At 39.6% G+C, this 288,358-nt stretch overlaps 1 protein-coding gene across 1 annotated transcript; it reads left to right on the top strand.

The window, feature by feature from the left end:
* Positions 1-109,902: 109,902 nt before the first annotated feature.
* On the top strand, positions 109,903-223,342 carry grik3 (glutamate ionotropic receptor kainate type subunit 3). The gene is made up of 16 exons (XM_074653104.1): positions 109,903-110,852; positions 168,522-168,695; positions 168,909-169,166; positions 170,780-170,961; positions 174,193-174,246; positions 178,041-178,211; positions 181,435-181,578; positions 185,436-185,543; positions 188,419-188,532; positions 193,318-193,521; positions 201,089-201,312; positions 208,010-208,128; positions 214,531-214,748; positions 218,472-218,697; positions 218,953-219,203; positions 219,942-223,342. The coding sequence occupies exons 1-16, from the start codon at positions 110,729-110,731 to the stop codon at positions 220,134-220,136; spliced, it is 2,766 nt and encodes a 921-aa protein (XP_074509205.1). The 5' UTR covers positions 109,903-110,728; the 3' UTR covers positions 220,137-223,342.
* Positions 223,343-288,358: the final 65,016 nt, after the last annotated feature.

The raw sequence follows: 288,358 nt of genomic DNA, 5'->3' as shown, positions 1-288,358 counted from the left end.
ACATGAGTGGGTGTAATTGCCCAATGAATGTCGATATTACAAACTGGCACTTAAGAGCTTAAAAGCATTGAAATGATCTGAAAAAAAGCTGCAACCATCCATCACAAAATACATTTCACTTCCAAAAACTTCTACAGTAAATATTGGAATTTGGATTTTACTTGTTTTCCCCTTCACAACACAGGCGAGGTGAATATTCACTCGGAGGGCTTTTAATACAGAACAAACAGAGAGAGATGATAAGAAAATAGAAACATCTGTGAACAAAGGTCTGCAGATTCACCTTTATTGGATAGCCGGCAACAAACACGAAGGCAAAACAGATGAATCATGAAAAACAGAAAAAGAAAAATCTGATGGATGCCTTTGTGGGAAAAAACTGCTTACACACCGAGGCTGAGTGACGCTTATGGGTATTCAAGTTTTTCTTGTGATGACTCCTCTCATGATTTATGTAGGTAGAGGCGTCTCCTCTGACCTTGAGAGATGCTTCACTTTGTGCTGATGTTCGGGTTAACTGGGGATTGTGGGAATTGGAGGTCCCTCTGAGGGATCTTATTCTCCTGACCTCACACAGGTTTTCGGTGTGCGCTGGTATCATGATCAATATCTACCTCAGTTCATGTGGGTTTTTCAGAGATATAAGGTACTGATGATAGATTGAGGTTTTGATATTGCTTTCAAACCACCTTGCTTGGAAAATTCACGTTTGATATTTTGCAAGAGTGCAGAACATTGAGTTATAATATAACTTTGCTTTCAAAATGTAAAACTAAAATGTAAAATGAAATTGTGATGATTCCATAATTTGAAAACCTTTTCTTTTTCATTACCGTTCAAATATAAAAATATTTTCTCTTGATAAAGTCTCTTTTCTCAACATATTAATTATAATTGAACCCTAATGGACATTCTTCGTTTTTTCCCATCATCCAACATCTCTTTTCTGTCATTTCAAAGATTAATGATGATCAACTGAATCGACTCTCATAAATTCCCATCAGCACCCTGAGGGGAATGTTCAAAGCTACTAAATCAGTGTATTCATCCAAAGATTTTAAATATTCAGATGAGTCCCTGAGGCTTCGGTGCAATAAAAGCTTATTTACCAGGGCATGGGAAACACACCTTGCATCTTAATACGCTGACAGAGTGAGAAGATGAATAGCGTGGTTACATCTGTATCATGTTCACGGTAGATCAATCTGTCACTCTGCTGCGGTTGGTTATTCAATATTGTCCTTGGCCTCAAACTCCACCAAGTGAGATTTATGCTGTCAGTGCGAGCTCGGGGAAGAACAGACGAAATCAAGACTCAAAGTACAACGGAGGCATTTGATTTCCTTGATTTGAATTCATCACTTCACTGATGATGTAATTAACATCCAGCCATCTTTCTACTATTTCTTTTCAGAAGTCATTCAGGAGAAATTCCATAATTGTGAGCTCAATATGCTGACAAATCTTTTGCAATCACTTTGTTCTCTGTCATCAGCACTGAAGACAGTTCAGTAAATCTGCAAAAAGAATAATTAACATCAAAACCATCCTCTTTGGAAAAGGAAAATACAATTTTCTTCCGAACATGAAACAGAAACATAGATGAAGTCACACGTTCAGTTGGTTAAAATTTCAGTGTCGGATGAAAGTTTCCAGTGCCATCACAGTCTGGCGTATGTTTACTTAACTTCAAAATCAACCCTGCTGAATCTGAAGTAAAATGTAAAAAGCAGGGCAGGATACGTTTATTCCCTGCAGATCCTGGTGACAATAACAACCTGCTAGTCCTGACATGTGAAATGTTTAAAAATGTCCTCGTTGTTCCACCTCTAATGGCTCATGATTAAATGCTGAGAAGGTCTAATCATCTCCAGGGCCTGTGTGATGTAAAACACAAAGGCAAGGTTAGCATGAGTCACATCTCCACTGTTTGTTCAAAGATGCAGGTCTTTATTTCTTAGGTAAATATGCTGAGAAGCATTTTCATCAGCTGCTTTTTCCAAACAGTGTGCGACAAGTCAAGGCCCCTCAAATGTCCCAGACTAAATTTCAGACAGTTATTATTACTTATTAGTGGTCATAACCCACAGAAAATGAAGACGAGCAACAAATTCCTTCCAAAATTCAGATTACAGACCTACTTCCTGTGTCAATTTACCATATTTACTATAGTTGTGCACCCACGCAGTTTTCCTGTGCATTGAGGGATTATTAGCTACATTACGGGTGAACTAATGTTCGGGTTTACCTATAAATCAAACCCAATATCACGCCAAAGCGTGGAATCAACCCAACTGTTCACCAGAGGATAGCATGTCAGTGTTATGTTTTGCCTTGCCGTGTGAATAGATAGCTAGATAGATAGATAGATAGTAACTTTATTAATCCCGAGGGAAATTCAAGTTTCCAGCATCACAGTTCCATAGTGCAAAAACATGTTAGTAAAAAGGCAGTAAAAAAGTTAGTAGTCCAAAGTACAAAGAACAAAAAAAATATACCAGATATAAAAATACAAGATGAAGAAGAAAACTGTTAAAACTGAATATAGTGCAGAGTAACAGCTGTGATACACGACTATTAAAAAAAGTGAATATAGTGCAGAAGAGACTGTTAAAAGTGAGTATAGTGCATTATTATCTGTCCTGCATACTGTCCTCCTTTGTACCCCCCCCCCCTCCCTAGAGAGGTGTTGTACAGTTTGATGGCTCGGGGGACAAAGGATTTCCTGAGGCTGTCTGTGGAGCACTTGGGGAGCAGCAGCCTGCCACTAAACGAGCTCCTCTGTTTGGTGATGACGGCGTGCAGAGGATGGCTGGCGTTGTCCAGTATGGCCAGCAGTCTGTTGAGTGTTACGTGAATACACGTGTGTATGAAGGTGCAGTACCAGCAGGAGGAAACAAAACCACTCACTAAGGTTTAGGAAAAACGTCATGGTTGGTCTTAAAATAAGTAAGTAAACTAAGTACAATACGTACGGCAACAATGTAACATAAGTACGGAAAACACGTCACAAACGTTACTAAGAAAAACGTCACAAATGACATAACACCGGTCACAAACGCCGGTCTCCTGGTTGAAAGTCCTGTTAGACCCATCCACCTCCCCTCCCACCATAAGCAGTCGTTCTCACTTTTTATTCTACGTCACTAGCTCTGAGTGTAGCATATTTACGTGGATGCATTCACATTGCAGTCAGTACATACTACATGGTGCACAAATGACGTGTCTAAAGCAAGAACGCCGTTCTTATTACATGCTTCTGCCTTGTGCATTATCGTGTCATTCAAACGCCTTGTTGTGTGACTGGGCTGTACCAGGAGTGGATATTGACACTGGTAATGCTAAATATTAAGAGGGAAACAAATTATTCTGGCATACTTTCTCCAAATATATTTGCAATTTAATGTTAATTGTTTCAAAGAAATATTTGTGAAAATACAGCTATACGTCGGGCCTCTGGAAGTTATGGTGGTACTGCATGGAGAACTGAGAACTGTGATTGGTCGGTCAAGGTCAAGGTTTTGATGCTGTTTCTTTGCAAAACTTCTGCTGACCCAGCCCGTTCTCATGCCCAGGGTGTTAAATACCAAAGCTGCCAAGCTCATCATAGTGAAAGAAAGAAGGTAAATATGGCGATTACACATAGCTACACTATATTCAGCTCTGAGACAAGGCAGAAAAACATCTACGGTCTAAATATTGGAGTCTAAATCCAGCTTCATCTGTGTCTATGCCTGTGCTAATGGAGCTCGGTTCAGGCAGGAACATGAAGTCATTTGTGTCATCATGATCATGAGCTGATCTTCCTAAGTACCAACTACACACCCATTCACATAACAAACCAGCCTATAAGCATGACTATATAAATCTGTTACTGCTGCTGCTGACTGCTTTTCACTAACCAGCAGCTGAAGCAGCACTGCAAGCTCACCACACCAGCCTTCACCAACACGTTGCTTGATTTAACTAGACTAGTTAACCTTTTTACTTCCATTACATTTAAGGGTAACACTTTATAATAACCATCATTTATAAATGGTATATTGAACGTCAATTAAACTTTAGTGTGTAGTTATTTTACTGTTAACAATCAATTAAATGATAATTTATAATGGTTACCAATTATTAGTAATGCTATAATTTAGTAATCTAGTTATTTTATCAGTCAGTTTGTGTAGTATGAAATAATTTGTCTATAAATTATATATTGTATCATAGCTGATAAGAGATGATAACAATTATATTCTGATTACATAACTTTATTAACAGTTTATTGTTGCACACATTATCAAATTTTATATTAAGTTTTTGATAGTGATTACCAAATGCTTTGTAAACATCTATAAACATTACATGGATAGATGGACCAGAAACCAACAATTAAACATTGATAAAGTATTAACTATGTTTCTAAATAATGTTTATAAATTATTTACAAAGTATTTATTAACCATTTAACAAGGTATTATCATAATCAGTTGCAACTTTCTATTACACGGCTGTGTTGAATACTTGAATACGGCGTTCTGCGGTCTGTTATTTCCTTATAGTAGACCGTTGCTATGTATAACAGACCGTTGCTATGTACCTATAACAGACCGTTGCTATGTATAACAGACCATTGCTATGGGCACAGTTCTGATATTGGACTCTGGAGGACCGTTTTTGTGTCAAATTATTGATTTTTAAGTAAGTAGCCGTGTAATAAGCTGGATAATGTACAGCTAGCGGGTCATTGTTGTGAAATAAACCCCTTCAGGGCGCTGCAAGACCCCTCCACGAAGGTGCCGCATCGCCCTGTCGGGGTTTATTTCACAACAATGACCGGTTCGCTGTACATTATCCCTTACATTACAAAGTGTTACAAATATCTTTCTATATATATCTATGTGATGTTTATAGATGTTTTTACAAGCAATTTCTTAAAGGTTTACAATTAATTTGGTAATCATTGACAATTACTAATTTAGTATATCAAATTTTATAATGTGTGCAACGATAAACTGTTAAAATAACATAAATTCTAGCATTACTAATAAGTAAATATTATAAATTATGTTATTTGTTAACAGTAAAGTAACTATTAACTAAGTTTAATTAACTATCAATTTACCATTTATTAATGATGGTCATTATAAAGTGTTACCCATTTGAAATACACCAATGATTTAAACATGTATTTCTGCCTTATCACATGCACATGAAGAACATTGTTTGCCCTGTTCCCCTTGAGGGTTTTGTTTTTGCTTCAAACTGAGCCACGACTGCAAATTCAGCTGCAACTACTGTATGACGAGAATGTTTCTGACTGAACTGAAGTTAAAGTAACTAAAATTACAGTGTGGTCATCCACTCGTACTGGCCTCTGAGCATCAGACAGCAGATGCTGCCGGATGACACAAAGTGGTGAAGGCTCCCTAGTTAATGAGGTCTCAGAGGGTTCCTAACCCCCATAACTGCTTCTTTCCATGTGTTTCTCTCCGTGTTGTTTTTTCCTCCACCACACATACACTTGCAACCCACACAAATGTGTGTATGTGTGCTGCTGATGGCTGCAGGCAGTGGAGTTCATGCAGTGGGGTCATGTTGTGGGTCAAAGGTGGCTGCAACACAAGCAGGCATCTTGGGAAAGCTTATTGTTCATTGAATTCCAACTCTAAATTGGTGTTTGCAGAGGACGACACAGCAAGAGCGCCCACCGCCTTTTGCTAAACTGCTTATTGGCTCTCGATTAAGCTGCTGATCATCCTATTTACTCCTGGTTTGCTTCCCTCTGTAGTAGGTGAGCAGTGACGCTCCTGACTTAACAGATTTCCATTCACGTGTATTGATAGCTTCATCACGTTGAACAATTCCCTCTCCAGGGTCCTGTTTTCAATTCAGCAAATCTAACATCATCAAGCTCTAGCTGATGGTTCAAAGAGGAGCCATTCCAGCAATATAGCCCTCGGGTTCTGTCATTTCCCAGCCAGAATTGAACACTACGAAAAAAAGTGTGGTAATATATTTTGAATATAATTACAGCCAGTGTGTTATAAAGTCTGGACCCCCAATTCCCAGATTAGTTATTGAAATAAAATGAAAAGAGCCGTAATTGACTGAGCTTCTAGCGATTAAAGGAGACAAATAATCGGCCAACCTGGAGCAGCAACTGAAAATAAATGGGGATCTTCAGTGCTCTGCACATTCCCCTCGGTACGGCCGAGGCCCTCCCATGTTCGCTTCAAATGTGCGGTAGACATCGCTGTATCTGTCAAGCAAATGAGCATTTTAGATTTACAGAGCCATAATGTGACATAATCAAGTTATAATTTATCAATTAGAATAATTAGGAGGCAGATCCAATTTAATTAACGTGTTGAAAAGGCTCAGAGGAAGCCAGCCACACATAAATGAGCCTGTGTGTGTGTGTGGGGGTTTTCTTTTTCAGGTTGTGGCTTCAGATGCTCGGGTGAATTTACTATCATTCTCATTCACTCTCCATCTAATTGATTTAGGATCTCGGTGTGAAGGAATGGAGCGCATCGTTTTTTTTTTTAATCGCTCCTTTGTACAGACGAAAGTGGGAAAAAAGGAAAGATCTAAAAGAAAGTAAAATGTAATGCCTTGTGGCATTATGACTTAGAGTTTGGCTGTGCGTCAGTGGACACTAATGAATTGGCACTGTCAGCAGTGTGAACTCTAGACCCGACAGTGGGGATGTGCTTAGTGGTCGTGCTGAAGCATGTCAGCAGGCTAGGCCCAGTGAGCTTGTAAGACAGAAATGAGAGAATGAGAGAGAGGGAGAGTGAAAACCGCCGACAGCAAAGGCCTTATCAGCCATGTTTGATAAAATCAGCTGGCTCTACTCCTGGTCTTAAGGATGTAGGATTCCTCTCCACCTGCCCAAGTTATCACTGTGTCACACACTCACACCAGAGATTACCTTTCATAATTTGGTGTTGGATCAGGCGTGAAAAATGCTCTCTCACACAGTCATTTAAAGTGAAGGGAGGATTTATTTTCTCTCTTTAAATCACCCCCCCCCCCCCCCCCCCCCCCCGCCTCCTCTTTCCTGTGTCCCTTGGCCCTTTCCTGCCTCCTTCCATCTCCTCCTCTCTCTTCACTCCACCACTCCCCCTTTCTTCCTTCTTCCTCCCCTTGTCCTTTTTGCCTCCGTACTTGAGGGCAAACGGCTCACGGAAAGCAACTTGACGCCTCCCACAATGACAAACGGTCATTTAAAAAGGCCAACCTGTCAGGCAGACCGCCACGGCAGAAGGCATCGCAGAGACAGATGAAGGAAAAATATACTCAAGGTAAAGGAGACAAACGATCAGGGTGAGTCGAACAGGAAGGGATGAAGACGAAGCGGGATGGGATGAAGACTCCTCGGAGGAAAGAGACTGAAGGTTCCTGACTCCCTGAGCCAGTGTGAAACAGCCTCACTATATTTTTGAGTTAGTTTATTTTAATCTATGCATGCTGCTGACTTCATATCAGTGAGCCTGCATGCATCCACTTTATATTTGAAAAGTTTCAAGTTGAGCAAGGCGGTCCTCTGTGAATTTGCTGGAATGTCACTATAAATAATCATTTCAAAGTGTTCATCCAAGCCCATAAATAAACAAATGAATAATTCAGTTTGTAAGTCAATCCATCATCCATCCATCCAATCACGTGATCCCCAATAGACCACAAAGTCCAATGATGTAAAATGTAGAATATCACCAATCAATTTAATGTATTTTACCTGTCAATAACAGAGACAGGAGTATATATTTTACAATATAATCTTTACTAAATCAGAGTTGAAAGCAGGGATGAGCAGTCGAGCAGTTTATTGAATTTGTCTGTAATAAAACTGTACTGTTATGACGTTGTAGTAAAATAGTATAGATTGTTATAAAAGTACACCACCAGCAGTTGGTTTCAGATGAACACTGTTACTATTAGCAACCGGCACAATTAAAAAAGTTGAACTGACATTGTTACATTCACCATTTCGTCAGATCTGTGAGCGAGTACTGAGAAGCGTCTTATATTTACTTAATATCTGTAGGTTTTATTGGGGTTGTTTATGAATTGTTGATTTGTTTATTGCTAACCCAGCTAGCCGTTAGACTATATAGGGCTGCATCCAAAATCACATACGATGCACTACATACTCAAAATGTGTACTATTGTTCAACAAACTTTTGTGTGAATAAATATGTATGTATCTTTTTGATAACTGTAATTATCACCTCAATTCCTGAGAGCCTCTTTGCCGATTGGGACACGTGTAACCATGGTAACCTGTGCCAACCTCATGTAACCAAAACGATGATTTGTGAGAAGTCTGAACTAATTAAAAACTATATAACCCTAACAAAGTGGAATCTTATACTTACAGTTAAATTGAAGCCTTACAGAGCTTAACACAACCGCATTGCATTGTGGGATGCTAATGCTGGCAGTGTTTTTCTACTTTAGCGTACTAAATAGCAAGTTAGTGTGGAATTTTGGACGCAACCTAGATGTCTAAGCTATACTGGCACTGAGGTGTGTACGCACCGACCATACACACGGTTGGTTGCTGGCTAACGTACATACAATGTACATTGGCTGTTTGGCTTAAACTTTATTTTTATTGTCATATACAATTCCTAATAAAACATTTTAGGTAACTGTTGATTTACTTTTGGGCTAACTATTGTTTTACTCTTTTTTTACTTTTGTGGGCTGTGTTTTCTAGATTTATTACTGTAATTAATAAAGGTGTTGTACTTTCTTTGGGGAGGTGTTGATGATGTTGATCTTTCATTGATGTTGTGATGATAGTTTGTTCCTCCCATGAGGCACTACGTAACTAATTTGGCAGCTAGTCCATACTTTATTGTTTCTGCAGTAATTCATATTGAGAATTACCTTTGGTCTAACTCTTGTTTATGGAATATCATTGTTTTATGATTCATAATCACAATGTAATCACTGTTTTCACAGTTTCATAATTGCTTCCAGTAAAAACTTCAAAGGCCAACTCCTTTTCTTCAGTTTTTTAGCTGTGAAGCTTTTTGTTTGCAGGAAATTACTGTAGTTCACCATTTTATTAACAGAAATGGAAACAAGACATGCAGAGACGGACGTCAATCAAAGTGCTATTTTAGAAAGCTACAGCCAATTAAACTGAACAAAGACAAAGGAAATTATGTTTGCTCAGATGTAATGCTTTAGTTTTGCCTTTCAGAGATGTTCCTAGAGCTGTCTTGCCACTTTCAACAATTTGTTGTATTTTTTTTCCAGCTGTGAACAGCTCCTCTGTTTTTTTCTGTGCAATGTGGTGTGGGACAATAGAGGCCATCAATAGCACACTCGAAAATCAAGCCAATTTAGAATGGACATCTGTCAGTACACTTAAAGGGACTGTATGCAAGTTTTTACATGTATACATGTTTTTAATTGCTTTTTATTACCAATGTGTGAAAAAGTTGTAACCTAACCTAAAAAATGAGACCATCCGCGACTTTTCCTTGTTTCCTCTATCAGCCTGTAGACTGCTTTGAATGTGAAGAATGCAGGCCAGTTTTTCTGAGAAAATCCAGCGAATGTGACGCCATGCACGCTCACAAGTGCCTTTATTTTCAGCTCCGCTAGACTAACAGTGTGCAACGATAGCTAATGTTTGGTTTGAAATGGAGTCCGCTAACGCCAACAAATGACCAGCCCCCACCACAACTCAAACTCCAACACAAACTCCACAGAAGATCAAAACTAGTGTTGTGGAAGTTGCGTAGGTCATTTTGGGAGAATAGCAGAGCCAGTGTGAAGAGTATGTGTGCATGTGGGAAGTGAGCGGTGAAGCAAGAGAGAGTGCGGCAGTGAGTGTGTGTGAAAAAACAAGTGAGCAGCAGAGCAGAAGAACAGTACAGTACAGTTCAGTTTTGCTGTTAGCTCCTCAAGACCAAAAGAGGTTTCCCGTGTCTTGTTTCACTGCTGCTGCTGAGTGAAATGACGGGGGTTAACTCAGGAGGGAGTAACGTTATCGACTCCGGCTCAGCAGACGCCGTCTCCCCTGTGCCTTCTGACCACGGTCGGGAGGCTGAAGCAGGAAAAGCTAACACTATGATCAACATCAGCCGGGCCTTCGATTCATGGAGGAACCTTTATTTGTAAGCTAACATAACTGCCACGCATGTGAAATATACAGTGATATTGAGGTTTTAGCTGTCAATCATGTTCAATCTTGTGTGTGTCGTCTCACTGCTTTGACCGAAGCTCGCTTGCATCTTTGTAGTGCGAGCGCCGAGCCCCCAGGAACAGCGCCGGGCTGTGAAGCAAGTTTTCGTAGTGGCCAAACAGTAGTACTACAATGTCCGTGTCCGTCACTTGATGCCATTGGGCCCAAAAATACTTTTCCCCATGGATTTACATTGGGAAAGAGACGTCTGTAACTCGATGGATATTTTTTTTTTTAGGTGAATCAACTTCCCAGTTTGAACACTTAAATAGCCCTTATTTAAATCATTATGTGCTAAAAGTTGTAAAATGCTCTAATAACCGAATCCAGAGTTATTTCCCCTCCTCTGTTTATGTGAATGAGCCCCAGACCGAGGGCTGGAAGGTGGAGTAAAAGGAAACGCTACTGCGCCTACTCTATGGGCCCAATGAATGCGGAAGATCGCTGGATGATCCGGGTACTTTATTACTCGGCAGTCGAGCCATTTTGGCTTCATGCGCCACTGAGCAACTCTTATAGGAATGAACAGGAGCCCGCCTCCAATGCTGTATCCAGTTCTCTTTATACATCCATGGTGAGCGCAAGCAACAGGACGCTGACTGTCCTTGACTAAACGGCCATGGAAGTCACTGTTAACAAGCAATTTCTGATTCTTACATCTAGTCCCTTTAATTTTGTCACATAGTGTACATTAAAGAATTAGTATAGTATAGATCTGAGACACAGGTAAAGAGTGAAGATTGTCTTATGTCATTTGAATGCATATATTTTTCTTTGCAGAAGCTTGAAACTTTTGTTGTTTAAATAAGATATAAGATGACAGATGCATCTATGCAATCAATTGTTTCATGTCGACGTTCTACCCTTTTCCAAAGAGAAGCTGAGATTTTTTTCCTCAGTTCTACCAGCAGCTGAATTTCTCCCCGCAGCAAACTGCAACTGCAAAAGAAAAAGAAATAAAAACAAACTTTCCATCCTTAAATATTCTTTCTTCAAATTGACACCATTTTTATCCTTGAAAACTTTCAAGGTTTTTTCCAACTGCAAATTTCTATCTCAACTTCGGAACTGTGGTTACAGCCAGCTATAGTGGAGGGAGGAGACCTTCACATTGCACCCAAGTCACACAATGCATGTGGGGCTTCGCCATATGAATTCAATTTTCATTACCCCCCTGTAATAAATGCGGTGTGAATCCTGGGAGGCCATGGCAGCAAAAAATAAATCTGATACATGAATAAACGATGTCCCCGGGGAAGGCAGGCTCCTCCTTTGTGAGGAAGATTGACTCCTCCAAGATGGGACACATCAGCCACAAGGAACGGAAACAGAAATAGAAACTGCCGACAGAAAGGCGCTTGCTCACAGACTTTCTGTTCAGCCCCCCAACCAATCTCAAAGCTGTATATAATAATAATACATATTCTATGCAGTGTGACTGCAAGCCATCAAATTCTCCCAGAGGTCAGCACTTTTGTAATTTCCAGACTATGAGAATGTAATTAAACTTTGACGCAGAAACTTAGTCACTGCACTGCACTTCATTCTCCACGTTTTCAGTCTAGCCAAATCATTGTTGTGATGCAGGATGCGGGATGATGTTGGTGTTTACACATTTCTGACTTTGTCAGGTTCCTAGAGAGTGGGTGATGTGCTGCGGAATTATATTTTCATCCCACTTCTGTTGCAACACTTTGCGACTACAATACTACTTGGGTTTTTGAGATGTGTTTGTGCACTCCAGCAGCCCCAGAAAACATAAACACATTTTTATTTGCCTGTATTTTTTTCCTAAGCTATTTCTTATTGACAGACTAGCAATATTTTTATGTTTACCTTGACAGCTCTGGCTGTTATTCTACCACCATCACAGGTGGTGGTGTGACGCAGAATGCCAGGTGGACATATTTATATGGTGCCAAAGGTGATTTTGTCGTTAGAACTGGTTACAATGACCCTTAAAAGGACCAATATGTAATATATTTACTGCAATAACTCATAAAATTACCATGATATATCATCAGGAATTAAGGAAACATGCTGAATTGAAATACTGGCTCCTGTGATTCTGACTACTGTTGGACAGAGGCTAAGGCGGTCGTGTGTAGAAGGTAACCCTCAAATTGCGAATCAGTCACACCGGAGGAGCGGACGGGCGACGGCTACAATGTTCAGAATCTGGACTGCTGTAACCCATTTAAAACGCTAGCTCTCTTGTTCCTTTAAAGGAATGAGAACAGAATTATAATAAACAGAATTATAAACCTGATAAAAAAATAGCATGCCACTATAATATGTTATATAACTAAAACACGTTAGCAGCACTATGTAAGGGATAATGTACAACGAGCCGGTCATTGTTGTGAAATAAACCCCGACAGGGCGATGCCGTACCCCCACATGAAGCCCTGAGGGGGTTTATTTCACAACAATGACCGGCTCGGAGTACATTATCCCGCTTATTACATGGCAACTTACTGAAGAAATCACTAATTTTACACAAAAATGGTCCACCAGAACATCAGAACTGCGCCCCTAGCAACGGTCTGTTATACATAGCAACGGTCTGCTATAAAGAAATAACAGACAGTAGACTGCGTGATTGACCAATCACAATCAAGTATTCAACAAAGCCTTGTAATAAAGAATGTTAAATTAACTATTAAATATCTGTACCTTTTACTCTCACACACACACTCACTCACTTGTGTCAGTTTTTTACAATACCTTAGATAAGCAAATGTAAATGGTTTGATAACTGTCAACTTTCATACCAAAGTATAATTTGATACCAGTATACCAGTATTACAACCCTACTCTCATCTGGGATGCTTTCCTGAAAATGCCTAGCAACAACATAGGTCATCATCTTGTCACATTGGCAAGAAAGGTATAGGTCATGCTTCTATACCTGTAACATATATAAGACAAGATACAGAGCTGGAACTTTCATGGTAAATAAATTAATAATGCTAGATTGCTAAATAACTTAGACAAATTAAAATATTCATGACCAGATGAAGAGTTATTAGTTATGACACTGTCACCATCTGATGTATCTGTGCTGGTAGTGCCACCTCAATAACAATCACAGGGCATTTCAATATTATTTCATTAATCCACAAATCTCCGAGGGAACAAACAGTTCATTTACAAATCGGTCCATGCTACTGTGGTGAATCTCACTGAGGGCTATTAGCTCAACCACTGAATTCAACCTTCTGCAACCCCCCAATCTGGCGTCACAGCAGATGGGTGGAGGTCTGTGATCTGTTGAGGCAATTTTGTGCATGGCTGCCATGGCCTGTCCTGGTGTGACATCTCCTGCTGCTAGTCGGCCTGTACCCTGACCTTCACACTGGGCTGGTGTACAGCTGTCTGGCTGGGAAATGCAAACACACACTCACAACCCCCCCCCCCCCCCCCCTGGCATACACACACATATATACACATAACACACTTGCAATCCCTGGGGAAGAGCAAAAAGTTTAGTTGGGAGAGAGGTTTTTGCTGTTATGTGTTATTGCACCGGCTAGTGGACAACAGGGCAGCGTGCTCTGTCGAACAAAATGTCATATGTGGCTCCAAACATTGGCGCTTTGCTGGTCACATAGATGATGGAGATTGTGAAGAGATTATACGTGTGTGAAGTGATGTTGACTGCGGAAAATGTCAAATGCAGAGTAAAGAAGAGGACACACAAAAAACAAACACACATTCATTGCACACACGTGCTCAAACACACAACCCACCCTCACCCCCGGCACTTCCTATTTGTCGGGTTAGAGCACGAGGACACATAACGTAAACCCAAAGAGACACTTGCTCCATGGGGAGAGATCTCCTCTCATTACGAGCAGGATTGACACTGGGCCTGGCCTGTCCAGAGGGAGGTCTAAACCAATAAGAGAGTAATTGAAAGAGGCGCTTGACTTCCCGTCTGTAACAGCTTACAGACCAGGGCTGATGTGCCTCTAGGAGCACGGCGTTTAGAAAACAGATGGGCAAAGACAAACAACATGAAAGTTCGCTCCGAATTGCAGGGGAAGAAAAAACAATTTGGTGAGAGAGAAGGCATTTTCACCTCCTCGCAGATTATCACGTTTGTCTCCACATATCAGTCGGTGTGATGCCTTATCTCAAAGTGATGCCGGTTTCCCAATTATATTTCCCATGATTAACATCTTGTCACATCTGCCTCGTGTAATGTACTTATAGAAAAATGACTGCATAAAGCTTAAAGAAATACAGAGCGGAAACATGCCAGCACAAGAGCGTTTCATAGCTTTCCAATATCCCCAGAGCGGCTGTGGTCCTAAGTGTCAACTGCTGGAGTCGGAATGCGGAGAGTGGTAGAGGCTGTGCCTGAGCATCTTGTCTCACTGAGGTGTGTGTGTTGAATCCCGGCGGCTAGACTTGTTACGGAGATGACAGCATGTTTTCTTTCACTACACAGCCCTCGCGCTGACAGTCTGAAAGCCTGGAGCCAAACAAACAGAGGCAGCAGCGATGCCAGGTATCTCAAGATCTCTCTCTCTTTCTCTCTCTCACACACACATGCATGCAGTTCATATACGCAGTACAGGAAACACACACACACACACACACACACACTACAGCGTGGAGAAAAACAGACACATAACCAAGTAAACACATTTTGATGTTGTACGCAACATCTGCATCACTGCAGTACTTTGGCTAGAGGAAGCTGAGAAGCGATGCCATTCCTCCTCCTTCTACGCCACAAGTGGATGATAATTCTACCTCTAAATGTTATGATTAAATCATCTGTAGTGGTCATTCACAACATCCAAAGGACCTTTAGAGTGAATAAAGTCTTCTGGCAGTGAATATTGCTTTCTAAATACAGTCCGCAGCTCAGAGTGGATGAGTAGATGCGGGCTATGCATCATTTACCGTACTGTACGCACCTGTGGGGCATCAATAATTCAAGCGTGCACTTGAACCCCAGGTGTAGGAACAAGGCAGGCCTTGAAACATTCCTGGAGCAACTGCAGTACTTCTCAGATTGACGCAACACTCGACATGATCAAGAAACTGAGCTGGCAGAGTGAACACGCTTCACTAAAGAACAGAATGTTACTCTAAGACTTGTCGAGTTTTACCCAGAAGCTGCTCACAGTGCAGTCCTCCGCTATTGGAGTAATCCAGTTCTTCTGAGCTTTAGCATTCACAGGAAAGGAGGCAGCGAGCTAAAGGTTAGACAAGGTGGGCTTGTGAGTGAAAAGCTTCAGTTTGAATCCCTGGACTGACTAGTGGTGGAAACAAAGTTTGAAACACTCCAACCCTGCGGAGATGTTCTTAAAGAATGTGTTTAACCCCCAAATACTTATTGAAAATGAATGCAGTTGTGTATAAAGTAATGCAGTATAAATGAGAAGCAAGACCCTGCAGAAAAATACAGTTTATAATCAGCTGATGTTACCTAGGTTATTAGAAGTTTTTTCTATGGAGACATGTGTGAACTGTTCAAGGGTGTAAATTGGACCCTTTTGGCTTCCAACGCAACTAAGGCCTTGAAAGCATGCGTCTTGTTTGGAGGTTCCACTCATCACGCAAAACAACTTTTAAACGTGATCTTGAGAACACACATTAATATGGGTGTGTGAGTCATTATATGATCCATGAGCCTCCTTTGCGTCAACAGTCCCATTCAGTGATGCATGATGAAAGCGCTTTCTTTCCCTTTCCCTTCATCTCATCCCTTTGACCAAGTCTTTCCTCCTCTTTGACTATCATCTTCACCGTAACCAAAGCAGCCAGAGAGAATGAGGATTAAATATTGATAGAGAGGCAGTAATGAAGTCTTAATAAGAAGGATCCAGTCCAAACAATGAGAGAGGGGGGTCATACAGGGGGGGAGGAAGGTGTGACGCCCAGTGTGCCACATCAGAGCCGTCCCTCTTGTTATTTTATAAGGTCAACTCAATTATGTGGCCACCACAGGTAATTTATTCAATTGGTACACTTAATAAACACTGGAGGGGATGCTCCCGCCAGCTCCGAGTGTAGACTTTGTCACTTGCAATTTAAATTATAGACCTGACTCGGAGGTACAAGTTACTGAAAACAGACAACAGGTAATGATCTATTGCTTAAGAGAGGCTGCCAAAGTGAAAAAGAAAGACAGGCGATGCTCGTAGGGGAGTTGAGAAATGGGAGGGGCCTTATTTAGCAATGTCTATTTCCACATTCGCACTGAAAACAAAGGGAAGAACAAAAGAAAAGTACCTCTTGAATTACTGGGGGAGCTGGCACACTTGTTTTCTGTGCTCTGTGTTGGAATAAAAGATTTGTCTGCGAATAATTTATTCCAGTGCTCCCTTTGCAATTTCCCTCTCCTTCCCCCAGTGATACACAGAGGATTTTTTGTGGTAGAATTCCAAATGATAAATACTGCACATTTATAAAAAGTTGAGAGGGGATATTTAGAACACAGGAAGATACTGCATGAGGCCTTATGCTTTATTCACGTCCCTGTGGGAGCCACAGTATCCAGGGATGCGTTATGTAAAACTGGTCAAAGCCATGCTAATGTGATTTTGAATGCATGACTTCATCATCTGTGTACCACAGGTATTGCCTTGCAGCAGGTTGCTCAGACTCATAATATGTCACCCACAGCTAAAGCCCCCCTGACTGAAATCAATAAATAAAATTATAGCCTACAACGCAGTGTAATATTAATCATTACGTTTATGAAGAAATGGCTCCATATTAAAGACTCTCAAGCAGGCTGTGTGGGAACGAGAGAAAGAAGAAGAAATGGTTTTGTAAATGTGATTAACTAAACCTGATGACAAGCAATTAAAATCTGTGCTTTTGCATGTTCATATTACTCTATCCTTTTAAGAGTCTTGATTTGGAGGGTGATGTTACGTTGGATAATGCTTGTGGGAATGGACTCGTCACCAAAGGGGATGCTGTTGAAATGATGCATGTGGGGGTGTACATTTGGTGTATTGCTGTCTTCGCCTGAAGCAAGAGATGAGAATATCAGAATAAAGAGACGACCCAGAACATTTTATTTTTTTGGTTCAACACTGATACATACACTGCCAGAAAAAGGAATAATGAAACATCCACATGCAGAGAAAGCTACCTCACATTCTGTATATACATGATGACACTCTTGACATGACATATAGTTACAAATCTATAATGATTTGATTAACAATTGTGTCCGTCTTCTCTCGGATCTCCCTTTTGTCATGTCATTTCAGGACCTAACTGTTGCGCCTTGTTACACAGAGTCAATTGGAGTCCTTGGAAAGCTCTGATCTGGTAGACAGACAAAATAAATGACTCATTGAAGGTTTATGAGGCATCCTGACATCCATAGCCGTGGCAAACCAAGTATCCAGCCTAGATGGGAAGCCGCTCAATAAGATACAGGAGGGTCTGTGCACCGGAAGCCAAAAATGCTAAAAACATAATAGTCTGTTAAACCAGCAGTAAAATGGAATGGAGGCCGGACAAGATTAGATTAGATGTCAGACATTGCCAATAGAGATTTGTGTGACATGCCTTGATATGACTCCATTGTCCTCTGGTGAAATACGCAATGGAGACACGAGGATCTATTTATTTTTAGTTTTTTTCATATCGCGGCACATAATGTTACAACACTAAGTGGAGTGGCTGTAGTTATCATAAATCATTTTTGGCACAGCGGCAGTCTAATGGATACAGAAGTCAGCTTTGGACAAGGTCACTAGTTTTTTAATTTTGGCTCAAAAAAATCTGGTTATGGGATTATAATAAGAAGCGCTCTCAGCTCCCTCAACAACTGCCTCCTAAGTGCCGTAGATAAACAAGTGCCCTTGATCAAAGAATAGCCCCAACTGCTTCAATTATGCTACTCAGAAATAAAAGATTGTAGTAGGAGATGCAACTCTCCACACCTGAGACTGCTCCTCCCAGGTCAGAGCTGTAAATATTTAGGTCAGGTTGAAGAAAGTCAGGGAAGTTTGTTCCGTCCAGTAGAAATGCAGCCAGTTGTGGTGCTGTCCATGATGCTGAAATTAATGAGTTGACCCTTTCTCAAATTAGGTTCTTGTCTGTACTTGTGTTCTTGTGGACTTGTGAAACGCCATCAATGACCGCCAGAGTACTGTCCCAATTTAAAGTCGGCATTTAGCCAAGTGCGGTCCAAATCCCTGGAAGTGTTCTAGATGCTTATCGAGGCAGCTTTTGGGAGCTGGGTTGTGTTAACTTGGCGTAAACAAGTATCCCAGCAGTCATTACACATCAGCCAGTGGTGATGGCGGAGGAGATGAGCCAGACTTCAGGCATGGGCACACCAGCATTTTAAAATGATGAAGTTTCGCTCTTGACATTGCTGATGTTTGGAGGGACCGCGAGCCAGAGAGCCCAAAATAGAGGAAGTAATCATAGTTTATTATAGCTTTGTTGCACTATTGACTTTTATTTAACCTCCTCTGCTGGAGTTGTTCCTTGAAAGAGCAATGCTTTTCAGACAGTTATGAGACAGGAGCCGATGGTACAAACACGTCTATCAAACCGTGAAAACATTAGTATCCCATCCCATTACTAACCAAGGTAAGCTAATGAGCTGACAACTTTGCTAACTGACCTGAGCCAGTAGCTAGTGGTCACTACGTCATCAAGCTTCTGGGCCCACGTATTTTACGTGGACAAGGAAATGTGGTGTGATTTACAAAGGATGGGAGTTTGAAATGGATGGGGTGATACGGTTATAATGCCCAACCTTTGTTATACATGAATCTTGGGAAGTACCGGAAGTAAAAAGTCACCATTTCTGTGGTGGCATCTTCCTACGATACGCGCGTGTTTGAATGCAGGTATGGATCTTCCACCCGCTACTGAGGCTCCTGACTGTGTATTAAATGAATAAAGTGTCAAATTGCCGATATGTCTTGTTTTTTCCTTGATACTGATAGAGAGTTCAATCATCCAATCCACCAAACAACTCAAAACAAGAGTCAATACCAACAGGAGAATACACTGTCTAGCATTGGCAGAGAATTTTGGCAAATTTTTCTTGGGCGCTACCCACATAATCAGCTGTGCTGCTCTTCCCACAAATGCATGATCCTTACAAGTTGGACATCATTGTGAAGGTAAATAAACAGGCTTTCCAACGATGTAAAATACAATGCCAATTAGCATTGTAACAACAGAGGTATAATCGACCAAACACAAATTTCCAAACTTTTTTTTCCGAGTTTATAAAGCTCTAACTAGGACTACCTAATGTCCATAAGGTAAACATTGGTCAGTATCACAAACAGAACATATGCAAAGTGTCTGCTAACCATGTTAACTGGTGGTTCTCAGCCGAATGCGTCGTGCTTGCTTGTAGTGACGGCAGCTGTGTCCTTCTAAAAGCCTTCAATTTTACTTTAATCAATTTTAAATACATACTCATCTGTGTTTATATCTACTCCAACCATTCACGTAAGTTACTACGAGCAACCACGGACGCATTCGGCTGAAAGTCACCAGTTAACACAGTGAGCAGAGAGTCACTACGACTTGCCACCTCAGTAATGGCGGCGCCGCTAGATGGCGGAACACACAAAGTGGTCGCCAGATTCGTCTATAGCTTGATTTGTACATTATTCCATAAAGTATATGCAATCCAAAGGTCCACATAGTTAAAAGCTCACATGGGGAATTCTGTAACATCTTAGATATGCAGTGATTTTTCAATGAAAAAGACAGTACATGGACATTTGAGTGAGCTATACAGAGCAGAGTCCTGGGATTGATAGAAACTTTGCTCATCTAACTTTGATGTTACCTGCCACACCCTAAGTCTTTTCATCTGGTGGCACCACTTTAAATATTCATGACTGTGGTCCTCTGTGACAAGCATCAGGAAATCCCTGGTGTTTTCTTTCTCTTCTTGTTCTGTGTGCAGAGACTAGTCATGTCCCTTGGTATTTATGAATGCGTTTTTGTAGCTGAACTTTCTGCTCCTAGTACCATAATTTTCTTTCACACCGAGACCAGAAACTACATCATAATGAAGACTTGGGCATCTGTAAAAGCACTTACTAAATGCCTTGCTTAGTATTTATAATGTATTATTATTGCTATCCAGCTCTTATGCTGGTTTAGGATCACTGCTGACATACTGGAATGCAGAAACACATAATTTTAACACTAGGGGTTACACTCGCAGCAGAACGTGAGGTGTCTGTCTGAAATAGCATGTTTTACCCTGCATTTTTTATTTATTAATGATAGCTGATATTGTACATGACTTCATTATTAAGAACACATTAATAAATTAGCCATGTGTTATAATTGTTTAAAGATTGAAATATTAATGAGTGAATGTTTTAGGGAATCCATTTCAAGATTAGCAATGCAGTTTATTCTAATAGCTAATCAAGTATTCATAATGATTAAACAATGAAATGGGAGCATTATGTGAGCCTCTGGTAATTTTGCAGTTGGAATAATCATGTTTGTACTGTGTATATTGGTGCTGCTAGTCTGCTACTGGCTGCAACCATGACATTGAGTTGATGACCATCACAGATAGGCGAAGTCCCGCCCCTTCCTATGGACACCATGGGACCTTATTTTGGAAAAAATATGAACGGTAGTCAACGGAGAGAGACAAATAATTTTTTTATCATGTTTGCATTCCGCTTTAAATCACACATATGTTTGTCAATTTAAAAGATCATTTTTCAAGTCAAGAAAGTCTCAGTTTGTCGTAGGTTTGTCGTAGTATCATTTAGTTTAGTGTGAAACCGCTCAGTGGACTACATCTCTCATCCCTCACGATATACGTCACCAACACTAGCAAGCTAGTTAACTTATCTATGTTCCACGCACAGATGAAAGGTTATCTTACCTGACCTGTTTTATCCAGCGACTCCTGGTTGTTTTTATCAGCTGGGAGGCGAAAGAATGAGCAAGACCCGTTGCTGGTGTGACTACATCCCAGTACGAAACACACGGGCATCGTAGCTTCAGCGAGAGAGACGTCACTATGCAACTTTTGGGTGTGTAGTCTTTCTAATTACATATTTTCACAGTCTGATACTTAAACAGTTTTAACAAACTGAGACTTTATTTACTTGCAAAATTATCTTTTAAATTGACAGACATCGCATGTGTGATTCATGGTGCAATTCAAACGGGATAAAAAAAAATGTGTCTCTCGCCGTTGACTACCGTTCATATTTTTTCCGAAATAAGGTCCCATGGTGGTCCACAGGAAGGGGATGGACTTTGCCTCTCTATTGCCATTCATTCAGTGATTTAAGTCCATTTCAAACCCTTAAAAAAATGTGTTTTCTACAGTAGGCTACCATTGGATCATCGCTTCCCATCTTCACACACAATCATATCACCGCTGTTCTTGCCCAAGCTAAATATTTGGAAAGTAGTAATCAGGTTGTATATTCTTCTCAACAGACTGTGTGCCTCGCCCGCACAATAGAGGATGTTTCCCCTTGGTAGTGTATTCCCTTAAATGCTTTAGGGAGGGGCGCCATACGGGGGCTAGTGCCTGGACGACAAATACAACATTTCACATAATAGAAAAGCTGGTGTCTGACTTACACGTAATGCAGTTTTTGGGGTCAGATTTGTTATTGTCACCCTCGGCGGTCTCATTGTGCTTAGTTTAATAGTATATGCAACACATTTAGAGCCCAAATACCAGATGTCAACACTGTACCTACTGCCGCTCATTCTCCGATGAACGTCCTTTCACTAATTCACATGAAAATAACTCAAATTTAAATGATTATCACTGCTCAAGTTCCCAGTGATTATTATTATTAAATGTTACCAGAAGCATAACAGATGCCTAGTACCTCATGGCGAACTTCCACTGTTGAAAAAAAAATAGATACAAGTATTAAAATAATTTGAATAATTTGGAGGTAACCAGGGGGTAGTTGTAGGCAACATCAGTGATTTTACGTTCCACCTCTAACTGAGTGCCGGTGTGTGTCAGAATTCAATCAACCTCCCTATTCTTCCCTCAATCATTCTGTTTAAGGACTTTTAACCAGGTAATTGCAGCCTCATCTGCCATAATGTGCTTTTTTAGGCTATTGTCATCTCATCAGTTAAGTGCTGCAACCAATTTATATGAAGGTTAGCGTGTCACTTGGGCGATGTGCAAACAATATTCACCCTTTAATGGGGAGAGTGGATATGACATTCTGTTCTCATTTTACGAGGTGTGTTTGCGTGATCATTTTGCATATGAGCAATTATTGCCTCTGATTGCTGTTGTGGGAAACTGTCCACTCCGTAGCTGACAGCTTGTTGTACTACAGGCTTCATTCCTATGAATCACTACTGTGTAGCAACGAGAGTGATACAAACGTAGAGCGGTCTTGGTTTCAGTAAGCCCTGCTTTCTTCGCCACAGTGATGCAACATAGAATCAGTTATGTGCTCTCTGCTTCCTGAGTCCTGCTTCTTTGCTCTGCTGTGCTTCCATTTCCCAGGTGGACTCCCCTACAGCAGGGGCTGTGTTTGTTTTATATGAACTCACCGCTGACCCTGCTGACCACAAATCATGTTGAAAGAGGAGTGAGAGAGTAGAATAAACCTCCATCATGAGAGGAAAGTACCTTTTAAGATCCGTCAAAGCCTTTGCTAATAGGGGTGATCCATCCAGGGCTTTCAAAATGTCACATCCCAGCCTCGTTCATTTGCATAACCTCTAAAGCATCCCAGAGAGCGTGCGGTGCATTGATTTAGCCAGTGGTTTGGGAGATGCTTCCCTTGTTGACACAGTCGTCTGAGTGTGACTGTGGCACTCCTTAATCCACTAAACTGTGTGGCGAGTAAGTACCCTGCCGCAGTTTTACAACCCCATCATGAGTCATTCCCACACACTCAGGCTTTCTAATCTGCTGACTACTCTTGGGTAAATATCATTATTTGATCTCTGATAAATCATGAATATGCCTCGTAGTAGCTCACTGAAATGTTCAGTGAGCTTATGGTCTGAACTATGGAGGGCTCTGTGTGACTTTTAGAGCCTAACTCAGCAACTTTCAAGCCCATTAATGGACGATTTCCAAAAACAGTAGAGTAAGTGCTTTAAAGGACTAGTGTGTAACATTTAGGTGGATCTATTGGCAGAAATGGAATATAATATGAATAAGTATATTTTCTTAGTGTATAATCACCTGATAATAAGAATCGTTGTGTTTTTGTTACCTTTGAATGAGCCATTTATATCTATAGAGGGAGCAGGTCCCCTCTCCACGGAGACCGTCATGTTGCACCACTGTGTTTCAACATTAGCCCAGAACGGACAAACCAAACTCTGTTAACTTTACCTGCTTTGGCCGGAGTCGAGTCTCTCTCTCTTGCTTCACCACTCACTGACCACGTACACACACACTCTATGCACTGGCTCTGCTCCAAATAGCTCCAGAGAGGGCCGTTCACGTTTTCGTGTCGGCCACCGTAGCTCTCCAACACACTTGGCACACAGGACAGGCTTCAGTTGGTTGCAATCTCCTCACCTCACCGCTACATGCCGCCAGATCCTACAAACTGTTTCTTTAAACATTATGACTGTTTAAAAATACGTTACACCAAAGGAGGGTGATTAAAAATGAAAGTACATGTATGCCACTATTTTCTCTGTAAGGGGATTGAGCCACCTCCCACTAATTAACCTCTGTGCATGTACAGTGTACAAACAGGCACCAATATACAGTGTACTTCTATATCGGGGTGGATGGGTGCATGTGAAACCAGAAGTCAGCATTGATTTACTTGTCAAGTAACTTCCGTACTTAAGTTACGCCACTTCCATAGTTATTTTTAGCATGATCTTTTCCTAAACCAAACTAAATAGTTTTGTTGCGTTCATAGGAGAACACACGACGAATGAGGAATAACTTTTCGTGAGATATCATACGAACCGTTTTATGAGGATACGTTGCATAACTACATGTTTTTTTATATATATTATTTTGAGGTTAAAAATCACTCTTGACCTTGAAAAGAGTAGTTGAGAAAACAATCGTCTTACTAGATCCATTTAGTATTTTTTTCTGGAGCTTTCAGCCAACTCCTCAACTGGTGTTTAATAAAATTGGAACGTCAGCATTTCATTTTCTGTCACTTTTATTCTTTCTCTTCAACTATATTTATGTATTTCATTGGGGAGTAGAGTCAATTATGGCCTGGTTTCGGATTGTAAACTCATATGCCTGGCATATAAAAAGACACAGAATTGGATCTTCACAGAAAAGAAACCATATCTTGAAATCTGGTACAAATTTATTTCTAAAAATGCAACTCAACCTGACCTTAGATTGCATTTCAAGTGTTTCATTTTCCATCCTCATTGTGTATCAAATCAAAACGACCAGAGAACACGAGGGAGAGGGAGCTAGACAATATTGTTGCCTTGACAAAATATGCTTGCTCTCAGGAATGTTTTCTGCCTCACAGCTCTGAAATGCATCATAAAATCAGCCAGAATAAGAAAATCCATGTTACCAGCTTGTTGCAGTACCCAGAGGACTTGGGCAATAATGTGATCTTAGCATGTGACAGTCCGTGCTGTTCCTAAGACAACAAATGTTGTATTGACAGAAACGCTTGAAAAAAAACAGGTTAGGATATAGTTATGTGTTGTAGGGATGAATGACTGGGGTTAGGGTTCAGGTTGAGCATAGCAGAAAACAAGTGGCTGCGGTTATGGATAAGGTAAGGGGAAATGTTTAAGGCAAAACGCCGGTCCTTGATGCCATTAGAGTTATGACCTAATGTTAGCAGCTATGTCCGGCTCTTGGATTTGGGGAAGTCTACACTTGCAGGGAACCGTATAGGCAGGGAAGACACAAATGCAGAGACGGGCAGATTCAATGAAGATATTTTAATAGAACAAAAGTCTCCAGGTACAAAAGGCAGGCAGGTACAGCTCGCAGATACAGGCAAACCAAACTCCATACAATGAAAAACGAACCAACAAAGAACAAGGGAACTGAGGTGGTATAAATAGTGACTAACTGGGTAAGTGAGAACAGGTGAGCAGGAGGTGAGGCGAGTGCAGGACTAATGAGGGACAGGTGAAACTGATCAGAACAGGCCAGACAATCAAATAGGAGGGAAACAAACAAAGGCAGGAAGTAAAACCAGACGAGACACAGAAGAAGATTTTTATTTTTCATGCATTTTCCCACGAATGTCCAGAAACACATGTTTCCGCTTGTTACATGCATAAAGTCTTTAAAAACAAACGTAACAGACAGAAATAACTTCCATCTGTTGCCTCTCCGTTTTCAACAAAACTACTTAGTTAGGTTTAGGAAAATATCGTGGTTTGGATTAAATTAACTCCGGAAGTGGTGTTACTTAAGTATAGAAGTTACGTGACAAAAAAATCAACGTTGCCTTCTGGTTTCACACGAGGTATGAACAGCAGTCTCCTGGGAGAAATCAGTTTTTTTCTTTTATCCACCCATCCACCCCGACCTCCTCCCTACGCGATGTTTTTCACTCTTTATACTTCCTGTTTCCTGATTACGTGGATTACATACAAATCGATTTTGTGGGATATCTACGAATCACGTGCATCAGTGCATTACTTTTCGTAGTAATCGCTACGAACGGTGTATGAGTTAGCTTTATTTTTTTAGCTCTAGCTATCATATGTAGCCATTAAGACCCCTTTTACAGGGTTTGGGTTTTAAAATGAGTAACACTGGTAACGCTACAACAGCTGGAGAGAGCTTTTTAAATCAACTCACAGAGCTAACCTTAGTTTAACAGCACAAAGGCTGGCGTCAATTGTGTTATCCCATGTAAAAAAACAACAACAAAAACAACTGATGAGGCAGAAGAATTAAAGCTCCCGCAACTACAAAATGTACTAAGTAGCAGATAGATCCAATATACGTCTTATCCCTTTCCATTCTGAGACACAATGTAAGGGTTCACCGCAGCCCAGTCAGCAAGATGAAATCAGAAATCACCTTAGGGTAAGACTGACCCATTGAAATGGATATGTGCAACTGGAGAAACACAACAAACATGTCGCCCTTCCAGCCCAGAGGAGCGACACCAGAGAGAATCTCATTAATGAAACTTTTTTTCATTGTTCCAGGTCTTTTTCCACACCATCAAGATATTGTTTCTGGCAGAGACACAGATCACCATATGGATCGTCGACACATTTCGCTAAAACTCTGAAAGGCATTTTAAAGCATTGAATTTGTTCGAAATCATCACTTCCTATTATCATATTAAAACCCTTCACTCTTGGGTGCCTCGGAGCATCAATAGCGATCATTTTGGTACGTTCTCAGCTGTCGGCAAACCTCAGCAGTGAAGAAACTTTAATTCTTTCCTTTTGTTGGCAGGTCAGTCGCCAACATGATTAGAGTTTCAGGATATGTGCTGTTTTGAAATGTGTATTTTTTCACGACAAACATCAAACACAATGGAGGATACGGTAAGATAATGGAGCGACTAAATGCAGCATATAAGGAAGGAGAAATGATGGCAAGTGAACTGGAGTTAATTTGTACAGTCTCAGACAGGGGACCATCAAGGCATCATTTATCACCACCTCCATCTCCCAAGTTATTAATCCCTCAAGGCATTGTTTCCACAGATAGAGATCACGATGACACGAGAGTCTGGTAGAAGGAAATTAGAAAAGACACATTGGTGGAAAGTTCAGTTAGTAGATCTGACCCACTGGTACCAGATCATTGCTGAATAAAAAACTCCCGTTCTGCTGCACATATGATAAATCTAAATTAATTTCTGTTAGGGCTGCAACTAACGACTATTTTGACAATCCATTAATCTGTCGATTAGTACTTTGATTATTCAATTATTAATTGGATAAAAAGAAAAAAGCTACATTTTATTATTTCCAGGGTTTTATTCATAAAACAAAACGTATTCCTCGTCTTCTTGGACAATGCTTTTTTACAAGATTAAAAATAAATAAATGAACATTGGGGATGCAGTCATGCACTGAGAATAAAAGGGAAATTTAACTGATACTGATTTTTTCAGATATTGCTCAAGTTTATGTTGTGAAGAAATAGCGTGTTCAGGTGCCTGGCTACATTAATCCACCACGAAACGGTGGGAAAACAGACGGCATTTGTTTTATATTAGAACCTGTAATCGTGCGTTTGCCTCTGCACTTTTCTCCACTGTATCGTTAGTCTCTGCCTCCACTGTTTTTCAAAGGAGACGGTGTCATTTCCTGTAATTCATCACGTGAGCTACGTATTGGCCGGCGCGTGCCGTGCATCATAACATAGACCCAACTAATCGGTGATAAAATTTGTTGCTATCTAATTTTATAATCGATTTAATTGTTAGTTGTTGCAGCCCTAATTTCTGTATATTGGTGACACTTATTATTAAAAACGTAGTGATTGAAATAATACTTCTTTTTATGATTAATACTTTTTTTCTCTCATAGCGGAGCATTTAGAAGCTAAAGAGACATATTATGTTCCTTAGGAATTGGTGGAAACCTGCTAACATATTAACAACTTAATAAAGGAAGTGTCACGTCATTGTTTTGTTCCATTAATATAGCAAAAATGTAGAAATGTCTCTCAGATATGCTGCTTTTCTCTGTTTTCTATCATCATAAATTGAACATCTTCAGGTTTTCGACTGTTGGTTCAACAGAAAACACATTTTGACATTTTTGACTTGGGATCTGAAAACATATAATGGCCAATTTCTGACATGTCATCAACTAAATGTTGAATTGATTAAAACAAATAAAAACAAATGCATACATACACAAACAAACAATAGTGAACCTTATGAGACAGATGTACTTTTATGAACAAAATATATAATTTACATTTCTATAAAAGATACATTTTTCTGATTGTATTTATTTTTCATAAATGTTTAACTTTAGTTAAAACTATATTTTCAGGCTACTCATTTCTCCATTTCCATATTGTCTAAGTTATATTTTTGTCAACTACAACTCAGCTGTCAAACACTGTGAGTTATCTCAGCATTGCAAACTGCAATTAATACTTTTGACAATAACCCAACTGCACAATGCATTCTGTACAAGCTCAGTCGGCAAAACAATAAACCATTAGCATGCATGATTGTGATGTATTATACTGAAAATAAAATAGCGCCGTACTTCATATGCTCGGGGCACTGAATCGATTGGGAGTTGCAACATCAGCTGGAGTGCTTGTGTGTGTGAGAGCGAGAGAGAGAGAGAGAGGAGAATGATTCATTGGGGAAAGGGCTTCGGGGAGGTTTAGGAATGATGATGAAAATCGATAAAGAATAATAAATGAGAAACAACTGGGCAGATTATGGAGGTTATTAGGATGTGGAAAAAGACTGGCTTCGTCCTTTCAATTCACACGAGAGTACAGCGGGAGACAAAAGCATGGAAAACACCTTAATGTGGTAATGCTGGATTGCATTTACTGTGGTTGTTCGCTGCTTTTTTTTATACAATAAAGAGGGTGGCTGTAGCCTCAAGGTTAGCGAAGCAAGATTGTGAGCAGAAGGTCAACGGATTGAACTTCTCTGGGTGCAGGAAGCGAGCGAATAATCTCTTGCCCCCAACTACTAATTAGGTGCCCTTGAGCAAGGTCTTCAACCCCCAACTGCTCCAGTGCATCTACTCAGGAGTGCGCCGTATGGAGCATCTCCCAGGTGTAAGTGTGTGATGCGTGGAAAAGCAGTGCTCAGTCGTTTCTGGGTAAATACATTTTAAGAAAAGAACAGCAGCAACCACAATGCTGGCTGGAACACAATGAGTTCTTGTGTGACCTGGCAGAAGTCAAAGTTTGTTGAATACATTCAGCGCTGTTGAGTAGAAATGCAATCATGGGCACAAACAATGCTAGTAAATTAAAAAGCAAGCACTGCTTTTGCCTTTCTTTATCTATAAGAAAACATACAGAAGCTGTCTGCAGATTAATTAAAACCTTATAGTGTTTTGATTAAAATATGCCTGTGGAAGAATACTGACAAATAAACAGACAGCTCGTGCCTTTCATGGAAAACCTCACGCTTTGACAAAAACAAACTCAGAGTTATTTAACAGACAGGTGAAAACAGAGATAGGTAAAAAATGAGAATTAATCTTCACGCAACAGCCTTAAGAAGAGGTGTGGATGGGGATACACCAGTGTTTAGTGCATGTGCCTGGAATCACAATCATTGGGATTGCCACACTGCAAGCTGGACAAAAATGTGATATTGCACATATGATTTTGTTTTCAAAACTTCTGTTAACTCCATCACTCACATAAATCATACTGGGAAATGGCTTAAACGTGGAATAATGTCTTGATAAGGTAAATGTGATTTCAATTCCTAAAACAGAAAAACAGAAAAAAGAAAAACTGAATCCACATTTGTAGGTGTGTTTCAAACCATATGTATGATAGGATAAAATAGTAGAGAACTTAATTGTTTGATTGTCATTTCAAGTGTTTCTTGCTGCCAATCCTAAAACCTTAAAATTAATTGATTTTTAAAAGTAAACGCAACATTGACATGCTATCACCCTAAAAAGTTGATATGGCAAACATACTGTTGGAAAAAGTGATTTATCTAAACATCAAGCACAACAGTAACTTTCATTTGGCGAGTGTTTGTGTACAAAATTCTGTCTATTTTTTGCTTAGTTTTGCTCTCCACCAATTTGCTGCGTAACTGTCCACTTAACTGTTACAATTAGCTGAGTGCAAACCCAAAACCAAGGTGTCTCTGTGGCGATGGTTTGTATGTATTAAAAAGGAAAATTAGCAAAGAAAAGCAAGAACAGCCTCAAATTGTCTGAAATAATAATTTTTAGAGAAAACGGTAGAAATGTTTAAAGGACCAGTGTGTAACAATTAGTGGGATCTATTGGCAGAAATGGAATATAATATTAATAATTATGTTTTCTTTAGTGTATAATCACCTGAAAATAAGAATTGTGTTTTCGTTACCTTATAATGAGCCGTTTATATCTACATATCTTTTCACAGAGCTGGCCAACATGTTTTACAGTAGCCTAGAATGGGCAAACTAAACACTGTGTTAACTTGTGTAACACAAGAAACCTCTGCTGGTCTTGAGGAGCTGCAGAATTTATTTCTGCACAAAATGCAACTTCCACTGTACATTCACTTGATATTCTCAAAGCTAAACTCTTCCGCTCCACTAGCTCACATGTTCACTCACACACATTTGCCACCAGTCTCTCTCTATTGCTTCACCACTCACTTCCCACATACACACACACTCTACACACTGGCTCTGCTATTCTCCAAATAACCTACTCTACTCTTACAACAACTGGCTCTAGAGAGAGCCATTCACATTTTCACGTCGGCCACTGTCTACACTCTTGGCACATAGGAGAGGTTGCCAGAAATGTTTAACTTCTGCCCCCCGGTTTAAGTCAAGTGACTTCACTTAGACGACTATGGATCGTGATCTGCCATCTTGTGAGAGCATGGAGAGTGAACCAAAATAGTAAAGGAACACCAAAACAATGACCTGCAAGATGCTAAAATGCTCCATAGAGCTGAGGGGAACGGCAGAGTTGTGGGTTTGTCACCACAAACGATATCTTTCCCTTTACATGTAGTCATCTGGCCCATCGTTAATATCAAAATATTGATTGGTGCATTGTTAAAGTGTTCTGTTGTCAATCCTTAATCAAACTTTCATAAATCTAAAGTATGGTAGACTAAATAATCCTGTGTGGCAAATAAAACAAGCCTGAATCAATACTAGGGGAGTGAAACTGGCACTCACCCATTCCAAGGCCAAGCAGAACTCATATCATTTAACAGCACTCATTTGATAAAGCACAATTACAGCAGCTGTAGCAATAGGCATAATGTGGCTGGCCACCCACCAGTATTGCATATCACTCAGATGATCAGCTCAGTTTTTTATTGTTGCATATTGTATTACCCGGACATGAGGCCATGCATTTCAAGGGCCGTGGCTTTACCATAAAAGAACGACCAGGTGCTTTGATGAAATTGCAGAGGCCATGCACAGCTGGCTGAGGTGGATGGAGTGATGAGGGTGTGGGGGGTGTGGGGGGTGGAGGTGGCAGGGCCTGAAGCAGGGAGACTCCGAGCTGAGAGCACACCTCAGAGAGCTCCATCTGTTCCCTTCGTCAAATCCTGATGGGCAGGAAATCCCGTGCCAGGATCCTGCTGGCTGCCCCTCCTACTGGCGATGCACACACACTCACACACGTACGCCATACACAGTGACACAAGCACAAGCAAACATAAACACAGATGTACACACATGCACACACAAACACTCTACAGCTGTAATTGAAAACTGCACTCGGGATGTGGCTTGTCAGAGAAGGTAAGAACTCATTTTTCTCCCGCTACCATCCTCCTCTTGTCCTTGACCTCGTGACCTCAGGGCCAGAGGTACTACAGTGACTCCCCACCGGAGGAAATGTTTGAACAGACGAGGGAATAACCATCTGGTTTTGACGCAGCTTTACCATGGTGCTCAATGCTAATTCACCCACACAAGCAAGGTTGAGACTATTCAAAGATGACACGCGAAAGTCTGTTTGTCATCTCTTTGCGGAGGGAACAGAGCTTCAGTCTCATCTTTAGTAGCTAAGAGGATTTGTCTCAGCGAGGTGCCTCTGCTGTGAGTTTTAAATCACTGTTGACAACAGAGTTTCTCCCTGGATTAGATCTCCAGTTTCATTACGACGGCCCTGATAGCATCTCTTGCAGAATTGATAGAAGGTGGCTTATTATTTTACACTAAAATGTTTCCCTCCTCGCAAGACTGAAATTAATTTCAAGTTAAAAGAGTCTTGTGTTGCCTGAATGTAGGACAGAGCCACATACTCCCTTTTGAAGCTGAGTGATAAAATGCTCCTTTTGAACTTGCTTGTCAATCAGTATGACTTCCCTGTAGATTTGATCTCTTGTATTTCAAAAGTGCATGCTTTGTGTTTATAGCTGCATGTGTGGAACAATTAAGATACATGCACAGTATTAACTGCTCAACAGTGTCAGTGTCAATGTCAGTGTCAGTTCAGCACAGTACAACTCATTTAAAGAAAAATGTGTTAAATTAACCACCCAGCCAAATTTGATTGATAAAGAAATCGCCACGTAAATAAAATTAGGTTTCAAAATTGTGAAAAAAAACAAGTTTCACAATTTTGCTCTGCTCTGAAATGCTGGGGGCGTGTCCGCTGAAGGCTGTGAAACCATGCCCAATGAGTGAGGGTTGATTACATGTACAGTTACAGTATATACACAGTATACATATATGTATAACACTTCTTGCTGGCCACCCAACTGCTGCGCGCTACTTTTGCAGAATGTTAACGCAGATGTTAACGCAGATGGGCAGAGTATGCGTGTTAGACTTAGACTTTTGCCGGCTGGCTATCTTCCGGTTTAGCCCTGTGCTAACTTGCATGGGGATAAAATAATTCAATCGTGCGGCTCTTCTAGACTTTCCAAATGTTATCCGACCGAATGACTCAAATTCTGATAACGAAACGAGTAATTTTGCTCAAAACAATTTATCCACCGTTTAACAGCCGTAACAGTAGCAATGGTGTAGGCTACAAGTTTAACTAACTTGGTTGTGATTGGCCAGGGAGCCCAGTCCTGGAACATGCACACAGCATGTTCTTATGCGCATCTCAAATTACAGGCACACGGATAGGGCCGGTGTGACACAGACGGGGCTGGACGGCTGGTAAAAACTGGATTTGACGGCGCAATGGGATTTGTACCGGTATGCCAGATGGCCATACACCACTACTAAAAAACTGCAGGCTGTAGTAAGAAAGTATGTAACCTATGATTGAGTGGGAGAACCACTGATGCTATGCGCTCTAATTCTTATATAGTGTTAGGAGAGGGGTTATGCTAAGGATAGCTCCAGTGCGACATCGAGCCATGATTTCAGGCATTTCAGGCCCACCAAAAAGATCCTGAACCCTAAAAATTGAGAAAGTCAGTTGAACGGTCTAACTCCATAACTCAGTACTATGCAGTTCACAGTCTTTTCACATTTTCAGCACTTATTTTCTAACATGTATAATGTGTTTAAAAACAAATCTCAGATTTTTCTTTTCCCAGACTTTAAGAGCTATGAGGACAGTGGAGCTCTTGATATTCTTCTGCTTTGTGTAGGCTCACTCGTCTAAACTGTTGTAGTCTGGATGTTGAATAAAACAAGTGTGTGAACAAACCTGTGTGAGAACAAGTGGGTACCGCAGTGTAGGGCAAATTCACAAAGAATTGATTGTGGTGGCTGATAGCACCATGAATTGCACATCACTTGCAACCGCTATCTGCCTCACCCCAAGGCCCGATTCACAAAAGATATTGTGCTACTGATATTACAGCACAAACACGTCCATAAAGTTTTACAGATGAGTGTGATTTGTCCTTTCTTTTGCGTCTGATTGCAATAATCCATGTGGCAAAGTATAGATGTTGCCTTTGCATCAAGACCACAGTTGGCAGTACAATGGCAGAGAGAAAAGAAAAAAAAATTATTTCAGACCGACAAGGTGCATTCCTCAAGCAAGGAATTTAAACGTGACAGAGAGAAACCTTATTTGGGATTTCATATGCCATGATCACCGGAAAGTATGAGCGTGACATCCCTTAAAAATGTCCTTCAGTTACCCCCAACTCTCTGAAGACGCTAATAATTTCTCTGTATGGATGTCCTGTCTGTCTGTAACCTTGTGTTACATTGCTGTTGTGTTTTAACCAGGTCTCTCTTGAGAATGAGACCCTGTAAAGTTTGAAAAAAAAAGATCACTGTAACTGTGTGTGGCTATTAATGATGATCTTTGTGAATTGGACTGTTTTTGCAATGAGGCTCATTTGCATAGAAAGGGGACAATTTTGCACCAAATTTATGCATATTACCTAACACCTGCAAAAAGTACAGGAGCACCGAGATGCTCTTTGCTTGGCAGCGCAGTCAGGGGTGTATTTCACCCTTTGCGGGTGCTTTGAGAATTACACGGTTTCTTTTTGTCTTATCTGTGCAGGTTTAGCGGCCACAAAAGCGTGCACTCCCTTTGTTAATTCACCCCTGTGTGTCTTAAAGCTTTGATGTGGAGATTTTTTATGTAATGATGGCATTTTACAAAACATTCTGATGCCCAAAAATTTTGTTTGTAGAGAAAATCAGACAATCCTGATGAAAACTGCCGGCATACATTACTGTGTCTCTTTTGATACTACATCTGGAGAGACGCCAAAGTGGAACATTCTCTAATCCTAAACATTTTGGCTTTAATGTACAGCATGTGTATGTGTTTCTTTGTGTGTGTACATACAGCACATCAAGCTGGACAATTCTGTTATTTGATTAATCTATTGACAAAAAATGTATCTGCTAATTGCTAAGTTCACTTTTAACGTAAAAATGAGAAACATTTTCAAAGTCCAGGTTCCTAGTTTGGAAGATTTGCTGCTTTTCTTTGTCTTATATGATAGTAAACTGAATATATGCCATATATTATATAATAGCATCACCTTGGGCTTTTCACCTTGCACGGCAGCTGGATTCTCGCCATGTCACGAATCACACGAGAATCGCAGGATCAAATGTCACACGAAAATCCATCTTGGCAGGCTTCAAGTAATGGGTTTGTGTCCAGCTCGCCAGACAATGGACCAATCAGCGTCCTGTGAGGAGCTACTGCAGCTACTGGCGGCTCCTGAAGAGGTTATGGTCGATGTTGCAATAGCATCAGTTATATTAGAACTGGAGAGTATTTCTTCATTGAATGAAGGGCAAAGTAGGTGATGTTTTTGCCTTCAGTTAGTTTCGCTTTCCTTAGTTTGATTGACAGATGGTTCATCCAATCACCTGCCAAGTATTTTTTTAAAGTGTCTGCCCTTTTCCAAACAGTTTCCAATGACTGCTTCTCAGATGGTTCTGTGAAACAAACCATCTGACAGGGTCGGGTTACTGGGCTTTAGGAAGTTGTGATAAGGACTTTAGTCCAAATCAAATACTCAAGAAAGTAACCAGTTCCACTGTTACCCCACCAATCTGTCCAGATTACAGTCGAGGCACAAAAAGTGATATGAAAGTAGGACTACTAAATACTTAAATATCATGAAATCCTCATCATCAATTGCTACTTTAGCGTGGAGTTTCATCACACGCAAATCAACTGTCAAAAAAGTCACGTGGCTGATTGACGCAATTTTCAATCAGCTAGATACTCGAGGTAAGACAAAGTCACAAGCGTGACTCTGGATGCTCAGCAGTTATTGTAGTTTTAACATCATTTTAATTAACTCTCACTAACAACATGTGAGAAATGCCCTTAAGGGGACGTGTAAAAGAGCTTGTTTTTCCTAAGTTGTGAGAGTGAGAAACTACAGTATGTGTCGCATACAAGAAACTATCTTCTGTGCATGAGAAACTCATGTCGCCTTAGGGGCTCCATCTTTAAGTTTAGGCAACTGGAACCGCTTACTTAAGGTCAGAGAAAGATGGATGGATGTTTACAAAATAAAAAGGTGTTAATAGCAGAATAGTGTTGCAGAATAGTTGCATACTTTGTAGGAGAATGTGTTGTTTATGCGCATATAATGCAATACAAATGAAGAATGTGAAAATGAGAAAGAGAGGTGGATAAAGAAATCCACAGGCCATCAGTGTAACCTCTCAGTTTAATGGGCACATGCTCTGTATAAAAGGCTGCTGGGTGAAAGGTCTACAGTGCAACTGTCTGAGGAAATCAGAGGCTGTAAAGAATTAATAAAGGCAGCGGTCCACCCCTTTAACCATTTTGTAATTCACAGATTCAAATCTCATTTGTGGGCTGTAATAGCAGGGATATCCTGTCATAACACAAGTGTGACAGGGAACTGCCTGCCTCAGTTGGACCAACTCATGCTTGATAGTGCATTATCATTAGTGGGGAGCCGCAGATTAATATTTCATTAGGACTGTGGCTTTGCAGGGGCTTCCAGGCATACCAAGTGATATGTTATTCCCTCCTTCACACCGATTACTCTCTCACAGGCAGGGCTTGGATACAAGAGCTCTTATTATGATGGACAGAGCAGTGGAGCAAGGTGTTCGGGAAAAAAAAAGAGATATCCCTATTTAACGGTGAGTAAGCATGGCCAGCCAAAGCGGTGTATCATCACTTTTCAGGGCATGGCCGTAACAAACCATTATTGGGCTGCTGTGGGTGGTGGGGAGGAGCACCATTCTTAACAGGACCGCTTGTCATGGACAGCAGGGATGGCTAACTCCCTTTGGATTCAAATCTGCAGCATGGGGAGACTGTTTAAGACAGAATCCCATCATGTCTAGTGCAAAAGGTAGGAAATAACCAGCATAATCAAAAGCTTTAATGCAGGTCTCACTTTTAAAATCACTTATCCAACTATTTCAACTTTATCAGAGACTGTTGTAATTATGCAATTCAAGTAATGCTAAACCTGTTAGATATCAGAGTTTTATGAGCATAAACTAAACTCAGAACCACTCGTAAAAACATTGCTCCATATCGCCTACTAGTGGTCAAAAACTCCACAGGGTATGTTTTAATCTTGTTTGGCTTGAAAATATGTCTACGATAGCAATAAGCTTTGTGTTTTATATTGTTTTTATCTTCAACAATATTATTTGTCTCTCAGGACTGGGTGCTTGCATTTTTGAAAATACGGTAGGTTTATTGTCGAAAAAAATCTATCCATAAAAATTGATATCCATAAAATAGCAATTATTTTCAAAAGAATAGTTTACCTTTACAAGGGAGTACAAATTGTGTACAAACAACATGTGAAAGTCAACCTGGTTAAAATTATGAGAGGCCTGGACAAAAACACAAAACATGTTTAAAATTAGGTTACAAATAAAATACCTGGCAATCTACTAGGGATGTCTACTAGTCCTTTATTGTCATTTGCATACTGTTTTTTGCAAATGTATTATTAATCCCTGATGATCTGCCTCAAGTTTCTCGCCAAAAACAACAAATTTACTAGATTGCATTTGAACACATCATGATAACATTATAATTTGTCTTTGCCCAATGCATTTTACTGAATAGAGCTTGACTGCATCATAATGTAACTCAATGCAACCTCCGTTAACGTTAGCTTTTAGCTCCATTATTTAGCAAAGCAGGACTGTGCTACCGGCCGGCTGCTAACAGCTAACCTTAAGTAGCTTTCCTCCTGCCAATTTCAACACGGATTTGTTGTTCACATTGTAGCATTATCAGCAAAATTTGTTATTGTCCCCAGGACGACGGGGTGCCGTTAGTCTCGAGCCCTGACGGTACTTACGGTACTTGCAGTACTGTAGAAAAACGAGTACCGTCAAGTTTTCAGAATTTTGGCATCGACTTGGTACCGAAGTTCAGTTCTTCTGCCATCCCTACAATCTACATCATGCTTTTACCTCAGTAGAGACATTTATATGATACTTTGTGTTACCAACACATTTCTGATATTGTGTCATGGTGGAAAACTTAGCTATTATATCAAGCTGCAAAATAATGATTTTATTATCTATTTTCAACTGTGCTTACTCAGAATTAGCTTTTCAATTCCTTGAGATATGGTTTGGCATTTTACTTACATGTTAAACTGAAAACCCACCTTGCAATAATCTCTACATGGTATTTCAGTTTGACAGACGCATACACAGGCTACAAGAAGAAAAACAGAATAACTTTCCTTGAGCTTGTGGATTGCTTGTACTGTATGGGCGGCATCAGATTTCGTCAAGAAAAGTGTTTGATAAAACTTAAGCAAATCCTCCGCTCTGCAAAGTGCCAGTATTATTTTTGACATTCTCTAGAAACCGGGAGTCTTCAAAGACGGCGTGTTTAAACCTAGAACTGTTTGAAATATCAAAGCGGTAGTATGGCAACTTTCTAAATGTCACCGTGGGGGATCTTCCTCTCTTTTGATGCTCATTTCATGAGGAACAGTAATGACAGGTCTGAAGGTGTTTCAGGAACCCTATCAATGCAGGGGCGCTGCTCTTATGTCATTCCTGTTTGAATACTCACTTTGATGATATGAACATGAATCGTTTATTTCATTCCCTAAACCGGCGTATTTTTCATTTTTTGAATGATGTAAATTTATGACTTACAGAGTAATTGCAATTGTCATTTTCCTGGATTTCCGAGGCCCCTATCAGAGGTGTCTATTGCAATCTAAACACATTATGCATATGAACCTGGAGGACTTCATTCATACCTAAAGGAAATACTGGCTTATAACCTCATTACTAGGCAGATATTGGTGTGAAGAAAGCCAATGAGGAATCTCTTTATTGCTACAAGTATTGCTGTGTGCTCGAAGGCTGCTACTGACAGACTAATGATAGTTATATACAAGCTGATGGGTTGAACAGCAGGGTTTTTATGTCGAAATGTGAGCTCCACTAATGGCTGCATTGACCCAACAGGGTGTATGCACACAGAAGGCAATCCGTCCCTGAGTAATGCCTCCATTTTATAATTTAGGGCTGAGACAACATGATTGTTACTCTATCTGATGGTTATCCTGCTCTCAGAACACTTTTGGTCTGTTTGTACACTGGCTCGCTCTCATTTATCAGTGTCTCCTCCATTCATTTCTATTCTACACAGTGCTGATCAAATCTACCCCACAGAATGTCTAATAAGCTTTAATTAAGTTGATCAACCCTCCCTCCCCTCTTTTCCTGGCATCCGTTTGGGACGACGATGGCTGCAGATAAAAAAATGGTGCTGATTGCTATGCACACAATGTGCTCAATGACTTCATGACCAGCTTATCAGCCCATCAATAGTGTTAATGAGCGGTTGCTGTGGTAATTTACACTCACCCGCCAATTTATTAGGTACACCTGTTCAATTGCTCCTTAATGTAAATATATAATCAGTCAATCACGTGGAAGCAACTCAAGGCATTTAGGCCCTTTCTACACGTATACAGATATTTTTATAAACAGATATTTTAGGAAAAAATCTCTCCACACGACCTTCGTTTTACAAAATATTTCCGTCCACACTCCAACGCAAAAATGCCGTAATATGTACATGTCACCACAAGTGAGATCACAAGTTAACAAGGGGGTCTGGGATTCCTGGTCGAACTACATGACTGTCATCACTCTGCTGTCCTCAACTGTCTCTTGACATGCATAAATGACAGAAGGGAGGTCATTCAGGTTTATGTCAATAGCCCTTCTGAGCCTTCAATCGCCCAAAAGCACATTCAATCACCATTCGGCCTCAACATGTTTAATGTGTTCCCTGCTTTGGCCTCTTGTGACTGTAACATTTTTCAAATGTAAAGTAGGAATTACTCCGGGCAGCGCAAAACGTAAAAAAGCCATTAGTCCGGCCTCTTTATTATTGTTTCTGGCGCATGCTGATTACACAAAGCAACAGTGGGCATGCACGAAATGAGGAGAGGACATCATCGTTTCCCAAACGCTCCGTTTTACACGTCTACACAGATACAAAGTAACCACAGTTTTTTTTTTTTAAATCTGCACCTTAGAAGAATATCAATTTATTTTGTTTTATTATTTTAAAAAAATAGCTGTTTTTGTGACCCCAACTCTGTTTGCGTATGAACGAGAGGCCAAAACGTAGAGGAAAATATAAGTTTTTAAAAATATCTGTAGACAGGTCCTTAGACATATAGACATGGTCAAGACAACCTGCTGAATTTCAAACCAAGCATCACAATGGGGAAGAAAGGGGATGTTAGTGACTTTGATCGTAGCATGGTTGTTGGTGCCAGACGAGCTGGTTTGAGTATTTGAGGAACTGCACTCACAACTATCTCTAAGGTTTACAGAGCATGGTCCAAAAAAGGGAAAATACCCAGCGAATGGCCAGACTGGTTCAAGCTGATAGAAAGGCAACTGTAAATCAAATAACCACTCGTTACAACCAAGGTAAGCAGAAGACCACACCGAGTGCCACTCCTGTCAGCTAAGTACAGGAAAACCGAGACTACAATTGGCACAGGCTCTCCAAAATTGGACAAAAGAAAATTAGAAAAACGTTGCCTGGTCTTGTGAGTCTTGATTTCTGCTGCGACGTTTAGATGGTAGGGTCATTTGGAGTAAACAACATGAAAGCATGGATCCATCCTGCCTTGTATAAAATGGTTCAGGCTGTTGTTGGTGGTGTAATGGTGTAAAAAAAAATACAATGACTTGAAGATAGCAAACTAGGCATTGCAGGATTTATGCTTTACCCCGTTCCAGTTTACCTGATATGAACACAGATCCTTTTAAGTTAAAGGAATAGTGTCATGTTTTGGGAAATTTGCTTTCTTGCAGAGAGATAGATGAGAAAATGTATACCTTTCTCATATCTGTACGCTATCCAGCCAGCAGCCGGTTAGCTTAGCATATAGACTCAAAACAAGGGTATACTAGCCTGGCTCTGTCCAAGGTAACAAAATCCGCCTTGCAGCACCTTTAAAGCTCACTAATTAAGAAGTTATAGTCTGGCACATAACCCCACAAAAATTGGCGAATTTTTGCTTTTACTCTGCCAATTTTTGTAAGGATTAAACAAACGAGATATAATGTGCTAATTAATGAGCTTTAGAGGAGCTGGTAGGCAGAATTTGTTACCTTTGGGACAGAGTTAGGCTAGCTGTTTACCCCTGTTTCCTTTCTTTATGGACAGGCTGCTGGCTCCAGCTACATACTTACCATACAGGTATATGACAGTTATATCAATCTCTTCATCTAAGTCTCAGCAGCACAACAAATCAATACATTTCCCCAAAAACTTTTCCTTTAACCAATAAGATACAGATTATTGATTAATATTGGTTTTAGTATTAGGTAAAGCTATAGTTACACTGTCTTCCTTCGTATCTTATGTTTTCATGAAATGTCAATGTCAACAGTCCTCAGGGATACCGTGTCAGCAATGTCCCTGACCATCAGATCAGATATTTGAGTGGGAAGGAGTAGTTCACATGTGCTGTTGTCCACAGTGCACCTGGGAACAACCGAATGCACTTAGGTTATTGCTCTCCATTTGGTACCACTGGCCTCTCTGTCCATTATTGTTCACAGAAGGGCAGCTACTGATTGCATATCTGGTACACTGACAGCTGTGTGCACACACACGAACATTCAGTACACACACAGACTGAGACTGTAAATTTACCTCCACTTGGAGTCTTCTCCTGTATGCATCATTAACAAATCACTCCTACAGCAAACATCTCAAGTAATGTCACCTATTATTGATCATCAGAATCTGTCCAGACAGACAATAATTGTTGTTATCGCTGTTTTAGTAGCCTTCACACACTATCCTCTGTGATGTTATGGCATTTGCTCCAGTATGCAGTGCATGGTCAATGCCACTGTGACCTGTTTTGGACTTGGTGTGCAATGCTGTAGACGTTGGAGAAAGAGCAAAATACCTCAGCCAACAGGTCAGGGCTTCTAGCTGAGTGCAGAGCTGTGTTGTTGCCTTGACTGGCCTACTGTGTCTTCCCCTCAGTTTGACATTCAGCATGGTTTCCTCCATGCAACCGACCCTTTGACCCCTTCACATCCTACTCCCAGACTGCTGGTGACTCATTCTGACCTGAGTTGTGGGTTCAGCAGAGCTCCAGGAGAAGAACTGGGAAGCATCGTCCTCCAACAACATTAATATTTTATCTTCTAGGTTGGCACATCCAGTGAGTATGCGTGGGGCCTTCTTAAGTTCATTTTATTTATTTATGTATTTCTGTCCTCTGTCTTGATAGGAACAACAACACAATGAAACAGTTCTGCACAGATTATGTTAGCCGATTCAGATTTGTTTGACTGTGACTTCTCTTTACAATTTTTCACAATTAAATGTGTCAGTCATTCCTCTGGGGGAAAAATGTACCACACAGTTGGACTGTACAATGCACCATCAACCTGTCAACAAATTACAGTATCACCCCCCCACAGCTCAATGATTGTACCTACAAATTCACAGATTAATTGCCTTTTTCATACAGCGGTCTCATAGAACAGGCAGGAAAGGTGACATGTGGTGGGTTTCTCAAGCGACTTTTTCCTAAGTTAACACAAGCTCTCTCTACTTATTATCCTGAAAACAGTCAAATTCCCAGGACACTTTTGTAACACTTTCTGTGTTACTCTCTGCATGGTTGATGTTATGGCTTCAAGAGGGTCCTCTGAAGTCCCAAGCTCCTCAGAGCTGATGCAGCGTAGAGTTGGAACCATCAGGAAACAAAGGACTGAGGGAGCATAAGCTCCCATTTTCCAGAGCGAGTTAAAAGCAGCACAGCTCCTTCTAATGCTCAGAGGCCTATTTTAGATATAGGGAGCTTTTAATGTCTAATGCACACTGCTGGGCTCACTGACAATGTCGATGGTAAAAGAGGGACTTCAAAAAAGCAACAAACATGGAATGTTCCACACTTTTAGAAAGAGGGATGTGCTGCCTGAATGAATGAGGTGCAAATGATGTAATTTGAGTGGAAGTGCCAAAAAATACACGTTTCAGTTGCTGGTTTTCATTGAAATGTTGTTGAAATTAATAGTGTATATTCTTATTTGATAAATTGGGTTGCTGTGCTAGGAAAACATAAATTTTTCTATATCTGCTTACCCTGTTGGTGGCCGCAGGGGTGTTGGAGCTTATCTCAGCATGCACTGGGTATGAGTGTGTGTGTGTCTGTGTGTGTGTGTGTGTGTGTGTGTGTGCGTGTGTGTGTGTGTGCATAGGGGAGAGGCATTGTAAAGTGCTTTGTTCTGCTCTCAGGTTAAAAGCACTATAGAAGTGCTATGGAAAACATTTTCAGAGATTTTGCCCCATAAGGAGATTCATTATGTATTTTTGTGCGTTTTATGCCTTTAATAAAAAGCGATAATGGAGAGATAACAGGAAACTAAAATATTAAACAAATAACATTATGAAATAAATAATCATACAAATAAATTGGGTAAAATATATAAATGAACCAACAATCTGTGAAATAATTAAAAAAAAATCATTAAAACATGCTTATTTCAGCATTCATTTTCATCTTGTATACATTTTATTTCAAAATGCCCTTTTTCAAAAGTCTGTTTTTATCATGGCATATTTCATGATAACACATTTCACGTCAAGTTTTATTGTATAATGCCATTTGTGTTATGACACAATTTATTTCATAATGCCACTTTTCATGACAGTGGTGTTGTCATCGCCCTCTCATCTTTCAGTGAATCATGTACCACCTGTCAACTAAAGGTTGCTGCTGTAAATAAACACAGTAACTAAACTTCTGTATCTTTTAAGGTCTTTTAGCCCCTGCATGCTCTATAGCATGCGCAGCCTTGCTAACCTAAATAAGATGTTAGTTTCTGTGTCTGTGTAGTGTTTATTTACAGCAGCATCTAGCTGACTCAGAATTGCATTGATACTGATTGATACCGTACTGCAGCTAACAGGTGCTAACAACACCACAGAGTGGGTTGTGGCTAGAAGGGAGCCCGTAACTGGGGAAACTCTCGTAAGATTGCTAAGGTTAGGTATTGATCTCGAAAAGTTAAGGTTTGGATAGGTCATCGGACAGTGAGTCTCACGAGAGTTTTTGCAAGTTTTTGCAGATCTCAGATCTGATTTTGCAATGCATCACACCGGCAATATGTCATCCAGATTAGATTCGCATGAAGAAAACAATCCCGTGTCCCTCATAGACGGTAACAGATTAAACAGAGGCAGTTAAAACATGTCTCCAAACTTCTACTTTAAACAAACCGATAAGAGTAATAACGCTATGCCGAAGAGTTGCTGTGTAGTTGGTTGCACCAACAATAATTCCAAAAAGTAGTGGGTTAATCGAGGCTTTCACACTGAGATTTGAGGCACTTATGATATGTGAATATTCACCATCAGTATAGTAAATCTCTAAGTGATCTGATGACAGTGACTAGTGGCTAGCTAACGTTGGCTTGAGTGTAAGGCTGCTGCAGTAATACAGTCGTACATTAATGTTATCACTGTCATCTCCAACTAAATCTAAGCCTGTAGATCAAACAGTTGGCTATTAACACGTTGGTTACTTACAGACAACTCTTAGCCTGTAGTGATTCACTCAAATATGCAGAGAGGTCTGAATAAGCAATCATCCACTGTGTTAGACGGAGGATGACTGAAGGGACATGACGCCGATCAACCTTTAATTTATTAAGGTATTGCGAACGCTCGGGTTCAGGTAAGGTTGCAAAATAATTATTAGACATATAAAACAAACGTTTGTATAACAAGAAAATAATGCATACACATTTGACAAAATTACAATCCAAACAAGTGTCAAATTGCATTGAAGTGTATAGGATTTACGGTTTTATTTCCCCAAAAAGGGCGCACGGCCTTGACTTTTTGCAAAGTAACCGTATGTGCCGGTCTGATGTATTCGCGGGCTCCCTTCTTGACACGATCCACAAAGCGACATTAAATATTATGAAAAGAAGAAGGATTCAAAAAGTTTTAATCATTTCTTAACTTATTTCAGAAATTATTGTTTCCTTTATATGTTTTCCACAATTGCCTCATGTGATCATTTATTTCTTAATATGGAACACTTTGGAGCTCAACAGGAGACGAGGGAGAGAGAGATGCAAACAGATGGACAGATTTGAACCAGGGACATTTCGTTAATGGTGGGCGTCTAGTCTACTGGGCACCACATCAAAATTTGTAAGTGTTAAAATAGGAAATATTATCAAAACAATAGCATAAATAGAAGCTGGTAATATCTGGTTAGTGCAGTCATCAAACATACATTTAAATTGAGGGAAAAACAGAAAGAAATAAAGATTTTTGTCTCCACAAAGACACAGAAAGACATTGCTTCTTGATGAGCAGAGACAAAAAAAGATGTGTCCTCTCTCTGGTGCAACTTTTCCCTGAAATGCACCTAACAGGGCCTGAGTAAATCTCCTCAGGCTTTGGAGAGCACACACTCTCCAGGAAGCAACCTTAAATCGACAGCGTGTCAAAGTGCTTTTGATCCCTTTGCAAAAGGTCAAAGGATTCTTCATTAGGTCATTTACAATAAAGATAAAGTCCTCGATGTCCAAATACACCAGTGTTTTAACCTTAATATCTAATTCTCCCCCCTTCATCCTCACTATACCATCTTTAACCAGACTTCAACAATGGATTGCTAGATGTAAGCACATTATTCACCTGGTGAAGCTGGAGTAAAAGAGCAGGGTGATTATGTGCTTATTTACCTTCACCGTACATCAGGCCTTCGCTCTGTACTTCCTGAATCAATTTTTTTTTCAGGGTGATTACAAGACAGATTACAAGGTTCAGGTCTCTCTTGTATCCTCGAAACAGTGCTCGAAGTGGGCCGGTACTCACTGCCCAGCACGCAGTACCGGCACTTCTACATTTTACTCCTTGGCGTACCGTGACTTTTTCTTGCGCACCGGCACTTCTCACAGGCTGCCGGTACTCTTTTCTACCATATCAGGTCCTCTGCAAGATTCATAATCATGATTCATAACAGAGCAGCGCCTGCATTTTTTGCACCGCGCCTCATAAGCCGCATGAAGATAAAAGCAATGTGGAGAGAATCTGGACAAGCCATCGTACGGCATGGGGGAGGGGGAGGAGGGTGAGAACGAGGGTGCTGTAATTTATCGATACGATGTTCTCGTCTTTTTTGTAAAATAATTGGTTAACTGTTTGTCTTTTCTTATTTGTGAGCAAATATAATTAATTTCATTTCATTTTTTCTGAATTTGTTTTTTTGATTTACAGAATATGATTTTAGAAGGCAAACATTTCGAGAATATTTAAATGTTCAGACAAAGGTTGTGATAAATAATAAAATAATTATTTAACTAGTAATAAAAATGCTCCAAAATTATGTAAAATTGCTGTTTTAAGTTGAAAAAAATCCTTCACATTTTCTTTGAGGAGGACCCCTAAACCCTTGGAATATTATTGGAGTATTATAGGCCTACTATAGAAGATGCATAGTCCAAGTATAATAATATAGCAATAAAAATCACAGCTGTGACTGATACAGTATAACATGCTTAAAGAAATAATGAACAAATAGGAATAAGGTTCAAGAGACTGCTGATAACGGCCGATACACACGGCAACATGTGAATAAGGGGAGCACTGGAACTTATTTTTTTCCCACTTCAAGCACTGCCTGGAAAATAAAGGAAAGCCTTACACACCAGCACTATAATTCCATCACCGTTGTTTTCAAGTTTCTCAAGTTTCATATTTTTTCTTTTCTTTTCACACTGAGGTCAATTCTGTCAAACTCCAATCATGTTGTACTCTATAGTGGTTTAAGTGGATGTCTGCTGTTTCTCCTTAACCTTAAAAGGCATGATGAGAGATCATGTAAGGCTTGATAGAAATACACCTTCACCCAACTCAATTGCTTCCCCACTCTAGCTTCACAGTGTTGAGAGCACCAGGTGATAACGATCATCTGTACTGATCTGTGATGACAGGGCAGGGGTATGGACAGGGGGTCTGGTGGAGCAGATCTGATGAATGAGTGCAAAGGGAGGCAAAATGGCATACAGGGAATCCATCTGGCCAGGAGAGGGCTCTGGATGTCAGGAAACTAACAAGGATTCTGCATAGTGGGAAATGTCAGGCTTTAGAAAGCTGATTAGTTCGGCCTGCCATCATCTTCATCATCCTCTCTCCTGTTTTCTTCAACATCTGTTTCTTTCCTCCCTCTTCCTTTTCCTCCATCATCCGCTTCTTCTTCTTCTTCTTCTTCTTCCGCCCTCATCCTCCTCTCCATCCTGCGCACCAAGACACCATTAACACCCTGGTCTAGTCTTCGGCTGCTGTTGAATATTTCAATATAGCTCTGCTTATCTGGCAGCCCCTATGACCTGCCTGGATGAGCGAGGGAGAGGCAGAGATTCGCATGGTGAGCTGTGGAATGGATACTATACACAGTCATATATAAGTGAAGAACTTGCCTCGAGGTGAGCTAGCACATGAATACCAGATCTCCCTGCACTCTCATTTGTGTGGACAGGCACCGAATTCTATAACAGATACTGAATTCCAGCCTTCATTTGGGATTTTTTTTACTGGATTTTGTTCAAATAGCCCAGGCAGAAAAAATAAAAAAAACTCTGCATTTTTTTGTAAATGCAAGTCAAATAGCCGTGAGAGTAAAGGTTTTCTTGTATATTTTTTGTGAATTTCATTACAGTTGTCGCAGGAGAGTGAAATATTGAACTAAAATATTTCACAGTCCAGGTCCGTCCCTTTCAGGGTGCTCTCTTCAGCACAAATCATTTCACCCCGGGTTAATGAAGCGGGCCTCTTGAGATGGAGGCTTGGGGTCATTTCACTGAGGGAATGAATAAAACTATAAGCACAATACTGTGGAGTAATCCTCTCTAAATATACACAAAGCAGACTGCAACTAAGGATTATTTTCATTATCCTTTCATCTACTGATTATTTTCTCTGTCAGCATAGGGCAAAAAATGGCCATCGTAAGTTCCCAAAGCCCACACTGATGTCTTTAAAATGTCTTTTGTCCAGCCAACAGTCCAAAATCCAAACATATTCAATTTCTATCATATAAGACTAAGAACCCCGCCAAATATTCACATTTGAGAGGCTAGAATTTGCCAATTTTGCTTAAAATATTACTTAAAGCAGCAGTAATCTGAAAAAAATCATGTGCATCTGTGTCCTCCGGTGTCCTCTGGTGCTCCGAATGGCATCTGCAAGATTTCACAGACCGGAGGAAGACCAGAGGAGGCAGCTGTCAGTCACTCGATAATCAATATTCTGTTACTGTAATGCCTATTTCTCTCCTCAAATGTTTTCAGAAACATCTCTGTAGTGTACTGTTTAGCTGTAAAATGGGAAAGTTTGTGACTCGGCAGCCGTGTTGAGATCAGTTGAGGAAATACCAAGCACCGCCCACCCGCCGGAGCAAACTTTCTCATTTTACAGCTAAACAGTACACTACAAGATATTTTTTTATCAGAGTTCACAAATGATTGACAGCTGCCTCCATTGAATGAACAGCCAATAGGAACGCTCTCTCTCTGAAATGACCTGTGATTGGCCAAAGTCTCCTGTCACGGGCTAGATTTTGTAAAGCCTCAAAACAGAGCCATTAGGAGGTGCAGAAGTCTAGTTTTCTCTCAGAACACTTGAATTACAATATGCTGAAAGGTTATTATGGAATTTTTGCCCAGGTTTAAATTATTCATTGATTATCAGAATATTTCAAATACATTTTCTAGATCGTTTTATCTTTTGAGCTCTAAAGCAGCTACGATGCAACAATTAGCATTTAACTGAGAGAGACCGATCACTTGTTATTTATATGGTTTTGTAAATTGCAGCAATTTTGTGAGATGCAGCAGAGACTCCAGTAACCGCTCTTCAGACTGCAGTGAACTGCAAATGCCATCAAACAAGATTGCCTACTTGTCAATATCTATTACCATTAGAGTGGTGATTTCATATATGTAGTCCCTGCATCTTAAGCACACTGCCTTGTCTGTCCTTGAGTGGCGACTGACGTGTTTCCAGAATGCACAATGAGGTTGGGGAATACATTGACCATCTAATCTCGTGGAAAACCCCCCCAACTCCTCATTGTTAGTGCATTTGACTGGGTGGTTAGTGATGTAGAGACTTCAGGGTTTGTGTGTTGCTGTCAACAACAAACAGTGTGGTCTCACCACAGACTAGCAAACTGTCAATCTAGGGGGTTGGGAACTGGCTGTTGGGGGTCTGGGCGGTGGACCACAGAGAATAGGAAGAAGGGCCCTGGACCTTAGATCAACAGCGGCAGCCAAACATTAGGGAGACACTGCTTGGGGAAAGATTTGACTCCGACCAATGGAGAGGAGTTAAAGGATCATGGGATAGCAGCGTGGGGGGAACAGGGAGGGTAGAGGACACCATGCAGCCTCTAATTGGTTTCTCTTTCTGGAACATCCATTGCTCCCTTTCTCTTGGAGAGCTGCTGTGCTCAGAGAGCCACAACTGAGAGCCCAGCAAAGCCTATTGGATTTAACAGGAATCTGTATCTTAAAGGGGTGCTGGGCTGCAGGAGGGGGGGGGGGGGCATCACAATCAATAATTCATAAGGCCTCCTCTTATTAGGCTTCTTCTGACTGGGCTAGTGGTTCTTATGCCCAGCTCTGTGTCGGATGAGAAGCTTGTTGGAAGGCAAAGCCGCACAGGAACTGCCAGCTCTACGTTGTTGCTCACTGCCTACTCTGCCATTCCCACCCTGCACTCTCACCCATTCACTCAGTGTAGATCCCTTTGTTACTCATGATTTCTCAAACCCTTCAAATATGAATCCAGCCTCCGGTCCTCTTAGCATAACAACGAGGATGCTATAGAGCACTTGATATGTAAAGAGGTGTTTGCATAGACAGAACCGGCAGTTGTGAAACCTCATTGTTTGTTCAAAGAAAAATAAACATCTCTTTTAAATCTACAGAAAATGTGGAGGATGAATATTGTTTTATAATGATGCGGTTGTACGTGTTTTCTGACATACAAACACTTGACAAGACCAATAATGAAGGCCAAGCACATAAGAGTGGATGTCCGGGTTTAAGTGCTGCATGTTTTTATGGGTGAATTCATTTGTTTGTTGTGCTTCCTTCAAATTGAACTCGTGACATTGTATTTCTGTTATGATCTTGTTTACCAAAGAAAGCGTGGACTCAATAGCAGGCACAAAAACACAAGTCTCTTGAATTTGTAACAAATCTAATTTATTACAAATAAACATAAATGGAACTGTGAACAGGGCTGGAGTTCCTAAAGGTAAGGATCCAGGTCGAGGAGGAGCAGCGTGCAGGAGTGAGCAGGCAGGTTGGTTCCAGGAAGCAGCAACAGCTGACAGGTTAACAAACCTGAACAGAGGACAAAACAGTGTGAATCCAAAAGTCGAAAAAGCCAAAATACAAAGGAGCCTGAATACGTAATGTACCACTGTGAGTAACGGACAATCTGGCGATGAGTTGCAGGAAGACCGGGGTAGATATACTGCTGGTGATTGTGAATGATTGATTTCAGCTGCTCCCAATGCCCGCCCAGAGGAGGAGGAGGAGGAGGAAGGCCACACCTCCCAACACACTGACATACTAGACAAACAGGGAAAAACACACAGGAGACAACAGGGCAGGGAAACAAAGGAAACACAAGGAAACACTAAGCTGCCAAGATGAACACATGACAATTTCTGACACAGGAAGTCCTCCATACAATATGCATGGCGTTCAAGTGGTAAGTCGTGAGGACACCAAATTTCCAACAAGGTCACAAGGTTGTGAATACCGCATCTGTGGGTTGTTCAAATGGTTGTGTTATTTTTGACCACAGTAAACATGTCCCTAGTGTGTACTTGAAGGCACCATTAGCATGTGTGCAACAAGCATCTGTGTGGATGAATCGCTGAATAACCTTACAATAGCCCTGCAACCAAAATTACCTTTGTGAAACTTCCCTTATTTTATTTTTTATTGAGACTGATACAATATGAAGGTTATTTTTTTGAGTTATAGTTTTATGGTGTTATTGAGCAAATATACAGATAAGTGTATTTTAGTCAGTGTTGGTGATTTTGCCAGTTGACTCAACCAGAAATGAGGTATCTACTCAACCCGATCTCATGGGAAGGCATATAATAGCACTACATTTCCATGTCATGATGACGCATTTTTAGGCTTTCGTCATTTATACGCCACAGACTTAGCTTTGTGAAACGGCTTTTTGCGTGTCATTTAAAGCTTAAGTAGGAAGAACGTTTTTGGCATCGTTGGGCAAAATTCCATAATAACCTTTCAGCATATTGTCATTCAAATGTTCTGAGAGATAACTAGACTTCTGCACCTCCTCATGGCTCTGTTTTCAGGCTTTAAAAAAATCTAGCCCGTGACGGGAGACTTTGACCAATCACAGGTAATTTCAGAGAGAGAGTGTTCCTATTGAGCATTCCTATTGGCTGTGCTCCGGCTGGTGGGCCGTGCTTGGTATTTCCTCAATAGATCTCAACATGGCTGACGGGTCGCGGTTAGGTTTAGGCAACAAAACAACTTAGTTAGGTTTTTGAAAAACATCATGGTTGGACTTAAAATAACTATGTACACTTACTAAGATACGTTGAAAGTCCTACCACCTCTCCTCCCGCCCACTGGTCTCTCTCACCTTTTATTCTACATCACTAGCTCTGAGCGTTGCATATTTACGCAGATGTATTTACATTGTAGTCAGTACAGAATACATGGCCTGCACATGACACGCCAAAAGCAACAAAGGCGTTGTTATTGCACACAAAATTACTTACAAATTACCTTGTCATTCATACGTCATTTGGTGACTATAGTCTCTCACATGGAAGATACAAGAACCCTAAGAGAAGCCCTCTGTATGTGTGTCTGCATAGTGGCCCTCCACACATCCGAGGTGACCGATAACTGCAGAGTCATGGGGAGCTCGTGACCAGGTCTCGTCTCTGGGCCTCGCTCATTAGACTGCAGCTGCAGCACATTAAGAGCAGATGAATTACTCATCTGCCATGTGGCGAGATCTAATCACGACCACGCAGCTCCTCTGGATGCCTTTCTATCATTAGCTCCCCCCCAGGTTTTTTCCTCACACCTTGTTTGGCTCATCATCCCAACCCATAAACTTGACTAGATTTATTATCCTTAGTAGCACTTAGAGAAGTTACCTTGCAGTTACTGAACCTTTAACCCGGCTAGGTTTAAATTCCTTTCTTTTACGTCTCACCATTTAAATATTTGAAAGATTTCGATCACCTTGCAGTGATGAATGCATTTCTGAATGTATTTCGGTTAAGGTCCGCGAGGGACGGTGCTAGAGGTGATATTTCCAGGCGCATTGAATTCCACATGTTCACTTAATGCCACTAAAAGTGACTGCTGTGCAGGTAGGAGCCATGATGCGAAACAGATAAACAGTGATTACACTCACCGTGATAAATGAAAGGGCAGCTCGCCAATGTGAGGAGTTTTACTCACCATAGATCACAATTTGTAAGTGCTGCTTGCTCGGAATGCCAGAGTGGAGTGGAAGCCAGCTCTTTTTTATTCAATCAATACGATTTTATGCAGTTGTATGCTACATTAAAAAGGTGACTGCAAAGCAAAACACCCGGCCTCTGAGTATATATTAAAATAAATCAGTCCATACTACCTTAATGTTGGCATCCGTCATAGGCATGAGATAGGAAGCAGGAATATTTCGCATTTTTCATCTGCGATCAAACATGTCAACCTCTTTATCTCCTTTCAACAGGTAAAACCACATGATTTATCTGACTCTGTTGCTTTTCATAACATTAACTGTTCAATGACCAAAAACATACAAGTAATGAGCTGTAAGTATATTTACTCAAGTGGGGTGATTTGAAGGGGGAAGTTGAGTCACCCCTTGTTTCTAGGCAACCATAGACAAAATTGGTCATGTGACCACACATTTTTGAAGAACCATCCATTTTACTGGCCCTGTGATGGGGAGAGGCCCATATGACAAGTGGTAAGCACATTTAGGTAAAAAAACAAACATCTTTTTGCCATTCAAAATCATTTTTTTTGATGTCCAAGGAGTCATGATTCTTGTGCCTGAACAATTACAGACAAGTATGAACAAATGTCACACATGGGAATTTACAATATGAGTCTATACTGTTAGCATGCCGCAAACTGGATGATACAAGTTTGATAAAGTGGTGGGGGTGGGGTAGTTTGAGCTAAAAGGCCTGGGGGAAGTTGAGCCATTTATAATTAAATATAATTAGATTATATCTTAAACTTGTTGTGTAAATCTCAATGTAAACTGCAATGGTTCAATAAAGGATAAATAAAAAGATGATCATAAAGGCTAATCAACTTTTTACCTTTTCTAGCACGTGATTGATTCACGTTTCAGGATTCACGTTTCACTATCTGTCATGCCACACTCCTGAAGCAAACTCTCTCGGATGAGCCACTGTCTTTAGGCACAGTATGGGGGGTTCTTTGATAACCTCACTTCAGTGATGGACAGGTATGATTGATAGACTAGGCGTACCGATACGGCTCAACTTATCCTCTCCCTAGGCTCAACTGAAAACTGTTTATTTTAGATCCAAAGAGAGAATTCCCAAGGATGCACCACATCCTGAAATATATGTACATGTTTTAGTTTTAGACATTACTGTCATCCCCTCGGTTTAAAGACGCCTCAAGTAAAAACTGGCTTGACTCACCCCAGTCTCCCCTTCTTTATGCACAGTTTTAGTTGAATACTTCCTTTTTTATACAACTACTTTTTACTACATTACATTTATCGAAGAGCTGGAGTTACTGGTTATACTTTGTAGATTAAGATATTGAATACAAACATATGATTGATTTATAAAATGTGGTACATTGTTACAGATTAAATTACCCAACAGTATTACAGTACTTCAATTTTATATAATGTACTTAATGAGTACTTTTTTTGGATGCAGGACTTAAATATATTTTTAGAGCATAATACTGCTACTAATGCCAGGATTTGAATACTTCTTCCACCACTGTAATAACACAGTTGTGTGTCCAGTTGTGTATCCTACGTGTCATGTCATATCACTTGACAACTCATGCAACAATGACGAAGTCATAGTGGTTCTGCGTATATGCCATGAATTACTCAAAGTTCTGAGTAAAGATATCTTGCTAACCAAGCTGCTCCTGACTTGAATAATGAATTTTTATGTGGAGCAGAAGAAGAAGCACTGAACTGGATGCAGTGTCAAGGAGTCGCATTCCTGCATTTTTCAGTGACTCCAGCTAATCTTGATTGACAAGATAGATACTAACAAATAATGGAAGTTTGGTTGAACAAGATAAAAAACACAAGCTTTCAAAAGAAGCCACCCAACTTTTAGCGATGTATTCTGTACCGTATGTGTTTTTCATTTAGAAATATGGCTATAATAACATGAATAAGCTCCTTTTTCAAGGTTATTGTGTTTTTTTTTGTTTTTTTTGCCTGCACCAGACAGATGACAGCATAGAGACTGGAAACAGAGGGGGGTATGACATCAAACAAAAGTCCCAAGGCCGGAATCAAACCCAGGACGTTGTGGTTATTAGGCATGCGATGTAACCATTCGGCTACCAAGGCGCTCCGACGAAGCTCTTTAAATCCTTGGATATACTTTCCATGTTCCACGTCCGTGGACAGCTGCGAACTTGTACCAGTCCCACGCACGTGGTTTCATTCATACTTCAATTGATAACTTTACCCTAACCTTTTAAAGCAAGCACCGATTTATATCTTCTTCTTGGCAAACCAGCTGGAGGTGCATACTCTTCTGTGTGGAACCAAACAGTCCACGCGGTCACAAATTTTGGGCCGCAGGCGAACGTCCACACAAGGTCAACGCAGACCCCTCGCAGACATGAGTGGATGACTACATTTATGTCACACAGACCAAAGCAGACCAAAGCAGACACGTGGTTGCACAAAGTATGAATTGGCCTTTAACGAACATTTCGAAAAAGTTTGCAAAACACCCGAGAAATAGATAAGAAGATGGATACAGTGCCACTCTCGTGTCTGTATGGCAAATATGTAGCTAGAGCCAGGACACGATTATCTTAGCTTAGCATAAACACTGGAAGTAAGGGGAAAGTTTCTGCTGCCTCCCGTAAAACCACAATTTGTTTTAGAGGTGTTGGTAAGTGTTTGTTTTTGGACAGAGTATGGATCTTTTCAGCTAACTCTGAGCAAGAAAGCGAATTTACACATTTCCCAAAATGTTGAACTATTCCTTTAACAAACCAACACTAAAAATGACAAACCACTTTAGAAGAAAATAAAAGTTGAAAGGAAATCCCAACCCTCCTTTGATCCACTTAATAATCACATTTATTTCATTACAGTAAATTGTTCCAGCTGAGTAATGAGAACCTCTGAAATGATTCAACCGCTTGAAGTCAATGCCACATAAATACCTCATTTGTATCAATTTAGTGGGAGGGTTCAGGCGTCACCGGGTTCGTACCTGTCTTATCTGCTAGTCATCAGTGGAATGCAAAGTCGACGCCTTCGTGGTTCCACCTGGAATTACAGTTTAATTTATTCTCTTTTTCATGCACCTTAAAAGATGTGCATGAAAGGAAGGAGTAAGTGTTGAGGCCAGTGATGATCAGAGAGAAATCTCCCTCCAGTACAGTACTGTTTACTTTGCCTGGCCATAACCAGAGCCTTTCCCTCCAGAAAAGGAAAGAGGCTGTGAATCCTCTTTGATGTAGCTGACAACTCGGAGTCAGTAATGAGGCTGATTTCGTCCTTATGGGAACACCACCTGTTTGAATTCAGCCGACGTGGGTCAGCTGTACCTCTAAATGCCTCTGTCTGAATTTAAAATATTTACTTGAGTAATTATTAATACCTCACAAAGCCGAGGGGTAAATCTGACAAAAACATCTCCTTTCTTTACTTAGGTGACAATTTGAAGTTTTAAACGCTGGGACGGTTTAGTAATATGTTAGAACAAGAACAAACTTCAAATACACTCTTTGTACTTTATCTTTTGGCATCCAGGATCCTTTGTGTGTTTTCTGACAACCGTATTATCATTTGTTGTTTTATTTCAATAACTGTTGGATTGGGGGGGTGGAGGAAATGCTGCATGAAAGGCTTCTTTGTATGTTGTGAAGATATTCCAAAATAATCTCAAACAAGACAGGAACCATTAGACATTGTTTGCTATGGATATTAATCAGGCTTTGTTTATCGAAAGAACATCTTAATGTCTTATTCTCTTTGAAATAATGAACTGCAACAAGATGAAAACAAGTTAATTTTTTAATCCATTCCCCATTTCGCATTGCCCTATTACCCTTGAGTATTAGCGAGTTTTTTGTTCTTGTATTTCAACAAAACAACAAAACTGTTTTTGCTACTTTCAATTATCTCTGTGCTTGTTTTTTGTTGGTTTGTATACTCTTGTCTGTTTAACAGTGTACTTATTATACTGTATATGTCGGAGTGAGATACTGAAGTACGACTGTTATGATACGTAATACAGCAGCTTGAATTCTGTATTGCTGCTTTCTCTGAATACAAACACTGGCCTAAATGTAAAAGTGACCAGCTGGATTAGTCGTTTTTGTTAAAGCATGTAGTTTATTTGGGTTGCTGGAGCACACTTTTTATAGCTTCATCTCATTCTGTATTTTCCCTTACTGTATTGATTATTAATGCAGAGTAATCTAAATAATATACAGGTGTTTTTGAAAACTTTCACCTCTTCAACCACCCAATATGTCCTTACGAGCATTATGCTGCAGAAGTACAAAAGGATGGTATCTGACAGATTTATTTCTTAAATGTTTTAATGTATTTCACTAGAAACAATAGGCCTCGTGCAAGAACCATCTGTATGGACAGATTTGTTCTTAAAAGAGTACTCCATTCAAATGGTTTCTCCTGTGTTCGTCCATGAGGGACACCAAGCCTTGCACTCCTATAACCAACCTCGTCTCCTACAAAATTCCCATGCAACTAAACTGCATTCTCTATGTTTTGAGGGAAACATCAGTTTTAAACAGTTTTAAACGTGTGGTTAAAATTGCATATTGAAACAAAACAAATCAAAAAAGCAACACAACTACTTGGTTAGGTTTAGTAAGAAAACATCATGGCTTAAAATGACTATGTTAGTTACGTTATTAAGCAACGGGCATAAATTAAAATAAGTGAACTTTGACTTTTAGCTTCACACAGGACATGAATAGCGAATTCCTGGGTGAAAGTTCTGTGTCTTTTTGACCCATTCACCTCCTTGACCTCCTCCCTACGTGGACTTCCGCAGACGATCATTGCAAACCTATTTGTGGTATGTAAAAAATAAACGTAATCCACGACAAACTACGTTTCCCTCTGATTTTTGTGTTTGAATTCTCGTTGTATGGTATTGTATTTTGGGAGATAGGGCTGCTATAACACTGTCGGACATGGTGGAACGTTTTTTTTTTTTTTTAAAAGGATCAAAATTGATGCTGCAGAACCAGAGATATAGTCTTTATTATTTCACACATTCTTCTTGCTTGTACCTGTCACCTACATTACCCACAATGCAACTTGATTGACGACAGTTTGGTCAGAGATTCGGGTATTTTATTCTGGTAGCAGCTAATGTAGCCTCTGATGAGGATGAGAAGATGAAGAGGACTACAGAGGTCTGGTAGGCTCACTTCTTTCTAACTCCACAACCCCAGATTTTTTTCATTTAAAATAATGTTGTCTTCAACCTCAATCGATGCTGCCTCAAGTGATCTATTGCTTTTAGGCCCAGTGTTTAGCCAGGACATGCAGGAAAATATATATATATACAGTATGTGCCATATTTTAAGCATTCATTTCACACATTTTATTATGCAGCTGCAGACATAGGCTACAGTATGCTGCATTCCTACAGTGTCTCAGATGACTTAAGTAATTCATTGGGTTTTCTTTTTTAAATGTGGCCTGTGTGCAGAGGGAGTTGTGTCAGCACTTTGGGGGGGCTGGGCTTTGCCAAACTGTTGAGCTGCAGTGACATGACAGATGTAAAATAAATTCCATTGACTGCTCTCTACCAAAATGGGACAATGTCCCTTCATGAAAAGACTACTTGGCGTTATTTGTGGGCACAGTATATGCCTGTCCATTCACCTTTCATTAACCTCCTATCATTGTTTTACGGCAGCGGCTTTTCAGCGGGCAGGCTCGACATAAAAAAAAGCCGAAGTGACATCTCGGCACTATAAAGGTGTTGTGCTCAAATGAAAGTTGACTGCTCATATTCACTTATTGTGTTGTCAGAAAGAGGTTTGTTTTGTTTCCTTTTTCATGTCAGCGCCGATGGTTTCCAGCGTGCTTCATCTCTGCACTGTCACCTGGTTGTTGGGGGGTTTTAGCCGATATAAATAGCTCCACTTTCTGCAGCTGTGTGTATTGTTAGTCAGTGTTGCTGTCAGAGCCTGTTTACGCCACAAAACAGCCTCCTCCTAAGGTCTGCGGTCCTCATACTGTCACATGTGATCGGCCGTCTACTGCTCGATGGCCCATTCTGCCAACATGCTGCAGAGGGAGGGAGGAGTTGCGAAGCCCCAGAAGCACCCGCAGTCACTGTCATCTCTGGGCCTAACTCTGGGCTTAGTGAATAAGCGAAGGTAAAGATTGATAGATGACATGAACAGAATGTTGTAGGGGAGATGGGGGTTGCTGACAGAATATGCTTTGGATTGTAGAGGTCCTGAGAGGGCTAGCTTGACTTCAACCACACATGACTAACTGCCCCGAAGGCAGGTAGAGAAAAGGCCCTGTCATAGTCTATTACTGTATCTCAGCTCTCGAGGCAACATTACAGCTGCAGAGCAAATGCATCTACGCCTTCTGTATCGGGCTGAGGAGAGAGAGTTTGAAGTATCTGTGCTAGTTGAACTAAAATATGAGTTGTACTGCTTGTTAAATCACACGCAACACGCATTCACTCGTATCCCATGAGTAATTCGTGTGGCTCTGCTCTGCCTAAGACATGTTTATCATGAAAATATGGTGTACTCCTACAACCACATGGAATGAAAGGTGTCACATTATCCATAAAACAATGATGCCCAAGCTGGACGGGCTAGAAAAGGAGAGTTTAGTAAGTAAGACTATTTTGTGATGCACAGCTGAAATGGAAAAAAAAGCCATTTCAGAGGATTTTGTTTGTATGAGCCGTATCAACAGCACTCAAGCCGAGCTCCACTGCAACACAGTCCCGCTGACAGCAGCTAAACGCTCATCTTGCTGCAAGGTGCACGTGTAATCCTTGTTCGGTGACAGCATTAGCCGCATTTTAATCTTTGCTGTATGAATGAGGAAGGAAGTGTTAGTGCATGTTTTACCTAATCTCCCTCGTTGACTCCTACAACTATGCAATTTGAAAAAAATGGTACTTTGGCAAAAAAAAGGGGTTTTGGAGGAAGATAGTTGTCCATTATGAAGATATCCAATATGATAGGGCTCTCTAATTACTCTGGATCTGTGTAGCCCAGAATAAGGGATCTTTAGTTGTTTGGGAACAGTGAAAATTTGGGAAATATTTCAGGCTATTTATTATGTTAATTCTTCACTTCTGGATTCTAGCATCATCTATAGAGAGCTCCAGGGATGACGTATTTTTGTAGGACAACCCGGAAGTTAGCATCGCAGGGGTTCCCTCGACAAAAAGTCAATAGGATTTTTCCATATTGGGTTTTGGATTATTGCAGAAAATGAGCTCTGTGGTAAACAAACATTTATAATACGTACACGTTTTGTTCAGCAAGATAATCTCCACAAATGAACACCACTTTTATGATTTTTGAAGCAATCGCCAGAAGTAAAAAGCTAACGTTAGGCTATAAACGACCTACAACAAGGTCGCATGAGCGGGAGTATACACAACGAGCCTGTAAAGGCAAATGAGTCGGCGTGATGACGTTTAGTAGTCTCATTTAGCCACTTGTTAGCAACACGTAAAAGCTTCAAAATTCACAAGTGGGGTATATTTGATGTAAACCCATTGACTTCCAGATGAGGGAACCGGAAGTACTAAAATGCAAACTTATTTCCGGGTTTTAGGACTCATTCCTGCACCACATGGCAGCTACGTGGGCTAACAACATTTCCTAAATGTATTACCAGGTACATAAAGCCAAACTCGATCATCCATGACCACTACTGGCTCACTGAGACTACTAGGTGAATACTACATTTGTCTATCAAAGACAATTAGATTATTAAACCACACATGGGCACTATTACAGGGCCAGTCAGCTGTCTGCCTGAGGGTGTGCCTCAGGTGTAGCTCTCTATGAAAATGAAGACACTTCAGATAGTGGCGTCCTGACTGACTGGTCCCCAAACTGAGGGTCTGCCACGAACTCTGATCTGCATTCCTGTCAAGCGGAACGAGTAGCTGGAAATCAGCATGAAACATTTCACATCAGCTGGTCACAACATGTGTGCTGCACAGCCTGTTGTCGTTCACAGTTACATGCTGCTGCTCAAACCTCAACATTAACTTACATATGGATTCAATTTAAGATTATAATTAATGGCAATTCTATGAATATTTAGGATATCATTCTGAGCTAATGAATACTGACGGTCACTGGAGTAGTAATAGTAATAATAATAATACATTTATATCATATAACACTTTAAAAAGTACTCAAAGGCACAACAGCAACAGAAAACAGTAAAAGCAATAACAATAAATGAAAATCAAATGTTTGGTGGTAGTAACTTAATTTGGACCAATGATAGTAACATATTAAACATGAATAAGTCAGAATGCATTTCCAGTGAATATAGTGTCTATGTTTTCCTGAAAAGTCCATGTGGCTGACCATTGATTATGACTATTATTCTACAAAATTGAGACTCCGTACTTAATCAGAAGTTGGATATAAGGATTGCACAAACAAATACATTGCATTTCTTGTGATTACTTCACAATAAAACCCCTTGTTTTTTACCCGCTGAATGAACTATCAGCAGTAGGAAATGTTTGGTTTGTATTAGCAGTAACTCAATACAGCTCTAATTCGGCTGCAGGAGATTGAAGCTGCTGTTTTGGACTGAAAAAAGCCTGCCGAAATGTACTCACTTGGTTTAGCCACAAACAGGGGGACAGGAACTAGTGTGGGTCGGGTTGTAAACATAACCTGAGGGAGCTAGCTAACAACAGCAGTCCACACAGTTCTTAATCAAACATCATTTTATCAAGCATTTTACTGTTGTTGACATCTGTAACTGTCCTTGCAGTCACTACAGACAAGTAGCCTCCCCTCTTCTCTGCTGCTTGAGTTATTTTGCCGTGCAGTTTATGAAACAAGAGTACAAACATTATGTATTAACACAATATTTCCTGAATGAGAAGTCAGTCCAATCTCTTCTCTCCAATTGGAGAGCCTCGAGATTTTCCGTGTTCAATCAGAACAAAGTTCAATCAGATTGAACTCTCCACAAAGTGAAGGGGGCGAATCAATTTGTGTCTCAAATTTTGTACATAGAAACGAATGGGTAGTGAAATTCGGTCCTACTGCGCCATGAGGACGCTTATATAAATGAGATAAAATTGTATATATATATATATATGAATAAAATGAGAACAAAACACTAGAGCTGGATTGTATGCTGCATCATTCCCTGTGAATCCCTCATACACAGGTAGGCAATTTGAATCCAGTGTAGAAATTGCAGACTCTGCCACTAGCAATGAAAACTACTGCATAAAGATGTAATAACATCATATAAATACATTGACTGGTATAGGGGTCATGGGTGCAGACATAACGAGAGCTTGAAACATGAACATAAAAAAAGGAACAAATAGAAGAAATATCTTAATTAAAGCATCAGACAGGCACTAATCTAATTTGACCTTGAGCTACAGTGGCCTCACATGTGGATCAGTGGGTTTTCCTGAATCAGTCAACAGACACATTGTCTCGAAATTGATTTGCAGTTGTGGAGTCATGAGCTAGAACTAAAGTTTTTAAAGTGATCAATGTTTCTCTTAGTATTATTACACCTTCCTGTATTTCTTTATCCAGATGGGTGCGTTTCACTGATCCATGAAGTGGTCATTCAAGTGTCACTCCATGAATAGGAGGCTGATCAAGTGGAGGCTGTTGTCATAGCAACTGCCAGGGGTACACAGGTAAGGGCACGGATGATTGCCCATACTGAAGAGTGCTTGATGAGAGGTAGGGGCCACTGTACAATCATGGCTCAGTGAATCAGGTTTCACGTGACACAAAAAACTAAAAAGGGGAAAAAAAAAACATTTGGGATGGTGCAGCAGCAATTCCCAAATGTCTAAAAATCATGGGTGATTTGTCTGATTGACCAACCAGATGTCAGGTCTTCACACCTTTTGACAGTTCTATCTGAAATCTCAAAGGGTTTGAACGCTGGTGGTTTGATGTCTTGCCGGACGGTCAGTGGAAAACGCTGTATAAAAACTGCAAAGATCTATAACAGTGGCCCTCTATTTCAGGTCATGATATTTTCTCCCCTCCAATACCTATTTTACAGTGTTAGATTTTTTTTTTCCACTCTTGACATTAACCTTGTACAAGGTGTTCTTCTAGACTTTGTGTGAATCATGAGGATGCTGCCTGCTCATGTAAGATTATGGCTCTAATAGTCCTCTACAGATGCCCCATTATTGATTCTCACAAATAGTCAGCTTAATGTACCAAGCCAGTGGAGCAAAACTGACATCATCCAGCCGTGGCCCCCTTTCCCAGCGTGGCACATAGAGATAAATGTTCTTCTAAACAAAGCAGCTTATTTTTGAGCCTTACCCCTGGCTGATGGATTAATTGTAGTAAATAAAATTTTCTTTCTCCTTCTTATTGATTTCGCAGAGTGTATATACAGAAGCTGTACGTATGAGCAGCAGCATCTGTGAGCATCCGCGTACCCAAATGCCACGATATGGAGCTTTTTATCTTTTAGTGCAGGGCCCTGCGTGAAGTCTTGTGACCACGCTGCGGTGTCAGGTGTTGTCTCGGCGAAAACTGTACAATAGGCACTCAAAGTCAAAGGCAGCCTTGTGAGAAAGAAAAGATGTCAGCGGATGAAATAAAGAGAAAGACAGCTGCGGTTGTCACAAGGGGTGTAAAAGATTTGGAGTGTCCATGAAAATTGGGCTCTCAGACTTCAATGTCATCAGCTCATTAAAAGCACAAAGGAGGTTTCCATGTTAGTCCTCTCTATCTATCAATCTAACTGTATCTGTGTGTTTATTTGCACAAGTAACCAGGTTAGAAATAGAAATCAGGTTTTGAATGTAATCAGTGAACGCGTTTACACGCACTGTACCTTGGTTACTATAAATCTGCGTACATGCAGCAGGTCAGTAATCAGATTCCTCCCCTACCCACGCCCTTATTTTGGAAACATTACTTTCATCCGGCTGCTCCGCCAATTTTTTTCCCTGTCTGCAGTCTTTTGTCATTCACTGTTGTAAAAAAGCCAATTCTAAACCTGGCTACATGTGTACATGGTCAAGAAATCAGCTCTCTCCAGGAGAAATCTAGCTGGGGAAATCAGGTTTCCTGGACTCCAATAACGGAAACCAGGTGTCTTGTCCATCCCTCCATCTAAATGAGTGTCGGCAGTCTAGTAAACATTATTCAATAATTCATACTCTAAATTATCCTTCAGCAGTGCACTGTATTTGTGTATTTTTTATTTTCTTCGCCTTGGGAAATGTGCTTTACCCTCAAGTACACGCACATGAGCTTTTTCACATATTGCTGCAAACTTAGTAAAGCAGAGAATCTAATTATTGGTCCCCATACTGGGAGGTCTTCCCATTAAACTATTGGCAATACTATCATCCAATTAGCACTGGCATTTAATTATTGATTTCACATTGCAAGTCGCCCTAACCTCCCATTTACATGTAAACAAATGGGGCACACTGAATATATTTTATCACCGCGTTGTAGATCATTTAAGTAAAATTAATATTAACATTACAGTTTCTATTTTAAGCACAAACAAGCACATGCCGAGCGCACATAACGATAAATACACACATCCAGAAGTGGTCATGCATATTCATGTCATCCCGCTGGGCATTCATTACTAGTCCTGCTAGAATATGCTTTGTATTTATATGCAGTATATGAACACGTACATGTGTGTGTATGCGCGAGTGTGTGTTTTTGTGTGCTCGTATAAATGATAGGATCCCAAATCAGTTCAGGTCAGGGTTTAAAACGTGATGTGAAAATACTGCATTCAAAACAACACAGAACTGTTTTATTCATTATTTTATAATTGTGAGTTGAACTGCCCCATGATTATATTTTTTTTTCATATTTTGAAAATACTGCATTGCTTTCAGGCAAAGATGATAACAAACTCAAGATGCTTTTTTCTCTCTAACAGCTTCTACAGCCTTGACTACTCTACACTTCAGAGCAGCGTTAAGAAATCCTCATGTACTTGTTCAGCCTGTGAGTATATGAGCCTTGCCTTTCCCACATTACTGGACATGCACTGTATATGGATGTTGTGACTCAGCATCAACTGTTGTTTAGCTACTGAAAGAGCAACACAACACTATCTACGAATCTGTAGTTCAAGCTTTAAAGCTCCTATAATCAATATTTAAAAAAATGGGACAATGTGAAAGGGCTTGCTTGTAGTGATGAACCTCCAGAGAAATATCACCTGAATCTGCAACTCCCCTCGGCTTTATAGAGCTTTAAAATGAGTTTCCCTCATTGCTTTGGGTCGTGTCTAGAAGGTAACACTGAAGTTGAGAAAACGTGTGAAAACTCTCGCAAGACTCGCTGCCCGACGACCCGTCCTGACCTAAACCATTCAAGGTCAATGCCTAACCTTTGCCATCTCGCGAGAGTTTTGTAACTTGGGGGTTACCTTCTAGACACGACCATTGCTTAGCTGTCCGGCCCACAATTTTACGGTTTTGGTTAATTCTCATAGAAACATTTTCGTCCGCACCAGGCAGCAGTTTTTCAGCGAAAAAGCCCTAAAAACCCACCGTACACTACCTGCTCAGTACCAAACAGCAGACAGACACAGTAAGGGTCTAGCCTGGTGAACATAGTGGAGCATTTAGCTGCTAAATAACCAGATATATCCCTCCGGAGTTGGTAGAGACCCAAACCAGAGCTAAAAGAGAGTGCATATTGGACTTACATTCGCCTAGTGGACAAACAATACAACTCTAAATGAACAATAATGTTTCTTTGTAGCTGCTGGATTTGTAAATAACAACCATGTCTCCTACAAAATGACGTTTCCATACAACTAAACTGTACATATTTTGGGTTACGGTCGCACTTTTAAACAGTTTTAAACACATTGTAAATTGAAAAAAAAAAAAAAAAAAAATGCGACAAAACTCCTCATTAGGTTTAGTAATAAAACATCATGGTTTGGCTTAAAATGACTATGGAATTGAAACAAAACACAACAAAATGCAACAATACTACCATGTTAAGGCAATACTCGTTTAGATTTAGTCAAAAACATGATTAAAATAACATAACGTTGACTTTAAGTTTCACAGTGGACACTAACAGTGGCCTCCCAGGCGAAAAAGCTCGGTGTTGACCCATCCCCCCGATCTCCTCCTTACACAGACTTTCATGTTTTCCTGGTCAACAGAGTGGGAATTGAGGTGGCTGCTGTATGTACATTATGTGACTCATCCAGTTGTGAGCTTAGGCCCTGCTGTTTGTCAAATCTTTCTGACTTGTTCGTTCTCTCAGATGTGTAAATCTGTTTTTTTATCCTCATTCAATGGTCCTTCATTACAATCCCTTTATAGTTACATAAAAATATGTAGCAGCTTCTCTGACTCATTTCTCACATCACACATACAGAACAACAACAAGGAACAATACTGATAAATAATCATTTTTGGCAGCGTGCATGTTTCAGCAACAATGCTTGGTGCTGATGTCAGCGGTTGAATCTATCTGGACATTTTCAGCATGGGTAACTGCAGTCAACTCTGATAGGCCGGCTTTTGTTGACTCTTTTTTTAAACTCTTTTAGCACCAGGGACTACTTTGACTCTGTCTTCCTTACCCCTTAATTCAGTTTTACAGTAGCTGTTGGATATTTCGGTATTGTGTTGCATTTATTGTCCAAAGGACAGAAAATAGTCTGTCTTTTGGTGAGATGGTAGGTTGAGTTGCCTCTCTGTGGGCATGTGTTTTACACTTTGAAGAGGCCTTTGTTAGCTGAGAGAGATTGCTGGACCTCTCATGGCTGTGTTGTGAGATCAGCAGGGTAGCATCAGACTACCCACTTGCTTTTCAGCATGATTGCGTTGACACCTGCAGACTATTTTGGGTGAGAGTCTCTCTTGAATGCTCAAGAGTTGTGGTGTCACACATGCCCAATGTTTTGATGCTGAGTAACTATGGGAGCGGGCCAACATGAATGTGATGGTTGGCCCAACCCTACTTCATGAAAAGACTAAATTATTAGATATTGTAACTTCTATAAGCACCGCCAGTGCCCTCCAACCATTTCACCATATCAATCCTTGTATATACGATAATGCTGATTTGATGCTTTGGTATATTTCTGTTTTACACTAGCAGAGTGAACAATAACAAGCACAATGCAATTGAATTAAAGGACCAGTGTGTATGATTTAGTGGCATCTAGTGGTGTGGTTGCAGATTGCAGCCAACTGAAAACCCCTCAGCTCATCCCTCCCTTTCCAAGCGTGTCTGAAAACTACAGTGGCCTTCAGGTAACGTAAAAACGCAAAATGTCTCTCTCTAGAGCCAGTGTTTGGTTTGTCCGTTCAGGGCTACTGTAGAAACATGGCAGAGCAACATGGTTATGAATATCATATTCCATTTCTGCTAATAGATCCCCCCAAATCCTAACACTGGTCCTTTAAAGATCCTCATTGCTATTTATTTACTTTTGTCTATATCTCATTATCCGCCTGCATTCCTTCAGTAAGTTGAGTTGATCTGTTATGACTGGTGAGTCACAGTGAGGAACATGTTATAGTGCAATGTCGTGCGCCTGATATTGACTTCTTTTATTCAGTCACTCATTCTCTCTTTCATTCATTTATCTAACAGTCTTGTTAATTGGAAAAAATGTTTGCTTACAGTGTTTTCAGTGCATTATTCTATTAGACATATCGTGAGGTCGCAAGGCCGTGTTTGAAAGGAATAGACATGAACACAATGTAAGTCTGAGCATCAGAGTCTGAGCATGACTTATCCCTGTATTCAGTAAAAAACAAGCTAAGGTATGCTCTATATTTGCACAATGAAACATAATTTTATTTACAATGAAACCCTTGTCAGCCTATTTTCCTTTTTGACAGCTCGTCATACTGTACCATGACATTTCTAGGATCTATTTTTCTGTAGATCAAAGTATAAGATTTGTAGTCAACATACTCTATATATGTATTCTAGGGCTTTCTATCGATTCAATTATTTAATCGTGATTAATCGCAAATTAATCACACATTTTTTGATCTGTTCAAAATGTACCTTAAAGGGAGATTTGTCAACATGGCAGTGGGCAAATATGTTTGCTTTATGCAAATGTATGTATAATCAAAATCAATTAACAACACAAAACAATGACAAATATTGTCCAGAAACCCTCGCAGGTATTGTATTTAGCATAAAAAATATGTTCAAATCATAACATGACAAACTGCAGCCCAACAGGCAACAACAGCTGTCAGTGTGTCAGTGTGCTGACTTGACTATTACTTGCCCAAACTGCATGAGATTATCATAAAGTGGGCATGTCTGTAAAGGGGAGACTCGTGGGTACCCATAGAACCCACTTACATTCACATATCTTGAGGTCAGAGGTCAAGGGAACCCTTTGAAAATGGCCATGCCAGTTTTTCCTCGCCAAAGAGCGTTATTTAGCCTTCTCTGTGACAAGCTAGTACGACATGATACCTTGGGTTTTCAAGTGTCATATACCACCATTATCTTCACTCTAACTTTAAAACTGAGCCCGCTACAACCACAACAAATTGCAAGTTGCGTTAAAGAAATTAGTGGTGTTGAAACAAATTTGCGTTAACGCGTTATAATGGCGTTAACTTTGACAGCCCTAATGTATTCCTATCCACTATGCAGAATTGTTCTACTGGTATCACAACATTTACTTTAACTGCAGTTACCTGTACTGTAGTTCTGTGAATGTGCAGACCAGTGTTTTGTGTGAGGAGAAAGAGGAAAAAGAAAAAGGGGAAAAGAAGAGTTCATGTGAGAGTAGCATCTCCTGACTATTCATTTGTTATCATCTGTAAATCCAGTTTAATGAAAGTGGTAGTAATCCTGTGGTTTTACCAGGAGCTAATGCATCCCGATTGGCCTTCCTCTCTCTAGGCAAACCCGGAGGTGTCAGACTTCATCCGCTCCCGTCCTGCCGGAGGGGATATCATCCGGTTTGATAAATGATGAATTCCTGAAGGATCGCCTCCAGTCAGTCAGCAGACAGAAAATAGCTCAGAGCTCACATGACGAATGTTACCCTTCCCACACACTCCATTTGACCCTAGGAAAGATGGACAGGCTGCCTTGTTGTTATTTTTCCTCTATCCTTTTTAAACACGCTCCACTGTCAGTAATGCTAACAATTACCACGTCCACCCACTAAATGGGTAACATTTTACGGGGACAGATTTAATTCCTTTAACATACGCGTGAATTGATTGGTAGCTTCAGAATCATTAATTAAAGCACGGGACATTTCCTGGCAAGCGGCACATTGATGGAGAGAAGATCATTAGTGGCCCTTTGGGTCCTTTTAATATACTCTTCCGACAGTGGGCAATTCAGCAGTGACTTGAGTAGGAGGACCCAGCCTGCAAATCAACCTTGTTGACCTGTAATTTGCTGTGGGCTGGATATATCAGCTGCACTAAAAATAAGGAGACACCCTCCGGTGTTTCCCAACTATCGCTTTTATATTAGCTGGTTGGAATCATTGTGGAATTGAATCATTAGCCTTTTCTTTACAAATATGATGCACATTTATGAATACTTTTTAAAATCTGGAGGAATCCACATATACTGTAACTAATAATGTTGATTTGATGCTTTTGCATATTTCTTTATTTTCAATTTAAACCAGCAGAATGAACTATAACAAGAACAATGCAATTGAATTAAAGGTCATCATTTGCATTCATTTACTCTTGTCCATATCTCATTAAATGCCTGCATTCCTTCAGTAAGTTGTGTTGATCTGTTATGACTGGTGAGTCACACTGAGGGCCATGTTGGTTCAATAGCAATGATCACCAATCCCGAAATCAATTGTGTCCTTATTTCCCCACTTGTAAGTATTGGCAGTTTGATAGATCTCATAACTTCAGGGTATTGCATGTAATTAAACAGAGTGAAAAGGACCCTTACGGTGGCGATGCTTCGCATTTCAAATGACCTCATTTTCAGAGCTGGCATTCTGGTGCAAACAAAGAAAGAAAAAAACGCGTGCGGCAGCATCGACCTCACCTTGAGCACATAAAACGACGGGCTGGTAAGATGTCACATTAAAGTGAGTGTCCCCACACATAACACACTGTAAAAGGCTAGTGACCTTTACGAGAAGGAAGTGCTCACACTCCATTGACTATGAACTCAGAGTGATGGAGAAAATGACATGCTTTCTGAGAGAGCACTATCTTCGGACACACACACATACACACACAAAGGGAAAAGAAGCGATGAATCAATAGGTTGCTAATTCTTAAAGGCATGTCTCTATGGGGCAGACATTTGGTGGTGGCAGCTCCCTTGTGGCCCCCGAAACTGAAGAACAGCAAGATTTCGGGTCACAAATCAAATGAAGCTCTCGATTGCATCTTCAACCAACATTGATTTCCTGGGTCTGTGGATGACCACAATGTCAGGACCCCGATTCAACATCAGCAACATGTTTGATAAAGTGGTGGAGGCTATTTCCTGACCGCCACTGGTTCCACTGGGAATCCAACGCTGATTTTTAAGTGATTAGTTCACTGAGCGGTGTCTTATTAACCGACTAACCTCTGACATACAGTAGCGGTAGGAGGTTTTCCACTGATATTGAAACAATTACAATCAGAATCAAATTATTCAAAGTCCTAAAGAGTACTAATTTATGCTCCAGGAATAATAACTATTTCAGATTAAAGTTTAAACCACTGCCCCCTGATCAAGAAAGCACCCCCAGATCCCTCACACGCAATGGATCAGGAAAACAAGAAACCTTTTTATGGTCAAATAAGATGTGAAAAATGTGTTGTTATCCATTCTATTCATGTCCACATAATACCAAAGTCATAAAAAGCCTGTGGGCCAGTTTTACATCGTGAAGGCTATGATTTGCCCTCAATGATTTTTCGTCCAGCTCAAATGATTTCTGTAAAACCTGGTTTCTGTCCACGGCTTTGAAACATTCACAGATGAGGCCAGAACAGGAGGTCACCTGGGCTTTCGGGGCCCATTTTGCCTAAAACAAAAGAGCCACTTTGTCTTTTGAAGCCAAATTAATCACCAGTTAAAAGTCTCGTGAAATATTTGAGATCCGCTTCAGTGGATAACATTATTTGTTCCCATCACCATCAAATGCCCCTGACAGGCGATTCTGATCCCAGGAACTGATTCAAAATGCGGACACAAGGATTGAAATGTTGAAGCACAAATTGTATTAATTAATATGATGCCATTTTTATAGTGACTGCTTTTTGAATAAGGATGAAACACATACTATCAACCCCACCAAGAACAGAAAAAGGCTTGCACCCATTTAGGATTTTATCGCCAGGCCAATGTCCAGTATTATTTGGTAACTTGCTGAACACCTTAATAAAATGTGCAGTAAGGAGTTTTCCCCCTCAAGGAGGATGTAAACGGATGGGGTGCTCTGCTAGAGTGGATTTGGGGGAGCCAGCCGAGGCTGACTAATCAGAGGGTGCTTGGGAGAGCATTAAGACAGACGTGTGGAGGGGAAATGTGACACCTGGAAATTACACAATGTAATGGAATCAGCCAAGTGGTAAATGTAGCTTTTAAATAGGTTTTGTGTTCTCCATTAACTTGCCAGACACTGATTGGTCCTGACAGCAAGGGAAAGTGACGGTCAGCATGTTGGCCCCTCCCTCCAGTACAGCCTCTACTGTGTGTGCGCGCACACACACACACACTCATCACTGTGAGACACAAAGTTCTCTGTAGTTTAGTGGGGGCTTCTGGAGCCAAATGAAAGTCTGGCTGGAGCTGGGTACAGGTGATCACAGCACAGTGGCTGCAGTCATGCTCAATTGCATTATGTTGTAGTTATAACGGTACATGCAGGGTTATAGCCAAATCCAATCCATCTCCACTTTTCCAATTCTATTTGAAGTCATCTTTTTGCATTAAAATAATGTCCCTTTAAACCGGATTTGTGAATAGTGCAGTGATGATTTAAAATACATGAATCCAATTTTAAAATAAACAATTCTAATCCTACTGTAAAGAATGATTATTCATGCTTTTGGGGTGTTTTTGAGTTCCTACATGTTTTGTAACTAGTCTGTTTACATATTACATTCTTCAGGCAAAGGAACAATGCTTTTGCGAGAAAAGTTATCTGTATCGCAGGGCTCTAATTTCTTAGTGACTTTTCTGATTAAATTTGCTGCTGAGAGTGGATTGGATTTTTATTGTATTAGTGAGATAAGCTTAACGGGCTCCTTAGTTTGATCATATTTCATAGTTAGAACATAGAGGAATGATATGACATTCTAGTAAGGGGTTTGGCAAGGATTACAATCTTTTCATTGAGTTACTATTTCCCAGTTTGTAAAGTAATGCCGTACTTGATTTCATATTATACGGAGGACATTTGAATTCTCCTCAATTTTAGCGTAAGGAAATTTAAACTACAGTTATTGTGCATGTTTACCCAACAGCAGCAGTTGAGTGACATTTGAGAGGCGACGTTTCTACGTGTTGTCAACGTCTGCGGTGCACTACTGTCTCATAGCTCTGTATAGTGCACATGCATGCATGCACAAGTTGTGGCTCGTTTCAAAGGTTATGTAACCACTGTTCCTACGGTGCCATGTTTACATACTGCACATTAAAAACAAAAAAATGGAATGATGTTTTGCTGCCTTTTCATCTTCACTAGTTAACATTTAGCTACTGTAGGTATAGACTGAAAAAAAATCATTTAATTCACTGTGCAGCTCTAAGGCTACTGGTAGCTACTGGCAACTTTTAAGGTGAAATGTTTTCTTGCATGTTACATTGACGTAAATCAATCGACACACCTTAAATGTCAATATGACAACTTTGACGAGTATATTTATTTTGATTGGCTCTCTTGCACGAAATAGCTTACGCTTTAGTGATGATTGGATCTTCAAGTGCTTTAAAAATGTAGAGGATTTTCAACCGGATTATGCAAACTGAATATTATTCTAGGGAGAAAAATTGTGGTGGAGCGTCGTTCTTGGGCGTCATTCCGGTGCAATCTACAGCTATGAACTCATAAAGTTGGTTATCAATTTAAGACGTCCGTCCATTTACAACACAATTTTTTCAAGTTTGTACACCACTCTGAAAATACTAGCAAGTTAGGCTAGAAATTGAAACTTCGACTATATTTGAATCACAGCTGTTAAATCTTACGATATAAACTCCCTTAACTTAATCAGTCTACCCATGCAGGCAGTAAAACACTTAGCATGTAAAGCACCATGTAACACATTACACATACTTGGGTATTTACCCGAGATTCCATGTCTACATTATGCACAGCTGCCAAAGTAAGTTGGGGCAGCGAGTGCTGTTTGCCTTGCCTTTGCTCAGAGCTCTTACATGTTCACCAACATGTGGGAGTATGAACTGACTCAAGGGGGCCCACACAGTGCCATGACGCTCATAAGCCTCAGCCTTCACACGAACCCTGCAGTCCTTTCAATGCAAATGAGAGAGGAAAAGAGAGGAGGGCTTAGTTGGGTATGTTCAGTATCTGCCTCCCTGCTTTTGCATTTCAAATGAATAAATGATAAAAGCCCACTTTTTAGTCAGTCGGTGACTGTCCTCTCTCACTCTCTCTCCCTTTTCATTTACTGAGCTCCCTCACTCTCTCCACCCCTCATCCCATCCTTCCTCTCATTTTGAGTTCACTGTGACTTTCCATTGACTGCGTGGTTATTCTGCCTCTTTTGAGTCTAAAGTTGCGTATGTATAACATCTGAAGCCAATATTAAACGGCTAATTTGACCAGTCGTTGGAATCGTTATTCTGGCAATTAAGTGCATTTACTTGAGGGCCACCTGAGGTTTATAACTAGCCATCAAAGAAAAAAAAGAAACATTAAAAGATTGAAAGTAGATTCTCAGTGAAGCCAACAATGGTTTGTTCAATGGAGCCATTCTTGGCATATCTACTGTGGATCCCTAGCAACCGACCGGAGCCACAGTCTCTACCTTTGTTTCCACCTCTGCTCTTAAGCCTTAGCAGGTGATGTTACATGCTATAGATGGTGTCCATCAAATAATGGGCCAATACTAATTATCTTTCTCAAGAACATTGGAGGCCTGTAATGCTAGCACAGTGGGAGGGTATGTTTGAAACTCTGCTGTACTGTACCTCATGGGATGTGGGGGTGGAAAAGAGTATGTTGGAGTCAAACACCAATTATTCTAGGCACTGAACTCTAGATAATCAGCGAGAGAAATACTTTTAAAAACTATAGCAAATCTGTAGCTAGTAAGATCATATGAGTATTGATGAATATTTGTAGATTACCACAAATAAAAACCTTCCGATAAGTGATATTTCTGATCTAGCTACTGTTTTTGAATTTCAGCATTGTAATATCTCATATTCATAAATTGTAATGTTTGTCTGAAGGTTTAATTTCAGTGCAATACTGCAATTGCATATAAGTAGTACAGAGTAGAGTAAGGAAATTCAGTAATTACAGTTACGAATCCCAGTAGCTAATACATTTTGGGGGTTGGATTGTTCTCTATCAGGGCTGCCAAGTTTTTGATTTAGTTTGGAGTGAGATTTGGTATCAGAAAAGTCGGTGCATTTCATGAGTAGTCCTTCTGTGATGTTACCCACCGCAGGGGTCTAGGTCATCACTCCTCAACTCTCAGGAACTTTGTTTAAAAAGTTCAGCAGCCAAATTCACAACTTTAAGGCATTTATAGATGAAAAGCTAACTCAATAATCATGGTCAATGATGAATATGTATGGTTGATGAGCATATTTGCCAACCTCCCAACATCATAGCCTAAATTATGTTGATTAATCACCTATTCACTTAAAAAACGTCCATAAAATGCAGCATCCTGATAAAGGGGCATCTGGAGAAGTTCCTTGTTTTCAGTCAAAAGTGTCTGTATGCCAACTGGCTGTATTCTGTTTGGTGGCTTGTGATGCTTTTCCATCATTTCTATTCGACAAATTCTACTTGATGAGATGGATTCCTGAGATGACACATGTTGTTATAGCTGCATGGACAGGAATTCATTTGCAAACACAAATTAGTTTGGTAATATGTGTAATTTAGTTAATTGTTATGACAAACAATAATTTTACACATGATTTTTCAACCAGTAGTTATGGTATTAATGCCATTTTAGCAGAATAAATGCCAAAGATCTGTCTGTCATGACAGTAGTGCTATACTGAATGCCTTTCCTTTACAGTAGTGACTCTCTTTACAGCCATCTGATGGCAGCAGGTATCTGCAGTTTCAAACTGGAGTGATGTTGCACTCTGTCAATAATAATAATAACTTTATTTATATAGCACATTTAATGTAGAAATACAGCCCAAAGTGCTAAACAAAACAAGATCACGCCACAACGCACGATTGATCCGCTGGTTTAATTTTCTGCAACCAGCATTAGACTGTTGTAAAATAACCACAGAACCCATCCGTGTTTTTATGTGCACATGAAATGTGTCATTTTGATTAATTATTTAAACAGTTTCTTCTGCATATCAACAGGTGTGTTTCCCAAACTGTCATGGCGGGGATAGCTCTAATAATAACGCATTCTTTCTGATCCCACCCCGTACCCAAGAGCACCAAAGGTACGCCAAGGGAGCCCGGCCATGACAAGTGTGTTTGGCACGCTCCCGACACACCTGGCAAGCCAAATTTGACTGCGATGTGGCCGCACTGCTGGGTTCACAAGCCCGTGGTGTCCTCTTGAGCGCACAGAGCAGTAGCGCCATCGACTTGTGGAGGTAAAGAGATAAAAACAAACGCTCTGTGCAGAGAAAGAACTGACAGCTTCTGATTCTGAGGACAAACCGGATGGACATCTGAACACTGACGCGTCATTAAGAGCCTAACATGTTGCATAAAACATCGTAAGTGGTGATCAGCACTTTGTTTTCTTTTCAGTTTTGTAGTTTTGACCGAGTCAGTAGCAGATGAGCTTGTTGCAAGTGTGTCTTGCTTACGTTGGCTTCTGGTAAGTCTATACGTTCAGGAATCACGTGGTTTTGTTTGTCCACTAAGACTGGAGGGAAATAACAGAAATAACAGGAGTTGAGTTCTGAAATCAAGGGCTGACACACACACACACACACTCTCATTTACACGGTACACTGTGTAGCCTATATGTTACATTCTACACAGTCCTGCTGCCAAATTCATACACATAACACAAGGCTAAAACTCACCTCACGTTCTGTCTGAATACACCTTTAGGGTACTGTGGGCAGATTATTCCAATGCAAAAACTGTATATAGACTGTAAAAGTAGTAGCAGTAAGACCAACTAGAACGTGCACTGACAAACAGTAGCTATGTTACCTAAGCCTTTTAGCTATGACAAAGCGACCTGGTGACGCCGATGCCCGTAACCATAGTCACTCCTGCGTGCGTGCGCACAGCAGGAGAGGAGAGGGAGAGGCGCTGCTAGAGGAGCCGCTGACTAAGTTTACTTTGAGCAGCAAGTCGCTAAAAGGGTCTGAAATGTCCAGGGCTATTCATAAAACGTTCGGGGCTGTAGCCTCGGAGGCCCAGGCCATTCGGCCTCCGGGGCCTGTCTTTTTTTTTAGCACATAATTTCTGCGTGCCTCACTTGCATATTATCTGTTCCATTTTGGCACTTTTTCTACATATGCGCTGTTTAATGAAAGCCCTGAGCCCAAAAGGGGAGGGGATTAAAGATGTGATTGGGCCAGCCCATTTTCAATCAAGAAAAAAAAACAATGGGCCAATCATGACTGTCTTATGGGCCAGTCAGACAAAAAAAAAAAAAAAGATAGTTGTGTCGGCCCAAAAGGCAGGTCGGTCCACTGGGAAAATGCCCAGTATGCCAGATGACCAGTCCACCTGGTAGGGCCCCCACATTAGCTCTTGCAACAGGCCCCCAGATGCTTAAGGCCGCCTCTGCTGGCAAACACAACATTTCTACTTCATTTTCAACTGAAAACTTGGGCCTTGGTTGCTTGAAGGTGACACTGAAAAGAAGCTTTGTCACTGTGGATCCTGGATGATACTTTATTTACAGACTATTCATCCCCAGGGACTTGATGAAGAGTTACAGCATGACATTCATCTCTGTAACATTCTCTGTACTCTTCATGTTGCTCAGTATAAAACATAATTTTTTGATGAATTCCTGCATTTCTGGTGAAATGGAAATGTATGACAGTATGCGGATATCCCACTGCCGACTCTACCTGCATCTATTGAGACTTGGAAAAAAATATGCATAATTTGAATACAATTACACCTAAAAAAGAATGATTAAAAACAACTCCGTAATATTTTTCCTGACGGAGAGTAGACAACCTAGATATTGCACTCTAAAATGCATATACGACTTTGGAATTGAATATTTTTTCATTATTGATGTCAACACGAGAATGAACAAAGTAAGAACTGTATACTACTTGTAACACAAATGATGATGAAATTAAAACCTAAACTTTTTTTTTTTTCCGACACAAGATATTTAATTTCGGCTGCAGACGGGTTTGCAAGCAGAAAAATCTGGGACAAATTCATTCATTATTTATCCAGCTTTTATTTCCACACTTTCTCATTTGATTATCTGCTTTCTGAAATGGCAGTGCTCATTTGCCTTCATATATTAATAATTCAGATACTGGTGTTCAGACACAGATACTTCCACACTTGCGGTGTTGTGTAACAGCAATGCTTTGTTTCCTTGTTGAATTCAATAAGAGTCCACAAACTTATTTGCTCTCTAAATCCCTGTCTGTTCTTATTAGGTAATGTTTGGAAACTGATAGCGCTAAAATGTAGTAAAAGTTCATGTTAGAAGTGATGTTAGATTCATGACCGAATCATATGAGCATGTAGGGCGGAAAGGGTCTGACTCATCCTGAGCAGAGATTATTCTGAAATAGGAACACAAACAGTGATGCATCACTCAAGGATATTTTGCTTTACAGTAACAGCTGACTTATTTTTCTGCAGTATTTTCAGCATCTAGAGTTTTTAAGGTCTGTGGCAGAAGCAATTTTATTCAAAAACATCTGTGGTCTCTCAAAACCCAAACTCTGTACAGAATTTACAGTTCCAACAGCGGCTGCTCATGTTTTGTGTCCTCACAATGCTATGCGAGTGGAAATTCTATTAGGCTAAACATTTAGCACATTTAATCTTTAATGAGACTGGTTGAAATTTTATCACATTTCCCTTTTTCGTCGCATCAGTCAGAATCGTTCACGCCTTGTGAAAATTCTGAATCCATGATGCGAGACGAGTCTTATCAGGGAAGACAGATGGGATTGTCGATAGTTGACAGACATGCTGATAACGGATTTTGGTTTTATCTCCAGTCACTTCATAGGGCGGAAAGCCTGACAGCCTACATCTTCAAAGTGACAAAAGGCCAGAACCACACCGGGCTCAAACAGATGGAGAGGCTGTGTTTTTAATAACCTCAGTGCCACCACGGCCCGACAATGATGCGAGACACAGGGGGGCCGGCGAGGGACACCACACTGATGTGCCTTCTTGGCTCTCACATCTGTAAGGCGGCAAAAGGTGATAACATCTCTTCTAGCATTATAAAAATGGCAATATGGTGGGAGGGGACTTGTGTTGTGGAATTACCTTTTTTTTTTGCTTTGAAATGTTAATGTCTCCTTTACATGTTGTCAGATTTAAATGTACCAGCCAGATGTCTGGTCACACGTTTGCATTCCTTTGAGCTTTCTTAATTTGAACACAGATAAATGCAGCATTCCTGAGGGCTACGCATTGAAGTTCATATAGTATGGCAGGTTGTTTTGTTTGCTTATTATTCACTTTCATGCTGCGGCCATCGAGTAAACACAGTCAACGTCAGGTCAAAGCCATTTATCTTAAGTAGCAAAGCTCAATCCATGTGACGTCCCCGCAGCTGGACTGACATCTCACAAGCTTCAGCAAAGCTGCTTTAATGTCTCGGTGACAGTTACAGTAAGAGCCACGACTGACCGCAGAACGTTAATGTGAACTGATCTCGTCTCTTAACGGCGCACGCACTGACTTCTAATGTCAACAGTCATGCTCGTTTTTCATTAGCATTATGAATCACTGCCTCAGCTCATCATACTGTTTCTCTAATGACTCAATGCTGTGTAGGTTAGCCATCGCACAACTGATCATTCCTTCAACTACTCCTGGAAACTTCTAGCTCTGTGCTTCACTTCTCTGGATTTCACTCTAGCAAAAATCATGATTTAAAACCCACCAGAGATAATATTTAAAAGGTACAGTGTGTAGGATTTGGCGGCATCTAGTGGTGTGGTTGCAGATTGCAACCAACTGAGTACCCCTTTGCTCATTTCTCCCTTTCCAAGACTGCGGTAACGTGAGACGCAGAGCGCAAAACCATGGTAATGCCATTTGCCTCGCTCAGAGGCCATCCTTACCATAATAACTCTACTTTAGGAGCAACGGAAGTCAGATGGCGGCTGGTGGTACCACAGTTTTACACTCTGCGGTTCACGTTACTTCAGTTTCACAAGCGTGTCAGAGAACTACGGTGGACTTCAGGTAACGTGAAAATGCGAAAGGCTCACTCTAGAGCCAGTGTTTGGTTTGTCTGTTCTGGGCTACTGTAGAAATATGGCGGTGCAACATGGCAAACTACGATCAAAGAACGTAAATTGCCAAGAAGTGAAAGTCAATTGTTCGTTCCATTGCAACATCAGTGCAGCAGCAAAGCAGCAAAGCTATGGTTCTGCCATTTTGGACTGAAAGCGACTACCGGACACCAGTAAAACTTCTGCCTAAAAAGTGCCGCACTAAATTAAAACAAAATTGTCTATCTATTCTATTGTCATTTTCTACGTAAATGGCCTATGTTGAACAATGAAATATTATAAATATAATAAGTGCTTTCTGTCCAAAATGGCAGCAGCAGCTGTTGTGAAAAAAAAACAACTGAGTTTCATCTCTTTGCTTCTAAACTCTTTGCTACAATTCTTAGTTTCAGGTGATTATACACTGATGAACACATCCATTTCTGCTAATAGATCCCCTGAAATGTTACGCACTGTTCCTTTAAAACAATAAATCACACATACTGAGGCACTTGTGCTCCATCACACATCATATTGGAGTTAAGGAGTGAAATGGAGAGCCCCATAGAGAAAAGAACTGACTATTGACTGGCCATCAATAAATAATTTATAACTCTACAGCAAAATTTGATGTGAATTGCAGAATGCCTGCTATGAGCTCCTTAATGTTTAATGGGAACACTGTTTAAAAGTGTTAATAGAGTACAGCTACACAAAGGGGTTGGTAATTATTTCCAGCCATTGACACTGAACTCTACATTAATTTGTGAGACAAACTGAGAGCGTAAGTGAGAGATGGTAAAAGCACAAACTACAATGTTGAAATCAGCCTTAGGCGTTTACAGCGGGTCTAGATGCGGTTTGTGTATGCTTCCGTTCTCATTCAAAAGTAAATACAGCAGCGTTGATACAGTTGTACTTTAGTGCTTAATTACTCAGATATCCTTTTTTTCAATTGCAGGCTATGATCAACAATCAAAGCTGGGAGTATACAAAATATGTCATACATACCAGTTCTTATCTACCAAGTTGACAGCTCCCTCTGTAATGCATACCATATATAATAAAGAATGTACTGTATACAGTAAAGACATAATTTTTTTTCTTAGCTGGCATTCAATCAGACTAGTTTAGGTAGAGAGGCTGACCAGTCATCAGGATCCTGCTGGTGTGTGTCTTGCTACTGTTACATATACATGACCCATATCAACATACTACAGCATCTCTCTCAAATGGCACATAAGCGAGAGAATGAAACTGTCCTGAGAGTGTTGAAAAGTGGACAAACCTGCTCGCTGAAAGAATAACAAAACTGAGAGTCTAGAGCCACACAAGCAGCTCTGAGAGGGCTGTACTTAGACACAGTGGTGCTTTTTGCTAAATGCTAATGACAGCAAGGTTACTTGCTCACAATGATAATGCTAACATGCTGACATTTAGCAAGTATAATGCTAACTATGTTCAACATCATACCGTTATAGCAAGCTAACATTTGCTAAATATTTGGGCTGTCAAAGCCACTATTTTCTTTTAAAATCATAGGAGGAAAAACTGGCATGGCCGTTTTCAAAGGGGTCCCTTGACCTCTGACCTCAAGATATGTGCATGAAAATGGGTTCTCCCCTTTACAGACATGCCCACTTTCTGATAATCACATGCAGTTTGGGGCAAGTCATAGTCAAGTCAGCACACTGACACACTGACAGCTGTTGTTCCCTGCTGGGCTGCAGTTTGCCATGTTATGATTTGAGCATATTTTTTATGCTAAATGCAGTACCTGTGAGGGTTTCTGGACAATATTTTTCATTGTTTTGTGTTGTTGATTGATCCAATGATAAATATATACATACATTTGCATAAAGAAAGCATATTTGAATATTATATACTAGACAAATCTCTCTTTAAGGTACATTTTGAACAGATAAAAAAAATGTGCGATTAGTTGCAAATAACTATGGACAATCATTCAATTAATCGCAATTAAATATTTTAAGCAGATTGACAACCCCACTAAATACACTTCACTTAAAACCACAAACATCAACCTCATGTTGGTCGCACCAGAGGAAAAAAAGTCAGGGGATCACCAAACTGACTGTGGACCTTACCATCCACAGAGCCGTACCACTCGCATTACTTGGTTCTGCTTCCCCACTGCTGTCTGAATCCCTAGCACAGTAGGGGAAGTGACAGATTTGTTAGCTCTATTGTTTTGACTCAGTCTCTTCTACCTAAAAACATAATGTACTTCTGTTGTACAACCTATCCCTAAAAATAAACACCGACTGTTGACGCGCAGAGGGGAACCTCAGGCTCAATCAATGCACATCTGTCAGCCAGGTTTGAGCAGAAGCATGCTGCATTATTAATAGCACCCCACTTAGGGAGAAGCTGGAGGCCAAGCCTAGGGATGACATCTGTCAAAGAGCAGCACATCTCTTTCTAGGCTTGGGGTACTTGAGTCCAGACTGGCGTGAGGGGATGAGAAGTGTGCGTGTGAGGGGGATTCTTCCAGGTTGACCTTCAGTTTTCTTTATTCATCGCCCATTCTTCCTGCTAATTCTCTTACATTACTGTTCTTCCTCTAGTGCGGTTTTACGCAGCTTTGTCAGACAACACACTTGAGGCTATTTTAGAACTCATTAGTTTAATTGGCAATAAACTGCAATTATTTTTGCAGCTGCAAACTGCATTTCTAAGCAACTACAAACAAGGCTGGACTAGCGAATGAAAAGAATGCCAGCACCAGCTTCCCTGGATTTCTCCCTCTCCGTCCTGCATGACTGTATGGAGAGATAATAATTACTGCTGAGGGGGTAACCAAGTTCATCTTAAAAGTTCTCCTGCACCAAAGGAGTCAATTTCTTCTCCCCTGCCTTAATAATAATACAACTGTGGGCTTGTCTGTGGCTTTCCATGACTCAATAAAAAATAGATGAATAAATAATAAGCTCAATTGAAGGCACTTGGTAGACATTCATGCTCCAGCTTCTTCTCCCTTACACAGAAACCTCCCTATTCCCTGCTCACATGCATTATTCATAGGTTTAGGAATGCAAGTGTGTGGTTGGAACCCTGACTGATGATAGGGAATTGTACACACAAATAAACTACGGTGTGTATTCTGAAAATACAATATTTTGCTGGAATTTTGGTGTTTATCCACTTATCATTACAACCACTTGAAAATATAGTCAAAAGCGAAAGACTTAGATAATATGTGCAGTACGGTGAATGACGGCAGCTAGCGTAGTAGCAGTGCCTGTACATACAATATAGATATTCACAGATATTAAATAACTACACACTTAAAGCTTCAGTAGGCAGAATGTTTTTGGCGTCATTGGGATAAAATTCCATAATAACCTTTCAGCATATTGTAATTTAAGTGTTCTGAGAGATAACTAGACTTCTGCACCTCCTCATGGCTCTGTTTTCAAGCTTTAAAAAAATCTAGCCTGTGACGGGAGACTTTGGCCAATCACAGGTCATTTCAGAGAGAGAGTGTTCCTGTTGGCTGTTCATTCAACGGAGGCAGGAGTAAATCACTCACAAACTCCGATCAAACAGTCAAACTAGGGAGCGCTGATCAAATATGAATCAATATTCTGTTACTGTAAGGCCTGTTTCTCTCCTCAAATGTTTTCATAAATATCTTGTAGTGTACTGTTTAGCTGTAAAATTAGAAAGTTTGCTCCGGCTGGTGGGCGGTGCTTGGAATTTACTCAACTGATCTCAACGTGAATGCCGGGTGGTAAACTTTCTCATTTTACAACTAAACAGCACAAAGATGTTTCTGAAAACATTTGAGGCGAGAAATAGGCATTTCATTCATATTTGATCAGCGCTGCCTGGTTTGACCGTTTGATCGGCGTTCGTGAGTGATTGACAGCTGCCCAGAGACGACAGACTCCAGCTCGGCTCTGATTGTTTGTTTTCCTCCGGTCTGTGAAATCTCAAAGATGCACATGGCACATGATTTTTTTTTCAGATTACCTGTCTCATGCACTACTGTCAGGATATACTGACCGTTTTACAAAAATATTTTTTTTAATCATATTTGCTCCATTTCTACCCATTGCTGCTTTTAGTGGCACTCTACTCACGGAAAACCAGAAAATTGTAAGATATTCTTTAAATGCAAAATGAAGGTGGCAAGAGACAATCACATTAGTGGAGAAGGTGGACTAACCAAAAGATCAAAACTCATTTAGCCAACAGTATAATGTACCACAAAGAGGTACAAGGTCTGGTGTGTCAGAGGTTGAGCAATTACCCTATGTGAATGAGTGTTTACTACAAAAGGATGAATGGGTTGTGCGTGTGCGTGTGCACATTTTTCTATGCATTTGTTTTTCACGTGCGCTTGTGTACGTGTGCTCATGTGTGAGTATATCTCACAGGCAATGAGACCTTGGACAGGAGAGTAATTGATTCAGAGAATCTTCAAATCAATTCTTGGACAGCTGGGACCGAGGAGATTAGAAGTGAAGCACAGGCGGCCCGGAGTGCAGTCAGACAGGGCCCAGAGCAAACAGTAATCTCAGGATTATAGACCTGGGGGAGATGTACCTGTTTTCTCTCATTTCGCTCCCTCTTGCTCTCCCAGCAGTGACAGTCTATATTCACGACTAACCACTTTCCCCCAAAATGCTGCACTCCCTTCTTCCATCTGTGGGGCTTCATAATAAAAATGGGACTAAAAGCTCTTGCTGACATCGAGGTAAGATTTCAATGCGAATATATGAACGTAAGGCAATTGGGGGAGGATGCAGCCTGGCTGATATACGCTGCCAAATGACTTTTGACCCTTTTTTTTTCTCTCTGCATTTCCTTCAAATAAAGCTCATTGCAAAATTAGCCTAGTCAGAGGCAAATGTAGCTCAAAGGAACCACTTAACCTAATGAAGAAAATAAGGTAATGTGTTCAAAGGTCATTTGTATAATTGTTTTGGTTGGACTGAGTGCAGACGAATGATGCAGACCTTTGTCCTATGGCTGGAATATATCTCACTGCCCTTTCCAATTGATTGAATTAAATCACAAGAGTAAATCTGTCAGCTTAATGGTGGAAAAATTGGCCTTAGAAGGAGGTAAGGAGGAGTAATTTTAAAAAGAGCTCGGGAACAGACAGCACCACAGGCTGCAGTTGACACAAAATAAACCCTTATAACTTGCTCTATGTGTCATATTTGCAGTTTGACGTCTAACTGCTTTTGTAATTCTGCCTCTGAGCAGCCATGAAAAATACAGTTTATAAACCCCTAATTAACTAGAGCTTGCAAGGTCCACTGAATGCATCTCTGCGTTCACAAAATATGGGAAAGAAACCCAAAATCCATTATGCCATCTCCAGTATTTTCCAAAATCTGAATTGTTTCTCAGGGGATTTTAATGAACAATGCCACAGCTGAACATAGTGGGGCAGTAAACAATCACCAATCACTCACACAAGGTATTCTCTAACTGAAATGAATTCTCATTACCAAGTTTAATATTCAGAGAACCCATCTGAATACAAGCATTTAAAACTTTAGATATTAAAAATTTGGCTTAATATATCCCACAAATGAGGAGTAAGTATACGTTGACAATGACTCAGTGTATTTTGCTCATGACCATTTTAATAAGCTATATTACAAGTGTTTACTTCCGTGACATAGTGGCAGCTCTGGAGTAAAGAGATAACGTTTACAAAGAATAACAACAGAATGCATAGCAGTACAATTGAGCTGACACCACCAAATGAGCAGTTACCATAATGTTGTCTTGTCTTCTGGGACAAATGAGTCACTCATGCTCGACTTATCAGTCTGTTCATCAAACTCCTTCGTGTTATTTGGCACTGCAACACTGAAGACAGCATTTATTTTGAAATGTTGGACATTTATTCTGAGGAGGGCTTTTGAAATCTCTCTCTAGGTTAAGACGGAGCAGAAGCTGCAGGAATTGCCGAGGCGTCTTCATTAGTGCTGAAATGATTTGTCGATCAATCAAACACTTGATCGACAGAAAAAAAACCAATCTAGAATTAGAATAATTTAACATTCGCCAAATTCAGCTTCTCAAATGTGAGGATTTGCTGCTTTTCTTTGTTTTATATCATTATTATGTGACAATTTTTCAGTTTTTGACTGTTGGTTCTGACAAAACAAATGATTTGAAGTTGTTACCTTGGGCTCTGGGACAATAGTCAAAACAATAATCAATTTTATAATCAGTAGTTGCAGCGCTAATCTACATAAATCTGAGACTGCTTTTTCTTTGAGAAATTAGAAATCAGACCTGGAGGTCCTCACAGAAGCGTCGATGAAAAGCTGGAATTGAAAATGTTCTGTGAGAGGAGATTAGAAGAGCAACAATAGCTGGAGGATGGATATCTCAGTCAGCATATTCCTGCTGGAGGGAGTTCAAATGAGTCCCTGTAACAGGATGAGACTTCTGTCAGCTGTGTGGTCACATTGATGAGAATGGTGGCTCCAACAGCGCTCCGTCAAGGGCTCGACAGGGTCTTAAGGTGATTACTAGCTGATTAGTATTACAGTAATCACAAGATGATCCCTGATATGGAAGTGATTGTTGCTCCACAGTTCGTGCACGCGGCAGAAGCCTCATTCCTGGCCAGTGAGCAAAATGAGGCTGGGCAGATGAGAAATCCTTTGACGGTGTTCGGTGCATGATGGAACATGATGAATTCAACTTACATCCAAACACTGTCATAATGCATTTTGCAGCCAGTCTCCCGGTCTGACATTAGAGCCTATTGAATTGCTGATACAGGCTAATTTACTGTTCTGTTGCTATCTTTAAAAGCAGGTAGATCTCTGGAAGAAATAGTCCTCATTGGAGTGTCCTTATAACTTTTTTCTGAGCACCAGTGTATTTTTTTCAATTGTTCGAAATTACTTTTTCAGAAAGGCACTGGTATGGTCACTGAAAGCTCCTTTTCAGGCAATCCTCAAGTTGGTGCTCATGGTGTAAAAACAATGTCAAACAAACAGATAGTAGACCAAATAGATAATAAAAAGAAAGAGGTGAGGCTAGTCTATCATACAACAGTGGTTAGAGTGGTGATAGAAACAAAACCCACATGCGTGTGTCCATATAGTGCTTTTTTCTTGCAGAAAAACGTTAGACACATGCCCTTAAGCTTCGGTTATGCGTTCCGCAAGGACGGCTGCACGGACATGAGCTGACGTTGAATCATGACAAGGACACATTTGGATCTTTAATAGAGTCTACAGCCAGGTGATGATGTACTGAGGCAAAGCGGTGCTTTGAGCTAAATGCTATTGTCAGCATGCAAACATGCTCCCAATGACAATGCTAACATGCTGGTGTAGCAGGTATAATGTTGACCATATTCACCATTGTAGCTTAGTGTGTTAGCATGCTAACATTTGCTCACTTAACACTATCATTAGTTATGCAGGTATTTGGTCATAAACGTAAAAGTAGATTTTGACCTGATGATGGCGTAACATGAAAAGTCAAGAAAACGCCAACGTCATATGTTGTTACAATCCATCCTGTGGAAGACATGAATGTAAGTACCAAATTTGATGGAAATCCAATAATTCAATAATTGTCGGAACATTTCACTAAAAACAAAAAATGTTAACCTCATGGTGACGCTACAGGAAACGTCAAAGGATCATTAAAGTTAGGATACTTCCTCTTGGGACCATTAATGTCTTTAAAAAAAATCCATGGCAATCCATCCAATAGTTATTGAAATATTTTAGCTGACGGATATTGTCATCCCTAGAGCCGCACCACTATAGCAAGGCAAAGAAAACAGATGGTGTCTCACCTTTAAATGTGTGCAACACTCAAGCAACAGAAAACTACACTTCACACACATACACAGAGCATCACAATATATGCAAATCTCCTTGCAGATTGTACTGTAGAAATGGTAAAATCCTTGTGAGCTGCAGTTTGAAAACAGCCACGAGTCCTTGGATTGGCATTTTCCATTGGTGTGTGGAGGTAAAGGGGGGAATCAAAGCACGGTGGTGCAACGGTAGAATGTCAGTGGGACATTTGCTTGGATTATTCCAGAAATCAGATGTAGAAAAGAGGAAAGAAAGGCAGCTGGGGCTTGTGAGTGGGCACTGGTTGTAATGCACCACTGCGTGTGTGCAGTGATCCAAAAACGGGAGGGATCGGATCAGGAAGAGAAATTAGAAGAGCTCCTCGCAAAGCTTTCCACTGGAAGCCTGAGGTTTGACAGAACCGTGTAATTTTTATACTTGTCAGAATGTGTACCAGATGCATGACATGTAAATTACACTGGCAACAAAACACAGCCAGTGGGCAATGAAGGCAACTGAGGTCTGAAGTTACCCTAAAATATCTAAAAGTATTACAAGGGAATAGATTTTAAATGAGTGTGCCATTGTGGCTGCTGGAGGAGCTCCATTACTCTCCACAAAAAAACATTTGCAGGGGTTGAAATTCCTGCCTCACTTGTCTAACATTGCCAGTGGCAGTCAAAAAATCAATAACTCCAAAATAAGACTGCTGTTCCTCCAAATCCTCTATGATTACTCCCACGTCACCAATAACTACTGCAAACACTGTCCTTAGCCACACTGCCTCAGATAATCTGATATACAGTCCAAAATGACCCACGACTGAACATGGACTCTTTTTAAAGACAGGGGCAGTGCATCGCATATCAATGTCTCCTTCACTACCTTGACAACACACTGAAACACAAATAGAACAAAAGTACTGTACAGCCATTAATTGCTGCAGTTTTTTTTTTACCTCTTCCACTCCCCCCCTCATAGACCCATTTGTGTCTTTTTTTGGGGGGATGGGATCTTTACAGTAGGGGGAGATAGAAGGTAAACAGTATACAGTATGCGACCAACACACTGTCACCTCCAACTCGTCAAATATTGCCACTTGATCAATGCCCCTCGGCATCGGAGACTGACCCACAGAGTACCCCTCTTGCATTACTGTTGTATGGACCGGGGATGGCGTGTCAATATATGCTCATTACATGCATAGAATTCTTTCAAAATAAACTTAAATTTTCCTAGGAATGTAGGCTTAGGCAACACAACCACTAAGTTAAGGTTAAGAAGCGGTCATGGTTGACGTTAACTTCACTGACTAATGACTCACGTGACTTGTGACTCACATGACTAACGACTCAAGTGACTCATGGGATTGACGGTAATGAGTCACATGACTAATGACACACATGATTGACGATACCAACGAGTCACGTGACTAACGACGTACGTGACAAAATAAGGCAACGTTACTTTTAGTTTCACACGGGACACGAACAGTGGTCTCCTGGTTGAAAGACTTGTGTTTTTTGGACCCATCCACCTGCCTGCACTTAGCGGACCTTCATGCTACTAATACTACGTCACTTGCTCCGACCGTAGAATAAAGCCGCGGTTGGGTTTACATTGGAGTTAGTTGAAAGCCCGGTTCATCTCAAACTGTCGCTAAAGGGTGCCTCCGTGCGGTCGTTTCCAATGCCGAGGGGCGCTGCCCAATTGGCGCTGCCCAATTGGCGCCGCCCAATTGCCGATGTTTGACGAGTTGGGAGTGAGAACGGGTTGATGCGACATAGAATTGGTATATATCTTTTGAAAGCTAGGAAACTGAAGATTAATTTGAGATGCTAGTCATAAATCTGTAATAAACATTGTGTTTTGATTAGTTAGTCAAATGTTGAATGTTTAGAGTGTATAAGAGCTCTTAGAACATTATGATGGAAATATGTGATGGTCATACCCATGCTCTAGTAAGTCTCATAAGTTGCAGCAATTTTGGGGTTGATACCATTTGTTACACAGATTTGGTGCTAAATTTAACCATTTTCACCTCTTGAGAATTGATAAAAATTGCAAAAATCCCAAAACCTTTGACATTTGGAGATTTCTGCAAGAATTGCATTATTCGGCATCCTAGTTTGAGAGGTTAATCAGGGTCCTGGAGCAGAGCAACTGCTTGGCCTCAACCTGAGCCTTCTTGGTCACACCATATTGTGCAGGATTGTGGCGGGCGTGGTTCTCATCATGCATATGCTAGCTGGCAAAACCTCCAAAGTGGAATTCTGGGAGGATTTTCTGCTGGCAGAGAGAGGTGGCAGCAGTTCAAACAATGTGGAAAAAAATGCTCAGCACCTTCTCATGATCAACACGACTCCATCCCCTACCTAAAATATATAACTTCAAAGAAAATGACACTCTGATATAATGCAAATGTATGTAATGTGTTCTTTTAGTGCATCATTTTGTGACAGGTCTTGATATTACCTTTTTCCTGTGCCTGCTTTTTCCAACGTTTTTCTTATATTTATCCTAGAATGACTTACCCAGAGAAGACACCTGAACTTTTGTTCAGTCCATGGAGTTGAAAAGATTGATAGTAAAATAGTAAAAGTAATAAAGTGGATTTTTTCAGGTCACAAAAAGGTGAGTTGTACCCATTACTCAAAAACCTGCCCTTCGTCCATAATGGATTTCTTCCTCTATGATTGCTGAACAAGGGAGGCCACGAAGTATGTCTAGAAAGAGGCTCTTGCTCTCTGCATCTGAAGTCCTAACAATAAAACCTGATGTTTACATTTACGTTGAAGATAGATGAGTTTTTTTTCCTATCAAACTACAATGCAGCTGCACTGAAAATATCACATCACAAGGTCCACGGTTGACCAGTTATCCACAAGCAGACAAGAAAATTGGCTCCGTAATACAAGGTACATCACTGATAGCTGTTATTTAAGAGCGTTACAGTAAATTGAATGTTTGATGAATTTTCCGCAAAAGGTAAAACACAGACTTGATTAATGGAAAAAGACGCTGCTCCCTCTGTTAGAGAAAGACTGCTTGTTTTGTTCGACAAATCCTCTTTGAAATCAACGTTTCACAAATTTGAATGCTCACCACCACGTTTGATTTCAGGAGTTCCTTATGCATTCATGCGGCCCCCTTTTTCCAATTTTCAGGATCGGGAGCACATTAGCGTGATTAGCAGGTGGCTCCAAATGTTGATTAATGTGATTTCATACCGGGAGATAATTCTGCCTGATGCCTAATATTTAGCTGATCCAAAAGACAATGGACATTAATTATCATCGTTACTAATGCTTCTGGCATGAAATGTTCTCATTACCTATTCCCATCTAATTTAACACCAGGAAAGGCAGAGCAAGGGAGAGAGAGAGAGAGAGAGAGAGAGAGGGAGAGAAACATACAGATTTAGCGAAAGAGAAAATATAATGAGAAAGACAAACAGTACTGTAAGATAGATAGATATTTCTCCCATTTCTCTCCATACTGTCTGGAACGCTGATGTTATCAAACACGCTCTATTATAAATTAAACAGGGTAGAACTACTACACCCTCCACTAACATTAGCTCTGTTACTTGGTCTTGGACTTTTTAATGTTTCAAGCTAACATATATTAAAATTAGAACCCTGCAAAAATAATTTTAATATTCATTCATTCAGAAAAGACTAAAGGCTAAAGCTACTCTTCCTTACTAGTCGATGAAACATGGAAATCAAGGAGCAGCATTGTTCTTGTATTGCAGGCTGGAGCTAGTTAGCCCTATTATTATATTAAAGCATTTAAAGAAAAAAAAATATATGAGACTATTATTCATTTAGAACATAATGCTAATCAGACAGTATGCTATTGAAGTACTGTACATAATAAGCTACTTGGACAAGCAACATTTATAATGTAGTGTAAGTATTTTCAAATAATACATTAATTTTTTTTTTAATTGAGAACAGGCTTTGAGGGTGAAGATGAACCAATGTGTTTGGCAAAGTCATTTCAGTTAAAACATCCAATATAGAGCAGGGCAGAGCCACTAATGTTAGTGTAACTCTGATACAGTGGCATCTGGGACCACCAACTCTCATGCACTTGATGAGGAGCTCAGAAAGGCACAAAAAAAAGTCTGAAAAATGCCCAAGAGCCATCTTATATTCAAGCCTATACAGTAATAATGTAGTTACTTAACAATGTGTTAATTCTCAACCTTGGAAGTAACACTGGGTAACTGTTGTACTGAGCTAGATAGTGAAGCATGCTAATGTTAACGGCTTGGGTCCGAGCAGACAAACACAGATTAACCCATTTCTTACAGTTTTACAGAGAGTTTTTGGTTTTGAAAGGTGGTACAAGGAATACAAACTCTATCAGCCTTAGTATAGCCCCATGCACACTACTTGACCAACGTGATGTCACAGAAATACGTGAAATGACCACGACCTCTTAACAGCGCATTATGTGTTGGTGGCACGTAATGTGTAAAATGTAAAACAATTTAACGTTGGTTAGGTTTAGGAAAGAAAAGATTGATGTTTCGGTTAAGAGAACTACGCTTGTTTTGTAACTTCTTACGTAGCCTATGTAATTTCAAAAAGTTTTGGGTTTAAAAACAGTTTGTTACATAACTTGTTACGTTGCCTACATAATTTAAAAGGATTTGGGTTAAAAGATCTATGTTTTTTACCTAACTTCTTACGGAGCCAACGTAATTTAAAAATAATTTGGTTAAAAGAACTCTGTTTGTTATGTATCTTATTATGTAGCCTATGTAATTTAAAAATATTTGGATTAAAAGAACTACGATTGTTTCATAACTTCTTACATAGCCTATGTTATCTTAAAAGATTTGTGTTAAAAGAACTACGTTTGTTACGTAATTTATTACGTAGCCTAAGAAATTAAAAAAGATTTGGATTAAAAGAACATTTGTTTTCTAACTTTTTACATAGCCTACGGGAGTTTTATGAAACCTATTACTGTTGAACCTGGGAATTTGTGTGTCACCCACGGCAAAGGATCCTAATTGACTTCCCATTGGCATTGTTTCCGTGTTGCAGACACACAATTTTAACACACTATGTGCCACCACCACGTCATGTGCTGCTAAAAGGCCGTGGTCATTTCACATATTTATGACATCTGTGATGAGAGAACCTAAGCTACATTTGTCTATTATGATGTCAAAAAAAATACAAAAACTGAAGGGCTTCAGGTAACATTCCTCACTTTCTTTTCACAGACTCATTGCTTAGATCTGGTGGTCTCATACAACCTGCATTGAGATTCTCAACATCACTCCACTAAGAGAAATTTCAAACACTTACACCATTTTTCTCTATGAAGGCTTCAATTTAGTAAGTGATCGAGGACATATTCTGAGCCTGTAATACAAGACCTTTTGTCCTGTTGAAGTGAGATAACCGATCCTTAGGCAGAGCTCAGAAACTGCCTCTCCTTGAGATGATAGAAGACCTGCGCAATGCCTCCCTATCCAGCACTCAATGGGAAAACAATAAACAAGCCTGGAGGGGGAGACGGAGAGATTGATAGGCGTGCAGTTCTGATCACTCAACCAACAGAAGCTCACTTTACCGGTTCTGTGCTTTATGCACATTTGTGTTTATGAAATTGCAATCGATTGTTTCAATTACATGCGCGGTTAGACCATGGCGTTGTCACAATTGATGTGCTACTCTGAGTCAACCTTTGTAAAAATCATTCAAGTTGCAAGTGGTGTAAAAAACTTATTTTTCAGACTATTTTTTCACCATCCTACTATAGTCTGAAACACTGCAGTCATAACTTACAGCGAGATGTATATACATACACACATACCTGTGTAATAGTCCTGTATATTCTTTACATATGTTCTTAGCTGTTATGTCTATTTCTGTGTAAGTACACTGAGAGAAATGACAAAACCAGAGTCAAATTCCTTGTATGTGTACACTTGCTTGGCCCATAAAGCTGATTCTGATGGTAATACAGCCTCTGCATTGGACTATGATGGTAAATACAGAGACAACACAGATTTAGTCTTTGTACTGACTCTCATATATGGACAGAGGCTTTGAGTAGTGACCATAAGAAAGAGATCATGAGTAGAAGAAGATGAAATTAGGTTTCTCTGTAGGGTGGCTTGGCTCTTTCCCCATGACAGAGTAAGGTGTTCAGTGATCTGAAAATACCTTGGAGTCAAACCACTATTTCTCCACACTGAAAATAGCCACCTACTATAGCTGCTGGTGCACCTGGTAAAAATCTTAGTGTTCAGTACATGAACAAACAGATCTCTAACACTGAATCCTGAAGCCAAACTCAGTGAATCACTAGCGTCATTTACTGAATAAGTAGCTTAGCAACATTGTTAGCTAAGCACATGACATACAGTATGCAACGTCCTGGTTCAAAGCTCATGGAAAGACCACGAAAGCGACAGAAACAATCATGACTCTTTAACTTGTTGCAAATATGTGGATGTGGTGGTAGTAACCTCATAAACAGTGCTTATAGGCCTAGTTTTGTGCTGAATTGAACTAACCAGTTTGAAACAGACTGAACTTACTTACGGTAAAATCAGAAGCTGAAGTGAAGAATGAAACAGCTTCTTAAAATCACACTGTTACGGATGGTGATGCTATAGCTGCGTTTGGACTACCTCATTATTTTTAGGAATTATGGCCAAATTGGATGAATCTGCAATACAAAATTAACGTTCAATCCCCATGTTCATGTCCAATGCGGGATTTAGTTTGTCCTTTCTGTAGCAAAGCGGAAACTAAGGGTGTAGAGGTTGGAGTGATGGATGGATGTGTCCAACTTTGATGCAGGAGACCGGAGTTTGTATCTTGTAACAAACCGGCATGTTCTTTTTACATTTTCTTCTTGACTTAACCATGCCCTTTTCCTAACTTCAATCAGTTGCCTAACCTTATTCATACCATTATTGGTATATTACTGGCATTAATTGTTATGCAAACTACAGAGTCTTTGACAATGAACCTTTCAACTAAACAGGAACAAATTAAAATCTGCAATGTGATTCATACAATAAGTTTTTCCTCTCTACTTGATACCAACCGTCCTCCAACCCTCACCCCTTGAAGTTACTGGGGAAAGGCCTGGCAGGATGAATGGCTTTTTTCAGCTGTGGATGATTAAGATGAAGTGTAATATGCATAATAAGTTTAAAGACCCCTTGATGAGTACGTTCCAAAATGCTGCTGGCGCCATTTTATTGCTCTCCACAGAGTGGTTGATGCCGTTTGGGTAAAGCAGCGCGATCCCTCGTGAAATTAAGCTTGAAGAGAGAAATGTTTTTTGTTGTCTTTCCCCACAGTGCTAAACTAACTGCTGCTGCTTTTTGTGTGATTGCACCGTTAAATGTAATTATTGCAACCTGCAAAATGGCAACACAACTTCATACATTACCAATAACGGGAAGGCAAAAAGAAATCTATTTACACATAATTAAAAAAAAACACATTTAGTAGTGCAGGTAATCCTGCTGTTAATTACTACCACTGCACCTGTGTTTGATTACTGTATACTGTAGATGAGTTGGTGTGTGTCTGAATCTGTTGTTGTAATAATGAGAATGATGATTGTAATAGAGTTTGAGTTAACTAGTACAGTGCCCATTCGGAACAGGCTGATTGCTTGGCCCCCGGTATTGCTGCTGGCAGCGTTTTTGAGAACCGCTTATCACTTGTTGACTCTAGGGAATGAAGAAGAGTAGTTTGGTTGTAACGTTAGTATATCTAGCAACCAGCAGCAAAAGTGAACTGTGTCAATGAGCCGGGCCTGGAAAGGACGCCATGCTCGAGTCAGTCCGCAGAGCCCTAAAGCCCTGCCCCCGCTGCTACACAGAGTTCTATCGCTTGTTTATTCAAAGTTTATTAACACTGAACGTGTCGTGTCTAAATTACACCAACCTCAACACTGCACATCTTTGGGTACCCAGCAATACACCTGTCAAATGTGAAGTAGATCGGATGAACGGTTCACGAGATATGCGAAGGACACACACGCATACAACAGCCCAGTAGCACGAAAAGTCGTATGAATGACATGATAAATGGCAAGGCAAAAGCGTGTAATAAGAAGGCCATTTATACGCCATGTAATCTGTACTGACTGAAATGTAAATGCACACATTCTAAACACAGGACTTTCAACTAGGAGACCGGTGTTTAAGACCAGTGTTTTGTCTTTAGTTACGTCAGTGATGTGTTTTTTAGTGACGTTTGTTACGTGTTTTCCGTACTTTTGTTACGTTGTTTGCGCACGTATTTTACTTAATATAGTTACTTATTTTAAGACCAACTATGACATTTTTCCTAAACCTAACTAAGTGGTTTTGTTGCCTAAACCTAAGTGAGTGGCTTTGTCGCCCCCTTCTGGCACTGCACCTTCATACACGTGTAATATTCACGCCTCAGAGAGGCTAAATGTGACGCTGACATGCTATCCTCCGGTTGACAGGCTGATCTATTACAGATAGACAGACAAACAGAGATTCCTTGCTTTATAGTTAGATGCCCCATGCCACACATGGACATTCATCAAGCATTCTTATTACGCTTTGTGTTTTTTCTGTATGTTCCTGCTGTCATTTTTAACCATTTAAAATGAATATCCAATCAGTTTCTATGGGACTTCTTGTTTCATTATGTAGGAGCTGCAGAGACCTTTGAGACTGTACCAGTAATTAATGGCAATAAATTCAACTTTTAAACGCCGTCCTGGGCCACCTTTATTTTCAGCATAATGTGATGTTTGCCCTGATGTCCTGTTCCTTTACATAGTTATAATACACAGACAAAAACTTAAACATCTCATGCACCCCATGAGTAAAATAAAAAAAACTTGTTGCCAACTAATTCACTCATTTCCACAGCATATACAGTAACTCACCCTCCCTCATCCAAAGTCTTTCAATTTACTGAGGTAGCACTAAGGTGTTGCTGGAAATTTCACTGACTCTATACAAATCCCTGGCCTCTAATCCTCCTAATTCCAGCATATTGTATTGTCATTAACTACTCACTGGCTGGTAAATACAAATCCTTTCACCTTTCACTTTGCAGTCCATGGATAATTGCTGTATCCTCTCCTCAGAAGCGTTCCCATGGGGGGAAACCAAGCAGTGCCCAGGAAACAGGCGTAGTTGTGCTTGACACCGTAATATGGAGCTACAGTAAACTGGAGCTCACTTGGCAGTGGAAGGAAGGGCCTTGCACAGGTCTGCCATCGCTGACAGAGCAGACACAGTGGCTAATTAGACCTTTGCAACCTCCCAGTGGTGAAACACTTAAATGTGTGGTCTTTGAGTTGAAGCTCCAATCTTTAAGGCTGCTCCCTGGTGGAGCCAGAGCTTGATGTTCTGCGGTTTATTTAACAAAATGGAGGGTGCTTACTTGAAACTGAAGCTCTACCACTCCGACAGTAGAGAAACGCACATTATGGATTACAAACTGATGGATTAGGGCTGTGTATTGGCAAGAATCTGGCGTTACGATACGTATCATGATACAGAGGTTACGATTCAATATATCGCAATACAGTGAACAAGGCGATATATTGTGATTTTTTTTTTATCTAATTTTAGGAAAACTGTCATAGCATAAAGACACACCACCATGTACATAAAATCGGATTTAAAACAGTTTACTTTTTATACAATCTGAACAGTGGGATCTGCATTTGCATTTATCAAAGAGGACGCATATCTTTGCAAATGAAATAAAGCATTCACTAAGTTAATCTTTAATCTCTTTTGTAAACTTTTAATTAAAAATCAACAGTGTTTTTGAGAATCAATATTGAGTATCACAAAACATAATATTGCGATACTCGATATTTTCGATATTTTCTTACACTCCTATGATGGATTATAAAATGTATGTTTGAAACAAATGTGATCAAAGACAGTCTTCTCGGTTGTCTATAGCAACAAAGCAGCTACTATGACATGTCAAAGGATATTAAATATTTCTATATAGGGAATAGAGACAGAAAAGAAATGAGCAACATTGCGCTTCATTAGACAACGCGTCTGTTACAACTTAAGTAAAATTTACATTCTTGTCAGGTCACACCCTCTTATTGACTATTCAAGTAAAGGAGGAGCACTCAGTTGCACTGTTTCCCACAGGGCCTTCAAGGGATGTCATCATGAACAATGTAGGTTAATTAATTCTCATGAGACTTGCTCTGGTCTATGATGACTATACGACTCATGTAATAACAGAGCAGACTAAAGAAAAAGCTTAGATATGAGCAGCAACAGCAAAAGAAGCATCAGTGGAAACAACGTATGATGAAAATATTCTCTAATGATATACTGTATAGGATCATCCAATTCAGCAACAATTGAGTTAGTATAAGTATTTTAAAATTTTAATTAATATTGCCAATACCCGGCCATGGCACATCACATCCTTTGTCATTATACACCCCTCAGAGGTGCTGAGGGTGTATTGGGATTCTTTTTTCTGTGTGTAACATCCCACCTCTCCTGGTCCCTGTCACCTGCAACATCTGTTGTTTTAATTATTGTGAGCAGCGCAAGCTTTCCAGATTGTTTGCTATAATATTTTGTATTGTATATTTTGTAATTTGTCAGTAGGTCTATTGATCTGTTGTGGCAGGAAGGTTTGGACTAGATTCAAACAGCCTCTCTAGCATTAACAAAATGTAATTCAAATGCAGCTTCCAACCATCAGCAACGCAACCATAAAAATGTGGTTCTGTCATGAGTGACGATGACTAAAGTAACCTACATTTCTATGCTGCTATAACTATGCTGTCATAATGTTTCACAGACAAAACGTCATATGATGCTGCTGTCAAGATGTGATTTACAGTGTTGCAAGGGCATTATAAAAGTCTAATGCACACTGTAATGCTGTGGTTTTATTGGCTAAATAACAAATGCATTGCATGCAATTATTATTTAGCAATTAAGAAAATCATTGCAATTAAGAAAATCACATCGCATTACAGCCTCTCACAAAATTAAATTCATCAATTCCTCCCTGAATTCTGTCCAACACTATATATAAAAAATAATAAATTGTAAATTCAACGATATTTCCATCATATCCAATTGCTGTTTTTTTTATGATTAATGAATGATTAAAAAAGAAAAAAAGGGAAATCAGATGCCAAGAAGTTTCCTCTGGCTACAGGATTGTATTGCTATCAGTTCTAATGGTATGTTTTTTTGTAGGGCTGTCGCGATAACGCGATAATGCAAATTCGTTTTAACGTCACTAATTTCTTTAACACATTAACTCAACTTATTATTTTTTAGGTTGTAGCGGGCTCAGTTTTAAAGCTAGAGAGAAGACACTGAATCATATGAAACTAGAAAAACCTAAGAAATCCATTGGAAACTGTCATAGTAGCTTGTCGGGAAGGAGGTTAAATAATGCTCCAAACTTATGCTAATTTTTGGTGAGGAGAAACTGGCATGGCCATTTTCAAAGGGGTCCCTTGACCTCTGACCTCAAGATATGTGCATAAAAATGGGTTCTATGGGTACCCACGAGTCTCCCCTTTACACACATGCCCACTTTATGATAATCACATGCAGTTTGGGGCAATTCATAGTCAAGTCAGCACACTGACACACTGACAGCTGTTGTTGCCTGTTGGGCTGCAGTTTGACATGTTATGATTTCAGCATTTTTTTTTATGCTAAATGCAGTACCTGGGAGGGTGTATGGACAATATTTGTCTTTCTTTTGTGTTGTTAATTGATTTTCAATAATAAATATACACATACATTTGCATAAAGCCAGTATATTTGCCCACTCCCATGTTAATAAGAGTATTAAATACTTTACAAATCTCCTTTTAAGGTACATTTTGAAGAGATACAAATTTGTGATTAATCATGATTAAATATTTTAATCGACAACCCTACTTTTTTTGTGATCCTGTAGCTTAAATTCGATTTTTTTTTCTGCTTTCCCCTCCAGTTAATCATCTTAACCTTTTTCTAATGTAGGGAGCTTATTTCCCTTATTTATCAAATAAACTGAAATCAACCGATTTATCATCAAAGGTGATTTTTACATTAGGGACCTCCATTGAAACTGATGTTTTTCTTGTGATCAGCGATGTAAACGTCTGTTTTAGTCAGCCAGAAAATGTTTAATTGTCATTGAAACGACAACACAGTGGTTCATTAGCACCACCATCAGGTCACCAGTGTGCTTGGATGGACGCTGTTTGATTCCTCGTCTTGGTCTTAGCAAGACTCAATTCTATCTCTGAAGAGTCAGACAAAGATTCAAGAAAAGTCTGGAAAGATAAACATAACTGTGTTGCAGATATATGTTTTTTTTCTTCTGCTTTTTTCTCCTGTAAATCACCTTGTGACCCCTTGGGTTTATCTCTCAACCCGCTGTGGGGGTCCTGAACCGCAGGTTGGGGAACGACTGGCTTAGACTATAGCTATAATGTACTTCATTAGAGGCAAACAGGACACAACACATTAATGAATCTACTACGGTTCATTAGTTAATTTTAACTGCACTTATGAGTTCACTCAAACTAATATATAAAGCAGTGACATTTTCCACATCCACTTCAACGAAATTACAGTAACTCTATAATCGATTTAGAATTGCATTCCAGCCCTCCATTAAACAGAATCAACATCAAACTATAACCTCGCTGATGTGTGAAACATGATTGGAAGAAAGTGCTTTTGATGTTTTCAGCTCCACGCAGATAACATCACATGCAGTGATCCACTGGATGGAGTCTGAGTGAGACTGACTCCTGTAACTCAATATATGCAAATGTCAGCCAGGCAAGGTTCACTTGTAGCGATTATCCATGTACAAGATCTGTGATTAAGCCAGCGCGGTGCGGTGTACATTGATTGAAAGAGCACGTTTCCGAGCGACCCCTGCCTCTCGATACAGTTTTTTTTTTTTTTTTTAAACCCAGTCAGTGATTACAGTAAGTGAGGTGGTCATTTTTCCATTGTGCTTAATGTATGCAGTTATAATCAGTCAAGCGTTAAATAGGTGTTTCATAAACAAGAGCATGCCTTGTAAGCGTCAACAGTTAAATATATAATAAATATCCCATGAATGATGTCTTGATGGTAAGTGTAACGCAAAAAAAAAAAATGTCTAAACTTATTATCAAACTCACTACACCTTCATGGTTTCATCATCATATTATCTCATCAGATGTATCCCAAAGGTCTATTTAATCCTCTCTGGAAAATTGGCCTCATATCACTTAGGATATTAAGAAATTCCGGAGGGAAGAAAGTGCACGAATAGGAGATTTGTTGGTATAATACTGCACATTTTTGAGCAAGCTCCTTGCATTTTCCACTCTGGTACATATCTGATAAACTACTGAAATAATTGAGCTCTTGTTGCAACATTTTTAATTGAACAGACTCTTATGTCTACATGTTTCACGCCGTGTGCTGCATAACAAAATCAAATGAGGTTTTTAAAAAATAGAAAATATTTCTAAAATGTTGCTCATCTGCAATGTAAAAAAAAAAAAAAGAGATACAGATGTATGTTTTGTATCTCGATGTGTTGGTCAAAACTGGCTGTGAAGCAATCGCGCCTCGACGTGTTCCTTGACTGGAGTGTGACAAGAGGGACTTGCCCGACATGAAACTGTGAATGACATGCTGCTGGTCGGTGTGTGCTTCACTTCACACTCATCTGCTCCTAAGATGATGGACAGCACACACACATTCATCTCCACAGGGAGAGCTGCTTCAGGCATAGGCCATACAAGACATAAATGATCCACAGTGCCCGAGGAATATGTTACAGTGGGTTCATTCATTCATGTTGTCAGCGCTCTATCTCTGCTATTCCTTTTCTTCAAAAAAAAAAAAAAAGACTTCAGCTCCCCTGCCGCCTCTCAGCTTCTGTAAGCATTCAACGGTTCTGCGACACATTATTTTGAAATTCCTTATCATACATTACACAAAGGATAATCCCTCACTCACATCAACAAATACCATGGTGTGAGTTTATCTCGGTTTAATAAACATGTTTTCATGATTTAGGGAAGCCGGTCCTTGTACAACACCGGAGTGAATGTAATCGTTCAAGACTCCAGCGGAGACATTAATGCAGGAGAGCGTGTGCACTTTGTAACATAATTAAAAGTTGTCCAGGGGTAGGGACTGCTGCAGGGTGCAATTACTCATAACTGCCAATGTGATAACATGAAAGTCTGCGGATCACTGTATTGTGCACAAATGCAAACACGTTTCAAATTAGCGAGACACTTTCTTTCACAGGTTGTCTGAATGTGTGTATGTGTGTGTGTGTGGGTGTCGGAGTGGGACTTGTTTACACACACATTAAGACACACATTAAGACACACGGCGATGCATGCAGTCTTCAAGCTGCCATCCTGTGTGACCTGTCTGACCAGCCCTGTCTCCTACAAAATGATGTTCCAATACATCTAAACTGCATTCTCAGACAAATTTCGAGGGAAACATATTTTCTCCCAGATAGATCACAGTTTTAAACATGTGGTACGTTGCAAATTGAACCAAAACACAAGAAGAACACAACAAAACTACTTGGTTAGTTGTAGTAAAAAAAAAAAAAACATCATGGTTTGGCGTAAAGGAACAGAGTGTAAGATTTGGCGGTATCTACCTTTGAGGTTGCAGATTCGATTTCTCCCTTGTGTGCCAAGCGTGTAGGATTGCTTCGGTGGCCACCGCAAAAACGTGAATAGCCCTCTCTAGAGCCAGTTGTTGTAAAAGTAGAGTGCTTAGAGTGTGTGAACATGGGAAGTGAGTGGTGAAGCAAGAGAGAGAGAGCGGTGGTGACGGGGGTGAGTAATGTTATTGACTCCGGCCCAAGCAGGAAAAGTCAACAGTGTTTGGTTTGTCCCTATGTAGATATAAACGGCTCATTCTAAGGTAACAAACAACACTGACTCCTTTTTTTAGATGATTATACACTAAAGAAAACATACTTATTAATAGTATTTTCCATTTCTACCGATAGATCTCCGTAAATGTTACACACTGACACTCCTTTAATATGACTACAAAATTGAAAAAAACACGAACACAACAAAAACGCAGCAAAACAACTTGGTTAGGTTTACACAGGACACGAACAGCAGTCTCCTGGGTGAAAGCGGGGCCGGCTTAAGGCAGAGGCCATATAGGCGGTCGCCTAGGGCACCAACTTCTGGGGGGCGCTGGTCGTCCTCCAAATAAAAAAAAAATAAAAAAAGGTAAAATGCCGGTGGGTGCCCTTCCTCATTTTCTACATTGAGGTAACAAATGAAAAAAATAAATAAATAAAGAAAGAAATACACCTTTACACACTGTTAAGCCAACAATATCAGGGACAATATAATGTTTATTTATATTATAAATACAGTTATTTGTGAAAATTAAAATCTTGATTTTTGTCTTAAAACAAAGACAAAGAATTTGGGGGCTCCAAATCTGAATTTCGCCTTGGGCACCAAAAGGGCTAAAGCCGGCCCTGGGCGAAAGTTATGTGTTTAGACTTCTTCCTTAGACAGACTTATGTGGACTATCGTTACAAACATATTTGTGATACGTCAAAAACAAACGTCATCAGCGACAAAATAGGCTTCCCTTGAAATGTAATTCACAATGCAGTTTCGTTGTATGGCAACATAATTTTCAGGAAACAGGGCTGGTTGGACATAAATGTGCTCTTTGACCAATACAACCAACTTGTGTCCCGTTATGTCAAACAAGAATAATAAAGTTGACATCAAATGCAGCAAACCTCAAGGTCCCTCTCGCCACACAAAAAAGAATATATTTTGCTCACTGTTGTTTCATAATATTTGACAAGCTCATGTCTGTCTAACATTAAAGTTAAATCAATGAAGAGCCCTCGAGAGGATAATCATATACAAAAAACGCTGATTCTCCGGGCTCGCATTCTCTGCAGACACCTGCGCTTTCATGATATCCATTTTATGTTGCTGCAGATTTTTTAATGGGCCATTGATTTGGCAGACGCAAACGAAAACAAGGTGGAAAATACATTCTAAACCATTTATAATGTAGTTTTGAAGCCACTAAGCTTGTCTGGGTTGGATGCTGCATATAATTAATTTCTCATTGTTTGTGTTAGACAGGGTCATTGAGGTTAATTGAGTCTTACTTCAAAATTCTGGCTGGGAGCCACACGTGCAGTCTTTACTGTACATTCATTTTAATTAATATAAAAGGAGCAGGCAGCCAGCCTTGCCAAGCCTAATGATGGGCAAACGCTGTGTAAACAACAACAAAGGCTGGCCCTGTTCAACTGCCGGCGCAATATTAGCCGACATAGCGTCTAATCGTACTGTGGCTGTCACCGCTGCTCCCTTTCCGTCACTGATAGATAGGCTACTCGAGTGAACCGAGTGGAGAGTGAAGATAACCTCCGAAGCAAAGCCTTGTGGGTATTGGCTGCTGGAGTATTTGCAAGGCATGTCATGATACCGGCCTCTCACTCCGCCTCACTTTGAAGCACAGAACGAACTCTCTGGAGATGGTAAACACACTTTAAGGATACTTCGCTGATGGCATTCCCATAGTTATAAACTGAAAACCCATAATTATGTTTTTTATACGGATTCACACTGTGAAAACTTCCAGACTTGATACTTTGCATGAAGCCCCATACTGTCCACCTCTCGGGAAGACAATCAGCATCACTGCAGTGCCAGTAGCTTTGTTAAGTATAATAAAACATACCAGTTTGATGCCGTTTTAATATTGAGAAGTGTTACAATAATCCCTCACTCTTGCTCAGTATATTTGAAACAAAAAATTAATAATTGCAAACTTCCGCCGCCCCCAGCTTCTAAAATATGGAGACTTGCAGCTTCTTCTTCTTATATGATAGTAAACAAAATATCTTTGGTGTTTGGAGTGTTAGTCGGACAACAAAAGACATTTGAAGTCACCTGTGCATGAGCATTTTTCTCTATTTTCTGACATTTAAAAAAAAAAAAAATTAACAAATTAATCAAGAAAATAATCAGCAAATGTCTCAATAATGAAAATAATTGTAAGTTGCAGCCCTAGATACAGTATGTAAATTAGTGGTAGGTAGGTATTAGTGTATGGATTTGTGGTCAATAAAAGTTGGTTTACTTGTCACATGTTACATTGTTCTCAGTCAAAATCAGATATGATTATTATAAGAAGTACAAAGCAGACAGCCTGCGACTTCAGTCTCATCAGGTAGACAAGGAATAAATGTGGTGAAACAGGGCAAGATGTGGATCTTTCTTTCTTATTTAAATATAAAATTTAATAATGACTTGAGCATTTTAAGTTAAGGCCTTTTTACACATATTTTTAAGGACTTGGACTTAAGGGTTTGTAATACTAAGTATTTTTTTTGGCATTTTTTCTTTTGTTTGATAGTTTGACAGTGGAGAAGGACAGGAAATGTGGGGGATGACATGCAACAATGGAAATCAAAGCTGGGATTACATGTGCACCTTAGACCACTAGGCAACAGGGACGCCTCGCTTTAGTAACATTTTTAAACTTATCATAAATCAATGTACAGCAATATAAATGTGTAGCTTCTGAATACATGCAAATTAAAGCTGCAACTAACGATTATTTTCACTGTTGATTAATCTGTCGATTATTTTCGATTATCGATTAGGTGGTGAAACACATTGATCAGTGTTTCCCAAAGCCCAAGCTGACTTCCTCAAATGTCTTGTTTTGTCCACGACTCAAAGATATTCAGTTTACTGTCATAGAGGAGTAAAGAAACCAGAAAATATTCTCATTTAAGAAGCTGGAATCAGAACATTTTGACTCTTTATCTTAAAAAAAAGACTCGTAACTCAAAAAACGATTAATCTATTACCAAAATAGCTGGCGATTAATTTAATAGTTGACAACTAATTGATTAATCGTTGCAGCTCTAATGCTAATATTGAGTTTAAGTGCCACATACTGTTGGATGAAGCACCGAGAGCTCAGACAAAAAAACATAAACATAAAAAAAAAAATCTCAATCTAAGAATCCAACTCATCGAAAGCGTGACTAAAACTATGCAAATGATATGACCTCCGCATAGGACAAAAAACAACATCCTGGCCGTGACTACATTCTGATGACAGCCTGAGTGTAGGTCAGGGCCAGTGATGCATACGGTGCACGAAGGGTCAAGTATAATCACAGAGGGTTTTAGGAGAAAATTAATCACTCCGTGATTGCACTCTATAGGTTCTCCAACAGAAGTGTTCAAGTGTGATTTTAATTCCCCGGTTGGCCTCCTTGACCTTAAAGGTCTGCTTGAACATCAAGGACCAGTCACTTGAGAGCGACTGGATTTTGTTGTAGCAGGAGAATTGTTTTTTATCTGACAGGCTCACATAAGCATCTTTGTTACCATGACATTCATCAAGTCGTATTTCTTTTTTTTTTCAGACATCTATTCACTTAAACTCCAAATATAGAAGTGTTGATTTAAAGGTCATGAAACAGTGGCTGGGATTTGTTTTTTCTTTATACATGCGTTCAAAATGCTCCACAGTTTTAAGCTGGCATTCAGTAGTTATTGAAGATAGATGACGGGGATGATAAAGATGATAACACTAATAATTCAATTGATAAATCAGTTTGGGTCAGGAATCTATTATTACTCTGTGCCTTTCCCATCTATAACCAGTGGCTGAACCCCGCTAGCAGTCATTTCCCATCTCACAGACTGTCTGGATGACTGATCAGGGTTGTGATTGTCTCCCCTCTCCCCAACACACCGCCGCTACATACGTCAGCAGCAGCACATACATCTTGAGCAGTCTCTAACTCCAAGCCAGAGCAGTAGCCCCAGTAAACGTTGCAATCAGCGCCAGAATTGGGCCAATTCCTCATAACCTTGTCTGCACATGGCACCTTGCCTTGAATCATAAGAGCGTGAGGCTGTAGCAAGTGTTCAATCTATCAGCAAAGCAGCTATATTGGCCCTGTACAGTTGAAGAGGGTGAATCGACATTTAATTATCTGTCTGCCCACAAAAGCTGCACGGGCATTGTAGACCTGTCATGACACAAATATGTACAAACGGCAGCTATATGACATTGCATCTTGTTGCATAAGGTATGTGCTGACAGCGGACCAGTATTTTGAACAAAGCTTTTTGCAATGTTTTAATTCTATGAAGACACTGGGCCTTCGCAAAAGAAAGAAATATGAAATCTCAGGTGGACTTTATTTCACTCGCAATAAAAAACAAAAACAAATATGGAATATTTATTCCCAAACATCAAGCCTCTATGCCTTCAAAACTATTTTTGATTCGTCACTATCTTTTCTTCCGAGAGATCAATACAACCCCCTCAGAGTTTGAAAAGTTGACTCGGTGGCCTTTTGATGAAACAATCATCCTTTCTTCTTTTAACAAAGCTAAAGCTTCACCATCAAAAAAAAGAGAAGTGAATCCAATCAAAAAGACTTGAAAAAAGGCATTTAATTTGTAACCACAGACTTAGACTTAGAAATGAGTTCCTATTGACCCATTGTTGAGGGGAGATGTTCGATCTTCAGCATTATGTTCAGTCTGGTGACTGGAGTTCTTTATGTTTCTCTTGAAGAGAAAAGCAAAATCAATGGTGAAAATGTTTCACATGATTCATTTTTTGAGGCTCAATCGAAGTGCAGCAATTTTTCCAAATAATTATGAACAATCTAACATCTTGGATTGCACATCTTCTCCAGCCAATCATAGGTGTATAAGCAAGCAGTGTGAAAGACGCCGTGTGGAAATTGATTGTCCCTCTTTCTCCTCTCTCACACTCTTTAAAAAACTAAACAAAATGTGCTGATCAATCCAGTCAACTAAGTACACCTCTTGTCAATGTCTCCAGCTTCACAATGGAGACTTGATGCTTCTGGAGCCATTAGTTATGACCAACTTGCCAGACGAGGCATTGATCGCTGGCCGGTTGTAAATGCAACAGCAATCATTTCACAGGGGGAAAAAATAGAGGCGATGGTGCTGTCGTATATGGATGTGTGACCTGTTTAATAAGTGTCAAGTTAAATTACTTTTTAATTTACTCAAGTAAAGGCTAGACTGATTTATTTCAACAGTGGTTTGATGTTGTTGTACGAGCCCTAAGAGTCCTTCAGAATCACTTTTACACTTTCTTCTGCTTCAATATGGCCCTGCACAGATATTCATAAAGAAGTACAACCTTTGGCAAAGCCATTTTTGATATCAGTGGGAAGTCTATTCAAACATTAGGCTTGTGGCCAAGAAAGAGCCATTTCTCCTCTAAACTTGTCAAAAAAATTGAAAATTTTAAACAGATTTCTGTAGCACAATTTCTTTCTTCTTTACTCTCTCATTAATAATTTCACAACCCCCTCAGATCTATCTTGTGACCCACAGATTGGGAACCAGTGGAATAAAACTACCATACTATAGATAAAGTAGATAAACCTATCTCCACCCTAACTATAACACTAAAGAACTACTTAAACATTATTGCATCAGTGATGGTATTAATGTAATTATATATTATAGAATAAAATAACACTCATAGAATGAGTACTTTTACTGTTGATACTTTAAGTGCATTTAGCTGATTTCTGTACTTTAGTAGGATTTTGTATGCAGGACTTTTACTTGTACTGGACTATGTTTTACATTGTTCTAGTATTTTTACCTGAGTACACTGTAGAGCTGTGACAATTAATTGATTAATCGATTAGTTGTCAACTATTAAATTAATTGCCAACTACAGCATTTTGATAATCGATTGGTTTGTGTAATTCTTTTAGGAAAAAAGTCAAAATTCTCAGATTCCAGCTTCTTAAATGTGAATTTGGGCTGTCAATCAATTAAAATATTTAATCGCGATTAATCACATGATTTTCCATAGTTAGTCGCAATTAATCACAAATTAATTACACATTTTTTTTATCTGCTCAAAATGTATCTTAAAAGGAGATTTGTCAAGTATGTAATACTCTTATCAACATGGGAGTGGACAAATATGCTTGCTTTATGCAAATGTATGTATATATTTAGTATTGGAAATCAATTAACAACACAAAACAATGACAAATATTGTCCAGAAACCCTCACAGGTACTGCGTTTAGCATAAAAAATATGATCAAATCATAACATGGCAAACTCAACAACAGCTGCCAGTGTGCTGACTTGACTATGACTTGCCTCAAACTGCATGGGATTATCATAAAGTGGGCATGTCTGTAAAGGGGAGACTAGTGGGTAACCATAGAACCCATTTTCATTCGCATATCTTGAGGTCAGAGGCCAAAGGACCCCTTTGATAATGGCCGTGCCAGTTTTTCCTCGCCAAAATTTAGCGGAAGTTTAAAGCGTTATTTAACCTCCATTGATAGTATGACATGGTTACCAATTGATTCCTTAGGTTTTCTAGTTTCATATGATGTCAGTATCTTCACTCTCGCTTTAAAACTGAACCCGCTACAACCTAAAAATCGCAAGTTGTTAAAGGCATTTCAGGAAGTCATTTGACATTTTATACATTTAACAAATAATCGATTAATCGAGAAAATAATCAACAGATTAACCGACAATGAAAATAATCGTTAGTTGCAGCCCTAGTACTCTGATTCCAGACTTTGTGTACAACGTAACATAAATAACGTGGATGTGGGTGATGCCAGCACTGCTCTTCTGGTCTGCTCTAATAATCCTCCTGGCTCTCTCTCACTGCTGAAGTGCATTTCTAGTTCTCGTAATGGCAGGAGACATTGTAACATATGGCACTTCTTACAATGACGGAGTGACAGGGAGACAAAACCGATGGCTATACATAAAGATTTAAAGCCAACGGCTGTAAGAAACACAAACAATTCAAATCCAGTTTGCTTCGACGGCTATTTAGAAATCTAACTGCTATACTACATCTTGTGCTTCCCGTTTCCTCCCTTTTGTGTCACAGAGGGGAATTCTCTCCCGCTCCAGGGTCTGACTCCCTCCAGTTATCAGCCCAGGTGATTGAGAGCACAGACCGCCATCTCTCCATAGAGGGCACCCACAGACCCAGAATGTCTTGTTTGCTAGAGCTGTGTACATTTTGTATTTGAAAGAGCAGCAAGTCAATGAATCTCGATAATGCGAGAGCCGGGCCACATAACTCACGTTGATAGTCCTTACATTGTGCCAAGAGGCGATAAATCTGCTCTGGGAGACATGAATATGCAGTGGCAGTCAGTCTGGCTTGTTCTTGCTTGCATGCCCCCTGATGCACAGTTTTATTCCTCTCCCCCATTTCCAAACAGAAAAATAAAACCAATGAGCCACAGCACCATCTCATCATCAACACTCTTCTATTAAGCACAAAGAAATGTAGCAGTGCATTTTCACAATATGCTTAAAAAACGGCAAAATCATTAATGTGAAAGAATGCAATTTGTGTTGGTTTATTAGGGAATATAAAATCTAAAATATCTCCTCTTTATTATCATTATTTGTGATGTCAAATGGGTTTAAATTGTTCCAGAAAATATCTATTTTTTTCTATCTGCATATTAAAAATGTTCTAAAACATGATATATATTTTTTTAAAGAGTTATGAATCCTGGAGTTTTGATGATGCTACAAGTTTCAGTTATCTGTTTTTAGCCAAAATGCATAATACACACTGCAATCTGTACAATAAAACAGGTAATTCAATACATTAAGCCTCCTCCACTGCAGTGGAGAGAGAGAGAGACGTGAGCAGCACTCTCTCTATGTCATTGCATATGTAACCTGCAGCTTGTATTTGACGGCTCTTTGTAAAGGCATGAAAAATGGACAGCCAGATAGGCACCAAGCAGTTATGGTGGTTTAATGTACTCATTGACACAGACAGAATGTCTCAAATAGTAGCGATAAGAAGCCTTGCTTTGTCAATGGCCCAATCCTCAGCTGACACTTATTTCCCTCATGCAAAATAATTCATCCCCATTCACAATGCAGACGGGGGATTTCCTTTCTTTGCTTGCTTGAGGCAAAGCAAATCCATCTCCGTGCAAATAAATAACAAAAAAAAAAAAAATCTGCATCTCTAAGAGGGAGCACAAAAACAACAACAAATATCTCTTAATAATAATATAAAAATGTGATGAATTTAACATAAAGTATAGACAACAACTGGAAAAAAAGTAGAGAACCGGGTCATTATTCGGATCCCCCCTCTCACCCTCACCTCCATAATAAAACACTTCTTGGACATAGTTGACAAGTATGCGTAACGACGTGTGCCTCTAGTGGCACCGTGGAAGGAAGGAGGCTCGTCAGACGCACGCAGATGCTCGGGCTTTTCTGCACACTGCATGTCTTTCCATCCAGCACAAACTAGATTTTTTTTTTTTTTTAAATGAACACTGTGTAACAAAGAGCCCTTTTTTTCCATAACAGATTTCTTCGATAACCAAGCCTCGTGCCAGGTGCGCAACTGGAGAGGAGAGGAGCGTCGCGTCTTTTTTCCACCTTCCACAAAGTCCCTCTGTGTTATAAGAACAGTTTTACAGGACTGGAACGATGGACTGGGAGTGATTAAACTGCTTTTTGAACGTGTTGGAGTGCTGTTCAAATACTGCTCAGCACTCATCGTGTGACGCCTTTTCTCTGTTTTCTCTTTCGGAGGCGACAGAATCGTTTTCGAGGCGACCCAAAGTTCCGCAGGCGCAGTTTCTCCTCCTCCGTGCTCGGCTGTTTCCGTGCTACTTTGCCAGTAGACAGATAGATAGCATCGGCGGTAGGAGGATACAGACAGAGAGACTCCTGCAGGGTAATTGTAGCAGGTGTATCAGTGATCCGCCTGTGTGAGAGGGCTGTGGGGCTTCATCTTCATCCTGATCGAGCTGCTCTCAGACTTGTGAGTAAAAAAAAAAAACCTGAAGAATGTTGCATCAAGTACAATGAGCGCACATTTTTTGTCGCAGACACCCAAAATCCATATATATGCTCCGTCGAATTCAGTTCTGATGAGCAATTCTTTGGAATTTTGAAAAAAAAAAGTGGATCCCTCGACTTTACAACAACCATGATAAGAAACACTTGGCTGTCTCCACGATGGAGTGCGATTTGGGAATACTGGACACTGCTGATCGCATGTCTCTCTGTTTGGATTCACTACTCTAACGGGATGCCTCATGTTATTCGAATAGGTAAGTTGTTACATTTACGCACACATATACGTTTTGTATTGTTGAAAGTTGCTCCTTTATTCCTCACTCATTGCAGTGCGGGTGGTTTTTTGGGGGTTTAAATGAGCAGTCTCTCTTTCATTTACTCGTTCGTGTGTGAATCCTCATTTGACATAAACAGAGGAGCAGCCAGCAGAGCAACAAGAGAGAGAACCAGTGCTTTATTGCAGACGATTGCCTGTAAAATTGAGTATGCCTTCTCCACTCAGAGAACCATGCCATGAAATATTGTGGTGTTAGCGTGACCTCTATGCACTCTCTATGCTTTTGTCTGTTCCATTTTTTCTGCAGCCAGCATGTTGAGTCACCAGCCTAAAATTCAGGCTCATTGCCATGCCTTCTGGGAGTAACTTTGAGCTTTTTTAAAGAGTCTGGTTAAATTAAAATGCTACAGTATATCACATTAAGATGCACACCATGCAGGAGAAAGTTTCAACTAGTTTATCCAAGGGGAGATAAAAAAGTAAAGTTTGATCTAATCTTATTTTATATTATCTTATCCACTGCACACACCGTATACAAAAACATCAGAATCAGAATGGTGTTTATTGCCAGGTGTAAGAGGTATACACTAGGAATTTGCTTTGGTTTTGTTGGTGCAAGTTAAACAGTATAACATTCCATTCAAAGTTGCAATGCAAATCGTTAAATCCTGTGTGTGAGACACAAAAAGAAGAAGAAGAAGAAGAAGAAGAAGAAGAAGAAGAAGAAGAAGAAGAAGAAGAAGAAGCAGGGTCTGTGCTGGTGCTGCTGCTGCTGGCGCTGTCTTTTTCCAATCACTCACTGCAGGAACAATGTGAGAATTGTCATTTGGAGGCTGGCGAAGCGATGAAACATTTTGCGCCCGCCAAGAGACAGGAGCAGAATGAAGATCAATAAGGTTTTTGTCACGAGGCAAATCGTTTTTGACATTTGGAGGAGTGCCACGCAGGACAATTACTCAAAATGGCATTGGCCCACATTAACATACCACTACAACAGCCGGGGTACAGACGAGGGGAGTGTGAGAGCGTCTTAATGGCATGGAGCTTTTTTGTCTTCGAGGTATGGGTGAAAAGAGGATGAATGTTAAAACTGCACATTCTATATTGCAGTACTCGAAGAGAGGCGGATGGCCTTTCCAAACCAGTAGTCTCCTGTATGGCATATCTGCAAATCACCAACATCCCTGATTTTGTAACACAATGTGTGGTTACTGAGTTACATTTATTTCAAATTAAAGTTATTAGACTTTAACAGGTTGAGGTGCATTTCACAGCTCTATAACCCGGAATGAGTGTTGTCAAGCTTTCTGTCTATCTGATACAAATTCTAAAAGAGAGATTCAACAGAAACATACAAACTGTAGAACAATGTTTAGCAGCAGATGCAGGTGTCGGTGCAGGCCCAGGATGTCCCTGTGATTGACTGCTGCACTCTGAAGAGCCAGGACTTCTGTGACATCGCTGTGCATGGACTTTGGTGATGTCTCAGAAAAAGCATAAATCCTTAAAGCTCTCTTTCTTACTGATCTGAACTGAAATCGTTTGGTCAAAGGGACATTTTTTTTTACTGTGGCAGCAGCTCAAATGAAGACCTGAAATAGACTTGACAGGCTTTGTTTTTAAAAATGTCAAAGTGCTGAGACAAATTTACCTTGAAATGTGCTACAGTCGCACTATTGCTTTTTATAGAATCTATCATTGCTGGCGGTGCAGGAGCAGTTTTTTTTTTTTTGTGTGTTCCTAAGATTGTATTTTGACAAGCTGAGAAGAGGGACATGCGAGAGAAGGTTGTTGAATTTGCCTCAATGCCAAAGCAGAAAAGGAAAAAAAAAAAAATTGAAAAGGCTTACGTCTTCAAATTATCTTTTGAAATGTTTATGTACAACGGTGTATGTGTGTATCCGATTTTATTTTGCTCGCTTAAGAATTAGGCCTGTGTGAAAATTACAAGAAATACGTGATAATATTCTTTATAATTGCATTTACACAATTTCATTTGATCTGTTTTAATAGACGATAAGCTTGAGGGTTTCCATAAAATATGCAATATGTGTAATATTACAGCAATGCTGTGGTATTTTCTGAGAGAGTACGTTCACAGTCTGTTGATTAGGGATTTTTTGAGTGTGTGTGTGTAGTGGACCCTTTTTGTCCCCCCCCCTTTTTTTTTTGGTAATTTGGTACTTGGTGTGGGCTGCACGGTGGTGCAGTGTTTAGCACTGGCGCCTCACAGCTAGAGGGTTGCAGGTTCGAATCCGGCTTGGGACCCTTCTGTGTGGAGTTTGCATGTTCTCCCCGTGTTAGCGTGGGTTTTCTCCGGGTACTCCGGTTTCCTCCCACAGTCCAAAGACATGCAGGTTAGGTTAATTGTGGACTCTAAATTGCCCGTAGGTGTGAGTGTGAGCGTGAATGGTTGTCTGTCTCTATGTCAGCCCTGCGATGGACTGGCGACCTGTCCAGGGTGTACCCTGCCTTCGCCCAATGTCGGCTGGGATCGGCTCCAGCCCCCCCGCGACCCCTAACGGGATAAGCGGTTGCAGATGGATGGATGGATGGATGATGGTACTTGGTGTGCAACTGTGTGTGCACTCGGTGTCACAGCCATCCTGCTAAAACCAACAGAGGCTCTCTTATAGTCACTTCACGGTGGCCAACGTCGCTCCCCAGCACTGGTTCCCAACACAAACAAACCAGTGAAAATCTTCGAGGTGGGCGGCGGTATTTGAGCGGCGGCGCTCTCTGTCTGTGCTGTGTCTGCTCTCGGTTAGGTGGCCTGTGCAGTTCTCCAAGTACACCATCTGGGTAATGGTGGGTATCCAAGGTAGAGTTGTTGCCATTGATTTTAGTGCTTTTACAGTGCACTGCTCTAAGTTGAGGCCAGATGGTCGCTCCGTCTTGTTCTGCAGCGTCTATTTGTTGGAGGGAATAAAAGACTGCTCCTTCTGTATTTGTCCACTTACACGCTGTGCTTCTCTTTAGTCTCCCTCCGCCTGCCTTTCGTCATTTTTTTTTTTTTATCCCTCCTGACATGTTTTGCAACCTCTCATCTCATGTACGAACCATTTCAGCAGATAATGCAATGTTGTTATAATAAAGAGGAAAGTGCTGGAGGACGTATTTTTTTGCTCTCAGACGGTTGCACGTGTCTGTAGATAATTCGTATGTTTGCCAACATGGAAATAAGACGCAGATGATTACATTGAATATGATGCTTTTTGCACTTTGTTCTGTAACACCAGCGAGCAGCACAATTCATTCATTTACATAATACATTGCTGTCTTCTCTTGTCTGATTTTGAACAGATGGAAATGCATTCATAACATGCATGTATATACTGTATCTATGGTTAAAGCATACAGTAATGACACATTATTATACATTGTCTCTTTCATCGGTGGATTGAATGAACTAATTCATCATTTGTTGTCTCTTTTCTCTCTCGGTGAGGTTATTCACTGCCTGACAGGGATTTATTGTATAATCAATTACTTTATCTACCTAATACTTAAAGCACTTAATCAGTGCCAGTTAATCAATCTCCCTCATGATTTCATGTTGATTTCATTTCCTCAGCTCCCCGCTCTGCCCCTACAACACCTGGTCACATGCATTTTTCATTTAGCCTCCCTAAAATGCTTTGGGCAGCCATGACTGCAGACTTAATTATTGTGTGTGAAACAGCCCGAACGTTTAAATGTAAGCTGACAAATGTGCAGCACTCGAAGCTGTATGCAGTGTGACCACTCATAAGCTTCAGTGGGATAAATCGGGTCCGTGGTCACCACTTTGGTTGAAGTCTGCAAACACAGAGCCACTTCAGAGGCTTGTCTTTATCCCCGTACCAGCAGCAGCAGAGAGACAAGTTTTCATGTGATTAACTCTTCAAGCGAGCCATAGAGGAGTGCTCTCTCCACTCGCATGCTCCCTGAGATCCCCCTCGCCGGGCCGGGGTTTGTGCAAATGTCTCATCTGAAATGACTCAGACATATTTCAAGAGACCGCGAAAAGCTGTAATGCTACTTTGCAATTCTGCTTTTAACAAAGTCAAAACCCAAAAGGTTGCTTGTATTGAGAATTACCCACAAGAGGATGGTATGGCAAAGAGAGGGAAGAGGAGGGGGAAAAAAAGTGTTTGGTGATGAAGAAGAACAATGAGGGGATGTTGCATCAAAAGTTGTATCAAATTAAGATGGCCATCAGTTGCTGAGTGGAAATGAATATTTCATTTTCATCTAAATTTAATCTCTCCCCAGACGACGAGAGGAAGCAGGGAGAAGTCTGCTGGTGGAGGCTTGGGGCTGGGGAGTTGTCGTGGTGAATATGAACAAAGGCTGGTAGAGGTCACAGAAGAATTGGATACAGGAGGAAGCTTCTTTGATGTGTAATTCCATTATCTGTTAGCGAAAGCAGAGATTGAAAGGGGGAAGAACACAACGGTTGTTTTACCTGCGCTTACACACTCCCCTTCATCCGCTTGTATAAACATGAACTGCAAAAGAAAAAAAAAAAAAAGCAGGGGCCTATTTTCTGCTTCTCCCAGTCTCGGGCATCTGTATCTTACCTTCCACGCACACACTATATAAAGCCATACTCCATCCAAAACATTTTCCAAAACATATGTCTGGTCTCGCTGGGCCTCTTGTACACAATCCAATTCCATTCTCTCTGTCAGCACACTCGCGGCTCGTCATTAGCTTCAATCTCGCTGATGAGAAACGGCAGATGTTCGTTTTGTTGAGCAGAGGGCCCGTCTCTGAACGTGCTGTCTTCTGTACTCGCCTGTGATCCTGGTTAGACGCATTAGAAAGGGACATTCCACTTCCACAAACAAATATGTGCTCCGGGCGCGCCATAGTCTGCCTTTTCCGAAGCTGTTTTTAAGTCAGTTTTCGGCAGCCGATATGTTTTAAACGCACTGTGTGAGTCCAAAGTCAAATTGCGTTAAATAAACAGTGTGTTTATGTCTCAGACAAGGTGTAATAAATGTGTAATGCTCTGAAAATGTGCTCGTAATGTGTCTGATCACTAACACTAACAAGACTTAACTGCGTCAAGGAAGTGCAGGTACTTAGCTCCTTGTTCAGTCACACATAATAATGATCATCCAATAATCCCAGCCACTAGGGGCTAATAGAGCGGATCTACCAACCAGTAAAATAATCCTGTGACACAGCAGGGCCCCATCTAGCCCCAGCTAGCTTAGCCTAGCCGCTGCTAACACACCAGATGGTGTTTTCATATTGTACTACAAAGTGGGTGCTCTGCAGCGAAAGGTCTGCCCAAAGCATATGCTTCTGACGCCTTTTGAAATAGATAAGGTGCCGAGTTCCTTATGGCTATAAATTTCATCTTTTTCATAAAGAAAGAGGAGATCACCTTGCTGTCATATATATGGAAGAAATTATTTTAGGCAATATTTCACTTGTTGTCATTTGTAACCATTTGGGGATGGAACTGGAGGTTAAAGGGTCAGTTGACACAAATTACAAAAAAAACATAGTTTGTTATTTACCCGTAGCGCTATAAAGCCATGCAGACAGTTTTGGTTTCACATACTTTGGTTTCGAGATATCGCCTCTGAGATTTCTACTTCCACCCTAATGCAGTGCAGGTGAATGGAAATTCGTTTGTGAGGCTCACAGTTTAATTGTAATTTCTCAATATTATTTCAATTTTACTCAGATAATGAAAAATGTTTTCATAATCCACATAACATTCTTTAAACAGTTTTCATAAGGGCTATTTATGTGGTAGAAAGAAGTTCCAATGAAAACTGGTACCAGTGATTACCCAGAGTAACCTGGACATTGTTTCTGGAAAAAATACAACACTAATTAATTTCTTAAGATTTGATTTTTTAATGCTGTGAGCATCAAGAACAAAATTAATTTTGCCTCACAGACAGATAATATTTATTGTACTTTATAAAAACATGCAGTCAACAAGGCCTAACAATAAGGATTGCCTGCTTGCCCGAGGCAAGTAAAATGCCACGTCGGGCTAGTACATCAAGCAACTCACTTGCCCGATCGGGCAACTTTAGTCTTCATTGTTATTTGATAGCCGCTAATAAATAAAACAATTTGTATGCTGGTAAGGTTAAAATTGACTTTGGGCAAGTAGATTTCTGACCCACTTGCCAGACCGAGCAAGTGAAAATAAACATTAACGTTGAACCCTGCAGTCAATAAAGTGCTTCAAAACAATAAGAAAATGACAATATACAAAACCAAAAAGGACATAAAGTCAATTCAGGAAAAAAAATATGATAAAAATAGCCAAGGGAAGGAAATGGAGGAAACTAAAGTAAAATACATAAAACAGAATTTAATTAGGACCCAAGAGACTAAATGACAACGACTATTGTTTTGTCTGCAAAACACTTGTCTACAAGCATAATGGTAAATGGACTTGCATTTATATAGCGCCTTTCTCGTCTTCCAACCACTCAAAGTCCTTTACACTACATGCCAGCATTCACACATTAACACACATTCACATACTGATGGCAAAGGCTACCATGCAAGGTGCCACCTGCTCATCAGTATGTAATCTAACAGGCTGTTTTCATACACCGTTTGTAGCTATTCGTACGAAAAGTAATGCACTGTGATTCATGAATATACCACAAAATGAATTTGTGTGTAATTCACGTAATCGTGAGCCAGGAAATATAAAGAGTAGGGAGGAGGTCGGGGTGGATGGATTGGTCAAAAATTACTGGACTTTAGCCCTGGAGACTGGTATTTATATCCCGTGTGAAACCAGAAGTCAATGATTTATTTGTAACATGTAACTTCCGTACTTAAGTTAGACCACTTTCGGAGTTATTTTAAGCCAAACCACAGTCTTTTCCTAAACCTAAGGAAGTTGTTTCCTGTGAAGATGGAATTTTATTTTGAAAAGACTGTGTGCAGGTAATGAGCACTAATTGACACGTGTTGCTGGACATTCGTAGGAAAACGAGGGAAAAAGGAGGAATCATTTTTTTGTAAGATATCATACCAACCGCTGTATGAGAATACGTTGAATCTAAACACACACATACCGCTGACATGGCATTCGGGAGAAATTTTGGGTTCAGTATCTTGCCCAAGGACAATTTGACATGCTGACTGGAGGAGCCAGTCAAACTGCAGAATTTCTGATTAGTGGACCCGCTCTACCTCCTGAGCCACAGCCGCCCCAAGTATAACAGAACGTCTTAAAATTTGATAAAATAAAACAAAAAAATTATCAGCATCAATACCATTAAAGGTAAGTTGCGAATTTTTGTAATTTGAGTGACGCGACCATTTAAACATCTTCGCATAGCTCAACATGGAAACGTCCATCAGAAACAACAGCCTGATTGATTTGGCCCACAATCTGCCCGACCCCCCTGCAGGTCCCTCAGGGACTCAATGTCATTATAGCAGGATGTGTGCTTTTTGGATTTGACAGTGTTTTGAAATTCATGGCATGTCAATGTTGGCCATTTCCCTGTGAATGTTTCTGTACCAGGGCAATGAATCAAATTTCATGCTCTAGCCATTTGTCTTTATTATGTGCCCTTGTCCTTTCTATTTGACTCTCCCATCTCAGCCCTCCTCGGGGCTCTGCTGGAAAAAGTCGAATAACATCAAAACAGTTTGAACAAAGCTTGATCACGGGGCATTGCGCTCTCAGGGTCATACTAGCAATATAATATAGTTAATTAGAATGATCTTGTTGGAGGTAATCTGGTGATTCTTTTTACATTTCAGCACGGCGGAGTAATTTGTCTTCACTTTTCCCAGACACACTTATGCTGGCATACCGCACACACAGACGGCGGCATGGGCGCACAAAGTACTGCAGCAGAAGAGACGGAGGGAGGGAGAGGAGAGCGAGGGTGGTTACATAGATGAAGCTAGGGGACTCTTATTTAGCTTGTTAATTAGCTTGAACCTTTTGATCCCAATTTTAAAACCCGCCACGTTGCAATGCTGGCGCCTTTTGTGTGTTGCCCCAAGCCAGATAAAACTAAGCTTTATTCCTGTGCCTTTCAAACACCATGCCACGGAGCAGTATTAGCTTTGCTTTCCCTCCCCGCGTTCGCGTCCTCCTTATCTATTCCCAGACGCTCTGTGTAAACTTGGCCACCTCTGACACCTCAGTTACATACTGTTACGCACCTGCATTACAATAACAAGACCTTTTCTTCTCGGTGCTTTAAAGCAATCAGGGATTGACAGTGGAGGTATCAGCCGCAATGCACAGGTTTAAATCCTATTTAACTTGGGCTAAGGACAATGAATGGAGGATGACACTGTTTCATTCTGCCCTTTTAATCAAGCTCTCATTGTTATAAATGTCAGGTCTTGGTTGTGTGATTCCCTCAAATTGCTGTTCCATGACTGTGGGGAGATGTGTGTAGACGAGTGTGTGTTTAGAAGAGAGAGGGAGAAAGGGAGGAAGTGTGAGTATGTGCATGACAAGGGGATGTATAAGGGGAGCTGGCATAGAATCCCTGGAGCGTAGGGGTAGAGCAGGAGTTACTAATCAACTGTGAGAGAGTAGGCTAGAGAAGACTCACCCTCTATTTTCCCCCCAGTGAGAGAGAGAGAGAAGGAACAGATAAGACAAACCTCTTCAGGCCAAAACCACTACAAATGAATGGCTATCACCAAAAATATCTGGGGGGAAACAGAGATATTTCCTCCACATTCTACCTCACACATCTTTTTTTTTTTTCTTCTCCCCGTCTCTTTTTATCCCGGCAGTAACAAATGCGAGGACGACCGCAGAGAGTGCATAAGACTCGGGGGTTACCTCTCTAGCCCCTGTGCTCATCCCTCCACTGATGGATAGCCAGGAGGTTGAAAGCCAATGTCAATTTAGTTAACACAGCCAATACCCAGAAGATTTCACTCAGCACTCGCGCTGTGTGTGCAGGCAAGACAATCTGGGATGGTCTCTCCCGTCTCAGCGAATGTTTTACCGGCTGCCGATCTACTGTCCATGTTGCCCCCGGAGAGCAGTGTGGTTAACCGCAAAATGTTCCCCCCGTGACTCATCTGAAGACAGCTTGTCTGCATGTGACCGGCCTCAGATATATGGAACAAGACAGAGATTATCATTGATAAGGGAGGGGAAGAAGATTGGAGATTGTGGGCAGTTTGAGGCCGGCGGTACATTTTAGTAAAGCTATTAGTGATGCTTGTATGAATTAGGGCCTTTAATGTAAAGCCGGAAAGGGTAGCGACTTAACTGTCCTGCAGGTTTTCACCCTTTCAGATGAGGTTTGAGAATTAGGGATGGCTGTCATAGAATGGGATTGGTGGATATTAAAGCAGCGTTTTCTTTTTTGTTTTGTTTTTGTCAAATCAATTCTTATTATCACAGAGAGTTAATGAAAAATTAGGCTTTTGTTCCTAAGTCACAAATTCCTTTTTTTTTTGTTCTCTCTTTCTTTCAGTGATCAGGCTGGTGTGTTGCTATTATTTCTTTTATATGTATTGTCACTGCACCCACCTTAAAATTAAAATGTTGTTAAATTGGTTTAATAAATTAATTATTCTCACAATTTGGGAATTTATAATAGCTCACAAATAATGATTTTAATGTCTTTAACCATAAACTATTCAATTCAATTCTATGTTTATATACTATTCACATTACTGTATATAATGGAACTTTAATTCCTTTTTAAGGTTTGACCAATTTGTTGCTCCATTAAAAAGGTTTACACTTGAATTGTAATTCCTCTTAATTTTGAAGAAGTATTAATTTAATAATACATAACAATTCACTAAAGGTGTATCTATGTATTTATTTGTTACATTTTGTTTTACAAAATAAGGGAAGCCTGTTGCATTACACATAAAATAATGATCCCAGTCACTTCCACACAGCGAGGCATGCAGCTTATTAATTAAAGACTTGTATCGGAGCCCAGGTATCGGTATCGGTATCAGGACTGAAAAAGTCAGATCGGTGCATCACTACCATAAATTAGAGTATATCTTTGTTATTTATGCAATACAGGGGTTTATATTTTGTGTGTGGTTTTTATAACATCCATTTTGTTTTTCAGACATTAAGAAATAATATCTGCTGCTGTCCCTTTTTCCCTTTCCTCCTCCGTATTCACCATGTTAGCTGATCAAAATTCACAGGACAAAAAGAAAATGCAACAAATCTAGACAAAAAGAAGAAGAAAATCCAACTTCATATAATCCACCCCTTTTTAACCCACCAACCCCAGAGTTGTGTTTTTACTCATCCAGAGAAATAAAGGAGAATTAATTCTGTGAAAGCTGGCTAATTTCTGAATAAAACTGGGCAAACTAGGAGCTGTGCTCCTAATTGCTTTTCACCAAGAGTGAAAATAATAACATGAATTTTGCCTGCGCCAAAATAGTCTGCAATCAGCAAGTATTATCTGGTTTGATGAAAAGGATCAATTGAAGTAATGCTGCAATAATCATATGCAAATTTAATGAGACATCTGCAGTGTATTAGGGTGATTATTTCCATTGCTACAGAAAACAATGCATGTCCTTCTTGCCTCACATTTTAGTCAGAGATGCCATAAAACATTAACATAAATACAATATGCGGTCTTTAAAAACACATTTCCACAGTATTTTCGACATGCAGAATATTTAACGTCTGCATCAGTAAACTGTGATAGGGTGTGTGGGTATTTGCAAAACCTAAGCCTCATCTCTTGTAATATGCTAAATGTAATTTTAGGTCTAACAAAAATGTAAAACAAAGCCTCCTGAGAGTCAAAACAAGGAAAAGAAAAAAGAGCTCTTCACTGTAATTACATGTCTAGACTTACAAATCTATTAAGAATATTTAGAGTGCAACATGTGAAATGTCTATTTAGAGTGCAACATGTGAAATGTCAATAGTCTAAATGTCTTGAAAGGTCAATTAGAAATGTCAAAAACTGTATGTAAGTGGGAGCAAGGTTTCTAATGGTGGACATCTAGAACTATCATGAAGCCATTATACCACTGACTTACATTTATACAGTACGTATATGATGCAAATTTTAATTCCAACCCAATTCACAGTGCAGATTTCTTCTTTTTAAACAACCAAATTGCCGTTCATGCTTTTGCTCTAGACTTGCCTTTTTAAGTGCTTTTTCCATGTTACACCAAGGAGCTTTTGTTAGCCTGATTGGTACTTGGAGAAATTTATAACCATCAGAACATTGACCACATTTAAAATAATTGGCATCACGCTGGCATCACAGAATTAATGCTCAGTTAATGTCCTGCTCAGCCTCCCTCTGCACTGTTCACATATGGATCGGCTGTCTGCCAGAGGGGTAATTACTTCAAATGTGGTTAGGACCATTCCAATTGTACAACTGGAGAACACAGGCTACAATACACAGCATAAAAAGGAGCAACCTCTTACATAATGAAGCAATTTAAAATAGAACTAAATAGATTAGTCAATTAATCGATCAGTCAGTTAACACTAATTCAGTAAAAATACAGTTCATATCATTCATATCATAAATTGAATAATTTTTGGGCTGTTGGTCACTACGCATCTTGTTATTTTTGACATTTATTTTAGCACTCTATACATGAAATAACCAATTTATCGAAAAAAAATCTGAAGCTGAAACAATTGGTTGATTAATTGACTAGTCAATCGACAGAAAATTAATTGGCAACATTACATTGGATTAATGTTTTATATATTTTTTAAGCAAACATACCAAATGTCCCCTTGTTCCAACATCTCAATGTTGAGCATTTTTTCTGTCTTTTCACTATTTTCTGACATTTTAAAGACCAAACGATTAATCAAGCAAAAATAATAGACAAATGAATCAATGATAAAAATAATCAATAGTTGCAGCCCAAAGGAAATCAGCATGTTTATCAATGATCAAGCTCATTGTTTACTTGCAGCCCTAATGCAAAATTAAAGTAGACAGTCAGTTTGATACAGATTCCAGCACAAAGACTTGGAAATATCCCAATAGAAACTGTCATATCATAAGAATCCCACATTTCCCTTTGTTAGATGGGCATATGTCCCTTGTACGCAGCATGGTGGAAAATCAAAGATTTAACCACACAAGGAGGGATGACTTTAAAAAGGGAGTAATAGGATCTTCTTCTCCTTCATCAGGGCCTTTATGAGGCCAAGGGACAATCAGCAGGGTTTGTGAGCGGGATTCCCAGTCTGTAATGATGGCTGGCTCAAGCCCAGACAGATCAGATAGCTCACGTTCTTTGTCAATATCCTGCCTAAGCATTAGAGGACAGTATGAGATGACAGGATGAGCCTGGTGTGTGTCTGTGTCTTTCTCTGAGTGGAGCCTATTAGTGCAGGGAGCCTCTCCAGCCACTCTCAAACTTAAAACAGAGAACAGGAGGAGGTATTACCTCCAGTTACGTGGTGTGATGCATCTGTGTCTGTATATTAATTTTTGTTTCACATTATAAGTATCATGGAGCCCCCTCATCTTGTCTCCTTCTTCTATTACCCATCTTCCTTTCCTTGAAAAAAGAAATAACCATTCACGTTCTTTTAAGAGGGTAAAAGATAAGCTTTTGTTTGGGTTTCATTCACTTGCTCTTCCTCTTTTCTTACCAGACAGAAGATGTGACTCTGCGAACATATGCTCATTGTGTTAATCCCTTGCCGGGGTAAAATGAGAACTCCCTTCTCTCACCTTTCTTGACCCGTAGCCCTTCTGTCTCCTCAACGCACTGTATTACAAGGCTTACATTTCAATTTGCAAGCCCAATCACGGGGATCTTATGAGCTGCTGGTTGGAAAGCAATTGAGCCTCATTCAACCCGTTCCCCTCATATTTCCAATCCATTTATGATTATTTAAAGATATTAAATGGCTTGAATAAACCCGCTGGCAGAACCAAAAGTTTTTTCTTCTTATTCTTTTCTTTCGTCTCTTTTTTTTTTCACACGTCATTTGATTGTACCCACCCGCCACCTTTGCCTCCATCCAGTGCTTCCCTGGTCATCTGTGCACCTTGATTTGAGAGTCGAAGGTGGGGGGTGGGAATAACAGCACATGGAAATGGGCTGGTGATTGCCTTCCTCCCCGCGTGGTGATGGAGGGCTTGAGTGATCGCGCCCCTACAGCCCCTCCTTGGTGGTTGATTAGCTGTGGAGCCCTGGAGCTCCGGAGTGACACGCTGGCTCATCAGACCCCGCTCAGCCTGTCAGGGACCCCCTTGATTGCACGGTGCTTCATAATTGTTCCCCATTTTGCTTTAGTGTCCGGTGTGCTGCCATCTCATCTTCGTGTCAGTAAATGCAAAATGCAATGTTCGACTTTTCCTGTTGCTTTTCAGAACGTACACACTTGAAATGTTGCCATATGAAAGGGATGTATCATAGAAATTCCGTCCATCGGGGAGATTCAACTTACTAAAATGTGACTACACGGTAATGCTCTTCCAGACATTCAATGAATAGTATTCATTCAACTACCCTTAAAATGTACCATCTCTTTGAGGCCTGAAAATTATCTCACAACGTACAATGAACGGGAGATGAAAAGATCCATTACAGATGCTGGTCGAAGGAATGCCATGTTATAATAATGCATATTGAATTGTGACATTTATGTCAAGAAGTGCTTCTTCTTTTTCCCTCTCTCTGCCAGCACCAGCAGCTGCAAATGGGCCCGGTGTAATGTCTTTTTTTAGTAAGGCAATTGGAAAAGAATTGCCGTCGTGGCATTTATAATCATTGAGTTGGTAGACATGATTGAAAGTTAAAGCAGTCAGAATGGAGAACTCCGAGGGCTCTGGCCCAGGTTATTGATTCATTTAGCTCATTTGGGTGAAATGCCCAAGGTGTGGAACTCATCAAATCATAGACTGTCTTAATTATTTTTATGTCCTGGCATTAGCCTCTTGGGACACTTGAATTTCTTAAAGTTTCTTAAAGACTTGTTCCCATGTCATTGCGATCATTCTGTGACACCCTGGGTGACATTAGTGTGAAGCAAGTCTTTGGAAGCTGCACTGGACGACTGTGGGTTAGGACGCAGAATGTGTGAATGGCTTCAAGGACTCAAAGGTTTATTTGTCACATACACAAAGTTAAGGCTGTGATAAAAGATTAGTGTGGAAAACCCCCCAGAAATATCAAGGATAAGAATTCAAGATAAAACAAATTATAGATACATATTAATATGTACATACGTCATAATTCTAAGGCAAGGTAAACAGTGACATTTTGTGCACACTCAAGTGCAAATATGCAAATGTGCCGGGCAGTGTGCAGGATTCACAGAGGATTCACCATCCCAGAAGCCCGAGGGAAGAAGATTTTTTGAGTGTAGAAGTTGGGGTAGTGTGTGTAAATCTTGCAGAGTGGGGAGTGGCGATCCGACGTTATGCTCGGCCAAGCAACTCTCTGTAAGGCTCTATGGTCCTGAACAGAGTAGATCCCATACCGGTTGGTAATGCCCCCTGTTAGGATGCTTTCCACAGCACCAGAAAAGAAGGTCTTCAGGACCCCAGAGAAACTGGATTTCTTAAGCTGTCGGAGGTGGTAAAGACGTGCCTTTCTCTCCAAAATGATGGTGTATGTGTACAATGTCAGATTCTCGATGATTTGGACCCCCTTGGTTCTGCTGAGCTTAAGTAATAGGTTGTTGGCCTTGTGCCGTAGTGACAGGTCTGCCACCACTTCCAGGTAGGCCTTCTCGTCATTGCTGGTGATCCAACCTGTCGTCATCAGCAAACTTGACGATGGAGTTGGAGCTGTTCCTGACCAAACAGTCGTGTATGTACAGAGAGTGCAGCGGGGGCATAAGTACACAACCTTGGAGGTACCTATGTTGAGGGTGAGGGGTTTGGAAGTGGGACTTCCCACCCTAACCGCCGGAGGTCTGGCAGTCAGGAAGTCCAGGATCCAGGCTCACAGGGAGGTGTTTAGTCTCGATTCCATCAATGTTCTGTTATCCCACATGAGTCATAGTATGTTTTTAGTGGCTTGTGATGCAAAAGTTTGGAATGAAAAGACAAATGTGTGTTGTCTCGGAGTAACGGCCCTTATTTCTGCCTCTGGTGAAAGGCCCAGCAGGTCTGCCATGTCCACACATAACTGTAAGGCTTTTTTACGCACCAGAGTGGAGATGACCTGCAGTCACTCAGCTCAGCAGCTGCTTTTCACTCAACCAAGACACATGAAATGACATCTCTCTGCCGTTTTGGCTCCTAGAAGCCATTCCCCCATGTTCAAGTCGCACATAGCACCTACGGAGTAAAGCTTCAAATGTAAAAGACGAGCTCTGTGTTTTGTAGAATAACTTGCCTGCTGTCTGTGATGTGTGCAATTGCATTTAACTGCATGCCAGCTTTTATCTTATTTCTACCAAAGAAGTGGTGACTGCAGCCACAGGCTTTATCATGTTCAGACTTTTTACTCACCAAATAGGCTTTCTGCTGTTGTCAAGCTTTGGCTAAAATCACTCACTAGTGTATTTTGACGCGTATTCCTTCTTCTATTTATAATTCTTATTTCCCGCATGCCAAAAGTAAAAGCATGGTCTTCGATGGCTCACTTTTGCAATGGCTTTTCCTCGCTCCTCTGGGTTTGTGTAACCTTCCATGTACAATGGAACATTAGCTTTATCCACCCACTACAATTTCAGTGATTTCACCTGTAACATGTTTACTAGACATCGAGCATGAAACACGACTTTTTCCTTGGTGTTTCTGTGATAGAGATTATAGTGTCACAGCTCTTGAATGAAATAGGACTCAGTGTCAGCCTTGTACAAGGTGATAGACTTTACAGCGCCGGAGGAGAATTGTATTGAAAAGTAAATCCACTGTCATATTCACCACAAACATTTACATAAGAAGTAGAGGGCTGTAGCAGATGAGTGGCTTGTCGTAACATTACACATTTGTTCAGTCAAAAAATGAGTCAAGGTGTTCGCGGTGCGTCAAAAGGGAAGCCTCAGAGAAAATATTGGCTTTGTAGGGTCCCTGAAGAGTACTGTAACCAGGGTAAAAATGACATGTTGGTTTATACCAGCTCTCCTTGGGTGTCTGTGTTTGTATCTGTCTGAGTGTGCAGCAGAAAGATAATGAAGATACAGTAAGTGATAGCATTGCATTTTTGCACAAGGCTGCGGAACTTGAACATTTTCTACTTTCCTGGTATTAATCAAATGATTTAGGTCATGGCAATGATACATGGGAATGAATTTAACAGCTTTATATTTGATTTTGGTGCCCTTTTTGTATCTACTCCTTTCTGTGACACATCTATACATTGTATGTACTAATTGGCAGGGGAAGCATCAGGGCACACCTTTGTGATCTCAGGGCTCCTGATAATTCTGATGAAAATCTTTTGACAACTGAAACATTTTTCCTCTTGCTGCACAAACTCAGTATCGCTTGTACAGCCTCTGTTTTGGATTATTCTCAGGGCGTTGTCAGAATGACTCTGCTCATACGGAGACAGGCAAACGTTAAGGTGCTTTGAGCACAGTGAGGTTAAACGTGTTTTACAACTGCTGATAAATCTAAGCCTCTGCAGATTCTGTTTGAACAGTCAAGCAAATTGAGGGTAAACTTTGACCTTAAGTGATGTGTTGACCAAAGGAAATGAGGGAAACTTCCTGCAAACACAAATAAGACAAACAATGCCTTTTGCACTTTATCAAGTACCAAACAGAAGAGCAGTGTGTTCACACAGCCTTATCACAACAACAAGGGTCAGCATCCTTTATGGTCTGTATTGGTGAACAATACTAAATAAGGTTGGGTATTTCAAAATTGATTTCCAATTTTTGATAACTGGAGATAAATTAACAAATGTGCTTTTTCGATTTCACTAACTGATTCCTTCAAGAGTATGGCAGCTCATCATCATGAAGTAGGTGATGCTGGAAGCTTGGTAACATAGTCAATACTTTTAGGTCATGCAGTTGCTACTGTTGGTTGTGGCTAGGGTCTTTAGTGGCAAAATGGAAAAAAAAAGTAAAACTATATTGGCGATGCTTCTCATTTGGCAGAGCAGGTTTATATAAAATTGGATGGTGAATCATAGCTGGTATGATTGCTTGCTCCTGTAAGTTCTGTCTTTTCCCTCAAAGGTCAGCACCAGTTGGTCAACAACACATATTCACAATGTCAAATCCGCTCCAGTCTTTTCAAAACACACTTCCGTCTTCACAGGAAACAACTTGGTCAGGATTAGGCAACACAATCACTTAGTTAGGTACAGGAAAAGACAGACTTGGTTAGGTTTAGGCAACAAAACTACTTAGTTGGGTGTAGGAAAATATCAATTTGGTTAGGTTTCGGCAACGAAACTACTTAGTTCGGATTAGGCAACAAAACTATTTAGTTAGGTTTAGGAAACGATCGTGGTTTGGTTTAAAATAACTCAAGTAATGGCGTAACTTAAGTACAGAAGTTACGTGACAAATAAATCAACGTTGACTTCTGGTTTCAATCGGGACACAAACACCGGTCTCCATGGCGAAGGTCCTGTGTTTTTTGAGCCATCCATCAACCCTGACCTCCTCCCTACACGGCGTTCACTGCTCTTTATACTTCCTTGTTCACAATTACGTGGGTTACATACAAATTGATTTTGTGGGATATATAAGAAATACAGTGCATTTACTTTTCGTCGGTATAGCTATGAATGCTGTATTGAGTCCTAAGACATGTTGCTTACCTTGTAATATGTTGGATGTTTTATGTTTTCATGCAAACTGCAGTAAGTGCTGCATGTCGCACACGCCTCAACAAATCAGCTCATAGTGAGTGTTGCTGCTTACACCATTATTACCTATGTTGATGTACTGTATACGAACTGAAGAGTAAGCAGTCACTAACACTGATGACTAAGGCTACAAGAAGCTGTGACAGGAAGTATTGTGTTTGCATTAACATATGCTGAGCTGCATCAGACCTCATTACAGCTCTGAGCAGAGCAGATGCTAAAACATTGAGTCTGCTTCCTCTAGAAATGTTGACTGATTGTTGATGGGCAATAGTTGGCATTTGGTACGATAGGAGAAAATGGGTTTTTTGCTTTCAACATATTTGGTTTCTTTTATGGCTCAAATACAATTCCAGAACAATCAGGAATCAAGACAAACAATAGAAGAGCACTGTAAGAGCAGTGGTGTCAATTAGATTCTTACTATGTTGGATGTCTGACGTTTTTCCTAAACTGATTCATAATTGTAAAAATATAAAAGATATCTGGCCTTGGTTCTTGAAACATTACTGTATGTACCTTCAAATACAGAGTATTTTCAGCATGGCAAAAAAACGATGGGAGGTTTTTCACTTACTGATGAAAGATGAAACATGACTCCTGAATCCAATGTCCACCCTCAGTAGCTCCTTTATAGGATGAATAATATACCTTGCAAAGCTGCACACCATCCTGGTAATGTGTCACTGCTGGAGACAGATACACTCACCTCAGTTCAAAGTAAAGCATGTCATTTTGTTGACAAGCTGTAGCTGGGTGCCTGTGAGCATGTTTATGCCTGAGAAGACATGTAATTCAGTATTCTCTCTCCGAAAAAAAATCTGCATTGTGACAGAGAGTCTGTCAGTGCTTTGCGCTCAGATCACTTAACTGGAGCATCCAGACGTGGCTGAAAATTAAAGGCCAAATAATGATGGAGCTGATGCAATGTTTAAAACAGAAGCGGTTGCTTATGCATACTGATGTTACAGAAGCAGGTAAGAAGCAGTGTAGGTGGGGGTTGCAAAGAATTTATAGATCCTTAACAATGCAATGCCATTAAAGGCTTAGTCTCCAAGATATATGCTGCAGTCCAACGTAGAGGTAGCCTGTGGAGGTTTCTTGTAAACGGTTATGTTTATGTTCAATGTCTCTCACCAGAATGCATTGTGTGTGTCCTACAAACATGTTGAATGCATTTCCTTCCTCATAAAACATTTGCAATGCCGATTTGGAAAATTTTAAACCAGCATCATTTACATCCATGCTTACATATAGTCTTGTTCTTCTTGTCTGCCTTTTGCCAGCACGTTGTTACATTTTAGATTTGTGCATTACTGTCGATCAGTGAAATAGTGCTAAAACCAAGAGACATCTAATAACTAGGGATGCCAGGATACCAGAAATTTAGTAGTCAATACCAATAAAAGTGAAATTCCACGATGCTCCATACCCAATTCGATACAATGGTAAAAAGCAAAAACAAAAAAATAAACACTTTGAGCTAGTGTTAGGAAGTTAAACAGGTCATAATTCCCTCTCTAATATCTATTTTATATTGCTGTGAAAACATCTTCAAACAATTGTATTTATTCAGGTTTCTCGCCAAAAAGTCCATTTTACAAGATTACATTTGAACACATCGTGATCATGTTATAATTTCCCTACTAATAACCCCATCTTTATTTCATAGACATACCAGTTTATTTATTATTGGGTGATTTTACGAGCAGGGTGAGCTAGCAACTGATGGTACGTTTATTATTATTATTATTATTATTGTTGTTTCATTCTTGTGTGAAATGTGCAAATTCAGTGAAGGGGTTGGCCCTGTATGATAAACTATGTATTTAATAATTTGACTGCTTTTGGGATGAATCATTTCTTGTAGACATTTTTGGTGGCTCATGGTAGTCTAAAGCACCTTCCTGGGGGAAGCAATTCAGATTATGGGTACCAGGTTAACTGCCTTGCTCAAGGGCAGGTTTATTGTGGTTTCTGTAAGTGAGATAAGAACTCCTTCCGGCTAAATCAGCGACCTCCTGGTTGCAAACCCAATCGGTTGACCTCATCTCCAGGCGTTAAGCCACATGAATGTTGAACAGCAAAGCAGTGCCCGGCGGTGATTGTGTGCATTATGGCCTTGCCCCTTCCAATGCAAAAGGTCAATGTTGATGCACATATAGCATTGCTCTACCTAGTGTTTCCCAGACAACACTTTAAATTCATAAACTCTCTGGAGCTACAAGGAATGTGGGAATCAATAAGGGCTGTTGTTGGCATTGTGTGGGCATTCTGATTAACTTGTCCAGAGGCTCGATATATTTGTGCTCACTTCAGGTCACGAAAAAAGGGGAGACATATGTTTCCTGCACTGAATTTGGCTCAGGAGCAGGAAGTCAGCATTGTGGCTACTGGTTATGAACTTGTTGTGATTCAACATCAACATCTGTTTAAAGCTGAGTCCTACTTTCTTCCCCATGCAGCCTCTTTCAGTTTAAAACCTCCAGGTTCTTTGTCATTCTGCGCACATCCAGCAGAGTGTAAACATTATCAATTGAATATATTTATCATTAACGTGTAGTTACATTCACCGTTTCAGCCTGCATGTCTCCATCTAACACACAATTTTGAGAAATGACCTTCAATTAAATTTCTGCCAGTGATGTCAGTGTATCTCCAAATGTAATCAGCTCAAAGTTTGTTCAAATATAAGAGGGAAGTGATACGTCTCTTCACTCTAGTTTCCCCTTAATTAACAAAGGAGTATGCATTGCATTCCCTCCCATATCACCGCATGGTTGTCATGCTCTATGACAGTATTTAATTGAAAAAGGGTGACTCTGAATTTCTTACCAAGTTCATGATCAGCATTGATGATAGAGCGTGTGTTGTGAAGTGAAACTTGTCCAAAAATTACTCTTTAAACACACTATCACCTTGACCATTACCCATCTCCCTTAGGGCTGGATATCGGACCAAATTATGTCGGTCCTACCCAGTATAGAAAAACATTGACGAAAACGATGCCAAATTTTGACTGACAAACCACTACAAAGCACTTTGGCAAGGTTTTGGTACACGCCGTCTATTCGCTATCGATACAAGTGCTGACGGACTCTGTCTTTTTGTGTTTTTAGTTGAGCTAGACCAGAGAATATTCAGTTAAAACCGGTCAGTGATGCTATTTTTCCCTCATTGTTCTCATTGTAGTTTGCTGGAAGTGATGTAACGTAGCCCCTGTGCGTTTTATGTGGAGTGAGCACTGCGCCGGACTCTGTTTAAAAAATAGCTTTTTAATGCTACATTGCTTGTCAGCAAACAGCTTTGAAACCGACAGATTTTCTTTTTAAATAAGTGTTGTGCGGTTGATGTAATTTATGCCGATGTAAAGAGTGGTTAATGTGGGATTCCGAAAAGTGGCTGATAAATATTTCAAGAAACTATAAAGTGTTACATTTGAGAATGGAATTTGGTGGCGTGGTAGGCTGTAGAATGAGTGTTTAATTGGGTTATTTTCTTTTAATGTTGCAAACATGTTTTGCAATTAACTAATACCGCTTGTCATTCACAATGACATATGGTTTACATAATGAATCATTTCAAGAAAAACGGAATCTTTACATGATACAGAATTTTACATATAGTAAACACATGACGTTTTGAAAGAAGTATTGTTGTGGTTTTGGGATCGAATTCGAGGCACCGATATCGAAAGTTTTCAAACGCTAACCAGTCCTAATCTCCCTCTCTGCTCCATTCATCTTTCTTCCCCTCATTCATTTTCACACACAAACACACACTCTCACTCAGATAAGACATTTGTGTTTTCCAGGCTGTATTCTCACATCAGGCAAGGATGGATATGAGACAAGTCATCCATTATAAGAACTTGATTGGTTCTGTAGTGGCAAATATCACAGCCCCATTTAATAGCATCACCACACACACACTCTCTCTCTCACACACACACACACACACACACACACACACAAACGCATACACCTCAGTGCTGCCTGGCCCAGCCTCTTTCATAATTTTCTTGTCAAGCATAGCAGACAGCCTAATGTGAGAGGGCAAGCACAGAGTAAACAGTGGACAGATTTTAGATGTATCACTGTAATAGAGTAATTACCCGTCAGTGGGGGACTGCACAGGGATTCTTACCAACATTCGGGTTCAACTAAATCAAAAGGAATCTCAAATTGAGGTATTAAATTTTAATTGCTAGTATCCTTTGGCAGCTTAGTTTGCAAAAGCACAAGTCAGTCCATTTTTTTAACCTTGATGCTATTCTATTATGGCTTTTAATACACAGATATATATAGAAATATGTCCACCGTCTGATATTTTGCCATTGTGTTTATACTGTGATTGTGATTGAGTTGGAGTGCTTTATGACAGCATTGAATATTTCTGTCACAAAGTCAGAAAAAAACACATTAATGTGATTCAGTACATTGATTTGCTACATCAGACAAAGACAGACATTCCTTTTTGGTTATTTTATCTATTGGCAATTTCTCAATTGATTCTCTATAAATTGTATTATATCACTATATTACTGTATTTTGTTGATGTGATAAAAAAATGACCGTGATACAATATTTTATCACTGTGCACGCCCAAACAAGTACCTTTATAGCAGGAGTTGTCAGGATTATAGTCAAAATCGATCAGTATGCTGGAAAATGATTGCAACATAGGGTCAGAGATGAAAACGATGGAGTTAATAACCATGTGGCAGATTTTCATCTCACTTTTTCTTTTCGTTGGGAAGCATGCACTGGGAAGCATGGAATCACTCTGGTTTTCATAGTTTGTGGCGGCTGCTGTACTGAAAAAAATTATTAGATTTAATAGTATGTAGGGGAGAGAAAAGCAATGAATAAATAAGAGGTTATACAGTGATGCAATGCAAATTAGCCTTGGATTCAATTTGTGGATGGAATGGTAATAGTAAGGCCAGAGAGAGGAGGCAGAAAATAGTATGTGATTTCCCCCACTCACTTGCATCACACCATGCTAATTTGTGTTTCATGCTCTGCAAATGCAAGCCAGACCACAATTTTTCTCCCCCTCAACCCTGGCGCACAATCACACTTTTTTTGTTTGTTTTTAAGTACTTTAATTATTTATTTATCCATTTGGTTACTTTGAAAGCGTTAACCTCAAACGCTGGTTTTGGTAGTGATGGCGAGAGCTGAACAGCTGTTTAGTAGTCTTTCACAAGAACTACTTTCAGCCCGAGTGGCGGCTCACGTTTCATTTCCATGATGTCTGCGTAGCCTTTTGGCTCTCTTCAAAGCCCACGAAAAAAAAAGTGTGTGAATAAGAAAAGCACAGTGTAAATGGCCCTCCTAATGACTCTCAGCAGGACTACTTCTTGTATCTTTTATGAGCCAGGAAGAAAGGCGCGCATCATTATACAGTGCCCATCTGAAATCCACTAGCAGCGTGATGCTCAACAAAAAGAATCCCCTCCTGGCAAATCGGGCGTAATGGGACACATTAGCGTATCGTTAGCCTGTTAGCGTGCCTGGAGGTCAGACACTGGCTGCCAAATTCCTGCTGCTGTAGGAAAAGAAGAGCCGGCTCTAGATGTCTGTTCATTCATTTGTGAACAGATAAAACACGAGCGCAGACGTATCTCTGTGAGATTTGGAATCTTTCTTTTAGAAGGGGTGGTGATTAATAAATACATTCACATTTATTGTGTCAAGAATAGACAATCGAGCCAACTCAGCAATCAGAAACGTCTCTCAAACTGAGTGCTGATTCCTCAGAGCGGCAGCATAGTTCCTCATGTTTAAATGTAGACAATGACAAATGTGAATAAAGTCTCCTGTTTGCATTAGGAGTGAATGTACTACTTGTTCTCTCACCTAAAATACATGTAGTAGCATTCAATGTAAAGACAATATGTGTCTTTGGCAATAATGTTAGGTAATCAAAGCGGTAACTGGAGAAAAAAATCTGTTTAAAAGAGGAATATTTTATTGCTGCATCTATTCTTTGACTCTCTAATGGGGGCATACTACAGGTGTGCTTTGTTTAAAATGTCACCAGTTAGAGCTCAGCAATTGTCCATCTATTATAGAACATGAGAGGCTGTTGAAGATGCCCATCACATCAATCAAAGCATATCTTATATTAGGTTGCTGATGGAGAGTTTGGTATACATCCTGAATGAATTTGCCTTGATGCATTATAATATATCCTGAGTAAAGTGTGGGAACTGGTATCGTAAGACTGTAATTTGTGAAAGAGCACAAAGGATTTACGTCACTACTTGTATATCGCAGGACAGCTAGGCAGAGATTTACAGAGAGATTGATGGAAACCACAGCAACAGATGATGTGGATGACAGTGGAGAAAGAGAAAGATAGATGGTTGTGGTTAGGGAAAGGTTAATAAGGAGAAAGTGAGAAATGGTAATGAGGGCTGTGACTGTAGCAGTCACCTACTGTAATCTGTCACTCACTTTATGGCGCTCTGTTGATGGGACCCAACCCCAAAATATCATCTTATTTGACTCACCTTCAAAATGATATACCATCGGAGGCGCCATGTGCTGCATTATTTTGAATGGTAAAACAAATGACCCGCTAGGTCCTAGATGCAGCATAGAGTAGGAGATGCTTTGATTTCCAAGGAATGATAAGCAACGTTTCGATGCATCACTGTGCAATCTAGTCAGGTGTGAAAGGTTGGGGAGTGGGGAATTGTAAGGCTAACAAGTGCAGGGGCTAGTCAGCAAATAATGGGAAAGTCATCTGTGAGAGATGACTATCAATTAAAGGCACTTAAGGCACTAATGATCAGCAAAGGGTTCCTAATGAGGATATGTGAAGGTGGGATCACATTTCTGGAAGTCAAGTGCAGTGTTAAGATTCCAGCAGTATGCTAAAAGCCATGAATGCACACAGGCCCACTCATCACACTATCAAGGTCATTAGACGCTGTAATCAACTTAGCTAGCACTATTTCAGGGAGAAACAAAGTTGCTTCGCTTTAAAGCAGCGATGGGAAACCATGTGCCGTGGTACAGCAGGTGATTACACTAATTGGTTCCTTCTGTCAGCTTGTAGGCATGCTAATCAGTGAAATCGCCCGGTGTAGTGTTTGGTTGGAATAGAAAACGTGCACACTCTCGGCCATTCCCTGTCACACGGTTACTTATCCCTGCCTTATAATACAGAATTGAGCTGATCATAACCAGTTCTATTTTGGTCGCTTCAATATCTACTGATTCAAAATAAAGGTTCAAATACTACCAAAAACACAAGTATAATCTTGTATAAAATCGACATCAAACGGCCTGTAAGACAGAATGTCACTATTTAAGCGATACATTTTACATCATAATTCTTCTAGATTATTCTTCATATACCTGTAATGTTGATTTCTGCTGAGCACCTTATGTTTCATACTTTAAAATGCCTTCCAAAGCAACACCGACATATTCCATGCGTCTTAGCCACAGAAACATTGTCAAAGCCTAATGAGAACTGTGGCAAACAGTCTTTCATCTCTGTTAAATGGACTTGCATTTATATGGCGCCTTTCTAGTCTTCCGACCACTCAAAGCGCATTCACCCATTCACACACACATTCATGCACTGATGGCAGAGGCTGCCATGCAAGGTGCCAAATTTTGCCCATCAGGATCTAATCTAAATTAAACTCACGATGGCTCAGCCTTCGGGAGCAATTTGGGGTTAAGTGTCTTGCTCAAGGACACTTCGACATGTGAACGGAGGAGCCGGAGATCGACGACCTGCTCTGCCCTCTTAGCCACAGCCGCCTAAGCTCCACTAATCAACATTTTTTAAGCAAAAGTGGTTGGGTGGGTTGCTTACATGTTTGAACTTAGAATTATCTTCCAAATGAGCTTTTTTAGGTTCTCTTAGCTCATTGTTTTACTTTTAGGGCCAGCACGTTTATTGTACGGTCAAGCACGCTCTCCGCAAACATATTTTCCACAGAAGCAGTCGGCAATTGAAAAAAAAAAAGTTCAGGTAAACCCACTTTAAGCTACCTGGTCAGCACCAAGATGACAAAGCTACAGTAGTGATTAGCTGCTAAAGAAAGTTGAACATCTAGTAGGAAGCTAAATACTTAGATACTTTTGTCCGAGATTGGTGGAGACCAAAGCAGAGATTATAGGAGAGTAAATACTGGACTTACATTCGTCACGTAGCCGGAAACACAACTACAACTGCTTTGCTCTGTGTTTGCTGGATATGAAAGGCAATTCTTTGCTAACATATTAGCTATAAAAAGTCCCATATGAAATTTCTGACATTGAGGACTGATTTTAGTTGTCCAACAGCCTATTACTTTAATTTTTTCACAAAAATAATATCATATTATTGATGAAACCATTTATTCATTAACACATTTATTTCCGTAAGAATCCTGCTTATGCTGAAATGGTCACGTCTAAAGCACATCAGTAAATGAGCAGTGTAGGCACAGCGCGGGTCTGTCTTGGCTTTAGGAAGGGAACATTGTCTGGGCAGGAAAGAGCATGATACTACTGACACTGCACACTCTCTCAGCACCTCCGGGGATTTGATTATCTCCGTAGCAACCTGCTCACTGATGACCCCCATTACCTGCCTGGCACACAGGTCAGGCACGTATTGCGTCAAATAAAATGCACTTCCTGGCAATCTCACACACAAGGCCACAGAAAACGTGGAGAGGCTGGGAGAGGGCCCTCAACAACAATGGAACCACCTGTTCAACTATGGGCTGGTTCAATTATGAGCTGCTCTGCTACATACCTTATTGTCCCTCCCAGATGTCTGTGTCGAGATAAATGGTATTTTTGAAATATTTATTTGTACTTAGGGGAAACGTTTGACATCCCGCATTGCAAATGTAATTCCCCTACCATTTCACTCTGCTCTCCACTCTTTCACATCGTCAGTCTACCACTAAATTCAGAAACCATTAATGTTCTAAAAACATACACGGATTTTGAATAATACACATCTTTATTTTGACAGTGCAAAGTGATATTGACGCATGATCTTTTGACATCAAAGGATGTGAACAGTGGATTTATAGATGCAAGCAGCTAAGCTGATCCTGCATAACCTCCCAAAATGAGATGTTCTATCCTCAGAGAGACTAAAATGCACATGCTGATATGATATATCTGCCCAGCTGTAAGGTTGGGCGATATTGAAATTCCCCAGCTAACAATATTGCTTTAAGAAAAACAACAATATACAAAATGAAAAAGCTGAAGAGAGAGACGCATGTAGATATAAATATCTATGGACTGGAGATGCATTTGTTACCCATAAGTGGCCACAATGTATACGCAGTAAGCATCATTTTACACAAGGGCATGCTGAGATGAATAAATCATATCATCCAAACTGGTAGTAACTGCCCTCGTACAGAATCGCCACAGTTGACTGTGGAGTAGGAGTTTTGGTCTGGCTGCTCTTTGTGGAGGGTTGGTGGCAGACTTATGCATTCTGTTGCATGGTGAGTTTTAAGATGGGAGCGGAGATTTGTGGTGTTTCCATCTTTAACCTGACACTTTGTTCACGTTCTCTGGCTCTCCTAAAGAATCGCCAAATAGGTCCATTTGCATTCTTTCTGCTAACCAGAGCTGACATCTTTGCTAATGGAGTTAGGGCTACCTGGGGCTGTACTGAATAGTTTGAAGCTTCATTCATAATGTTGACATTTGAATTATTATTATTAATAACTTACAGAAACATTGCGTGCAATAGTCCACCGGCTTCCACCTTCTCTAATAATCATTTCAAAAAATCCACAACAAGTTTTTATCTGATAAAATATTCTGCTTCAATCCATATTTGTTGGTGTTTAGCCTATCGAAAACTATATTTTTGCTGCGGTCAAAAACCTTACCGCGTCTACATGTATTAACAAGGCGGACTAGCAGCAATCTAACATCATGATAAATTACATTTATATAACGACAATAGCACAAAATCATATTTCCCCCTTATTTTTAGGTTGATAACGTCATGAAATATGAGGACAGAAATTCAAAGCTTCATTCGAAAACCTCAATCAAAGCTTCAAATGTAAAAAAAATTACATTCAGCCCTAGTAATTACGTGCAGCATCAGATGTATGTTTGCATTACTTTTTATGGACACGCTACGACGATGTGGTGAAGCAGAGAGAAAGCTAGAGAAAAAGAGCAAGAGAAAGAGAGAGACTGAATATCGTGCAAAATTCATAACATAACATACCCGGCTGTGTTATTAGTTTGGCTCTAGCACAGGCTAGTCTCTTCTTCTAAGGAATTTCTAGCAGACTACACACTGCAAGCCATTTTATTGTCACTCAAGGTTGATATTTCATGCTTTGTTTCCAGTGGAGTCACCAACAACCACTACAGAGGTTTTTCCAAATTGACCAGAACAGAAATTTCCAGGATCAACACTTTGAGAATGACACCTTTACTTGGATTGGATTGACGAGACTCGTTAGGTTGAATTTTTCTGACCTGCAGTGTCGCCCCATTTGTGAACTTTGGAGCACATTGGATATTTGGGGATAAGGAGCAAAAACATGCTGGTTTGTATTTGGCCAGACCTGCAAGGGTGGTGTCTGTAATCAAGAGCTGATTGTGTCCATGTGAGAAAAATGCTCTCCTCCATTTACTTTTTCATTTGATACGTCCACAGGTGTGAGGCTTTGCCATGTGCAAAAGAACTAGGGAACAATAGTGCATCAAATGCCAACAGAACTACGTGGCTCCCTCTGTTGGTCCCTCAAGTCCAGACTATAAATTTATAAGAAACCTTGTCTAGATACTGGCATCAATTCAAGCAGTTCATTTTCAAGACCAGTACTTGCGGTAATGAGAACAAGCCCCCCTGAGGAAAATAGAAAGTGTGATTTCGTGGATGCCAAAAACTGTAATTTCTCAACTATGATTATTCTGATAGTGGTATTTTTCACCCCGCTTCCCTTGGCAAAGTAAAAGCGTGACTGAGTATGTCTGTGTCATTTGGCCACGTGGGTGTTTTGGAATAGAGTGCATGCTTTCACATATCTTGCAGGTTATTTTTTCATTCACTCAACTGTGTTAAGGAAATGGCGAAAACATACGGCGTACATCAGTTGTTATGTTTCTCTCACAATAACAATGTTTTGAAAATGGCCCTCCACGGTTTCACGATGGCTGACGTTTCTCCTGCCGGTAAAATGGAGACATTCTCGTCTGTCTTCTGTCGTCTTAATGGTAAATAAGTTTGTTTTCCATCCATGTTAGTTCCCCATTCTTCTTCAAACAAAACACTAAGCCATACTGTATATCATACTATTCCATACTTCATGATACAGTCACACCCAATTAAACTACTTAAGGTACTACATGCTCTGATTGATGATGCAGGAAACTAGCAGAAAAAAAAAAAATCCTGAACTGTGATGATCAAAAACAACGATTTTAAAATCAAACATAAATTGGGCCAGGCTAGGACACACATTGTCTGTGGTGCACTACTGACTGGAGTAAACATTGGGTTAAACCGTATCTACTATATATGTAGCTTGGTGGAGTCGAGCAGTACGGTGGCCTACAGAGACTTCAAATCGCTAACAGGACTCCAGTGATACCATACAGCGTTCAACAAACTGAACTGTAGTCATGGCCCCTACATCAGGCTCTCAAGAGAAGTCCCTAGCACCCTCCCACACCTGCCAGGGACAGGCCTTCCTGCGGTTGCCTCTCCTCTTCCTCCTCCCACTGGCAGCAGGGCAGGCGGTAATTAATTTCCACATTTTAACTGGGAGGCAAAACGCTAGCGTCCTGGGACTGAGGCGCGTGCCACCAGCCTACATTCTGGATTCAAGGGATTAGGATAATTAGCCCCCGGAAGAGTGGGCAGACAGATGGAGAGAGGAGATGGTGGCACCTCGTGGCCGGGGAGGCTGATCCCTCCTGTTCTTTCCTCTAGCTTATGGAAGCAAAGAAGCTGTAAACAATAGTTTTCTAACCGAGAAAGAGTACAAAAATCCAAACACAAACAGATTGCCAAATACTTTTGCCTCAGGATAATCCATCTGATATGTCTTTTTTTTCATGCAGCAAATCATTTTGAAAACATTTCAAACTGGATTCGTCTGCTGTGGAAAACTTCTCAAATTAACTTGTTGAAAACATACGCGGGAGAATGAGTTCATGTGCTATTGTTTGCGATTGTGTGTTGTGTTTATAGGCATCAAATGTAAGCAAGCCCTGTTATTTCTCAAAATGGGCGCCTGCTAATGTGTGTGATGGTTGGGCAGGGCATTTTGACAGCAGCTCTGCTCCTTGCTCTGCTCTGCCTCCAGGATCCCTCAGTCACTTAATGAAAAAGAGAGTGGACTTGTTGCAAGTCACTGATGCAGAAAACAGATTAACTCAGCTGGGCTGTACTTGGCCAATATCATGTACAACACAAAAGCATCACCTCAAGTGGTGGCTATGAGGGTAGAAAGCACAAGAGGGTTTGAAGATGGGTGTATACAGTAGTATATACTGTATATTGGGGTTGAAAGTATTTTGTCCATATCATTGTATCACATCAAATTGGCGTTAGAGCTGAAGTAGGTAGAATTGGAGCAAATATAATTAAAAAACATGCATTTTTATAAAATGGTCACTATATCCTGACAGTAATGCAAGAGACAGGTAATTTAAAAGAAATCATGTGACTCTTTGTCCTCCATTGTCCTCCGGTGCTCCTAATGACATCTGCAAAATTTCACAGACCGGAGGAAAACAACCAATCAGAGCCGAGCTGGAGCCTGCCGTCTTTGAGCAGCTGTCAATCACTCGCAAACACCGATCAAACGATTTTTGATCAGCGCTGCCTAGTTTGATCGGAGTTGCAAGTGACTGAGAGCTGCTTCCGTTGAATGCAGCCACTAGGAATGCTCTCTCTCTGAAATGACCTGTGATTGGCCAAAATCTACCATCACAGGCTAGATTTTTTAAAGCCTGAAAACGGAGCCATGAGGAGATGCAGAAATCTAGTTTTCTCTCAGAACACTTGAATTACAATATGCTGAAAGATTATTATGGATTTTTTGCCCAATGATGCCAAAAACATTCTGTCTAGTGCAGGTTTAACTCTGTTGTGCAATACATTTGATCAAACTCTTCACATAAAGCACAAATGTAACACAATTTTTTTTAGGTTATTATTAAGATGTATATAATTAGTTGCTTTAGTAATACATTAGCTTTGATTATGTGTTTTTAATATGTATTAAAAACACTAAATCAAAGCTAAAGATTGACACCTGATCTTCTGTCTGATTTCCATTTAAAAATTGCTTCAACTTGAGTTAAATTGATCCCATGATCTTTTTTTAGTTTTATGGAGTTTTATGGAGTGTCCACATATTGACTCCCCAAGCACACCAGATGTTTGTCCTAAGGAGGTTTTACTGAAGGGCACTTTACAATTCCTTGTAGATGGACCTTGAGTTACTGAACCAGAAACCTCCCGAGGTTTCATTACACAGCAACACCTTAGGAGCATGGCTTTGCAGGCATTTATTTGTTGGAAGTTTAAACCTGCAATATTTTTTTTTTTTGAAAATGAGGTCGATGAGTGCAATGAGAGAGAACCAAAACAGGTTTAAAACCAAAACAATGAGATAAACAATAAAATGCTCCATAGTACTGAGGGGAACTGCAAAGTCAGGTTTATTATTATTATATCATTATACGAGAGACAACTTAAAAGGTGCTCTATATACCAGTGGTCCCCAACCTATTTTCCTACATCATCACCCTTTTAAAAAATTACAAATCCTTGAACAAATTCCTAAATATGAATAATTAGTATTAGTGTTAGAGCCAAAACAGATTTTTTGTTATTGTAGTTATATGAATGTAATTTATGGTTAGACTGCCTCTACACCGCCCCGTTAATACAGGTGCGGGCTTCCCTTTGTGTGTGGCAAGTGGGAGACCAAATAGGTTTTTGACCGCAGTGAAAATGCTGTTTTTAAAAGGCTAAATGCCAACAGATATGGATTGAAGTAGAATATTTTGTTAGATAAAAACATGTTGTAAATTTTTGAAATGATCTATAGTTTTTCAATACATTTTTACCTCTGGACATAACGCACTGGAGTTTATGGAAATGTTTGGATCACACGATTCGGAAACAATCCTACGGAGCCACCACTGGAATCTAATTCTACAAATTGAACAATATAATAAAAGTGCAGCCTAAACTTGATCTGCAACTGTGCACAAATACCGTGTTTAAACAGAATGTGACCTATTAAGTAGCAAACATATATATATTTTTGAATAATTTTAAATATAGACTGATATGAATGAATGAATGATTTTAGTTATACATGTGAACATTTTATTTTGACTTTAGAACTTTAGAGCAGTCAAATCCTGGGGCACCTCCTAGGATTTTTGGTGCCCCCCTAAGGGGGGCCCGGACCCCAGGTTGGGAACCACTGGTCTATACAATAACCAGAGTATTAATATAGCATCAAAGAGGATTAATGTCTACCTGAGCAGAGAATGAAGACACTATCCCTCTGTGTCTGTCGTAATCCAAGATTCTCCATGCTTTGTTGACAAAGCCGGGCTGGCCGCACCTGCTTTTAGTTTGTGCACGTGAGCGTGCCCCACAGGCTCACTCACGGACTCCGCTCTGCACTGTGCTCATACAGCAGTTACAGCTGATTACACCCTCCCAACCAACGGAGTTGTTGCGGAAGCGTTACTCTCCAGTTCCCCTCCGGGTTAATACTGTTAGCTCTGTCAGCACCGTTGCCGTTGTTTGCACTGTTAGCACCTGTAGCTGTAAGCCGCCCGATCAGCCGTCGCCATGTTGAGAGCTGTGCAGAGGAAATAGAAATGCTCCCAATCTCGCATTTAGTACCTTTAATATTAGTAAATTTAATGGTATAATGAAACGTATGATTTAAGTATTTAGTTTCTTATGAAAAGGGCAGCTTCCCATCTAAAATACTGAATTATTGGCCATCCTTTATATCTTGATGATCAATAAGATGTAAGGGATAACGCCACACACACACACACACACACACACACACACACACACACACACACACACACACACACACACACACACACACACACACACACACACACACACACACACACACACACACACACACACACACACACACACACACACACACAGCCATTGCCTTCAAATTCTCCTTTAGCATACTGTAGCAGCATCCCTGACAATACTAATGTTACATGCCTCCCAACATGTGTATGCCTTAATGATTTCTAGCACTGGCTGACAGCTCCGGACATATCTTTCCACCCCGAGTGTGTTTCGGTGCTTTTCGCTCCTTTTACTCGAGAAGCACAGGGGGAAAAAAAATGACAGTCAGCTCCAAAGACTCCAGCGCAGTGGTGCACTATGTCTCAGGCTGGCTGGCATCTGACAGAACGCAATAGGAGGCCTGCAATTGTGAATAGGCTCGACTAGTGAGTGGTGGGTGGGTAGCAGTGGAGGAGGGAGGGGGGGGGGGGGGGGGGGGGGGAGGGGGCAGCAGTACGGTGAAAGCTTTTGACAGGTAGACAGCAGGTGTGAGTAAAAAGGATATACTTGTTCCTGTGCAGAGCGGGCTGTATCACTCCAAGTGTTTCTGATATCATGTTTTGTTTTGTTTTTCATCTTTGGGCTGTTTCAAAACTGTCTCTCGATTCCATTTAATTTAAGGTAATAAATCCATCTATTCCTCCTGTTCCATTGGCGTGCTTTGCAGATTTCAAGTTGCACTTTTAAAATGTCAAAGTAAGGGGTTGTTGTTCGACAGTAATTGTAGCGACCTGGTGCAATAACTCAGTCTTTCAACTGTATTGGAAAAAGCAGTGAGTGAAAAACTGCCTTTGAGGTCATTATGCTTCTGTTTCCATTCTGTAGACTCGTATAATTAGAGTTCACTCTGGAGTTAACAGTTTCACATTAATTAATTCCTGTCCAACTTTACTCTTAATCAAGTTGACCTTCAGTTTGAATTGAATTCACAAGTACCGCAGCTACTTCACTTTTAAAAAGGACTTCATTGTCAGTCTTGAGAATGCAATGTTTATTTTGAAAGACTTAGCTGCAAGGATTATGTACTAACTCATCTCCAGTAAGGTTATGTATCATAAGCAAATTGCTTTTTGATTTGCACGACAATGCTGAAAATGTAATGAATACCCACTCTCTTAAGTGTGAAGTAAAAGCTGACCTGAGCATTTTCCTACCTTAATTTTGTTTTGCATGAATGCTCTCAAAGGCAAATAAAAATCTGCTGTTAGTGTCAAATTTCATACGGTGAGTTCACTACAGATATTAAGGCTAAATGTGGGTCACCAGAAGGAGAGAGAAGTGGGTGCTGAGCAAGCTTAATTGCTTTGTATCTCTTAAGGTTTGAAGGTTAAGAAGGTAAACGTGTCCTCCCTGTGTACATTAGATTTAAGTAAAATATACTTACAGGAAAACATGGCAATATTAGATTTTTTACCAGGAAATATGATCATTTAATATCCTGTGTAACATACCAATCATAAATCTCTTCCAAGGAGATGAACAACATCTAGAGCACATGCATCCTTTCCATATGCTCCAGTCTAAATTTAGCTATTTTCGTCTTTTGGGAAATACATACAGACTGGTTCTCTTTCTTAACAACAACACCTGGCACAAACAAGATAGACCCTGTAGATTCTGCACAGTAGACCATAGATTGAAAGAAGACTAATTACGTCCAAATTACCTGGTAAGCAATCATTTAATTCTCCTTGTCACGTTGAATAAGGATTAATTTGCAGGCAAATATTACACAATGAATTATTGAATAACTCATCTCCCAAGCCAAATTAATCTTGAGGATTGATGGCGTGGATGTAACCTGTGATCGGAGTAACATATTTCATGAGTCATTGGTGGCGCGCTACGCATTCGCAAGGGCATTACCAAGTGATGACTTGATTTCGACTGACTGTCCCCATTTGAAATCCAGGTTATATAAACAAACAGGGGACGTCGGTTCGGCAGTAGACCGAATTATGATTGCAGAGTCACTCAGCGTTTTAATTAAGTCTGTTAACGGATTATGACAGTGCCTGAAACATTACGCATTGCATGTAATGACTCATGAACCGTTCCTTCCTGATTCCTCCAGACACCCGAAATGATTTAGTGCAATGTCCTTTAAAAGTTGACAGTGAGACTCCCTTGATGTTTGGGATCTGGACTCAGTGATGCACAACAGTTATGCAGCTGTACACTTTGATTTTCTGCAGTCTGCCATGCCCCCTCAGAAAACTGTAACAGGATATTATGGACAAGGTAGAGCAGTTCATATCTAAGTTTCTTCAAACATCTTAGCGCTTAAGGCTCTCTCTCCTTTAGAAAGACAAAATAGGTCCTTGACTCCGTCTGGCTTTACAGTATCGCTGCCTTCCCGTTCCAAGTACTGCCGCTGGAGTGACTGTTGCTAAACTAGTACCGTGTGAAAGTCCTTAAGGAAGCAAGTGCATCACGGTTGTTTCTCTGTGTGCTAGTCTCCTCTTCTTACCACACTGTTTGCTCTCTTTAGGCAAGGCGTTACGCTTACTTCGGTCTCTTGATCCCACAAGCACCCTTGAGATTGGCCAGGCGTATTTAGTAGCTTCCTCCTGGCATATGGCCTTTTTTATACTGCGTTAGATTGGGAGAAGAAAACAATTGCACTTTCCTCTGTCTGTGTTGCAGGCTATAGTGCAGAGTCCCACCGAGTTCCAATGGTGTCCGCAATAAATACCAAAGAACCCAACACCAACCTCCCACAGTACCACCCTGTCCCCTAGATATGGCATTTACAGTATATACTACTAATATGTTTTGCCAAACACGCTTTGAGGTGAAATGTAATGGTGCCTGGATTATGTTATTTTAGTATAGGACGTGCTACATGTATGGTAGGCGAACAAGGCCAAGACTTTGACACCAGAGACCTGGGTTTGAATCCTGAGTCCTGCACTTGGTTGGGTTTAGGCCACAAAGGCACTTTGATTAGAGGTACCCTGTGGAGTTTTGTCTTTATGAGTGGGTCCCCCCCCTCCTCTATGGATAGAAAATTATACTGCAAAACATGTGCAATGTACACATAACGTACGTATACATGTCATATTTTCATTATTAAGTTGATATATAATTGCATATTATCTTAATTATTCAAAATATAAGGTGACTAAAAATGGCAACCGTATTTTCAGTTTTGACAACCAAAAGCTGATGCCTGGTTGTTGATACAAAACGTAATTTGGGCTACATAACGTTTCTTAAAAAAAACGTACTGGGTGTTGTATATTAGTGTATATAAATTTACTTTTTAGGAGACAGGGTTGAACAGTATGATTCGTGCATGGGGGCTACTTTGGAGTATATGGAATATTCGCTATGTGTTTAAATGCACACACTCCTTCCACTTACGAGCGTTGATATTTCTTATTCTATCTAATCTGTCCAATCATTAAACCTATCTCGAATTAGCTCTCATTCATTTACATTAAAATGCATTTTGTATGAACTGGACAAGCTGCAGCCTCTGCAGTTAAATAATGGAACAAAAACATACTTGGTTTGATAAGTAACAGCAGCTATAGAAAAGCTTGAGTACGAGAAGAGGAAATATGGGATTAAAAGCATGACCTCGATTTGACACCAGGCCACACGCATTGTGGTAGCCAGACATAAATTGCAGCATGTGCAGTTATTTTTTGAAACCTTTTATTAGTAAAAGCCTCATAAGAAAAGCTGTTAGCCAGGTGGTTTCAGCGGGTAATGAACTTGTCAGCTCTGAGGTTTTAGAGTTTGTTGGCTTTGTCGTTTTTTTGTTATTCAATTCAGCACCTTGGTCGCTCTTCTCCCCCAATGGATTTCTCAAGTCACCGCTCGGCCGCTTGTTTTGCACCGGCAACACATTTTAGCTTCTCCCATTGGACCCGAGGTATCGAATTGCCTCTCATTCAAAATAAATAATCTGCTCCCATAATGCATCTACTGTGTATTCCCACAAATGCTAAGCAGCCAAAATGCCGTTGTAGCAAGGGGATTTTCTATTCTTTTTCAACAGCCCATCAATAGTATTAGGCCTTCCAGATAAAAGCACTGAGACTTGACTGCACAAGAAGGTGAGGTTAGTATGAGGTATGGATTTGCCTCAGTCCTTTTTCACTTAATTTGAGATTTCTCGGCTTTTTCATTTGGCAGAGGGAAAACGCCGTCGGCTCAGGTAGCATACATTACTCTGCAGTGGGTGGGATGAAGGTTTTATGATGTATTGTATGGCCTTGTGATACTCTGAAGCAAATTCATGTACAGAAAGAAGTAAGAGCTACTGATTATCTGATAACTGCCTGATTTTGTAGGAACATTGCACTTTAACAACACAATGTGCCAAGATTTCACTTTAGTTGGGTTGACAATACAACATACAATAAGAAGAAAAATAAGATATAAAAAAATACATAACAGCTTCACATTATAACATTAAATAGCCAATAACTTCACTGTCAATAATATTGACTAATGAAGTAAATATATTTAACATGTGTATGTATTTACATGTTTCTAAATGGGTTTTTGTTATTATTATATATCAATTATCTTTTACAATATTCATATCAAAGGCAAAATGTGTAATTCCTGGCCACATGCTCAAAACAAATTGGGGGCAGCATTTCACTTCTAATACTTCAATCTAAATTTACAGCGATCAGTTATATATATATATAAAATCAGCCAACTACTAACTAACAGCCGGGCAGGAATATGCAAAATTCAAACTGCTGAAACTCTGAAAGCCGGTAACACTGATATCTTATGATCCTCGCGAGTGGCGTTGGTCTATACCTTATGTCATAGCTTACTTAGCTCAGTTTTAGCAAGACCTTTTGGAATGTTTTTCGATTCGGTTTGTTTTGTCATTAGTTGCACTAAAAATAGGTTTCACTAAATAGCGAAAAGTGGCACAGTAAATTTGTGTTAACTGTGCCACTAACTGGAGGCTGTACAATCCATGTGCATTTTGATTGTTTGTTTATTGGATTAAGTCCAAAGTGGCAGAAACGAGAAAACGACTTGTATTTTGGTTGCATCCCCGCCGTCACCATGACTACTTTGCCAGGAGAAGAGTGTGCAGCAGCTCCGGGAGACGAACCTTCACCTAGCGGAGCTCAAGTAACTCAGATTCAGCAAGCGCTTCTTGTTTCTGCCACATTGGATCAAATAAACAAACCATCAACGGACACTATACTTTCAACGTGATTAACAAGCCTTCAGGGCAGCTCTACTTCTTTGTCCTCTCATGTTGGAATGAGGACAGACCGGACGTTACAGTGATTCACTATCGCCTCTCGAGGAACAAGTAGTATTACAAGACAGGACAGGCCGGGGCTAGCTGGTTAGCATTTCAGTAGATATATCTGCATTGCAATACATAGACGTCGGTGATGTCAAAACTGTTACTTTTCCACATTCTTTTGATAATGTTAGTTCATGTTTTAATGTTTTGAACTGATATTCTGGCCAGATCTTAAACATTGAACCTTTGACATCTAAAACTGGAATTAGTCAATTAATTAATTATCAACTATTTTGACAATCTATTGACCTTATAAGTAACCTTTTGTATTCCAAACCTTCCCTAGTCCCAGCTTCTCCAATGTGAGGATTTCCTGTTCTTCTCTGTTTTCATTGTAAACTGAATATTTTGGGGTTTTGGACTGTTGGCTGGACACAAAAATATATTTCACGGCATCACCTGGGGCTCTAGTAATTAGTGATGATCATTTTCCGCTATTTTCTGACATTTTATAAACCAAACACATAATCAATTAATTAAAAAAAATAATCAGCAGAAATTAAGTAATGCATATAATTATTAGTTTCAACCCTATTAACATCACATTTCCTTAAGCCTATTAAGCATTTCCCGACAAAATTCACTATGAAGGGAATTAAAAAACTGTGGCTCACATATGAATAATAAACAAGGTCAAGAACGTAATAATAGCAGGCTCCGTTGGAAAATAAATAGAATGGAGCCAGGATTATTAAAAGTTATCATGTTCCAAAAATTATGAGAGTATTTACAGCTGCTGCGGTTGCTTGTCACAACTGATTGCTTTACTTGACCTTTGCTCAATTGGAGTGACAGTGATTTAAATTACTCAACACATATTTGTATGCCCTAAAAACTCAAACATTCTCATTTATATTTATATCTCACAGTAGAGTCATTCCACATACAGTTTCTGGTCTCAAAGTTGTCTGCAGTCTGATTGTTATTCCCCTTCAGACAGGTCAGTATTCCCACTGTGTTTTTCAGGTGAATGACCAGACATGATGCACAGCCTGTTGTATGGGCGATTCGCAAGGCGCACACGTGTTATGTATTCTTTCAACAACAAAGTGTTGGGCTGATTGTCAGTGCTCCACACGGGGCTTGCTTTAGCGGGATGCCATGTCCATGTCAGGGATCAAAGCGAACAGTGAAGACAATTTATGTGCAGCGTGTGTGACCATCACTGGGAGGGCGAGTGTGGAGGAAGTGATGTGAGAAAACGAGTTGTTGTGTTGGTCAGAAGATGTTGACAGGAAGACAGTGCTGCTGTTAGGATGCCTTTCCAACTCTTTCCTCAAGTCACCTTCATATAAAATTTTTTTCAAATCAAATATTATAACATCTTATATTAAGGGCTGCAAATTTGTTTTAACGCCACTAATCTCTTTAACGCGTTAACGCAATTGATCTTTCGGAGGATGTTGCGGGAAGATACTGGCATCGTATGAAACTAGAAGGAACCTAAGGAATCCACTGGTACCAACCATGTCATACTAGCTCGTCGGGAAGGAGGCTAAATAACGCTTAAACTAAATTCTTTACGAGGAAAAACTGGCACGGCCATTTTCAAAGGGGTCCCTTGACCTCTGACCTCAATATATATGAATGAAAATGGGTTCTATGGGTACCCACGAGTCTCCCCTTTACAGACATGCCCACTTTATGTTAATCAAATGTTATGATTTTAGCATATTTTTTATGCCAAACACAGTACCTGTGAGGGTTTCTGGACAATATGTGTCATTACTGTGTTGTAAATTGATTTCCAATAATCAATAAATACATTAATTTGCATGAAGCCAGTATATTTAACCAGTCCCATGTTGATAAGAGTATTAAATACTTGAAAAAACTGTCAAAAATGTGTGATTAATTTATGATAAATTGTGATTAATCACGGACAATCACGCGATTAAATATTTGAATCGATTGACAACCCTACTTATATTAGTTTGATAAGGATGGACATAAGAAACAAATCAGGGGTGCACTTTATGTTTTCATTAAACAGATTATCCAACACAAAGAAAGGTATGATAAGACAGTGTGATCTTGAACTTTGCTCATTTAAATATGTCAAACAAGGTTGTTTTGAAACATGAGATGCTTGGAAGCAAGGCTTTTGAATTATCGTCGGAACACGAACTTCAATCTTCAATTCTAGATAACTTCAGTGACCTTCAGGCTAGAATTTGATATCTGATGTATTATTAAAATATCTTGAATTATGTCCTGTAAGGGCGTCTCAATGAAGTAGATATAAATACATGGAATGCTAGAAGACTGTAAACAACGTATTGCAGCATTTCAGTTTCAAGGACACTTACAGCTGACAATCGAATGTTTTTGCTGTATTTAAGAGAAGGAAAACAAATAAAAAATCTTAAGCATTTTAAGCAGTATTGCCTTAGGACTTTATCAGTGCCTGTGTAATGAAACACATACTTAATGGGTTTGTTTAAAATGGCCTAATGGTGTTCTTGGTCTGCGTCCAAAGATACTCGGAAAGGCAATACAGGAATAATTTATACATTTAACTTTGGGCCGTATATTTTTGTCAAGGTCATTGATCTCATTAGAATTATTCCCTTCTGCCGCTGACTGACGTTTCTTTTTGTGCTTTGGCTTTTTGACTCACATGTGTTTCTTTGATTTCATTTTCACCGCGATCGATGGTGCGAGAGAACTTGGCACTATGAACAAAGATCAGTGATGAGACTCGTTGCACCTGTCAGAGTTGACCAGATCAGGTAATGAGGAAAGTCCCTCAGGATGTTAACGAAGCCATTAAGCACTCATGTGTGAAACTACTAGGAAGCCGGCGTGTTAAATTGTAGCAGCCAAATTAAAATTCACTGCACATGGCACTGAAATGTAAATATCCTGCCTTTGCAAGGATGAGCTGGCCCTCTTTCTCCGTGCTCTAATCGGCTTTGAAAAGACGGTGCAAAGTGCTTAAGAATAATGCTTGTGCTCTGTGATAAAACAGGCAGCTTTTATTATAAACCTACAATAGTCGAGCCATGTTTGAAAAAGAACTAAAATATAAGCTCTGCGCATTTTGTTCTCCACGCTGAGAATAAACGGCTCTCATTCAGGACACGACTTGTACGCAACACACAATCTCATAATTTAGTTTTGTCTCATCATCCCCAGGAGGTGTCCTGTGAGGTGTCTGAAAGCTGTAGGTCGATATGTTTATTTAACAAGTGGATTTTGAAATAGAGATCATAAAAAGAGAAAATAGTCCTTGTATATCTGTGTGATTCAAATCTTGCCTTAACTACATGGCTGGCTGTGGATAGTGTGTTTACAAGAGAGGCTTCGTGTTGGCTGTCAATCACATCAGTGAAGTCAAACATGTTGATTTACATACAGTCATGAGGGAATCTGCTTTGAAGCTGATCATTAAGGATATTTTTTTGCAGTCTTGGGCTTTTTTAATATGATATATTTTACTGCAGTGTCTAAAAATGAAGAAATTCTACCTGTAGCAACTTCAATTTAGATTCTCTAAATGTCGAATTGTGTTCAGAAGGTATCAGTTAATGTCCCTCGCTTGACTGCTTCCTCACATTCATTGCTCCGTGCTCTCTGCTAATCCTCATGAGTACATGGCCCCTTCTACGTGCCCCGAGGGGAATAATCTCCCTCCTCATACCACCAGAAAAGCCGAAGAATGTGGATAGAAATGAGCGCCCAGGGCTTCAATTCAGATGTATTAAGATTGGTCTTGTTCCAGACGATGTGAACGCTCTCGCAGACACAGTGAATTTCCATTTGAGTGCGTCCTGTCCCAGAAACTAGCCAGAGGTGTCCCAAATGATCTGACCTGCACCTCCCCCTCATTTGTCTACATTAACTTTGCATGTGTGGTCCGTCCAATAATAAGTGGGGCAGATTTATATTTAGCCGCGCCTTCAACGACTTTGAAAAACAGGGTGACTCTTGTCTTCAGACCCTTGTCAACCTCTCAGCTCAAGGCCCTTATTCGTCTCTATAACGCACATTTGAGCTGTTTTTTTTTTAATATGATATTAATCAAGTTAATAAATATTGAAATGTCTGCCTCTTTTTCAATAGTTAGGTTACATTCAAGCTCTATGTGTTTTTTTTCTGTTTTGCAGTTGAAAATACAATAAAAGCCTGTCTGAGATGTTTACTGCGTTTTATGAAAGTAAGACAAGAGATCATAAAAGGATACTTACGTCCTGTTTTCATTATGCCCCTGGCAAAAGACACTAATTTCTGTGGGTGGGGGACGATAATAGCACTGTCAAAGAGTTTTATACGTAACTGAACTCAAACTCTTGTTCTAATTATGTTAAGCATTAAAGCAACTAAGTGGTTGTCAAAACTGCACGGTGATAAGCTGGCCCAAATTAAACAATGCCTTTCCATTTTCGTATGGACTTTGAAGCAGCTTGCAGGGATAAACACAGGCCTTGATATTAATTGAACCTTTAGTTGTAAAATCAATGTCAATTACACCGCACAATTTTTTGCGACCCAGAGTAGTTATCTAACCTTCCACTTTAGAGACTATACATCCAACTGTGGTGCTTTAACCCTCAGGATGAGTCAATTGGTCTGCAACAGGTTTGTGACAGTAAAATTAAAAGGCCTTTCCAAAGTGCTTCTGATGAAAATGAAGCCCTGGAGTCCCCAAGTGACCCGTATAAAGAATATGAACATAAAACTCGATGGTGAAGCCTTGAGGCGGAAGGCTATTACACTCAGTCTTCAGTGCTGCTGTTTCACCGACACTCCTCACGCTATATTGATTGTGACATAAAATGTAACATACAGTAGCGAAAGAATGAAAGGACTTAAAAGAAATTCTTCACTTTTTTTTTGGGAACTACAAACTTTCAGTATTGGTTATTCTTGTCCCGACTCCTTCGAACGACATAAAGAGAAAATCTGACTTCTGAAGGCAGTATGAGTATTGTGAGAATAAAAAGTTATATTTTGGTAAGTGTGTTTTGTATGGAACATTGTGTGACAAGTCACCAGTTCCTCAGACTGAAAACAGCCCTGCATAAAAAACTGCAAAGGAGCTACATTGGTGGGGGCGTGCTTTTGCAAGTACCGGTGAGATAATGAGATGCAGGCCAGTTTAATTAATAGATCCATTACATTGAAGGCTTATGAAATGCCAACTCTGTGCAAATACTGTAATACTGTGAGGAAAGACGTTACAATTCTGGAAAATTATCTCAGTGAATAATTCTATCCTCCGTCTCGAGGATCATCAGGTAAGAGAGGCGAAGTCCCTCCCCTTCCGGTGGACATCATGGGATCTTATTTCTGAAAAAATATGTACGGTAGTCAACGGCGAGAGACAAATATTTTTTTTTGACCCCGTTTGAATTACGCCATGAATCACACATATGATGTTTGTCAATTTAAAAGATAATTTTGCAAGTCAAGAAAGTCACAATTCGTTGTAGGTTTGTCGTAGTATCATTTAGTTTTGTGTGTAACCGCTCAGTGAACAACATATCTCGTCTCGCACAATATACGTCACCAAGTTAGCTACGACCATGCACAGATGATGCCACGCTATCTTACCTGATGTATTTTATCCAGCAACTCCTGGTCTTTTTACCTGCCGGGAAGAGAAAGAACGAGCGAGACCCGTTGCTCGTGTGAGTGCATCCCAGTACGAAAAAACAGAGGCATCGTAATTTCAGTGAGAGAGAGATGTCACTTACGCAACGTTTGTGTGTGTAGTCTTTCTATATACGTATTTCCACAGTCTGATACTTCAACAGTTTGACAACTTTCTTGACTTGCAAAAGGATGTTTTAAATTGACAAACATCATATGTGCAATTCAAACGGGATCAAAACAATATCTGTCTCTCACCGTTGACTACAGTACATATTTTTTTTCCAAAATAAGGTGCCATGGTTGTCCACCGGAGTGTGATGCATGTACAGTACTTGATTGGCCAACGCAGCGCTTTGCCATATGTTGCCATGCTACACTGCAGAAAAATGAGGAGCCAGGTTCTTTTTTGCCTTTGTTTTGTGCCAAAGCCCTCTGTGGTGGCTCCCCGGCTGTGTCAACGCAGTGGTCTCATTGGAATGAAGAATGCACACAGTGCTGTTGTCTGTATGAACAGGGCCAATACATCGCCGCGGTAGCAGCTGAGATGCTCAGAGAAATCACTGTGTTTCGGTTGCCTGGCAGATAGAGCCCACTCGGGGGTCTGACTGGAAGGAACATAGCCATGTGTTTATGGCGGACAGCCTATATTTTCAGACAAATCGTATCTATCTATAGGCTATAGTTTGTTTAGTGTCTACTTCATGGTTGTTACTTTGTCTTTTGAAGGTTGTGAAGATGTGGGTGTATAGGATTAGGGGTTAAAACTTACATATATAAAATGTTTCAGACTTCAAATTGTGTTTTCTTTTCAAAACTAGGGGAAAGCCCTCAGTCATTTGTTTGTATTTGAGTTATTTGCAAAAATACTTCTTTTATGCCAGTTTCTGAAAAACATCCTGTAATTGGCCTTTCAGATATAATCCTGGTCTGTCACTTTTATTTTGCGTTGTTATATCGTTTTCTCATTGTTGTTGCAAAAATAATGTTTAGTCATGCAGAAATGATTTACTTGACTGATGTTTTTCTTTTCATAGCTGATGAAAAAACACCCGATGTGACACCACTTCAGTTGTGACCACAGCTGCTTGAAAGTTTCAGCACATACTGTACAGTAAAAAGAGCCAGCAGGTGTCTGCACTACATGCTTTAGTGTTGAATTACCATTTAAAAGTAAACTGCTACACGGTCAATTCCAGTTTTTTTTATAGAAATGTTTGAGGAGTTCTGCAATTTTCACGCATGGATGAATGCTATACTGACAATTTTAGGGTATGTCGGGTATACATGGCCAACGGCAGAGTACAGTAAGTAAGAGGCTTCACAGCTGGTTAGTGTGAATGAGTATCCTCAAGGCATACTGTCATGTTGCAGTGAGGTTAAAGAGATTATTTTAAATTAATTAGCCAGATAAGACTTTTAATCATAATATAAATCGGGAATATGGGTTAGAAATATATATCACAAAACAAAATGTACATTTAGTTTAGTATTGCATAGGTTTGGAGTCATTTTATTGCTCTTTGACAAGACAAAAAATACACAGCGGAGTATGCGTACTGTATTTTTAAACCACAGAAAGAGGAGGCAGCCACAGCATAGCTGGTGAGTAAGCTTGTTTTGGGGTCATGATCAAATTGGATATCGACAAATGTTGCCAAGGATACAATATTTAACTGTATCCTGTACTTATCTTTATGTAAGACCACTTCTTAAAACACACACATTATTGAAGGTGCACCTTCCAAAAGCTGTTGTTTATGCACAGCGAGGAGCTGTTTCCTGCTGTTGGCCACCTTTGCGTCCCACTATGACAGAGTGCCAAGGCTGCAGGTCTGCACATTTTCTGCCACCATATGCGGACAAAGAAAGGTGGCAGCGGGTGAGGAGATAGATGGGGTAGGGATGGTGATGGACACAGGTAGCTTGGCACAGCTCAGAGCCCCCGTCCACCTGGCATTAGTTACCATTAGTTACCATTGTCTCGCTCGCTGTTTTCCTGGCAGAGCCTTTGATTGAACTGGCGGTGAGGTGAGGATTTGGCATAGGGTGGGTTTTACCTCCGCGATAACAATAAGCCGCAGACGGGGGAGGTGGCTGTTTGTATTGTGTATTGTGGAAGAGGATTGTCTAATGGAGGTTCACTGGGCATTGTGCAGTGTTTCTGCAAAGGGATTTGCGGTTTGTAAAAGGGCATCCGAGTCCCACTTCTCGGTTTGGCTAATCAATTCTGTGTCCTCTCCGGGTTGTCCCCACAATTGTCCTCAGTATGTGTGTGTACAGTATGAGTCAGTTTCTCTTTACTAAAGGATCTAATTGACACAGCCAAGTTTGTATAGCATGCAGGGAGAAAGATATACTCATTACTTCTAGTTTGGTTTAAAGGGGGAAAAAAAGGATTTTCATTGCAAGCACGCCCCGACACCCCTAATCATGACCGGGGTGCCCTGTACGGTGCAGAGCACAGGCTCCCGCCCTGACAGATTATCCGGTGTGAATGTTTGGGAATGATAATGAGATCAAAACACCTCACTAAGCTGGGAAGAGAGGGTGGAGACTGGAGAGGGAGAGGGAGTACGGGAAAGCGAGCAGGGGAGAGAGGGTGAGCGATAGCTGCGATAAATTGCAGAAGCAGAACCACTTGAGCATAAAATTAGATTTTACAAATGTGTTGTTACCTGACAGTCCTCTGACAGAGGAGATATCACAACATTATAGGGCCGCATGAGTACTACTAATCGTATCAAATAAATAAGAATGCCTCTCAGCTGTGATGGAGCGGGATGGATATTCAATGTAGACAGAGAGTTAGAGGGAGAAATAACATAATTAAAACAGCCTTTCCCATTATGGACTCAAACATTAGAAGCCCCAAATTCAATTTATATGATAATATATTATGATCCGTTAAAGCTGTACACACATGACACATTTGTCTAAATGCTGCGACACTTAAAAAAAACAATGTCACTGACTGTTGACTTCACATTTTGAAGAAAAGATTTTGGGAATTTGAGAATATGAGAATATTTTTTTTTTCTCATGGTGATATTTATGTCCTTGATGTGCATTTCTGTCAGTATTTTAAAATGTTTCTAATATGGTGAAGCTTCAGAGCAGTCTGTGTGGCTCAAGGACACTTTTTGTTGGACAAATACTTGGTATTAAGTGGGCATCATGTATCCATTCAAACACTAGACGTTCCTGCTACTATCAATTACCGATATACAGTGAAACTAGGTGATGGTACACTAATGTCTTCAGTGGTGAAAAAATGAATAAATAATACAACAAAACATACATTTACTATATGCGCAACCTGTCAAAGTAGGAAATATAAACACTCATTCTACATAATGGATTGCTATGAGGATGAGTATTTGAGGAAACAATTATTTGCCACGCTATTGGTAGTTGCAAATAGTAAGTTAAATACATCATTAAGACAACAATGAAGACTGCATGAATAGTCTGAGTGACAAACGGAAGCTCTAATTCAAGTCGGCCTTGCAGAGAGACAGCGTGTGTGTGAGACAAGTCACAGAAGCAAGCTTTATCTCCAGTATATGCTCCGAGAAGAAATAGTGCGTATGTGTGTGTGAAACCATTGCAAACGTGTTGCACTATGAATAAATATGTAGCGGGTTTTATTCCCCAAGGTGATACATCTACGGGGAAATATTTTTATCTGATGTTTATTGCTCGAGATTTCAAATAGATAACTATGGTTTATATCTGTTCTAGTGCAACGGTCTTCGCACTAATAACGTCAATAATAATCTGTTGTAAGAAGGTATTTTGTAACGTTTTCTCAAGTGTTGAATATTGCATTTGGAAGTACATTTTTTTCCCACATATGAGAGCACAATCTGTCATTTTAACTTTCCTTAAATTTAGACCAGATGCCGCTTGTGGACGCTGGGAGGGGACTAAAGCTAGATTTGCTTGTCTTTGGCAACCAGCTTTGTATAATTTGAGGTTGTGAGGTACAGTAAAAATGGCATTAATTAATGGTATTCATTTTATGTTTGTGTCACAAGTTAAGAGAACTGCTTAATGTGTGTATACTCAAATCTCTATAAACTCAGTATTAGATGTTGTGGCTATTACTTGGGTGACATGAGTCAGAATGTTAATATTTCATAGTTTAAATATCCAAACCTTTGTCGAGGAGCTGTGTAAATAAACTGCCAAACCCATTATGGTGAAGTTGCAGTTAAACCACATTTTTCTTGCCAGAATACCTTTGATCAATTCACTGTCAGGGTTATGAATAAGGAAAGTAACCCATAATAACCCATCTCCTTAATGACAGCATGGTTCAAGTTGCTAATATAGAGGGTCATTTGTCAGGGCTAATTTGATATTCCTATTCTGGTTTAATTAGAACATGAGCCAAGTAAAATATTAAATGAGACTATTGGTATAACCAGTCACTACATTATGTTAAATGTATAACTATCTACTAAACGCATTAACGCAAATTTGTTTGCGTTAATGCGTTATTATCGCATTAACTTTGACAGCCCTATTAAATACATGTCTTAAATCCAAATAATTTAGTTTAATACAATTTGAGTGCTATTGATATTTAATATTGTAAGGAAAATCTAGCAGTGCTCTTACAGTATTTTCATACTGCCCAGTGACATTTGAATATGTCATTATCAAAGCATAATAACTATGCTAGAGAACAGAAATGTATATGTACTCACAAGTGTTGTCTTACTGCATGTATAGAGAATGATATAATTGTTTTTAAAGGGAATAAAGAGGCGTTAATAAGAGCTTAGTATAATGTCATTGTTGACTAGAATTCTTGTGGCTAGAATAAAGCCATTTAAGTACAGGCTTTCTTCTTCTTTTTTCTGTTCATTTTCATGCATTATCCGTGAACACAAACACTTAACAGCAGATGCCAACCATAGCACGGACCCTGTAATCGTTTAAGCTTTAACACTCTTTATCTTACATATGTAACATAATCATCCACATTAGCAAAGCCCTCTAAGAAGGCTTTTTAAACCAAACAACCTCCTCAGAAAATACGATTCATTTACAACAAGAATATTCTCCTTTTGGTTCTAACATCTTTTTAATCTTGTGTCTTTAAAGACTACGGCTAAAAAAACGTATCAATATTTATTTTATTTATCTATTCATTATATATTTTAGACATTTTAAATTTTAAACAGAACTTATATGTTTATTTGTTAATGCGATGTCCTTTTGGCTTAAACTAAATAGCCCAACAATATTGTATGCTTTCAACAAGCCTACTTGGTGCTGTCAGTCTGACTGGCTGCAATGCAGATGAGCACACAAATGTTAAAGATAACACCTCCGTAATTAAGATTCATTCATCAGACTCATAAGTCCTTTGCACTGTTGATAGTCAGTGGTGGTGTTTTGCAATTAATATGTGTGCAAGCATTAGCATGTCAGCAGAGAGCCGTCAGTCACACTTTTAGTGTAAATATCAACAGTAGAGATCTTTATGATCCAACAGTTAACACTTTGATTAAGCCAGTAAATACAACCTGTTTGATGGAATATGAAACCAGTGTAGCATGTGGACCGCTACATGTTACAAATATATATTTATATTGTATCATTTTTAAAGCTAGAGTGACGATATGGCATCATATAAAACTAGAAAACCTAAGGAATCCATTGGTACCAACCATGTTATACTAGCTTGTCGCAAAAGGGGCTAAATAACACTGCAAACTTGCGCTAAATTTTGGCGAGAAAAAACTGGCATGGCCATTTTCAAAGGGGTCCCTTGAACTCTGACCTCAAGATATGTGAATGAAAATGTAATTATGAGTCTCCCCTTTACAGACATGCCCACTTTATGATAATCACATCCAGTTTTGGTCAAGTCATAGTCAAGTCAGCACACTGACACACTGACAGCTGTTGTTGCATGTTGGGCTGCAGTTTGCCATGCTATGATTTGAGCGTATTTTTTATGCTAAATGCCGTACCTGTGATGGTTTCTGGACAATATTTGTCATTGTTTTGTGTTGTTAATTGATTTTTAATAATAAATATATACACACAATTGCATAAAGCAAGCATATTTGTCCATTCCTATGTTGATTAGAGTATTAAATACTAATAAAAATCTCCCTTTAAGGTAGATTTTGAACAGATAAAAAATGTGTGATTAATTTGCGATTAAACGCGATTAACTATGGACAATCATGCTATTAATCACACACACAACAAAAAAATTCCCATGGACAATTGACAGTTAGAGCACTCAGCTGCAACAAGAAAGCATTTTGAATTTGCTACCGCTCTGATTTGCAGTGTAGTAATTTGAGCGTAAATTACAGACAAAACGTGATTTCTCAGAAACAAAGTTGGAATTAATTAAAACTGGTGCCCATAATATAAACCTATAGGATTGTAACATTATCCATGAGAGTCATGGTTTTCTATTTGTAAAGTAATATTGTCATATACATTTTTTTTTATAATTTTAAACGGGGATACAGAATGGGAAAAACCAGCGACCCCTCCCAATTCACAACTCTATACAGGTGTTTTATTTCCAAAAGCACACGTCTAGTGTGTGTTCCTCTCATGGTGAGATTTAAACATTAATTTGTTGAGATTTTAAATCATCTGTTAGCAGACTATTCACTAAAGTAATTAATCATTCATTCACCTATGCCTCCTTATTCTTAATAAGTGTTACAGGGTGATTGGAGCATTAGGTAGAAGACATGGGAACACCCTGAACAGGTCACTGATTCGCTGCAGGTTTAACACATCGACAAACACATCGCACTAACACCTAATAGGCCATTTTGGAGTCTTAGATTCACCTGACCTGCATGTGTTTGAACTGCGGGAGGAAAGCAGAGAAACGTAAGTGAACATGGGGAGAAGAACCACAGCTAAGATCAACCCACGAACCTTCTTGCTGTGAGGTGACTTTGTTAACTAATGAGCCAACATGCTGCCAGAGACCATTAATTAACCAGCACACTTAATTTCCTCTCATGATATTATCATTGATGAAATGTTACAGATGCCTTGACTGCTTTTTTTTTTTTTTTTTTCTCGATGTGTGGTACAAACTGCATTATTGGGTAACTAAACCGCTGGTCTCTGTATTGTATAACAGTTAGTCCCAAGTGTTGTGTTGTTACCCACAATTATGAGGGAACATATTCTTCCAGAAATTGGCTGCATTTCCAAACGTTCATGGCGGTTTTTGTGTGTGTGCTTTGTGCCGGTCATTGTTTGCTGCCATCATTGTGTAACTGAGTGCTGTTGAACATCCAGGGAGACAGTGGGCTATTCACCGGGAGATTGGGAATCCCACCAGTGAAAAGAAAGTACAAAAGAGCAACACTCAGGGATGCAGTGGGCGAGCACATACTGTATGTATCCAAGAGCATAATGAGCTAGTTTCATTGTTTGGCCTTCCACATTGGTTTGTCTGGTAGCAAGGAGTTTGTTTTTTAACAAGCACACTGTATCACACAATGGAGGGCAATAAAAATAAAATATGTACTCCATCCACTTATCTACCTACATCTACAATATATGTCCATTATGTCCAGAGGTAATGGATTTTTATATAAATACATATATTTTTATTCATTTTGATTTGCAGTTTTGGAAATGTATATTAGTGTAGTATATATTATTTGTTGTAGATTTAATCTAAAACAATAAAAATCAGCTGTTCTGCTTTAGAACCCCTCCCCAAAATAATACAATTACCCAGGATTAGAAGGACAAGTGAGGTAATGAAATCATATTCAATGTTGTTGCGAAGCTGGTTGTAACTGCGAGTAAGGTCAGATTGTTGCTTGGCAGAAAATAACAGAAAGGTCATTGATCTTGCCTCTCCTCTGCACAGATTTCATGTTGAACAAGGGCAATGTTATCACCGTTTTTACCTCAGTCGTGGAAAGTGCAGATAGCAAAAATGACATTGCCTTGCTTTTAAATCGTAGGTACTGATTCCTTGAGACAATTTGTGTTAATCTGACAATCTTTGTGTTGTGTTTCTGTGTGACTGTTTTAAGGACAGGGACAAAGATTTTCTCATAAAGACCGATGTTTACATTACATTGCAAACAAATATGACTTCTCCAATCTTGGATGTAAGCCCAAACAATTGAATGAATGAATAATCATAGTTGGGGAAAACAACATACGAGGCTCCATCTTATCACAAAGCAGTTTTGAAGGCAGACTAAATGAATCACTGCCTATACTTCATTCGGCAAAAATAAGAAATTTAATTAAAAAGCAATGATGGATTTAAGCCAATATACACAGATAGTAAGAAAAAACACAAACAAACATGTCTTTTAGGTAATTCAATTTCATCAGAAATTAGAAAACCAGTACTATTAGTAAGAGTAATATAACAGAAACATGTTAAATTTATTGGTACAATGTTACTTCTCAACTGTATAATGTATGACTTTATTTGTAAAAACCGTCAAACCAAATATCTAAAAGAGCAAAAACAAGCCCGGCTTCACTCTTTTTTAATATTGCTTTGTTGTGGCAGACTGTCATTCTGTCACTCAGATCACTCTCTCAAGTCTGTAAATGCAGTAGATGTTAAAAATAAGTATTTTCAGTGGTACCCAGTTGATTCCAACCTAAGCTGGCTTGCAGGCAGTCTGCCACTCCATAACAGCAGAGGGTGGGTTTATGCTTGTGCACTTGCCCACGTTGTTTGTGGGGAACATAACATGTGGGGCTTTCATGCTACAACATGGATTTCTGGAAGGGCATGTACAGCTGAAATGTGAAGCGTCTGATTTTGACTCGACACAGCTTGTCTTTGTCAGTTCCTTTAGGCCTCGCAGACCCCTCTGCACTCGCAGCGTCTGTTTAAGAATAAAATTCACACCTAGGATTACCAAAGGCTTTCATTTACATGCAGGCCAAATGTTTTATTAATGTGCATTTTAATAGCTTAAATAATTGTATTGCACTTGTAATCTGCACTTTGGTCACATTTTTTTAGTTGAAGTGTTTAAGTTAGTTAGAAACTTTATTGTCCACAATGTGGAAAATTGTCTTTGGCTTCACCACAATCTACACGGAACAGTAAAAACACCGGAGGAGCTCGGAGTTCAATCATATGCAATCAAATCCAGTTCAGTGGGCCTATTACGAACGTACAATGTGCAAATTCTGCAAACGTGAGACAAATGTGCAAATTCAGTGCATAGTGGGTTTGAGGGGGTGGCCCTGGAGGCTATGATTAACTATGTATTTAATAATTTAACTGTGCTTGGGACAAATGATTTCTTATGGACATTTTTGGTGGCTCGTGGCAGTCTAAAGCGCCTGTCCTGAGGGTAGCAATTCAAATTGTGGGTAACATACCATACAAACACACTCGACAATGTGAAGCACAGGGTCGGCAACAGAGCCGTGCACCTTGCAATCTCTAGCTTTTAAATCTTTCCAAATACAACTCAGCAACGTGCGATATCTGATGTGCAATATCTTACTGTTTTTATAGGTCAAGCAAATACATATTTTCTATTCGTAATATATCTTCTCTTTTACTCTTCTTTTATTACTACATATGTGTATGCACCGTAAGGATTGCTATTTAATTTCGTTGTATCTGTGCAATGACGATACAGTAATTATGTTCTATTTTATCGATACTGTAGTCCTTTGTGTTTTTGTTCCATTATCAATATTTAACAGTATACTGAACGTAGTAATCTGTAAGCTATTACCTTGCAGGTTAACTGCCCTTATACAGTATATCCCAGCTTTGTACTTTCTTATTGCCTTTGCTTTGTGTGACTAGTTCTGTAAATCATCTTAACATATGCTATAATACATGTTGGCACCATTACTGTATAACACCCCTGGATAAGGTTGATCAGCTACAGATGTGTGTCTCAGGCTTTAGTTACTGAAGCACTGGGGTAAAACCAGCAGTGCAGATTTGTAACTGAAGAAACTAGGAAAATACTTGGATCCAGTGACTCTGATTAATAGCTGACTAGCCTCGTTTGTTTTATATTGCATAATTCTACACAATACTGTAGCATTCATTATATTTTCCACTACCACTAATAGTTGTCCCCGCTGTCTGTTAACATTTCTGTTGAGTTTAAATGGTCTGGTTTCACTTTCTGCAGTTCAAGAGTGTAATTTGAATCGTCCCCTCTTCACATACATCAGCCTGTGGCTTGTGAATGCAGCTGATCCGCAAAGTCCTCAAAGGACAAATTATGGAAACAGCTGCAATTAGTGGCTGATTTATATATTGTGGTAGGACCTTAGAGACTAATTAAAGCCCTTTGTGTTCTTGTCTATTGGAGACATGCTAATTTGAAGCCTTTTGACTGAGATTCACAAGAACAAGTCTGAAATTCATGCATCTCAATTTGCACGCGCCCACCGCAATAACGAACATTCAGTGTAGTGGTTTAAATGGGAACTTGTAAACACGCTCCACGATATTCCAATCTCTACATCATTAGAGTAGATTCTGTGCGATGCTAAAAAAAAAACTGCTTATCCCTTATTGGATGGAGTTGCGGGGGCTCTTGTGTATCAAGGCTTTGAGGCTATTGTGCTTATGGCAGATTTCTGAAAAGGGCAAAGCAAATTATCCGCAGGATTTTCTTCCCAAGGAGCAGGTTTCCCCCCTGTTTATTAAATTTGTTAAAGTGCTTCTGAGCAATGCACATTTTATCCTCTTAACAGTCAAATTACTATATACTCCAGCAATTACTTAATGTACTCTAATGAGATTTCCCCATGAAATGGAAGGATTCATTTATTTTAATGTGACGCACTCCACCGGGCGGTTTATGCATCACGTCCCCTCGCAATCCAGGGAGGCTTTGAGTCATAAATACTAAGATGAGCTTGGCTTCCAGAATTGCCACTCTGCCTACAGCAGCAGAGATATGTGAGTCAGTGATCCAGGCACTGGGGGTCTGTTCAGGGGCATCAGCAGGTCACAGGTGCTATTTCCAAGCTCAGCTCTCTGCAACCAGGTATTCTCTAGGATTAGTGAAATAATACCGGGTTGGCAGGCAGTATTTGTGTGATAGGCCATGCGAATGCAAAATCCAAAACACAAATAACACACCAAAACACTCAAATAAAATAATCACTTTCTGCTCTTTAAATCCCATTAGGCCTAATTAAATTAAAGCCTTTTTATTGATTCTTTCTGTGTCTTTTATTATATAATAATGATATGCATACAAATCTATTAACCGTTTGGATAAGTGTACCTAATTTAACATTTTTTAAAGATTATTTCAATAACTAAATTATTGCAGTCATCTAAATGAAAGCAAGGATATCAATATTCTAGTGAAACATACTAAAAGCTCATATCCTCCAATAAAATAAAGCAACTGCTGAGAACACAAGGTGATTAATTGATTAGTCGATCGGTAGAAATCCAATTGGCAACAATTCTGATCATTGGTAAATTTCTGTCAATATCAAGCAAAAATGCCAAAAAGAGTCATGGGTCCAGCATCTTAAATGTGAGGATGTGCTGCTTTTCCCTTCATGTCATTGTTAATTGGACATCTTAAGGTTAAAGCGAGATCTGATTCAAAAGCAGCATAAACAGGAAACAGAAATAACTTTAAAGATGTCTACTACGGTGATTTATTGTTTCGAAATGTTGTGATCTCAATGCGGAGAAAACAGGTTTCAAAAGGTTGTCTCTTTAACTCAAATGATGGCCATAAAAGTTAAACTTAAGCACAGACATTTGTAACTTTTGATGACAGTGAACTTTTTTTTCAGACATCACGGAAGATGGCAGAGACATTTTGCTTTGTTATTGAAATGTATAATGTGATGAGAGTGGAGGTGGAGGAGCCAGTCTCTCCATAAGCTGATGTTCCTACAGGCATCTTTTAAGAAGCTGTCTAAACTGTCTTCTTAAAGGCTGCTGCTGCTGAGCCACAGAGGCACTTTGTTGTCTTACATTTGACAGTGCATGTAATATTTGTTACTTTACCAATTACACATAAAATGGTGGAACTTAGACTATTTTGATGTTAGATGCCGAGGACATGACAGTGAAATATTGCAAAAAGATAATACTCTGACTTTACAATATTCTGTGTTGAAATGAAACGGAAATAACTGGATTTATGCTCCATAAGTGTTAGATTGTTTGAGCAAAACACTACATTGCAATATAACATAAACAAGGGTTATACATTTTAAATAAAGCTAATGAAGATATGGATGCACATGTACATTTATGCAGGAATAGGCTGCATAAATGTGTTAGTGTTCATCACACACACACACCTATTCACACCATGCAACATCATAAGAGATAGATTCAGAAAAGTGAAAATTGAAGCAACCGAAATAGAGATATCCTGACGATATTGGTGCCTTCAAATGAAACTCATGAGCTTGTGTCTACAACATGGAAAGTCGTGTACACAATATGCTTGGCATTCAAGTGGTGAGAACACCGCTGCTAATTCAATTCAATTAAATTCAATTCAATTTATTTTTGCTAAGCTACGGCAATATTAACGCTACTGTCGGCGTCTAGAAGCCACAAAGGCTGACAATTTAGCAAGCTAGCAAGTGGGTAACATAATGCATTAAATGCAAAGGCATAATGAAAGGAAAAAGGTGAGATTGTTGGGAATATCAACATTTTCCTCAGACATATTATAAAATTACGAAGAAAAACTATATACAACTAAAATTACAATATATTAACTTATTTTGCCCTGAAAAAATACCTTCCAAGGCCTCCGCCATTTTTGACAACGTCAACAAACACGTCACAAGTCATGAACTTGGAGCTTTTAGAAACGTTCCACTTACGATGTTGTGAATACCACAAGAGGGGGACGTTCATATGGACTGTCATAACCACGGTAAACACAACCCCATTGGAAGGTACCATAAGTTCCAAGTGCGAAATAAGCTCCAAAAACACCGGGTCATACATTTCCCAATATGCAACCAATTGCATCATTTTGTTATCCCTTTAAGCCTGTTAAATGTCCACTTCTTTCAAGATCCATGTAACGCAGGTTTTTCTGTTGTAAATTGTAAGTCCCCAAGGCCATCACTATGACATCATCATTTAGAAAGCTCCTTTTAGAGCTACAGAAGACATTATAAAACTGTTTCCACACATTGAGTAGTACTCTGCATAACAAATAAACCGGTCTGTATGTATAATATCTGTGGAGTTCCCCTTTAAATGGCCCAAATTGAATTATAACCCTTTATTTTGGTTGTTTGAGCTTCATTGTCTGCCCTGCAGGCCCAATATATCATAAAAAATCCCATTCATCTGGCAAACTATTGGAAAAACAAATTCCCTCTACACTGCAGGATGTAGTGCAGCACCGATGGTCTGATACACACCACGATCTCAAGTGATTTTCTACTTTGATGTGCACATAGACATGTTTTGTAAGTTTTGAGCAGCAGTCCAGCCCATCTAAAAAATGGAAAAATACTTTCCTTTGAATTTTATGTCAAAGAAGAGTGCTCAACTCCAGTTATCTGCTCCACCAATGTGGTATTCTGGTGAAATAAAAGGACATTTTAATGGAGAGACAAGAGCTTGAGATATCCTGCCGCCCTGATGGAACAGACAGACACACACACACACACACTCCTTAAATCCATTATGGCTTTAGACTTCAAAGCTGATATTGTTTTTTTCAGCATTCTCTGAAAATGGAGAGGGTTGCTCCATGTTTGCTGAGCAAATTTAATACCTCGTGTTATGTGCGCTGCTCACCTCGCTGCTAGTCCTAAGTGCAAATGCCTCTCAATATTTTTTTCCATTTAGCCCTACCTGAATTTCTGTCTCCTTTTCTTCATTTGCTTGTGATTATGTTTGAGACCAATTTTCATGGGCCTTACGTCTCTTCCCCTTTTGTCTTTCAGGTGGGATTTTCGAACAAACAGATGGACCCGTTTCACTCATTAGCGCGGAGGAGCTTGCCTTTAAATTTGCTGTCAATAACATTAACAGAAACAGGACTTTGTTGCCAAACACAACATTAACATATGACATACAGAGGATTAATATCTACGACAGTTTTGAGGCGTCAAGGAAAGGTGAGTGGCTTGTTCTGTGTTTATTCAAGGATTGTGATTAAAGTGTGGAGAAGAATCTGGTCAGTCTAAAAGCAACAAAATATCATGAATGTTTTTTTGGCTCACAAATCAAAGTTTGGTATTTAGTGGAACAAACCTATTCTTACTAAATGGACTGTGACTGAAGAAGTAACACACTATATTCTCAAGCTTTCTTCTCTTGCTCCTTTCCAGCTTGTGACCAGCTGTCTCTAGGTGTGGTTGCAATATTTGGGCCCTCACATAGTTCGTCGTCAAATGCTGTGCAGTCCATCTGCAATGCATTGGAAGTGCCGCACGTCCAGGTGCGGTGGAAACATCACCCCTTGGACAACAGGGATAGCTTTTACGCCAATTTATACCCGGATTATTCTTCACTAAGCTATGCTATCCTGGACCTGGTGCAGTATCTCAAATGGAAAACAGCCACTGTCGTATACGATGACAGCACAGGTGAACAGAGTATTGCACTATTCTACTTATCCTCCTCATACAACGGATCATATGATATCTTACTAAAAGCTATTCCTCATTTTTGTGTATTCTCCAAACAATGTCCAGGAACACATATCAATTTCTACTCATTACATTCATAGTCTTTTCAAAATAAATTTCCAACTTCACAGGAAACAACTTGGTTAGGTTTAGGAAAATATGGTGGTTTGGCAGATGAATTTTCAACCTACTTACACATTCTACTAAATTCACACAATACTGTCTAGCTAGCTTTTTGTGCTCTTAACTTGTCATACTAAAGGGACAATAAGACCTACTGATTATGTAATTGTGGTCTTTAAAGGGACTATTTGTAACTTTCAGAAATGCTTCTTAACAGCGACACCTGTGGCCGTGAAATCAACGAAAGTCAGCGTCGGGCTCGCGCTTGCTCGCTCTAAATATACTTGAACGAGCATCGCTCAAAACAGTGAGGCGACACAAGTCAGCTAAAACCACAATATCACTCTATATTTCAGCTGCTTGGCAGTAATGTTAGCTGACCAGACGAAGGTCTCTCCATGAACATGATTTAGATCTGATCCTAGTGTTGGCTTTTCCTGCCTAAGTGCAGGCTGATGCAGCGGAGCTCTGCAGCGAGTCTCCTCTGCAGCGAGTCTCCTCTGCTCTCTCCGCCCGCAGCCGGAGAGAGCAGGGAGACACCGGCACCCGGTCGGTAACGAGAAGCCTACCTCTGTAGAGCTCTGTCACTTCACAAGACACGGGAAACCTCTGTTGGTCTGGAGGAGCTGCAGCAGTTATTTCTGCACAAACGTCCCCTGTACATTCACTAGATATTCTCAGAGCTAAACTCACTCTTCTGCAGTGTGTAGTGAATGCGCGTTCACGTCTAGAGGTGGAGCGAGCTGAGCTGTCTGAGTGAAGGCGAGCAGGCAGAGGAGGAGTGTACAGCGGCTACACGCGAACGCACATATGGGAGCGCGCATTTGTGACGACCCGCTACATTTATGCGCGTACAAAGTTACAAATAGTCCCTTTAAGAAAGAACATTTACCGATTTTTTACACTTTTACCGATGTGTGTAATTTTGCAACTGTGGGGCTCACGGGGTTAAAATAACTACATTTGAAATACTTGGTTAGGTTTAGGCAACAAAACTACTTAGGTTTAGGAAAAGATTGTGGTTTGGGTTAAAATAACTCCGCAAGTGGCATTACTTAAATACAAAATTTGCGTGACAAATCAACGTTGACTTCTGGTTTCATACGGGATATGAACACCTGGGCAAAATTCCTGTGTTTTTAGACCCACCAATCCACCCCAACCTCCTCCCTACGCAGCGTTTGTCACTCTATATACTTCCTGGTTCACAATTACATGGATTAAATATGAAAGTAATTCGTGGGATGTATATGGATGACATTACTTTTCATAGTTAGCTATGAATGGAGTATGAGAACAGCCTGTACTATTATATAATGCCACTGTATTCTCATAAACACAGTGCACATGTACTCTGTTCCACTAAAAACAATGAACTAAGGAAAGAAGAATGGGATTGTATTTTCTGTGTTGGCCATGTCTTCATTTGCGCTGTTTCTCGTCTTCAGGTCTTATTAGATTACAGGAGCTGATAATGGCCCCGTCCAGGTACAACATCAGGCTAAAGATTCGCCAGCTTCCTCTCGACTCACAGGACACGAGACCCCTTCTCAAAGAAATGAAGAGAAGCCGAGAGTTTCGCATTATCTTCGACTGCAGTCACCAAATGGCTGCACAGGTTCTCAAACAGGTTAGTGAGAGACTGTGGCACAGACCTTCCTGATATCAGATCTTAGCATGGCCAAAAAGCATGTGGTCTTCTTTCACACAGCTGTCACTGGCACCAGTTGATTCTTTAGCATTCAGTTGATCAGATGTGTTGTGAATGAAAGCATGGAGGCTTTGACTTGGCAAGAACTTGGGAGGAGAGTAGCAGCAGAAGGTGTGTCGGTAATAATTAAGCAGCAGTGAAATTCTGCTGTCGGAGAGCATGGGATTTCCACTTGTGCCACCTGTTTGCTCAGATCACCTTTAAAGTGAGACAACTACAGTCATGTCCAACGGTAGATATCAAATCTAAAACTCACCAATTGATATTTGTGAACTTGTGGAATATATATTTCCTGGAGAGTCTTCTTATGATGTAAAGTAGAGAAACATATCATAGACTGATGTCGAGCTGTGATCAGTTGTGATGCACAGCTGTTCACTTGTGCAGCTGTTGGAACTAGCTAGGTATTGCAGACTGTAAAACTGTATTCATGTCAGGCGTAGTTCTTACAATGGATCTTGGGCCTTCACCATTTAATGCATCTGCAGTTAAATATTTGAATATAGAGCATAGAAAACAATGCAAAAAAATTCAGCCTACTCTGTTTTTAGTGTATGGCCTTAAAATATTACCGCATTCTGATCTGGTTCAAACACTTTTCATGGATGAATTGTTGGCCAGACTTTAATATACATCCCACAAACAGGCATACGATCCAAAATGCTTCATTATCTCGAACATGTTTTGATATAAATGATTGTCAGTCAACAAAGAACTGTCAGTATGATGCACAGAGTAGAGATTGCGTAGGTGGTCTAATGCTTTATAGATGTCAGGAACAGGCTGGTGGATCCCCCCCCCCACCCTCCATTCAGTGTGCTGTCAGCTTCTGTTAACTTGTTTACCGAATGCATCATCTCCTCCCAAGTTATTTAAATAACTCAGTCCTCCCAAGTTATTGAGATCTAAGTTGACATATTTTCGCTCGTGGCCAGTCTGCACATCTCGCACCAAAGAATCAGTGTCCTCTTGAGAGAAGAAGTGAGAGAAGGTTTTGAGGCAAAAATGCTCCTGACAGTTCCCGTCCATGACCAAACTGTCAGGGTGCCGCACTACAGCGCAGACTAAAGCTTTTAAAATAAGGGAAAACAGGTGGTTGGTTATGAGTTTGAATACCTTTTGTGCATCATTGATCAGTTACAATAATAGATGCCCTAATGTGCATGTGTGAAAGCTCATGTTGCTCAATAATATAGAGTATATTATTGAAAGGTTGTTTTGTTGGGACACACATTGTGCTTTGCTCTGATACCTTCCAGAAAAGCTTTGTGTGGATTTAATTTGTAAAAATATAGCATTAGACGCAACTGGGCCATATTACCTGTCCATCATAGTCATTATCGATTAGGGCTGCAGCTAAGGTATATTTTCAGTACTGATTTATCTGCTTGTTATTTTCTCAATTAACCAATTTGGTCGGTCAAATATTTAAAACAAATAGTGATGAATGGCCATCACAAGTTCCAAAAGCCATAGTTGACATATTCAATTCACTTGTCTTCTTCAACCAAAAGTCCTAAACCCTAAAACATTCAGTTAATTGACATAGAACACTAAGAAAAACTGAAAATATTGACATTTGAGATGCTGGAAACGTTAAAAAAAAGCACAATATAGCTCAACATTAAAATAGATATTACCATATTCAAACCATCTGGTAAATCCGGCCACTATTAATGGTGCTAAATACAGGATTGGGAGCATTTCCATTGCCTCTGCACAGCTCTCAACATGGCGACATTACACCACTATATCTTTCACTGCTATATTAATGCTCTGGATATCAAATTTAGCACCTTTAATATTGCAGCATACAAAGTACGATCTCGCAATACAATTCAGTGTGACAGTCACTTAAAAGGACTTTCTTACTAAAGGCAAATTTGGAATGAATATGGCGATGATTTGATTTGCAGGCAGAAGTGACAAAATGTACCAGCTACTGAATGACAGTATCTTAAGATTTGCAGACGGTTCCATTTACAGCTTTACAAAAAGGTTGGTCCTATCCAAGACAATAAGTAGCATTCAAAGAACTGAATAGAACTGATGCGTAATGTGACTTGACTGGTACAGCAGCTCGTACAGCAGGTGCATGCGTATGAAGGAGGATCTGATGCGACTATTTTAAAAAAAGGTTTAAATATCAAGCACTGCGTTATGCCCTTGGAATATTTCATTTGTCATACAATGATTCTCAACGATATGTCGGGGACCTGTCTTCGCCCTGACAGGCTCGCCTGCACTCAACATGCCTCTGTCAGGTTATATTCCCTCTCCAACTGGATGTGAGAAAATGAGAAGCATGTCCCGGGTGTCTTTTAAAAGAACTCTGTGTGTCTTTTATTGTCATATGTTTCTATCTTGTGCTGTGTGACCCTGCTGATATATTGGTGGAAACAGGGACATATGGATGTTTACTAAAATAGGAGGTTGATGAATAGAAACGTTGACAGAATTATATTGTATCGTAATGTAAATTCATCCTGATGAAGTGGGAAAAAAAAAAAACTTAATAAAAGAAAACTGCTCATAATACAAAACATGACGCAAAGTTTCAATGTCATGTATTTGGCTTGATGTCTATAGATGGAGAAGTGAATTTGCCTCCACATAAGCATCTTATTTATATAACCTTGCCTTTTTTTTTTTTCCCACAACAGATGGTACAATTAAATAGGCAGAACAGCCGCCACGGGAATGTGGTGCCTTTGAATGTAGATTGAGTGAAACAAGTGGCAGTGATGGAGCGTTCGGATATGAGGCAAAGATTACCGAGCTCTTTTGATTGAAGGCTCTCTTCTTTGCTGGAATAACGTCACGTGCCACGAGCCATTGCAAACCATTTAAATGCATAGAAAAGCATCAAGTACCGTTGCTATTCTCTGTTATTCTGTGGACCACATATAGTGCAGAAATCTAGAGAAACTTACACACAAACAGAACAGTGTGTTAGTCAATATGCTCATTAAAACCTGGCTATTTTCTTTCTACTGATGAAGTGTTTTTGTGCATCTCTTTGGTATCGTTTGCTCTGACTGTGCTGTTGATTCTAAAATGCCCTGATGTGACAAAATGACCATTTTCTCTACCCTGTCTCTATTCATTCACAACTCTCCTTTCCCATCCTCTGTCTCCGTATCCTTCCAGGCCCAGACCATGGGGATGATGACAGAGTATTACCACTATATCTTCACCACTCTGGTAATGTACCATGCTTGTTAATGCAAATAGAGACTCGTTTGTTCTCATCTCCCCACCGCTTGAGTTTTTGATGAATAGTGGCTAATTGCCAATGGGGTTTGGATCCAGTCCATAATATCAATTTTGTTTGACAAGCTGGAGGCATAATGGAGTCTTCAGTGTGCAGTAGTAAACACTCGGCTTTATAGTGAAGTCAACAGAAGTCTTTGAGATGGCAGCATAAAAAAACAACAGCTTGAGATTCAAAACTGAATGTGGCTTCCAAGTTTGAAAATGACCAAATGTGGTCCTCTGTGAGCTCTTACATGATATATAATTAAATAGCATTTGTTTTTAAAGTGAAAATGATGAAAATATTACCAAAATGGTAGCACAAATGTTCAATTTGACATCACGGTCATTTGGTGTGTTTTGGACATTTAGTGTCATTGTATTGTGTTATTATGCCACCCAATGTATATCAATGAGGGTAGGCTGCCTAACAAGAACACCTCTGTAAAAAACAATTAAACAGCCTCCAGAATCAACAAAAAATGAACATTATTCATTAATTCATGAAGGTAGGATTTATTACAAGACTGTTGTGTTGAGTTAGACTGCATTAGTTTTAGCTAGGTGTACCTAATAAACTGAGTGTATGTCTTCGGTAGCAACAAATTGCCACAGACAGGGTAAAGAAATAGGAAAGAATTGAGTATAAAATGTTTTAGGTTTTGGTCTTTTTATGAGATTTGAAGACTATATATACAGTATAAACAATGCACAAAAAAAATACAACCTGCGATGTATCAATCGTCGATAGCCGATATATTCGTCCAATCGCCCAACCCTAATACAGAGACTAAGTCCAAATTACTGAAGTTGTCTAAAGGTGCTGAAGGCATACAGTAGGTCAGTTTTTTAAACAAGACAAAAATAGCACGATACTATATTGAATTGTCAGTTGAGAAACACACAAGGTGCTGATATGTCATATATAATTTAAATTCTTTAAATTCATCTAAAATGTATAAAGTATTGAGTATAAAATGTTGTAGGTTTTGATCTTTTTATGAGATTTGAAGACAATAAAAAATATATATCAACAGCCTTATGCCATGATCACATTTGTTGGAGTGTAATTGTACAAATTATTTGTACACATTTGTTGCCCGGACAGAACGTTTTTTCACAGTTTGCTGCGTCTTTTTATTTTATATTGTTGCTATGCAACCACCAAATCAGTGCTAACATTACCTTAATACAAACCATGAACTGTACGCTACCCAAATAGTTAATAGTACCGTTTAAATTAATATAAACAATTTACCCGAAACCTCAAGTACCGCACTAATTTGCCTACCGCTGTCTTCTGTTCAGATCATATTAGCTACGGTTGGTAAACTCATAAACAGTAGCTCCGGGTATCCAACAACATCCTCCAGGCCTGCTGTTTTCTGTTCAGATCATGGTAACTACAGTTGGTATAGTCATATAGCTCCGGGTATCCAGCAAAAGTGACCACAAAGAGAAAAAAACGCTTATAACGTTTTTTCAACTCAAGCCGTTCAAGGCGCTCCTGTACAAACGCGATGCGCTCAGCAACGCAAAAGCAGCGTGCAAAACACTTCACTCTCATTGAAAAGAATTACAAAAAGCTAGCTCAGGCTGCTCAAACGCACTCTATCTGATCGGGGCCTTATCTTGTAAAATTACAAATGATTTCTGGCTTGAACATGATTTTTTTTCATGATCAGATATCTTTAAGGTGACCTGGGTATATTACTGTTTCATTCCCATCCTGAGCATTTAAAGTTTTCACTCTGATAAAAAAAAAAGATCTTGTCTGACTAATACAAGCAGACCCAGCAGGGAGCCGTTGCTGCTCGTCACTGAGCCGCTGACTATCTGGAGACAAACAGACTGAATGGGAATGAATACCAGCATGATCTGTGCTGTTCCTTTCAGTCCCTGTTATCGTCTCTGTTTCTGCTTCTCCCGTGCACACACACCCCCCTGTCTCTCCGGGCTCGCCCAGTCTGTTGTCATAATGTGATATGACACAACGGTCTAAGCATGATGTGTGTCATCTTTCACACTCGACAGCGTGGCTAGGAAGGACATTGTTCTGCCATACGTTATGTTTGTGTAGCATATCTATTGCTTTAATGGGGAGATCCAAAACCCCTTTTTTTATTGCCATTATATTGGTTTATGCAGCTTCCTAGCAGATGGAACAGCAAAATATTTACAAGAGGATGAGCTTAAAAACTTTTATGTGATGTGATTTTCTACGACGACAATATTTTTCCACATGAAGGCAGGATATCTTTATAGAATCAGAGTGTGGTATCTATCTAATGCTGCAATGAGCTGTCATATTGATAGACACACCATTAAGGAGATTATACCTGGCGGCTTGATTTCATCCAAAATGATGAAGACTTGTGTGGTATACATGGCAATACAATTTCCTCCCGATGGAATCCACTGATGTCTGTGTTTTATCTTCTGAGGTGAGGCAAATGCCGACTTATTAGAGCGTGAAAAGGCAACAGCGGTGTACGGGGGTAATAACTTCATTGTCCTTTAAAATGAGTCTGTCATAGCTATCTCTGAGAACCTGAAGCTGAAAACGTTATGTTTGCCACCGCCGTAACACTTGTGTGTGCACTCAGACACCTACAGCATGTAAAGTATTCAGTGTAATGGTGCTGTAGGATTATGTTGATTTTGTGTAATAAACGTGTGTACACGGCAGCGCGGCAAAAAGTGAACTTATAATTGGAACAAGTCACTTTTCTGACATCCCAATATGCCCTAATAGAAACGAAGATGTCACAAAAGACAAATTATATTTTTTACAAACAATCCTGTCCCAGTTAGTTTGTATTCTTAGTTTCAAAGCTAAGAAACTTGTAACCTGATCTACTTTTCCGAGCATTTGTGAATGTCATATAGAACAACAGTGATTTACTTTGATCTCTGCTCACAAAAGAAACTACTGTACTGCGTTCTAGTGGGAAAGAAATAAAAGAGCAGAAATATTTCAGTGACTGGCGGCGACCGTTCTTTAGTAAGTGTCTTACACGCTCTCGTTCCCCCAGCACTAACCCCACAGGGTGCTAATGAAATATCTATGTTCATCCAAATGTCTTTTCCAAGCCCCCTGGCCTATTCCGGCACGACATGTGTCAACATGTGACTTCACACTTCAGCTACAATGGCTGCCTCAGAAATTACAGCGGCTCAAATTGAATTGCTGAGGGAAGTTGCCAAGGGAATGCAAGTGTTGAATTATTAATATGATCTAACGGAATTGGTGTTTTTAGTCTTGTTCTTTAATCTGCCTGAGCTACAAACAATAATTAATTCCCCCAAATAAGAAATTTGCACCTATAAAGATTCTTTCACACAAACATGATTAAGAAAGACAAAGTATATCACGAGCTTGTAGTTTGCGCGGTGTAATTCATTATTATGTAGGCACAAAAACAATAACAATTTGTCAATTCTAAAAGGGTTTGCTAGCAGAAAAGCGACTCCGCCACCCGAGCCTTTTTAGATTTCATATATTACACAGACACAGCTTCCAGACACCGTGCTTAAATCTCCTGATTTGACATTGAAAACTACTGTGTTTCTCCTTTCTTTCACTCTATTTGGTCTTAATATAGCATCTCTTTAATCAGCGGCCTCGTCATTCTCTTTTCATGTGAGGAGAAAGCATCCAAGATGAATACTTAAAACGAGGATGCTCGATGCTGGCAGACTAAATGAGAGTCCATCCTTTCATTTCTGTTGTCTCTCAAAAGGACCTGATGGCCATTGACCTGGAGCCGTATCGCTTCTGCGGCGTCAACATGACCGGCTTCCGCATCCTGAATGTGGATAATCCCCAGGTCGCATCCATCGTGGAGAAATGGTCGATGGAAAGGCAGATTCCACTGAAACCTGACTCGGGCCTGCTGGAGGGCGTCATGACGGTATGTTTTATTACTTTTGTGTTGTTCCGTTTAAAGTCAGTCACAAAAATGTCAATATAAAAGTCACCACTACATCTATCTATGTGTCTGTCTTATCTATCTATCATTGTTTTTGCCCATGGTAAGAAATGGTTTTAACGTTAACAGAAACTCATAACAAACTCTGTCACCTCTGCAATAACAATCATTATATACCACTTTCTTAGATACACCTTTTGATGTATACAAACAGATGACGCTTCCGGGCTATGGCTCATCATGTATGAATAAAACATAAACACTTGTAAGAAGAACATTAACAGATTTGAGTGGTTCAGCGACAGTACGACTAAATGTTGAATGGGAAAGATGCATATTTTACATGAATTTAAAAGTGTACCATACTGAGTGGTTCCAGCCTCTTATAAACAACGACTGTCCAGGAATTGGGTCTCTTATTTACTCGTGGTTCTAGTGGGAAAAAATGTCTTGTTGATTAGAGAGGTTAGAAGACTAAAACCAGTCAAGTTTACACGTAGCATACGTAGGTATGCAGGGAATGTACATAACTCAGTGAACCATCTATGTGTAAAAGGGGTCTCAGAAAGGACAAACTGTCTAGCATTACACCCATGGACGGCATAAAAAGAAGAAAAAGACGATCACTAATATAAAAAGAAAAACCCATGAACAGCAAAATATAAGAATGCAGTTAGAACGCTGTATAAATTAAAGTTACAAATAAATCCCCCAAAAGGTAGAACAAGTCAAACTATTAAAGTAAACTAACTAAAATAAAACCAAACTAAAATAAGACTAGTTGTCAGGTAAAAATGTGTCTTAAGATTTAAAACCAGAAACAGTGCAGCAGATCGATGACTAACTGGAATACTGTTCCAAAGCTGAGGTGCCGGTACAGCAAACCCTCCATCATCCTTTGACCTTAACCTGGACTTTGGAACAGCCAGGAGGCCTAATGCGTAATTTTTTTCAACCGCAGAGATGGTTTGCGGAGCTTGAAGAGAGAATGTGAATGTGACTGATGAAAATATAACAATGTGCCAGGCGCTAAAGACGTAAGTGCCTCAAGTCCATTACAACAAAAATAACCTTATTAATAATTATAGTTACAGGAGCTCCTACTCATCATCCAACTCTTCCAAAAAAATTCCAGCCATGGAGTTGTGTTGGGCCAAACTTACATGGAACTATTGTATCAGGCTTATCAAATAAATCAAAGACCGCCTGACAAAGGATTTGAAAACTTGCGGGTCCAAATCAAAAAGAAATGACAAACTAAACGCAATCCGCCGCAGTACTATGTATACCTGGTGCGCGCGAAAGTTGCCCGCACAGTCGCACAGTGATAAGTATAAATCAGACATTACCCAGCAACTCTGAGAGGCCTTTTTGGACAGCAAGGAGTAAACAGATGAATGACTGAAGAGGAGAAAAATGCCACCTCGTCAGAAGAATATTCCTGCTTCTGTTCTGCGTGTTGATGACAGGGTCAGATATTAGCAAGAATAGTACAAATCCACTGGGTTATTTTTACGCTTTCAACAGTACAGATTGGGCTGATATAATGCTGAGGAGAGCATTCATTAAGCCCTTTCGCACCAATTATCCTTTGGATGTGCCATTCTCCCTTCACATTGTTTCAGACCAGGTGCATCCCTTTACAGCCAATCTTTTTGAAATGGAGAGTTTATTATGGATAATGCACCATTGTCTCAGTATGTTTCTAGGAAAATGAGAGGGACTTCGTGTTACTCCAATGGCTCACACAGTTCACATATCAAACTCAGTACAGCCCATTTGGGATGAGATAGAGCAAGATGTTGAGAGCATGAGTGTGCTACCAACAAATCTGTAGAAATGTAATTATGCCATCAAGACAGAAAGATCTTTATGGAAGGTTTCCAGTCCTTGTTGAATTCATACAATTACTTACAGGCTGTTCAGGCTTTTCTGGTGGACTGTTACAGATTGTGTAGCTACAGTATAGTGTTGACAGTAAATAGATAGTATAGTCGGAAATAAATGGTTATCATAGAGCAGGTGTTGATAAACAGAGGACCATTTGTGACATACTATCTAATTTGTAGTTTAGGTCTAACATATTACAAATATTTTCCTTATTTACCTAGCGAATTAAAGGGGAGCTCATTTACTAGAGCATTTTTTTAAATCATATGTCTACTAATGTGTAATCCCCATTGATTCGATATTACAAAGTTATCATCAAATGTAAATGAATCCTGGTCTGTTATCCAAAATGCAAAAGTATAAGCTGACCATAAAGTTCAAACGCAACGGATTATTATTAAATTGATTAACAGGCGTTGCTGTATGCTGGCTAACACTATACAGCATAACAGTATAGAGCATAGGGTTGGGTGATATGTTCAAATTTTTCCACCGGCCATCGTCAGCCCAACAACCGGCGATTGCCAATTTATTTGTGCATGTGTGCATGTGTGCATGTGTGCATGTGCGCTTCATTCTAACTCGACAGAAACTAAATAAAACTCACCAGAACCGTCTTGGTTAGTCTTTCCAACAATCAACAACTCTGGTTTGGTGAAAATAAAACCTTATTTCACCGAGTTAGATGTGAAAATATGCTGGCTCTACACGTTGTGTTCCCCCGTTGTATCTTTTTGCCTCGTTCTTCAGAGGTGGACCATTAAATCAGCAAAATAAATTGACAAACATCGCCCAAATAATGGCCCAATAAATAAATAAATAAACAACCGGCGATGTACTCAGCCAATCGCCGATATATTTGTCCAATCGCCCAACCCTAATACAGCAACTGAGTCCAAATTACTGAAGTTGTCTAAAGGTGCTGAGGAACATGTCAGTTACAGTACGTAAACAAGACAAATACAGCACTATACTTTATTGAATTATCACTTGAGAAACATACAAGGTGCTCATGTGTCATATATAATTTAAATTCTTTAAATTATTCTCAAACGTATATAGCTGTATAAAGCACGCCTTTAAAAAGATTGAAAGAAACTGTCACGTAATAAAATGAAGTACTAAAAGTCATGTCATAAAGTATATAACTTATCTGAAAATTTAATGTCCATACTAAAAAGTGATATGAGAAAAAAAACGGAATTCCTTTGGATTTTTTCCATTTTTCAGTGTGAATTAAATTGATGGTGACCAAACTATATACGTATGTCTTTCCACAGGCATCAGCTGAATTAATGTTCACCCCTTATTCCAGACAGATGCGGCTCTGACCTATGATGCAGTCCACATTGTGTCCGTCTCATACCAGCACGCTCCGCAGATGACGGTAAACTCGCTGCAGTGCCACCGCCACAAACCCTGGAGATTCGGAGGACGCTTCATGAGTTTCATCAAAGAGGTGATGGGACACCTTTGGCCTGTTGCTATTTGATTTAAGTGTTATTGATAATAGAGCATACTGATTGAATGGTGAACACAACAGTAGGAGTGGAGTGAGAACAGTGTAGTCATTTGGGACTTGGATATTTACCCAGCAAATCAATCATATCCACACACAAAGCAAACCAAGCCTTGATAGACACATCAAAGCATTGTTGTTGTCAGCTTTATAAATCCCCTGTATTCATAACCTATTTTCCAGAAAGCACGTACTGTAACCTTTTGAAAGCACAACTAGTGTAGTCGGCTCTTATTTAATCTAACATGCGAGTCTGACAGTGTCTCAGAATACACAAACAAGCTTGTGCAAAATGGCAGATTAAGGGTGTGCAGAGACGCTACTATTTGTATCTTGATTTGTTCAAACAACAAAATCATTTGTATTGTTATTTGTCCTGGGTGTGGTTTATAAATGGTAGGAATTCCATTTGTTTTTCTCTCTTATAAACGCCGCTATTATTGCGAAATTAAAGCATTAACCTCCTGGATCTACTGTATTTTGCACAGGCTTCGCCCTCTAACCAGGATCCTTCATCTGTGGTAACTGCCCAATAAATTAGCATATACCCACAGAGCAATCAGAATGATGGCTACAGGGGGCTGTCCATACAAAAGGGCAGAGCTAAACCTTTTTTCCTCATCCACTTATCATTAGCAAAATGGCTGACGACTTCTGTTCAGTACCCATGGCTTTGTCCAAAGATTTTTCCAAGTACGTGCTAGGTCTCCCTGTGGTTTGCGACTAGTATCAAGCATGCTTTTTGGCCTATTTTGCAGTGATGATCTCTCTTGAGCATTACTGTGATGACAGTGAGAGTGTGGCCGTAGATCTCCTGAGCCCTATTCTCCTATACTCACAGCACGACAGCATCCTTCTCCATCTGATAGAAAGAGTGCAATTGCTACAACACTGAGGAACCAGGGCTAAAGTTATAGTAGGCTGTCATTGTGGCTGGGGATGGCCACTTTCAGATGTCACAAAAAAAACACAATCAGTTTGTCATACTGTGCCATTGCCTAGCCTATCCTCTAATGAGAAAGGCAAGGGGAGCAGTATAAATGTCCTCATGTATGAATATAACATTTTGTTTACCCTAAAGCATACACTTTCAAAGAAAGTGTGGGTGAGTGGGAGGTTTGAAATGGCCACTGCTTGTGGCTCCCTCCAAGGCTTTCCTTCACCAGTAGGCCAGGCAGCGTCCTTGAGAGAGCAAAGGCTGATCTTCCGTAATGGTACCAGGCTCTTTTTCTTCACTGTAGCTCAGTGGGTAGCGGGTTGTCCTTTAACCACAAGGTTGGAGGTTCGATACCCGTCTCCTACTGTCCGAATGTCTAAGTGACCTTGAACGAGACACTGAACCCCAAGTTGCTCCTCAGGTGCTTTACAGCAGCCCACTGCTCCTAAATGCTAATAAAGTTATATTTTTTTAAGTTATAAATTTAAGTTAAAACCTCTTGGTTTCCCCTCCTCCTTCTGTTTAGGATCAACGGTAACACACTATGTGTTTTCAGGACTTTCTTGAGGTGTATTGCACTAAAAAGGGACCTGTCAGGATTAAAGACTGGTGCTTGTGTTTTCAGTGCAGCGCTCTAAGACCAGTGAGGTGTTGGTTAGTTTGCCCATAGCTATCCGTGGTTTTATTAGTTGTCTCTCATGTCCTCTGGCCTTCTGCTAAAGCAGTCTCACCTGGCCACTCCGGAGAAACAAGTTATCATGCATTGACCCCTTGAGTCTACAGAGGCCTGTTAGATAGATAAACCTGTGTGAAGCCATTTAACTCTATGGCTCTATGAATACAGGTGGGGCTCTCTAACAAGCCATCCCTGCTGCTTCTTTAGGTTCTCAAGCCTTAGTAAATGACGAAGAGGTAAAACAGAAGGAGATGGTGTGGGCAGGCCTGATATTCAGTATGTGGTTTGGCAAAAAATAGGGGGTCAAGCCTACAGTATACAGCCCTGTTGCCTGGCTGGATTTATAGAACGAGAGTTACAATGTGTAACCATCCAAAACGTTATTACTGCAATGTCATTATGAGTGCAAATGTTGGAAGCTGAGAAAATGCAAATTTTCTCAGCTTCCAGTCATGATGTAGCTGTTTTCAACTATTCTTGTAATACCAAGAATGTATTGTGTAGTGTGAAATGTGTACAATTGTGCTCTGAAATCAGATGCCCCATATTGTAACGTTTCTCAGCTACACATCCCCAACTGGCAAAACATCCATGAATACGATTGTTTGTGTCTGAGTTGTAGCAGCAATCCCTGCTTGTCTGCCAAATGTGCAAACACAATACCACAAAGGCTTATACCATTACAATGCACAACAAACAATGTCTTGTGTGTGTATGTGTGTGTGCGGTACATAGGGTCAGTTGAAACAGTGAGCATTGTTAGCTATTCCAACAAGCTGTATTGTTCCATTAGCAGCTATATTAGTGACTTGTAGTGATCACGACTAAAGCCAATGAAATATTATTGCATTGTCCTTATACGAACATACTGTAGTGTTCGGTTATAAAAACACTTACTCAGGCCTGATTTACACTCTCTTCTAGATAGGCGTCTGACATGTTCTGAAGGTCGAATTGGCCCTTCGGATGTGATGTGGCTGAGGCATTTATGTCACTCTGAATTAGAGCTGTTTGAACATGCCACCCACCTCGATGGCGATAGGCCAGATGGAATGAGGTATGAGGGGGTTTGGAAAAAGGAGAGTGCCACAAATTTCTCCTTGAAGCTTCGATCTTCTCACAACAGATTCTGGCAAGCTACAACAAAGACAAGTGAGAGCTATAGCCCGTAGGGTTGTGACAATTTGGATTTTAAATATCAGAAAAGTGCTGCGACTCGACACACAAGGATTGATTGCTCCATTGTACCGAGACTTTTTGGAGATCTAGCGCCTGCATCACAGACTGTGACTGAATGAAAGCGACATCAATAGACAATTAAAAATCTGTTATTTTGCAGAAAGATCACAACAGACAAAAAGAGGAAATGAGTAAGATAAAAATAAATCTTGGCAAGACATTTAAAAAAAAAAAAAAGGATTCCCCCCACAAATGCCAAGACTAAACACAATTAAAACACACAATCAGATACAGGAAAGAAGCCTTAGCGTCACGAGTGCTGAAAGATGGCCACCTCCATTAGCATACGTGTGGGAAAAAACGCTATGTAGACTGTCGTGTGTGTTTGCTTATAAACACATCTGTGGAGGTGGCGGGTATCAGGGAATCGTAATAGGGGGCAGTTATGTGTTTTTCCCCCACATGGGGAATCAAGCAAAAGGAGATGGTTGTTAATTAACTCCGTAGTCTGGAGGGAAAATGCGTTGGAGGCGTTGAGATGTAAAATGTAATTAAAAAAAGGAAATGCAGCTTGTACGGTTTGTGTTTGTACTTTTGATCTGTTGGTGTGTGTGTGTGAATTTACACACGGTGAAAGATAGAGGGTGTTGTAGTGTGTGTGTGTGTGTTTGTGTGTTTTGGTAACAGCCAACATTTCTCTCTGCTTATTTGTTCATTATTTTGTCATATTGTTATGTTATATTTTGTTATGTACATAAACTTACAAGACAGTAGGTGTGACACAATATTAGGAATGCAATGCAATGTAAACTACACACAAAATCAAATGTGATTGGGCATTAATTAGGCACTATAAGCCCCCAAATGTATTGATTGCATTAGACTGTACAGGGGGTTTAGACACTTATTGCAGAATTCTACATTACCAAATAAGGTTGGTAATGTAAAACTTGCTACATTAATGTGTTTGGATAAGTATAAATATGTATATATATTATCTTTCAGTCCCACTGGGATGGTTTGACGGGGAGACTGTCATTCAACAAGTCAAGTGGCCTACGTACAGACTTCGACCTGGACATCATTAGTCTGAAGGAGGACGGGCTTGAAAAGGTACATTACATCAATGCATTCTTTGCTGCTGAGATGGAATAAAAGCAGTGTGTCATCAGATGCAGTGTAAGAAAAGTGGAGCTTCTGTGAGGAATATACCATAAAAAAAAGATTTAATGGATTATTGATTTCACAACTACCTTTCAGATTTCCCCCTCGATGTGGAACAGATAATGCAAATTTGACAGTATCATTTACCTCCTAACAAGGAAGCAAATTGGCTGTTTCAACATAAGCATAAGTTAGTGGATCATAAAGCAAATTGGATTAGGGTACACATTAGGGTGTTAATTGCAGCCTCTCTTAATGATAATTTGAGGTGATGCCCAAAATGCTGTTTGGTGGTAATGAGCTGTATAAACATGTTTTACAAAAAAAGGAACTAAAAGGTTGGTAATGTAGAACTTATTTTATTATACTAGAAGGCAAAGTACCCTCTGGACTATAACAGCTTTTCTCTTCTGGAGGGCTTTCATACATTATGAATACATCAAATAGGGATAAGTCCCATTATGACTTCCTCAAGTACTCCCCAAAGGCTCAACACTATATAATAGCAGGGGCTTTTCAGCTTGTAACCCTTCTGTTCACGAATAGAGCTTGTACTGCTGCTTTGAACTGATTCGTCTTCTCCATTTCACTGGCATCTTGTCCTGCGTGTGGTCAATTAAGTTGAAGCACAGTCATCTTGCAAAAGTATTTGATGCCATATTAGCATCTTCTCATTGTGTCTCTCTGACAAATCCCATGCTCATGCATGTTAGCGTTGATCCAGCAACGTGTCGCGGATTGCTGGATTTTTTTCCCTTGTATATCCGTGGAATCGGCTTTAAGTATTTGAGCCGGTTAAGATGTGGACTTTTCTCAACTAATCCATTGTAATTGAATATTAGCCCAAGTTTGAGCTTGTGCTGGAATTATGAACAGGTTCTCAGAGTGCCACTTTCCACTCAACGGCGCCAGCATGCTCAGGAGGGTGAAAGAAATGTAATGCTCACCATGCGGTTGCAGGAGTAAATAACTTTTGAATCAAGTATTTTGCTAATCATGTTTAATGAATTGAGCTAATTGTAATTGGGTACAATTAGAAAAGAATTTTGCAAAGCGGAAAGCATTCACCGATATTTTTAAATCTCTCTCCTGGAGTCCTCTTTGGTTGTGTGACAAGCTGTAACTAATGTGCTTTTCAAATTAGAGCATATGCCTCACTCTGGATTAGGCAAGGAGGACATTAACACATGACGTTTTTCATGCTTTTTTCATGGGGGGGGTGCTGTACGTCTTTAAATGGATCCACCTCGAGCACAAACCTCAGTGAATATTAAAAGCTGTAGCTGCAGTAATAGAGAAAGCGGGAGGGATAGGAGGAGGGTTTGGTGGAGGGCTCGACTTGCAAACAGAGATTGTTACCGACAGCCACAGGACTATTTGTGCTAATGATATGTTCCAGAGTGTGTCTCTACAATATGCAGAGCTTTTTGCCTGCGGGGTTCTCGCATGTATAAATCCTTTTATTTGTTCAAATCTCTTGGCTTATCTCACTGAGACTGCAGAGAGAAATTACTTTACAGTGTAATCCATCCAGCAACCCCATGCTGTATCTTCATTCAAATTAACTGCAACCTTTTTGCAATATTTGCTACCTTTAATAATGTTCTGTTTGTTTTTGCCCCATTGTTTAGCCACAATAATTCTTTTTCATGCACATTTGCACCAGAATCTCCCAACATCAATATACCAATATAATATACAGAATCATTATCATTGATATAGTATATAATTGTAATCACGATTGATCGCATGATTGACCATAGTTAATCGTGATTAATCGCAAATTAATCACATATTTTTTATCGGTTCAAAATGTACCTTAAAGGGAGATTTGTCAAGTTTTTAATACTCTTATCAACATGGGAGTGGAAAAATATACTTGCTCTATGCAAACGTATATTATTGGAAATAAATTAACAACACAAAACAATGACAAATATTGTCAAGAAAACCCTCACAGGTACTGCATTTAGCATAAAAAATATGCAAGAACAACATCAACAATGTCAGTGTGTCAGTGTGCTGACTTGACTATGACTTGCCCCAAACTGCATGTGATTGTCATAAAATGGGCATGTCTGTAAAGGGGAAACTCGTGTGTACCCATAGAACCCATTTTCATTTGCATATCCTGAGGTCAGAGGTCAAGGGACCCCTTCGAAAATGGCCATGTCAGTTTTTCGTCGCTAAAATGTTTGCGTAAATTTGGAGCATTATTTAATCTTCTTTGCAACAAGCAAAGATGTACGTATGACAAAAAAACTTAGGCCAGTATCTCCACTCTAGCTTTAAAACTGAACCCGCTACAACCTAAAAATCGCAAGTTGCGTTAATTAGTGGCATTAAAACGAATTCACGTCAACACGTTATCGCGTTAACAGCGTTGATAGTTTGTATGCTTTAATCGATTTATATACAAAGATGCAAACAGATGCATGAAAGCATGGTACAGCTTAGTTTATGAAGATGAGGGAAGGTGATACAGTAGGTTCACGTTTTTACAATTTTTGATCTCATTGCAATCTATTTTATTCTTTTACAAACATATCTGTGAAGTCCATTGTTTTAACATACAATTCATCAAATGCTTCAGGTTTCTTTGATTTGCCCGTCATGCTTTGAAAGACATACACCTAACCACCCCCTGCTTTCCAAAACACCCTGACCTGCTGATATAAAGGTGACTCAGCCAATCATCTAATGCTGCTGGAGATGTGTTCAACCTGGCACTAATGTGGGAGACTGGTTGGCGGGGGAGTCTGCTGGGGTCACAGCACACCAACAGACACAGAACACTTAGCTACACGATTTTCATCTTCCGCAGGTGGGGAAGTGGAGTGCGTCGGGAGGTCTTAACATCACAGAAGTGCCGAAGCGAAAAGGGATGAACATCACTGATTCCCTATCTAACCGCTCCCTCGTCATCACCACCATCCTGGTAAGTCACCTGTGTAGCCTGGCGTAAAAGATACCCTCCATGTCGCCTCACTTTTCCTTCCAGATAATACACTGAAATTCAAGCTTTCAACAAGGTCTTATATTGAGCTCTTTCCAGCATCAGCCATGTTGTATTCTATATTTACTGCACCATTTGGAAGAAGCGTGCTCTGTTTACATTTTTTGGGTCTCTTGTGACTGACACAAATGATATTTGCTCCATCTAAACATAGCACAAAAATCATAGATGTCACTTTAGGATACTGTATTATAACTGAGTGTTCACTAAACCCCTCTGCCAAACAAAGATTGTCCAATCATAGCATAACAACTGTTACTAGGCACAGCAGGCTTGTCATGCTTTGGATTTCCTCACATATTGAAGCAGTGTGCACCGGGCTGAAATAAGAGTGATACTCAGCATTCAAGGAGTTTGGATGGTAGTGTCCTTTTTTTAGTCTTTCCAAGCCAAATATACTAAATGAAAAGTGTAAGAAATAGATTAAACAGTGTTTAACTGCTCTATGGTTGGATGCAAACATTACCATGCCTGGCTAGGTATCTTACGCATTTCCCCACTGTAGAGAAGCTACTATTTAAGAGTTTAGGCTAAAGTTAGTGGCTCTGTCCTGCTCTTTATTTGTACTTTGGAAAGTTTACACTCCAGGAGCACCAAAACGTATTATCCAAAATAGCTTTAAGTCTCCTTTTATTTCTTGTAGCTTTAAAAGTGAAACAGTTTGACAATATGAAATATAAAGTATTAAACTAAATTCTGGCTTACATGCTTGGACAACAAAATATAAACAACTAAGGGGGTTATCAGATTGAAATAAGACTCACTTTTTTAGCATGCTCATGTCTCTTTTAGCATGATATTTTACCCATTTTGTGCATATTTAAGACGCTTTTTACAAGGGCAGGGACGACACACCTATGTCCCAATTCGACACTATCACGACACTCGGGTGCCGATTCGACATGTACTGCGATTTTTTAAGTATTGTGATTCAATATTACGGTTTATTGCAATTTTTATTGTTAACTTTTTTAACAGTAGACCATAGGAAAAAGTTAAATCACACACTTCTAGAGACTTTTAATTTTGAAAATATCTATATTAATACATTAATAAATTTAGAATTTCATGTCATGTCAAATATATCAGTCATTGTCAGGCATTATTTAATAACATTTTTCCAACAACCCAAAAATCAAAGAATAAAGACATTTCCCTCACAAATTAGTGGTATTTTTCTTTTTAATTTATAAGGGACATGAAATGTTTAATACCTCTGGTGAATATAATCCAATCAATCTCATTTCCATATATGTATTTTGCATTTACAGTTCCCTTTGTTAACACCTTATTTTGAAAACCAGATGTAGTCACACATGTATACTTCCGCTAACTTCACCAAGTCCATCGCTAGCTCTGCCGTTAGCTCTGTTCTCTTTATACATCCGTGGTCAGCTAGTGGTACCTTCCTTCTACCTCCGCATTGACTCAAATGAAGCAAATATTTATAGATTCTGGCATAAAAAAAAATATTTCTGAATCATAAAAAAAAAAATCACAATACATAGGTGAATTGTTTTTTTTTCTCCCACCCCTACTTTTTACAGGTTCTGGTTTCAAAGCAAGACATCTGGAAATATTACGAAGTCAAACAGTGCTTTCAACCACCTCATAGGGCTAACGGTACCTTAATTTGCTAGCTAAAATAAAAGCCAGGGACCGATGTCATTTCAGCTAAACGCCGGCTAGAAATGAGAAGTCTGCTGTTCATTGTTTCAAAAATGACTGAGAATTTCAAATGTTGAATCTGCAGCCATATTTCTAAACTGCATAAATATGTCGTGCGAGAACGAGAAGCTTGACAGGTTTAGTAACAGTAACTTATCGGTGTCTCAGATTAGATTTTAAAGTCACATCATGGACATGTTAAATGAGTAGGCCGGGAACAAAAATAACAAACAAAGAATGCAGTGATACAGAATGAACTATTCCTGAGAACTCAATAATTACATGTGCAGATAGAAAGAACTATGTGATCCTCCCCCAGCTCCACATTCATTTGTAGATCCCTAGTTGTATGTACTTAACACTGTCACTGGATGCTGGGGTTTTGTGGAGCTCCCAGGGAGGTGCTGACAGATGCTCCCCCTCCCGCACCTTTTCAGGATAGATATACAAGCTACAACGATAAACACTATCATTATGCCCATACTGGACCACAAGGCTGTAATTATGACAAGTGAGGTCAAGGCGGGACATAATTAATGCCTATCAGGTGCCATCTATGTTAATTCTGTTTCAAAGAGGAGATATTGAACAAGGATTTAAGTGGTGTAATGTTGAACTACTGCACTAGGAAGTGCCAGCATCGGCTGATTTTTTATGTTGTAGTTAGAGTGGTGTTAATGTAGTTGTTTCTCTCCAAGTAGTTCAAGTGTTTCAATTACATTTCAAGTTTCCTAAAAATGTTTTGGATCATTTTTGCCTCAAAGTGCATTTGAGTGTTTCTGACATGTTCCTCGATTTGCTATTTCGTTGTGAATCATTAGTTTAAGATGATGAAATTGCCTACTTTCGAATCGCTAAAGAGAGTTTCAACTTTAATATCAATCTCCCCTCTTAGTGTAATGACATTGCATCAAACTGATTCCAGTGATGCATGAACAAGACGTCTGACAGCTTTATAGTGATAACTTTGTCGAAGAGATTAAGGCACTTAATGTGTTTTCCCCCTTACATTAATTGTTTGCACTCCATTGCCTGTAATGTCTCCGCACAAGCCCACCTCCCTCCTCGTTCTGTTATGCATGCCCATGCTGCGACTGCGAGGGTAGAAACTGGTATAAACACTTTGATTTGAGTCCAAACCTTGGGGAATAGCAAAAATTGGAAGGCTAGAAACAGATGGTAATGACTTTTTCCCTTAACATGCAAACTTTTTGATCAAGTTAATTGGACAACTTGAGCAAAGTTTGTGGCTGAGCACTTGCTCTCTAAATGCATTGTCATCAAGTATTCATAGCTTATTATTTATTTAAGAGGCCATCCTAATTGTGATGTCCAAGTGGCTTCATATTTTGAGAGCAAACAATTAAAGATGTTTATCATTTACTGTATGTTTTTCTCGGCATTTTTATTTTGTTAGAATTTATGGAATAAATTATGCCCTGCTTAATGTTAGTTTTACACAGTTCTTTGCAGGCAACTAACCTCAACAAACAGTGTAACCACATGCCACCAGCGCATGAGGTTTTATTTTGGTTTCCCCCACCTCCACACTCATCACCTCCACTTTCCCCCTTGGAAAACAAGTCCCTAAGGGAATAAGGAGTGCTTAGACTGCCAATTTTCTCCTCTTTGACTATATATTTGTACTTATTGCCACACAAGATAGTTAAAAAAAAAAAAAAAACACTAAGCAAGGGTCACCTTCACTACCGAATCAATTACGCTGCTTCTGAGCTTGTCGTATGTGGAGTTTACAAAGTTGACCCAATCGCAGAGTAACAGGCAGGACAGGTAGTTAGAAATAAAAGCGAGCTTTAATAGAGCTGAAAAAATCCAAAACAACAAAAGGCAGGGAGGGGAACCAAGTACCAAAAGAACAAATAGAAACAAACAACAAAAACCAAACAGAGGACAAAAACCAAAAATCACAAACCAGGGAAACACGAGGAACACCAGGATCAGAGCAGGAGGAAACAAGGAACACGGAGGACAAGGTAGACGGGGCTGGAGAGACAAACGAACCGACAAGGGCAGAGGGGAACACACAGGCTTAAATACAAGACATGATTACACACAGGTGAAACAAATCAGGGCGGGGCAGACAATCAACAAAAGGCGGGAAAGCAAACAAAGGAGGGAAGTAAAACCAGACAAGACACAGGAGGAGTGAACTACAAAATAAAACAGGAAACACCGGAATAATATAGAAGACACCAAATCCAAAATCACAAAAGTAAATAACCCGAGACTGGCACAGCCAGAACATGACAGAGCTGCAGTTTGTAAATCATGCATCTGGCTATTGGAGGCAATAAATTGTATTACAGCCCTTGCATAAATGGACCAACATGTTTTGTAATGCACAGCGGGACGCCAAAGTTAATCTGGCAGGGAAATGGTAACAGGCACGAAATAAAGGAAATCATTTATGAGCTATTCTGTGTTAGTCATTGTCACTGCAGGCATCAGCTCTGTTGCCCTCCCTTGGAGATTGGTGTCAATTGGTGAAGGCAGCGTAGTGGGCATGTTCCATTTCACTGCGGCATTCTGTTCCTAATCAAGCTTTTATACAGCCCAAATTATAAGCAGCCAGGCAGGATATTACGGGCCAGTAAAGAGTGTCATCTACCTGACCATAAAACGAACCGACCTGTGCACCAGCTATATAGGTCAACACACAGCAGTGTGGGGGGAGACAGTAGGTTTAGTTAGCTCAACACTGCAGGCACATTGATAGTATAAACAGTCCTTTTTATGTGCATAACCATCACTATAGCAAGACACTTTACATTACGGTCTTAAATTAGCTCGGGTCTCCTTTCGTTAATACATCAATGTAGGACAAAACCTCAGCCGTCTTTCATATTTTAACGCTCCCTGTATCGGCACGCTGAACTTGAATCTGCTGTCACTGCCTGTTAAATGCAACAGCGACTCATCAGCTCAGATCACTTTGCTTCAATTAAGTGCATGTGCTGAAACAAATTGAAAACGCTGACCTCACCATTGCTTTTCATTTGATCTTTTGGGTCTGTGCAGGAGGAGCCATACGTCATGCTTAAGAAGTCTGACAAGGCGCTGGTTGGGAACGACCGGTTCGAAGGATTCTGCATCGACTTGCTGAAAGAGCTTTCCAGCGTCCTGGGCTTCACGTACGAGATCCGTCTGGTGCCTGATGGGAGATACGGCTCACACGACGACAAGGGCCAGTGGAACGGCATGATAAGGGAACTTATAGAGCATGTAAGTTGTACTTCATATTGTCTGTGTCTTACATGTTTCCTTAAAGGAACAGTTTGACATTTTGGGAAATATGCTTATTTTGCTTTCTTGCCAAATATAGATAGATGATCGATGCCATTATCATGTCCGTACGGTAAATATGTAGCTGCAGCCAGCAGCCGGTTAGCTTCGCTTAGCAGTTGCCAGGCAACTCCAAGAAGTTACTGCTCTAAGCCAAGGAATAGTCCAGGATATATGGTGCCTTCAAGTAGGGTCGTATTTACCGTGTTTACGAGAAGAGTCCATATGAACGCCCCCCTCTTGTGCTATTCACGACCTCGCAAGTGGAACGTTTTTGAAAGCTCCAAGTTTACAAGTTGTGACGCGATTGTTGGCTTTGTCAGAAATGGCGGAGGCCATGGAAGTTAATTTTTCGGTGCATAATAAGTTAATATGTTGTAAATTTTAGTCATATTATATTGTTTTTCTTCGTAATTTTATAATATGTCTGAGGAAAATGTTGATATTCCCAACTGCCTCATCTTTTTCCTCTGTCATTATGCCTTTGCATTTACTACATTATGTTACCCACTTGCTAGCTTGCTAAATTGCTAAACGCCAACAGTAACGTTAATATTGCGGTTGCTTAGCAGCGGTGTTCTCATGATTTAACCACTTGAACGCAAAGCATATTGTGTACACGACTTTCCATGTTGCAAACACAAGCTCACGAGTTTCATTTGAAGGCACCAATAACCCCCTTAAAACAGCGATTTTGTTTGTAATTGCGATTAAACAAATACCATCGTGATCGTGTTAATTAGTGGGCTTCAGATGTGCTGGTGGTTTTTCTTCCCTTTAGACCAGGAGGCGTTTCTCCCTGTTTCCAGTCTTTATGCTAAGCTAAGCTATAATCACCTGCTGGCTCCAGCTACATATTTACTGTACGAACATGAGAGAGGTATACATCTTCTTATCTAATGAGCATATTCCCAAAAATGTCAAACTACTCCTTCATTATCTGCTGCATCTCTAAAAATTATGCAGCTCACACGCCGTAAAAATGTTTTACATCGTCACGCAAACTTACAAAAGCATGCCATTGAACTGAATTGAAGGTTATGTCCTCTGTGTGGGCGGTGATACAGTTATGATTGAGTACAAGCCAGGAAGAGCCTGCAAAGCTGTCAGTTACATTTATGGCACAATTATGTCAAGGTTGCCTAAAAGTTACAAGTGTGTTGATGCCATTCAGCGAGGCAAACCACTTCCTTCAGCTGGGTAAGCCAGAGATCTAGGATGAGCATGTGATCCTGCATATATTGTAAAAGATGCAGGAGAACACACCGGCAATCGTCTTGCTGAGGCATAGTGGGCAATCGCAGCCGCCTGTGTCAAACTCAAAGCTTCAGCGGCCATGAAACAGCCTCGCATCGAAGTGATGGTGGCAATTCTCTGCTGGCATTTCATAAGTGTCCCTGTCAGTGCTCTCTCTTTGTCCTCAGCCCCATCGGGTCAGCGCTGTACTCAGCTGAAAACTTGTAATAGCTTAAGTGGCATTTAGTGCAGGGAATCGTATGGCAGGAGTCAATGGCTTGGTGCTGAAAGGGTTGGGAAAGGTGGGCTCCCACAGCAGCACTTTATTTCTCCATCCAAGCTTTTCGCTAGATCCATGATAATAACAATAACCTTGAGGGGAACAAATGGATTACTAAAGGCAGAGAATGCTGGCACGAAATAGAGATGCATGACTCCATCGTTAAACAGCACATATGCTCTTTGTTTTAGTCTGTTCTTTGGTTTTAAAGGGAGACTGTGCAGGTGGCCTCAGAGAGTATGTTCATTATCTTACAGCCAAATAGCTGATTGTGACATATGGTTTTACATGCGTTTTGTGAAGATGTAGCATTTGGCGACTGAGACCTCTGGACTGAGCTTACTGTAAATATGAACGGAAGCTGTTGAACACACACACATTCACACCAATGAGTAGCTCCATTTGCTTGTGTTTTATGCAAGAGAAATGATAAATCAGCAGATGAATACGGTTAAGAATGTATGTATATGTTTTAGCTTTATTTTAGTAGGTCTATAGTACATAGTAGCAGAAGTGGAGATTAGAATCTATACTGCTAGTTATTGCTTTTACTGCTCCTTATCGCATGACCAAGGGCGCATGACATCTTCTTTGTGGATTTTTAGTGGGTTCTATTTTGTGGTCTGGTGCTTTCCTTGCTCCTGTTGGCATGGATAAGCTGATCGTGATTTAGCAGACCTGAAACATAAACTTTAACTCAAGCTCAAGAGATCTGACCCTGGAATGATATGAGAGGCCAGTATGGCTACAGATTCCTTGGGAGGAAACCTCAAACTACCACATCTCCTTCACTGAGCTAACACAACTTGAGCTGTATTTCTTCCCAACTCTAACAAGAACTGTTACATGTACTGCAAAAAAAAGCTATTTTCGTATATATCTATCTTATACAAAATACTATTCATGAAAGATATTGTTTGCATGAATTGCATTCATTGCGTACACCATATACAAAGAGATAGAGAAGGGAAAAGTAAATGGCTGCGGCTGTCGTAGTTGTTATCTGTTCAATTTGTATTCATAACTACTTTCTATTAACCTCTTAAAAACCTATTGCTCCCTCATTGTAATACAGACAGATAAGATGTATAACAGTTTACTGGGGATCAGTGCGTTTACTTAAAAAGGGTCACAGCGTTAGATAAGGTCTGAGGTAGAAAACAGGGGAAAACGGTTGGTTTAAGCTGATAAAATGGGGCTGAAACACAAAGCTTGTGTATCCGTGCTATCAGCTCACATAGTGCACCCTCATAAATCATAGTTGCATTACAGAATTACACAAAACCGCTTGACTGACGTCTTTTTAAGAGAACAAGACTTGAGCTTATTAAAATCAGTTGTAAGCCTTCATCTCTGTACTGTAGTTCATCAAGTTGTGTCACACAGAGAATGTGATGTGACAGAAATAGAGTGAAGCTCCGTAAGAGTGTGTGTTTGCCTATATTTTTGGATGGATGTGATACTATTATGTGATTTATTCCCCGTGTAACTGATGCCTGTGAATGAGAAACTGCCATGGTTGTCAAGTGCGACGATTTAGCATTGTGCAACATACAGCCTTTATTTTCCTCTGTGTAGTCACAAAGCTCACTGCAGTGCCAAAGGGCATTGTTTGGAAGGTGCTAAATGATGCAACAGGCCTTGTTAAACTTGATTTAGTCACAATAGATGATCACTTTAATCATGCTGTGATGCAAATGTTAATAGCGTGCTTAGCACATCATTTGTTTCTGTCATGGCAATTAATGTTTCCTTCGACAGACAGATACACTGGAAGGTTGTAGCCAGCCCACATCCACTTTGTCTGCACAGATAGACACCGTGGTCGACTAAATGAAAGGCTACACTAATTTATGTGTATTCCAATAATGCCTAGTTCACACTACATGACTTTAACACTGATTTTTTCGCTCCCCGACAGCTTTTGGAGCTCCCCAACAAAAGTCCCAGACTAAAGGCAAACACAGAGAGGCTCGCCGAGAGGCTTGTCGACGCCTCTCAGACACATTCCAGATATCTAAAATGCTAAATATCTGGACCTGTCGGGGACTCCAGCTACAAGCTACGGCCTTCATCAGCGCGAGACACAGGTTGAGGGGAAACCTGGGGGAGAAGGGGTCACCTATAACAATAGGAACTTAATGTATGTGTTGCATTTGCAACACGGAGCAAAGTTGTTGCACCTAGATGAATAAATAGTACAAAAAGAGTGTGGAAACCAGTGGAAACAGGCTATTTTGTGAACACATTTGTCAACAACATCAGCAATGTGTCTCACGTATGGTATCACGTCATTTACTGTGCATTTCTCGCTGAGACCTCATCTGGGATTCCTCCTGGTGAAAGATCTTGTAGTGTGTGACCCCCCCTGTTGCCGGTCAGTCGTGTAGCGTGAAAACCACAACGACTTAAAGACTCCCGATTACAAGACAGCAAGTTGTGTGGTGTGAACAGTACAGAGATTTGATGACTTTGAAAATCATGTAGTGGGAACTTGGCTTAAAAACACACATATTTTGTGTTTTTATGCTCATCTCAGGATATTTTGGTAAATGAGGAAAACATGTGACAACAAGTGAATGGACAAGTGCGATTTTGATTTTGATCTGAGACAGCAGGATGACCTGCATCGTGAGAGTGGCTGACCCGTAGCTGCGAGGGCAAAAGTTCAACTGCCTCAACAGCAAACATGTCTGTCCCGCCTGTCAAAGCCCCCTTACGTAAATCACAGTCCCAGCTCACCACGCTCCGAATGTGCTGCTTATGCAAGGCAACAATTTCATGATTACATTGAGTATGCTTCATCATTAGCCCTTTGTATGTTTTGATATTAGACTGTATTATATTAGAAGCATATCTACACTGTCTTGTACACAAGTGTCACGCTGTTGGTTTTGTAAACGCTTGTTCAACTGGCGAATCGGACCTTTCTATATTCCCCTCAGCATCCCTGTAGCAGAAATTGCTCTCTGTTATCTGTGGTGACCATTGCATAGTTCAGCAAAGTGTGTTTCTGCAATTGCACCACATTCTACTGGAGCAAAATCTGCCCTTGTATCTGCTAAATGTTCATAAAAAGAAGAAAAAGGAGCAACACAGGAGCCATATATGCAAGCGCTATACAATCCTTATATTAGCATTGTGATTACAAGCCGTAAAATGCACATACAGACTGTAGTGTGGAAATGTTTGTTGAAGGATAAAAAGCCGTGGTTGTAAGCAGTATGTAATTACTGCATGTTTGGCACTGGAGTTAATGCACTAATGTCCTAGGCTGTTAATCATTTCACAAAAAACAAAGAATAAGAAACAGCTCATTGTATTAATGCTCAGGTTCTGTATATATGTTCTTTGTACAAGTCAGTGGATTTGTAAAAGTATGTTAGTTGTAACTTCATGAATCCTCCAGGCTACCATCAGGTGAGGAGGTCCGGAGGGAGAACACTGCTAAGCCCACCATCTGCAAACCCAGATAACACCCAGCCATGTGGCACACAGCGGGGCACTATCAGGTTATCTTGCTTGTGCCCAGTTTGTGTGCCTAAGCAGTAAGCAGAACAAGGACATGCGGCATGTATATTAGCCCACCGTGGGGATGTCTGGAATCGCATGCTGGTTGATCTTCCGGCTGAGTGGCAGGTTGGTTCAAAGCTGCAGTTGGCAGCCGAGAACAGAGGGAGCAGTATGTGATGTACAAATTTGAATAGTTTAAGAGAGACAGCAGATGCACTGCAGGACGCATCGGTTTTCCCATCTTTTCCATTTCTTCAGAGGCCACCGTGTATTTAGCTACCATGGTGTTGACCACAGGAGAACATAATCCGCAGTGCCACACTCAAAGTGGAAATGTTTTCTTCCTGACCTTTGTTTACTGCTATGTGGTAGTTATCACATGAATCTGAGGGAAGAGCTGTTTAAGCCACAGGGAAAGTTAAACTCATGCAGCCTTATATTATAAAAGTATACAAGAAGTACGCAGGACTGCATCATTCAGCTCTATGTCTTTTCATCTTAATAAGGTTGTGTGTGTTTCTGGAAGCAGCAGATTCAATTCCTGTCAGATTAGGTCTAATGGTTTTGCATAAAAATCCAAAACAAACACGAGATCTCATTTTATTTGGTTAAAATGTCGTACGATGATGAACTGTTGTATGAACAAGCCCCGTTCCTCTCTCGCCGCTCAGTATGTTGGAAGAAAAGAAAGCCTCCCTTTGTGAGTTGTGTCGTTTCTTGGAGGAAAGAGCTATCCGAGCGTGAACCAAGCAGCTGGTTTCATTAACCTCCTGTCCAGACGGGGTGCAGGGGAGTTGTGGGGGCCGCCAATTTAAATGGTAACCTTCTGAATATGCAGTCATACGCATATAATAGCGACTGCAACTTATCTGTCATGTTCAGCCGTGTCCATTGCATAATGCTATACGGTGTCATGTGTCAGTCTATTGACACTAGATAATGGCTTTATAGATGGAACCGCATCTGGTACTTTGGAACGATGTCTCTACTTTTTCCAAAAGGTATCATCAGAGAGACAGAAACATATTTCACATTCACATTATACGTTTTACAGAGAATGTCATACAGACATATACTGTATATGCAAACACAAATATACACATATACACCGATCAGCCATAACATTAAGACCACTGACAGGTGAAGTCAATAACATTGACTATCTCGTTACAATGGCACCTGGTAGTGGGTGGAATATATTAGACAGCAAGTGGGCATTTCGATTTTTGTGATGGAAGAAGAAAAAATGTCTAAGCGTAAGGATGTGAGACTTTTACAAGGGCCAAATTGTGATGGCTAGTCGACTGGGTCAGAGCATCTCCAAAACTGCAGCTCTTGTGGGATGTTCCCGGTCTGCAGTGGTCAGGACCTACCAAAAGTGGTCCAAGGAAGGAAAACCGGTGAACCGGTGAACCGGCGACAGTGTCAGACCCAAGGCATCATTGATGCACGTGGGGAGCGAAGGCTGGCACCGTGTTGTCCGATCCAATAGAAGAGCTACTGTAGCTCAAATTGCTGAAAAAGTTAATGCTGGTTCCGATAGAAAGGTGTCAGAACACACAATGCATCGCAGTTTGTTGCGTATTGGGCTGCGTAGCCGCAGACCGGTCAGGGTGCCCATGCTGTCCTAATATGATGGCTGCCCGTTGTATATATATATATATATATATATATATACTGTATATACATACATATACATACACACATATATATACTGTATGTATTGTCATACAGTATATTATAGTGTGTATCCAAACGTATAAATAAAACACAAACCGTATATAGCCCAGTTGCAACCTCCCAATAAATAATTCACAGTATCAATGATAAAACATGATGAAGAGTCCACAGCCATACTAGAGGCTGTGTGAGACAGGGCTTGGGCATGGTCTTTTTACAGATTACATGCTAACATGCTTATCACAATGATAACATGCAGTATGTTTAATGTTTACCATCTTCACCATCTCATTTTTGCCTGTTAGGATGTTAATATTTTCTAATTTGTACGAAAAGAACAGTTGAGGCTGATGGGAATGCCATTCATTTTGCAAGTATTTCGTCATAAACCAAAGTATTTGACAAATTACAATTTAATCTGATGGTAGTGCTAAATGAAAAGTTAAGGAAGAAGTTAACAAAAGTCATCCTGAGGGGGACAAGAATGTCTGTACCAAATTTAATGGTAATTCATTCAATAGTTGTTGAGACATTTTGCTCAAAGCGACAAATGTCAACCTCATGGTGGCACTAGAGGAGAAGTCAGGGGATCACTAAAGTCATTAGGATTCAAATTCTGGGAAACATGAATATCTGCCAAACCAAATTAGATACGGTATTTCTGCCCTGATCAAAGTGGTGGACTGACAGACAGACATTGCTACCTCTCGAGCAACGCAGCAAGCTTGGCCAAAAAAACACTGCCAATATTAAAATAGGAATCTCAGCAATTCTCTATTTATGTTTTTTCCGCTACAGAGAGCAGACTTGGCAGTGGCTCCTCTCACCATCACCTACATGCGTGAAAAGGTCATCGACTTCTCCAAGCCCTTCATGAGCATGGGCATCAGCATCGTGTACCGCAAACCCAACACCACCAACAACGGCTTCTTCTCCTTCCTGAACCCTATGACTCCTGACATCTGGGTCTACATCCTCTTGGCCTACCTGGGTGTTAGCTGTGTTCTTTTTGTCATTGCCAGGTAAGTCCTCAACTTGCATACTGTTTGGCGTATCAGGGTCTTTCTGCAACTACTGTCACTTTTCACTCTCCCAAATAAAAAATAAAAAAATAAAACTCTATGAATTTTAATTTTAACCATCAGAGTATGTAAAACATAAAAACAGGTACACAAAATTACACGTCGTTAAGATTTTAATCAGTAAAATTTTATAATTTAAGGTTTTTATCACTTGTTCTTACTAAATGTCATAATATTTTAAGACATTTAAATTAATTTTCATCAAGCTTTGTGCATCATTGTAAATATTGATATTATTTTTTTTTCTAAAAATAGGGGATTTCATGATTTTCCCTACACTCTGAAAAATTTAGACAGTAACCACACTGTATGTCAGTCTTCATACACAAAAAAATATAAAATGTGTTGTTTTTTATGACAGATATTGCAGTTGTCTTGTTGCGGAAATGACATTTTTGCTAATATTGCAGATAAATGGCAGCTAGCAATGTCTGCTATATTAACTTTGACTCTTACCATCTAATATACATGAATTCAACAGTAATATTAAGTTATTTTTAGTTGAAAATACAGAGTTACTAAGCTGTATGGTAAGGACACACAATAAATACTTCAGAAAAAATGTGACCTTGATTTTGAGGGTCGCCTTTATGGGTGGCCCATCCATGTGCTCCCCTGCTAACTTCTGTTTCCGTAGAAACTAAATTTGTTTGCCTTTGAATCAAACTTTTACTATGGTATTTGTTAAGTGTCGCGGTAAGGACTGATTAATGTGGGACAGGTGCATTTTGATGAAAAAATCATATAAATTATTTGTAAACAAATTAATATTTTTAATATGGTGTAAAGCAATATGTATATTAAACTATTCCATTTTAAATAATGTCATATTATAATTGAATTAGCTAATTTTACGTATCTCAACATTGAAACCACAGATGTGGGACATGAAGAAAATTGGTGTTTGGACCCATTAATTCCCCTCAAATTTGTTTAAATCACTTTTTAGTTGTACAGTTTTTTAGTAATTATGTTTATGTTAAGATGGGTAATAACACTGTGTATATATTTATCAATCATTGCATTGCAAATTTTAACAAAAATCCAAAAAATGTCATTGCTGGGACTTAAAAATGCCCGCAGTTGCAGAAACACCCATTGTCCTTCATCCATTTCTCCTTGAGGTCTCTCAATAGACATAGTAATTTACGCTGTTATCATCGCAGGCTGAGATTCGAGTCCACCAGCCACTTTCTCATACTGTGTTAGCTGCTGGGTAGTGATCAAGGCAGTTATGTCTGCATGGGCTCTCTGCATCCCAGCAGTGGGAGGAGAAATAGAAAAAAAATCTTAAGTTGAGTTGCAAAGTCTCATTCAGTGGGCAATTTCTTGTTTCCTGTGTGATGTCTTTGGAATTGGCAATGCCGCTTTACGATGCACTTTAAAACGATCATTTAAAAAGAAGGACTACTTGCTGAAGAATAAAATTATAACTTAACGATCCTATTCAGCAGTACAAAGAAAAAAAAGATATACACACCTGGTTTGAAATTTCATCAGAGGAGGCTATTTATAGTTGAACATCAGCATTTACATAAAAAAATTTAATTCCTGGCAGTAATAAGTCATAAAATGATTATGGATGGGCTCTGTTTGATTGGCTTAAAAGTATCTCACTTGTAAATTTTTTTTCATGGATATAATGAATATCCTGTTAGCATCATTGTGAGTATTTCCTGCTGCTTCTCATGCAAAGTGGTGCTTGAGGAAGTTCTAGAAAAACGGGCACTGAAAGGAGTTGTGGGGCTTGAGAGCAAACAGCTGCACTCCTCTATCCTCATTGGCTGTTTCGAGACCAAACAAATTCTGGAGTGGCTTCACATAAGTACAAAATCATCTTAAATTGTTGCATCAGTTTTTTTGGAGGCCGGCCTAGATAGCTGGAAAGCTGCTGCATCCCTAAAAGTGCATTGTGAGAGTATAAAACAGACAGCGGTGAACAATAAGAGGGCTACTTCAGCACAAGTAGGTAATTTTAAATGCTGGACGGGGGTGTCACGGCATTACCAACAATATTAGGCAGAAAACACTTTGGCTTTCAAAAGCTCTGCTGCACCATAATAATTATATTGCAGGGTACCCTTACACACATTTTAGTCCGTAGTTGGAGATAAATGGCATTTAAAATATACTGTAATGCTTATGTGGCTGTGAAAAAAAACAGCTGTCCTTTGTTTTCGTGTATCAGCTTATACCTTAAAACTAAGGATGATTAAAGAGGACGTAAAAAGAGAAAATATTTTGCCTCTCTCATCCAACCAATGACTCAAATATTGGAGAAATACATCTGAAAAAAAGATTAAAAAAAAAAATAAGCTGCTCAGTATGGATTATTAGAAGATTTCTCTAACGTGTCGATTATGCTCCGCAAAGTGTGTAATGATCTAAAATATGTTTCCATGCTAAATGTTTCCAGGCTTTATACTAAGGGTTTAAGAAAATATCAAAAAAATCAAATGTTGCAATATTGTGTTTTTTGATACTGTATCGCTTTTTCATTATTAGTTTACATGCAAAGATTAACCAGTCAATACTTGATTTCATTTGCAAAGAGATAATCCCTCTCAGTGTATGTGCTCTCTAAAAGTGGTGCTGTTGATGTTACAGGGACTGTGATAAATACAAATGCAGGTGCCACTGTTCTGATTCCACAAAATAAGTCAACCTTTTTTTAATTCGGATTTTATGCATATGGTGGTGTGTTCTTTATACTATGACAGTTTTCCTAAAATTAGATTAAAAAATCGTAATATATCACAATATATTGAATAGTAACCCCTGTTTCATGATATGTATCATATGATAAGATTCTTACCAATACACAGCCCTACTTTACACAACATATTTAGCGATTTCTTAGTGACTGGAATTATGGTTTTCCCAACATGTTCAAAGTGCTAACAAAGATATTCACAAGTGTTTGACTGTAATAATGTAGAGAGATTTAAAAGTAATTATACTTGCGCTGTTGAAAAAATTTAAACTTTTACAATGAAATGTAATAATTAATATGGAACAGAATAAATTACAGCATTACTGGGGTGTGAAAATAAATGTGAACTGCAAATGTTTGGATGGCGGTACATATTGCTTCATAGAGTTGAAGTAGGTGGAAAGTCAATATAATATTTGACTTGTTGTTATGTTTGGACACCAAGCTGTTTCCAGATCACCTCCTCTACTGTATGTGTGGGCTGCATTCTTGGCCGACAGCTAATAGTGTTGTTTAGCAGACAGTTTTGTTATAGGGATGTTCAGCACGCAGTCTGAAGCAAGCTTATGGCTTTGCTTACCGACACAGCCTTTGTATAAACTAGCATGGAACCAGGGGTATTGAATCAGCATGGTACATTGTCTGTGTAGAAATTGCACTCAAAATAGTGAACAAAAGACATTGCTCTTTTCTTCATGTGTGGCCTGTTTAAGTCCAGTACATGTGTAGTTTTGAAATGAGCAGAAAGCCTCTATTTTCCATGCCTCTTCACTATCACATTTTATTTTACCATGGCTTTCAATTTAACATTAAAGTCAAACAAAATGAGACTAAAGGAACTAAATGAGATGGCAGGGAGAACCACATTTGTACAACAGCTGCCCAAGGCCTCTCTGATGTCTGCAAATGTTATTAAGGGGAATGTTAAGAGGAACACTTTGAGATGAAAACACTAGTTTTAATGCACAAGAAACTAGAGATCAAGAAACTAGAGATCATCTTGCAATGGAATCACTGCAGCCGTAACGCGTAAAGTGTGGAATGGGGGCAATGGACCCTTCCCCATTTCCTACCCAGTACTTCCGACGCCCTTGTTTGGACCACACCCATCTTCATTTTGAGCTTAACTACACACCTGTAAAGTTTGTGATGCCAAATTAGAACAGGGGAGTAAAAGAGAGGGCATATAGTGGGGGCGAAAAGTGGGAGGGCAATGGGGGGGCAATGGCCCCTTCACCTATTCTTGGTCAGACCACGCCCATTTTCAAACTCGGCCTTCATTTTGACTTTAACTACACATCTGTACAGTTTTGTGACTGTATCTTGCACGGTTGCGACGCTATCACGGTCACAAAATCTATTCTCAGACGGACATAAATACCAGACAAAGTCCTCCAAACCTTCTGTGGTAGTTCCCGCTACAGTAATGTGTCTCCAGGACCACATTTTTCCAGGATGACTCACACACACAAAGACTCACAAGGTGAAAACAATACCAGCGTCACTGTCGCGACTTGTAATAAAACTTAGGCAAGCCGGCATTGAGCAAAAGCACCCTCTTATTGTCCATCAGTTCAGATGTCTGATTGCTTAAATATGATGAGAAATGCTTTGGCTGGAAAAGACTCCACATTAGAGCCGTTTCATGATTAACCATCAGTCCTGTTCAGTGTCTGATTAAAATAGACTGCTGACATATTGGAAAATATTTCTGCAGCATGTAATTAGATTGAAGTGTATCTATCTCTTCAACAATATCAATTTCAGTCAATTAAATCTTTCTAGAGAATTCTAACAACGGTCCCTCAGATCTGAGAATATGCACTCGAGGACTCACCATTGTGTGTTTCAGTGTTGTAGACCACTTTAGCTACTTATCTGGGTTTTAATTAAATAGTTTATTTTTTTCTGTCATTAGCACTTTCTACTATATCTCATTAAAGTAACAGATATGCCACGTTTAGGGAGATACTATCTGGAGTCTACATGATCCGATTGTACTCAGCAGAGCAGCCAGAATAAAGAGCCAGAAAAAAAAATCACATTATATAAATACATTTTAAGAAGGGGGAAAGTAGTGACATTTATAATGTTTTATCTCCGAATCTGCCTCTGAAAATGGCTTGTGCAATGAAAGGTGTGCAGTCTTTTCAGCAGGTGTCAAACTAAATGGCAGAGATATGGAAAGATGCATGCTTTATGGTTTCAGAGGAGTCTTAATGCCTCACATTCTCAAACATGACATTTTATAGCCTCTGAAAAATTTGATTTCTGTGCCTCGTTGGCCACCTTTAGTACAAAACATATATGAAATAGTTGAGGGGATTTGAGGTAGGGATAAACCAGGACCAGATGACTTTATAATGTTTTGATGTGACATTTGATAATAGTTTTTATACTTATAAAACCAGTGAAACTACTGCATATAAACCTCTGGAAATGTTGTGACCGCACACAAAGTCACATTATTAATAGGGCTGTCGCGGTGAAGGAATTTCCCCTGCAGGGATAATGATTGGCTCAATTTTGCTTAATTTATTCTGATTTTAGTGCTATATAAATAAGCTGTATTGTTAGGCTGTTATTAGCTATACTGTTGCTTTTTAAATGACAAAGATGACAGATTTAAAACTAATTAAATACTTGTTTTTTTGTTAAATGCAGAACACAGAATGACAATGAGGCACACTGGGTTTTGTTTTCAGCTGAGACGCTTAGGTTGCATCTGGTTGCTGTGATACGGAATATCCGAGGAAGTAAAAATGTCGGCACAAGGTAGAGTACTTGCTGAAGCACGTAGGGAGAGAGGACGGACCTCCAGATTTATTTGTATCAATTTCTCCTCCATTGTTGTTGTTGTAGTCTATGTAGTGATGTAATGGTTGGTCTTTGCGGTATTTGTCCCCCCCCCATTGTGATTGGACGGCTGGGTAAAAAAAACTGACAGTGACGAAAGACCAGGAAAAAACACCAAACGTGCAGCACTCAGCGCAGACTATCCGCTCAAAGAATTGAAAAGAAGAAAAAACATGATCATAGCAGTTGTGGCAGTTGCTTGCCATCCTCTGCCGTTGGCTTGTCAATAGCGCGGTATTGCAATATTCCTTTTATTGCGACAGCCCTAATTATTAAAGCTGCACTAGTCAATGTTTTTTATGTAAACAATGGATCAAAAGACTGTTTGATTTGAAAGTTGTTGCTCATAGTGATGAACCCAACTCTGCACGTCCCCTCAGCTTTACACAGCTTAATGCTTTTCAGCACATTTTTTGTTTTTTATGGCCTGCAGCTTCAATGTTCGGGTTCAGTCTTACAGCTCTCCTCAATTTTGTTTCCAGCAGCCGCAGACAGCAGCTTTCAGTGAAAAATCTCTAATAAACCGACATAACGCTGACCGGCCAGCACCAAACGGCAGACAAACAAAACTAGCTTAACTGGTGAACAAAGTGGATGTAAAGAGCTTGATATTTTTCTTAGGAGTACTGTAGGTGGTGACCAAATCAGAGGGAATATCGGAAGTTATCAGGTGGCCACAAACACAACTCCAATATAATGCTAGTATTGCTCTGTATTTGCTGGATATTTAAATAGGCAACATGTTGCTAAGATTTTTGCCGCAACAACTTTGTCAAGGTTGTATTTACAGCTTGTTCTGCTATCACCAAGTGGTCAACAAATCAGTTAATGCTGCTTTAACAACTGCTTTGTAGAGCTGCTGCTCGACTGCAGTCGTACTATAGCTTTGTTACGGAACTCTAAAATAGCTGTAACTCTCAGAATAGCTCTCATGCTGATATAATTCAGTTTTTGAGTTTCTTCGTGAGGAACAAATGGTGTTCAAGAAGCAAAAAATCTTGCATTTTCTCAGATTTCATAAAGATAAAGATTTAAAAACAGCCTTCTAACTTCTTTTCTCGTTCCCAGGTTCAGCCCATATGAATGGTACGACGCCCATCCTTGTAACCCCGGATCAGATGTGGTGGAGAACAACTTCACCCTCCTCAACAGTTTCTGGTTTGGAGTCGGTTCCTTAATGCAACAAGGTACGACGGCGCACACATCCTCTTCCCTGTCAGAAACAATACTATCATACCATCCCTATTTCCCCGTGCACTGCTAGCTCCCACTTTCTACCTCTTTAACTGACAAGCTCCATGATTTCCATTCCGTGACTGTTTCATAAGACATTTACCTGTCAAGAACAACTGCGGAGCTCAGCCTTACATGACAAAGGAAGGCTGTTGTCACCTACCTGCTGTTTAAAAAGGGAAGAGTAGGTGCCAGGCACTTGTCAGAGATTGTCAGGTAAGGATGGGAAATATTGCTGCATTTATTTCCCCCATAACGCAGTCGCTGGCCCTGCTCAAGAGCTTTCTGAGTGTTGGGACGAAAAAGGCTAAGTTGCGCAACATGTCTGACAAATGCCAGCTGTCAGCCATGCTAGAGCTGGCTGGTGTGATGTTTTCAGGCGTTGTGTGAGAGAGAATCCCTCCGTCTCACTATTAACTGTCCAACAAGTTGCCTACCAATTAAATGTCACTGCGATCTTGTTTGATACTGATGTATAATTTTGAATCCAGTAGAAGCTTCTTTCAGCACAAGAAGCGAACATGTATTGCTAAACCTCCCACTGCAGATTTAATTCTACCTTTTGACTAAAAAAAAACAAAGGGATACAAATAGGTTTTCACTTGCTAGGTGTCCCTTAAAGAGATAGGTAAGCAAAGGAAGGCCCAGGAATAACATAATGAAGTCAACTGTGGAGGAAAAAAGACCCTAGTAATAAAATGCTTAACCTCAATGTAACAAGACAAATCAAGGAGGCTTAGCGAGACTCGACAGTGGATCTTTGCCCATAAGGATAGCAAACACATTCAGCAATTCATTAAGCACAAAAGCTCGGCAGCACTCTTGTGAAACTGCATAGCAGCTCTGCCAATTTGCCGGTGCAGGCAGAGGGCTGTGAGTGGAGCACCAGCGTGCCGTGAGGGAGAGGAGGGAGAGAATCAAAACAAAATGAGCTAGTTAGTAGCCTTTATTATTAAGCTAAACTGGGGAGAATTCCCTATTATAATGTGTATCATGGCTCACAGTGTTGTCTGTCAATGCCTGAGCTCCAGTGTTTCTCATATTTACAGTCGCTAACTGAAACCTGAGTTCCCTGAATAAAATAAAATCACATTGGGATATCAAAGTTAATAAGAAGTGCATGTGCATTATGGAGATACAGTATGATGCGCGTTTCTTTATGTTGCATAACTGTTTCTACATGGTTTTTAAATTTAGTATTGTCAAAAAATATCTTGACAATGATCTTGAACGTATGATTTGTCTGAGTTTAAATTTGACAGGCTGATTCTGGCTTACCGTGACACCCATTTGTGCCGCAGCACCTTGTAACACATGCTGCACGGTGGTATCTGCATCGAGGTATATTTTGTCTGTGTCACATAAACAGCCCTCCTCTGCTCGTCTGCCAAACACGGTGACAGCAGCTGAGACGGAAGCCATTTCCTTGACATGTTTAAAATGCAAATGGACGTGTTTGAGGAGATCCAAAAAAAAAAAGAAATCCACCAGCTTGTCTGTGGGAGGGAGGTGTCATAGAGAAGACAAAGAACGCAAAATATGAGGAGGTGCAAAAGCAAACACTTTGTGTACTTCAAATGCGTTCCTGGGGGTCTCAGTAGGCTGTTGCTCACAACAAACATATGTCTGATCATTTCCTGTAAATTGGTTTCCCCCACATAAAATAATTTTAGAAAGCCTGTTTGATTTACGAGTTGACTTATTCCCAATTCTCTCATTCTCACTGACATTATTCCTTGATTTTCTACAATATATTTCTACTCTAAACATTACCAAGATGCATAGTTTAAAGCCTAAAATATTGTACTCTTTATTTGGTTCTTTATGCGAGAACTAATATGCGCTGACATTTTGTCTGTGGTTAAGAAACTGCAGTTTGCCCCTTCTTGAGATTCAGATCAAGATTTACTTGCGACGCAATAAACATTTCCATTCACAAGTGTCATTATTCAAAAGCAATTAACAACAAGTAAAAGCCTCAAGCTTTGAAAAGGAGTTATTGTGCGATGACTCCACAGAGGGAATGCTAAGTGCAGGTAATCATTCTCAGGGGAAAGCCTAGTTCTCTCATGTTAAGGTGAGCCATAGCTAGTGGGCAGAAACACTACAGAGAACCGGGACGACACGTTTAGCACGATGCACGACTGAATCCACAGAGAACAGCCTGTTTTACCCAGACTGACAATTCAAAAAGCATCCTTGGATACAAAACATTACGTTCATTTATTCAAAAGGAGAAATGTCAGAGTGACTTCTTCATGATCTCCTCTTAAGATGCGTGCTGTAGTGGTTATAGACATGTTGTATCCATTATACTTATATATTAACTCCCCTATTGTGTATAGTATTCACAGATGTCGCAAGAAAAGACGCACACACAAGAAATGAATGGACCACTGGAATTCGACCTCAGACAACATTAAGTCTGAAAACACTGACAGTGCTAGTTAATTAAAAACATTGCAGTATGCAGTACAGAGAAACTGTTGAAAACTAAACTGGAAAGGGAAAGCCTCAAAACGCCATGTTCACCTATATATACAAATCATAAGACTGGATGATACAACAAATCTAATTGGAGTTAAAAATGCAACAGCACAGTTTTTCTCAACTAAAATAATCTTAACATTTCAAAAGTCTACTTTTTAATATAATCAACAAATAAACTCTCTAAAGCCTTTTGAAGCTTGTAAATGGACCTTGAGCTAAGATTTCGAACCCTCTCCTGAGAAATTTAGATTTTCTAAATTATGGCAAACAAGACTGAGGGGATGTTTTGCACTACCCCTACTACGAGTAAATGCTAAGATTAGCTTATCTCATATTTAATATTTCATTTGTATTTTCGCTCCTGTTTAAACCGACAAATCGAGCAATAACAGAAGACACAAATTGTGTTTGTTACTGCTGGATGTTTACATCGTGTTGGTGATTGGGAGTTATGGTGAACGTTTGCTAGGCTGCATTAGCGTATGTATCTAACATGAACTACTTCATTGCTTGTTTTCCGTGTACAACAATATAATGTTATATGCTATATAACGCCCTTAAAAATAAAAATCTCGGTTTTTCATTAATATATTTATTCACTTTATTTCTGAGAGTCAGATGAGAAGATCAACCACTCTCACAGCTGTCAGTTACTGCTAAGTATGGAGTCATTAGTTTAGCATAAAGACTGGCTCTCTCTACACATCAGAGCGGCAGATATGGGTCATTGGCAAAACGTCAATGCCGCGCCCTTTTTGGGAGGGTAGAAAACCCAAGATCCAATTTGACATGTGTTTGGATTGTAATTTTTACAAATTTGGATACATTTATTGCTTCTTAAACAAACATCTGTTTTATATACTGTACATGTCTAATAAGTATTTTGCCTGGATGTCGGCGTGAGCGTTCGTGATACCTTACTAAATTAAAGTTTGATCGCCATCATGTCCCTTCAGTCTACCCACGTCTAACACAGTCGATGGTTGCTTATTCAGACATCTATACATATTTGATTGAATCACGTTAGGCTAAGTGTCGTCTGTAAATAACCAACATGTTAATAGCCAATTGTTTGCTCAAGCAAACGTTAGCTAGCCATCGTAGTCACTGTTACCAGCATCTCTTAGAGATTTACTACACAGACAGTGAATATTCACGTAACTTATGTGCCTGAAATTTTAGTGTGAAAGCCTTGGTTGTAAAAAGAGAGCGCAGCCTTGGCGATGACGCGATGCTGCTAACTTGGAGCCATAAAGCCCCTCTATTATATATTTTTTCGGACATGGCAGAGAAACAAATTAGCGTTTTTGGATTTATTTTTAGTGCAACCAACTATACAGCAATGCTTCGGCATAGCGTTATAACTGTGACTAGTTTGTTTAAAGTAGAAGTTTGGAGACATTGGTCAACTTCCTATGTTAACGCTGTTGCTGTCTATGCGGTGATGTAGGACTGTTTTACCCCAAAAGGGGGCGTGGTGATGATTACTCTGGATGATGTACGGCTGATCTGATATGTCGGTAAAGTTTTACGGTTTACTAATTTAGCGCTGATTTTGCAGGTCTTTTGTTCATCTAACATTTTCTTGTACTTTTTCGTGTTTCTTCACCAGTGACTTTGTGAATCACTCTTAAATCAACTAATATGTTATTATACGGATTTATTAGTTTTGATTACAAGTAAATTCCTGAACCTGGTTTCCAAATTAAAAATGTCTATTTTGCCACAACACATATCCCACACTGATACTTGCACTTCAGTGTTTTCTAATAGTATGTATAGTTGTAGGCAGCTATTTACAGCATTTATGTGAATGAGCAGTGCAACAGTCAGTGAGATAGATATGATGTTTTGGTTACTGAAATAGAATCAGTATCGTCTTTCCTGAAAGAACATTTATATTTCCTTGGTTTACAAGACATGAGTCCTTCCTCAAGGAAATGTATGGCATATTGACACCGTTTTATTTCCCTGGCACCATATGACTGATCTGCTTTTTGTATTTATTAGTGCTCTGATGCAGCGCCATATACTGTTCCCTGCTGACAACAGCACTTTATTGTGTGGAATTCAATTGAGTTACCCGTTGCTTCACTTCATTTTTAGTGCAACAAGAGAATGCATCTGGATCTTCCCGCTGTGAAGTCACAGTGAATTAAGGAATGCTACTGTCTTCCCTTGTTTGTAACCATGTAGAGTATTTGTCAAACCACAAAGGACAAATCCAATCAAATTTGGGAGAAGAGGTTAAAGAGCTGACCACTCTGCCCCCCTTCTGTGGGCTTGTTACTCTTTAGAATTGCCCTCATAAATCTTCTCAGTAAAGTAACAGAGTGCACAAAGCACAAGGGTATTTTAAAGGTTGTCAGAGATGAGATATAAAGTAACTTTAACACCAGTCAGTGAGCCATTGTAAACATAGTATTGCTCAGCAGAGGACCACTCAAAGTCAAGGCTGATGCTGAAGCGTACTGTCAGTCTGGCTATGTACTACTAGCTTGATCTTTCTTTTTCTATGTTTCATACTGTAATGCTTTGTTTGCAAAACATAAATCTGACACAGTGGCATAATGGGAACATGCAAGGGAACTGTCTGAATTATACAGTAGTGATGTGAATTACATATTTCAAATGGTTCATCAAAACTCATTTCAGACAAAGGATTCAGTAATAGACTAGAATCAACTGTAAATGATATTAATCAATCAATTAGTCTTCCATGTTATAGTGCTTATGATAAATGCAGCAAATACTGGTCTTAAACTACACCATACTAGAAATATTGATAACGCAATTGATCATCGGAGGTTGTACCGGGCTCAGAAGACCTAAGGAATCCATTGGTATCAAACAAGTCATACTCTCTCGTCGCGAAGGAGGCTAAATAACGCGCTAAATTTTGGCGAGGAAAAACTGGCATGGCCATTTTCAAAGGGCTCCCTTGACCTCTGACCTCAAGATATGTGAATGAAAATGGGTTCTATGGGTACCCACGAGTGTCCCCTTTATAGACATGCCCACTTTATGATAATCACATGCAGTTTGGGGCAAGTTATAGTCAAGTCAGCAAACTGACACACTGACAGCTGTTGTTGCCTGTTGGGCTCGAGTTTGCAATGTTAGGATTTGAGCATATTTTTTATGTTAAAGGCAGTACCTGTGAGGGCTTCTGGACAATAGCTGTCATGGTTTAGTGTTGTTAATTGATTTACAATAACAAAAATATACATACATTTGCATAAAGCAGCATATTTGCCCATTCCCATGTTGATAAGAGTATTGCATACTTGACAAATCTCCCTTTAATGTACATTTTGACAGATAAAGAAATGTGTGATTAATTGCGATTAATCATGGACAATCATGCGATTAATCTCAATTAAATATTTTAATCGATTGACAGCCCTAGTTATTCAATTTCCTCATTACAAGCTTTTGATACACATCATTTTTTCAATCAAAACACATTTTGTTTTTGATATAAGTTAGATCTCAAATCAACATATATTGATAGTCCTCTGTGAGTGTGATTGAGTACATAGTGAGTTAGTTGAATTATTGCTGTTATATTATTATTGCTGTCAACAATAAAGGCTTACATGAGCTGCTGAGAAAGGCTCTTGTACCTGTATAATGTAGAAGCCTATTGCTGCTCTGATCTGCCCATTCTGAATTCTTAGCTTAGAGTTTGGCTAAACTGCCAAACTGGCTTCATTTTCAGTGGCACTGCCAAAAACATTTGCAGGCTAATTAACAAAAACTCAAGCAATCGTGTTTCTGCATTTGTTTAATTCAGTTACAGTGTTGGCAGGTACAGTTTCATCTAGATAATTGCTTAATAGTCTCTCACTTTGTGTTGCTTACAGGCTCAGAACTGATGCCCAAAGCCCTGTCGACCAGGATCATCGGTGGGATCTGGTGGTTCTTCACACTCATCATCATATCATCCTACACAGCTAATTTAGCCGCTTTCCTCACCGTGGAGAGAATGGACTCGCCTGTGGACTCAGCCGATGACATCGCTAAGCAGACCAAGATTGAATACGGTGTGGTCAAAGATGGCGCAACCATGACTTTCTTCAAGGTATAGTACTCACAATAAAGAGTATATATGATTGGGTCAAGCTGCTGTTATCATTATGAAGATTTAAATGAATAAAAAAAAATACAAGTTAGTTAAATTACTGAAGGTACTATGCAGATATAGAATAAAATATACCAACCACAATATAGTCACTGAAATTGGTCTCATCATGTACTTTACAGTGTGAAAAGAGTCGTACAGTAGCTGAAACATACCAAGCACAAACATGTACAGTAATAATAATGATGTAAAATGTATGGTAAGAAATTAGTTGTAAGTAGTTATTAAGTTGACTTTGTCAGAAAACTTTTTTTATATATATAGTAGGTCTATGTTTCCAAAGGAAAAAAAAAATCTATATATACGTATATGTATTTATATTTCTAGTTAGATCTTAATTCCCACAGCAAAGGCAAAGTCTTCAGCTTCTCCACTTCTCTACACTGTTTGATGTGTTTCTCCATAATGATTTTTTTATTCCGAAGTTTCAGCGTGCCTGCAGGGTCTTTGACTTTATTTTATTATTTTGAGCTTTGCTTTAGATGCTGCTGCTACTGTGGTGCTGAATAACACATGTAACAGAGTTACAGTTTCTCTGAGTAAGAAAATGAAAACACTGCACATTTCTATGGAAGGCAGTCCATAAGTTTATGACATTCAATAGCGAGAAAAGAAACAAATTGATTCTTCCAGGGCATCTTTCTGCCCTAGTTTTAATGCCCCCAAAAAATGTGTAGTGGAGCTCATAAAGACTGCATGCCTCATTGTTGGATCTGCTGAATGGGGTGTATACTGAATCCCCCAGTTAGGTTTTTTTGCTGATATCAAGTAGGTTCAAAACAATAGTAGTGTCTTGGAATTGTACCCACACTAATCACGATACTGGAAGATTGCTTACTTTTTGCATTGCATCTTGTGAATACGAAATGTCCTGTAATGATAATTAGCGTGCCTGGATCCAACTCAACTAAAAAAAAGAAATCAGCCATCCGTTCCTCTGAATAGCCATGTAAAGGAAGTTTTTTTTCGTTCATTCTGTGTACTTTGATAAATTCTAGTTGTGATTGTAGCGTCATAAATAGAAGGAGAAACAGGTGTTTAATTACCTCATCAGAGTCGCATGGCTCAAGTGCCCTCTGCTCCCCCTTGCACTTACAGAAAAGCCTAATGATGTCGATTCAATGAGGCGGAGAAGCATGATAAATACTGAGGAGACCGGGGAGTAGATAAAATGCTTTGCAGATGTACGTAACAGGATGGATTTAGTCATAAACTCATTTTTCGGTGACATACTAAACTGTCTGTGTTTTTCCTCTCGATTCTACTCAAATGTGATATTAGTTGTGGCTTGAGAAGAGTCCACTCAAGTAACTAGCCACCAGATAGCAGATGGTTAGTCATAATCCACAAGGGGCAAAACATTAGCCTGTAGGCTTTTGGTCCAATTTGTTTGCGATTTCTGACTAGAATCACCACTTCCACCACCTTCACAAGACATTGGATGGGTGTAGAAATTTCTCCTTGGAATTTTCTTGCAACGTCTACTAGATACATTAACTACTTCAACAGCAAACAAATACTGGTGGCTGACCTGAGGCCTGTACTATGAAGCAAGTTCAACATACCCAGGGTATCTTCTTGTTATCTGGCTTAACTAACCCTAACAAACGTGATTCTGCTAAGCGTTCCTACGATGGTGGTTATCAACTCAGTTAATCAACAATCTCAATCTGGCTATGAGCGCGTTCACATGAAAGAGGTGGTGTTTGCAGCATATGACCAATCACAGACGTGGACAAGTCTACTGTCAGCAGAGCGGCACATTTTACAAACAGAGCACACTATAATATTAGACAAATATGAAGAAATTAAACACATAATCCTGACTAATTGTAACACAGTTGAAGCTGCCAAATGCAGGAAGACAAAATTGCAGATGTTTGAATGCATAAATGAATTGATTTATTAATTTAACAGAATACTCAAAAGTTAGATATAGTCATCTAGATGGGACAGTGATATTATAAAAAGCTTTCAGAACATAATGGATGAATAGATTACACTTCATTATGCCCTTTGACAAAGTTGTGGCGTGTATGACTATTTCAGCCTTCTTTCAGCTGTGTCCCCGACTCTGGCAGTGTGAAACAGACTTGAGAGCAAGTAAAAAAATAAATATGAAAACATAATTCAAAGCAGTAAGCACCCACAGCCTACAGCCAGCTGTCCTTCCTGCATTTGTCAGTTTAAACTGTGTTGCTTTCAGCCTGGATTATGACTTAAAGTTCTTTGTATTTCTGTAATATTATCATACGATCCACTAAACTTTGATTGGTCAGTAGGCGGTGCTTTTATACGAGTTGATCTCTTATCTGGAAAATAAACCTGCTCCGGAACAGGTTAGGTGTTCAGCATAAGTTACCATGACGATCTACCCCGGTAAGAAGTGAACAACCGTCACAGGACAGAAAATTCAAAGGTTAACCCAGAAGTTACCCCGCTAACCCCAAATCCTGCTTCGTAGTACAGGCCTCAGGAACTCTGATAGCCAACAAGAAGACAATATACTGTACAACAAAACAAACACGTTGTATTAAAAACACAATCAGAGGTTTGTAGCCACTGCTGGCTAGGAGGTTGCCATGTCACCTGAAAGCCCTCTAATGAGGAGCTGTTGTTTTGTTAAATTGCACATTGTATGGAGAGCAATTAAGGGCAAGTCAATTGCTTCAAAAGAAAGTAGCTTTCACCAACTGTTAAAAGGTTGAAGGAAATTGGTGGTTGTGCAGCACGCCATTTTGCACGCTTAGAAGAGATAAGGGATCTATGGGGAAGCTTTCTTTATGTCTTTGGATTACACATTGCTGTGATGCAAACCACCATCAGCTTTACGAAGTTGCCATATGGTCCATTTTCCTTTCTGACCTCATCTACACATCTGGGAGGTACAAAAGAACAAAGAAAAACTAAATCTAGTGACAAAGATGCCAACTTGGCAACACTTGCTATACGTCCTAATTGGTACTTTTAAGTTTTAATATCATACTATCATGTCTCAGTTTTAAGCAACCAGGAGCTTGTGCTTCTACTGTAGTTACACATAATGGAGGGCTTCTTATAATAGCATATTTCACAATTTGAAATGGCTTATAGTCTTTAGACAGTAATTATCTAGGATTAGACATGGCATAAATGTGACCTCACATAAAATTGCATGAAATACCACATAGCCTGATGCAAGACTAATGGAGAGGCATTCTATTATTGCTGCTCCAGTAGCACTTATGAGAATAGATGTGCACAAAGCTTCAATTTACTGTCCTTTAATCCTGTGACAATGGAGATCTGCAGGAGTAATCATATAAATCTATTTGGGCACTGGCTAAAATCTGTATTCATAAATGCAGCAAGTGAACAAATACTTTATATGTCATCTTTTGTATTCAAGCATTCAAAAACCCCACAGGTGTAAAGTTATTCTGAAATGCGTCAGAGCTACAGAGGGACCGGTGAGATTTCAGGGTTAGCAGTATTTTCAGCTTTAACACCTTTGGCTATAATGTTTGAAAGTGATTTTGTTCAGCTCAACCTTTTTATGGTGGTAATAGCATTGTATATTCTTCAACCACTTTTTCCTCACCTGCTGAAAGAGACATTGTTCAAATAAGGTTCAAAGGCACTTTTTTTTAATTTTTTTAAACTGTCTCTTTCCATCCCTTACAGAAATCTAAGGTTTCTACTTTTGAGAAGATGTGGGCCTTTATGAGCAGCAAGCCGAGCACATCGCTGGTGAAGTCTATCGAGGATGGGATTCAGAGGGTGTTGAAGTCAGACTATGCCCTCATTATGGAGTCCACAACTATCGATTACATTACTAGGAGGAACTGTAACCTGACACAGGTGGGAGGAATCATCGACAGCAAAGGATATGGCATCGGCACTCCCCTCGGTAAGACCTATGAATACATTTCAGACTGCCAAGTAATTAAAAAAAAAAAAAATAAACCTCTTTTTTATGTGTTGCCTTTTGAAGGATGAGGTGATGGATTGCTTTTTTAGACAACGCAGCAGCATAAGACGTGTTATTTTTTTTCTTTTTAGCTACCAGTCAGACAGTATGCCACAACGTGTTTATGAACCTTATTATCACAGAATCCAGCTGGCGGTTCTTCCAAAGTAAAAACATGCCTTATGTTGCTTCCAGGCTCCCCATACAGGGACAAAATCACCATAGCAATTCTAAGCATCTTGGAGGATGGGCGCCTACACATGCTGAAGGAGAAGTGGTGGAGTGGGAGCAGCTGCTTGGATGAAGAGCGTCACGAGACAGGCCCCATGGGTATCCAGAACCTGGGTGGTATATTCATTGTGCTGGCGTCTGGCCTAGTGCTGTCGGTTTTTGTGGCGATTGCTGAATTCGTCTACAAGCTAAGGAAGACTGCAGAACGCGAGCAGGTATATGTCCCCATAAATCACATACCTAATGTGTTATTTTCTTAATTTGATCTTTACTCTGTGGTTAGGATAGATGGGAAATTAGTGTAACATTAATTTAATTACACTCCACTATAATTTAATTCCTCAATTTTAGCAAAGAAGTTGCTAACCATGCCTATTTTGCTATGATACTTATTCCACATAGCCTCTAAACCAAAGCCGTGCTCTATTCATGGCTTTTAGTTCAAACACGTTATAAAAGGATTTGCATGCCTTCGGCTAATCCCTAGGAGTACTTGGGCCATAAAACCACAACATTTACTTATTTTAACAGGCATAATTGCAAATTGGAGCATAGAGAATGAATCCATTATTAGTCATTGGAGTTGTCAGAATAGCATGAACCCTTTACTGTTGTAAATCACTAATTTGAGTCACGCTAAGTGAGCAGTTGCACGCATGCTCACGCACCATACTTGTTCAGTATTTCTGACACAGCAGCAATAATGAACCGTGTGCAGGCTACATGTGATGGTGGTGGTGGTGCGATTTGACATTGCTGACAGCCATGGACGTACACACACCAGCAGTAACACAACACGGATGTTGTGTTCTAATGCATGTTGTGCTCTTTAGACTGTCGAACACTCTCTGCTGTCAGAACAATTTAAAGCTAAGGCATTTACCCTCACGTCCCTTTCCCCTCTTCTTCTTCTTCTTCTTGCTCCCCTCCCCGCATCCTCCCTTTTCGCCCAGAGGTCTTTGTGCAATGCCATGGTGGACGAGATCAAACTGTCGTTCACCTGCGAGAGACGGGTGAAGCACAAGTCTCAGCCTCCAGTCATGGGGAAGATGGATGCAGTGATCAACATGCACGCCTACAACGACCGACGACTCCCGGGAAAGGACAACATGAGCTGCAGCACTGGGATGACTCCCGTCTTCCCATGACATTGTGTTCCCCCCAGGGCAAGAACCTCCTGAGCAACGTCTCGGGGGCGATGCCAGAGACTAGAGACAATGGCATAGACGGGATCACCAGATTCACCATTAACCACAGTGACATGGGGACACTAACAAAACATGGGCATCTCAAAATGGCAGCATCAGCCACACAGGTATGACAAAGTTCACCACTGTATTCCAAACCACAAGAGGTCAAAATAATATTTGGGGGAGGATCTGGGAAAACAGTACACCCAAATAATCAGTTTCAAGTCTGATGTTTACGTGCGCAACACAAAAAACACAAGAAAATACACATCGTTGAAGGAATCTTCAATCAGTGAAAGGACTGAGAATTGTATTGGAAAATATGGACCGAAGCAAGAAGAAAGGCTTTGTTAAGAATGGCAATAAATGACAGATATACACGGAGGACGAGGAAGAGGCGTTTCCATTAGAGTTCAGTTTTGCCACACGTTAAAATTATGATATAGAGTTCTCACCTTATCCTGTTAATTTACATAAAAGGCCTTTGACGGCAGAAAATAATGTTACCTCAAACATGTTGTCTAGACTCCAATGGTTATCTTTGAGTCATAAGCTGCGGGATATGACAGGATCTTTTGAAAGCATGGTTCACAGGTACACATATGATAACCTGTAAAGAACACTCATTTAGTATCTGCAGTACTCTTGTTGGTGGAAACCCATAGAGAGACACAACTGTTCAGCAGTAAATATGTTTGTTGAAGTTGTCATGTGAAATTAACCATATTGTTACACACAAACAATTAATCACTGATGCAGAGAATGATTTGAGCAGAAGTACATTTTAATGTCAAAAGGATTTTCTAAATGATTTAATTTTAATCAGTTAAAATATTGATTGCCAAAGATCTGACCATTCAACAGAACTAGATACAGAACAGTACGGGCCAATTCCTGCTCACTTAGCTTTTTCGAGAGCACTAATCTTGCGTTCAATGCAAAGTAAATTGGAGTGGTTTAAATGGGACTATTAAGGGATCTTGCTATAACGGTTTTCCCAACCATGCAGGGTAATATGTATCCAAACTAAATTGTAATTGGCACTGTATTTGATGGTTTTGCAACCACGCCATTTTCTATTGTTATCAACACTGTAATGTAAAACAATCATCGCTTAAAAAGCATGAGGAAAAAAAACATGGATTTCCTGATACAATGTCTTTCTTAAAACACAACCTGGGTACTGTGTAATTTCCAAAAGTATAACCACAGAAATATTAAGCAAGTATATGAACCAATTTCAAAAGTTTGTGGCCACCTTTGATGCGATAGTAGTATGTCTGTGCATATATGTAAATATGTTTTTGTATATACATATATGTACAGACTGGGTTGGAAGGCATTGGATCAGGGATTTTTGTTTATATCTTTGTTTAATAAAGAATTGTAAGTCACAGAGACAAAAGGTAAGAGACTGTGACCTAAAAAGTAAAGTGCATTTTTTTTAGTGCATTTAATTGTGACATATCCATCAAACTATGTGCTGGACTTGTGTGTCTACAGGACCATTGAATGTCCAAAGTACTTCTGTACACTTTTTAGAACAGTTACTTCATTTTTCATGTGTGATCTAGAAGCTTTATGGCAGAAAATTGGTTGTTTTACATTATGAGCGTTTATGAAAACTGAGCAAGTGTTTGGTGTTTACATGTGAACAGATTTTGAAGGTTATCTCAGACTTGAAAGTCACAAGGTTTTTTTTGTTTAATTACCTGGTGTGGACAGAGTAAATCCATATGTGTAGTGTGTGAACATGCTGAAAGATAATGTGGTGAATAGACAAAAGACAAATGATGATTTTGTGTGGTCATGTTGACTTTAATGCCTATTAGGTATGTGTATATCTTCAGCAAACGAACAGCAAACCTCTGTGAGGTTTACGTTGTCGATACGTCGAGACAAAAAAATCATTACTATCTATGATTCAAGGAAACTCCAATCTGTAAAACTTAGCATTGGTTTGGTAGAGATTCACTGTATAATTGTCTATCAATTCCCTTCTGCAAAGTAGAGTATGTAGATAAGATCAGCAGGAGAAAATGTATTTTGCTAAATTTATACTGTTATAAATGATTTCTGTTCACAGTCAAATATGTTATAGATGCTATTTATTTCGTTAGAGAGGTCACTTTAACCTACTTCCTCACTTTACCCCAGTTGCACAGCCCCAAACCTTGTTTATTTATTTAATGGAAATGCATTATATTATGGTATATTGGATTACTATCATCAAGATGGGAAACTGTATGTAAATCTTCATTTATGATGGCTGATATATTTCTATAAGGTGAACATGAAATGGAAATGTTGAGCTTCCCTAAGAATTTAGGGCACACTCTTAGAATAGGGAGAATAGGGTTTATCTTGTGTAACTGGACCTTTACTGCTCTTGAAATCCCGATCAGGACCTGGTCGAAAGTATGGCCGCGGCTGATGCGTGGTTATAAGATATTACTGTTACCCCCATGTGTACTGTAGCTTCCCATGCAGGTGATACAAAGACTCAAGTTTACTTGTATTTCACCTCTGTAATATGTGAAAATAATTGAACATTTCATCATAATCAAAATTAGTTGGAATTACAACAGGGTTTCTGATTTGGCTGATTCAGTCAGTTTGGTTACTGAATATATACATCTTTTTTATAAATTAATGTGAATAATAATGTCATTTTACACAAAATTGTATGAAACGTGAGAGAAAAGTAATGCAAAATGTAAGCTACATAACCTGTGTTCCATTAGCAGTGTGTGATATGAGTTTTGATTTTCCAGCAGTCACAACGGTATGCCTTTTTTTTATGTATACCTTTCTTTTGAGTTGCACAGCTTCTATCATTTGGCAGAAAACCTCTCAAACAATACGATACATATGTTGGTGCCAACCAGGGTTTTCTTTGTGGACATGCAGAATTTCTATGAATATAGTTTTTGTAAGGTTTTGTAAAAAAAAAAGGAAAAAAAAAACGATTTTGTTTTCCTAGTAACTGTATGTGTTAAGAGAACATTAGAATAACCGACATCCGAGTAAAACATGGGGAACTTCAACAAAATATTATAGAAAAAGCTATTGAATTATTTTCTTTTTAACACATTGTGAATAATTCAATTGTACAGTTTGCTGTATGGGTTATATGAAGTTTTAAATAAAAAATATAAACTATATCTCCTGTTGAGCTACTGATTGATTGGTGTTGTGTTACCATGCATGGATTTAGCATGGTAAAGTGAAATATGGGTCTCTTTTATCTGGACACTTGACTTAACTATTTTTGGGCTCTCAATTGAGTCTTACAATGAACAGATTATTAGCAATGCTGTGGTTATGGATGCTTGGTAATATAGGCTTACTAGGCGTACTTTAGTGTTACCATTTAGAAATATTACATTAAGTAAAATATTGACAACAACTTCATTTTACAACACAGTATTTTTTATGCAGATTTTTCCAAATTACCGGCAATATGATTAGATTACACTAGATTAGATTAGATTACTGTAGATTAGGTTTTTAATGACCCCAGTGGGGATCGCAGCACTATATAAGATGGAAGAAGATAAAACTAACGAACATCAAAAGTAAAGTGAATAATTAAAGCAAGTAAATGTATTGAAAAATGATTTAAACAAATGGAAAATCTGTAAGTGATTATGTTGTATCCTTATTTCTAAGTTTTCTTTGCTGGCTACTATACCAGATATCAGATGGGTGAATTCAAGCATTCTTCAGATGTTTCCATGCATGCAAATATGAACGTATCACTTACTGAAATAAACTAATTTTGTAAATTGCAGATTTTCAGGACATTAACAATTTTCAAATTATTATTTCCATTAAAGAAAATAAAGAATGCAACACATTGTCCATCACTTGTACTCATTTATTTATTGTATTTTTCATAAAAGTGAGTGTACGTGATGGACAGTGTGCGGGATTCTTTGTTTTATACAAACAGATGTGGCTGATGTTTGGTCAACAGAACATTCTGGGCCAAATATCGTGCTGATCCAAGTATTGAATATCCACCATTTAAGGGTTTTTACTTTTGGGATTAAGTACTTCCAGGCAGCATTATGTGACTGAAGGTCAAATTGAAGGGACACATACACATAATAACATAAAGCAATGGTCTTAGCTACATGACTTTTATAATAAGCACAGTGTGATTTGCCTCAAACATTATTTTGGTCAAACAAAGTAAAGCAGATAATACTATATTGCTCACACTGAGATAGATTAAATATGAGAAAATAGATGAGCTGCCTACATTGGTAGCATAATACAGGTCGGTAACTAACAAACAGGCTAATGCATGTGGCAGTTCTTTGTGCCGAACACAAAAAATGGAGGAACCTTTGAAGGCTGAACATCTGAAGATCTCTCAAAAGTGACTCACGGTAGACAGAATTATTTAGTACCATTAAACCTTCCTGTCTTGTACTAAATAAGAAAAGCAGTCCACAAATTCAAAACGGTATGTTTGCATTACGTTTGCATGCAACAGCTGCTGCATAAGGCTGCTCAGGTCCTATCATGTAAAACACTGCAAAACTAGAGAGGGAGAAAGGAATAAACATGTGTGCTTCAAATGGTGTTCATGCATGAATGAATGAATACGTGTTGTGCAGTAGCCAAACGACTGCAATAGGGCAGAGATTAACCTTGCTGGCGTTAAGGATGGCAGACGTGCGTGTTAAAAAAGCAGGGGAAACCCCAGGCCATGGCGTTGAGGAGCAGCGGGCGCATAATGAGCGATGGGCAGGGGCCTTGCGCCTAATGGGAAGATTTATTATCTCTCACTATCAATTAATCCCTTCGGACAGACCGGGGCCAGCAGGAGCGCATCAGGAGTATGTAAAAGAGAGAGAGAAGGGGGCGGGGGGGGGTGGAGCGAGGTAGGATGGGAGCCAGCCAGATGAAGAGAGAGAGATGTGAAAGGACATGAGAGGTGGAGGGAGCAGGAGCAGTGGGGCGAAATGAAAAAAGATGGGGTGAGAATAGGAAAAAGGCAAGGAGAATGAGAGAATGATTTGAAGATACCCACACAGATTTGAGAGCTGCACAGACGGCGAATGGAGAAGAACAAAGGGTTAATGACAAAGTGAAAAAAGAGGTATAGTCGGTAATAAGATATGAGCAAGGTAAAACAATGCAGAATGAGATAGAGGAGAGCAAATGATGAGTGAAGCAACAGTAGATAAAGAGAACCCAAGACCACTATGGGAGACTCAGGGAACATAAAACTGAATTTTGAAGATTGATTCAACACTATACGAGCTACTTTGTGCACATGCTTTTAAAGATTAGCTATATGTTCAGTTTGAAAACACTAGAGCTAGACTGGTGGTGCAATAACGTAGATAATCTCTGGAAGTAGGTCAACGACTAGACTATTTTAAGAAATGAGCCTTTTTGAAAATAAACTACACGGTTACTAAATGGATTTTAATGAAAAGAATCATTCCATTCAAAGGCAGTTGTATGTGGTTGTGCTCAATTATGTTAGAGTGGCTTTTAAGAAAAGGGACATTTTCTTTTTTTATGATGGAAAGTCTATGTTTGATTTAATGTTAATGGGACTCAGCCTAATGTAGAGCCATAAACTATTTATCTAGAGTGGTTTTACATAGTGTTCCTCATGTTGTGAATAGCAGAGGCATGGAATGACATGAGGACTTTGCAGTACCTTTACAGTCCTCAACATCATGTCCTCAGATTTATTCTCACATATATATCACTGTACTGTACCATGTACGATAAGTGAAGTGCTGCACGGAGAAAGTACAACCTAAAGCTGACCTCCAGCGTCTTTGCCATTATGGAGACTGCTTCGGTCTGTTGCTCATGCGCGCTCGTGGCGGTTTTTCTCACTCTGATGGCACATGTCCAGACCAGCGCTCTTTTTGATGACCTTGACAGGGCCGTCAGCGGGTGATGTTCTGCTTGACACTACGGGGCGATGTGCTGGAGCCCGATGGCTGTGCATCATCGGCCCATTTGGGGGTGAATGAATGCCCGACCTGTGCCATGCCCGTTTCTGTGGATCCACTGGGTGAGAGAAGCTGCACCAGAGGATTGGCTTGATGGGAAAGCCACTGAATCTTATTATAGGCAATGACATCATCCCAGAAAACTGAATTCCCTCTAGGAAACGCGGAATATGTACCTGTAAAGGATGCAGCTGAATAAAAAATTCAGCTGGGGGAATGGAGGTAGATATCACCTTCGAACAGAGGAACAGAGGGTTTAACAAACCAGGATAGGGAAAGTTAACTTTAAAATTATAATCCTTAAAGGAGCAGTGTGTAGGATTTAGTGGCATCTAGCGGTGGGGTTGCAGACTGCAACCAAATGAATACCCCTCCACTCACTCCTCCCTTTCCAAGCGTGTCTGAGAACTACGGTGGCCTTCACATAAAAATACGAAAGGCTTTCTAGAGCCAGTGTTTGGTTAGTCCATTCTGAGCAACTGTAGAAACATGGCGAACTCTGTGACGAGGACCTGTTCCCTATGTAGATATGAATGGCTCCTTCTAAGCTAACAAAAACACAATGATTCTTGGTTTCAGGTGATTATACACCAATGTAAACATAGTCATTAGGGCTGTCAAATAAAAATATTTAATTGCAATTAATCGCATGATTGTCCATAGTTAATTGCAAATTAGTCGCACATTTTTTTATCTGTTCAAAATGTACATTAAAGGGAGATTTATCAAGTATTTAATACTCTTATCAACATGGGAGTGGGCAAATATGCTTGCTTTAAACAAACATGTATATATTTATTATTGGAAGTCAATTAACAACACAAACCATGACAAATATTGTCCAGAAACCCTCACAGGTACTGCATTTAGCATAATAAATATGCTCAAATCATAACATAATAAACAGGCAACAACAGGCAACAACAGCTGTCAGTGTGTCAGTGTGCTGACTTGACAATGACTTGCCACAAACTGCATGTGATTATGATAAAGTGGGAATGTATGTAAAGGGGAGACTTGTGGGTACCCATAGAACCCATTTTCACTCACATATCTTGAGGCCAGAGGTCAAGGGAACCCTTTGAAATGGTCATTCCAGTTTTTGCTGGCCAGAATTTAGCGCAAGTTTTATTTAGCGACCTTCGTGACAAGCTAGTATGACATAAACCAATGAATTCCTTTTTCTAGTTTCATATGATGCCAGCATCTTCATTTAGCATTAAAACTGAGCCTGCTTACTTAAAAAAAATCGCAATTTGTGTTAAAGCATCAAAGAAATTAGTAGCGTTAAAACAAATTTGCGTTGTCGAGTTAACTTTGACATCCCTAATAGTTATCAATTTTAAATTCAATTTATGCCAATATAATCCTTCTAAATGCTACACACTGGCCCTTTAGGGTCAAATCAAACCCCGTTTTTGATAATATCTATGGTCGTAATTTTTCAGTAATAGCCACTCGGTGTGTTTTCACATTCTGTAATTACTTCTCTATATAGTAGATTTCATTGTTAGTGGCGGAGTCCGCCATTCCTGCGTTAGATTCAGATTGCCTGCACATGCATGAGGGATTCACAGGAAAAGATGCATCATGTCATACAGCGTTACAGTCATTTTATTTCAAAGATATCAGCCTCTTGTTTATTTGTCAACACTTCTTACTTCTGCAGCTTCATAATAAAAGCGTTTAACTCGCGAAACACGGGGTGGCGCTGACAGCAGTCGATCATCTTTAAAAAACGTCTACAACACAAGACAAGTCATTTTCTGCATTTTTTTTTGTCAGTGGATGATTTCGAATTTTTGCAAAGGAGTAATGGCACAAAAAGGAGCCACAGTGAGCTGTTACATGAAAGCGACACACTGAACATCTCCAGCTCCTCACAGGGCAAAGTGTATTTTACAATTATCGATCACGCGCAAGTGATGCAAGTCAAACGTCAAGATTGTATTGACTCTGATACATTTTCACTTTCACACGTGGGCAGTGTGCCAAAGAAGCTGGATTACAAGACCATTAGAAGGTCGATAGCACTGTCCATCCCAATAACGTTAAAAATGATAAACAATTAATGAGTGTGTAATTACAGCACACCATGATGCTCTAATGAAGTGGTAACACAGAGGGAATACTCATGCATATTCTACCTTCCATAATGAGCTTGGCATTAGGCTACATGTATCGTATTTGTACAGCGAGACACCATATGGCAGAACGTCTGAATGAGAGAAAAAACATTGTTTATTCCAGACCATGTCTCTTTTATTGCAAATCACTGGCACCACCAGTATCAGAGCTTTATCCTCACACCATCATGTTGAATTATCCATTTGACTTTAGGTGAAATAGCCTGATAGAGACATTGCCCATGAAATGCCTTAGTGACTTGCTCTTTCTGTTCTCTGTCTTTGACCCTGATAATGACTGGAATCGAGGCTTTTCATGAATACAAATATAGAACTGGATGAAAGGCAATTTTCTCCAGTGTACATAAAATAACACCCTTGAACATTTAATGTGGAGTAGTGTTTGTCAAGAAGGTACTGTGCTTTTGCAGTTTAACATTGCGTTGTGCACTCAGGGGCACAACACCTCTTCATTTACGTAAATCACTCAGTCCTCTAGAGAGCGAGTCACATGTCAATGAAGCATACTGTAAAGCTTACACTCACTATTATCACTATTAAGCGAAAAATTTGAATGCACATGATGCAATAATAACATGTTTAAAATGCAAAATGGTTTGTCCCAGCATCTGAGACTTTACCGAAAATTGTGCAGCAGACAAAACACATGCAGTCAGCTGCAGTACCGAGGGCAAAAACACCTTGTTCAAAGGAGGTGTCAGGCAATGATAAGACTGATTCAAGCTGACATGCGGGCCACAAGTACACAAAGAATACCCTCAGTACAACAGTAATGTGTAAAGGGCATCTCATTAATACACAGCTCATTGAACCTTAACATTAGCCAGGTTAAACCAGTAAAGTAGCTTAAGCTGAAGTGTAACAGTGTGATGGAGGATGGAAAAATGCTGAAAGGGATTCTACTGCAACATGCTGATGAGCAAGAATGTGATGTGAACAACATAACGCCATCTTGTTATCATTCCACCATTTCACACCAATAAAATATAATTTGAATACCAAACGTCTTGCTTTCTACAAGTAGCTTTAAAGTACCTTTACAAATGGATAATTCAGGTACTGTGCAGTTGTAGATGTTATACTACATTAGTTACCCATATCACTGCTTAATGGTAACATGGAACATAAATATATTCACATACATAAGACATAAAATGTTAATTTCTACTTGCAATTATTACGGATGCACTGATACCAATACTGGATCGGCTTTCGGTGATAGTGGGGCCGAACTATTAAATTAAATTCTATGTTTATATACTATAAAGCATACAGCTTATTAATTAAAGACTGGTATCGGATCAGTACTCGGTATCGGCCGATACCCAAAGACCAGGTATCGCTATCAGGCATGAAAAAGTCGGATGGGTGCATCCCTAGCAATTATTGTATTGATAGTTGAAGGCAGAGGGGAATTGCTTCGAGATTGTAAGCAAAACCTTGAGGTGGAAGCAGATATTATACAACAAAGTAGATATTATCTGTCCCAAGATGGTTTCAGGAACTTAAGACTCCAAAAGCCTTCATAACTTATAACGCTCGCTGTTTTCAGTTTTGCTCAACAGTCAGAAAAACAACCAGATTTGTTAAAGTGTGCTGATTTGAAGGGATTTCCAACCAGATTGTGTGTCCCCACATATCCATAAATTGTTGTGTTTTCTGCTGTAAGAAGACTAAACATATTAGCCCACAATGGATCATAAACCAGCAAAACGCCTTTGAGATGAGCTGGATGATATGTTGACGGCATGAATGTTTCACTGAAGGTACTTCAGAAAATGTTAGATGTTAACCAGTCATCAAAGACCCCTTTGAAAGCTTCTAGCGTCTTGTTGAGTCCATGCATAGACAAATTCTGCTCGAGATGAAACAGGAACAGCTTTGCATCATTGTCACAGATGCAAAGATCTTAAAAAAACGAGCTTCATCCAACTGCAGAGCTGTAAAGCTCGTTGCCAGCAGGGGGCATTCGAGTTAAAGAGCTATTAACTTCCTCTGGGAGGTGCTATCACTATCTACGTCTGTAGGATTAAACTCATGGATGTATAAAGAGAACTGGATACAGTGTTGGAGGCGGGAGCCCGTTCATTCCTATGAGAGTTGCTCAGTGTCCCATGAAGCAAAAATGGCTCAAACGCCGAGTGATAAAGTACCCGGATCATCCGGCGATCTTCCGCAACCACTGGGCCCATAGAGCAGGCGCAGTAGCGTTTCCTTTAACCCCGCCTCCCAGCCTTCTGCTGAATTACGGATGTCTCTTTCCCAATATAAGTCTATGGGAAAAAGTATTTTTGGGCCCAATGGCATCACGTGACGGACACGGAAGGTGTAGTACCACTGTTTGACCACTACGATAATTTGCTTCAAAGCCCGGCACTTTTTCTTGGGGCTTGATTAAACTGCAACTGCAAATCTGCAGTCTGCCAAATGTGAGTCAGTTTGTGAGCGAGACTGAGTTACTAGCCAGTATCTCGAGCTGCTTTGTATCTAAAACAAAACAGATGGATCCTCCTAAGTGATCCTGGCTAGGTTTATCAAATATTATGACCACTGAGTATGCTTTTTTTTAAGGTTTGGATTTGTTTTTTAAGTCAGGTCTCTCTCATCATCAAACAGGAACTCCAAACCTCTTTGCTCGCTTCTACCTGAGGATATACTGTCAGTGTTTTATCCCAAGGATGCTTGCAGCCTACAGCAAGGCTGTTTGATGTTGGCTCAGGACCAGACTTCATTCGGTTCCATAGGGGGATGAAGTTCACCAGCAGATGATTTGCTATTCTCTATCAAACTCCATCCTTACAGTTCCATCCCTCTGCTTGGGAAGCTGCCAATCAGCCAGCATGTAAACCTCCCTAAAATGTGCTTACAACATACAAAGAGTGGAGGTGAAAAAAAACATTGAGATTGCGTAAAGGCAATGTTTACCATTTATGGTTTGACTTAACCTTGACCACTACGGGTGAACGGGTTTGTGCTGGCTTTCTCATGCACAGCCTTGTCAGTTGTGAGCTAAAAGTATATTTTCAGAATTGGCTAACAGCAGCTTCCCTGGCTTGGCATATTCACTATAATGACACCATCACGATGATAAGTTTAATGGACACTTTCTTTTACTAGAAAAGGATGAGGCCAATTTTGCATGGCAGAGAGGAAGTAATTACCCCAGAAACTAAATGTAAGTATGTCTTTTGCTATTGTTGCCTCCTTAGTAAAACATGAAACATTCTGAGTGATGGAAGCCAAAGAGCCTCTCTTCTCTCTCTTCTATAAGAGGACGTTATGGACAGTCCACGAGGAAGGTGCTCGAGGGTGTCTGGCTAGCTGGGGGAAAGTTTATGGGCTGTGAAGGCCAATTTGAGCAGCCTGCAGATGGAGTCCAAAACCGCCATGTCACGTTCCTCCCTCTATCGCTCTCCAGTAGAACGTTGAAGAGAAGGAAAAAAAAGCCACCATCACCAAGGAAACAAATCTCCTGTTCACAACTATTTGACATTTGGAGTGGTAGTGGCATGGATTTGTAAATTGCTCATTAATATTAAATAAGGAAGTGACAGTTGGAGAGACTTGGCATACACTCTTGGCACCTCCAGCAGGATTGCAAGTGATGGCTGGGTGCTTTGTTTAACCCAATATGTGGTGGTTAAGTGAAAGAACAGCTGCTTTGGACCTCTAAGACCAAGGGTGCTGCTTTGCAGTGTCGAGATAATGTGGGCCAACTGCAAAAAGCTATGAATTTTACAGAAAGGTAATACCTGTTCTATTTTCATTTTATATCTATCATTGAAATACAACTATTTCTCCATTTGTTTAGATAAATCAAAGTCCTATTTTAACGGTGACAAATGCAAAATGTGCTATCTTGAATATTCAATAGACTCCTGACATCTGAATGATAATGAATGTAATGTCTTTACTGTTATTCATGTATTCATGATTAGTCTTTTAAATTATATTCTGATACATGTCTGTTCAGGGTTGGTTTCAAGTCTTTTGGATCTGTTTTCTGTAGTAGATCTTGGCAGGGTTTCCCCTTGTTCCAGATAGTAAACTAACATCACCTTATGCCACACACTAAATATGCAGTTGCAAACGGAGCCGCTACACTGTAGCCATAAAGCGCATGATTAAAATGTGTGTCTTGCTTTCAGTATTTATGGCAAGATGACTTCCGCTGTGCAAGACTGGTTTTAATATCCACACAAAGCTACAAAAATGTTAATGTGTAGCCACTGAAAATAACAATTTATGTCCCCCATTGTGTTTTATTTTTGTGGCTCCGTGTTGCCTGTGTTTATGGGTAAGGCCAAATGTAAAGTCATATTTAATTACAGAGCATTATTGCTCAATGAGGCTTTGTTAATGCAAGCTAGTGTCTCAGATATAAAAGATAAAGAGACAGCACCTGTAGCCTAGCACAAATGGGACAGTGTAGTACCATTTTTGGTGAGATGGAATAATTAAATTTATGAGTCCATTCACAGCAGTGAATTTGAAGGTATAATGCGTTCTGTATAACTCTTGATTAATGAAAAACTGTATTTTGTTGGTATTGTTGTTTGTTAAATGAAGGCGATCAGAATTAATATGCATAAGGAAAGGGACCTGGAAAGCTGCTCACTGGAACTCCTCCAAGCGCTCAAGTCATGCTTTGCAATAAAAAAGCCTCCAGGTTTGAGAGAAGATTTGGGACACCCACTACAATTCCACAGCATTGCCTTTGACGTCCCCGACTAAAAGACCGTTAGGAAATGCTGTTTGGCATGAAGCGAGTGGCACGAGCTTCGTTGGCGGTTTGTGGCATTGCATACGGGAAGTCCTTCAAAGTCAGCCGTCGTGCCGCAGGCAGCATTCTAATGAGGTCATCAATAACCTGCAACAGCTGCTCAGAGAGAGAGACCTCATCTGTTAAGCTCTAGCCACTAGTGACTCTGCTGTAACTGAACAAACAGCTCGAAAATAATGAGAAGTATTCTATGGAACATACAGCACCACTTTACTATGAACCATTAATTGGTGGAACAGCAGTTAAAAAGTGACAGCGATGACAGTGAATGAAAAGGTTGTAAGTAAATCCCTCAGGAGCTGTCACTAGTCCATTGTGATACTTTGGTAGAATGAGCCTCTCAGAACGAGGCAACGGTAAACATGTCACCCGCTATGAAAGGATGCAGTCCCACTTTGGGCCAATCAGGAACAAGTAAACAAACTTTGTATCACCCTCCCTCATAGGCAGGTGGATTTTTAAAATGACAAAACTCAGGCTTTTTTTGTGTTTCTCATTATTTTCAACCACAGATCTATAGACATATTCACAAACTCGGCCATGGGACACATCATTCTGTTGCATTTGAAGATCCGCAGCCTCTAAGGTATTGTGCATTATGTGCAATAAATAAATGTGCCAATGCAATTTTGAAAATGTGGTCCAAAAGCAATGGCATACCTCATTCCAGGATGTTTAAACTCAGATTAGCAGTATCAGAGATACCATGACTGATGGATGGGCGCAGACAGAACGGAAGATGGATAAACGAGGGCCAATCCACAACCTTTGCCATAATTCATCATGGGAAGACCAACAGTCTGCCAGTCTAGAAGAACTGGTTGGTTTCTGGTGTCTTATAGCTAGGTATGCGAGAAGGCCAAAGTGACCTTCTGGTTTTGATATTGGGGGCAATATTTGGATGAATGTCTTCTGATCCTCAATTTTCCTACTATGAAGCATGTCAGTGTCAAGCTTTTGCCGGTCGCACCATGTTGTATATTATTGGTTTTCATCATCATTGCATGGTTGACCCCTTCTCTGTCTCACCGTTGGAGACACCACAAGCTCATCTATTTGTGTGACATTTGCGGCATAGCACCTGTAACCTGGAGGACTCTTCTTATGCCTCTAGCTGTCAGAGGAACGTGAGCAAAAAACAGCAAGATCTCTCTCCCTCTCTCTCCCTTTCTCTCTCTCTCTCTGTTATGGATTCATCCCACAGTTCATTCTTGCTTGGATAAAGAAACACCAAGACACAAAACAGGTGCAACTCTGCTTGCCAGTAACAAAATGTCTGCCAGCCTACTTAGAAAGCCTTTCCAGGGAATACTGTTCAAGTTTTATGAATGTCTAGGTTGAACTTACAGTCAGAGTACACCCGGTGCAATTCATACGCCTGCCAGAAGTACAACTGCTGAGACGCTGTAGGACTGTAATACTTAAATAAGTCTGCACAAATTTGACTTGGGAGAAATGGAAGAAATGCATGTCTTGATCCTTAAAGGTCAATATTAGGAGTTGTACATTTTCATCACAAATAAAACACTGATAGTTGATTTTCTAGTTTACTTGGTTAAATTTATTCTTAGTAAAAATGTGCAATTCTGCCCGTGCTTCCCAATAAAGCTCATAAATTTGTAACAATATGGGTTATGAATAAAGTGGTGACCCCAAGCAACAACAGTATTTGAAATACTTAAGGCTGTCAATCGATTAAAATATGTAATCACGATTAATGGCATGATCGTCCATAGTTAATCGTCATTAATCGAAAATTGATCACATTTTTTTCATCTGTTCAAAATGTACCTTAAAAGCAGTATATATTTATTATTGGAAATCAATTAACAACACAAAACAATGACAAATATTGTCCTGAAACCCTCACAGGTACTGCATTTAGCATAAAAAAATATGCTCAAATCATAACATGGCAAACTGCAGCCCAACAGGCAACAACAGCTGTCAGTGTGTCAGTGTGCTGAATTGACTATGACTCGCCCCAAACTGCATGTGATTATCATAAAGTGGGCATGTCTGTAGAGGGGAGACTCGTGGGTACTCACAGAACCCATTTTAATTCACATATCAAGAGAATCCTTTGAAAATGGCCGTGACAGTTTTTCCTCGCCAAAATTTAGCGTAAGATTGGAGCGTTATTTAGCATCTCCTCACTCCTTCACAACAAGCTAGTATTACATGGTTGGTACCAATGGATTCCTTAGGTCTTTAGTTTCATATTATGCAAGTATCTTCTATCTCGCTTTAAAACTGCGTCCGCTACAACTGAAAGATCAAATTGCGTTAATGTGTTAAAGAAATTAGTGGTGTTAAAACGAATTTGCGTAAGGTGTTATCATCGCCTGACAGCCCAAGAAATATTATATTGAAATTGTGCAAAATGTCACAGCGAAACGGAGAGGATCAGGTCATGTACATATATAGAAAATTCAGATTGGCTGGTGTTATGAGAAAGCTGATGTGCCTTAAATGCGCCTTACCTCTAGAAGTGCTATATATATATATATATATATATATATATGTAACACCTGTAACACCTGTAACACCTGCCATTGTAATTGTGTTCAAGGTGTCCTATATTCATTTTGTCGTACCATATATTTGCGCTTTGCAACTCTGCAACTTCTTGGATAAGAAGTTGCATCTGTACAGAAGTGGGTCTCCACTCCTATCTACTATCCATTATGAAGCTGCAGTGCACCATAGCAGGGAGTGCAGTGCTCTTAAACAAAAATGAGGGGAGATTCGATTTGCAATGACTAATGCTAGTTCCTATCACACCCACTGATAACTCCCACCAAGTTTCTAAACTGCGCCACAGGTGTTCAATACACCAAAAACATCCAATATAGTCATGACAACCCAGTTCATATTGGACGAATCATTGATTTACCAAAATAGGATTGTAGGAGTGTACGCTTTGGTCACAAAACTCAGATAGTTGTAGTAATTAGATATTGTAGTGGTAATTATTTTAGTATTGCTGTAAGATTATTTTCTGTAGTAATTTATGATTCAATTTCCATTTACCTTACAGCTAATGCAACGCTACTTTAATTTGAAATGCACAACACCATGGCCATTTTGAATCCCGTTTTCACTTTTAAGATCATTCTCTAGGAGCAAGATTTATCCTTTGATGGTTGGAGTCAGCCTCGCTATGATGTTAGGCAACATGAATAACGTTTCTGATAAGCCCCTTTTTCTCTGTAGCTCTGCCATGATGGCTCCCATGCAGAGGCAAGTAGGGAGGAGGTGGAAGGATTAGGAAGAGGTTATATTGGAGGCTCCCTTGCAGTAAGGCACACCAAGGGTGGCAATACAGGTTCAGCAGCTGCTGCTGGAGCATGGCCACAGAGTCACAGATTAGATATGGAGGCCCTAGCTAATTATAAGAAAAGCAGCGGCTGACAGCAGCTTTGCCACAATACTAATATAAATCCAAAGGTGGAGTTAATGAATGGAACAGGATTTTAAAACAAATGCATGCGGTCCTCTCTTTAGCTACATTCATACAACACATAAATCTGCTACTGGTGCTACTGTGTTAACAATATCAATTTCTTCGGAGCATTTAGACTCTCCTACCCCCCATTCTCTCCATTTTTATTGTGATGGTTTTCTTGCGTTAATGTACCTCATCTGTCAATTAATCACCTTGATTATACATTTATTTACCTAATGGAATTTACGTAGCCCTGCCAGTCCTCTTCAAAATGATGTATTGCTCTTATTGATGGGCTGATTTCTGTGCACTGCTTGTGTTCGCCCTAATTGTCCTCATTGATTAATGTTCACTATCTTGTCACAAATGTCTCCTTTATTTAGTCTGCACATTCATTTGTATAGGCACGTGTGTCAGTTAAATTAACAGTCAACGGGCCCTTCCAGCAAGGCGTGGGTTAACCTTGTCATTAAGTGACGAGTGATCCCCGTTTTGCTGATAAAATCTGATGATCTCAATTTAGTAGCAGCACAATGTGCGTTATATGATTAGGGCATTAGATGCAGGGAACACTGCGGTATTTTGAAAAAATACACCTGCCCACAGGAGTGAAGTTAGGCAGGAAAGGATACTGTCCTTAGATAAGACAATGGATGCATTTGAGTCGGCAAAAAGTGAGTGTAACATGCAGTCTGACCTCTCCTTGTCCTCTCTGTAACTTCAGCAATAGTTAACATCATAATGCTGCTATTTATGGCACCTGTTAAATAAGGCAATATCTCAGGATCGATTTTGCTGCCGCTCGCTCTCCCCTTTGGCACTCTCCTTCCAACACACGTTGGATTTGATAACTCAAGCTCTATTGATTTTTCTATAAGCAAAAATAGTCGGCACAGAGGCATAAACAAAAAATATTGGTTGTGTCCACATGCTTTTTTAAAGATCGATATTTAAATGTTTTTGTTTGGTTTGTGTGGGACATTGCACCTTTATATACTGTAGTATCTACACAATACACTGTATATACATACGGGAGCCATATTTACAAGTGATAAAGTATTTCTGAAACAGGCAAAAATAAAAATAAAATTAAATGTGTCACTATCAATTCAAATTTTCTATGAGGTTATATCGATTTCCAGGAAAAAATGTATGCAATCTGGTTGTCGCATCACAACTTCGCATGCTGAAGGCATGACACTGGAGAGAGTGTCACTCCTCCAACTGCAAGATTACCTTGTGTGCTATACATCTTGATGAGTGCATGAGGGGGGAAATATGTTTATGGAGGGATGATGCAGATAGAATGGTGAGAGATGATATACAGGGAGATTGCTGCCCGGATACAAATGGAAATACGCAATATGCAACAAATGCAGGAAAAGGTAATGGTAAGGCGGTGTTTGGAAAGGTCTTGTGGGATGGAAGAAAAAAAGATCTGTGGGAGGGGGGATGGAAAGAGAGGGACCATAACATTCAAATGGCAGATTGGGATCTAGCTCCCTGAGTTGGGGAGAAAGTGACAGAGACTAATGGATTTCTGTGCCTGGTGTGATTAAGAGGCTGTACTAAACCTGAGATAATGTGCTGATATCTGCTGGGAGCTGCTTGACGCTAGCTGATCATAATCAGTGGACCCAAGACAGTCGAGAAGCCGCTCACCTCTCTGCAGCACTCTGCTCGCCCTACATGTCCGGTCTGGTTATGCCTGAAGAAGCACACCCATCTTCTCTACAATCTCCCACTATTACAATAATACAGCGCTGATTTGGTTAAAGGGTTTTTATCAATGGAAACATGTGTTTCTCCTTGAGCATAATAGAATGCATAAGAATGTAGTTTGCCATTATATCCCGTGTGATGTGTAGCCCAAGTGTAGGAAATGTTCTATTTCGGTAATGCTATTCAAGCATTGATTAGTGAAAAAAAACTCGGAATATCACTTGGTGAGCCGGTGAAGCAAAACTTTAAGTTTCATGGAGTAAACAGCCTGTGGTGCATTAAACATTGCTGATGTTCTTTTGCATGGTCCTTGGGCTTCACTGTGCCGTTGCGCATTTTAATTTTAATCTTAATCAATGTTCCGTGCTCTAATGAGAACACTGGTTTTTACACGCTTGTTGACCTGCCAGATCAGGATGCACTAAATGTGATCAGAGTCCTATTAGCCTTGGGAAGGTAAGCACTAGCCTCTAGCTTCATAAACAACAAACCCCAACCAATGCTGCAAGCCCTCACCGTGCAAGAACTACTACAGCAAATAACATTTTATTTTCTAAAGGAATGACTCTTTGATGAGTCGGTGTATCAATTTAAAAAGGCCACAAAAACCATGAGTGGGACTTCAATGCAGCACCTGTGGAAATATGACTCTCGTCAATTCATTCCATACTGTCATTACTACTTAACTGGTCCAGTGGGACTCCCTTTACTGCAGAATAACAAGTCCCTGCATCGCAACAACCATATGTCCTGGGATTCCCTGGGGAAGACGCCTCCGGCTGCCCAGATCCCGTTTCCTTACTGTCACTTTCAGGCAGAAGAAGCCTGACAGCTATATGTCGTGCCATCAACATGGATCAGGATGAGGTACTTTGCTTCCAAATCTGAATAAAAATCCCCAATTACAGTGTGAAGCCTCTGCTGATTAATCTTGTGTGTGATCTTGTGAGAACTTTCTGTGTGAATTACAGTATCTTGGGAGTGTGCTGCATGGCTTAGCTTAAAGTATAATAACATCAGATTTATCATGACATCTAAAGCCATGTTTTTGATGGTATTTAAACCCAGCAGTGCTACTATGATGGTAGGGCTCCAACCGTGTTTTACAGTCTAACAAATGCTATAAAATACTAAAGGTGTGGTGCAGAATTTTCACCAGATAAAAACCAGATCAAACATCGCTACTTAGGGGGTCTGGATACTTTGAGACAGTTTCTAGCTAATCATCTCATCTGCCCCAGGAGAACAACTTGATAGATCAATGTTTGAGATGAAATAGTTTTCAATCTGGCTTGATCTGGGTAAAAACTGAAGGAGTAGAATGATAAGAAATGTACAGTGGGGAGATCATACAGCGTAAGTGTATAAGCAACTGACAATATTCAGACAGAATGCTATTGAATGCTACTTTGCTGCATTGTGTACTGTGCTGTTACGGGCATTTTACGAACACGCTTTTAATATTACTAACTCTATGTACTGACACTTACAATATGATTTGGAATTAATTCCATAAATGAGTAGGATGCCTCATTTGTTTATTCTTTTCCCCCCTCTTGTTCATTATTGAATTAAACGACACAATCCAATTAGTAGTGTGCATTACCCTTTCTTGCAGTTTGATTAAGCAAGTAAAATATTAAGGCGGATGCTCAGCCAAATTATGTTGCATTACAAATCCTCCAAATCACAGGGATTTTCATTCATGTGCAAAAGATATTATTCTACAGAAACTCTCTGAGCTGCAGGCTGAGAACAAGAACGCCTTCATCTGTCAGTAGAGTTTGGGATTAGTATCGTACAGACTGACCTGTCCAAAGATGTCAAGTTTAATAAAGATGTCATTAATGTCTGGCACGCATGTATTCATATTCTACATATAATTATGAACACAATTGGATACACAAAAAAGACTTCACTGGTGTATGTCTCACAATGTTATGATTAGGCTGAATTTTTCCTTTGTCATCACAGTTATTCTTGTAATATATTTTTCATCCTGTTAGATTGTCAGGACAACAATATTTGAATAGAAATGACCTCAATTTCGAGGGAACATTTCATTTGGCTGGAGCGCGTGTTATACATATTGAGGAATGGCAACATGTCAGGCCTGCCAAGCTGATTCCCAAAGTAGCTAAAAATGACACCGCTTAGAGCCAGCACTGTCTTCACCGTACGTGTGTGCCAAGTATTTTGGATGTCACTACAAATATTTTACACATCGGGCGCAGAGGATGTTTTGTTTTTGTCTCACTCTGATTATATTCACTCACTATTTTTTCCCTCCTCCCTCCAACACTGGCGAGCTGTGACACAGACGAACCATGTTTTCATTGTCAATCAAACGATCACCTTACAAGGGTTCTGAAAAACACCTTTCACCGTGTCCTAACACATTACTGTGATGGTATGTCTGTTGGAGAACAACAGCTGTTGGAATAGTTGAAGGTTATCACTTCTTATTTTCTAGAAAACGTGACGGGTGTCATTTATAATCCACTGACACATCGCGGCTAGCTCTAAAGAGGAATTGCCTCAACAGGAGGAGGAGAATAACATACATACTCTCTCCGGCCATCTACTAGCGTGAATAAACTGCCAGAATATATAACGTATGACCCCAATTTTCACGATGCTTGTGACGGATGTGTCTTCTTCCAGGTCAGAGTGAATGTGAAGAGGTTTACTTTCTCTTTTAACCAATCTTTAGCGAGTGTTGGGACATTACCTTGGCAAAGCGTATGGTCTGTAATCTGGGTGAATGGCTGTGTCATATATCAAAACTCTTGGCGAGAGTCCCGGGTTCAAAACCAACAGACAGAGAGTGGGACGCCTGCCTACTGCTTAGAGCACTCTTGACAAAAAGAATGAATCTGTCGCTGGCGCTCAAAGGAACGTTTGCTTTTAGTCATACTAGTACTCTGCATCCTGAATGATTGATTTCATGGCTTACCATTACCGTATGTTAGACAAACATATCTATTTGTCTAGAAGTGAGGTGTATTTGACCACTCCACATAGACATCTTGATCAATTGGTACACTGGCTTTCCACTCAACAAAAAATCAGAAGCACATATAAGCAAAAATCTAAATTGCAGAGCCCAACCAGCGCTTTGTCAGGGGGACATCAGTAGATATACTGAGCACTCATGAAACAATGGAATAGAAGGGGAGAGTGTCTATTTGCAATAATAAAGTGCAAATACAAGCAGCCGGTCCTTAATGGAACCCCTCACTGTATCGCTCATTGCTGGGGCCCCCCAAGGCTTACCAAGATTGAATACACCATATGTTTATCTGGAGCTTTTCCCCTTGTAAGTGGCACTGACGGCATTGTTTTGGCACTACCCTTGCACTTCCCATAATGCATCAATCCAAAAGCTCATTTAGGCAGTCACTTCCCAGAGACCACACACAAAACGGGACTGGGTCTTTTATTTGTTTGTTAGATAACGGCCATCCATCCACTTTGTATATCTTACATAATTCAGGCTTTATTTTGTCGTGCTGTACATAATACCACATACAGGAGCTCAAATCAGACATTTCACTTGATGATCAATAAGGTATGTTCAACCCTTTCTCCTAGAACAGTCGATTAGACTGTTGCCAGGCTATTAAATAGTCGTTATCAGTCGCTGTAAGACGCCCCATAGATATGGGTCAATAGGGGCCTACTACACCCACTAGTAGGTTTTATCATCTATTCACATGGTAGATCACCAAAAGAAGGCATAAAAGAACACGACAGCAACCTTGAGGTACCATAATAATTATGACAGGAGCATAAGCAGAAGATAGGCGCTGTAGTATAGACAATGTGGAACTCCATAAGAGGTGGAGGTCTGGGACAATGGATAGGACACAAAACAAAGGGTTTCACCCAGGAGACCGGAGTTTGCATCCAAACAAACAATGTGTAGTTGTCTTTGTGTTCGTAGTTATTTTAACCCAAAACACAATGTTTCTCTCTTTTTTTTTTTTTGCCTTAACCTAAAGAAGTTGTAATTGTATTGCCTAAACCTAACTGTTTTTTGGTTTTGCCTACGGCTAAAACACTTGTAGTTTTGTTGCCTAAATCTAAAGAAACCTTTTTGTTTGTGTTCAAAGCGTGAAGTTTCACTCAGTTTTACAACATGTTAGAACATGTTGCTTTTAAGTTTCACTTTCACTTTTAAACATAGTAGGCATAGTAGGCCCCTAATGACCCACATCTATGGTGTGTTTTCTCTGATGCCTGAATTATGTAACCTGGCAAAGTCTTGTCTAGTATGACTTTAGTACAGTCTTTATATTTCCCCATGTGGTGTCATACAACTGCACTGTGTCTTTGGTAGGCGGTCAGATGAGATTGTACAGTTGACTTTGCTCCACTTCTTTCTGGTGACTCTGCGGTCTCACTGGGATGGTGAGTTAACAGGCAATTCATCAGATTTGTTGTCGTTGTAGTAGTATTGCAGCTGCTTTGTACAAAGGCGCCAAACAACCTTACTGACTTTGTTGCTTACTTTGCCATCTGTAATGTGGAACTCAAAATACTTTTGTTATTACGATGATTATATAATGAAATTAGGGTAACAATACATTTTTCTCAAAATATATTACTGTTTTAAATTTGTTGATATAAATGACATTTCTAGGAGACAGGGTTTTCATGTCATTGTGCTACAATTTGTCAATGGTGCTCTACAATTTGATAATCCACACAGTCCTCCCCCACCCCCACCCCCCAGATACGCTCTATGTGTGTGAGCTGATTATTATTTTGTGATATCCGTATCTCATCTAACCTTGCAATGATATTCCCTTATCCTGCCTCAGCAGCCTCCCCCTCCCAACCAGTTACCCTGCTGCTGCCGTACGGCCATTTTTAGCCCCATAATTTCCTTGGCAGTAAGCTCCTGATGAGGTTGGTCAGGGATGAAGACTTCTATTAACTCAAATGTTGTACATGAAGGGAATTGCAGACCCATAAAGCAAGGTCTTGTCAGTCTCCCAGGTGAGCTCTAGCATGAAGAGCATAGCCTCCCTCTCCTCCCACTGGCAGATTTGCCTTAAAAGTTTCAGTGCCCGAGGGGGAAGGTAAAAACTTTGAGAAAGCTGCTTGATTTTCCCCTTCACTTCTCCAGCATTCATGCTGTATCTGCTGTTTAGTGAAACTGACTCTCTCCACAAAAACAAGCTTCACTACAGTACAATAATTACTTAACTTCAGATTATGGATTTCATACAGTAATAATTCATCAAGGTGTGGTGTCCCAACATAGTTTAAAGCTCATTATTAGGGCCCAAGCATGAAAGCAGGAAAGTGCGAGGGCCCATTTAAGATTGTCCAAAAATAAAGTTTGGCGTAGCGCAATAGAGCAGTTTTTCTATGAGTGGGTCTCACAAGGATGCACATGCATCAGGCCGGCCACACTAAATGGCATGACACAGTAACCGCAAGTCATTTCACAATAAGAATGCCTTTCTTTCTTTTGGCATGTCAAATGTACGCCATATATTGACTGCAGTGTAAACGCATCCGCGGAAATATGCTGCACTCTGACGTTTGGGACATTAGTGACCGGTTTTTAGTGAAGTTTTTGACATATTATCCTTACTTCTGTTACATTGTTTCCGTATGTATTTTACTTAGTTTAAGTACTTATTTTAAGTGCAACTATGATGTTTTTCTTAATCTAACTAAGTGGTTTTGTTGCCTAAATATAACTGCGGACGTTGCCAAAGTTTTGTTGCGTGGTGTAAAAATGACACACAAAAGAGGCGTACAAATGCAAAAAGGCAAAATGTGTTTCATAACACGCATAATGTCCTTGTAATGTCGTGCTATTTACACGCCTTCCCATGAGATTGGTTTGCATGCACATATCCGCGTGACATATTGCACAGCCCTACCAACGGTGTCCCACTACAGGTGGCAGTAACACGGCAAGATATACAGTAATGCACTGGGAAGAAGAAGACTGCAAGCTAGTAAACATGGATGTATACAATGCTGGATTTAAAATACTAAAAATCAGCTTTGAAAATGTTTTATGAGGAGAGAAATGCCCCATATCTGTTAGACCTCAAAAGACCACCACAAGGCGTTTTGTTGAGTAATAATGATTTTTCTTTGTTTTCAAGAAAACTCCACAGGGCACTTTCAACTTTATACTACTGAAAGCCTTTTTTCAGATTTTTTTTTACCTCAAAAGAAGACCTTCTTTACCTCAAACTACTTAGAGTGAACAGCATCTTCTTGCAGCAGAACACCTTTGGATTTGTGCACTCATAAAATCCCAATTAAAAAATCTGAGTGTTTTGAACAAAAATCATTTAAAACGCCAAATTCATGAGCTGTAATCATGTTAAGAGGGGGCACTTACAAAATAGCCTACCACAGGCAGTCTGTGGGAGGCAAAGAAGCAAAACAGTTTGAGTCAGTCATTACTTTTTTGGCGAGTGAAAACCTCTAAATCCTTTTCTCACCTCTGCGAGCTGATGAGTGTTTGCTGGATATTGCCATCATATTGCCTGTGTTCTCATTTCCTGAAATGCTCTGGGATCTGGGGGGAGGCGCTGACACTTGTCAGTACAGATGTCAGCTAGGAAAACTCATTTTTTTATCTATTGTCTGTTTTTTTTCTTTCTTATCTATAGACAGAGTTGTGTAGTATATCCCACGAAATGTTCCAGTTATATTTTATTAGAAATGCACCTCTAGCTTTTCTAAATTGAAGGTACACATTTCTTGAAAGCTTATGCTGTGACATACTCTTAATAGCTACCATTAGCTCAGCTCTGGATGTATATGATGAAACACAAAAATCAAGGACAGGAATAAAAGGCGGAACGCAAACCACAAGGTCATATTTTCTTTCGTAAATGGCCAAAAACATCTGACAGGACTGTTTTTCCTGGAATCTCACATTAGTCGTCAATTTGGACCTGAAGAGAGCTGCTATAGGTCAAATTCATACAATTAATCAGTTAAGTTACAGGAAGTTGATGGAGCGATTAAGTCCCGTTAGACACATGATCTACTTGATTAAGAATATTGCTCAAAATTCAAAATATAACTGAATGACACTAACCAAAGACACATTCTGTATTGCATACTGCTACAGTTTGTTGCCTCATTTTTTATTTCGCTACAGCTTTCATTATATGGTATGCTCCCCCCATTACTTGAACAGATCTTCCTAGGAAGACACAGAAAATCATGTTGGCAGCTGCAAAGGCTTTGGATGCAGTAAAATATTCCATGTATTATCCTGGACACAGCACAGTAAGATGTTTTGCAGACGGCAGAAATAGTGTTGCTGATGGACACATAAAAGCATATTTGCAGTAGCAGGGAATAATCTTCGTAGCTGGAATCCGACAGGCTGTGTTTCCAGACCACTGCATGCAGATTAATGTGTTGGGAAAAAAAAATCTGTGAGTTTAAAAAATATGATGTAATGTATTAATGAGGGATTGCTACTGCCTGAGGGGTTAATTTGGGATTAAAATTCTTCCTTTTATACCCAGGGTAAGAAATATAGACTATTACACATATATTTTACTGCTATAATTATAATACTACACCATTTTAGCATAATTGAATCCATAATCTGAGTCAACAGTTTAAGTGTGTTATTACATTGAAACGGTTGTGCTGACAAAACTAACTAATTAAATTTATTCTGATATTTGGGGTCAAGATGTCATAACTGCGTGGGAGAGCATTACTATATCCTACATGATATCGATTTTTCCATTCACTCCTCTTGGGAAAGCAGGTACATGGACGATTTTATGCATTCTCTTGAATGTTCCTCTGCACCATTGTTGCTTCCAGTTTGACTCGACTTGAACATGTGCAGCCTGGATATCCATGGATATTCCACCCACGTAAAGTACTGAATGAACTCTTATAATTTGGTTGATAACCTCCCCTGTTATGTCAGCATTATAGCATTCCCAGTGAGGTGGGATGTAGTGTAAACAACAGTGATTAAAGCGTGTTATCTATCCTGCCTTTTGACATGTGTATATCTGAGGATGGGTTAAGAAGACACATCCTGTCAGGCAATAAATCTTAGTTATTTCCCAAGGTCTAACCATGTTTACATTTAGAGCGCTGCCTTCAGTTGTGTGGAGAGTAATATCTCAGCAGGTCACATCAGTGTTTGGGGAAATGTCAGTAACCTTTCTGTTGAAACAGGTGTTCTTTTAAATCCAGATATTCAGTAGAGACTTTGAGATTATCAGATAATGCCATGTTATCATTGATTCGTAGACTGTAAAGCTGTATCCAAGTCACAAAACTGCCCAGAAAACAATGATAAACGACTTAAACAATAAATGTCTTTGATGTTTGGCATAATAAGTAAATTAAAATTGTTGTTTCATTGTTTTGTGTTGTTAATCTATTTCCAATAATAAATATATACATACATTTGCATAAAGCAATCATAGTTGCCCACTCCCATGTTGATAAGAGTATTAAATACTTTAAGGTGCATTTTGAAAAGATAAAAAATGTGTGATTAATTTGCGTTTAATTGCGATTAACTATGGACAATCATAGGATTAATCACGATGAAATATTTTAATCGATTGACAGCCCTAAAAAAAGTTAAAACCAAGCCTTTGCCCTTAGCTGTAAGTCATGAAACTGAACAGAAAAAATGCTACTGTCATTGACAAATATTTCTTGTCAAATTATGAAGGATTTCATTACACATTTAAAGCCATACTACAGAGGATGCTGCATGTGGAAAATATTCCACCACACTACACAATGGGTTGTACCTACGAAGGTGTGTGCCTGCACTTTAATGAGAGTCGGGGTAATGGGCTGTTTAATCTGGCCTCAGAGCTGGGATGAATATTATGATTAAGAATATGACAGCACCACTTCCACACCTTGAGAAAGTGATGATTCTACACGTGTTGGTTGTCGCCTTGCGTTAAACGGTTGTTTCATCACTGTCAGCGACAGATGCGGCGATCCCCCTCCTGCCATACTGAGCTGCTGCAGAGAAGCCTCGTCACAACAGACGAACGTGACAAGAGGAGGAAGCATCTAGTGGTGTGCATTATTCTGTAAAGAATATCAATCTAACTATATGTGTTTTGTGACGGCCACAGAATCCTGTTGCTTTGGCACTGTGTGTGTGTGCTTGAGTATCTTGTAGGTCCTTGGCTTGGTGGAGCTGAGGCAAAGAACGTATATTGATAAGAAGTGAAAGCCAATTGGTCGTTCCATTGCAACGTCAGCGCCCAGTGGCAAAGCTACACTTGCGCCATTTTGGACTGAAACCGAAATGGCCTGTGTTGAACAATGAAAATATTATAAATATGCATACTATTACAACTATTTATTTACTTACTAATTTATTGATTAAACTTTTTTGCCGGGCAGCACACAGATTCTGAGAGCAATCTCAAACTTTTTCATGTCATGGACCTCCAAAATCGATGTCCAACAGACCATGGATGTATAAGAGGTTGTGTCCTGTGCTTTTGCCCTGCATGTTAGTAAATAGCCTACAACTACATTAAACTCAGTTTATGTCATGCTACTAGCACTACTAGCTGCTGGCCGATAGCCGGTTGTTTGGGAACAGAGACGTTAAGACAAACACCGCAGTACAGCCTTACAGCATACAACCTATGGGTGTATTATAAGATAATAAAAGGGATGAATTACAGCCAATATATCCATTATTACAGCCGCATAAAGCTAGCAGGAAGCTGGCACAACCGGATATGTCATATAAGCGTGCAGGGCGGTACAGTACCGTGGGTCTGATGCACGTTCATTATGCCGCGGAAAATAACTCTGGATTTGGCTATTAGTGAATTTTACAACTTTTACGACATAACGATTTAAATGAGGGTTATTTAAGTGTTCATACTGGGAAGTTGATTTACCTCAATGAAAGATTATCCTCTAATTTATACACGTCTCTTTATACCTCCACGGCTATGGACTTATTTGCGTTATTAGTCCAAAATGGCGACAGTGCTACCGCAGCGCCATCTAGCGGCTGTTGTCAAAAAAGCACCTTTGGCTGAGGTGCAATCACCCTAACCGAAACTACCTGACCAGACGCCAGTGTGTCGGTCTCTTCATCCTTCATCAAGCTGATTGTTTCTTTGTTGTGTTGCCTTCTTTTGTTTTGTGCCTCACATTAAACACTGCATTCATGCACCCTCATACACTATTGATTCTGACTTTCACACCTCATCATAATGATCATTTGTAAAGTACTTTAATACATTTGTTTGTTATTGCTAAGTTTGGCATGCATCTCCCTCCTTTGTTGCCACGAGTCGGTCGTAACAGTTCATACAGGCGATACTGTATCATCCCCAACAACAAGTGTCCCCCTGATATCTGGCTCAATTTGGTGTCACAGAAATGCCTCTGACAGGAAAAAGGTCCATTTACTACCAGATCCCCAGCTGGAAATGTAACATTTGCTGTAATTCATCACCGGTTTCAAGGGAGGTGCACTGCTACCGGCCATTAGGACCACTGAGGGTTTAGCCACAGCCCAGCAATGAGTTGTAGTCATAAACTACTAGAGTGTAATCGTGTGGATCTGTGAGAGCAGGTTGTGTACTCGGTGATGGAGTACCCAGACTCCACTGAACCTCTGAGCTGGTCAGAGTTGGATCATTTGGACGTCATACTGTTGAAGTGCAATATAAATATAGATTGTTCTGCTCTCACTGGGGCAAAATCCATAACTATGACCTGGGAGGCTTTGATCTTGGGCTAACATATGACCAAGGCCAGTTTTGTTTGCTGAAGGTAAACAGGACAAACTATAAAGAAACGTAACCTCTATGGATTTAACAAGTACACTCATGCTTTTGAGAAGATTCAGTGGAGGGAGGGAGGGAGAAGAGTGTGTGGATGTACAACACAGTCGATTGAAGTCGGCTGAAAGTTGTTTGACTTTTCCTGGTTATTTGGTGTACTGTATGAGTGAACACGAGATTTACCTTGTACTTGAGGAACTTTTGGGCCTAAAAATGCATGCAATAATTTCAATGATTAATATTAATAGCGAAAAGTATTGACGAAACCAAACAGAAATGTGTCTTTATGAGAAGCCCAATCCAAATAAATATGACGTGCTTTCTGTTTAAAATGCAAATAATACTGCTGTTTAGTGATTTGTGATACTTGATTCTTAAGTTGTTAATTTTATAATTGTTCATGACATTTTTCAAAATTCAGCTGTCAGAATGAATGATTTGAGCAAGCCTCTGATTAAAAACTATAAAAGAAAATTAGTAAATGCTTTTTTGGTTGTTTTACATGAAGAGGTTAATTTGATTTAAATAAACAATGGTTTGATTATTTAACATTTTGTATTTATTGGGTGGGGGGGGGGATTCACAAGTATACAAAATAAGGTGTTAACAAAGGGAGCTATATATCGAAAATAGGTATATGGCATAAGATTGATTGGATTATATTCACAGGAAGCATAATACATTACATGTACCTTATGAATTAAAAAGAAAACACCACTATTCTTTAGGGAAATTTCTTTATTCTTTGATTTTTGGGTTGCTGGAAAAAAAATTTAACAAATAATGCCTGACAATGACTGATATAAATGTCCAACATTTTAATGAGTTAATTTAAACATTTTTCAAATTCAAATTCCCTAGAAGTGTGATTCAACTTTTTCCCCATGTTCTAGTGTTAAAAAGGTTAATACATTTTAAACACAATACTTGCATTTTTGTATTTATATATTTATATTTTGTAAGTGAAATTACTACAATCATTATAATAACCTTGCTCTACACTTCAAATGTTGGCGCCAAATTTGCTTTTAGCCTCAATGAGAGTGTTTGGCTATCCAAATTCACTGAAGGGGGACGAAAACATCCGGGCCAGGGAGGGTAGCTGAGTTGTAAATGTAAACAAGACCCTTTTGTTCAGGAGACTGAACTCCCAGTGAACGCTGACATGATGATGGAGGGAGTCCGGATGGGACCTTGTCAGCGGGCCACAGCGCCATCCCCCAGAGCAGCGCCACAGCGGATGAGGGTGCCACCGTTCTGGCCGTTAACATTGAAAAAATGAGAGAGAGGTAAGCTGAGGACTGTAAAACAGGGTCAGTGGGGACTCCCTGTGTCTAGTCCCACATCAAGAGACGAGAGAAGACACACAAGCCTGGCTTTTAGACAGAACACATTCACAGAGCAAGCAGTGAATGGAGCTCTGTCAATTTGCCAAAGTAGCTTGGGTGATTAACATTTGAACTGTGGCACATCAAGAGCCCCCTGTGGATGAATGGTCATTCTATCAGCCTCATTAGGGGAAACCTATTCAAGGATGCCAAGCACAAATTGCCCAGGCCCAACTGTCAAGCATGGATAGAGAATGACAATGGCAACCCAAAGTAAACAGTCACATCTCGTAGATCGTTCAAATCCTCCAGTAAACAACATTCAGAGCCAAGATAAGCAATGAGCTTCTTAAACTGATGGAGTGTGTCATAATAATAACTTGTGTAGCACCATGGTAAATTGTTCGAATGTGGCCAATTGCCTCCTCAGAGTAAAAAACATCATGGGACAGGCAGTTTGATAGGTATGACATTTTTATATAATCAACTATTCTTTAACATGAACATACAAACGTTTTACTGCTTTTAGCTCAAATATTATGTTTTTTCATGGACATAAATAATTAGTAGTGTAAAACGCCATGGAATAACGGACTTTCAAAATGCATTTACAACATGGTTCCAACTAATGATACCAAAAGCAGCAAGTCCACCAAATGTGATGGCTGCCACATTTGTGGAGACACAGCAGTGCCTTGCCAGAACTTTGTCCATTTTCTTTGGCTTCCCTGCCATCTGCAGACCCCTCATCAACAATTTATGGACTTTACACACACATACAAAAAAAACATAGGCCAAGAAAAACAAACGTCTATGTGAGAAGCCAGTTTCACAAAAGCTATAATTCTAACAACAACAACGTACATTCAAATTAAGATATACAAACAAGAAACAAGAAAATACAAGAAAACACAATCAATCATATTGTTCTGAAGGCACTGAATGTGCAGACTTGCTGGCTGATATTTAAATTTTCTTAGTTATGCTTGATATTCTCCCTTCATATTCATTCCTGCAATGCGCTAGAAAAGACATACTGCTATTGAATAATTGGTGAAATGCTTAATATTCATTTCGAAGATTTCAAATGAGTTGCTGCTTGTGCTTGTTTGAGACTTTTGATCAGAAAAAGTTATGATCCATCATCCTCTCATGATCATAGTAGACTTTCTCTAACAGCCTATTCAAATTGATGAAACAGTTTGTGCTTGTATTGTTGAGATTGAATATGTGTAATCCACTCTTTGCATGATTTTCGTTATTGCTATCTCTCATCAATGTGCCCTAATATTTCATTGTATTATGTAAACGTGGGTAGGCATACACAGTAAAGATGGTATACTGCTTAATGGCTATGAAAGCATGCAGTATGGCTCTGCCTGCATCCATGTGCTGCTTTTTGCTGAAACTATGATTATAACTTGTAAATCAAAGGAGTGAACCGTGTATAGCATTCCTGGATTGATCATTTTTTGATCCTGGAGAAGATAATGTACTAACATGAATTAATTCATAGGGGTATTCAGTTATACAAGATAATAGCACTACCACACAGAGATTTTCTCTCATTTTAGCAGTAAATTGCTGCTATTAGAGATATAGAACTGTCTCTCTTCCAAGTCCTTAGTGGGACCGCAGTCATTTTGGCAGAGAAAATGTTCACGGTTAGTGATTGCTCTCCCATATTTGTTTTTTTTTCCCCCTTCTCTTCTCTTTTCAGTTAAAAACCAGCATGATCTTGTTTGATAGACGTGTTTACCCAAGCTCTGGATGGAATTCATTAGCCATAATTAAGCGTTTACTTGATCAGGAGGGTAAAAAAAAAGGATTATGTGAAGTCAGATTAAAGGGAGCTGACTGAAACCAACGAAGAGATTATCAAGCGCTGCCAGGCAAGCAGGCTGCCTTTGGAGTTGGGCCCTCTCTGATCGCTATCTCGTTAGTGCTTTATTCGTCAAGCGCAAGCTTAATGCCTAAAACAAGCTTGGCTTCATCCAGATTCTTGTGCAGGAGAATAACTCTGGATATGTCTTATTGACCGTTTGGTGCAGTGGATGCACTGAGTCAGAGATTAAGTTAAAAAGACTGGAGAAGCCAGTGGCAATAATTCACCCTTCGCTAAGCCCCTCCCGCCCTTGGTTACTGTTGCTACACTTGTCAAGCTTTCACACCCAGCATGTCAATATGGCATTTTCACTGATATCAGTGAGAGATATTTCAAAGGAAATGATAGTAGGCTGGGCCATTATAATCCCAATATATTCATCCAATAGCCCAACCCTAGCAGATTTCTGGAATAACCGTTCTGAAATATGAGAGAGAAGTAGACATAAAGGACTACCATACGCATTTGAGAGCTACATTCACAATATTGTGAATATATTTTTTTATATTTATCGAGCCATTAAAGCACTAATGGCTGAATAAATACAAACCTGATGGCACAATTATGGATGTTAAAAGGTTTCTTTTCTCAGTTTTCAACTCCAACCCTCATTTCCAAACTTTAAAGCTGCACTAATCAAGATTTGACATTAACAATAAGTAACATGACTGTGTAATAAAGGAGTTGTTCATAGTATATTGTGAATATTGTGAAGAGGCCATTTAAATCAAGGGAAACATTGCAAGACACCCCACGTTTTGACAACTCGCATAACGGACAAACATATACAGGAACAAACAATGCTTCTGCACAGCAGGGTAAGTGTTTTTTTTTAAGCTAACATTTAGTTATGACTCCCTGTAGCTTTCATTATCCAATAAAACTAAATTATGCTGCTTTTCCATTTGTTTAAAGCACGCCACGAAAGTACTCGCAGAGGATGTACTTTATGCCAATGTGAAGAGTGGTTAATGTGGATTTTGAAAAGTAATCAAAAGTAAAAAAATATTGGGACACTCCCCTCTAAACTTTTAGGATATCTGCTGTCCAACTTGCAGGTTCCATACACATCGCTGAAAGCTTGACAGGCCTCCTGCGTCTAGGTACGGTTGCTAACGTAGGATTGAACAGCGGCCGTTCTAGGGAAGGAGCTTAACGAAGGGAAAGGTCTATAGTGTGAATTTTTCAAAAAAGAGAAAGGGAACAGTTATTATTTCAAAATGTTTTATACCTATAATTAAAAATCAATTAAAGTAGCATTAATTGTTATTTTGCCACTTTGGCACTGTAAACGCAACGCTGACATATTATCACCTTAAAAAGTTGATTTGGCAAACATGTTTGCAAACAGTTGCTTATTTATACATCCAGCAGACACAAGGCAGCATTAGCATACATTTTGAGTCATGTTTCTGGCCACCTGGAGAACGTAAGTCCAATATTCTCTCTCCTCTTAGCTCTGTTTTGGTCCCCACCAACTCTTGAATGAAATATAGCTGCTAAATGCTCCACAGTGTTCACCAGCTAGTCGGTAATTGTGTCTGTCTGCTGTTTGGTTCCGGGCAGGTAGCGATGAGAGTGAACTAAAACAGTTGCAGGCCATACAACCAAACCTACAAGCTGAGGGACACTTAAAGACAAAGTAGAGCTGGCAGGAACTGTAGCTTTGGGTGATAATTATCTTAGTTTGTCACTATGAACAACTCCTTTATTACACAGTCATGTTACTCATTGTTAATGTCAAATATTGATTAGTGCAGCTTTAAAGTTTGGAAATGAGGGTTGAAGATGAAAACTGAGAAAAGAAACCTTTTAACATCCATAATTGTGCCACCATGTTTGTATTTATTCAGCCATTAGTGCTTTAATGGCTCGATAAATATAAAAAAACCCGGCAATGGATTTTCCGCAGTCAGAATCCTACAATCTATTTTACTGCAGGTTCGCTTTACCTCTAGGAAGTCAAATACACCCGCTGTTTTTCAAAAACCCATTAAAAACTGCTTGCAAGCACACGCTGCTGCAAACCCGCAGTACAACAGTCATGAGGAGCTTCTGGCTGTTGTAAATACATTACTGGGTTTAAACTCTTCATGGGCAGTAATGCTGATAGGGGCAGAAAAAAATACACTGGCATTTGAAGTTGACAGCTTCACACTTCTCACAGTGGATAACACAATACACATCTTAAATTTAACCAGAATACTTTCACCATCTCCGTACCTACATTATTCGGTAAAAAATGCAATTTACCTCTTTTGTATTGTGATGGCTGCAGAAAAATAGCCTTGTGAATACCAATACTACAATTGTTAAGTGGAAAAGGTCTTTTTATTTCATGATTTGAGGGAACTGACCCTTATCACTGATCACAAGTATCACTATAATGTCTCTCATATTAAAGGCGTCTGTTTCTTTTGGTTGCTTGCCTAATGGATAACACGCAGTTGTCAGCAGATGAGTAATTCCTCTCACATCGCCTTTGCACATCCCATCCCTCCAATTATTTTCTTGCCACTGATCTTGGTCAGAGGATTTTATATAGGAGATCAGTGATAGAAAAGGACACTGACATGCCTCCCCACACACGGGTCTATGTGCAGTGATTAATGTTAAAGTGTGATTTAGACCTAACATTACTGACCTGTTGATTTGAGGGCTCCAAAGTACAGCCTGTCAGATCGCTGCTGGAACACTGAGAGGAACCTGTAATGAGGCCTGTGAGAGATGCCAAGTGGTTGGATACCGAAGCATACCTACTGCTGGCTGAGACACACGGCAGCCTGGCGAGCCAGTTTTCAGGATTAATGCCTTTTTTAAAGGGAAAAAAAGATGATGGATTTAAAGTTAATTGGATGCTAGATGTTAAACTTTGATTCCAGCATTTCTTTTTAACACAGATGTTTCTATTAGATAAAAGAAAAACGTATTATTTTGCAATCAAAGGGCTTAAATGTCTGTTAACTTTGAAATTAATCTCTGTGTGTCTCTCTTTCAGACCAAGAATCATTTAGTAGAGCCAGGGTATGCTTTTAAACTTTGTGATATTAAATTATGGCTTGAAAACTTTTCAAATAGCACTCAAAACGAGCACAAATTAGAGGAAATAATACTAATGTAGCTTGAGCATGTTGGTGGTGCTTGATGGTGATTAAAAAGGACATCAGGCTACATCATCATAAATCTGCCGGGCTATCAGACAGGCAGCAGCCTCCTGATCTAAATGTTGCACAGTTGATAGTGTTAGAGCAGTACAGTGTATGTCCTTGGTCCTGGATGTATCAAAACCTGCATGAGAATGCTGATTCAACTTGGTCATCTCGGAGGCTGTCAATTTGTATCGTGCCATACTTCTAATAATTAGGCTATACTTATTGATACAAATAGTAGAGTTGTTCCGATGCTGATACCAGTATCAGAAATACGTTCGATACTCCCTAAACTTCGGGATCAGGTATCGGCGAGTATACTCCAGTCTGTGATGCACCGATCCGATACCAGGGTTTCCGCTAGCCTATTGCAAGCCCGGTGGCCCACCGGGCCTGAGATGACTCTCCACCAGGCCAAATCATCGGGGAATTTGGTATTCTAAGATGTTTTTTAAGGAATAACTCAATGCGTAGGTTGTGCGCTTAACATTAGCGAGTGTCAATATTTGCGGTCAAGAGAGAGAGACAGAGAGAGTGAAGAAGCATGTATGTGTGACAGAGTGACGTTGAGATGAAGTCAGCCGTGAGTGTAGCAGTGCAGCATGTGTACAGTTTAGGCTATCGTCGGTGAATAAATGCTACAACTCCTCAAGACTCAAGCCAAGTTCCTGTGTATTGTAGGGTTTCTCCATACATGACACGCCGCGTCAGCCCGGCACGGCAGGGATTTACGTCTCCATTACAACAGAGCTATCTGCTTGAGGATGTGCGTAACCAAGGCAGTGATTAGTGGTCAAAGGAGCAGCTTTAAAACGGTGATGAACACATTTTTTTTCTTATATTCTTCACAATAAAAGTTCCCTGTTATATTGTTATTTAAAAGCTTTTAACATGAAGTAGCAAAATCGGGAAATGTCAGCAGCATCTTAACACGACTCCTATACAGCTGCATGCGAAACAATAAAATGAAGCAGATATTTGACAGTACAAATGGGGAAGCAGGAGATTCAGTTAGAAGCTACAAAAGTACATCACATCCATACATGGTCAGCAGTAAACAGCTGTTATAATAATAAGAAGTTCAGGTATTGGAATCGGTATTGTAAAAGAAACATTGTATTGGAACATCTCTAACAAATAAGATGGAAAGAATGTTCAGAGGAACACCTGTCAGTATAACATAATATTTATACACATGTTTTTCCAGATTGCATATGATTTTTCTTTTTTTTTTGCATTACTTCCCAACTTTTAACATCACATGGATAAATATACAAGTTAAGTTGGTTGTTTACTCTTACAGATTACAAACAGCTGCCACACAATGATGATACTTTAAAGTTGTGTATTTTATTTCCATATGGCATAATGGCGAAGCCATTTGCAGAGCTTCCACTAGAGGATAATTACCAGGTGGTTACGTTATTATGAGGAACTAAACACACTGTAAGTGTGAACAAAAAGGCAAACAAAGACAAGTCCTGCCATTTGTTCCAGACAAAACAAGTTATGATGAGCATATCGACAAAGGATGAAGCATGATGTTAATTAGAGGGGATAGTTGAAACACCGTAGGCTTAGTTTTTATCGTCTGTATGAATCATGACAAATTTGGTAAAGCATTTCAAACTTCCACAATCATCGATATAGTGCTTTGAGGAAACTCAATGGTTGAGTGGCAGTATAGTGACTATTAAAATTGCTTAACTAAAGCTTGGTATGCCTCAAAGAGTGGTGGCAAGGCATCAAATAGAAACACAGGAACAAATTCTCTCAACTATTTCCGTTCCAAAATGTAGCAGCGGGATTTAAATGCTTGGTCATTCAGCCGACACAAAGCCAGAACATATTTAGACAAAAAGCTTTTGTATGCACATTCAGTGTTTCCTTTTGGGTTTACCATTTGTATTTGTTGAGTACAATGGATAAATCATATCATTCATTTGGTAATAATTGCTCAAGTATAACCAGTGTTATTGCTATTGTTGACTATTTACCCAAATTAAACTGTCAACTGTCAACTGTCAACGGAATTTTACAATCTTAATCCGTGAAAGAAGTTTGCTATGTTGTCATTTAATATCAGCCAACCCAAATCTACCAAAAAAAGTCAAAGCTGAACAGGACTCATGGACATCTGGAGGAAGATCAAGAAGGGCATTTACATCAGACTCCAAAAGAGCATCCCTGAACACAGGGCCCATATACAACCATCTGTTACCACCGTGTAAGAAGTACCGTTCCTTTGGTCATGTGATGAGACCTGAGCACGGTCAATTCACTGAAAGATATAGCTCCCAAAAAACCTGCTTGGATATGTTATCCCATGTTTTTCCAAGGTAAAGTATGAACCTGTGTGTGCAATGATGTAATGGCTAAGGCTAAACACATCCCAAACTGCTCTGTGCTCTGGAAACACGAAGATAAAATTAATATTGATCTTCTCTGTCTAAAATAGCAAACCAGCATATATCCCTTAATAAATATGATGGAGGAAGACTTTAGAGCAGAGAGAAAGCGCGAAGGGGGAGAGATTCATCCATGCAGAACAAGATGCAGCTGCACCTAATGAATCTGTCTATATATCTGTATTTTTGAGGATGCTGTGAGATTAACCAGTGACCAAGTTGCCATGACAGAGTTCTGCTTGCAAAGGCAACGTGTTTACATGGACCATTGGCTTTATGCCGTAAAGGGGAACTCTGAATATGGCCTTACTGTTGCCTAATTCATACTATTTTAATTCAGAACCAAAAATTAAATAACGAGGAACGAGATCTCATTCAGTCTTCTTCACACTGAACTCTGAACAGTCTCATAACCATATATTCGGCTTATATACATTCCCGACAGCGCTGCCACCCTGCAGACATCAGCACTCATTTCCCAAACGTGTTCACTTTTGCACAACGAAATGTTTGATTGCATGCACATACAAATACGGTACACACACCCCGATAAGCAAACTACACGAGGCTATAACAACTTTCACTGTGTGGCAAGAAAATAAATCAGCTTGTACTTGGATATCTGCACATCAGGGCAAAGCCCTTTGGTTATTGTAATTACAAAGTGCAATAAATCAAAATAGAAACTGGATGTGTTTGCCGTGGCTTTTCTTTCTCCCAGCTGAATTTTTTTTAGAAGATCCTAAGTGCTGATGCAGCTTTTCTTGAGACAACAAGCTCTGGAGAATTGCGCATGTCTCAGCAAATATGAGAAATCGACATCAGGGGTAATGAAGTGACTGAAATAGGAGAACAGGCTGCCATATGATGTTGTGATAATGTATTTCTTTCTGGGGATCCGATTTTAGTGCAGTGATTACCATGCTTTTGATTACCTTATGACATAAGTCTTTAGCTCCTCAACAGATGTTTCCACTCTGATGGACACCAGGCACTGCATATTCACTGTGCGTTATAGTTTAACGGGCTCCATGAGTTGCCAGTGTGTAACAACACACTATGAAAATAAAAATCAGAACAGTGCATGCTGGAGGGTGAACCACAGTGACTTTATTAAGGGTGTGATGACCAATAGGCCATAATGTGACATACAGCTTGTCATCTTTACTAGCAGAGGAAAAGTGACAGATGTAAACCAGCCCTCTAAAAACAAACAGAGCGTTGGGTTTCCCAATAAACTAGTATTTTCAATAAAACTACCAGAAGATTGACATCCTATTCCGTTGAGCATTTAAAACCGTCAGTCCCATTTTGCTTGCCACACAGAAAAGGAACAGTTACACCTCACTACAGGTAAATAAAAAGTGCGTCTCTTGCAGTTTTGAGGCCGATATTTCACTCAGCTGGGCTGTCATTGACAACTTACAAAAGAATCCAGAATTCAATTTGAGCATTGTCGGATTGCTAAAAGGAAAGTATTCTTTCAGGAGGTAAATGTACCAAATTCCAAATAGGATCCCACGTTGCTACAGCCAGCGAAGCCAGATTATGCATCATTAAATCTGCATCGCCGTAGGGATACATGTCATATTAGGTTAGGTGGCAAAGGAAATGCATGGCTCGAGGTTTCCAGGCTTTGCGAACATTTCATGCATTCTCCGTACGTGGGGCTGCGGCAGAAGCAGTAGGGTAGAACTCAGGAGAGCATGCTGCCCTTCCAACTGCCCTTGAGGCCAGCGGGCTGTCACTATCACTCTGTACCAAAAGTCAACTCTCCAGTTTGATTTGTGTGCATTTCAGAGATGCTTTGCAAGCTGTCAGCATTCCACACTGTATGGAGTGAAGTAGTGAAATTATTTGAATGTAGACAGTGTTGGGTAGATTACTTGAAAAATGTAATTAATTACTCATTCCATATTACTCGTTGGAAAAATAATTACATTACAGTTTTCTAAAAAACGAAAGAAATTAGTTTCACTATAGGGCTGCACGATTATTTTGATCAATATTAAGATCACGATTATTTTGATCAATATTGAGATCACGATTATTTTGATCGATATTAAGATCACGATTATTTTGATCAATATTAAGATCACGATTATTTTGATCAATATTGAGATCACGATTATTTATCACGATTATTCATAGATTTTCGGGGCGCAACCCTCTTACGTCACTTCTGGTTGCAAAAATACAAGATGGTGACGGCCAAAAAACAAGATGGCAATGGCCATAAACTAAGATGGCGATGGCCAAGAAACCAAGATGGTGACGACAAAAAAAACAAGGCGGCAACAGCCAAAAAACAACATGGCAACGGCAAAAAAAACAGGACGGCGATGGCCATAAACCCAGATGGCGACGGCCAAAAAACCAAGATGTTTACGGCCAAAAACCAAGACGGCGACGGCCAAAAAAAAAAAGACAGCGATGGCCAAAAACCAAGACGGCAACGGCAAAAAAACAAGACGGTGACGGCCAAAAACTAAGATGGCGATGGCCAAAATGCTGAACTGGAGGCTTCCAAACGGCAGTCCACAAACCAATGGGTGACGTCACCGTGACTACGTCTTGCCAGGTCCCCAAAAGTGAAGCCAAAACAGAGTACGCATTTTAAACATCGCAGTCAATCATGTTCATTTAATTGTGGGAAGCCAAAATCGTAATCACGATATTCGATTAATTGTGCAGCCCTATTTTATTACTTCCGCTACTCAGCCCAGCTCTGTAATAGAAGCCTTTAAACAACTCAAAAGCCTTCACTCCCACATCTCACATGTTCTATATATAATACACGTGGAAATAGAAATCAAGACATTCTGTTGAACAACCTGCCAGCTTACATTTAGGAGGTGTTTACTTTCCATCAACAGCTAGCTTAAAGGTACCCTGTTGAGTTTTCTTGTAAACAAACATTATGTTTACATTCTGTGTTACTAATTCATACTAATGCATTTCCTTCCTAAAAAAACATTTGCGAAGCATGTTTCTTAAAAATTTTAAATTTTAAAAGACCAAACTAATATAACACATTCATCAAAGATCCAGTAAGTGAGCGAACGAGCCAACCCACAAAGTCAACCATTTAACACTACATTACTGGGATTAGTAAATGTAATGTAATTACTGAATTTTACATTGTGATACTGATAAAAGTAGCAACACTGTAATGCGTTACTATATAGACAGTGTTGGGCATATAAGTGCAGGAAGACTACCTTTGATCGTTTAGATCTGCTTACTACAGTATATGGCTGAATGTTTTCCATTTCCATACCAAGTGTATCATCAAGGCAGCTAGGGAACACGTTTAAGGAGAATCTCTCACTCATCTCAACATGTTCCACTTTTATGATTTTCACAAACTGTCCAATTGCTGTTATTGCGACTGAAAACCAATGACAAGGACAATGAATTCCTGATTTTTAACGAGCAATTCTTTTGGCCTTTACTTTTGTTGAAGCTTTTCTTGTCTTGCGTGTGTCTTTGATGATTGGTTCAGTCAAGAAAGAACAAGATGTTATCAGGAAATGTGAACTTCTCATGATCAAGAATGTTCTCTGGTTTCCATGGCGACCAAGAGATCCTATGTAGCGGAGCAGAATTGTCGGTCTCAATTACAAAACGGCTGATTAGTATCAAGGTACTTGTACAGGAGGAAGTACTAGAGGCTTTCAGATCCGCAGGCAGCTGTGCGACTGAGGGGCAATCAAAGTGTGTGATTGCCGTCATTTCATAAGAACTCTTGTTTGTTTTACAAATTAGCTAAAACTTACTAAGAGGTCAGAAATGTGAGGTTTTCAAGTGAGAAGTAAAACTTTGGTGCACTTTTATTTCTTTACATATAATTCAATCTAAAAAAGGCAAACAACAGTTGAAATTAAAGGTTATTATCAATAAATTACAACCACGGCCAATGAACTGCATTGAGTCATGGTATAGGAAATATATGGCATGTCATGAAAATAATATAAATTAAGCTAAACTGAATCGTATCAGAGCTGAATCGGATTGTATCGAAGTAGTGCTGTATCGAACTGTATCGAATCGTTACATGGTTAACTATTGTTTTTGTATCGTATAGCAGACCATGTATCGAGATGTGGTATATCGAATCGACTTGAGAGGAACAGATGCACATCCCTAATCTTAAACTATTTTATCTTAAAGTATTAAAGTGTCCACACTGCATTTCATTTTAAAAAAGATTGCTCCACATTGTGAAATGGAAAACCTCATGGGATTTCAGAGCTAATGAGAAAGCTATAACAGGAAAAACATGCTCTGAAGATATTTGTTGTTTTTTGCAGGCAACGTTTCAACCAAAGAGAAGGATCCCCCTATTTATCTCTGTCGCCTTGCCTGGGTCAGGCAGAGGACACAATCAGGCTAATAACAAAATTAGCCTTGATCAAATTACTTCTGCCTTGGTGGTTAATGATACTGCAAAGTTTGGAGCCCCCTGGAGCCAACAATGTACATTTATCGGATGTTTCGTAGAGCAGTTGAAGTTAAATTAACTTTGAATTCACAGACCACTAATGCTTATGGGTCTGTACTCCTTTAGGCTTCCTCAACAGTTACCCCTCACAGCACAGTTATCGCTGCACCTTAGCGGGAGCGAATGACTTTGACATCTGCACTGTCAGCATACTTCAACTCCGCCATTTCTACTTACCTCGAAAGAAAATAGATGGGTAGACATTAAGAGGGCTGTGGTAAACAGTGTTCTATGTTTAACCTAAGCTCTGTAGGTCCAGTGTCTTGGTCAAGGACGATTCCAGCGTATAACAAGTCTACTACCTGGGATTGGATCAAGTCATACCACGGCGTCTGTTGGTGCCTAAGGCCACCCTAGCGCCCAGTCAGACTTCACAGCCACAGAGCTCTCAGTCTCCCGGTGGGAGCTCATGCTCAGTGTCAGGTGTCAGGTGGAGTTATGCGGGCCCCTGGAAAAGGACTCCATTGTTTGTGAAAGCCCCGGTCATTGTCACACCACATCTCTTGCCGCAAGGAGAGACGGGACAGGAAGGCTTCTAAAGTGATCTGATTCTCTGTTAGTGGAGGTAACTGCGAGGGGAAATGTGGTTTACTTCTACAGTAAGGCTACGTGCTTTCGGGAAATGCTTCAGGAGTTGTACAGCTACATCTGCCACTGGTGAAACTACACAGTGTTCAGAGATCCCCCTGAAAAAGGACGTCATACAAAATAAAGGAAAAGCAGTCACTTTGCAATGCTTAAAAACCACAGCTGGTCATAGTTCTCCCTTTTTCTCCAATGAGAGGTATTTAAGTTTATATGGTACAAGAAGCTCTGCAAATAAAAAGGTGAGAACCAAAGAGGCAAAGCTAAATTCTCCTGGAAGCAAGAGTGAATATGAAATCTGTCACTCCACATTTTTGCACTTGTCTGATCAGCGTGCAGCCCCTCAGATGACGTGCGGTTATTGTCATGTTGCGGCATTCACTCCTGCACTGAGAGGTGAAAGTGACCTGATTATATTAGTGCTTGACTCTCACATGACCCTGTCACAGAAAGTCTCCAGAACAGCACCGCACATCTATGATTGATCCAAAAAAGTATCAAGGTTGAAAAAAAAAAAAAAAAGCTTGAGTTTTTTTTTTTTGCTCCGAGCGAGTCCTTGTGATTTGATAGAAATGAAAATGAGGGGCAGCAGTGAGATAACTCATAAATTGAATGACGATAGAACTGAGTGTTTTATTCAGTGGTTTGTGAATTTACAAGGTCACCTTGCTTTTGAGAGCAACAGCAACAGGAATTCATGTGGCGGTTGCTCTTATCAAATTCAAGACTCAGCCACTTCAGTGCAAGAGATCCACACCCGTGCTGCACCTCTAGGCCTTTTTGCAGCTCAACATGCCACTATAGTGTCTACTTAGCACTCCTTCCTCTGCTCTACTGTGGTATCACTCCATATGGTCTTCGCTCCTCTCCCCACTTATTTGACCTTCCCACTTCAGACAAGAATTGCAGACTCCTTCCCAATCTTCCATCATAGGCTGAACATCACCTTCTGCACACCGAATGAAAACCGTTCTCCTCCGTTCAATGTAATTGCTCACAGATCTATCCTAAGCTGTTATTCTATTGATATTCTGCTTCTTGCCCTTTGCTCTTACATATGTGTACTACAGTCACAGAAATATTGTAACAGCAATGTAGTGCTGACTTACTTTTGTGGATTTGGTGAGTTGTGTATTCAAATTTCCTCTACTTCAGTGTTGACTTGATTGCTAATTGGTATTAACCCAATCAGAATGCTATAGTTCCGCCCTCCGTTTCAGTGACTCTTAACCATTTAACCGTTAAACTTTAAATTAGGTCCCATGGTATCGCTATACTCTACCCAGTCGGTCGCTCGCTCTATCTAGTCGCTTCACACGCTACTTGACCCAGTCCGTCGCTATATTCGACCCAGTGGTTCGCTCGCTAGACACAGTCAGTCACTATACTTGACCCAGTTGGTCGCTCGCTCTATCCAGTCGGTCGCTTCCTAGGAGTCCCCTAGTACCCCAATACATTGGTCTTTTCAAAAAGCACTAATTCAAACAGAAACAGAAAACAATGATATGAAGTCATTAGGAACAAAGGGATTGTCAAAGTCATGAAAAATCTGCGTGGTACTCCAGTCGGTAGGATGAGGGTTAATTGAGAGAAAAGGCTAAACGCGTTCACTAAATCGTTGATGTTATTTACAAGTTATAATGACTTAGCAAACTATTTACATGGTAGATATTGTAATAAAAAGCATTTTGAAATACATTTTTTAAATATATAAATATGTAATTAATTATATTTTTGGGACTTCTGCATGTTTATATTAATTACTATATACCCTATGCACCTTCAATGTCACTTTTAGGTATTTGTTTACCATGTTTTAGCTAATTTAACCAATTAAAACTGCCTTTGAACTGTGCATTGAAAATTACTGACAAATTCTTGATTTTTTTTGCCCTTGCACGACATACGCGAGGTTTGATCTTTCACAGTTGCATGCCTTATGGTGTTTACAGCAGGGAAGTGATGATGTATGAGTGGGCTAGTCAAGACTTGCAAGGTAATTAACAAATGATTTTTTGGCTAACAAAGCATGGCCTTGATGGGGATGCATTAGTTTCATGGAGCCCCACAGCTAGGCCGCTCGCAAGGATGCCGCTTAATAGAGTTAGATGAATGGACTGTGACTTGGACCAAGCAGGTGGACCCACCACTACCCCACCAAGACCCCTGCTGACTCAAACTCACAGATGCACATGAACGCACAGACACACACTCACAAATGCAGACATGCACACAGACCGGTGCACATACACATTATCCTCAAAGGAGAGTGTGTACAGCTGCAAGGTGAAACATGGCAAAGAAGAGACCAATTATCCTCTAGACAGATGACTCGGGATGTGGGAGGCCTGATCATTTTTCCTGCCTAGGTTTGAAACCCTGCTGCTGTCGACTGCTGACAACTAGCCTCCTCCTCTCCAGCCCTCTGTTTATGGTACTGTCTACTTTAAAGGAACACTTACCACCACACAGTTTCAATGTAGGGGTGAAGATGTCAGCCGTTGTGCGCTCTTGTGAGATGTGAGATGATAGTTATAGAGAGACTAACATAGAATGATGCTATAACCCCATCCAAAAACAACATCTCTCAATTTTCAACAACAACAAAAAAAAAAACAAGGAAAACAAAGGATTTGTTTATATGTCTGTGTTTCGACACTGGTGTGTCTTATATGTGCTTTCTCCTGACTATTACACTTCTGTATATCCACAAGGTCAGCACAATTCACCTGGTGCAATGGAAGGTGAAAGCACCAACTCAACAACTGCAACCTTGAAAAAAATATATGTAAATAACATGTAGTGCCATCTACAGTAATAGAAATGGAGATTTTGATAAGATTTGTTTCTGTTAACCCCAAGAATACCAACTATGCTTCACATGGAGATAACAATACACCAAAAAATAGCCTCGAATGGTGTTACAATCGTAAACAAAATGGAAAAACATAATTCAATTCTGACATTTCAATATTTTTCTGATGTTTTTTTATGTATAGACAATCACACAATCTGAATGACTCAGTGTCGATGTATGGCGATTTAAACCAAAAATCAACCACATTCTTCCTGAATAGAGCTTAAACAATGCCTTCGCTGATAGCGGTGCCTATCCCAAGAAGCTGGTATCAAAATGCATACCGAACGTTTAAGGGACTGATGGTGTCCCTATCAAAATAGTCCTTTTTTTGATACCTTATTTTGAGAAATATAACCATGTTTTTCTACAAAATCATTTCTTCAATGAACAAAATAAAAAATTTTAAATGTTGTCTGTAATTAATTTTTTTTTCTTCTGTTATTTAAAAAAAAAAAAAAGGTTTTGTAATTGAACAAGATCAAAATCTGATCAGACATCCGATGCCAGCTTTTGGCACTTCACAGTTTTTGATACTCAGGGCTAAATTTCAGTCAGCATCAGGTTTGATAACCCAGCTCTAGTCCCAACCATCACATACCTATTGCTAATGGCCATGCAACTAAAGAATGCAATGTTTCAATAGAATCTGTTAATCATTTGTTGAAAATGAATAACTTCACAGATTGTGTTGCTCTTCAAGTTTAAATGAAATAACGGCACACAAATAACAAGTGCAATGTGTTAAAAAGAAGAAATCCAAGCAGGGAAGCATAGTTGGATTTCTACTGCACCCACATTTAAGAATCATGGGTATGAATAATTGGGGGCACACTAAATTTCTGCCAAACAGAGGATGTGGAGCTAATAGGCAAATTGTTAATAATCACCATACAAACATGCATATACAATACCGGGTACACAGGATGCTGAGAATAGCACATACTGCCGAACAACACCTCAAGATCTTCACAACACCAGCAGCAGCTTCAAAGGCTGATCTATCTACCATGACTCTATGCCTGATGGCGGAGAGATCAAACATAAAATGAAAAATACATTTGTCAGTAGAGGTGAAAAAAAACTGTGTCAATGATGAGATGAGATTGTACATGCTGATATGGTGACATTTAATTTTTTTTTGGAAATCTGTCTCTATTATGCTCTTGTTTCTTTCTTTCTGAGTGTTTAGGGCTACGTCTGCTTTGGAGCTAAATATGGTATTCACTTCTCATGAGAATGCGTAATCCTATTTTGTTCACACACAGTTTAGTTATGACATAGAGTGGCATTCAAAACCAATACAATTATCAAGCATTCACAACAGTTGAGGGTTGATTTTGGTTCAGTATCTAACAGAACTCCACTGGACTGAATGAGCAGCACCATAGTGCATTATGACGTTAAAACACCAGAGGTAAGTCATTTTCCACTTCTGAAAAATCCCTGAAAGCTGAGGTGCTTTGCGGTCGTAAAGAAAACTAAAATTGCCTTTAAGTGTTTTGGAAGGGGAGGCCGGGCCATCTAAAAGAAACTGAAGAAAACAGAGAAGGTTTATGATATAACCATTGAAAAACTAAGTGCAGAGGGAATCAAAAGAAATGTGAAACAATGCTGAATGGAACTCAAAGAGCTAAAGACAGAGTAGCTGCAGAAGAAGAGCTGCCTTTTGTGTCTAAATGTCATTATTGATGCCTCACAGATGTTATTATGTTATTTATGGCTAACTCACTTGAAACGCTGGTCATCTCAGTTCCAAATACTGACTGCATGAACAACACCTCAGTGTTGTAGAAATGTAATACTTAAAGATACTTAATACTGAAACAAAATACCATACTAGAGTTTATTTATTAAAGGCGTCAAATTCCAAATTCAGAGCATATCTATGATTGAGGAATTGCCTCCACACGGCTCTCAGCATGGCAACAGCTGAGCCCGCGGCTCGCAGCTAACGGTGCTAACGGTGCTAAAAGCGCTAAAAGTGCAACGGCAACAGTGCTGAAAGAGCTGACAGTGTTAATTTGGGTGCATCAACATGCACACGTGGCCGGACCGGCTGCATAAAAGCACAGAGAAACTCTATATTAATTCTCTGAATTTGGTATTTGGCACATTTAAGCAAATTACCCTAGTATAATATGAAAAACCTACTCAACATCTGTGAAATTTCTGTTTATTTTCCTGTGATTAAACAAACGTTTCTGTCAATTGGCCAAGTACAAATAATACCATTTAAATTTGTGTTTAAATGAAGGTCTCGGTTCTTATTCAAGTGGCCTGTGGTGTGGTTATTTAAGACTGAAAATATAATCCATATCACCAACAGGAAATAACCATAAAACACAAGATGTCATGCTCAAACTTGCACAGCCTAGCAACAAATTGAATTATGAGCAAACTGCAGTATCGAGCGGTGCTCGTGTATCTAGCTCTTACTACCTGTTATGAACGCTGCATTAAAATATGTTAAATTAATCCATCAATTAGTTACTTGAGAATCCAGCCGAGATTTTATCTAGAAGGCTCATTATTGACCTTGGAAACAATGGTTTGCCAAAAAGTTTTGCGTAAGCTCCACCTATTGGAAATCTTCAAGGGTTTTCAGTCAGATCTCATGACCTTCATCTGCAAGCGCTAATTTGAGTTTAAATATTACATTATTTACCAGGATGTGCTTGCTTTATCATTAGCTTTGATTTACTTGGTAAGCTGTCCACTAACTTCATTGTTTTAATACATGTGTAACTACGTCCATCTACCTCCTAGAGATGCCATTGTGAACAGAGAAAAAAAAACTAAAAAGTCCATCAGGACTATGGCTGCCCCGTCTTAGTCGATTAGTTGACTAATCGGTTGTTTTGATCTTAGTCGACTAAGATTTCTTTAGTCGATTCTTCTGTTTTTATGCTTTTTTTCATGCTGAATGACTATTTCCAAGAAACTTATGAGCACATCTCTGGTAAACACAAGATTTAAAGTGGAGCTTTTGTGTGATTCTTTGTGAAGAAACTCAGTTTGATTAGTCAACAAAATCGTATATATCGTATATGTGTTTTTTTGTGGAGGACAGCCCTAACCAGGACCATATCTATACCAGAGCTTTAGGAGAACAGTTAAAAAAAACGGGCCAACTTATTAAACATATGTAAACAACATTAATCTATTATACATAATGCAGAGACAATATGAAACTACAATACAATGTGACCTGGGGAGTTAATCTACACAATATCACGACAAGTTGCTTAGTCAATGAGAGATTTCAGAATAAATTAACATAAGAATTTCCCCCGAGGACTATTCTAATCAGAGTATACTATCGTTTTCTGTTCCTGCTTAATGAATCATACGAATTATAGTCACATTATAAATGGCAAGTCTTTGCAGGGCTATTAGTTTGTTTCTTTAGGGGTCTAATAGAAGACATGCTTCATTTAGGGCACTGTAGTATCCCGCAGCAACACGAAATGAATTGCATTATTTCCAACAGCTGCCATTTTCCAATGATCTTATCAGAAGTGCACTAACATAATGTGGCAGAGGAAGTTATTATTCCAGACCAGCCGTCTCACTCTCACTTCATAATAGCATTCATCTTTCTGAGCAGGTCTTTTACTTCCAGCTCTCCGTCCTCCTCGCACATTTCCCACACATTCTTTCTTAATTACAAAAGATGGATTCCGTCAGTAGATACATTCTTGGTCAAGATTTATATTCAGCAGGAGTTTGCCTTTAACTTTCATTTTAATGCTAATGCCTTGTGCTTTATTAACTCCCCGACGCGTAAACCATGTTTGGTGGAATGTACGACTGCCTGAATGCAATAACACCTCATTCAATACGTTGATTAAATTTCGGTGCATCTAAAAGAGGTGTCCGTAGAGATTTCACTGGGTGGGACAAATATTCCTTCATCCTATCACTGGCTCCAGGCTGACTTTTCCTCATTGCAGAGCTGTCTCTGTTGTTTTTTTTAACCCCAATCTGCTAGTCGAGTGCTTGATTTCTGGCAGGTAGTCTGACGGAGAACGTAACAAGCACTCCTCAAGTGCACCTTTTTCCAGGCATCATGTAGTCCTAATCATGCAGCACTTATCACCTGCTTTGCCCTTCACACTTGTTTGTCATCACAGAGCAGCAGATAGTTTCATGCTTCCATCTACTAGGCCATTACAGTCATTGTCAAGTCCTTTTGACATACAGAAGCAGGACGAGTGATAATGTATTATTTTCTCTGAATATGCCGATGGCTTGGGCATTGCAGGCCGTTTCCTAACACTTATTCACACATATGCATTGGATTTTGCTGCAGTGAATTGAAAACGCCATTAGCTTTTCAAAAACTAAGATGACAACGATGTTTAGCCTGACCATCACGTACTTTTGAGCCTATCTAATGAGTTCTAAGAAGTTTCCAACAGTCAAAAGATCTTTGAGTTTTGACAAAGACCTTTCTCAGTTTTCATTTGATATCTCCTTAATCAGAACATTGTGTGTCAAAGCTATCACGGCACTGAATTTCAATGCCTGAGTGATGAAAATTGTATGATGATCCGACATAGATAAGACGTCACATGCCATTGCTGTTTTAGAAAAGAAAAACAACAAAGAGATAGGCAGTAACTCTTCACACAAAAAAGAACAGCTCGTTCAAATATTGATGCAAATGTACTACATAATAAAAATAAATATACATGAGATATTGCTTAGATATGAGATATAGTTATGGTTGGGTAAAATGATTAAACTCTGGAAAAACATCCAATTATTTTCTCTATGTGGGTCTTGTTGTACCTTTTCTCAGAGGTCTTACACAATTATAAAAACAATCATATTAGATTATATAATTAGCTGTAGAAAATACTGCCGACTGACTCAACAGTTGTGTATTGTAAAATGCGGTGTGCACTGTTGAAAAGGCATGTTACAGTATACATTATTTATTGATGTACAGTATTGGATCTCTGCAGAAAACTAAATGGTTACTGTACTTTTGTCTGATTTTTGGGCTTCACTTTACCACCTTTGTTTGGTTTTGGAATATTGTACTGCATTTTTGTAAATTGCTTTTTTGACAGAGGGCAAATGCAATGAACCAGCATCATGAGCCTTAAAGACTAGCAGTACTGTATGTCCAATAGGCCCCTTTTCCACATAATTGACTTGTCATGGTTACTGTACAAATAACAGTAACGTAGGCTCTGTTCTATTCAAGTATGCCAGTAAGCCATAAGAGTGTGACAATGAGCCAGGATGCACAATAGCAATGCCTTAAAACTGAAGCAGCTAAATGGAATTCAGCCATCATTAATTTGATTATTTATATCTTTGTTTTTCCCTTTGTGACATGTCAAAATGTCTTAAGAAAGGCCTATTGGATAACCTGTCTCTTTAGACGGTGTGGCACTGCTACGATTAGTGTTTAATGTCATGTAGCTAATGGTGCTTTGATTTGGTTATACCGGCAATAAAATTGCACTAGAAAGAACATGGAAGTGTTTGTACTCAGACAAACTAACCAGAGGCACCACTTAGGCATCTTAAGCTGTTGTTTTTTTAACAAGATTTCCATAAAAGACACCAAATAACGTTCTTTACATTTCCCAAAATAGGTCCAATACAGTAGTAATAATTGATGACACCTGTGATAGTAAACCAAAGTTGCCGGCCAGAAAATCAAAACAGTTAGAAAAATGCACACAGTCATTTAAAGCTGCAGTGCAGTTATTTTTGTAAAACATTCACTATATCCTCACAGTAGTGCATGAGACAGGTAATCTGAAAGAAATCATGAGTCTCTGGTGTCCTCCGGTGTCCTTCATTGCTCCTAATGGCATCTAGAAGACTTCACAGACTGGAGAAAAACGAGCTGGAGCCTGCCGTCTCTGAGTAGCTGTCAATCACTCGCGAACTCCGATCAAACGGTCAAACTAGGCAGCGCTGATCAAAAATGTAAAATGAGAACGTGTGTGACCCGGCAGCCATGTTGAGATCAGTTGAGGAAATACCAAGCACCGCCCACCAGCCGTAGCAAACATTCTCATTTTACAGCTAAACAGTACACTACAAGATGTAGAAGTCTAGTTTTCTCTCAGAACACTTGAATTACTATATGCTGAAAGGTTATTATGGAATTTTTGCCCAATGATGCCAAAAAATATTCTACACACTGCAGGTTTAACTCAGTGTTTGTACAAAAAATGCTGGTTAGTGCACTTTAAGATAACTTTATTGTAAGTACTGTATATTGCAAATCAGGTACATTTAAACGGCTTTTCCCAAAATTTTGCTTATAACTAATGATGTATAAAAAATAAACAATAATTTGTAAATTGCAACAGATGACAATAATCTTGACTGACAGAGCGCGCAGTTATACAATGAGGGACGCTTTCCTCGGCTTCTTTTAACATCAGTGAAAGATTTCAACCGTTATTCATAAATATGTGCAAAACATTTGTTAATAGGCTGAGTTAATGCATTATTCAAAAGTGATTCAGAAGCAGCTTATTATAGACTGCTATCAAAGTGTTACTCTGTGTTGTACTTCTGCGAGGTTCTCTCCCCCTTGATGTGCAGCCAGAGAAACAATAGAGCACACAAGAGAAGGGAAGTGAAAAAAACTCCTTATCAAGAGCTGGTACTCGAAAAACATCCATCTCATCATGTCAATCAAACTAGTGAACATTTTCAACCCAAAATGGATTGCCTTCCACCTCCTCTACTTGTATACACCATCATTTCAATAGAGAGGCATCCTACTGCCCTTAGAAGCTGCGTAACAAACTTTACTCCTCTCTCTTGTTTGTGGATCAAAGCAGCCACTTGCGACATGAATGCGAGAACATGGCGGTCTGATTACTTTAATAATACATGAGAAATCTAATGAACACATTCAGAAAGTGGCACGTCACCCGTCTGTGCGGCGCTGAGCGTTGATTAAAGTTTGCCTGTTTGGCATTTGAATAATGAACAAACACTGAAGAGAAACGGCAGCCATTAACCTTTCAGCGAGTCCCTCTTATTCTAAGCCACGGCGTATCAGGACGTTCCAATTCCTGATTCCTATTTTCCACGACATTACCCCTCTAGAAAAGATTCAAACGGTGTCCCTATCAACAGAAAGGTATGACAGAGGACTTTTTAGTTATGAGCCGCACCCAACAAGCTGATATGCAATCGATATAGTTGCCTTTTTCTTATCATTCAGGCACCAGTCAATCTGCTTTTTAGAGAGTAGAGATATGTGTGATGTATACACTGTAAAACATCATACCAGAATTAAATATTTTATCATCTAAGATGCACTGTAGTATCCCGCAGCAACACGCAATGAACTAACAAACACGTTGGATGCATTTTCTTCATCAAACATTTGCCAAGGAGATTTCTTTGAAAAGTTTGAAACCAACACTGAAATCATTAATTACATTACGCCTTGCTGTGTTTTTGGCGGATTATGGTGGAATATGTAGAATACAATATACATAGGACGATAAAAATAAGACGGGGACCCACTTTGACAATGTCAAAACTACTGATGTGATAATTGTCTCATTTGTTGATTGGTTGTTGTTACAATCTGTGGCTTGAGTATAAAGATGTTTCATAATGTGAATTTATTACCTGATGAAGATCGATGTTTCCAAAACATAACTCTAATAAATGCAGTGCTGACATTGTGTGGAAATTAGAGATGTTCCAATAGAATTTTTTCCTTCCTGATACCGATTCTGATACCTGAACTTGCGGTATCGGCCGATACCGAATACGATCCGATACCAGCGTGATACAAAAAATATATATAGTTTTAATTATTATTATTATTATCATTATGTGACAGCTGACCATGTACGGATATGATATGATTACTCTGTTTGTTGTATGGCCTGGCTCAGGTTAAACCCTGGAACATGAACAAATACATTCAGAGAACGAATGCAATTTATTTTATTATTCAGTTAGTTAGTTACAAAGAACATAAATAGATGAAGCTAGGAATAAATAACAATTCCGTATTCTCTTAATTGTTTCCTCAGTGGACAGCCTGTGTGTTAATTTGTCCTGCAGGGTGCAATACTCACACACCCTACTAGGGTACTACCACCGCTTGAAACAGAAACCTTACATACTGTACATATCACCCTTTTACTTGTTGGATTTTCTACTGTTAAATATTGCCAAATGGCTGACATTTTCCTCGCTCTGACTACCGTTACACTCTCCACTAGCACCGCACTGTTGTTGTTTGCTATCGTCACGTAACAAACTACCTGCAGTCATTTCTTCTTCGCTGCTCTAAAACAGTAGTTGCCAGTGGCAGCCATGATACACCCAGGGCGACAGCACAGTGAAGGCTAACTGATTTCCAGTTAAAGAAGTAGATTTTTTTCCGGGTTAATAAATTATGGTATTGGATTGATGCATAATCTGGTATACTCACGGATACCCAAAACCGAATGTTGGGCAATATTAGAAGCATTTCCGATATTGGTATCGGACCAACTCTAGTGGGAAGTCAACCTTATTTTTTCAAATTTGTACAAAATAGCCTAAAATGTAACGCTTTATGTATCCGTCTCTGTTGCTCTTTGTCTATTGATATCCTGTTTATTTTATTTATTTATTTCTCCAAACTAGGGAAATCAGTAGCCTGCTGGGCTTGAATTCTGTTCGCACTGTTGACAGCTTTTATAACTGACAATCCCACCGTTAACATGCTGCTATGGGGATTATTAAAAACAAACTTTATATTTTCTTTGCAAGATTTCCATTTGCTCCCGTTAATATTTTTAGAGGCCCGAGAATCTGTGGTTAACACAACCAAATACCGTATGTCTTTCACAGCTATGAGGTGGCAAAATAGGGTGTCTACTTGTCTTGCTGTGCCTTTAATTGTCTGTTTACTGCTCAAAGAGTGGTCTTTGTGTTTTCCTGGCATAAGTTTCAGCTTCCACTAAGCCTCTTAAACGTTACAAATGGAGACATTTATTCTTTGCTCCAGAAAGTGGTACTGTAGCTTGTTAAAAGATATTTCCTTTTCAGGAAACAAAAACCAAAGCTTTCTTGTCATCTTTCAGAACACCGGACAACTTTTGCCAACTTTAATCAGCAATCCGCGCTTGTAATTAAAGAGACTTAAACTAATAAATATGAGTTTTTAAATAGATGAAGGCAAAGCCAGACATCTTCTCAGAATCAGCACAGCAGTAATCATCCTCTCTGTTAAATGGTATTTGTACAATGATTTGTGATGACTTTGAAACAATAAAGCCGATTGGAGAAAAGAAAACACACTGCTATTGCTGGGTCTTCATGCAACCATCACTTTGCTTGTTGTGACACATCTTTTCACAGTGTATACAGTCATGCACTGGCAGACAGTAGCAGCAACTCTGAGTGCATAAAAGCATCTGGGAGTCAACATTTATCGTAATTATCCAGAGGAGAACATTAGTATTTATTAAGCTAGAGTGCTTTTACTGGACATATAAAAAGGAAGATATGTGGTAAGATGAGTTTAATTTTGCCCAACTATAGGGTGGCCTGCTAGGAATAGATGGCAGTGACACCTACAGTATGCTCACAGATAATGTTAAAAAAAACAAAATGACAGCTTTATATCATCTAAATGCAGCCATGCGGAAATGTAAGAGATGTCTGGCAAAGCTGGCAAAAAAAATATGTCATATGTTGTGCTAATGTTCACCATATGGTCACAAGGAGAAAAAAAGTGTGACAATCAACACCAAGAGGTGCAAACTTCTCTAAACAACTGCATGAGCAACCATCTGTGGGATATGTCCTAAAGTCACTCCAAAGAAGATGAATCCTTTTTTTAATGAACAGAAAGAGCTGTCTGAAATGTTAAGACTGCATGTAGATGACTAATTTCTTCAAAACTCCCAATGTGAGTCAAGCGTTTGTTGTCTTAACAGCGTAATACATATTGTGCAAAATTACTGTAAAATCAGACAGTTTGGAGATAGATGACCAGTATATGTTTAATCTCCAGGAACAAGCCTACAATTAGGCTTTCTTTCTAATAGTATTCCTGTCAAGAACTTGCTTTTATCAAAGGTTCAAAATAAAAGCAGATATTGAAGAGGAATAAAGAAGTTGAGTGAGGTTTGTGGAAATTCTTGGAGGATCATTTTTATCAGACAAGGTTGTTTGAAAATAATTGGGATATCCTTTCAATAGAAGTGCCCATTGTATAGTGTGAGAGTGTTAAAGTTGGAGCCTGTGCTCAGCCTGTGGCTTCTTCTTGCTTAGACAGGCAGTGCGCAAACAGCTCTCAGAACCATAATGACTTTGGAGGAAGGGTTGAGAGAAAAACACTCCTTTTAACAATGTGCTGAACTTCTGCAATGTATTTGCTCCATCCATTGAAACTCCCCTTGGTGAAATACTGAAAAAAAGAGTGAGGAAACAAACCCTCTTGAACTGAGACATGTTCCATGTTGACATGGAACTCATGTACAATAAATATTATCCTATAATATACTTTCATATTCAACTATTGTCCATTAGCACAATGCATTTGAGGGAAACACAATACTGTCACAATACCGGAGCCTTCTTGGGTGTTTGCCGACATTTACACTGATGGCCTTGATTGGTCATTTGCCTCACCTGTTAAGCTCACTATATAATATACCTTGTTGTTCCAAATCCTGGTTGCTTAGTCTTGGAGACACCAACAGCAAGCTACCTTCACTCCAGCCAGCTCTGTCCTGCTACTTATTTATTATTTAGTTTGTTCAGTTGCCCAATGTCTGTGGCCAGTTTCATCACTTCTGGTATCGATTGATTTTTGTGTTTTGCTTCGGAAAACACATATACAAAGTTTTGGAAGTCTGAAATTACATGTGCACCCTGCATATTCTTGGGTTTTTACAAAGCAAAGTTACACTCCTGTATTATGTTTTTGTTTTTTAAATATGGATTGCTCATGTTAAACATAAAAGGATCCACAAATATTCACTGCGAACTTGCGTCATTATCTGTGTGTGGCAACTTCAAGCCCCTGTATGTACGATATATGATGATAGCAACTCCTTGATTTAAGAAATATTAATATATTAATTACACTGCAGTGGTTTGATCACATTTGACAAAATAATACGTGCAATATTTGTGCCATATCTATCCATGTGCCTTCTTTATAGTGCATGTGGTGTTTTTTTTCACATTGTGAATTATGGTAGTTTATGTCTGCATCATACTGTGAGAAACATCAGGCGTCTCTTTTCTCGAGAGCAAATGCATTCACATTATTTAAAAGCTCAGACTGATCAAAACAACTGCTCATTTGATTTAGACATACTGTGCTTCTAGGTCAGCTCATAAACAATGTTACACAGCAGCTTAGCCATATTATAATTGCATGTGCCTAGCACACAAGAGCTATATTTAACATTTGTATGTGACTTGCATTCATCCACAGTAATCCCATTAAGATTTTTTTTTCATACAGTAAAGATGATTCACATGATGACTTTACTTGAAAGATCCATGGGTCCAGGTTATTACGGACACCTGCCTAAGTGCAACTAGATAATAATGAGTATTGGGTTCATGTTTACTATTTTTTCATCCTCTGTGGAAAAAAAAAAAAGGTTGACTCATTTAGCAAAAAAGACCCTACAGTTTTTAATGAATACCACAACAACAGAGGATGTGGCTTCAATGCAGCCAATGCTGCCAGTTACAGTTGCATGTGTAGTAATGTTGCAATACGTATATACAGTATAAATAAAGCCTACTAAGCATTATACTGTTGCACAAGAATGTATCGTTTTACTCAGGTAAAGTATAATAAATAACTTGTATACTTGCAGAGTTTTACAGATCAGTTGTGTACAATTGTAGCTATTTACTAGGTACAAACATGCAGAAAAAAGTAGTTTTTAAAGCTATTTGTGTTCTTTAACTTGACTGAAATGCAAATGCATTGCGTTGTAACTGGGCTGTAGATGTATTCATGGGTTGTTTTCGACTCATTTTTCAAATTATTGATGCTCCTAATCTAAAGTTGCAACAAGTAACAGTTGATAAACATTTACAGGGCTTATAAGGCACCTGTTGCTATTGGGATGAAGGAAACAAAGAAGCGATGCAGTGACAACCAGCTGGGAATGTTGACATTTTATCCATATTCAATATATGGCACATGCAGTTTCCCTCTGCAAAATCTCAAACTTTTAGTGTGAAATCTGTGATAAACTATATTGTTGAGTCTCGCCGCTCTCACTCACCAAATTCTTTCCTTTACAAACTAAGCTCAGACAAGCCAAGTGTACCCTGCCTGCCTAGCATGAAATGACAGAACTGAAGTCAAGCTGAAAAGGCTGATTTAGACTCCAGTGGGATGCTCCTGTTGCTCAGTGTCTGTGGCAGGTGGTGATTTTTAATACAGTGTGCGGATCTTCTGTTTCACTCTTGCCTTGATTTTTTCATTCAGCATTTGCTGAAGTTTTTGGATGTACGTACCCTACTCTGTCTTCATCTCTGTGGCAGGTGGTAGCCAGAACAAGTTTTTATAGTGGTCAAACATTCTTCACAAAGCTTTAATCTGCATTACACGATGGAAAACTGAAGAAACAGATACTGTTTGACCTTTTTTTATTGTATAATAGACTGAACAAAGAGCTTGATCCATAAAATGTCAGCTTTTTAATTAGTTAACATAGTTGTCACTTTTACATGACAATGTTTCTCTGCAGATATAACACAAGGTTTTACAACAACGGCAATGAAACTGTGGCATTTCATCGGTGAAAACAGGTCAAGAGAACAAGATTCCTTCCTTATATTTTGGCTCACAGTAGAAACTCTTTGTTCCCTGGGGAACATGCTGATTTTGGGTCTGTATTCCCCTCTGATTCGTTCATATGCCTTTGGCAATGTCTGATAACACTGCCATTGTTTGATAGCATTGGAACACACACACGAATAAACACACAAGAGATGCGCACGTGCACACAGGGATGAACACACGCACACATACGCACGCAGCAGTGCTGTAGGAGGGGGACAAGTGTCAGCTGGAGGCATAGAAAGATAGGCCGCCCCCGCTACACAGTTAATCTTAATGAAAAACGAGTCTGCCTCCAGACTGGGTACTTTGGCTGACATCCATTGATGTTCTTTCCTCAATGTATTTTTTTTTATTTTCTTTTATTTATATATTTTTTATAAAGCATCACGGACCTTAAATTGAATGTATTTTCAAGTTGTTTCAACTACTGCTGAGCTATCTTATTTCCCTTGAATTATGAGATGTACAATTTGTGGATGATGAGTCAGTGGCAACTGTACAGATCTGAAATATCAATTAATCAGTTAATTATTTGTTTGATCAATGAATCAATCATAAAATGTATATAAAATATCAAAGTGAACAGAGGGCAGTGATGTCACCACTAGGGTTGGGAAAAAAATCGATTCACCTAAGATTTTATATATTTTTTTTACCTTTTTGAAATTGATTTTTTAATGCCAAAAACTATGCAAGTATACAAATTATTTATAATACCGGAGTAAACAATACAATGCATTATTGTGCAACAGTATAATGCTTAGTAGGCCTTATTTATACTGTATATAAGTAATGCAACATTACTACACATGCAGCTGTAGTTGGCTGCATTGGCTACTAGGGGTGGAAAAAAAAAAATCGATTCAATCGATATGTATTTCTTTTTTTTACGATTTTGAAATTGATTATTTAATGGCAGAATCTATATATTATATATATATATATATATATATATATATATATATGGACTTGGCGAAGTTAGCGGAATTATACACGTTTGACTACGTCTGGTTTTCAAAATAAGGTGTTATACAAAATACATATATGGACATAAGATTGATTAGATTAGATTCACCAGAAGTATAAAACATTACATGTCCCTTATAAATTAATATAAATTAATATAAATTAAAAAGAAAATACCACTAAATTGTGAGGGAAATGTCTTTAGTCTTTGATTTTTGGGTTGTTGGAATAACATTAAAAATAATTCCTGACAATGACTGATATATTTGTCTTCAGGACATCTCTGACTACATGCATGTTGAAAATCAAACATTTTTACTTTATTAATATAGATATTTTCCTAAGTAAAAGTCCATAGAAGTGTATGATTCAACTTTTTCCCATGGTCTAGTGTTAAAAAAAAGTTAACAAAAATCGCAATGAATCGTAATATCAAATCGCAATACTTGTAAAATCGCAATACATATCGAATCGGCACCCAAGTATCGTGATAGTATCGAATCGGGAGATAGGTGTATCGTCCAAGCCCTAGTCACTACAGGTATTGAATTTCCCAGTGATTTGAAACAGAGATAAGCATCACATTTGGAAAGGTGCAATCAGCAAACTTTGAAATGACTTAATTGATAAATTGATTATAATAAAATTGTCATGCATAATTTGTGTTGATTTGCACATTGATCAATTGTTTCAGCACTATACAGTACGTGTTCTATTCTAGACAATTATACCAGAGTACAGTACATATTATATAGGAAACCCGGTGGTAATTTCTATTTTCATTTAAATCATCTTCTAATTTTGATGGTGTGAGGGTGTTGAGGATTTAATTGCTATGAATATTAATATGAATTACTGGCTGCAGCTTTGTTTAAAAGCAGCTGTTCTGGCTGTTTAACTTAGATAAAGAAAATATAATGAAGAAAAATATTGTGTATTACGAGGCAAAATTAAGAGAGGAAATGAACAGGCAATTACTGCAACTTCCTGCTCATAGTATTAGAGGGCTACTCTATAAACTAAACTTGTGACATGCCAATTGCATGCAATTAAGCTTGTTTTGGTCCAGTGTTTCAACTTAATCCAAGGCTCTCAAAAGTGTTTTTGTTTTGTTTTTTTTGTTTAATGCATGCATTACTAGCAGCCCAAAGCGTACAGCCAGTTGCATTCAAAGTGCAACTAACATAATTGACTGCACAAAATACATAGCCTGCAAAAGAAATTAATATTTTATGTAATAACACAGATTTACTGAAAAACAATAAATGCTTTCATAAATTTTTCCAAAAACCTTTTTCTTTAGCAGATTGAACACTATACAGTTCATGCCGCACATGTACAATAGATGTGTGTAGAACCAGCAGAACTAGAAGCTATTTACCCATAAGGCCAGAGTGTAACACAGGCTGAATTGGTTTCCACTCTTACTGTAAACAAGTGCCTTGAGCTGAGTCCTGACCTCTTGCGCCTGTCAAATGTTGAACTTGGTGCCGTGACTTCCAATTTGCTCGTCTCATTGTTGCAGCACGGGGGGGGGGGGGGGGGGGGGGGGGGACAGGCCTTGTCATGACCGGTCTGCAGACAGGCATGGAGCTCAGTTAAAGTGTCTTGTCCCTCCGGGTAGTTCCTCTGGCAGGGTTTCTTTTTCGGGGGCTCTTGGCATGACATAGTGCATTAAGAATCCAGACTGCATAAGTGAATAAAGGGGTTTGACACTCTACCCCTGAATAGCCAAGGGCTTGGACACTTAATTAAGTCCTCACAGTTCTGTTCACTACTCATTAATGTAAAGGATTACGGAGTCAAGACTATGTGAACTAAGTGAGCTTTGTCAGAAGTCGGTCTTCTGATCTCATACCAACATAACACAGCCGGACCTGTGTGATTACAAATATTGCATAAATGGAGAATTTGGTGAATTCAATTTGTAATCGTTCAGACTGTTTTCAAGTATTTGCCAAACCAACCTAGAAATAATGTTTGTTCACTACTATTTGTTTTGACAAATTTGTTTCAGGGTTTCTTTTTAAGACCTTTTTAATACCACACAGTAATACCTGTTTTACGATCATACCGTCCAAAGTATGAATGGTAAGTGGCAGGAGATTTATGTAAGGATGAATTAACCAATTAAAAAAAAGGTAAATTCATTTTTTTCCAATTAATAAATGTACACTTGTCCATTATAAGACGATGAGTGTCCTGCTGTAGCTATATTAAGGTTAGCAGTGGTGACAGTGTGTTTTTAATACCTTCTAAGGCATTTTTTGAGAAAACTTTATATGTTTTTTTTTTGAGGAAGATAACGGCTGCTTGGTTTTGTGGCAATGTTTTTCAAGTGAACAAAGTGCTGCAATTTCTACCACATTCAATTTGTGGATAAAAATGGTGGATGGTGGGTGTACATAATGCAAGAATTTGACACCGGACACTAGGGTTTACATCTTGAACCCAGCGTGTGGTTTAGGCAACAAAAGCACTTTAGTTAAGATTAGGAAAAGATTCTGGTTTTGGTTAAATGTAAACAAAGTAAACAAGACTTGTCTTATGCTATAATATATCAATATTGTAGGGGAAACAAAAAATGTATAGCCAGTGAAAGGTTTGCAGATGCAATCAATATAAACATGTTTTCTACTTGGCAGATATGTTCATTAAAAATGCTTCTGTTAAAAGTAATTTAGGTGGCATTATTTTCCTCCCTAAACATATTTGAGATTTTTGTGCAGGAAAACAAAAAGGCATACTTTTGCTTTCTCTTCTTCTTCAACCATTGTTGACTCTTAAACCTGCATCTGAAATGGCAAATGCTCTTGAAGCAAAAAAAAACTTAAAGGTAGGTTGGGCGATCTTGAGTACAGAAGATTTTTAAAAATGATCAAGCCAAAAAGATGAGCCCAGTGTTGCCATCTCTTTTCCAAAGAAAAAACTAGCAGCATTAGATGTCAACTAGCTCCAAAAGTCCCTAAATCTAGCGTGAAAGTCGTCAAGTCGACAAATCTGAGAGTCTGTCACTTCAGGCCTCCTTCCGAAGCCACTCCCCCAAAATTAGTATTATGAACATAAACATATCATAATGAATGGAAACAACCAACATGGTTATTGTTAGTACTCACAGCTGTCAAGCTAGCAGCTTGTGGAAGACTCCGGCAGAGTGCCGAATGAAATTATTCTTTATTACAGTCCTGCGACAGCCACAGATACCAGATTTTTTTGTCAGAGCATTTGATTTATTGATTGCTGTCGGGATGTAATGAGAATTTCAACTTATATGACAAAAAAAAAAATCTTAAATCTTTACCAACCCTACCTTTAACGGCAACATCATTACCCCAAGGAACATTGGTGTTCATAGAACAAGAGCTGAGAGAAAAATTCTTTCAGAGACTTTATTGAAATGCTGTGAAGCAGAACGGAAAGAAAGAATGATGCATGTGAATTGAGTCTGCTGCCTGAAAGGAAGCTGTTTAAGTATAGCAGTAAGTGTCAAGCCTATGTTACTGACTTACTGAGCTGTTGGACTTCCTGAGAACCTGATGAAGCCTCGTATATTATGTTATGACCAAAGAGAGAGTTAAATGACAGCACAACAGGAGAGATTATTATACATAGTAGATATATCTGCACGCTGATTAGCCCCGTTTTCTTTTCTGTCGGCACATATGTAGAGAGAAAATGATCCATACGATTAGAAGCAATCTACGTTATCCAACCCCCCCACACACACACTGTTGGTAACTACTGGCAACAGTTCTCCTCTGAGTCAATGCGGGTTCCTAATTGGATGCTACCTGATTACAATCACTGGTTTTATGATGGAAAGTGTTCATGTGAGGCTTTGTTGACGAAGTATTTGAAATCTTATCGGACTGCTGCAAAAAGATTCTCTGCCCATCAAAATACCCCCCTCTCACACACTCTCATCACTTTATCAGAAAAAGCTCTGAAGTACACCACCTTTCAAGTCCCCAAACATCGTTGTATAGGCCTAGAGCCTCAGCCACACACTTCTTCGGGTGTCTGTGTGTTGTGTGTGTGTGAGTGTGTAGTCAAAGTTGCAGGTCTAAAGCAATTACGTGCCACAGACAAGCCTTTTGTTGCAGTACGACAAACCAATTTCCTGAATCTATGGCAGCCAAGTGACTCATCACTTTACTTATTCAGGCTCCTTAGCATACAAGTAACACATAAGACCTTTTGAAAAAAGCAATATTTCTTATCTAAATAAATCAATAACCGCCATCTGCACACACCCCACAGGATCACTGAATTCTCAATTTATGCAACCTTCACTGGTTTCAAATAGAGGGTGATCAAAATACTGAGGCAGACCAGCTTCATAAAGCAAGGATTGTTGTTAGGTGAACTAAATTGAAAGGTTCCATTAAATAGAAGGCGCCTCATCAGGTCTGAATAATAATGACATTGGTGCCCATCTCATAATAAGTCTTGGCTTTATGTGGCAGACAGCTTGAGCGGCCCAGGCTGAAATTGAATTTGGTTCATTTCCTTTGGCTGTCTAATTCTTTTGTGCGCTTCTCCTCTACTTGGCATTGATTGTTACGATACTAGGTGCATCTAGGCTAACTTCCATCCATGGGTGCAGCCACACACACACACACACACACACACCCACACACACACACACACACACACACACACACACACACACACACACACACACACACACACACACACACACACACACACAAAGTTGCATCCGTGTTTGCAGAAATGCATCATGGCAATGTACAACCACTGGGTTGCATCCAAAATTCCATACTAATATAACGCTAAAACAGTATGTGAGATATTTAGTATGTCCAAAACCTTAGTATGAAACCAATAGAACACGAATTGCATACTACTTCCAGTGAAATATTACAGTATGCAATAATGGACACTATGGTGGCATACAGTAAATATCCTACAAAGCAATGCAGTAGTGACAACAACGTTCATAACAGACATTGACAGACAGCTCTGTAACATCATTAACATTTCAATTTAACTGTTAAAGTATAACATTTCACTTTGCTAGGCGTAATATGTTTTTTAAATTAATTCAGACTTTGATTCTCACAAACCGTTGTTTTGGTCACATAAGGTTGGCATAGGTTACCATTGTTACATGTCTCTAGCCAGCAAGGAGGCTCTCAGGAAGTGATGACGTAAATAACTGCTCAGTGCATCCGAAAAGATACATACTGCTGTTTATTCACACAAAAGTGTGTTGAATGATAGTACACATATTGAGTATGTAGTGCATAGTACGCAATTTCGGACGAAGCCAGAGACTATCCAAAAAGTAAAGAAGGACCCAAGTTTGATCTCAGCTTTGACTCTTTCTGTGGGCATTTTCCCCACATGTTGTGGTGGACCTCATTCCTAACACATGAAAGTCAACTGATTTAGTTCTGAGATGGTGACCTGTCCAACATGTTTTTGCTGGTTTCTGCCCAGTGCATGATGGGATTGGCTCCACACCTCATGACCCTGAATGTGAACAAGCATGGAAAAAGAGAATGAATGACAGTGAATTGCCTCCATCTCCATCCAACAGTATACTTTTAATTAAGGTGAGCAGCAGGCAGAGTGTATAATAAACCCCAGCCTCTGCTGTCCGTCCAAGTTTTTTGGTCTTGAGTTTGGCGGAGCGTATTTTTGGCGAAGCACATGGAGCGGTCAGCACACAGTTGTTGTCATTGTTTCAATTTTGGACCCAAAGAGTATGTATTTTAGCTAATTAGAGATTGTTGGGTCTGGTTCAGGCTCTGACCATCAGTCATGGCATTTTTGTCCAAGCTCTGGGACTCTTTTAGTGCCAGTAATCCTTTCTGTTTTTTTCCAGACAGCTGCTCCGGCATTTGCCCCCAGATTAGCACTAATGTCAATAATGATCACACTGTGCGGAAAAACATCCAAGATGGGCGAGCCAAGTCTTAAGTACCACTTTGTTTAACATGTCTCTGAGGATGGCGAAAATCCATAATTGGAGAAAACAATTGACTCTGATCTTCTGAGCAAGTGGATATACAGTAAACTGTGTGCTCTGTGTACAGCAGCATTATCTAGTAATACAATGTGTAACTGTTGCGCCACTGCCATCAATGATGCCGACACTCTAAGGCCAATCAGTACCATGCACCTGCCTGTTATGATCTGCAGGTGCAGCCATTTAAAAATCCACAACACCATAGCGCAGAGATGTACCACTCCCCAAAGTTTATATCAAACATATCAAAACATCAAACCTATCCTGATTGAATCATGTAGAAAAGCTGAATATGAGATATGATGATATAGATCCAGACTTTAGTCCTACTTGTACTTGGTTCAAATGAAATATGGCTTCTGTCTGTATAGGGCTGGGTTTTGAATGGCATTTTATCAAATCTAAATTCAGTATTGAACGCTCTTATTGAATCAAAATCACTTTCGCATTCTGAGTACTGGAATTTACATAAACCAGCCAGATCATTTCACAAGAGAGGAGTCACCACTCTGTAGAGGTTGTTGGGATTGCAAAAACACAAGCATATAATAATCATATATATTGACCATAGTTGTTTTTTTGAACATTTTTGATAAGGATCCCTTCAATTTTCTAGTTAAAGAATTATGACATTTAAAATTAAACTTTAAAAATAAACTTATCAGTGCTCTCTGGACAAACTATGTAATGGCAACATCTTTTTCTAAGATAGAAAACAGATTACACATTTGTTGGAGTTTAGTGAATCTCATTATTTTATTAACCTGGTAGAGAATCCAAAATAGAACCAGCTGTCAGAGCCCTTCACTATCTCTGCATCGTGGATATGGCATTAACCAAATAAACCAACAAACATAGAAATGCTTGAAGAAAAATCCTGGTAAATACTGTGAAGAAATTTATTTTCTTAAAACAGCCATATTTTGTGCAAAAAGTTCCTACACTGCCTTTATTCAAAATCCTTATCACTTATTGATGTGGCAGAGGGTGAAAGGGAAAAGGCAGCAAATTCTCACATTAATTGGGTCATACCTGAAGTGCGGTGAAGGAATTTGTAGTGAAATCCCATACTCCTGAGAGTGTGTGCTAAATTCAGATAAGCCTCCACTGCATGGATTCTCCATCTTATCTTGAGCCGGCAATAGGACTGTGAGATTGAATAATCTGGGGAAGGTTGCGGAGCAATAGTTCAGGCATCCATAGGCTCTTAAAAGCAATTTGACAACGCTTCCACACTCTAATAAGTGTGGAAAGTCCCCTTACTGTCAGTGAAGGATGCCAAAATAAGAGGAGGTTCCTACTTGACATCCTCTCTTACAGGAATATAAAACAACTAATAACTATGCAGGCTGTTGTGTGCTGTGTCATCTCAAAGTCAAAGTCATGTTGTCCCTTTAACCTGTAAACTGGTATTTACTACATGGGGTGTCAGTCCATCATTGCCTGCGTGATTTGTGTCATCACTGCACCAAAAATAAACATGGGAACAGAAAATATAGATGAAATATAGATTGATTTTCAGCACAGCTGTGCACAAAAATGAAAAAAAAAAAATTCCGGATTAAGATGGTTGATGATAAGGATGGGCATTTTAAGTAATTTCCATGTTAGAGTACTCACATTAAATTATTATAGATATAGTATAGTATAGTAAAAAAAGAAAAAGCTGCAGTGTGCCAGTCATCATAACTGCTGTCGGACAGCGGTCTTCAACTCTCAGTTCTGAATGAAATGGCAAGTGACAGTTAAATATGACTCGATGGTGATAACTGTCCACGAGTCTGTAATAATAGTTACCACTTTGCAGATCAGCCCTCAATTTGACCACGCTTTCTTCTAACTAGGGCTGTACCAAATGTCTTTTCTTTTTTTTTCTTTTTTCACATTTGAAGCTTCTATTGAGGTTTTCAAATGAAGCTTTGAATGTCTGTCGTCATATTTAATGATATCATCACCCTAAAATGGGAAAAATATGATTTTATGTTCATGTGGTTATAAAACTGTAATCTATGATGCTGTTGGATTGCTGTTAATATAGTTGTGTGCCTCGCTTTGTGTGCGGCAAGCAGGAGAGCAAACAGTTTCTTGTCTGCAGTGAAAATGTTGTTTTTGAAAGGCTAAATGCCAAAAAATATGTATTGAACCAGAATATTTTGTTAAGTAAATAAATACTGACATCCAAATTGAGTATTCAAGTACTCATGCCCATCCTTAGTTGATAATTGCTCTACACAGACAACATGAAAATGATCAAAAGCCTGTATTTTGGTATTTTATATAAAATATGAAAACTGTAGATTGTCAATTCCTAATTGTACGACACAATAAGGAATACATAGCTGCAACTAAACAATTATTTGCATTATTGATGAATCAGACAATTACTTCTTGATTAATTGATTGGTCTATATAATGACAGAATTTGACAGAATTTCCTAAACCCCAAAATGACATCTTCAAATTGCTAATTTTGTCCAGTTTGTTCAGTCATTGGTCACATAGGACAAAGAACAGTTGTAAATCCTCACAATTGTGAGGCTGGAACAAGGGAATGTTTCGTATTTTTGCGTAAAGTTGCTAAAAAAAATAAGAGATACAGATTATTTTTGGACTGGATTTTGGAAATGTTTCTTATTGTCCACAAGTCCCACGAAAAGACCAAAATAAACATTAGTCCATCACTCCATACTTTTACTCAGCCTGTTGGTGGCTCTCAGCCTGATTTGTTCCGACTGAGGACATAAATCTACAAATATATTGTTTCATTTCTTTAACA

The sequence above is a fragment of the Sebastes fasciatus genome, chromosome 12 (assembly GCF_043250625.1).
Source record: "Sebastes fasciatus isolate fSebFas1 chromosome 12, fSebFas1.pri, whole genome shotgun sequence".
NCBI lineage: Eukaryota > Metazoa > Chordata > Actinopteri > Perciformes > Sebastidae > Sebastes > Sebastes fasciatus.
This window is presented reverse-complemented; position numbering and strand designations above follow the sequence as displayed.

What these genes read in the sequence shown, in the direction of transcription:
- grik3 (XM_074653104.1), top strand. Translation starts at nt 110,729, where the DNA reads ATGATAAGAAACACTTGGCTGTCTCCACGATGGAGTGCGATTTGGGAA. An exon ending in CGTATACGATGACAGCACAG is followed by an intron (nt 169,167 to 170,779) that starts GTGAACAGAGTA and finishes TCTCGTCTTCAG; the next exon opens with GTCTTATTAGATTACAGGAG. An exon ending in CAACCATGACTTTCTTCAAG is followed by an intron (nt 214,749 to 218,471) that starts GTATAGTACTCA and finishes CATCCCTTACAG; the next exon opens with AAATCTAAGGTTTCTACTTT.